The 238,392-nt window shown below is 42.2% G+C and overlaps 10 protein-coding genes across 10 annotated transcripts in view; 1 reads left to right on the forward strand and 9 right to left on the reverse strand.

Annotated features, from left to right (window-relative positions):
* Nucleotides 1-31,058, reverse strand: part of LOC133441999 (calcium-binding protein 8-like) — a 117,058-nt gene extending 86,000 nt beyond the window's left edge. Inside the window, exons 1-2 of the mRNA XM_061719866.1 lie at nucleotides 30,733-31,058; nucleotides 13,193-13,314 (exon numbers count right to left, since the gene is read on the reverse strand). Of these exons, the coding sequence (XP_061575850.1) occupies nucleotides 13,193-13,314; nucleotides 30,733-30,953 (343 nt within the window). The 5' untranslated portion in view covers nucleotides 30,954-31,058. The remainder of the gene's footprint in view (nucleotides 1-13,192; nucleotides 13,315-30,732) is intronic.
* Nucleotides 31,059-78,273: 47,215 nt separating this feature from the next.
* LOC133442577 (E3 ubiquitin-protein ligase TRIM39-like) lies at nucleotides 78,274-79,896 on the reverse strand. The gene has a single exon (XM_061720584.1). The coding sequence runs from the start codon at nucleotides 79,894-79,896 to the stop codon at nucleotides 78,274-78,276; it is 1,623 nt and encodes a 540-aa protein (XP_061576568.1).
* A 7,998-nt stretch (nucleotides 79,897-87,894) lies between these two features.
* Nucleotides 87,895-179,070, reverse strand: tyw1 (tRNA-yW synthesizing protein 1 homolog (S. cerevisiae)). Its single transcript, XM_061719863.1, has 16 exons — nucleotides 178,937-179,070; nucleotides 178,598-178,725; nucleotides 177,004-177,135; nucleotides 175,018-175,119; nucleotides 173,911-174,105; nucleotides 171,865-172,140; nucleotides 168,700-168,816; nucleotides 156,800-156,926; nucleotides 148,733-148,785; nucleotides 148,511-148,629; nucleotides 145,296-145,405; nucleotides 138,935-139,112; nucleotides 132,874-133,009; nucleotides 116,401-116,511; nucleotides 97,453-97,620; nucleotides 87,895-88,847 (listed from the first exon to the last, which is right to left on the reverse strand). The coding sequence occupies exons 1-16, from the start codon at nucleotides 178,998-179,000 to the stop codon at nucleotides 88,626-88,628; spliced, it is 2,238 nt and encodes a 745-aa protein (XP_061575847.1). The 5' UTR covers nucleotides 179,001-179,070; the 3' UTR covers nucleotides 87,895-88,625.
* Nucleotides 179,071-180,008: 938 nt separating this feature from the next.
* sbds (SBDS ribosome maturation factor) lies at nucleotides 180,009-188,996 on the forward strand. The gene is made up of 5 exons (XM_061719867.1): nucleotides 180,009-180,209; nucleotides 181,655-181,784; nucleotides 182,456-182,656; nucleotides 185,568-185,732; nucleotides 188,759-188,996. Exons 1-5 carry the CDS (start codon nucleotides 180,082-180,084, stop codon nucleotides 188,882-188,884), a joined length of 750 nt encoding a protein of 249 aa, XP_061575851.1. The 5' UTR covers nucleotides 180,009-180,081; the 3' UTR covers nucleotides 188,885-188,996.
* A 2,105-nt stretch (nucleotides 188,997-191,101) lies between these two features.
* Nucleotides 191,102-192,660, reverse strand: LOC133442455 (claudin-4-like). Its single transcript, XM_061720454.1, has one exon. The coding sequence runs from the start codon at nucleotides 192,370-192,372 to the stop codon at nucleotides 191,590-191,592; it is 783 nt and encodes a 260-aa protein (XP_061576438.1). The 5' UTR covers nucleotides 192,373-192,660; the 3' UTR covers nucleotides 191,102-191,589.
* A 1,789-nt stretch (nucleotides 192,661-194,449) lies between these two features.
* On the reverse strand, nucleotides 194,450-195,085 carry cldnj (claudin j). The gene has a single exon (XM_061720455.1). The coding sequence runs from the start codon at nucleotides 195,083-195,085 to the stop codon at nucleotides 194,450-194,452; it is 636 nt and encodes a 211-aa protein (XP_061576439.1).
* Nucleotides 195,086-205,995: 10,910 nt separating this feature from the next.
* On the reverse strand, nucleotides 205,996-207,141 carry cldne (claudin e). The gene has a single exon (XM_061719869.1). It carries the CDS (start codon nucleotides 207,047-207,049, stop codon nucleotides 206,399-206,401), a length of 651 nt encoding a protein of 216 aa, XP_061575853.1. The 5' UTR covers nucleotides 207,050-207,141; the 3' UTR covers nucleotides 205,996-206,398.
* Nucleotides 207,142-208,404: 1,263 nt separating this feature from the next.
* cldnf (claudin f) lies at nucleotides 208,405-209,584 on the reverse strand. The gene has a single exon (XM_061719870.1). It carries the CDS (start codon nucleotides 209,471-209,473, stop codon nucleotides 208,730-208,732), a length of 744 nt encoding a protein of 247 aa, XP_061575854.1. The 5' UTR covers nucleotides 209,474-209,584; the 3' UTR covers nucleotides 208,405-208,729.
* A 1,587-nt stretch (nucleotides 209,585-211,171) lies between these two features.
* Nucleotides 211,172-212,727, reverse strand: LOC133442004 (claudin-4-like). The gene has a single exon (XM_061719871.1). The coding sequence runs from the start codon at nucleotides 212,649-212,651 to the stop codon at nucleotides 211,986-211,988; it is 666 nt and encodes a 221-aa protein (XP_061575855.1). The 5' UTR covers nucleotides 212,652-212,727; the 3' UTR covers nucleotides 211,172-211,985.
* Nucleotides 212,728-226,058: 13,331 nt separating this feature from the next.
* LOC133442005 (claudin-4-like) lies at nucleotides 226,059-227,049 on the reverse strand. The gene has a single exon (XM_061719872.1). It carries the CDS (start codon nucleotides 226,962-226,964, stop codon nucleotides 226,341-226,343), a length of 624 nt encoding a protein of 207 aa, XP_061575856.1. The 5' UTR covers nucleotides 226,965-227,049; the 3' UTR covers nucleotides 226,059-226,340.
* Between the last annotated feature and the right edge of the window lie 11,343 nt (nucleotides 227,050-238,392).

The following is a 238,392-nucleotide window of genomic DNA, read 5'->3' on the forward strand; positions in this document are numbered from 1 at the left end:
TTTTCCAATATTTTCTAGCAGCAGCACATGGAATGATGATTGGAGGATGTTTTTTTTCCCATTTTTCCCTCCATCCCATTCAGGTCAAAGTTCCAAGAAAGTTAAAGTGGTATTTTTTTCCCTATTTTTTCCCTTCACCATCTACACTCTAACTTCAATTATTATTTCTTATAGGCTTTTTATCACTTTATCACTTGCCTGTACCTCAAGTGTATACAAATCATTATTTGGTGAAACTTATTCAGGAATCACTTTCTGGTTGTGAACAAAATATATGAATGCAATGTGATTAATATTTCAGACAGTTGAGCTTATTTCAAATAAAATCTGATATAAATTCAACTATGATGGCAACAACTTCAACAAGGAATAAAGTTCTACCTTGTTGAAAACCTGACATCCAAGTTTGAAGAGAAAACACATTCAGCACCCTGGACAGCTCCCAAAACTCAGAGTTCAGTACAAGTCTGTAACTGTTCAGATACTCGTGTTGAAATAAACATCTCCAAGACCCCAGATCTGAGCTGCTGGAGTGCGTAGGATTGCCATTTTGGCAATCCTTTTACTGGATTATGTCTCTCTTCAGCTCTGACCGTACAAATAAGAGGTTACACACAACAACCATCATGCGCTCATCTCCCCACTGCATCATCAATAACACACACACATCATCCATCACTGTCCTCTGTCTTTGGCATTCCTTTTGTCCTTCACTGTCTGCGATTTTACTGTTTATTTTATTTTGTCTGACAGAATCAGTCTCAGGTCCCAGTAAAGTTTGTTAGATCAGACTGTGATTAAGGCGGGTAAATGACCCTCACTCACACGCACTTTCACATACTCGTAACGTAAACTCGCACTAACCCACCTTATAAATGCATGTGTAGGGAAAAAACAACACTGATATGTTTTAACTTGTTTTTTTAGTTATTGTACTGCAACCACCTACACAAACCTGGACTGCTGGGACTTTCTAATCTTCAGTATAACTGTGGATTAATATTGATTGCAGCAACAAGAAAAAAGAGCAATTAAACGGCAAACATGCAAGTGTTAATTACTGGAGAGCGTTGTGGCCCCATTACTTTAGCTTGTGTGCAGACATGTTAAAAGCAAGCTATGTTACAACATATACCTGATATACTTGACATGATACCTATTGAGACTGATCTAGTACATCAAACTTTATTTGTACAGCTCGTTTTATACCAATTCCTTTGAAAACCACAACACATTAACACAATCGCAGACTGTGGCAGGGTGGAGGTGCAGCCACTCAGGTGATTGGGCAAAGGTGGGCCCCATCAACCTCTCCACCCTGCCTGCCTTCATAAGGCGTGGCTGCACAGCAGCAAGGGGGCTCTGTTGAAGGTGCTGGTGTATGTGTGTCTGCCGTGAAGGAGTGAACAAACCGGTTCCTGCACTAAACCTTGTGTCCTCTGTCCTGTCGGTCGGCCCCGGTGGCAACGAGCTTGCTACACTGGCACCCAACGTGGGGCCCGACAGGATGGAGGAGGGATGCGGGGAGCGGGCCCTGGAGGTGCTGGCCCAAGTGCTGGCTGAACTGGAAGCCCTGTTGCAGGGCCAGGGGGAGCAGCAGGTCGCAGCGCTGGAGGCGCTGGTGGCGCAGCAGCCGACAGGCCGTGAGGCAGAGGCTGCGGGCCACCAAGCGATGGCTCCCGAGGCGGCCCCAGCCGCGGCGGGACCCGCAGCGCGACCCGCAGCGCGACCCGCAGCGCGACCCGCAGCGCGACCCGCAGCGCGACCCGCAGCGCGACCCGCAGCGCGACCCACCCCGGCGCCACGCCTGAGGTTCGTCACGGAGACGGAGGTGGAGGCGGAGGTCGCCGAGACGGAGGTCGCCGAGACGGAGGTCGCCGAGACGGAGGTCGCCGAGACGGAGGTCGCCGAGACGGAGACGGAGGTCGCCAAGGCGGAGACGGACCAGCGGCTAGAGCAGTGCTGCGTCATGGAGGGGGTGGTCCTGGACGCACCCCGGCAGGGTGGAGGTGCAGCCACTCAGGTGATTGGGCACAGGTGGGCCCCATCAACCTCTCCACCCTGCCTGCCTTCATAAGGCGTGGCTGCACAGCAGCAAAGGGTCTCTGCTGAATGTGCTGTGTGCTGTATGTGTGTCTGCTGTGAAGGAGTGAATAAACAGGTTCCTGCACTAAACCCTGTGTCCTCTCTCCTGTCGGTCAGCCCCGGTGGCAACAAGCTTGCTACACAGACACAGTAACACATACCAATAATATTAATAACAGAGCAGGAATGGCGGAAAGGCCGTCTTTAGTCTTTGAGAAAACACTGGAGAACGACAACTACTGGATTAGCCAATGGGTATCCACTCTCGACTACCCAAGTCGCCGAGGCCGCTAGGCTTGGTCGGCCCACAGGCTACACCATTTGAAGGTGACCAAGCAACTGTGGGTTCCACCAGAGCTTTGCTTAATCTCTGGTAGCACTAGTTTCAGATGCCACATTGGTAGCAACATTAAGATGAACGTAAGGTAGCATTAATTAGCATCATCATGTGGCGTAAACTAGGCCAGTTAACCTAAAATGTCCATCTTCTAGTGGCTGAGAGAAAGTGGGCGTGTTTCAACTGGCTTCCACCTTCTTGTGTCGGCCATTAGCCCATTTTTGGATTAACTAGGACTGGGTGGCTTTGTTACTTACCAAAACTGCAGTGTATGATGGGAAAGAGACTCTAAAAGCACTCTTCAGAAATCCTAGGTGATGTCACAGGAAGTTTGTCCAGTTCTTATACAATCAATAAAACAGACTTGTACAAACATTAAGAACAAGCTGATCCATTCATTTGAAATAGGTGCGTCAGAGAAAAACCCCAAACCAGGGCAGTGGTAGTGCAGGACCAGGACTGAGCAGCACTCCGTACTCTCTGAACCCCCTGGAGACTCACAGTAGAGGACGTTTCAGTTGTATTATGCAAAAACTGTAGTGGTGTTTTAATCAGGCATTAATGTTCTCACATTCAAACTTCGGAGCTAATTTATATTCTGGTTAATATCTGCCCGCCTGCCTGAGGTCAGAGACGCAGCTCATATTTGATCTGCATAAAACATGGAGACTGAACATCCCACCGACTCACAAACGCCGTCTTTAATGTGCCGTCTTAAATCAGCAGCAGCGCGGCTCGGATGCACTTCAGACGAGTGGGCGTGCACGGCGGATTAAACCCTCAAACACACTATATAAACAAGATGGTTTAAAGTCATTCACTGCATGCACTAGCTTTGCACTGCATTTATAGTCATGCACACACACACACTCATGCACTCTCAGTGACAGTTTATCAAAAATAGATTATGATAAATTTATAAAAAATGTCAAACCCTCCAAACTCGCTGTCATTCAGGATGCAACATGACATTATGTGTTCATCCAGACAGCAGAGTTGGTTCTGATTAAGAGGGTCTTCCAGCCCAAATGTCACAACACAGGGGAGAACATGCATGCACACATGCACGCACACACGCACACATGCATGCACACCCACACAAAGGAGCTGCCAAAGCCGTTCTTATTGCTTGTGTTCGGCAGGACGATGGTTATCCTCCTGGAACCTGCGCCCAGGTCTTCCCTGCAACGCGACTCCATTTGCATAATAACTACGAGACCAAAGCAGCCGGCCCGTAAAAGTACAAGGTCCAGGAACGTAAGAGTGCTTTCAGAGCCCATAAAGGAAACCCCTCGGGTCAGGGAAAATGGCCAGTGCTTCTCTGGGACTGAAAAAGGACGCCAGCGTGGATTTAACTGAGATATACATTCAGATAAAAGACAGCGTTGGCACTAAAACCCTAAACATTTGCAGTTGTTAACACGGTCCATTACCTCCAGATGAAGCAGGAGATGTAAATACTCAGCAGTCGTGAGAAAACCTACATTCATTTCAGCTTGCGTTTAAATACTAAAGTCCAAAAGAGAATGTTTAGAGAGAGACACGTTCATGTTTACAACCTGCCAACCAATCAAGTCCACCTCAGTACACCCCTGTCCCAACATTTATCACTGTTTGTTTGTTTGTTTGTTTTATTTAGGATCCCCATTAGCATTAGCAACAGCATTAGCTATTCTTCCTGGGGTCTGACATACACAACACACAAATTAAAACTTAATACATAACAGACATACATTATATACGACAAACAAAACAATAATAGACACAACTCCCTTAGTCACAAACAACGCAGAGGATAATTAAATCACCATCATTCTCAGACATAAATACATAGAAATGAAATCAAATAAAACACCTTCATAAACAATATCTGCCTGAAATGACCTTATCTTAGAATTCTTGACCACTTTTCACCTTTATTGTGATAGGGTTTACACTACCTGTAATTCTATTCAAACTTCATTCCTTTCCAAATGTCAAATCATAATTCATTAAATTTTAAAAGATATGGTTTCAACTGAATCTTAAACCAATCTTAGGCCCCGTTTCCACGGAGCAAAAAAGGTGGCGTTTTAATGCGTTTTGGCCGTTCGTTTACACGAAAACGAAGCTCAAAGTCACCAAAAACGATCATTTCTGAAAACTCCGGCCAAAGTGGAGATTTTCAAAAACTCTGTTTTCACGTTTGCTTGTAAATGGAATATTTTCTTGTATTTTACCTGTTTTATATTCTAAAGTCACACTTAAAAGTAACTCCACTTCTCTGTCACTCCAAACGAAAGACTCTCGTTCCGTCTTGGAAGTAACTGGCAGTCAAGGCTGATTTATGGTTCCGCCTACGGCGTAGGGTACGCGGCGACGTGCACCCTACGTAGGCTACGCTGTCGATTTAACGCGGAACCATATTATTCAGGCTTCACACGTGTCATTTGTTGACGTTTTTTTCCAGGATTCTGATTACGCTTCTCGTTACACTGCCCCCTGTAGGTTTGGCTGGTCATAGCACCTTAACAGCGTATTTATGCGGGTTCGTGTAAACGAGGATATTTTTCAAAACGTAGAGGGGGAAATATCCGTTTTTGTAAATACCCGGCTATGTGTAAACGTGGCCTTAGGGATCTGTAAGGATCAAGTAAAATGAACGGGCAGCACAACGAGTGGGATGGTGTTCAGGAAGGTCTTTTGAGGATGACGAAGAACTGGGATCAACTGGTAGAGAGGAAAGAATAGTCAACATCCTTTATTATAGGTTCAATCCCAAAGGTTTTCCTCTTCCATTTGCTGGTGACTGAAACCTGACTGCAAATGAAAACAGACGTTGATGGAGACTGCCGTCTCTTCCTGGGATGGAGTCTGGGGGCCGTCCCTGCAGGCAACAGCCGCTGCCGGCGCCAGATGGGAAACACAAATACAGTAAATTGCCTCTTTAAATATTGCAACGCAGTAAGTGCACGACATGCAGAATGTGGCAGCTGTGCAAGTCATACTTGGGATTTAGAGCGGGAGATGTAGTCACTGAAATCAGATATCTGATGGAGATCTGAAGTGGCTGAGGAGACGCTGACCCTGAATGTTCATCTTCGTCTCCGGAGTTAGTTTAGTTTAGTTTGTTGGTTGCTTCAATTTCCACAACACAAATAACCCAAAGTACAGGTCGTCAGTGTTATACAAAAAATATATATAATTTTTGGTTGCATCGTTGTTTAACGTTGGTTCTTGCCTTTGTTTTCCTGAACATAAATGTTTCCCTTAGCTCATATTGGCTAACTCTGCTTTGGAAGAGCGTCAGAATGCTGTCAGGAAGTGCAAGAGTCACTAAAAAGGGCTTTAATGGTGGATAATTGAAGATGTGTAGAGCAGACGGTGCTTCTGCAGACGTTCCTGGGCGTGGTGGTTCTACTACTTGTTCGGGGTACGGTGCCAGATAGGGCTGATCCGGGAGGCCGCGGGGAGTTCCTGATCAGCATCTCCGTTCCTGATCAGCATCTCTGTTCCATTCCCGGCAGCCGGGCTCCCAGGTCCTGGACCGCCGCCTGCCAGCCAGCCTCTCGGCACCGGAGCCAGTTGGCACGTTTTTCTTTGTACTATAATCATTTGAGTGTGTTGTTAACACCCATCGTACCTCTTGGCAGGTATCTCACGTCCACGTTTACAGAGTTAAGCTGTGCCTGCTACTCTGACGGTTTGTTTTTTTAATAAATAACTAGAAAAGGCCCAAAGCCGTCCTGAGCGTCTGATGAAAGCAGTATTTTAATCTGGTCTGACAGTGATGCGTTGCATGTTACATCCTCAGTATTAATAAAAGAATACGTCTTTAAAAGTGACACCGTCACAAACCAGCAATCACTATGAACTCTGGGAGGTTTGACTTGTTTTAGATTATGAAGATTGTATTTTTTGCAGCTGTCAAGCTCATTATTGCACTTTGGCTACAGAAATGTATATTAATCCGAATAATAGTGCACGTGAAAGATTGTGCTGCTTTGATATAGTTCACTCAAAGAAAGAAATCAATCTAAACCAGATTACTTATAATTTAACAAAAGTAATGTGCCTTTTTTTCACTTTTGAGCACGTTGCTAATGCTAACGTGTCCACATCGGCAATTTTTACAATTAATGATCACAAGCCAAAAAAGTCTCTTAAAAAAATCATGCAGTGCGTTCAAAAGTACTTTTTTTTTTATCCATCCAAATTTAACCTTATTGTATCACACTTTTGATACAAAAATGGCGCAAAAATGGTGCAACAAACGTGTTTTATGGGATTAGAATAGACGCCACAGCGATAGTAATCCCCCACCACCACCAATCTACACCCAGATAAGCATTAATTACACCCATAAAGACACGTTATACGCTGGGATATAATCTATGCTCTGGACTCAAGTGAAACAGCAACTGAAAACAACAAATACAAAACAAAAACCTTTTAAATCTTGTTCAAGTGCACCAAACGGATTAGGGCTGGGCATCGATTCAAATGTCAAGAATCGATTCAATTCCGATTCTTAAGATTCAGAATCGATTATCAAGATTTGATTCGATCCGATTCGATTCCGATATTGATTTGGGTTAGTGTTATTAAAACTATTTTTTGAGCTGTTGCATGAATTATATGACTGTAGTTATGCAAAATATTACTACTAGTATTATATTGAGATTCAACAGCAAGTATTGCAGCTAATGATGCTGTAAGGACCAATCAGCTCCCAGAATGCTGATAGAACTGCTTTCAGAAACATCATGTGGGTCAGAATTATCAAACAGATCCAGGGCAAACAGAGACGGATGAGATCGGTTTTATTTTTTCCCACATTCCGTTTTTATTTGTTCCATTTTCGGTCTATTTTTTTTTTTTTTTTTGGTTATTTTTAATTTTTGAGCATTTGGTTTTTCAGCATTTTTTGCAAATGTAACCCCAAGACAGTATATAAAGTAATGAAATATAGACAATTTATGCAATTATAACTTAACACTTTAATGTTTTCATACCTTTAAACGTATTTAAAGGCAAAAACATGGCACCAGTTATTCTCTTGTCCAACAAAACATTCCTTTTTTGGGGATAAACAAAAAAAGAACCAAAAGTTGTAATGTAATGATGAAAAAAAAACGTAAATAAATAAAAGAAAAAGAAAAAAAAAAGAAAAAAAAATCGATCTTTAGACATATGAATCGATTTTTAGGAATTAATATGAGAATCGATTTAGAATTGGGAAATCGATTTTTTTCAACACAGGCCTACAACGGATGCGAGATGGCTTCTGGAAGTCCGCTGAAGACACTGATCTCCAAGTCCTTGTTTAGCATTTCTGTGGAGGCTCATCACCGCAGATCACCTGTTAGCGTGGCATCTTGTCCTCATCTGCCTCGTTCCCATCCAGAGATCTTCTCTTCCTCTCCTCTATCCTTCCACCAGTGTATTCACCACCATCCCTCCTCTTTATGTGTCCCATCTCCATGTTCTCTGACTTTACCCCCAACATGTGGTGAGCCATTCACCTCGTCTGTGTCTCTTTTCCCGTTATAACTGAGACATCAACTCAGCAAACAGCGGCTCTGAAGCAGGAACGAGGCGTTCATACACTTCATATCCCTTCCACCCCGACGGAGTATCCAGTTATTACCGAGCGCTGCAGGCGGCTCAGCTCTCCATCACAGATTCATGTTCTAGAGTCCGGGCCCGTCTCGTTTGCCGGCTATCAGCCTGGCTGCCTCTGCTGACGCCGGCAGACTGCTATCGATCGGGCTGGTGTTGTGCGGGCCGGACGATTACTCTCAGGCTGATTTGAGAACAAAAGAGGTTCATAAACACGGAGCAGAGGAAGAGGGAGAGGGAGAGGGAGAGGGAGAGGAAGAGGGATAGGGAGGCCGGCACGAGCCAAACCTGGGGAGCAGCATCTCTGGTGATGCGGGGAGGAGGAAGATGCTGCTCGGTCCGTGTAAATAATAAACTCTTTTCTCTATTTCCTATTCGTTTCCAGCGGGGGGGGCAGTATGTTAGAGTTCAGTTTATGTTATTGATTGGACCCTGCTTTTTTTGGACGCTGCAGCTGAACGGACTGTCACAACATCACTGCAGTTTCATGACGGAGGGAAGACAGATTACAGATTAAACTCATGTTTCACTCCCAGGTTTCATATTTGATTTATTTTCTGTTTCAACATTAAAAAAATCTAAAACTGTTAATTTTTAGTCTGATGAACAAAAGAACCAGAAACAACTTTCTTCATTTATTACTGCGCATGTGCATCCCCCCATTTGTCCTTGTTTTCAGTATCCTTTGAAACGAATAGGAAATAGAGAGCTTTCCACTCGCTGTTTTAATTCCCAATTTCGATTTTCAAACACATCAATGAAATGGGATAACGGATAATGGATAATGATCCGTTTTCCGTTTTTCCGTTTTTTATTATCAAAACAAAAGATGGGAAACGGATTATTTTGGATTATTTCTCTATTTTCATTTTGTAATTTCAAAACAAAAAACGGATGGCCGCAAAGTACACGGACCCTGCTGGTTCTGTGATCGGTATCGTCTTCCAAGCACAACGGGGCGTAATGAAGTCTCTGCAGTGGTTCTGAGCCTGTCTCTCTCATTTAAAACAAAGGTTATCCCGAGTCTGCTGGCTTCACCTTTACGGTAAAAACAGGTTGTGGATCTGTAACTGCGGTTCACTATATATATATATATATATATATATATACACACACACACACACACTGCAGGTTTGTGTGTTCCTGCAGTGTTCACCGTTTAGTTGACGTCTATGCCGTGGCTTCCACAAACGTTTCTCTCTGCTGTCTTCAGCCCCCTTACGTTTGTTCTCATATCAGCTCACCACAATGTTTCACTTGCTATCAGTGTTTTTCTCTAACCTTTGGTAATCCTGTGTCATGGTTTGGTTCTTTAAGGGCCCAAGTGCAGGAGACAGAGGGAGGCTGGAGGCAGGAGTTCTCAAAACAAAAGGGTTTTAATCCAAAAAGGCAAAATAAGGCGCTGCAGAGCAGGATGAACAAAAAACCAGGATCATCAAAAAGGTACGAGGAGACATGGGGGAAGACACAGTACGGACCGACAGGGAACCAAGGAATGACAAGACAAGATATACTGAGGGGATAACGAGACAAGACGAGACACAGGTGTGGACACAATCAGGGCAGATGGGACACAGGCGGGGCAAGACAGAAACTGAAGGCAAACTGGAGGCTGGGGGAATGTCAACCTTGACAGAACCCCCCCCTCAAGGGACAGATCCCAGATGTCCCATTCGGCCTACCACCCAGGGCGGGCGGAGGGGACCTGGAGGAGGGCCCAGGCCAACACACGGCCAACGTTCCGGGGGCCATCCTGGGGACTGTGCAGACCTGCGAGACAGCTCCGGGGGTCGCCCACGAAGCCGGGCAGACCGGCGAGAACGCTCGGGGGGACGTCCACGAGGCCGACCAGACTGGCGAGAACGCTCCGGGGGCCGCCCACGAGGCCTAGGCCTGGGTCTTGACGCGGGTCTCGGCGTGGGGCTTGGCGCGGGTCTCGGCGTGGGGCTTGGCGGTCTTGGCGTGGGGCTCAGCGTGGGGCTTGGCGGTCTTGGCGTGGGGCTCGGCGTGGGTCTTGGCGTGGGGCTTGGCGGTCTTGGCGTGGGGCTTGGCGGTCTTGGCGTGGGGCTTGGCGGTCTCGGCGTGGGGCTTGGCGGTCTCGGCGTGGGGCGTGACAGGGATTCCTGGCGGGACTCGGGAACCTGACGGGGCTGCGGGACCGCCTCAGGAACAGAGGGCTGCGGGACCGCCTCAGGAACAGAGGGCTGCGGGGCCGCCTCAGGAACAGAGGGCTGCGGGGCCGCCTCAGGAACAGAGGGCTGCGGGGCCGCCTCAGGAACAGAGGGCTGCGGGGCCGCCTCAGGAATAGGACACGGCTCAGGAACGGGACACGGCTCAGGAACGGGACATGGCTCAGGAACGGGACATGGCTCAGGAACGGGACATGGCTCAGGAACGGGACATGGCTCAGGAACGGGACATGGCTCAGGAACGGGACATGGCTGCGGGGGTGCCCGGGTCCGAGGCGCCGGCTGCGGGGGAGCCCGGGTCCTGGGCGCCGGCTGCGGGGGTACCCGGGTCCTGGGCGCCGGCTGCGGGGGTACCCGGGTCCGTGGCGCTGGCCCCCCCTCGAGGGGCGCTGGCCCCCCCTCGAGGGGCGCCGGCCCCCCCTCAAGGGACAGATCCCAGATGTCCCCAGAGTCCACATCCAGGGCGGGCTGGGGGGGGACACGGGTCCTCGGAGCTGGCTGGGGGGGGACATGAGTCCTCGGAGCCAGCTGGGGGGGACACGAGTCCTCGGAGCCGGCTGGGGGGGGACACGAGTCCTCGGAGCCGGCTGGGGGGGGACACGAGTCCTCGGAGCCGGCTGGGGGGGGACACGAGTCCTCGGAGCCGGCTGGGGGGGGTCCGAAACCATCACCGGAGGAGGGGCTTGTGCGTCCGGGACCACCACAGGAACGTGGGGAGGTGCATCCGAGACCACCACAGGAACATGAGGAGGTGCGTCTGGGACCACCACAGGAACAGGGACAGGTGCAGGAGCTGGAGCCGGAACAGGCTGGGGCTGGCGCTGGCGCTGACGCCGTCGCCGTTGCATCTGCAGGCTCCTGGGTCCACCCAGAGCCAGGCGTGTTCCCCAAAAGGGGTCCCAACACTCACGCACGTTTTTAGCCGCTTCACGGCAAAGGAAGTCCCACATGGTAAGGTACTCTCCTGCTGGGTCCACCTGGTCGGTCCGTTCTGTCATGGTTTGGTTCTTTAAGGGCCCAAGTGCAGGAGACAGAGGGAGGCTGGAGGCAGGAGTTCTCAAAACAAAAGGGTTTTAATCCAAAAAGGCAAAATAAGGCGCTGCAGAGCAGGATGAACAAAAAACCAGGATCATCAAAAAGGTACGAGGAGACATGGGGGAAGACACAGTACGGACCGACAGGGAACCAAGGAATGACAAGACAAGATATACTGAGGGGATAACGAGACAAGACGAGACACAGGTGTGGACACAATCAGGGCAGATGGGACACAGGCGGGGCAAGACAGAAACTGAAGGCAAACTGGAGGCTGGGGGAATGTCAACCTTGACATCCTGGCCCTATGGAGCTAGAAACATTCACAAATGCACAGGATGAAAAGTATTGCAACTGGGAGACCAAACAACAATAAAAAAAAAACTGCAAAACCACACATATAAAACACATAAAACCAAAGGAATACGGCATCCCTTGAGTCCCTGCACCATCCAGCTGACAGTGCCCCTGCATGGACAGCTGCCACTACAATACTGTCCATGCAGGGGCACTGTCAGCTGGATGGTGCAGGGACTCATGGGATGCCGTATTCCTTTGGTTTGTTACACAATTAAAGTGATTCTCATAGCAAACAAGGGGATTAAGTAGCCAAACATATTAAATTAGATGTTTGACTTATCGCTCCGCTGTCCTTGCTGGAAGCCATGTTGAGCTGACTGAAATTCACATGCATATTGTTGTTTGAACGGCTTAATGTTATTGGTTTATGAGTAAATCGTCCCCCGTGGGGTAGGTTCTTATGATTGATGGAAACAAGGAAGATATCTGATTGATTGCAGATCATTTTGTGTTTAAAAAAACACATTTGTGGATTGAGGCAAGTCAGGGGAGTCTCAACATTCACACACAAATGCAGCAAAGTCCACAGACCAAAAACCATTTGAAAATCAGGTTATATTTGTGTGTGCATCAGAAATACATTTGTGAATCTTGTCCTACGCAGGTGTGAATTGTCCTGTGCATTTGTGACTATTGAGACTGTTCTAGCTCCATATGGCCCTCCTAAAAATCACCGTGACGCAGAGTAGGGCTGGGCGATATGGACCAAAAGTCATATCTCGATATTTTCTAGCTGAATGGCGATACTCGATATATATCGATATTTTTTCTGTGCCATAATTGGGGTTTCCCCCAAAGCATTATAGCATAGCATCTCTGTTAGCTTCATTTTTTTCTGAGGCAAACCCTTAAAAAAACAGTCAGTTTTAATACAAAGCCTCGTGCCAAATGTTGCACATTTATTAACAGAGGTCTGCACAATATCAAAATGTATAAAACAAATGAAAAAAAATAATCTGCCTGCATATATAGAATGAAAATGCTTCTTGAATAAAATAAAACAAATATCCCTTTCCTGCATAACAATTAAATTAAAATACACTGTGCAATTAATACAATGTAGACAGTAACAGGCAGACTTTTCCACTGAGGTTGACAGTTGTGCAAATAACAAAACATTTGTGCAAATCTCAAATAAAACATTCAAGTCAATTTGTCACAAAATAAGCTATATCAAAATCATTAAAAAAAATAATAATATTTATTTATTTATTTTTTTTAAAATCGATATAAACAATATTGTCTCGTACCATATCGCATTTGAAAATATATCGATATATATTAAAATCTCGATATATCGCCCAGCCCTAACGCAGAGCAAGGTCTAAATCTTTAGCGGGTGTATTATAATTCCGTTGCTGTGCCGCTACAATCCAGGTCCAAACATGTTCAATTGTTTCTGCTCTTCACTGAGAAGCTGAGAAACTGCATTTGTGCTTGCTTGCAACAATAATTCAGTTAAAAAACAAAAAAAGCTGCCATCGGCATCAAAACAGCCACTGGAAGCTTCTGAATAACTGCAGCTACGCAGCAGCAGATCCGTCCTGCTTCTGCACAAAGCAACGAGAAAGTGTGGACGTCTTACCGTCAAGCTCCTCAACGGAGATACTGGCCAGGACGTCGCTGTCGCTCTCGGACAGCGAGCGGCTCAGGTAGTCCCCCTTGTAGAGCAGACCCGCCGTCACGTGGTGGAACGGCATCTTCTCCCTACGAGACGACAGGAGGACACATTTGCTGTTAATCACACAGCGCAACGTCTACAGAGCGTTGTTGCCGACACATGAACTTGCTTATGATATTCTGCCCCCATTTTCTAAATAGTAGTATAGTTACATAGCGTGCCTTTAAATGCACGCCCGCGAAAAAGAGGATAATAGTATGTTTTTTGCTAAAAACAAGTAAAAATGCAAAAGGAAGCGACATAAACGAGATCTACACATGAAGCTCATATCTGCATGGAAAGCAACTTAGTAAAGGGAGACTGAAACTGAAGTAGAGACGGCGATATGTGGGCGAGTGCAGGTACGAGAGGACGCTTGCATGTACTCTAACGTGCAAATGAGTCTGAACTGGTAATTAATTATTCAGTAAACTGAGGCTCAAGGGCGCCGGAGGAAAGTAAGAGCACACTGAGCCCAGAGATGTGAGCGATATGCCCTTTTTATTATCGCGCTTTCATCTAAAGAGGCACTTTGAACAGATGCTTCTGAAGCTGGAGCTCAAAAATCAGCCAATGTGTTATGCTGAAGAAGCGGCTTCTCACAGCGTTGAAGCCGCTTAACTTCACATCCCGCTGAATCAGTCCCGACGGAGCTGCGCCGCGACAAACCCGCGATATTTAGCTACAAGCTGCATCTTTGGAGGGTTTTCTACAAATATTAACACCTATTAAATTCAATAACAGTCTAAATGACCTCTTCTAAAATATTGATTTCAAATGTGCAGCCTATTATTACAATATTGCGCGACAATTACCGCCCTCTAGTGGTCAAGTTGGGCATGATAGCCAGCTTTGACCTGATCTCTGACATAAACAAAACCTATAAAACAAGCTGCAATGATCTTGCAGAGTTGTGTGTAAAGTGAGTAAAGTTACAGATATCCGGACAGTTTCCCAGAAATTCAAGAGCTGTTTCACGAGTTAAAAACAAAGTGAATAATAAAAACAAACAATCCCCCTGTTAAGCGGCGTCTCCCATAATAAGAGTTGGCAGCCACAGATCCCTACGTCACTCCTACGTCACTCCTACGTCTCCTTCCTCGAACCCTCGTGAATGTTTAACGTGCACTGGGAGCCGTTGCATAAGAGATATGACTCAAGGCAGATATTGTTAGTTTCACACTTCCTTAAAAGGAAGAAAAGCTGCTGTAAAAAGATTAAACAAACAAAAAGGTCAAATGCAAATATGTTAAAAAACTTTTCAAAAAGTCATTTTAAAAAGGTCAAACTGGATGAGAAAGTTCCTCCTTGGACTTTTGGTTGAAATTGCTTTAGCTAAATAGGAACTGAGGAATAATTCAATAAAGAAAGAAAGAAACCTGCACAATATATTCTTTTAATCTACGTGTGCATAGATTAAAATAAAATTTCTAAAGTGTTTTATGTGTTCCACCCACAGCATAGGTGACATTAACTCACACTTCCTTCAGCTGCCTAAGTAATAAAAAGGAAATTAAGTTGTAATATTGCATCGTTGTCTCTTTTTGTCGCTTTATTTTTTAATTTACATGCAGCAGCATCAGCATCAGCATCAGCATCATCACCAGCAGGGAGTGGAGGTTATCAGGCCTCCGTCAGCTCCTCATGCAGATCATTCCTCTGCTTTAATGAGCATCACTTCCACGCGTCTGCAGCGGCGCGTCCTGCTCGCAACCGCGCAGTTTTCATTTCCCTATTCATCAATAATTCAGTCGTCTTTCTGCTGTCGTTGCCGATATTACAATCATCCCTCTTGTCTCTCCGTTTTCAGCAGGGACCAATCCATCCCGTCAGCCGCGGGACGCGGGAGCGCGCACAGCCCGCGCCTGCGCGCCCTGCTCCATATTCATGTCCCGCGCGTAACCGATTACGCGCGGGGACGTTACGCAACTGGAAACTTAAAAAACGACAAGACTCCGCGGTGTGTGTGTGTGTGTGTGTGTGTGTGTGTGTGTGTGTGTGTGTGTGTGTGTGTGTGTGTGTGTGTGTGTGTCTGTGTGTGTGTGTGTGTGTGTGTGTGTGTGTGTGTGTGTGTGTGTGTGTGTGTGTGTGTGTGTGTGTGTGTCTGTGTGTGTGTGTGTGTGTGATATACAGAGAACGGAGGAAAATCAGACCTTGCATTGGGAGTTTTCTCACGTCTGTGACTCTGAATTCTTAAGTAATCCGTTTGACCAGCTTGAAGCTGCAACTCCGCCATATTAAGCAGGACCCGGACGTGCACGTTGGTACCAAACCGCAGCCCTGAGTCATCAGGGATGATGTTCTGTAACCCTCCAACTGTGTCATCCTTACAACTTTAATCCAGTCCTTATGTGGGGAGTTGTGATGCATTACAAGTATTAAAACACCGTGTTCAGACTACTTTCAGGACCAGTTTCTTTGAAACGTCTCCAAACTCTACATTTAGCTTTAAAGTGCAATTATTTCAGCTAAATGTCCCATTCATCCACTTTCTGTACCCGCTTGATCCTTTGCAGGGTCTCGCAGGTCTGCTGGAGCCTATCTCAGCTCATCAGCTGAATGTCCGGCATCCTAAACCTGCATTCTCTCTCAGTTTTGGGTTAAATGAATCTTTGTAAATCCTATGAACGGCAACCAGAAAGAGCAAGAAATGTGACACCACCATGCGGGTGACCAAGATTCAGGGTGTTTTTGCCGCCAGCTGACTCAGAGCATTATGTGACTGAACATAAAACCAAAATCACCTGCAGGAGCGCAGCTTCCTGCCCAAACCGCAATCGCCTCGTCACAGAGTTCAGCCTGGTTGTTGACAGGTTTATTTAATCACATTTATGAAAACGAGAGTTCACAAACGAGGAAAACAGACGGGATGAGTGCCGAGCAGAAAGACGCCGCCGCTCTGCAGCCGACTGAGGAAAAGTATCGTCATGACAACTTTCACATCAGATTTCACATGTTTGAAAGAGGAAAGAGTTTCATACGGAGGGTAGAATCTGCCACAGTCAAACCTGGTAAAACCAGCACGCCACCCCGGGTGGACGCCACCGCTCAGTCTAGGGATAAAAGCAACATCTCCATCTGAACTCCTCAAGTTTGATGTGAACCTAGAACCTAGAAGGTACCAGCCGCCGGTTCTACGGCCAAGAGTCACACCAGTCCCTCCTTGTGGAGTCTTTGGGCCTAATGTGAAGACGCCGGGACGGCGGCCCTGGATTCTGGATCTGACCCTGGTGACGGCAGCAGCTGAAGACCAGCGCTGATTTGAACTGATCCGTGGCGTCGACTAGGAATGGGCGATATTTTACCGTTCACGATTTTACCGTCAAAAAAATTCCCCACGGTAAGAATTTGTCATCTTGAAAAAACGCTAAATTCCCGTTGATGAAGTTTGTGTAAAGCCGGATTTATGGTTTTGCGTTAAATCGACGCACAACATACGTGTGCGTGAAGAAAGGAAGGAAGGAAGGAAGGAAGGAAGGAAGGAAGGAAGGAAGGAAGGAAGGAAGGAAGGAAGGAAGGAAGGAAGGAAGGAAATGAGCCAGAAAGAAAGAAAGAAAGAAAGAAAGAAAGAAAGAAAGAAAGAAATGAGCCTGAAAGAAAGAAAGAAAGAAAGAAAGAAAGAAAGAAAGAAAGAAAGAAAGAAAGAAAGAAAGAAAGAAAGAAAGAAAGAAAGAAAGAAAGAAAGAAAGAAAGAAAGAAAGAAAGAAAGAAAGAAAGAAAGAAAGAAAGAAAGAAAGAAAGAAAGAAAGAAAGAAAGAAAGAAAGAAAGAAAGAAAGAGATAAATCCCCGTTGATATGTGTTTGTGTAACAAACATGGCGGATCTGAGTCATTACAGTTTTGCAGTACAGGTGGACTCATTTAATTGTTTTTTATTCATTTAATTGGTGTAGTTTAGTAGCATTTAGTATCTTTTAGAGCAGTGTTTTGGGGGCTCCAAAGACTGAATGTGGTGATAGATTTATAGTTAAAAAGGTGAAGTTGAATTGGTATTTTTTTATCGTCATTTTTATCGTTATCGGGATAAATGCCAGAAATTATCGAGATACATTTTTTAGTCCATACCGCCCATCCCTAGCGTCGACACTTCAGACCTGGACGTTTCCTTTGAAACTGATTGTTTTGCTGACAGGCTGCAGCGGAAGTCGACTCACACCTGTAGCGCAGCGTCAACCGTTGATGGGGAGGAACTACGGATCGTTTTCAGGCCCGACATCCTTCCTGATGAGGCTCTGATCCATCAGGCTGATGTTATTCTGGCAGCAACACCTGAAACCGGCGCCAGCGGCTGCAAGGCAACAGTCGGCTGAGCTAAAATAGGCCCAAACCAACCCAAAGTTGCCCGTGGAAAACATCCGGACCCCCGGACCCCACATATCAATATCCGTCATGCAAAAACTCCACAAGCGAAGTTTAACTGCTCAGACACCTTTACTGCACATCACATTTCTTCCATCCCTCTGCAGAGCTGCATGCTGCAGCTTCTCTGACTTTTCAGGGGTTTAGTCCACGTCGACCCTTTTCCCAGCAGAATCCTCATCACTGTCGAGGAACTTGTCCTCAACGATCTCCCGCCACATCTTTCAGATTCAGATTCAGACGACTTTATTAATCCCTTTGGGAGGTTTCCTCGGGGAAACTGAAATCTCCATCTCACTCACTCAGCACTGTCATGTACAACAACCAAGAAAGGAGAAATAAAACACCCCATAAACCAACACCCATATAAAAGATAAAAAGATATGAGTAGAAAAAAACGCGTCCGTGATGCATGACGGATAAGACCATCAGCACACCAGTGCCACGCCACCACTCGTTTGATCATTTATTCATAAAAACAGCGAAACAATGAGCTCCAAAAAGTACAAAATCCAGTACAAGCAGCCACAGCTGGGAACAAGCGCTTTTAATGTTTATCAATGCAGATCATTAGACGTGAGACGGAAGGATAAAAGCATGAGACACCGGGTCCTGGGAGCGGGGCTGTTACAGGCCTCAGCATCATTATCCTGATTAAAATTATCAAGATCTCGGCTGAAGGCGCTAATTCCCCCTTCAGAAACCTGAACACAGCAATCACTCAAATCAGTGTCCAGCCTCCGCCCAGACTCTCTCTCTTCCTTAAAGGCCATCGTCTGAACGCCGCGATACCCCGGCTCAACAGAAAAGGGAAGGCGTGATTGTGGAGTTTAACACCGTCTGATGAAACGAGCGAGCCGGAGAGATGCGATCTGGGGACGGCGCCTCGGCGTTTCACTGAGCAGGAGGCTTTGATGAAGCCGTCTGTGAGGAGCACAGACTTCCTCCATCCTCCACGGAGAAGGAGCCGCAGAAATCAGCTGCTTCATCGTCAATTACTTATTTAAGAAGGACGACTTGTTCTGTAAACAACCTAATCACAGCGAGTGTTTGCTCCGTCAGATCAGAAGGAGCGACAACACCGTTGGTACACGAACCAGAACACCTCAGATATTTGTAACTCAGAGTTCACATTAGACTTGTAGTCATGACGCCTGAACCGAGACCAAGACACTAGCAAGACCAGAGAGTATCAAGACCAAGACCAGGACTAGTTCAGCTCAAGACGGAAACCAGAAAGAAATCTGGTAATTTTCTGATCCTGCGTGATTGTAGAACATCATCTCCATCCTGGTTCTGCTAGTTTCCATATGAGCTTGTTTTCAACTGCAGCACAATAACACAGAGAAGTGGATGATGATGTTGAACTCACTATAAATGTTTCCATCCATCAGCTGAGATCAGATATGTGTGGCGACTGCACTACCGCTATTTCTACACTATTGGAGGATTGACTCCAGTGCTTTTAAGGATTGACACGACTACTAACTAGTCCCAAAGTCCTCTAGCAGAATAACCAGCTCCAACACCCCCCTCCACCTCAGAAAAGTCATGAATAGTAAATGTTACTGAGTTAAATTGGACTGAATTTGGAGATGAAACCTGGATTTTAAATATTAAAAGATACAATTATCAACTTGAAATTGTCAGGGTTTGACATTCCCCCCAGCCTTTCAGTTTCTGTTTTGCCCCACCTGTGTCCCATCTGCCCTGATTGTCTGCACCTGTGTCTCGTCGTGTCTCGTTATCCCCTGTGTATATCTGGTCTTGTCATTCCCTTGTTCCCTGTCGGTCCGTACTGTTTTGTCCTCCATGTTTCCTGCCACGGTTTTCCTCCTCAAGTTTTTTGATCCCTGTTTAGTTTCTTTTGATCCTGCCAAGCAGCGCTTTGTTTTTGGTTTTCTGGAATAAATCCTGGTTTTTGCAACTCCTGCCTCCTGCTCTCCTGCGTTTGGCTCCACACCATACACCAGACGTGACAGAAATTGCATTATTTACTATTATAGTAATCAGATTAAACTGTATATCAGCATCACTGAAATGGACCTGATGCTTAATCAATCACAACTATATGCAAATACCTAATCATATATTTATTCAAACAAGGTAGTTATTAATACAAAACTGTAATTAAATACAGACACATGCAGATGCACCAAAACATAAATCAGATGTAAAATACAAATAGTTTAGAAAACTGTACATTAACAAGAGGAAGAACTGCTGATCACCAGATTCTGTCACCTTGGTGCAACGGCATCTCAGTTATCCAAGTCCGAGACCAAGAGACCGAGAAACCAAGACCACAAAAAAGTGGTCTGGAGACCAAAACAGGTTTCGAGGACTACAAGTCTGGATTGGACTGGTTTCATCTCAATCTCCACCGTTTTGATAGAGAGGTGCCACACAGAGCGACGGCCAAGTTTGGAAACTGAGGAAGTTGCTGATGAACGTTTTCAGCACAATCTGACATCAAGTCAGGAAATTAAAACACTTTTACAATCTCTTTTCCCATTCCTAAAAACCAATCATGCATGCAGTGTTAACATAATAAAGCAAAGTTATGGTTCTTTTCTTTTCACCCATCGATGGGAGGCCGGAAGAGCTGACAGATGTAAACGCTAAAGTTTAAGCAATAAAAGAAAGAGAAAGGAGGGATGGTTCCCCTCCTCGTAAACCAGGACTGCTTTTATTCATCCTCTGCGCCAAGTTTAACATCGTATTTCTGCATGGGCTCTAAAACTCCAGATTGTGCTTCACGAGTGCAGAAACCCCAGCAGAGCGGCAGTAAGTGTTGTGTGCAGCGGGCCAGCACCTTCCCAGGTAGAGCCGGGTCGGTGCCGCTGCAGGCGTTCGGGTCGGTGCTAGGGCAAGACTAGGGTCGCCAACTCCCTGAAAAATAAATAAGGGACACCTCATCTGCAGGGCCGGCCGACCGATTGCCTTCACCTTTCCTGGCGTGGTGAATTTTTTTAGCCCCTTTTTTTTAGTGAAATTATTTTTTTAAACTATTTGACTCGAACCTGAATTGAACTAGATGCATATTTTTAAATGCCATGAACACATGGAAAACAAATTATTATCCAGCAATTCACTTTAATACAAAATAACAAAATGAACTGAATAAAATAAGTATCTTTCTTAAACAGAAACCACACACACACACACACACACACACACACACAGCCACACATAGCCACACGGACATATACATACACGCACACACATGCATAGACATACACATTGGCTTGTTCACCTGCATGCTGGCTCTGTAGTTTTTGGGGTTAGTTAATCGCGGTAGCTTAGCTCAGATTGTGATTGGAACTCGAGATTTGGGTCGATTGCTGCTCATGTTTTGGTCGGTTCCGTGTTGGTTTCGTGTTTCGTTTGTGGTTTTTGTTGCAGATTTCCAGTGCTCGATGTGTGCCTCCATGTGTTCTTGCTTCCTGGTTTAGCAGCGGATGTCACCCCCCCCCCAAAAAAAAACCAAACAGAAACCTGTCAACGCTTAACTTAAAATTGTATAAATTAATATAAAACAATAGAAAGAAAGCAGAACATCCATTCTACAAAGTAGTACCATTCTAGTATTTCAGTTCCATTCTTCATTAGTGCACATTTTTAGTGCAATAACAAAAGTGCAAACAGAAAGTCTGTAGAAAACCTGTAAACATATTTATGCCTCAAAGGCCATGACTGTAGGCCACAGTTGTAGTAAAACAGAAAAAAATAACTTGTGAACTCAACAGCTCAACGCCATTTTCTATTGGCATTTTATGACCAACGCGTTGCCGTGACGCCGTCGTGAACCCTTCGGACTTCTCCGTCACTCCATTTCTCCGCGGTGCAATACCCCCCCAGAGCGCTAGTTGATACTTTGTTTAGCTTCCGGCTTTTCCAGTCACAGTGAATCAAAGAGATAAGGGCAATATTGTGCAAAAAACCAAAACAACCCAAGAAAACAAAAAAATCCCACACACACAAAGAAAAGAGCGCTGAAAGTTCACTACTGCTTCACGAACCGGAACCGGTAATGCGTTGCTACCAAGCGAACCAATCACAGCCCTCTCGGTCTGCGTTGGGTCTGCGTTGCCGCAGACTACAGCGTAGGATACGGAGAGACTCCCGCGTAGCCGCGTACCCTACGGCGTAGGCTCTGCGTTGATTTAACGCAGAAACATAATTCAGCCTTAATACGGGACAAAGTTGTTCTTAATAGTAATGGATTGGATAATGCATCGGACAGTTAAAAAAGGAGAAAATGGGATTCGCTGGAAGCTGACATCAAAACTCGACGACCTGGACTTTGCGGATGACGTAGCATTGCTCTCTCCACAAAACGACGTATGCAGAGTAAAACAACACAGATGAACGAAGAGGCCAAGCGAGTAGGACTCAGGATCAATACACAAAAAACAAAAACTATGAGGATCACGCAAGAAATCAGGAGAAAATCCAAATCAATGGGCAAGACATCGAGGAAGTAGACCAGTTCACTTATTTAGGAGCCACAGTTTGTAAAGAGGGAGGCGGAATGAAGGACCTAAAGAATAGACTGTCGAAAGCGAGAGGAGCATTTGTCAGACTTGGGAAGACCTGGAGCTCTAACAGCATCACCAGAAGAACAAAGCTGAAGTTGTACAAGACACTAGTAGTACCAGTATTACTATACGGATGTGAGACCTGTAAAATGAACAAAGAAGACAACAAGGCTGTCGACGTATTTCATAATAGATGCCTACGAAGAATACTCCGAATAAGTTGTGATGAAGCATTCCGAACCCCTGCAGGGACACGACGCCGCCTTGCAGATGACTCCTGAACTCATATCCCCCTCAGTACATTGACATGCAATTTATGTTGCTAAGGACCCCTGCCGGTACGACACCTTGCCGGCAGCGCATTGTCTCATTCAGTGTCCCTAGACATTGTCATTCCAGTCCCTGCGTCTTGCATTCCTGCTGGGACAGGCACCAAGGGAGTGTATCGGACTTCCAGCCCCCGCAGAGACAACACCATATATGGATTTCCTGATGAAATGCCACACCTTTGACTGTCTCACTGACTTGTTTATTTCTGTTGTTTGTTCTTGTATAAAAAGCTTGTTACAAAATCACTCGATGTCAGCCCACCGACCGAGACACTGCGTCTGTGTTGGTCTGCTGAACGCCGGCTGAATAAAATCTCTCACCCCACAGCGGACTCCTGAACTGGACTTTGTATTATTCCTCAACAGTTGGCAGGAACACATCAGTAATATACAACTGCTGGAAAGAGCTGATATGAGACCAATCAGCAATGAGGTGAAGTTGTGAAGATGATTGGGCACATACTGCGGCAGGACCACAACAACGACTGCAACATAGCAATGACCTGGGCACCAGAAGGGAAGAGAAGACAGGGAAGACCAAAGACCACCTGGAGACGTACCGTCGAGAAGGAGAAAAGGGAAGGAGGATGGAAATCATGGCTGGAAGTGAGGACTGCAGCAGCCGACCGTCAGAAGTGGAGGAGCTCTGTTGAGGCCTTATGTGCCACAAGGCACGAAGTGGATAGGTAACAGGTAATACGGGACAAAGTGCGTCCCTTTTCAGCTCCATACGGGACGCGTACTTTAGTTTATAAATACGGGACAAATCAGTTTTTCAAACCCTATGCACGAGTGGCACGCCTGCAGATGTTTCCTGCATCGTTTCAGCAGGATTCCAGGAAAAGCCTTGGATTTACATCTGCAAGTGAAGACTGAAGTCGGCGTACGCCGTGCTGTTTAGCAGCACGCACCACGAACTCGCTCTCATTACACGCCGGCGTTTAAATCTTGTTCCCGCAGCAACATCCTGTTAATCAGCAGCGGTTTATCTCTGTTAAAGAGGGAAACAGCTGTAGCAGAGAGGACCGCCAGGTCTACAGGCTGGAAGCCCAGGAAGAGTCAGAGCAGCTGATGCTCGGGGGGAACAAGGAAACACAAGGAGGCTAAAAAAGACAAAACAGCTGAGAAAACCCTGTTTTGCTCCAGTGATGTAAACAAATACACTTGTCCTGCAGACGAGTGTATTTGTTTAAATCACTGGAGTTGCTTTTATCTAGTTTTACTCACCATTTTTTAAATGTTTCTTTAGCTGGATTTTCACTAAATGAGCTGATCCATCCATCCATCCATCCATCCACTCATCCATCCTTCCATCCCTCCCTCCCTCCTTCCATCCATCCATCCATCCATCCATCCATCATCCATCCATCCATCCATCCATCATCCATCCATCCATCCACTCATCCATCCATCATCCATCCATCCATCCATCCATCCATCCACTCATCCATCCATCCATCCATCCATCCATCCACTCATCCATCCATCCATCCATCATCCATCCATCCATCCACTCATCCATCCATCCATCCATCCATCCATCCATCCATCCATCCACTCATCCATCCATCCATCCATCCATCCATCCATCCATCCATCCATCCACTCATCCATCCATCCATCCATCATCCATCCATCCCTCCCTCCATCCATCCATCCATCATCCATCCATCCATCCATCCATCCATCCCTCCCTCCATCCATCCATCCATCCATCCATCCCTCCCTCCCTCCATCCATCCACTCATTCAATTCAATTCAATTCAATTTTATTTATATAGCGTCTAATACAACAGAGTTGTCTCTAGACGCTTTCCAGAGACCCAGAACAGAAAGGTTGAAAAGGGGCAGGGCCAGGGAGAGGAGTCTTGAGGGACGAACCTTCTCCCCCGCCCAAAAGGGGCCGTTACCCTGCCCCCCCTCACTCCCACACTGCAGGTTCCGGTGTCCGGCAAAGGATGCTGCAACATGGACAAAAGAGAGAAAAGGGAGGAGAAGGGGGGGCCAGCACAAGAAACTACAGGAGCGACTCTGACACACTAAAGTGGATGGATCCATCCATCCATAATCCTGTTTAGGGTCACGAGGATCTGCTGGAGTTTAATTTGGCTCTTTCTGGGTGAAAGGCAAAAGTAGAATGAGCGACACACACACACACACACACACACACACACACACACACACACACACACACACACACACACACACACACACACACACACACACACACACACACACACACACACACACACACACACACACACTCCTGGCAACGTAAACCACCAAATAACTTGACATGTGTGTCTTTGTGCTGTGGAAGGAACCACAAATCTATAGTCACAAATCTAAAGAGTTAAATAGAAAATAAAATACCTGTTTGAGAAGAACAAGGGTTGCAACAATTAGTCGATGTGGTTGACAATCAATAACAAAAATAATTGTGATGGAAAATTCAGCCTTGCCCACTTGATTAAACCCAAACTGCTGAGAGCAGCAAAATAACAGCCTTGTGTACAGTCTGCTGAAAAAAGATTAACACTGACTTTAAAGATGTTTTTATCTACTCGAATCGTAAGAATGAATCATCCTTTGTGCCTTAAAATCAATATACTTCATCTGTTTCATCGTCATTCTGCATCAAGACGCCTCATGTATGTTCTGACCTTTTTGCATGCAACTATGGAGCTAGAACAGTCTCATAATTGACAAATGCACAGGACAAGTTTTACAAATGCACAGACTGATTTGCAAATACACACACCGTTTCACACGTGCACAGAACAATTCACACGTGCGTAGGACAAGATATACAAATGTATTTCTGATGCACACACAAATTTGCGTGTGACTTTTGAGACTCCCCTGACGTGACTCGATCCACAAATACGTTTTTTTTTTAACACGGAAGGATCTGCAACCAATCAGATGTCTTCCTTTGTTTCAGCCAATCATAAGATTGGCTGGGGTTGAACGGCCCGACAAACCATCTCCGATCGCGCTGTTTTCTTTACCGAGATCACAAGAAAAGCAGAGCAGTGATCTCCTCTCCATCCTGTTTATTTATCTTTACTCCACCAACTCGAACTATTAATCACTTTTCTAAGCGAACGGCGCTAACGCAGTTGAAACAGCAGGTGTATCCGCCCCTTTAATCTGATTGGTTTAGAGTAAGTTGTGTTTTATCCACTGCTCTGCGTCCCCCACGTGGGGTGCGCTCTCATGATTGGCTGAAACAAAGGAAGATATCTGATTGGTTGCATATCCTTTCGTGTTAAAAAAAAAACGTATTTGTGGATCGAGTCACGTCAGGGGAGTCTCAAAAGTCACACGCAAATCCAGTGCAGCTCACAGACAAAAAAACGTTTGTAAATCAGGTTATATTTGTGTGTGCATCAGAAATACATTTGTGTATCTTGTCCTTCGCACGTATGAATTGTTCTGTGCACGTGTGAAATGGTGTGTGTATTTGCAAATCGGTCTGTGCATTTGTAAAACTTGTCCTGTGCATTTGTCAATTATGAGACTGTTCTAGCTCCATATGCAACTGTTTAATTAAATCTACTGAAACATAGATCATTTCTCAAGTCTTATTCTTGGTAACTTAGATGCTCAGTTTCAGTCCAGTTATTAACCTAGTTGGAAAGAAGACATTAAAGAGCATAAACTGGGGTTTTCCACAACATTTAATTGTCAACTATTGTCAGCAAACAAAAAATAATTAGAGTAAGACATCGTCCTCCTTCTCATCTCTGTTGACAGTTGCATGAGTCCAATAATGAATAGCCACTATCGTCATCACGTGTTTTTCAGCAGAGTGAGGCATCTTCCTCCCTTCTTATCTCTACTCAGAGTTGCACCAGCGCAATAGAGTACAGCGGCAGGTAAACAATACGTTAGCGGCCCATGCATCAATGATTCTTGTCTTTTATTTTCAATTAGCGCCTCATTTAAAACCAACTCATGCAAAAAGTAAAAGGTGAGAGATAAATTAGAGCCATTTAATAATTAAAGTATGAGATTCATAACCCGATTAATCGACTAATCGTTTCAATCTGAATATCTATCAGAATAGTTGTTAGTTGCAGCCCTAATGCACATTTGTCCCAAAGGAAACATGTTTAATGCTGAGCAAAGATGCGCCTCAAGTTTGAGTCTGTAACGGTGAATTTATGATGTTTTTGCTCAAATAAAAGCAGTCTGAAACCCGCGCTGGGGAGGAATAAAACAAAAAACACACCCATCCTTATTATTTTTTTCTTCAGTACAAGAGTTAGTCTGGTTTATCTGGATTCAGCTTTTATTTCCGAGGATCAACACTGACGCAGAAGAAACCGGCTCTGCACACCGAACGGTGCAACACACGCAGGGTGACAGAATCTACAAAAGGTGTCAAAAATAGTGTAAAAGTGGCAGCAGTTTGTCAGTTTTAAAGTAAAACCCCGCTACGATTGTTTTGGTACGTTCTGTACCGGTGGAAATGGCTGTTGAATTTCACGTCTGATCCTTTAACAATATTCATTAGTATTATTGGTGTCTGTAACAAAGTCTTCAAGGTTCTCAAGAATGAGCTACATTCCGAACACATTTCCAAGATGCGAGAGACCAAAAGTGAGGTGTGACACGTCTCCGGTCTCTTTGGGGAGCAAAGATGTGTTTCTGTCCCTCTGAGAGCTCGATTAAATAAAATTGGGTACCAGAGTGCGTCAACATCCGTCACCACGTTTTTCCGCACAACGAAGGATTTCTGATGTCGGACTCTGAACCTCTGATTTGAGACGTTCTTGGGATGCCTCACACCTTCACACGTTTAGATGAACCGCAGGGCAATAGGAAGATCAGGACTTGACTGTGGACTGTTAGGGCGGGTTGAGAGTCTGTCCGGCAGGTTTGGGGGGTCCTGGCGGAGAGCCGAGGACCCCACATCTAGAACCTGTGACGGGTCTGGATATGTGTTGCCATCTCAGGGCCAGAAGGAGGGAAGAACTGCCCCCGTCCTCCCGCTCTGCATGGCTGGTTATTGATCACACTAATGTCCCCCCCCGAGGACGCTTGTCGGAGCGTTAAAAGCTTTCTCACCCAACAGGGACTCAAACAAATAAATACAACACTCGTATGATCAATAACTGGTGATGCGGAGAGAGGTGCACGCTTTATCCCGTTCCTCTGACACCGAGGTGACGGCCTTGCATGCACCGGAGCTCAGAGCACTCTGGGTGTGTGGAAAAACCAGAGAGGGAGAGAGGTGTTGAAATATTTCAGAAACTCTCTCAGCACATCTCTGTTGACCTTTTCTTTAAGATGCCATTCAAGTCACACCTGTGAGTGCAGGTCCACGTGTTTCCAGGAGTAGACGACTTGTGACAGGGAGCCACACACACACACACACACACGCACAAGCACACGCACACGCACACACGCGCACGCGCACACACACACACACACACACACGCACACATGCACACACGCACACGCGCACACACACACACACACACACGCACACACGCACACGCGCACACACACACACACACACACACACACACACACTAGGGATGGGAAGTATGGACTAAAAAATGTATATATAATAGATAAAAATGAGGATTAAAAAAATACCTATTCAACTCCACCTTTGTAACTATAAATCTATCACCACATTCAGTCTTTGGAGCCCCCAAAACTCTGCTATAAAAGATACTAAATACTACTAAACTACACCAATTACATTGAATTAATAAAAACCAATTAAATTAGTATACCTGTACTGCAAAACTGTAATGACTCAAGCTCCTCGCTTTCAGATCCGCCATGTTTGTTACACAAAAACATCATCAACGGGAATTTTTCTTTCTTTCTTTCTTTCTTTCTTTCTTTCTTTCTTTCTTTCTTTCTTTCTTTCTTTCTTTCTTTCTTTCTTTCTTTCTTTCTTTCTTTCTTTCTTTCTTTCTTTCTGGCTCATATCTTTCTTTCTTTCTTTCTTTCTTTCTTTCTTTCTTTCTTTCTTTCTTTCTTTCTTTCTTTCTTTCTTTCTTTCTCTCTTTCTTTCTCTCTTTCTCTCTCATTTCCTTCCTTCCCTCCTTGCTTCATGTACGTTGTGCGTCGATTTAACGCAGAACCATAAATCAGCTTCACACAAAAACGTCATCAACGGAAATTTATCATTTTTACCGCGAGATGACAAATTCTTACCGTGGGGAATTTTTTTGACGGTATATCGTGAACGGTAAAATATCACCCATTCCTAACACACACCCGTGCTTTTCTTTACTGTTTTAAAGGATTTTACGAGCAAGTTCTGCGATGTTCAGCTCGGCATTTTTCTGCATCATCTGCTGGAAGATCTGGTCCACTGAGTCCAGTCAGAGCAACACAGAGTAGCATAGAGCAGCACAGAGCAACACAGAGCAACACAGAGCAACACAGAGCAACACAGAGCTACGAGGATCCACAGGGTCGATACCAGCGTCATTTTCGGGATGCAATTAAATCTGAGGCTCCTCCGGCCTTTCCTTTTTGACAAATATTTGTATTGACTTTTTCAATTACAGTACGAAAACAGAACAAGGCACATTAATATGTACAAATAGGCACTTGAAGATATTCCAAATGTAGAGATTCTCATCATGGCGTTTAGGGAAAAGAAAAGGACAACGCTAATGAGAGACCAACATGTACATACACAGATGGAAACACAGTGTGTACTTATAGAACGCTCCTGTCACGACTGGTGTGGTGAGGACCCAGATGCAGGAGATCGGGAGGCAGGAGTTCAACAAAAAAGGGTTTATTCCACAAAAAAGGCATGGACCAAAAACCAAAGCGCTGCTTAGCAGGATCAATAACACAGAAACAGGGAACAAAAAAACTGGAGGAAAAACTTGGCAGGACACATGAAGGAAAGCACAGTACGGAACCACAAGGAGCAAGGGAAAGACAAGACCAGATATACACAAGGGATAACGAGACACAGGTGCAGACAATCAGGGCAGATGGGACACAGGCGGGGCAAAACAGAAACATACTGGGGGAAATGTCAACCACTGACAGTCTTCACCAACCAAAATGAGATCAGTGACCTTATTAGAAATAAACAAGAAGTTGCATATATAGAAATAAGAATAAAAAATCCGGCCTTTCAAGTCCTGTCTCTCCTCGACAAACAGCTTACTGACCCACGACCACGAGCAGAGAGGCAAAGCAGCATCCTGAGGCCCGACTCTCAGACAGATAGAGATGGAGAGAGAGACAGTGAGAGATGGAGAGCAACCTGATGGAAAGCTTGTCCCCTTCACGCGCAGCCGTCTGCGTGACGGCGAGGCCAGATGGCGGTTTCTCACACCAAACCCTGCAGCACAACAGCCAGTGGCAACGGGCCGATAACGAGGGACGAGCAGAACACCGTGTACCAGCAGAAGCTCCTCCAGCAACTTCCTAAAACCACCCACAACACACCACGTTTCTACTACATCAAAAACATAAAGCTGAAGAATCAATTTTGTTCCCCATTTTAAAACTAAACTATTGACCCGTCTGTCCAGTGACAACTCTGCTCTCCAGAGTTTCTCTGTGTTTACAATCATCCTGAAATTTGACATCGGAGTCCCATAACAGCCAGGTCAAAGTAAAACTTTAAAATACACACTGCAGGAAGCTTCCAACAAGCTTTACAGCATTTCCTCATCTTTCCCCAGACGCCTTAACTTCCCTCTGGTCAGAAGACCTGGACCAGGACAAGATGTGTTCATATAACCTATAACCTAAACTTGAATGCACCCGGTCGAGGTCCATCTGATGGATTACGGTTATATGGATTTACTCGGTTATATTGTACAAAAGCTGCAACAAATAAATCGAAGAGGACACGGGTGTGACATTGATGCTGAAAGTCATCAGTGTCACATCTGTCCAGATCAAGCATCAAGCATCGAGCACACGCTGCTGTTGGACCACCCATGTCCAACAGTGTCTCAAACAACTACTACTGAGGATAAACGTGGTTTTTGATGATAATTATAATTACATGACAGGTCCTGCTGACTTTCTTCTACATGACTTCCAGGGTTGCAGACTAGGGCAGCTTGTACATTACACCGAACTGGGAGTAAAAGCACCAAACTATGACTGCAGAGCAGCTGGAGCCCGGAGGAGCAGAGGGAGCAGAGGGAGCAGAGGGAGCAGAGGGATAGAGGGAGTGTCCCATGGGTGCCACATCCCCGGGCACGCACCCATCTGCGGATCCTTACCCACACTGGCGGCCGTGCTCTCCCTGTGCAGGGTCCTGCAGGACCGCGGGCTCCCGGGCCGGGCTGTCCGGCTCCTCCCCGTCCCGCAGGTACGGGTTCCCCGGCAGGTCCCCGTTCACCTCCGAGCGCGTCCCCGGGTGCCGGAGCGCGCCCCGGCCGGGGGGCTCCGGCTCCCGGGGGTCCGGAGCCTGGGGCTCCGGCTCCGCCACCTCCTCCTCCATCAGTGTCCGCGGACCTGGGAGACCTGGGAGCCCTGGGAGCCCGACTGCGTGCGCGGTTCGGGCTGGTCCCAGAGCAGCAGCATCGGTTCTGGTCCCGGAGCTGGAGCTGCTGTTGGTGCCGGAGCGGAGAGAGCAGCAGGTCCGGTGGTGGCTGCTCCAGCGCCGCACTCCGCGCTCCTCTCCCTCCTCCCCTCCCTCCTCCCTCCCTCTCTCCATCCCTTCATCCCTCCCTCCTCCATCCCTCCCTCTCTCCACCCAAGGGCTCTCCTCTCCCGCGCAAACATTCCTCCACAGAGAGGAGGGTGCGTTAATGAGACCCATGACACTGACAGCGCAGCATCCTCACGGAGGAGAGAACATGAGAGGAGCAAACAGCTGATGGAAGACAAAAGGACAAACACAGACCAGCGGGAGCTGCCGAAAAGAAAGTGAAAGGGAAGAGGGAAGACAGTGAGATTGTATGTGATTTGACACAAAACAGTGTATTAATACGCGCAGCATTGCGCTGTGCGCCGCGCAACAGCGTGCGCCACAACGGTGAAGTGAGTTCCAGGTTGGATTTCCGACCAAATTTAGTCGGATTTAGTGTGAATTGTTACATGTTTGCTTTCATACATTGGGACACACATATTTGCATAATGTAAAATTATATATATATATATATATATATATATATATATATATATATATATATATATATATATATATATATATATATATATATATATATATTTGTTAATATACACGACGGACTGCCTGTGTCTCGTGTCATAGACGAGGCTCGACCTTCACACGCTTCAATGTGTCTTAGTTCAGTTATGATGTAAACTAAAAACAGATCAGACCAATCATGATATTGTATGAACTTAAAATGCACATATATAAACTGGGAAATTGAGGAAAAAAGTGGAAAATGGACTATATATGTTGCTGTAAAGTCTATCCAGTTTGACATTGGTGATAAATTTGCTTTTGTCATCACAGAAATATGAAACTACCATATTTTAGATTCAGCCATTCAGAATCCAGCCCCACACTCACAAAGATGTTTGGTTGTCATTACATGTCTATGTCATGTGTGACTTTACTGGTGAAGTTTGTTTCACAAACTATACACTATACACTGCTGCAAACTTTGCTGTTTTCTATTGTTTAAATTGTGTTTTTGTATTTTGATTGTTGTACGGCGACCTTTAGTGCCGTGTCTAACAAATGAAATGTATTATTATTATTATTTCCAACTGGAATGACCTGAAGTCAGTAGTCCAAGTGGGAAAGTCAAAGCAACCACATCTACCCGAGTCCAGAATGCAACACGGCAGCTTCCATCCTCAACCAAATGCTTAGCTAATTTTACCATTATTAGAAAAGGTCTGTCTTTTTTTAGACACACAATCAGATATAGGAGAGACCGGGACGGGCTGGATCACAGGTTCAGGTGGATCAGTTCATATTCAGGCATCTTAAAGGCGGTGCCACTGGAGGGAACTGTCTACTTCTCTAAACCAACCAATAACTGCAAAACAGCAGGGAGACACACACACACACACACACACGCGCGCGCGCGCGCACACACACACGATTAGATTAGATTGTCCTTTATTCCTCCCTCAATCTGCAGCAGCGGTACACTCAAGACACACATGCAGGGAAAGGGTAAAAAAGTAAAAAACTGGGTAAAAAAAAGTAAAAAATATGTAATTTCAAAATATAAACAGTATATAAACAGTATATACATTGGAATGAAAAATAAAAAGTAGTGCAGTACGGGAAAGAAAAAAAAACTGTGCAAAAAAAGCAGGTAGGGTAATACACACCAACCTGTCCCAGTACAGTACAGTTAAGGTTTTGGGGTTTTAACTTTTGTTTTTTTTACCTTTGTTATGGAAAAACTTATCAAATACCTCTGTATAATAATCTGTTTAAACCACTAGAAGACTATTGACTATTGGGACTTAAACATTTAAATTACCAGGAATAAAGACTTGAGAGATGATCCAAGTTTCAGTATTTGAATAATCATTTGCATGTGAATGGATCAAAAGATTGCAGGAAGGACAGAATAAGAGATGCAGAGGGACTTTAAACACAACAAAATGATGACTAAACACTGATTCTGATAAACAGGTGACTGTGACACCAGAGATACACACTCACCACCTTCTTCTTTCCTTTTCTTTAGGAGATGAGGAAAGAGGCAGCGACACATGTCAACAACCAGAAATGGCGTGAACGGAGGACAGCGACGGACTTGAACATCAGAACCTTCAGCAGATGCAGCCAACAGACCGGCAGGATGAGGCTGATAAGAGCGAGCTCTCGGCTCAGAGCAGAGAGTAAGCTGGCCGAGCAGCTCGCCAAGTCGGCCAACATATTTTGGGTTTCCACCAATATGAGTAAAAAAAAACGCGCCTGTGAACTCGCCCTTGTGAAATCCAATAAAAAAGCCCAACTCCTGGTCACAGATGCAGCAAACTGGTCCTGACCACAGCTGACCTCGTCGCTGAACCTAGACCTGCATCCTGTCAGTTTGTGACATTTCCCCCGTTTGTGTTTTCTGTTTTGCCCTGTCTTTCATCTGCCCTGATTGTTCACACCTGTGTCTCGTTACCCCCTTGTGTATATCTGGTCTTTCCCTTGCTCCTTGTGGTTCCGTACTGTTTGCTCCCTCCATGTTGTCCCGTAGTTTTGTTATTCATGATCCTGGTCCTTGGTTTGATCCTGCTCTGCAGCGTTTTTTTGCCTTTGTGGAATAAACCCTTTTTTGGAACTCCTGCGTCTCGCTCTCCTGCATCTGGGTCCTCATCCAACCACTCCGTGACACATCCATCACTCTGGAACTCTGGGTAACTCTGGACTCAGGTCACATGACCTTCTTCCATCGCTCCAGAGTCCAAGACAAGACAACAGAAGACTTTTCCCCCAATTATCCTCCCTGATAAATGTTTTTCTTAAGGCTGTGCAGCCGTTTGGTCCCAATCCCTCCAGCTCCTCTCACATTGTTCTTACTTTCACTATTAAACACAGTGATGATTTTATTTCACCAAACGTTTAAGTGCAATATTACATAACATATAATCCATATAATTTTATTTCCATCCATGGATGGATATTTTTTTTTTTTTTTTATGGATAATTTTAGTTATGGCAGTGCACTTTTTATTTATTTATTTTTCATTTCTATTTTATTTTTTATTTTTATATTTATTTGTATCTTTTTATCTTGATATGGGTCTTTGGTTTTTGGGGTATTTGATTTGTAAATGACTGCTGTGTGTGTGAGATGGAGATGTCAAAGGGATCAATAAAGTCATCTGAATCTGAAAAAAACTGATTGCCAATCAGGGTAATTCAAGATGTTTTTCTGACCACATTCCTCCCTGGAAGACTCTCCTTCCAGTTTCTAATAATGTTTGACAATTCTTAACCCAATTTTCGTAGTGTCAGTAATCTCCTCAGATTTGCTTGATGCACTTTTACATTCCTGAAACAGATGATCATCTCTTCCACGACCACAGGATGTTGAAGAAGTGAGGACTGACTCACTGCCTCCGTTGAGGCCAAATAACTTGTTGCCAGCTGACACATAATCATCCAGGCAGTGATTATCCAGCAGGGGGCTCTTACCCAAATCCAGGGAGCGACTGTTTTTTACTAATTTCAGCCAGTTTCATCTTTCCAAGGGTTTATTTCAGGGAACCCGTCCTCCTCCGTGGACCAGCAGGCTGCAGGAGGGCCGACGCCTTCAGGGTAAGAAGGAGATGCATTTGATCGATTTCCTCAAGCATCTTGATGGATATGTAAAATGTATAAAAGAGGGACCCCATCTCCTTCTCCTGGATATTCACGACTCCCACCTTTCAGTCATACCCCTTTTCCACCAAACCGGTTCCAGGACTAGTTCTGGTTCTGGGCCAGTTCCGAGTTTGGAACCAGAGTTTCTGTTTCCACTGACGAAGAACTGGCTCCGGGCCAGAAAACCTGGTTTCAAGGTAGCACCAAGGGCCAATCCCAATACACCCCCTACTTTCTACCACTAGCCCTCCCTCACTACCACTAGCCCTAAAAAAGAAGCCACAGATTTTAGGGAACTTGAAATCTTCCCAGGGCCCTGTCCCAATACTCCCACTACCCCTACTTTTCAGCGCTACCCCTAAATTTTGCGCATTCCCGTGAGGGTAGTGGTGTCCCAATTCCTATCCAATTCCAATTCCATTTCCTATCCCTAGTCTTTGCTGGGTTTAGAGGAAAGAACCGCTTATGTAAGCGGAGGGGGCAGAGTTATTAAGACCAACGGCAATAGCAAGACTGGGAGACGGAGACATTTTCAAATAAGAATAAATCTGGATGCAGCAAAGCATCATGGGTCTGAGGAGGAGACAACCTGTCTTTTAGAGATGTGTCCATGGAGGAGATATTTATTTATTTATTTATTGGATCCCCATTAGTCCTCATAAATATGAAGACTATTCTTCCTGGGGTCCACATTAAATCAAACAATTAATCAACAATACAGCATTTATACAAAGAATTACATGGATCAATTAACCTGAAAATATTAACATGAATTTCTCAGTGCATATGAACATTAAATAATACTAATACAAATAAAATGAACATTGAATAATATAATGCAAATTAATGTAAATTACAGAGTAGAATGTAATGTACCGAGTACAATGTAAATTCATAAGTAACCTGATTGATAGAAATATTAACATGAATGGATTCCCTTAACGTAGTTTTCTAATAGACTATTGTAACATAATATTATGTCGAAACACAGCTTCTCTCAGTTTAATGTTGAAACTAGCCATTCCTGTGCTTGAAATCAAGTGTGGGGGGAGACTGTTCCAGTGAGCTACAGCCCTGTACATAACAGACCTTTTGAGTGCGTTGGTTCTCGGTAAAGGCAAGGTGAAGTTGTTTGCTGAGGCCTGTCTAGTTCTTTAATTATGTTTCTCATTTGTCGGATGAAGTTGTATATACAAAAAAACATGTTTATGTAAGGTGTAAGTCTTTCTCAAAAACATTATGAGACTCTAAGCCAGTCTTTCTTCCACCTGCATCCATGTGAGTCTCCTGTGCATACGAGATACGTGGACCAAATCCTATTAGAGCAAATACTGTTATGGTTTTGATAGTTTCCTGTTTTATTTTGAAGCCCTGTCTTTGTGTTTCCGTTCTGGTTTGACTTTCCTGTTTCCCATCTGCCCTGATCGTCTGCACCTGTGTCTCGTCAACCCTTCTGTATATCTGGTCTTGTTTTTCCCTTGCTCCCTGCTGGTCCGTACTGTTTTCTTTCCTCCATATTTCCATGTCAGGTTTTGTAGTTTTGATTCATGTTCTGAGTTTTTGCCATCCTGCTAAGCAGCGCTTTTTGTTTGATTAAATAAATCACTATTTTTGGAAACGCCTACCTCCTGCATCTGGGTCCACTCCAACCCTTTTTTAACAAATACGTTGTTGTTGCTTAAACTTTTCCGCCAACGCAAGCGCAGCGAAGTATTGACGTGGCTCCCCTTAGCACCAGAGCTAGGGAAAAACAAACCGGTTCTCAGCTGGTTCCCAAGTTGAACGAGTTGTGAACCAAAACCAGTACTGGAACCGGTTTAGTGGAAAGGGGGTATCATAGGCAGTACTGGAGTTGAGGGGGGATGGCATCCCCCCTGAAATAAAAACGGTCCAAATCATCCCCCCTGTAAAACTGCCATCCCCCCTTTCCATCTCTTATGTCATTTCATCAATGAATGTGGTTTTACTGCTATTTCAACATTTAGAGTCATCACCAGAAAAATAACACCAGAAAAATGTGACAATTCTCACCTGTTTCAAGTAAATTTTCACTTGAAATAAGTAGGAAAATCTGCCAGTGGGACAAGATTTATCTTCTCATTACAAGCAAAAAAAATCTTGTTCCACTGGCAGATTTTTCTATTTATTTCAAGTGAAAATCTACTTGAAACAGGTGAAAATTGTTGTTTTTTCCAGTGATGAGTCTTGTTTTAAGTGTAATGAGATTTTTTTTACTAAAATGAGACATTTTAACTAGAAATAAGACAAATATTCTTGTTAAGATTTTGAGTTTTTGCAGTGATCCATTTTACTTATCCTGTGAAGGACAGAGTCATATTGATAAGTTCAGAAAAGTGTTTTTTATTGTTGTGTTTTGATGTATTTGATGTAAGCCCAGTGGATATTTAAAGCTTACAGAAGGCTGCATTTAACTGCTGCTATGTCATTCCTGCAGTATTTCTGCAGGTGTTTTGGCCAGTGCTATTATTTGTAATATATTATATTATTTGTAATCAGCACAAATTATCTGTCCCCATATGATAAAATCCACCATCCCCCTGATTATTTTTTACAACTCGAGTACTGATCATAGGGTTGGATTACGCAATAGAAAATGACACTGTAATATAATCCTTTCCACCACACCGTTCACACAGGTGCAGCCTCTCAATGTTTCAGTGTATAAACCTTGGCTTGGCCCCGGTCCTCCCAGCTTGGCACTGGTCCTGCCGTGCCACTTAAGACCCTGTTCCAGGTCCACGTTGTCTCTGCCTTTCATTTCAACCCTGAAGATCTGTGGCCATTTCTGAAGGTTAATCCTGGGAGAGTGGGCTTTGCTGTCGGAGAGAGAGAGGGAGGGAGGGAAGAAGCCGTCCTACAGACACGCCCGTAAAAAGATTGTTTTGGAGGGAACAAGTGGCAGCACTGAGGAGGTTTTCTAAAGGACACGAGACCCTACAACAACACACTTCACCCAAAGTTGCATCAGTCAAATGTCTTGAGGTCTGAAAGAAGTTTATCGTTGAAATATTAAAAAAGAAAAACACATTAACTTCCATAACAGTGTTATAAACTGACTATTAGGTCTGCGGAGAGGATAATTGGGTAATTGGCTGTTGCTCTGATGAACTCTCATCACTCATAGAGTCTCAGAGTAATCAATCACCGTGCAATAATAATATATAATAATAACCACAATCATATGCTGTAACAATGCACCTTTCAATAACCATGTCTTGCTCATTCTGCTGCACCTTTCACTTTTTTTTAAATTGTATATATATTAATAAGAGCTGTCATTTGACTATTTACTGTACAGTGAGCGAAAATAACCGAGTCAAATTCCATGTCTTGTTTGACCTGACTTGGCCAAATAAACATGATTCTGATTTAGATTGTGATTCTGATAAAATAGTTTTAAAAACATCAGTGTCTCATATTTGTCTATTCGTAGTATTCAGCTGCGTTTGAGATCAGAGTAGAGTTTATAAAAGAGACAAAGACGAAAGAGATATACAAAATAAAGAGCCTCAAATGTTTTACTTGTAGACCACTCCCCCCCCTCCTCTCCGTCACGTGTTTTTGGAAAATATTGGGGGAAAAATGTCAATGATGTCCAAGCTGAAACTGACTTCACTGCAGTGTGCGCCACAGTGCGCTTGTGTGCATTCCGGAGGGGGGGCTGCTGCACACACACACACACACACACACACACACACACACACACACACACACACACACACACACACACACACACACACACACACACACACACACACACACACACACACACACACACACACACACACACGGTGCGGGCGCACCCTCATCACCAACCAGACTCCAGGATCCAAGTTGCTCTGATGTGGATGTCAAAAACATTTAACGCTTGTTTTCAATGTTCTTTTTTAAAAGTATTTACCTTTAGAGATGATAAAGAAACATTTCCATTTAAAGAAATACTTTAAAAACTTTACATCAGTCTTTGTTTTTATACACGCACACAAAGTGATCCCGCGGGGATGAACTCCAGACCCAAACAACAGGTGGAGCTTTTGTGTGATTTACTGCGGAAAAACAGCACGACACCCTCCTAAGACCGAGGATAGTCTTTCAGTTTACCTGCAGTTTATTAATGGATTTCCAGAACTTACCTTTGAGAGTTTCAAATATCTCCAGGTGATCAGAGAGAAATCCGCGAATCGACGTGCGCAGCGTAAAATCCAAATCTCAATCAGCGGCTGCGATCGATCTCGGTGATCCCGCCGAGTGGTGGTTTATTGGGACTCGATGTTTTATTTCGACAAGGCAGGATGCTCGTTTATCCCCATGTTAAACAGATGAGAGCGTATTCCAGCTGCTGGTGCGTCTTTGCGCTCATCAGAGTTGCGCTTCTCGCCAAAGTCTCCTCCGCGTCAAAGTGCGGCTCTGCCTTCCCACGACGCGTCCAGCTCGGACCTCAGGTCCATCTCTCAGAGATGATCTCTGAAGGCTGGATTATGACTGGCAGCCCACGGACCTCAGGTCCATCTCTGACTGGCGGCAAGCAGCAGATCCACGCACAGGTGCCGCGCGTCGTGGGGATGGATGAGCGGAGACTCTCCAACCCGAACCTTTACGCAACAAACGAGGGCGCAGCGGATTGGCTGCTGCTGCTTGTTTACTGTTATCAGATCAACATATCGTGTTCAGCAGCGGAATGCAGAGACAGGAAATGTCCAATCAGGTTTTTTTAAAGATGTTTATACTTTCCCCCCCCCAGTGAACATATTTTAAGCGCATAGATGGTAAACTGCGTAAAAAGGTCCAAATATTGCCTCAACTGAATACAAAACAGGTTTTCCAACCTAATAAATGTAAAAAAAAAAAGTTATATTCCAAAATACTCACTTTTCTTTCTACAAAACTGTTCCACACCTTGGTTCACCCGCTTTGATCAAACAAAAACAGATATTTTCAGCTCAATTTCCTTCAGAGTCCCGGTTTTTTGGGTTGGGTTCCGCTCTTGAGAGGGTTTAGGACGCGGCTGATTCCCGGCTGATCACAGGATCAGCCGGCACAACCATGACAGTCAGTCCTGATATGTTTTTCTGGCTCTGGAGTCTCCGGAGACGCAACAGGAGCGGTGAGTCAGAGCCCCAGCAGCTCTGCCGGATGTCAGGATAAATCGCAGGGTCCACTCTGACGGTGAGACTGTCTGTTCCGATAAAAGGGATTTGCTTTGGATGTTCTACAAGTTATGAATTAACGGAGTTACTTTTAAATGCGTCACGGTGCCAGGTGAGCTGCGTGGTTTGGAAGGGAGAAGTGTTTCTGTCTGCTCTGCAGCTGCAGCTTCACCTCCCTATACTTAAATTAATGGCTCGGTGTTGCAGGGTCATATTATGAGGTTATATTCTTTTAGCAGATGAGACGTGTGCTTCTCCTTTGTCCTACAGGCTTGTTATCTGGCTCTTATTCAATCTGCAGCATCTTCCTCTCCAAAGACCCCCAATTTAAAAGCATCTTTAGATGCCCAGCATTTGTTTCTATGTCAGCTAGAAAATGTATCACGATAATTTCTGGCATTTATCCCGATAACAATAAAAATGACGATAAAAAAAATACCAATTCAATTCCACCTTTGTAACTATAAATCTATCACCACATTCACTTTTTGGAGCCCCCAAATCACTGCTCTAAAAGATACTAAATGCTACTAAACTACACCAATTAAATTGAATTGATAAAAAACAATTAAATGAGTTACACCTGTACTGTAAAACTGGAATGACTCCTCGCTCTCAGATCCGCCTTTCTTTCTTTCTTTCTTTCTTTCTTTCTTTCTTTCTTTCTTTCTTTCTTTCTTTCTTTCTTTCTTTCTTTCTTTCTTTCTTTCTTTCTTTCTTTCTTTCTTTCAGGCTCATATCTTTCTTTCTGTCTTTCTTTCTTTCTTTCTTTCTTTCTTTCTTTCTTTCTTTCTTTCTTTCTTTCTTTCTTTCTTTCTTTCTTTCTTTCTTTCTTTCTTTCTTTCTTTCAGGCTCATATCTTCCTTCCTTCCTTCCTTCCTTCCTTCCTTCCTTCCTTCCTTCCTTCCTTCCTTCCTTCCTTCCTTCCTTCCTTCCTTCCTTCCTTCCTTCCTTCACGTACGTCGTGCGTGGATTTAACACAGAACCATAAATCAGCTTCCCACAAAAACGTCATCAACGGGAATTTATCGTTTTTACCGCGAGATGACAAATTCTTACCGTGGGGAATTGTTTTGACGGTATATCGTGAACGGTAAAATATCGCCAATTCCTAATGTCAGCAACCAGGCAACAACATTTCAAGTCTCTCTTTCATGCAGCAGAGTCAGCAGAGGACAGATTTTTCAATTCACACAGCATCTGTACCTCTTTGCTCTGCAGTCAGCGCCGGTTTCACTGGAATCAAATCAGTGAGATGCTGTTTGTGGGGGCAGCATCTGCAGATCTCACCCTAACATCAGCCAACACTGCTGCAGCTCAAATGTAAAGTTGTTATATTAGTCCACAGCTGCAAATACTTCTGATGCCAGACACTGTGACCAGTGGCTCCAGAGCTGCACGTTGATGTCACTTACCTGCAGAGATGCACCTTAATAGATGGAAGCATATTGGATATCAGGGTTTTAGGCCTCGCTGCGTGGAGAGGAAGAGTTTTACCCTGGTGGTTTGGCTACAAGCCCTTCAAAGGACTCCTTTATGTTGCACTTTGGTATCCGATCATTTAACCCCACACGCACAGTGACGCACAGAGCTGGGTAGAGGAGCCAAAAATTGTACTCAAGTAAAAGTACTGTTACTTCAGAATAATATGACTCAAGTAGAAGTAAAAAGTAGTCATCCAAATAATTACTTGAGTAAAAGTAAAAAAGTACTTGGTGAAAAAACTACTCAAGTACTGAGTAACTGTTGAGTAACGTCTGATTTATTTTTTTAACACAACCATTCAAACAGACAAAAGTACAAAATAATCATCTTCAGGCAAATTAAATCAATAAAATAAAATACATCAAAATCAATAAAAAATAAAAAAGCTTAAATTAAAATAATATTAAAGTTAATTCAAGTACTTTAATAAATAATAAAATAAATAAAACCGAATAAAAAAAATAATTAAGCACAAGTAGCACAAAATTTCTAGCCTTTGTACTTTTCTTTTTTAACCAGGCAGAACTAGAACAAACATGAACTCATAGAAACTCTGTGTGTGTTTGAGTCTGTGTAAATGTGACAAAACATTAAAAAACAAACATTTTTCCCAAAGAATCACCCAGTGATGTCATGAGATTGACGCGTACGTGGATAAAAGGGATAAAAGAAAAGTAACAGCTCAACGTAGCCTAATGTAGCGGAGTAAGAGAAACAGTTTTTTCTTCACAAATCTACTCAAGTAAAAGTAAAAAGTATAGTGATTCAAAACTACTCATAAAAGTAAAAAAATTCCCAAAACTTACTCAAGTAAATGTAACGGAGTAAATGTAACTTGTTACTAACTAACTCTGGTGACGGATTGTGGGTATTCAACCATTGCACACCAGATGGCCTTGCATGCAGATCTCCCAAACAAATTTGTCTACGATGATGTCTATAAAAGGACCAAAACATCAGAGAATGAGCCCAAACCAGTAAAGTACCAGTAAAAAACCCAAGGGTTCAAATGTTTAATCTTTCTTGTTTTTGGTGCTTCTGCATCTTTGTGTTGACGTGGTCGACGTCGTCAAACCTCTCGGCTCAATCTAACTTCAGCTACTAAGCATGTTGAGGTATTTTTAGCCTCTTCAGAGCAGCGTGCTGTTAGCATGTTAGAGGACGACCCAGAAGCCTGTCTGCTCCGGTGGAAGACGCCAGCTCCGTGTCTCTGCGTGGAGGGAGAGCAGACAGATGGATCCCCCCCCAGACCAGAAGTGAGGAGGCAGGAGGGAGCTGGTGGAGACGCTCTTCCGCCGCAGACGGCGTTGAGACCCGTCCCAAACTATCGTTTCCACAGTCCATCTCACTAACGAAAGGTTAAAGAGTTCTGGGTTAAAAATAAATAGTTAAAGGGGACCTATTATGAAAAACACGTTTCCTAACATGTATAAAGTGTTTTCCTCTTCCTTTAACATATATAAAGTGGTCTCCCCTCAGCCTGCCAACTCAGAGAATGAGGAAAGCAACCAAATTCTGCAGTGTCTGTACAGCTGCCCGGATGAGCCGTCCAGTGTGATGTGGATCTACGAGCCAATAAGATTCTGCTCCCTTTCGTTAAATAACCAAAATGCAATTTGCATCGGTTGGCCTCCGATGCGTGAAACCATGGCCACAACTAAAGCCTAAATTAAGGTTCCGTGTCAAATCGACGCCGTGCACACGCCGTCACCGTGACGCCGTCGTGAACCCTTCGTCACTCCATTTCACCGCGGTGCAGTACCCCCGGCGACCGCTAGTTAGCAATCTTTTCCAGAATTGTTTATACGACTTTTTCCGGTCACAGTGAATCAAAGAGATAAGGACAACTATTGTGCAAAAAAACAAAACAAAAAAAATCACACATACACGAAGAAAAGAGCGCTGCTTCAAACCGGAAACCGGAAATGCGTTGCTACCAAGCGAACCAATCACAGCCCTCTCGTCTGTGTTTGGTCTGCGTTGCCTCGACACGTAGTTACAATTTTCAGGAGGTGCACGTCAGTGACGACGTCAGTGACGACGTCAATGACGGCGTGTGGTCTGCGTCGACACGTAGCACACGGCGTTTTGACGCAGAACCATAACTCAAGCTTAACTCCGGCTGGAACAACAACTAACTCCGCCGGCCGGAGCTTCCGGCATTTTTCATAGCGGTGTATCGCGTCATTCAGGCAGCCAATCAGAACAGAGCCTCATTATCATAGCCCCGCCTACTCAGAATCCCGCATAGATAATGAGGTTAGAGAATGGGATGAAAAAGACATGGCTCAGAGTCTGAATTTCTAATTTATTTAGAAAAAACAATCAAAAGCTTGTTATTAAGACATTCAAGGCCTGTTTAAAATAGGTATTAGATGCCATAATAGGTCTTCTTTAAGGTTTTGGGAGTCAGAAATCCAGCTACAGCCTCTAAACCTCTTCAGAATCAGAATTAGGTTTATTTGGCCAAGTCAGGTCAAACAAGACATGGAATTTCACTCGGTTATTTGCGCTCACTGTACAGTAAATAAGCAATTGGAAAATGACAGCTTTTATTAACATATATACAATTAAAAAAAAGTGAAAGGTGCAGCAGTATGAGGTAGACATGATTATTGAAAGGTAATATTGGTAATATTGATGTTTCCTTCAGGTCACGTTCAGATCACAGGGTAAGAGATGTCGTTGATAACATTAACGTCACACATCTAAGGAAATCTTTGCAAATGTGGCAACATGCTTTCCTTCATTGCTGGCTGAGCTCGGCTGTTGTAGACCTCTGCTCTGAATGCAGTTACAGGGTTGTTTGTCTTAAATCCTGCTTCTAGTTGTGAATCACAGCTCATATCAACTATGAAAATGAAAGAAAATACAACAGTTGATATTAAAGAGAAGAAAAGAAGGACAGGCAGGATGGTTTTTCTGTTAAAGCGGCGGTTAGAAGCCAGCGGCGGCTTTCTCCTGCAGGCTGCAGGCTGGCGGCGGACCCCTGCCTGCACGCCCACGCTCGCTTCATTCCTTCCTGTCAGGTAGGTCACATAAATACCCCAGCCTCGCTGCGTACGTCTACGTCTGCGCTGGTCCTGATGCGAGGCACACAGCAGTCAGCGGATAAAACAGGACAGAAACAGCTTCCACAGCTTTGCCGTTGTTGTCGGAGCAATTATTTTTCCCATTTTCAGGCGTTTGGACGATTCCCGCCCCGTGTGGAGGTGGGAATCAACAGGATATGATTATTATACAGCCCCACAGAAATAACAGCTGCTTTCTACATTTATTTACTTATCAGATTACTCCAGGAATCTCTCTTGAAGACAATACTGAACACAGATACTTTCTTTCACATGTTTTTATGTATTTTTGCTCTGAACTGCTGCAATCAGAGGAAACAGTCACAGAAGAGACGACCGACCTCCACGTTAGTGATGTGCAGATCCATACTGAAATATCGATACTTCCAATACCAGATCTCTAAATTCGATTCTCAAACTAAAATATTGATACTTTTGAGACTTCAGTCATCTGTGGTAATGTATATCATTAACAGGAATACGGTGGAAAGTAACTAAACTATTCACATTTTGTCTAAATGACACACTGCTGGTAGGAACTACTTTTTTTCATTTTCATTTTTATAGTGGTTCTTATTTTTGTTTATAGTTCTCTTATTTATTTTAATGGTTTTATTATTTTACTTTTCTTTTTTTAGTGATAGAAACACCTTTTTCAAACACTGGTTTTTCTGTTGTTGTAACAGTTTGGCTGTATTGTTAATGAGGCAGCTACCTTAGTATACTTCTGACTTTAAAATAAATAACTGTCTTGTATTCTTAAGCTATCTACAATATTTTAATAAACTAAATATAATAGACCTATGTATATTATTAATGAAATATCTAAAATACACCATTTCTTTTAGATTTACCGGCACATTAGGTGTATTTTCCAAATGTATTGGTATCTAATCGGTATCGCCGATAGCAGCCTGAATTTTACTCAATATCGGATCAGAAATGAAATCGGTGGTATCGAACATCACTACTCCACATCGACTTATTTTATGTGATGTTCCAGAAATTCAGTGAAATAAGTTTGAGATGAACTCCACCTTTCGTTTTCAGGAGGTCTGGGCAGCGGCTCAGGTGAGGAACACGACCCCTGACCTCTGCACATGTGCAGTGGTGACATCACCGGCCCGCCCTGACACCAGTCTGGCCTGGGAGAGCTCAGACGTGTCAGAGTGTGTCTGTGTGAGTGAGTGTGTTCCTGACAGCTTCTAACTTTGAAAATGGAGCCTTCTGCGTCAATATGTCTGTATGTCTGAGACTAAATTAAAATCCCCGCTGATGCAGACTGACGGCTGCTGGGGACCACAGAACTGGCAGCCCCCCCCCAGATCAATCAGTCGTCAAACTCCACCGTGAGAGACTTGCTGTGCATTTAAAAGTCAGAGCTGATTCTAAGAAGTTAAATTATATTCCAGCAAATTAGAGAGATCCAACCTGGCTCCACTGACACTGGAACCGAGGGCGGTCTTCGGTACCGGGTCCAGGAGTTTCAGTGAAGGTTAAAATACCATAATCTTTAAAGGGTTTTATACCTCTAAAATTGGATGCAGGGTACAAAAGACATCTAAATCTTAACTACATCCACCAGCTCATTGAGGACCAGGAATTGAAGACATTCGACAGTTGATGAATGAATTCAACCTGCCAAGATCAGATTTCTATAGATATCTTCAGATAAGAAGTTATTTATTTAAACACCCAGACTGGAACCGCATTAAAAAATCAGACTCCCCGATTGAGCAATACCTGAAAAAAAATCAAAATGGAAAGCACATAGGGAGACCAATATCTAATGTATACCAAATACTGTCGGCCATGAAACAAGAAAACACCCTACATATCAAACAAAAATGGGAAGCAGAGCTTGAATTTGAAATAAGGGAGGAGGTTTGGGACAATATTACATCGGAAATACACAAAGTAACTAATGCAAACCTATGGAGAGAATACCAGTGGAAAATAGTCCACAGATTCTTCAGAACCCCTGGAATCCTTTCCGAAATAGACCCCAATCTAACAAGTGCATGTTGGAGGGGGTGCGGGGAAGTCTTTGCAAACCACACACATATATTTTGGAAGTGCCCCCGATTGCACAACTTTTGTTGTGAGATATTCGACTTATTGGACAAAGTATTTGTTGTTTCTCTACCCAGGGACCCACTATTGGCCATCCTTGGTTATTCCTGACGCAGGGATGAGCAGAAAAAAGATATACCTGCTGCATATATTGTTTGCAGCTGCCAAAAAGGCAATAACCCTGAACTGGCTTAAGAAAGACCCTCCAACAGTAGTCACGTTTCAGACAGTAGTTAAGGGAATTTATGCAATGGAAAAGATAACATGTATGTTGAGATTACAAAATGTACAATTTACCGATCGATGGGCGCCTTGGTTGAAGGTGGTTGGGGACGATTGGTGATGGGCAAGTGCGGGAGAGACCTCTTACCAATTTCCCTATGTTAACTGTGGTGTGTATTTTATCTTCTACAGCATGTTGGGCTTGTTTTTTTTTTTTTCTTTTTTTGGGTAACTAAACGGTCTTTAAACACAAAGTGGATGTTGGAGGAAAATAATGACGTGTTTTATGTCTTGTTGTTTGTTACCAGTACTGCTATTGTTTCCTTTTCTGGTTTGAAAGTAGAATGTAAAAATGAAAAGGAGATCGTGTGACATCTAAAACGTGTGATATGTATGAAAATGTTGCTCAATAAACATAAAGTTGAAAAAAAAGTTGCTCTGGCAGCGCTGAGGACAAGCTGGAGGTCCATCGTGCACAGTTGCACATGTTCACGCTCAGACTCACACCTCTGGGAGGCTCATCAGGTCCCGCCCACGGCCCGGATGCAGATCTGGGTTCCTGCCACTCCAGACTCCGTCCAAGTTCGCTTTTCTACAAAGAATACTGAGTCAATGAATGCAAGGCAGCCAGAAACAAACCCTGGTCATTATTATACAGGTTTAAGAGAGTGCATTTATGTGCAGATTTTGGGGAAGATGCAGGAACGCCGTGTAATCAGTTCATACCCGACATCTGTTTCATGGCATTTCAGTCATTTATTTGGCACAGAATTTACCCAGTTACTCAGAAGTTAATTTCAATGAATAATGCTTAATTCAATACCACATAATAGATACATTTCATTCATTTTATTCTTTATTTCATTAAAAAAAAATAAAACAATTCAATACAAATACAAATACAAATGTTCACAAACTGAATGAAAAGGGAGCAGAAAGAAGAAGATTCTTATCTGATCTGCCCCTTTTTCCAAGAAATAAATTCACAAATGACATAAATTACAAATTAAAAAAACAACAACTAAGTAAATAAAAAACTAAAATAAAATAAAATTACCGCCATCTATGGGTATGTCAAACTTAACTAACATATTTTATTATATTTACTTATCATACAGGCTTTAATTGTTCTTTTGAATGTAATGTTTAATTTGGATTCTTTGTTTTCTTTATTCAGATTGTTCCATAAGCTGATTCCTTTCACAGAGACACAACGTTCCATCAATTTTGTCCTGCATCTTGGTTTTTTAAATCTCTCTTTAAATCTCTTTAAATATCTACATGGATATTGTTGGAGAATAACACAGATCTGTTAACAAGCTGTTGGACAGTTGGAGGTGAAGCGAAGCTGCGTGGCTGAAATCGCCTCATATCATCATGTCTGTGTTTGGGGTTGTTGTATTCTTAGCCGAGCCGCAGCTGAGCTGATGACATCACACACACCTGTTACCTGTTGCCAGGTAACAGGTGGAGACTCAGGTGGATGGAGACCTGGCGGCCAACAGTTTAACATTCGGGGTGCAGAGACGCTTCTTCACGCCCAGCGTCGCACCATCTGTCACCAACAAGCTGCTGCTCTCGTTCCCCTCCGTCACACTCTCCGTCTGGGATACGGTCCTGCTGCTGCGTCTCCATGGCAACATAATGCAGCGTTCTCCATGCTCCTGCCACGTCCTCGTCAGCTCTCCATGTTTGTCTGGTTTATTTGTAAGGGATCTTTTCACCTCATCTCTCGCTCTGCGTCCCCAACACCTCAGAGGTCTGGGCTCCTCCAGGCAACTTTAAGTCGGATGATGTGTTCCTGTTGCCAGAGTATCGTCCCTAAAAAACAATTACAATGTGATTGAAAGTGTGAGGCATCTATTCTCACTCTTTATTTTGAATATTTTAATGATTTATCCTGTAAATCTGAGGTCTGCTCAAACTGTCAGCTCCTTTAAATCAGGGCTAAAATCATTACCGTTTACTGAAACGTACTCTTAAATTAAATACTTACCTGCTGTACTCTTCTGTCCTTACTTCTTAACAACTTGTGCTTTGTATTATTTTATCTCTTTCCTTATCATTTTATTTCATTGTATTTGTTATTTACTGTTTAATTGTGTCTTGCTGCTTTTAATGTTGACGTAAAGCACTTTGAATTACCTTGTGTTGAATTGTGCTATACAAATAAACTTACCTTGCCTTATTTGTTTTTAGTGAAAATACCCAATAGGTTGGAATAAAACCTTTTTTAACCTCTTCTCATGAAATGACTGTAGATAAAAGGAGGAAAAGAGGAATTTGTGTTTTTCATTATTACATCACCATAGAGGAGGAACTCAAAAGCATTTAATTATCTATATTTTTTCTTTTAGACGCCGTATGAAGTTCAGCGTAACACCATTGAGCTTTCCGTGTCATAAATACAGGGGCATAACACCAAATTCTGTAGTCTACTATTAAGATGTTTTAGGGCCAATCTCAATACACCCCCTACTTTCTACCACTAGCCCTCACCCACTACCACTACCCCTAAAAATGAAACCACAGGTGTAGGGCCCTTGTAATCTTCCCTAGGGATTGGGACACCACTTGCTACGTCACTGCGTGGTTTACGTTCGGGTACGTAAGCGACTGCGTAGTTACGTTTGCACATACGTCACACCATGTCAGGAAGCCCAGAGCTAAAAGCTGTTTTAATTTCAGCTGTAGCGCTGTTAATATGCCACTTTATTAAGTTTTAATATTTTTTCAGGTGTAAAAGTAACCGTTAAGATCCCCAAACTGGGCTCAGTTTATCCAAATAACGCCTGTTAAAAAATGATCCGATGTTTTCGGGGGATGAGAAGAGCCGCAGGCTCGGGAGCTGATTTATGGTTCCACGTTAAATCGACGCAGAGCCTACGGCGTAGGTTACGCAGCGACGCGCTGCGTAACCTACGCCGTAGGCTCTGCGTTGGTGTAATGCGGAACCATAAATCACCCTTTATTCTGGCGAGATCTGAAAAAACGAGCAAGCAAGTGATTATATACATTCACTGAGTGAATATTATGACAGTAAAATATATATTTCTCGCTAGAAATGTAATCAAAACGCATTTTTATGCAGAAACTAACTCAAAATATTGATTTTATTCACTAAAAAATAAGAAATGTCCGCCATGTTTTTTTGTTTGATTCAGTCTGTAAATGATGACGTAAAGCATTCTGGGAAATTTTTCTGGCCCTCGGTCAGCTAGTCAGTATCTGAAAACCCTCGCTCTGAAGGGCTAGATTGATGCCCCCTAACACTCGTTTTGGCCACTTGCCCTAGATGAAAAGAGGAATTGGGACACCACTACCCTCACGGGAACGCGCAAAATTTAGGGGTAGTGATGAAAAGTAGGGGTAGTGAGTGTATTGGGACTGGGCCTTACTGAGGTTGGTGAGTCATGTTTGTTTTAAGTTTGAGTTTACAGTATTTTTGATCACGAATCAGGGCTTTAAAAGTTTCCCAACGTAGACTTTAACCCAACTCTTAGTTGTGTTAAAGTTTATTAAGCTTATTGAGTTTACTTCAAACAATTGCTACAATTGCTACTCAACAATAACATACAATAACATACAATAACATACAACCACACAAGAGTTGACTCAACAGTCAGATTTTACTCTCAGAAGTTTCCTTGATGCCCACATGACTAAACACCAAGACCGGATACCTCTACCAGCGTTAAGCAGATATTGATATGAGCCTGACATCAAAATGAAGTAGATGGCTCTAAAATAAATGGTTTAATTTGTTTTCCAGCTCTTTTTTGTGGCTCTTTTTAGAGGCTATCACTTTCTGCTCAAGGGTGACAACCTCTCCACAAGGTGCGCCCACTCAACCCACTGAGCTCTCCGGGGCGCTGGTTAAATGTAGCTTTCAACTGTGTGGGACAAAGTTCACCTCCGCTCAAGTGCTGTAACACGTGGGCTGAACTTACTTTTACCTACAAACAAACAAACCAACCATATAAATAGACCGATGCTTTGGTTTGAGCTGTGCTGCAGTCTCGTATTCACGTGCTGATACTCCTCCGGTACTGAACTGCTGCACATCCAGGCTGTCGTCTTCAAGACTATCATGAAAGCTCAGCGTGAGTTTAACAACAACCACAACATGTAAACTACGATGGAGTATTAGGGCCAAACTAAGACAAAAAAAAATTGAAATTACGAGAATAAAGTCGTAAAATTACGAGAATAAAGTCGTAATATTACAAGAATAAAGTCGTAAAATTACGAGAATAAAGTCATAGCCTAATGTTGCGAGAATAAAGTCGTAATATTATGAGAATAAAGTCTTATTTTACGAGAATAAAGTCGTAAAATTACGAGAATAAAGTCGTAAAATTACGAGAATAAAGTCATAGCCTAATGTTGCGAGAATAAAGTCGTAATATTATGAGAATAAAGTTGTGATATTACGAGAATAAAGTAGTAAAATTACAAGATTAAAGTCATATTGTTGCGAGAATAAAGTCGTAATTTTACGACTTTATTCTCGTAACATTAGGCTATGATTTTATTCTCGTAATTTTACGACTTTATTCTCGTAATTTCCAATTGTTTTTGTCTTAGTTTGGCCCAAATACTCCGTCGTAGTAAACAGTACTCGAGTTGTAAAAAAGAATCAGGGGGGATGGTGGATTTTATCATATGGGGACAGATAATTTGTGCTGATTACAAATAATATAATATATTACAAATAATAGCACTGACCAAAACACCTGCAGAAATACTGCAGGAATGACATAGCAGCAGTTAAATGCAGCCTTCTGTAAGCTTTAAATATCCACTGGGCTTACATCAAATACATCAAAACACAACAATTAAAACAGTTTTCTGAACTTATCAATATGACTCTGTCCTTCACAGGATAAGTAAAATGGATCACTGCAAAAACTCAAAATCTTAACAAGAATATTTGTCCTATTTCTAGTTAAAATGTCTCATTTTAGTAAAAAAATCTCATTACACTTAAAACAAGACTCATCACTGGAAAAAACAACAATTTTCACCTGTTTCAAGTAGATTTTCACTTCAAATAAGTAGAAAAATCTGCCAGTGGAACAAGATTTTTTTGCTTGTAATAAGAAGATAAATCTTGTCCCACTGGCAGATTTTCCTACTTATTTCAAGTGAAAATTTACTTGAAACAGGTGAAAATTGTCAAATACGTTTTTTTTCTGGTGTTATTTTTCTGGTGATGACTCTAAATGTTGAAATAGCAGTAAAACCACATTCATTGATGAAATGACATAAGGGATGGAAAGGGGGGATGGCAGTTTTACAGGGGGGATGATTTGGACCGTTTTTATTTCAGGGGGGGATGCCATCCCCCCTCATCCCCCTCGTCCCCCCTCAACTCCAGTACTGCATGTAAAGCATCTGCTTTCTGCAACAGGTAGAATCCCCTGGAATACCAGGATATCTGCTCTGATCTTCCCCGGATGTGTCCTGCTCGTAAATTCATGTTTGGTTATTTCTGCCCAGCTCTCCTCACAGCAGCAGCAGCAGCAGCGACGTACAGCAGGCTCGCTTTCTCTGAACAGATCTGTGTTCTGGAGCCGGTCATCTGCTCACATGTGCGGGGAGAGGAGCTCCACGGGGTTCCAGGGAGTCGACAACCCGCTCACAACAACGCTCAGTCTCCCTCTCTGTATTATTTATCATTATGATTTAGTTATGAATGGTCCGGTGATGTCACACTAGGGTTGCCAACTCCCTGAAAAATAAATAAGGGACACCTCATCAGCAGGGCCGGCCGACCCGATTACCTTCATCCTTCCTCGCGTGGTGAATGTTTTTAGCCCCTTTTTTTGTGAGTGAAATGATTTTTTAACCATTTGCCTCAAACCTGAATTGAATTAGATGCATATTTTTGAATGCCATGAACACATGGAAAACAAATTATTATCCAGCAATTCACTTTAATACAAAATAAAAAAAATGAACTGAATGAAATAAGTATCTTTCTCAAACACAACCCTGTCATACCTATCATAAAATTGTATAAATTCATATAAAACAATAGAAATAAAGCAGAACATCCATTCTGTAATAGTGCACATTTTTAGTGCAATAACAAAAGTGCAAACAGAAAGTCTGTAGAAAACTTGTAAACATATTTGTGCCTCAAAGGCCATGACTGTAGCTACAGTTGTAGTAAAACAGAAAAAATAACTTATGAATTCAACAGCTCAATGCCATTTTTCATTGGCATTTTATGACTATTTTTTGACTCTCACAGTAATACGGGACAAAGTGCGTCCCTTTTTAGCTCCATACGGGACGCTACTTTAGTTTATAAATAATAATAATAATAATAATAAATAACTTTATTTATCCGTTAGGAACTTCATTTGTGGAAAAGCATCAGCATCAGTGCGTGTACAGATAACATATGCAACAGGACAGTACAGAATCAAACCAAACAATCAATATAAAGCAACATACATTAGGCAATCACAAATACTGCTGGACTTAGATGCTGTAAAACCATAGCATAGATAAAATACGAGAGAAAAAGAGATAAAAAATATAAGTCCCCCGTTAAGTGCGTGATAAATACAATGATTTAAAAAAAATATGTATAGAAGCGGGTACAAAAATGAATAGGTAAGATCTAGTCTAGTAGGAAGGAGGGGTTCCCGAGCACCCGATGGACTCTTTTCTGAAACTTGTTTTTTTGGGATCCTTTAGGTGTTTGCTTACGATTTTTGCTTGTTGCCCGAAAAAAAATTGGTCCGAAAGTTCTTTTTTGGAACCCATTTAGAATTTTTGCCTGTTAAAATGGCAAAAACGCCGATTTCCATAACTTCTGAACCATAAATCCTAGAAAGACAAACAAACACACTTTTTCTCATAATATTGACACCAGGAATCCAATGGAAAGGTTACTGGGATGGTAGAACCACTCTTTATTAGAGAAAAATGAGCTTCAAGTAGTATTTTAGGGCAAAATGACCCAAAAACGCTTGAAAATGTTTTTTTCAATCAAGTGCATCTCCCTTTTGGAAATACCTGTTGGTGTATTGTTTACACCAAAAAAAGGCCCAATTAGTCCCCTTCCCAACGAGGTACAACTTGTAAGAAATCTGCATTTGTGGAATGAGTAATGAAGCAAAATGCGGGGGATGCAACCCATTTAGAATTCTTAGAATTTAAACACGACCAACATTCCATTTTCACAACTCCTAAACCTGACATCTTACTAAGACAAACAAACACTTATTTTCACTTTATTTTACATTAGGGATCCAATGGAATGGTCACTGAGATGATAGGACCAGTATTTATTACAGAAAAAAACACAAATTTAATAAGTATTTTAGTACAAAATCATTCTCACTCTTCTACTCTCCACCCATCACTGTCCATGTCCATCTCCTCCACTTCACCATCATCTAAAATGATGCCACCCACCAACAGATCCACTAGTGACTCAGGTAAAACTGGTCCATAGCACCATATTGGCTCTAAAATGCCGTGGCCATCCTTCTCCCACCCCTGGTGTTCATCGTGTGGTTTAGGCCTCCAAAATATTGGCTCTGCTGCCCGTTTGTAACAGGCAACTCTGTGGTTCACCCTTTCTATATGTGGAATAAGGGCATTTTTGCAGGGAGGCAGGCGAGCAAAGTCCATTTTAGACTTTTGATTGATGGTCTCGTCAGGGTTAGGGTTATTTTGGGTTAGGGTTATTTTGCTTTTCGAGCTCAAGGATATACAGGTGGCGCAGGTAGCGAAGTTGTAGGACTTTGTTTTGTTCTATGACCTGCTCTTTAATGTGGTCCCTCACCACGTTGTATGCTTTAAGGTGCGCAGAGATTGTCAGTTTCTGACCTGAGGCTTCCTTTGTCAGCTTCTTAGAATGATTCAAGTACTCTACTTGTAAGGCTTTCCAGCAGGTGACATGATAGCGAGCCCCTTTCGCATGCAGGTCTTCATTTTTCACTTTGCGGAGCAGACTGCTTTTCCCTAAAGCTTCAGCCATAGGTTCAATGCGCTTCCATGCGGCACCATTGTTTTTCCAAGTAAATGGGACAGTCCTTTGGATTTTTCCATTGAATTTCTTTTCATCTGTGTCACAATACATTCTACTGGAAATGCAGAGCCTGTGGCTGGGTGTGACTTCCGGGGAGAGTACTTGTTGTCTGTTACTTCAAGCTGATGTGAATAGTTTTTTAGTCGATCAAGCTTTGATGTGAAATTTAAGTAACAGCTCCTGTGATAACCAGTACTGTCCAGGTTGACACCATCTAGGGTTTCTGGCAATAGATCACAAATTGCCTTCATCCGAAAAGGTGAGTCGATTGGCTCAGCTTGTCTCTTGTCTCGTATTTGAAGAAGGTGATGCAACTTTTCTTTGGGGTCATTTTTGGAGGCACTGAAGCAAATGAAGTTCCCAGGCGATGAACTTGGGGTGTGCAATACACAGGTATATGATTGGATTTTTAGTGGGGGTTCAGACACATCAGAAGTCTGATCATGCAGTCTCTTTGCACTTCTCATGTTTTATTAATCCATCACTGGGCACAGAAAAAAAGAATATAAAAAAATACAATTAGTGCCACTGGACTAAATTATTAAAAAAAAGGCCTGGATAATCGAACTTACTGTATGTCACATTTCTTTTAGCGTACCCTACTGTTAGTTAAAACCTACAAAATACAAGCAAAACAGTAAGAGTTAAAAGCTAACCTCAATGAAAAAAGCTAGCTAACATGCTAATTGGTTAGCTTGTCCAGCTAACCAAATAGAAATGAAGCTATTTTGAAGAATGTATTACCTCTGGCTCTAATATAAGAAAAACAACCATGTATAATGTTATATTAGCAAAAATGATAAGATATAACCTTATATCCATCCATCCATCCATTGTCCACCGCATTATCCGAGTCCGGGTCGCGGGGGCAGCAGTCGGAGCAGGGATCCCCAGACTTTCCTCTCCCCAGACACTTCCTCCAGCTCTTCCGGGGGGACTCCAAGGCGTTCCCAGGCCAGCCGAGCGACGTAGTCGCTCCAGCGTGTCCTGGGTCTTCCTCGGGGTCTCTTCCCGGTGGGACATGCCCAGAACACCTCACGAGGGAGGCGTCCAGGGGGCATCCTATACAGGTGCCCGAGCCACCTCAGCTGGCTCCTCTCGATGTGGAGGAGCAGCGGGTCTACTCCGAGCTCCTCCCGGGTGACAGAGCTCCTCACCCTATCTCTAAGGGAGCGCCCCGCCACCCTGCGGAGGAAACTCATTTCGGCCGCTTGTATCCGGGATCCCGTTCTTTCGGTCATGACCCAGAGTTCATGACCATAGGTGAGGGTGGGAATGTAGATCGACCAGTAAACCGAGAGCTTTGCCTTTCGGCTCAGCTCCCTCTTCACCACGACGGACCGATACAATGACCGCATTACTGCGGCCGCCGCACCGATCCGCCTGTCGATCTCGCGCTCCGTTCTCCCCTCACTCGTGAACAAGACCCCAAGATACTTAAACTCCTCCACCTGAGGCAGGAACTCTCCCCCGACCTGGAGGGTGCAAGCCACCTTTTTCCGGTCGAGAACCATGGCCTCAGACTTAGAGGTGCTGATTCTCATCCCAGCTGCTTCACACTCGGCTGCAAACCGCCCCAGTGCATGCTGAAGGTCCTGGCTCGAGGGAGCCAACAAGACCACATCATCTGCAAAAAGCAGAGATGAAATCAAGTGGCTCCCGAACCGTACCCCCTCCGGCCCCTGGCTGCGCCTAGAAATTCTGTCCATAAAAATAATGAACAGAACCGGTGACAAAGGGCAGCCCTGCCGGAGTCCAACATGCACCGGGAACAGGTCTGACTTACTGCCGGCAATGCGAACCAAGCTCCTGCTCCGGTCATACAGGGACCGTACAGCCCTCAGCAGAGGGCATCCGACCCCATACTCTCGGAGCACCCCCCACAGGATGCCACGTGGGACACGGTAGAAAGCCTTCTCCAAGTCCACAAAACACATGTGGACTGGTTGGGCAAACTCCCATGCGCCCTCGAGCACCCTGCGGAGGGTGTAGAGCTGGTCCAGCGTTCCACGGCCAGGGCGAAAACCGCATTGTTCCTCTTGAATCCGAGGTTCGACTATCGGCCGAATTCTCCTCTCCAGCACCCTGGAATAGACTTTCCCCGGGAGGCTGAGGAGTGTGATTCCCCGGTAGTTGGAACACACCCTCCGGTCCCCCTTTTTGAAGAGAGGTACCACCACCCCGGTCTGCCAGTCCAGAGGCACTGTCCCCGACTGCCACGCGATGCTGCAGAGGCGTGTCAGCCACGACAGCCCCGCAACATCCAGAGACTTGAGGTACTCAGGGCGGATCTCATCCACCCCTGGTGCCACTGAGGAGCTTCCGAACTACCTCAGTGACTTCAGCTTGGGTAATGAATGAATCAACCTCTGAATCCTCAGCCTCTGCTTCCTCGACAGAAGGCGTGTCAGCGGGATTGAGGAGATCCTCGAAGTATTCCTTCCACCGCCCGACGATGTCCCCAGTCGAGGTCAACAGCTCCCCTCCTCCACTGTAAACAGTGTTGGCGGAGCACTGCTTCCCCCTCCTGAGGCGCCGGATGGTTTGCCAGAATTTCCTCGAGGCCGACCGGTAGTCCTCCTCCATGGCCTCCCCGAACTTTTCCCAGACCCGAGTTTTTGCTTCCGCGACCGCCCGGGCCACAGTCCGCTTGGCCTGCCGGTACCCGTCAGCTGCCTCGGGAGTCCGCCGAGCTAGCCAGGCTCGGTAGGACTCCTTCTTCAGCTTGACGGCATCCCTTACTTCCGGTGTCCACCACCGGGTTCGGGGATTGCCGCCGCGACAGGCGCCGGAGACCTTACGGCCGCAGCTCCGGACGGCCGCGTCAACAATGGAAGTGGAGAACATGGTCCATTCGGACTCAATGTCTCCCCTCCCCAATCCGGTCAAAGCTCTCCCGGAGGTGGGAGTTGAAGATGTCCCTGACAGGGGAATCTGCCAGACGTTCCCAGCAGACCCTCACGATACGCTTGGGTCTTCCAGGTCTGACCAGCTTCCTCCCCTGCCAGCGGATCCAACTCACCACCAGGTGGTGATCAGTTGACAGCTCAGCCCCTCTCTTCACCCGAGTGTCCAAGACATGCGGCCGAAGGTCAGATGAAACAACAAAGTCGATCATTGACCTCCGGCCTAGGGTGTCCTGGTGCCACGTGCACTGACACCCTTATGTTCGAACATGGTGTTCGTTATGGACAGACTGTGGCTAGCACAGAAGTCCAATAACAGAACACCGCTGGGGTTCAGATCGGGGAGGCCGTTCCTCCCAATCACACCTCTCCAGGTAACACTGTCGCTGCCCACGTGAGCGTTGAAGTCCCCCAACAGAACGATGGAGTCCCCAGTTGGGGCACTTTCCAGCACCCCTCCCAGGGCCTCCAGGTATAACCTTATATTAGAAATGATAAAACATTCAGAAAATACTTACACTCCTTGTTCAAGTTTGCTTGTGTTTGACAGTTGACAGTTGATGCTACAGTTGGTTTGAGATTTCAAATTCTGAACATTCTAAACACTTAACAGTGGGAAGACACGCCCCTTTTACTGAACATTCGAAGCATTCTAAATGGGTTGCATCCCCCGCATTTTGCTTCATTACTCATTCCACAAATGGAGATTTCTTACAAGTTGTACCTCGTTGGAAAGGGGACTTATTGGGCCTTTTTTTGGTGTAAACAATACACCAACAGGTATTTCCAAAAGGGAGATGCACTTGATTGAAAAAAACATTTTCAAGCGTTTTTGGGTAATTTTGCCCTAAAATACTACTTGAAGCTCATTTTTCCCTAATAAAGAGTGGTTCTACCATCCCAGTAACCTTTCCATTGGATTCCTGGTGTCAATATTATGAGAAAAAGTGTGTTTGTTTGTCTTTCTAGGATTTATGGTTCAGAAGTTATGGAAATCGGCGTTTTTGCCATTTTAACAGGCAAAAATTCTAAATGGGTTCCAAAAAAGAACTTTCGGACCAATTTTTTTTCGGGCAACAAGCAAAAATCGTAAGCAAACACCTAAAGGATCCCAAAAAAACAAGTTTCAGAAAAGAGTCCATCGGGTGCTCGGGAACCCCTCCTTCCTACTAGACTAATCAGCTGTTTATGAGTCTGATTGATGATATATATGAAATACAGGACGATTCCGTTTTTTTTAAGTGACGGTTGGCAACCCTATGTCACACTGAAGCTTTGAGCAGTCTGGTCCTCATCCTAGCAGAGGACTCGCTAAAACATCTTTATGAGTGTAATACTCTGATAAATATCAGTGGTATTTAATTTATATGAATGGTTATTTCATACAGATAAGATGTTTAAGTGTATAATAATTTATGTTTAAAAATTATTGACTTAAAACAAAACGAAAAAACATCATTTCATGGGGTGTGAATGTTTAAAAATATGTTAAAAGTAATTCTGTTACATGCGTGAGTTCATGACATTTGGGTTTTTTTTTATACTTCCGGAGAGGAACGGGAGAAAGGAAAAAAGAGAGGGGCAACGTGTTTATGGCGGAGACTCTGGGACTGCGTGCGCCGTCAGTGTTATCCGGGAATAAGACTGCGAACTGTAGCTGAGCTGCCAGCTCAGAGTTTGTGGGTCGGATTCGCCACCGTCGGTTGAGTTTGGTGACCACGTCTGTTGGCTGGTCGGAGCCGGGTGAACACCTGCCGTCCTCGCTGGGGAAGAACGCCGCCTGCACGAGTCGGAGTGCGCTGCTGCTGCGGGAGACGGAGTTTGCTGCTGCCGTGGTCGGAGACGGAGGCTGCCGCGACGAGGGTGACGGAGGACGCGTCCTGGCTGCCGGGGAAGCTGGAGTGCTGCTGTGGTCGGAGACGGAGGCTGCCAGACGAGCGAGGGATCTATCGGATGCGGTTTGGTCTTGCTGTTTTCATCTACACATGGAGGTACCATTTTCATGAGCTCCAACTAAAGCGCGCCAACGAGAGTTTAAAAAAGAGTGCACTCAAATCAAACTTAGACGTTTGAACTAAAGTAAGAAAACCATACCCCGGGGTACTTTTTGGGTTTTACTTCTCTATTGTATTTCTATTGAGAAAGTTTGGTTGGATGTTATGGAGGATTTTTTGTGCCAAAATTAAATAAATAAATACATAATTAATTAATTAAATTGGGAATGAAATATATCATTAATTAATTAAATGTGTCATTAATTAATTAAAATTAGAATGAAATATGTCATTAATTAATTAAAATACAATTCATTTTAAGTAAAAATATATATTTATTGTTTCAGCATTTAATTAATTAATGACAAATTTAATTAATGATTTCGTGTTGCGTGTGAATCATGAAATGTAAAACTGCATTTAATTAATTAATGACACATTTAATTAATGATTTCGTGTTGCTGAATCATGAAATGTAAATGTAAAACTGTCAGTTTCACTCGTCAAACTCAGTGGGCGGAGCTAACGCAAATCTAGTGGAATCCACTGCTTTGGTCTGTACGGAGCCTTGGAGGTGACATGGAAATTATTATTGTTATCTCGTGCGCACGACTTTTTATCTCATGCCATTCACTTCAACATATACAGCTATTGATGCCAAGCATTTATCTAGTCGTCGAAGTCCGATCTCGGGAAACTGGCTTCACAAACGACGTTTTAAAAGTGGAACTATTTCTAGAGGCGGAGTTGACACAAAGTGCTTCGACATTGTCACGTGAGCGTGCTGGACCAATCAGAGTGGCCGCTGGTCCAATATCGCTGCCTACAGTGCTGATTTTATTTGTAGAAATAAGCTTTAAATTGCACTAAAATGACTACAAACAATGTTATATGTAAACGAAAATTAATCTGAATTATAAACCTAAGAGACCTGCTGAAACAGTGATAATTCTGTCATTAGATAGAACATTAGACAGTGATGATTCTGTCATAGGGGTTCTCCCTAATGATGGAAATATAATACCCATATGCTCAAAACCTATGTTAAACCTGCAATAATAACATGTTTTCTATTTTCTATTTTAATAGAGTTGTATTATAGTTATTATATATATATATATATATATATATATATATATATATATAGTTATTATATATTATTATAGTTGTAATATTTCTGGTTCGTTTTGTTAACTCTGAGCTTTGTTGGTTGGTTTGTTAGTTTGCTGGTGGTTTTGTTCTGAACACTTCTCTGTTTCTCATTTTGCTGGGACGTCGGGTCCCTCCGCCGAGACACAACTTTTGCGGTATGCGTTCATTTTTATGTCTAAAAATGATGCGCAGTGCCGACCCAATCAGAAACGGTACAGATATTTTGGGATTTTTTTTATATATATAAAAGAAATACATGACTTCAATCACACAATACACGCACTAGGTGACGCCTCCGCTCCGACGTCGTTGCTACGGCAACCCGTCAGATCAGTCAATGATGTGGCCCAGTCTGAACAGAGCCAGATGCGATTTGGACACTTGCTAAAAACAGCGTGGACAGTCAGCCCTGGAAATCGGATATGAGAAGGAATCAGATATGAATCAGATTTGCCTGCAGTCTGAACGTGGCCCTAGTTTATCAGAATGTGTCCCGAAGCCCTGCAACAATCCATTATGTGGATTCGATTTGCCTTGACTTGATGTGCAGGGGAACCAATGAAGTGTTTTGAATCCGCCCACTGAGTTTGACGAGTGAAACTGACAGTTTTACATTTACATTTCATGATTCAGCAACACGAAATCATTAATTAAATGTGTCATTAATTAATTAAATGCAGTTTTACATTTCATGATTCACACGCAACACGAAATCATTAATTAAATGTGTCATTCATTAATTAAATGCTGAAACAATAAATATATATTTTTACTTAAAATGAATTGTATTTTAATTAATTAATGACATATTTAATTCTAATTTTAATTAATTAATGACACATTTAATTAATTAATGATATATTTCATTCCCAATTTAATTAATTAATGATGTATTTATTTATTTAATTTTGGCACAAAAAATCCTCCATAGGATGTGTGTTTCTTGTTAATACATTTTCTAAAACTGAGATCTTGTGTTGGTTTTAATTGTTTTGTGTTTATTATCAGAGTACTGCATAAGAGTTTAAAGGCCTAGTGTAATTTCTCATAGCCTCTAAAGGGTAATTTAGAAGCAAGAATCATACAGTATCCTAGACTGATATTTAGAATTTGAGATGTGACTTTTACCATAAAGTGTCTGACAAGAGTTAAAGCTTAATTTTCCAGCATAAAGTGGGTTTTAATACACGAGCCGGTGGTAAAAGGGTTACATTTTTGGGGGCTCGTCCGGGATTGTTTAATTTTGTTATAACTGGCCTGTTTTTCATATTATAAAAAAAAAAAAAAAAAGAAAAAAAAAATTCACAAAAAAAAAAAAAAAAAAAAAAAAAATGGAAGTAGTTGAAATTGATGCCTGGTGCAAAAGGAAACAGTTGGCCTTTGAAAATGCAGTTGTTTTGAGTGATGTTGATCCAGATGTCACAGATGCAGTTCTGCTAAGAGCTTTAAGTCAGGTTAAAGTATTTGGGAAGTCCGAGATAGTCGATCGTTGTCTTGATGTAGATTCTAAAATGCAGTTTATACTGATCAAGACTTCCGCTGACTTGACTAACCAAACCCTACCTGACGTTGTTGGACTTCCTGGTGAAGCTGGTCCATGGCCTGCTAAATTGCCCACTGCTCATGCAGGAAATGAAGAGTTTCAAGCCAAACTAATGTCATTTCTGAAGACCCAAGGTAAAACTCTCACTGATGTTAGCGGCTTAATCCAACCTTCACCCCTTGACATGAACGCTGCACTGATACACGCCATCAGCTCCTTAGTGGATAAATGTAACACCACATCTACTGATTCTCAGAGTTATCGCAAGCTGCGCATGTTCTCTGGTGTGAAACCTACGCCCAGTGGGGAGGAAGAGTATGATGCCTGGGCAGAGCAGACGACGCATTTGCTAGAAGAATGGCAGTGCAGTGACAATACAAAGAAACAGAGAATAGTGGAAAGCTTGAAAGGTCCTGCTTCCGATATTGTGAGATTCCTGAGAGTACAGAAGCCCACTGCAAGTTCATATGACTATATGCAAGCTTTGGAGACAGCTTTTGGAACAACCGAGAGTACATCTGATCTCCTGGTGAAATTTAGACACACCTATCAAAATATTGATGAAAAACTGTCTATTTACCTGTTGAGACTGGATAAACTGCTGCACTGCATCTTCAGAAAAGGAGGTTTGGTGCTATCTGACATGAATCGTTTGAGAATGGAGCAGGTCGTGAGAGGAGCTCTGCAACAAGACATGATTGCTCTTCGTCTTCGTATGACTCACAAGCTGCGAGAACCTCCTTCTTTCAATGAGTTGCTCAAAGAAGTAAGGGAGGAAGAGGACATGTTACAAAGCAGAAATGATGTCAAGAATCCAGTAATGTCACACTCTGTAACTCCTGTTTCCAACCCTGCACCTGAACCAGAAATTGATCCTGAAGTAGCAAAGCTGAAAAAAGAGATCAGTGTCATGAAAGCTGAGATGATTAGTCTTAAAGCTGCTGCAGTTGCACCACATCCAGGCACTCAGAGTCCACAGCTAGAAATTCCTGCCAAGACAATGTACAAAAAAAATGCTACCCCACAAAGGTCTGGCTATCAAGAGGATAAACCTGGAATATTTTGCTATAGATGTGGGGAGGATGGACATTTCAAGAGGGAATGTGAGGGTGAAGAAAATCTGCTAAAAGTCAATAAGCGCCTCATGAAACTGGTAAAGAAATCGGGAAACTACCGCGGGGTCCAGTAAAGGAACGGCCTGGCATCCCGGTGGTTGTAACACGTTCCACCAAGTGCAGAAACTCAGAGAGAGAAGTGAATGACACTGTTCCTAAAGGCTTAGTGGGCCCTACATCTGTCGTGTCAGTTCAGATTGAAGGCATTTATTCTAAAGCCCTACTCGATTCTGGTTCTCAAGTAACTTTGTTGTACAGATCCTTCTACAACAGATATTTGACACACTTGCCATTGACATCTATCAGCTCTCTGCAGATATGGGGTCTTAGTCCTGCTGAGTACCCTTATGATGGCTATTTGTCACTTAGGCTGGAGTTTTCGGAAATGGACGTAGGAGTGAGTGAGACCATAGATGCACTTGTGTTGGTGTGTCCCGACCCAGTTGTGAGAAGCGAAGCTTCCATGCTCATAGGCACTAACACACCCACTGTGAGACGACTGCTTAGTCAATGTAGAGAAAAGGGAGGAGAAAACTTGCTGAGAACTATGTACATTCACCCAGTTTTCAGGAAAGTTTTCAGTGAGATTTCACTCCTGCCACCTGTCACTGACAATAATGAGAGAGGAACTGTGTGGTTCACCCAAACCAAACCTGTCACTCTACGGCCTGGGGGAGTTGCCAAGGTGACTGGTACACCAAGGTTTCAGGGAGTGCTGAACACTCAGACCATCCTCGTGGACTCACCTGAGGACCCTGCGAATGAGTTACGGTTTCCAGAGGAACTCCTGGTTAGACCAGAGTTACAGATGTCTACCGGTGTGATGGATAAGAAAATCACCGTTCTAGTCAGAAACATGTCCGCCCGAGAAATCACCTTGACCAGAGGAATGTCGATAGCTCATTTGTTTCCAGTCGACATCGTGGCATCTTCACCTGGGAAAACAAAGTCTGATGTGGAGTCACCTGAAAAATTGACACCCTCCTCTTTCAATTTTGGAGACTCACCAGTACCTAAGGAGTGGAAAGAGAGGTTGGTGACAAAAATGATGGAACGGAACGAGGTTTTCTCTCTGCATGAGTTTGATGTGGGATGCAGTAAAAGCACCCAGCACACTATCAGAACCACCGATGACAAACCATTTCGTGAGAGGTCTCGTCGGCTGCCGCCTGCAGATGTGGAAGCATTGAGAGAGCATCTGTTGCAGTTAAAACATGCTGGTGTTATTACAGAGTCACGCAGTCCTTACGCTTCGCCCATTGTAGTTGTGAAGAAAAAGAATGGGAAAATAAGGATGTGTGTAGATTTCAGGACTCTGAACCGTCGCACTGTTCCAGACCAATACACAGTGCCAAGAATTGAAGATGCCTTGGCTTGTCTGAGTGGAAGTAAATGGTTTAGCGTGCTCGACCTTCGTAGTGGGTACTATCAAGTGCCTATGGCAGACTCTGATAAAGACAAGACAGCTTTCATATGCCCAGCTGGATTCTTCCAATTTGAAAGAATGCCACAGGGAGTGACAGGGGCTCCTGCTACATTCCAGCGGATAATGGAACAGACTGTTGGAGACATGAATTTGCTGGAGGTATTGGTTTATCTCGACGATCTCATTGTGTTTGGAGCAACACTTGAAGAGCACGAAACCCGATTGTTAAAGGTGCTTGACCGTTTGAGAGATGAAGGACTGAAGTTATCACTGGATAAATGCCAGTTTTGTCAGCCATCTGTAACCTATGTTGGACACATCATATCACAAGATGGGGTGTCTACCGATCCCAAAAAGACCGAAGCTGTAACCACCTGGCCGAGACCCAACACTTTGACTGCTTTGCTATCATTTCTTGGATTCTGTGGATACTACAGGCGCTTCGTGAAGGATTATTCCAAGGTGGCTCACCCGTTGAACCAACTGTTGTCTGGTTACCCACCAGCTGCAAAGAAATACAAAGGTAAAAAGGAGAGCACTTACCTTAAACCCTCAGAACCTTTTGGTAGTCGGTGGGATGGGAAATGTGACACAGCCTTCGAGGAACTGAAGCGACGGCTTATTCAAGCTCCTGTGTTAGCTTTTGCAAATCCTCAGCTACCTTATGTGCTTCATGTGGACGCTAGCCAAGAAGGACTAGGAGGAGTGTTGTACCAGGATCAGGGGGAAGGATTGAGACCTGTGGCTTTTGTCAGTCGAAGCTTGACCCCTTCAGAAAGGAATTATCCAGCCCACAAGTTGGAATTTCTGGCGCTGAAGTGGGCAGTAGTGGACAAACTGCACGATTATCTGTATGGGACTAAGTTTGAGGTGAGGACAGACAACAATCCTCTGACATATGTGTTGACGTCTGCCAAGTTGGACGCAACGGGTCACCGTTGGCTTGCTGCTCTGTCCACATATGATTTTAGTCTCAAGTACAGATCAGGTGTTCAAAACATTGATGCCGACGCTCTTTCTCGTCGCCCACATCCCAGTCCAGTACAAAAATCAGAGTGGAAAGACATTCCTACAGCAGGTGTGAGAGCAATGTGTCAGATGTCTGCGGTGACAGAACACAGACACTCACTGTCTGGAAGAGCCATTGACCCTTTGGGGATTCCTCCGAATGCAATCCCACAAGCTTATTGTAATTTGGCTTCTTTGAGTGTCAAAAATATGCCTGTTGTGAGTCTCACTGAGTTGTCAATTGCTCAGCAGGAAGATCCTGGTATAGGGCAAGTGTGGTCGGCTCTGAGTAATGGCAACATCAACCAAGTTGACAAGTCGAAACATCAAACCTACTCTTTATTGTTGAGAGAGTGGGACAGGTTGAAGATGCAGCAAGGAGTAATGTATCGCATTATAACTCCACCAGGAAAATCATCCTGTTCTATGTTGGTACTACCAGAAAAGTACAGAAACACAGTAATGAAGTCGCTGCATGATGATTCAGGTCATCTGGGCCTCGACAAGACATACGGCCTGATCAAAGATCGGTTCTACTGGCCTCGGATGAAGTCAGAGATTGAAGAATATTGCAAATCTTGTGAGAGGTGCATAAAAAGAAAGACTTTACCCAAGAGGGTTGCACCCTTGTCTCATCTGCAAAGTGATGGACCATTTGACCTCGTTTGTATGGACTTTCTGTCTATTGAGCCCGATTCGAGCAATACAGAAAATGTCCTGGTCATCACTGATCACTACACTCGCTATGCTCAAGCCTTTCCAACAAAGGACCAAAAAGCCTTGACAGTAGCAAAAGTGTTACTGGAGAAATATTTTGTCCATTATGGATTGCCCAAGCGGATGCACAGTGATCAGGGCAGAGACTTCGAAAGTCGCCTTGTTCACGAAGTGTTGAGTTCACTCGGGGTTGAAAAATCAAGAACAACACCCTATCATCCTCAAGGAGACCCTCAACCTGAGAGGTTTAATAGGACATTGTTGGACATGTTAGGAACTCTGGAACCAAACCGGAAGAAAAAATGGAGTCAGCATATTGTTCATTTGGTTCATGCTTATAATTGCACTCCCAATGAAGCTACGGGATTTTCTCCTTATTTTCTGATGTTTGGGCGTGAAGCCAGGTTGCCTGTGGATCTATGTTTCGAGACTTCCAGTGACGGCACACGACAGAAAACTTACCTCAAGTACGTTTCTGACATGAGGAAGGAGTTAAAGGCTGCCTATGAACTAGCAGAGTCCAGCGCTGCCAAGCAAAATGATAACAACAAGCAGAGGTATGACAAAAGAATCAGATTTGCACTGTTGTTGCCTGGAGACAGAGTCTTGCTACGGAACCTTGGATTACAAGGGAAGCATAAACTGGCAGATCGCTGGGCATCAAAACCATATGTTGTGGAAAGCAAGATGCCGAACGTACCAGTGTTCCGGTTGAAACCTGTAGATGGTGATGGGCCAATCAAAATCCTCCATCGGAATCACCTCCTGCCTCTTGGGAAGAGGATAAGTTCAGATCTTGGATTTAACACAGATGTTCCACCTGCAAAGAGGGTTTTTCAACAGAGAGAACGGAAGGAACATAAAGACAAGTTTGAGAAGGAAAAGTCGCCATCACGGAAAGTGCCGGATAAAGACTGTGAGAGAAGAGAAGTTCAACCCAGTGATACTGTTGAAAAAGTGTATACTGATTCTGAGGATGAGGATTATGGACTATGGTGTGACTCCATGATTGAACCTCTCAGGAACAACATGGGTGATGATACTCTGGAACCATTCAATCTGGATTTGGGTATTTCTCTAGGCGACGTGACTGGACCTTCAAAAGCAGTTGAGCCAGAGATAACGCAAGAGTGTGGGGAGAAACCTGAAATGGACAGTGGAAATGAACTTGAGACTGAAAGTGACGGACTGCTGATTGAAGACATTCGCTCACAAGAAACAGACGTTGAGTCTGACTCTGACACTAAGACTCGACCTCAGAGATTAAAGAGGGCTCCTTTAAGGTTAACTTATGACACCCCAGGTTATCCTAGTGTCATAGCAGCCCCTACAGTGAAGTTTGTTTCTTGTATGTACAAATGGATAGGTACACCTATCATTGCTTAATTGTGTGTTTTACTCACCAGATGTGCCATGATTGTTTATGTTTGTTTCGAGGTACAAAGTCATGAGGGCATGCTTTTATTTTGGTGGGGGGAGAGTGTAATACTCTGATAAATATCAGTGGTATTTAATTTATATGAATGGTTATTTCATACAGATAAGATGTTTAAGTGTATAATAATTTATGTTTAAAAATTATTGACTTAAAACAAAACGAAAAAACATCATTTCATGGGGTGTGAATGTTTAAAAATATGTTAAAAGTAATTCTGTTACATGCGTGAGTTCATGACATTTGGGTTTTTTTTATACTTCCGGAGAGGAACGGGAGAAAGGAAAAAAGAGAGGGGCAACGTGTTTATGGCGGAGACTCTGGGACTGCGTGCGCCGTCAGTGTTATCCGGGAATAAGACTGCGAACTGTAGCTGAGCTGCCAGCTCAGAGTTTGTGGGTCGGTTTCGCCACCGTCGGTTGAGTTTGGTGACCACGTCTGTTGGCTGGTCGGAGCCGGGTGAACACCTGCCGTCCTCGCTGGGGAAGAACGCCGCCTGCACGAGTCGGAGTGCGCTGCTGCTGCGGGAGACGGAGTTTGCTGCTGCCGTGGTCGGAGACGGAGGCTGCCGCGATGAGGGTGACGGAGGACGCGTCCTGGCTGCCGGGGAAGCTGGAGTGCTGCTGTGGTCGGAGACGGAGGCTGCCAGACGAGCGAGGGATCTATCGGATGCGGTTTGGTCTTGCTGTTTTCATCTACACATGGAGGTACCATTTTCATGAGCTCCAACTAAAGCGCGCCAACGAGAGTTTAAAAAAGAGTGCACTCAAATCAAACTTAGACGTTTGAACTAAAGTAAGAAAACCATACCCCGGGGTACTTTTTGGGTTTTACTTCTCTATTGTATTTCTATTGAGAAAGTTTGGTTGGATGTGTGTTTCTTGTTAATACATTTTCTAAAACTGAGATCTTGTGTTGGTTTTAATTGTTTTGTGTTTATTATCAGAGTACTGCATAAGAGTTTAAAGGCCTAGTGTAATTTCTCATAGCCTCTAAAGGGTAATTTAGAAGCAAGAATCATACAGTATCCTAGACTGATATTTAGAATTTGAGATGTGACTTTTACCATAAAGTGTCTGACAAGAGTTAAAGCTTAATTTTCCAGCATAAAGTGGGTTTTAATACACGAGCCGGTGGTAAAAGGGTTACATGAGATATTCTGCTCAGTTTTTCTCATTAAACACACAGATTTGGAATCGATGCTGCTTGAAGGTCTCGTATTATGCTTCTTCCTGCAGAAGGTGGATGAGGACAAGTGGGCTACTCACAGAGCCGCACCTCCAACACAGGTTCTGGTTTTGGGCTCCATACCTCAACAGACACACACAGGTTTTGAATTTCACATTTGCACATTTGCGCATAAGAAAAGGCTTTTACAAAGAAAATGAAAGTCTCATAACACTCATGGATGACATCGAAAAGACAAAAGATGCAAGTAAAGACTAAAACAACTCTAATGTGGCGTTCGATCAATCATGAATAAGGGATCACATCAGTCATGGTGAGTAACCATGACAACAGGAAGCTTGTTTACTTGTGGAAGCAGCGAATTAAAACGTCCAACACAGTCCGACACAGCCGGTGTGGGTACCAGATTGTATCGGGCTGCAATATTTTCCCCGGAAGTGTGCATTTTTTCCCCGCTATGGTATTTTAGTCAGAAGCAGCAGATCATAGTGGAGGTAAAAGGGAGAAGAAACATATACAAGGAATTATCAGAATTATCAGTGATCTTACTGACATAGGCTAAAAAATATATTGGAGTTAAAATATTTATTAGGGACTATTTTCATTAGACAATTGGAGATTCATCAGTGAGCTGAGAACAATAATAGCCTACTATATACAGTATAGGGTAAACAATCTTTTGCTTGCTGCATAGCAGTAAGCAGTTAAATATTTTGATCTTAATAGACATTTTAAATTATCGATTTGCTTTATTACATTTATTAATCATCAGTTTTCACAAGACGAAACGTCATCACGTACGGGGAGCCGGGAAAAAAAAGCAGGTGGGAAAAAAAAGCACCGACACCGGAACGCGGTAGGATTTATTTCACGAGACGCATCCAGGGCCGGTTCTAGAAAATGAAGACTACGGTGCATCTCAGATCAGAGGGGGTGCACATGCCTGGCACGTTATTCAACACTAAATTATGCATTTTCCCATAATTTCAAGCGGAATGATACTAGCAAAACAAGAATATTTAAAATGTATTTCAAATTCTTTATTGCAGCAATATTGCTGCAGAACAAAGAAAATGCTACATTTAGTCTGGGCTACCTCACCCATCAGACAATCTAGCAACAGATGTTTCTCACCCTGAAAATAAAACATAGAAATTCAAACTAATTTTATCTATACAGCTCAAAACCATCACTGAACATGACAGTAATTTCAAGTGGATGATACCAGTCAAACAATAATATTTAAAGGGTCTTTCAAGTGCATTTTTGCAGCAATATCGCTGCAGAACAAAGAAAATGCTACATTTAGTCTGGTCTACCTCACCCATCAGACAATCTAGTAACAGAAAATAAAACATAGCAACAAAAATAAATATAACCATAAATATAAACTTGCTGGCGTGGTTGTGCTTGAACAACTTCTGAATATCCATGGTTACTTTGTGTTAACGGAGCAGCAGAGAGCAGCGTCTTGCTGGTGCAGGAAACTGCTGGACGCAGATGAGTGACGGACACTGGCTGATTTATGGTTCCGCGTTGCACCAACGCAGAGCCTACGGCGTAGGATACGCGGGGACGCGAACGTACGGTGCACATCGCTGCGTACCCTACGCCGTCGATTTAACGCGGAACCATAAATCAGGCTTAACGCGCGCGCATTTGTCAGTTTTCTTTTCGTCTTTTCTACTAGGCATGCAAACACATAAACTGAGGGTGCAATACATGCTTATGCACCCTCGTAGAACCAGGCCTGGACGCGTCTGAGGATCGTATTCTGGTCGGATGTTGGACATCAAGTGCAAACAGAGTAAAGAAAGAGGGATTGAGGTTCTTCTTTGCAGGAGACTGTGTGATCTGTGGAGGAACATCCCTTCACCTCGGATGACGTTGACGTGAGACTTCATCCTTGTGCTACCAGCCCAACCCGCCTGCGACGTATCATCGGCTCTTCAGGCCACCAAGTAAGAGCCCGGTGACCTCGTCGCGACCTCCTGAGAAGAAAATGGCGTCTCCAACTTTCTGACAGACGGCCAACCGACTTTTACTCCAGATTTATCTGAGGAGACTGAAGCAGAAGCCATGTTCATTCATCCAGCATTAATGCATCATCATCTCTGACTGTAAAATCACATGGTGATGATTTGTTTATTTATTTAAACCCATCAACATCTACAGTGTTGTTGCAGTGAACGTCAGAAGAATGATAAACAAAATACAAAGCCTGATGGTGATTAACTGCATGAAAGAACAATGAAGATGAAATGGCTCATTTATTGGTTAAGCAGCCACTCTGCTCCTGCAACGATGAATAATCATGACTCGCTAATGACTCCAACTGCAGATCGAATTAAGTAAATAGTTATTCAATTCAGTTTAATTTAAATGAAATAGAAAAGTCCTTTCTGCACATATTTAGAGTATCTTATCTGAACAGGGAATACTGAGCTTTTCTTCTACTTCTTTTGTTCATAAATGGCATTAAATTAGTTTTTTCTTTCTTTTACATCTTAACAGTTTTAATATGCTGTTGCAGTTCATGGAAAAACAAGTATCCTAAGCTCAACATTTTTAAGAGAATTAACCGTTCAGTATTACGTCTGTGAGGGGATTTGCAGACAACTACACTGCAGGATGTAGGTATTTTAACATGCTCAGGTTAGTTTTTACAGTATAAACAGTTTTTTAATGTCCACTTTTAAACAACAACTTGACAGCATTTATCTGAGATTTCTGGTAACTCCTGGAAGAGTGACACATGTTCATCTGTTTGAAATCACTTGAAACTATCAGATGAAGACAGGAAAGTTCATTATAATGCAGCAGATACCACACATTTGTTGCGGGTGAGTGCAGAGCTGGTGATTCCAGCGTCCTCGCTTCAGTGGTGTGTGTGATGGATAACGATCAGGTTATTGGGATTCTGCTCAGAGCCTGAACCGGCCTCTCGCCTGCTAACCGACCTGGACTCTCGGCCTCGCAGGACGCAGCCGCCAGCAGAACTTAGAGTCTGCAAGTTGACATGCAGGTTGACATGCAGCGTCCCACAGAGGCGTGCAGTCTGCAGTACTCGAGTTGTAAAAGAAAATCAGGGGGGATGGTGGATTTTATCATATGGGGACAGATGATTTGTGCTGATTACAAATAATATAATATATTACAAATAATAGCAGTGACCAAAACACCTGCAGAAATACTGCAGGAATGACATAGCAGCAGTTAAATGCAACCTTCTGTAAGCTTTAAATATCCACTGGGCTTACATCAAATACATCAAAACACAACAATAAAAAACAGTTTTCTGAACTTATCAATATGGTTCTGTCCTTCACAGGATGAATGAATGAATGAAAAATTTATTTTCCGAACATGCTCAAAAAAAAATAAATAAATAAAAATAAAAAATAAATATATATATATATATATATATATATATATATATATATATATATATATATATATATATATATATATATATATATATATTTAAACCAAAGAACAATAGTTAAATAATAATCATAATAAATACAGTATAATACAAATCATAACAATCATAAACAAAAACATGCCTCACTGGCTTTTTTTTTTTTTTTTTTTTTCCTTTTTTGCATGCTCGAAATGGATAAGTAAAATGGATCAATGCAAAAACTCAAAATAAGAATATTTATCCTATTTCTAGTTAAAATGTCTCATTTTCACTGGAAAAAAACAACAATTTTCACCTGTTTCAAGTAGATTTTCACTTGAAATAAGTAGAAAAATCTGCCAGTGGAACAAGATTTTTTTGCTTGTAATGAGAAGATAAATCTTGTCCCACTGGCAGATTCTTCTACTTATTTCAAGTGAAAATTTACTTGAATCAGGTGAAAATTAGTTATTTTTCTGGTGATGACTCTAAATGTTGAAATAGCAGTAAAACCACATTCATTGATGAAATGACATAAGGGAAGGAAAGGGGGGATGGCAGTTTTACAGGGGGGGATGATTTGGACCGTTTTTATTTCAGGGGGGGATGCCATCCCCTCTCATCCCCCCTCATCCCCCCTCATCCCCCCTCATCTCCAGTACTGCCTGTCTGCAGCCCGGTCCAATCCAAGCATTTGAGGAGGGAAGAAGCTTGTTCTAAGTTTACTTGCATCTTTTGTCTTTTCAATGTCAATGACTTTCATTTTCTTTGCAAAAGCCTTTTCTTATGCACAAATGTGCAAATAAACCGTACAGTCTTCTCTGTCTGCCTTCAACACGACGACTGACAGAATCTGAATTTCTTTGTGTGCTCTCTCAGTAAATGTGCACACCGTATTAATCGCTGCTTGCTGTCTTCTGCTAATTAGTTTTTGGATGCCGTGTTCACAAAAACAGAGGCCTGTCAGTCATCTTAACCTGCAGGGTTGCTGGGTTTACTGTCCTTCACCAAACACTTGACAGGGAGGAGGAGAAACGCTGCTGTTCTGCTGAGAGAGCTGCCGTTTCAGCTGGTTTGAATGCACATTTACATAAGAAGATTCATGTGTAGCAGCTCCCAGTGTTGTCAAACGCAGAAGTCTTAATGGTCGAGGTCAGAGAAAGATGTTTGTTCTGGTTAATATATATGTTTTCCACCAGGATCCCCTACTTGTGCAGGCTGGCGTCCTTCCAATGAAAATCTGAACCAAACTGGTTCTTTCAGAAGATTCAGACGCAAACAATGAAAGGCTGAGCCTTCAAAGTCATCTTTTAATTGCTTTCAGTGGAGTAAAAGTGTGTACAACTGTCCTTTTATGTGAAACCGAGCACGTGACGGCCGAGCCGGAGGACGGGCCAGGACACACAGCGGGATATTAGCAGGTATCTCCCTGCGTCTCACTTCCTGGTTATTCTCTGACTCATCGGGTCGCTGTGTGATTTACAGCCAGTCAGACGCCTGGAGCAACTTCATGGGGAAAGTATCACATTTGTACCGCTGTCTTCATGAGTGTAGCACAAACACATGATGATGATGATGAAGATGATGATGAGAAAACAACAACAAAACAAAGAATTTCATCCTTTAAAACTTGCTATCTTGATTTACATGTGCCAAAAAAGGAGTAGGAAGAAGTGTAAACTTATTTAGTCCTACCCCCATTCACTGATCATTTAACCTGTATTTATAAATATCCACACACTGTAGGCTACTCACACTGCTAAGTAACATTATTATTATTATTATTATTATTATTATATACTGTAATTACTTACTTACTTATACATGCATACCTACATACACATAGTTGAATATTTCTATATATTTGTACACACATGCCCATATAAATATTTATATAAATATACTTATTTACACTATATATATATACAGTATATATATAATTTGCTGCCCATTTCTGTACATAAATATACACAGACCCATTCACCCAATAGTGTTATATCAGGCCACTAAAGCCGCTAAACCCCTTCCTCTTTGTACCTCGTGAGAATCCTGTTTTTATATTTGTTTTTAAACTGGTTAATGTTTGGACATTGCTTTAATTCTGAATCCATTCTGTTCCATAGTTTAACTCCACTGACTGATATAGAAAATCTTTTCATAGTTGTTCGTGTTCTACGAGTCTTAAAATTTAGAGTACCCCTTAAATTATACCTCCCCTCTCTGTCATAGCACACTTCCTGTAAGTGAGATGGTAATGAGTTGTTCCTAGCTTTATACATGAATTGTGCAGTTTGGAATTGTACTATGTCCAAAAATTAGATTATTTTAGAATTGAAGAATAATGAATTGGTGTGTTCACGAAAACCAGCCTTATGATTTATCCTTATGGCTCTTTTCTGCAGTATGAATAGTGGTTGCAGTGAACTTTTATACGTACTTCCCCAAACCTCTAAACAGTAACTTAGATAAGGCAAAACCAGGGAACAGAACAGAGTGCGGAGTGATTTATTATCCAGGAATTGCTTTGTTTTGGCCAGAACTGAGATGCCTCTAGATACTTTGTTGTGGATGTGTTTAATATGAGATTTCCAGCAAATCTTGTTGTCTATAATTACCCCAAGAAATTTAGTTTCATGTACTCTTTCAATGTTTACAATGTTGATGATGATGAGGGTTAAACATTCATGAAGATAATCCCCGCCCCTTACATAGCTCCTTCGCTTCAAGTGATAAACACACATATGAACCTACAGTATATCCAATCTAGCTTTTATTTTTTAAAGTTCATCGAGGGGAAATCAAAAAATATAAACTAAATGACCATTTGCACAGAAATTATTTATTAGAAAAGTTTCAGCTACGATTCAGATCACGTCATAATACAGAAATGTATTATCAACTACAATATTATTATTATTGGAAAAAAGAGCTTTGTCTAAGTAGATTTATATTAACAAAACACTACCAGACCACAACGTTTTGCTGTATTCAGGTAAAACTTTAACAATCCATTGGTTTTCACTCATACAGGAAGATCAGTCAGATACTTACTATTACCCCTTTTCCACCAAACCGGTTCTGGTCCAGTGCTGAGTTTGGAACCGGGCTTGTGGTATTGTTGCCTTAATCCAGTGGTTCCCAAACTTTTTTTGCCAGGCCCCCCTTTTGTACGTAACAGAATTTTCGAAACAAAAAAAAACAACTGTTTTCTGAACTTATCAATATGACTCTGTCCTTCACAGGATAAGTAAAATGGATCACTGCAAAAACTCAAAATAAGAATATTTGTCCTATTTCTAGTTAAAATTTCTCATTTTAGTAAAAAAATCTTATTACACTTAAAACAAGACTCATCACTGGAAAAAACAACAATTTTCACCTGTTTCAAGTAGATTTTCACTTGAAATAAGTAGAAAAATCTGCCAGTGGAACAAGATTTTTTTGCTTGTAATGAGAAGATACATTTTCAACCTGACCAGCTCCCAGAGATTGAAACAACAACAATACAAACAGGAGCCAAATTCTGAACATTTGCTCTACATAAATTACACCTTTAATCCCCACATGTTTTCAGTGATGTGAGTGGGCTTGCTTCATGTGTGCAACACATTTCTTTTTTTCCTTTTTACTGTACAATACAGTATGCATTACTTTCAACATATTTTTTTCCAAAAATAACCAGCTCCCTGAGGAAAAAAAACAGCAGCAACAGCTAAACAAATCATCAAAATTTCAACATTTGCTCTACAAAAATTACACCTTTAATCCCCACACCTTTTCAGTGACCGGGGTGGGCTTGTTCATGTTACAGATCCTCTCAAACCGGTTGCAGGTGAGAGATTACCACATGCATTTACCTTCCAGTAGCGCCGGGTAGTTGTGGGACCTGAAGTAGCAGGTCCCCCTAGTTTGGGAACCACTGCCTTAATCCGACCGATTTCAAATTTTTAAATATACACCTTAGCCCGGCTGTAGTTGAACAGAATTGAAGCTCTTGAGATCAAACTTTTAGTGCCAGATAATGTGTCCTAATCTGAGTTATTCCGGCATGTTTACCAACCCAGGTTTAGCCTCTCAATGTTGAGGAGGAGCAGCTCTGTGCTAAGCCTGAACTTCTCTAATACTCCTTTTCCACCAAACCGGGTCCAGAGCTGGTTCTGGTTCACAACTCGTTCAACTTGGGAACCATCTGAGAACCGGTTTGTTTTTACACATCTCGGGTGCTAAGGGGAGCCACGTCAGTTACGTCCAGTACTCGAGTTGTAAAAATAAATCAGGGGGGATGGTGGATTTTATCATATGGGGACAGATAATTTGTGCTGATTACAAATAATATAATATATTACAAATAATAGCACTGACCAAAACAGCTGCAGAAATACTGCAGGAATGACATAGCAGCAGTTAAATGCAGCCTTCTGTAAGCTTTAAATATCCACTGGGCTTACATCAAATACATCAAAACACAACAATAAAAAACACTTTTCTGAACTTATCAATATGACTCTGTCCTTCACAGGATAAGTAAAATGGATCACTGCAAAAACTCACAATCTTAACAAGAATATTTGTCTTATTTCTAGTTAAAATGTGTAATTTTAGTAAAAAAATCTCATTACACTTAAAACAAGACTCATCACTGGAAAAAACAACAATTTTCGCCTGTTGAAATAAGTAGAAAAATCTGCCAGTGGAACAAGATTTTTTTGCTTGTAATGAGAAGATAAATCTAAATCTTGGCAGATTTTTTTTTACTTATTTCAAGTGAAAATTTACTTGAAACAGGTGAAAATTGTCAAATAAGTTATTTTTCTGGTGTTATTTTTCTGGTGATGACTCTAAATGTTGAAATAGCAGTAAAACCACATTCATTGATGAAATGACATAAGGGATGGAAAGGAGGGATGGCAGTTTTACAGGGATCGTTTTTATTTCAGGGGGGGATGCCATCCCCCCTCATCCCCCCTCAACTCCAGTACTGGTTACGTCGCTGCAAACATCAGTTATGTCGCTGCGTTTAATATGGACTTGGTCCACGTAGCTCCTCTGTGGACACGTCTCTAAAAGACAGATTGTCTCCTCCTCAGACCCATGATGCTTTGCTGCATCCAGATTCATTCTTATTTGAAAATGTCTCCGTCTCCCAGTCTTGCTATTGCCGTTGGTCTGAATAACTCCGCCCCCTCTGTTTACGTAAGCGATTATTTCCTCTAGACCAGCAAAGACTTGGTGCTACCTTGGAACCGGTTCTTCTGGCCCGGAGCCAGTTCTTTGTCAGTGGAAACAGAAAGCCCGGTTCCAAACTCAGCACTGGCCCAGAACCAGAACCAACCTGGAACTGGTTTGGTGGAAAAAGGGGTATCAGAGCCAGCTCTGGAACCAGTTTGGTGGAAGAGGGGTATACTTGGAGCTGCACAACCGTTACACATTTTAGGTCACATGATACAGTTGATTGCACATCACTTACCCCCCCCAGCTGCATGAGAAGATGAATAAAACATCCCATCAGCAGTCACTTGGGAGCGTTTCCCTCGGTAACGGGGGGTTACCGAGTCTTCCCGGTGTCTCAGCTGACGGGACAGATGACCAGAGGTGCAGAGTTCGAACCGCCCTCATTGAGGCCACAGAAGAAGAACGGGTGGATTTTGCTGTTGAAGCTGCACCCAGTGAAGGAGTAGAGAAGAAGTGGCGCCCCCACGTCGTAGAAGGAGACCAGCCCCTCCTCGTAGTCCACGAACACCCCCACCTTCCGAGGGACGGGCCAGACGGAGAGGGAGACGGGCTCGTCGGCCAGGGCCTTGCAGTCGTACACGTTCCTCAGCCTCAGGACCCAGTAGCCGAACTGCGGCCTCAGCTTCACGTCCCCCTTCCTGTCGGCCGAGGCCCTGGCCACGCCCACATCCCACTCCGTCTTCCCCTCCACTCCAACCTCGAAGTAAAACCTGCCGGAGGAGAAGCTCTGCCGCGCTAGCACGCACGCGCACTTGGAGAACCTCCCCGGGTTCTCCGGGCACTTGGGCCCCACGTTCCCGCAGTGGACCTGCTTTTCGTCGTCCGTCAGGACGAGCCACGGATGCGCCGTGTAGGGGTCGAGGGTCAAGTCCACCGCGCACTGGCGGACCCTCCCCAGCTCGGCCTGAACCAGCGCCTGCATCCGGTCCTTCAGCTCCTTCTGCAGGTATTCCAGAGCTCTCATCATGGCCCGCACCGCCGTGCCCTCGTAGGAGGGCGGCTGGACCCCGACCCGGGCCAGGTCCTTGGTGCGGGGGGCCTCCTTCAGGGAGGGGAACCTCCGGAGAACAGTGTGGTGGTCGTCAGAGCTCATGAGCTGCTCTATCTCCGAGCTTCTCCTCGTCAGCTTGGATATCTCCTTGTTCAGATGTCCGACGTGGCCGTCGGCCCGGGTCTTCAGCGCCCGCTGCTTCCCGTCCGTCTCCTCGTTCAGCTGCGCCAGTTCTCTCTCCGCAAACGTCTTGAGAGTGGTGAAGACCTGGACGCCCTCCGCCTTCTCTCTGTCCGCGTTGTCGTTGCCGGTCCAGAGCGACCCCGCGATCTCCTGGATCTTCTGTTGTCTCAGTTGGATCATCTCCTGGAGGTGAGCGTTGGTTTCCCCCAACGTCACCTTCTTCTCCGCGGACTCCTCCGTCAGCGAGGCGAAGGCGTGGCCCTTGTGGTCGAAGACGGGGCAGTGGGAGCAGACGCAGGCCTGGTCCGTGCGGCAGAACAGCTCCAGGGGCTTGTTGTGCTTGTGGCAGACCCGGTCCTCCACGTTCAGCACCGGCTCAATCAGGTGGTGGAGCTTGAGCCGCGGGGCCGTCAGGTGCGGCTCCAGGTGGACCTGGCAGTAGGACGCTAGGCAGTCCAGGCAGGTCTTCAGGGCCCTCAGCTTGGGTCCGGGGCACACGTCGCAGGCGGCCTGGCCCGGCCCGGCCGCCCGCGTCTCCTGGAACTGGCGCCGGAAGTCCCGGACCACCTCCCGGATGAAGGTGTTGACCCGCAGCTGCGGCCTGGCGTCGAACTTCTCCTTGCACATGGGGCAGCTGTAGCGGTCGCTGAAGTTCCAGTTCCGGGTGATGCAGCCGCTGCAGAAGTTGTGTCCACACGGCGTGCTGACCGGGTCGTTCAGCACGTCCAGGCAGATGGGACACAGGAACTGGTCCGTGTGCTGCAGACTGGCTCCCGCAGACATGCTTCCTTCCTCAGGACAAAGGTCCACCGGTGAAAAAACAGGAACCGTAACTCCTGTAACACTTCTGTTAACGACAGGAGCTTGAATATTTACCCACCGGGGGATTTGGTCGGGGGACAAGAGAGGGTTTGTCCCGGCTGCAGCCGACGGTCGCTCCGGTAAACTTTAAGGGTGTGAGTTTGAATCTTTCTGTCCCGTCTAGCTCCGCCTCTTTTGCTGCAGTCAGTTAAGTTTCGCTTTCCAGCTCCAGTCGTGATAAATGATACTAACGTTGCACAATCATTACATAACCAGCATTTCTGTGGCTGTTTACTTTAGCTCTTAAAAAGAGTTAAAATTACAAACAAAAACCGGTTAAACATGTCTTATCTTTTTTTTCTTCTTCCTTAAAGTCTGAGACTCTTTTTCCTTCTTTTTCTTCATGTTTTTACAGATATAAGGCCTTTCAGAGGTTTTGAAAAGTCTTTCACTGGTCGTTCCTCCTAAAACATGACAGGAAGTGTTGCTGAAAAGTTCTGCTTTAAACTTTAACCCTCGAAACCCTCGAGTGCTCAGATCTGACTGATCTGTTGTTTGGTAGAAATAAATGTTTCTCTGAGTTACTAAACTCCCGAGGCAGTTTCCTCCATCCTTGTGAGCACTCCTCTACAAGTCTGTGTTTTACATGATTTTAACTGCAAAGCTTTGGTCAACACTGGTTGTTTTGAAAGTGATTGATATGTGTAAATGACCCTACTAATATATATTTTTCTATATTTATACTCAGAGGAACCAGCAACAACAGGCCAGAAGCCTATAAGCCAGTTTTCTCTGCGGTTTGAAGCTTTTTTTTTTTTTTTACATATACAGGACTGTCTCAGAAAATTAGAATATTGTGATTTTCTGTAATCCAATTACAAAAACAAAAATGTGATACATTCTGGATTCATTACAAATCAACTGAAATATTGCAAGCCTTTTATTATTCTAATATTTCTGATTATGGCTTACAGCTTAAGAAAACTCAAATATCCTATCTCAAAAAATTTGAATATTCTGGGAATCTTAATCTTAAACTGTAAGCCATAATCAGCAATATTAAAATAATAAAAGGCTTGCAATATTTCAGTTGATTTGTAATGAATCCAGAATGTATGACATTTTTGTTTTTTTTAAATTGCATTACAGAAAATAAAGAACTTTATCACAATATTCTAATTTTCTGAGACAGTCCTGTATATGAAGGGTATAAGGGGGGGCATCTGCTGCAAATCTGAAAAAAGAGAAAGACAAGAAAACACACAACAGGCACACAAACCTTTGGAATCTGCAGGAGAGAAAAACAAACAAAAACAGAAACAGGCGGAGACACAAGCAACAACTGTTCCAGGTCTGTAAAACTGAATCAGGACTACTGTGGTGCCCCGATGAAAGCGGGAACCCCCCTGCAAAAGGTGTGCGGGAGCGGAGACGGGTACGGAGCATGAGAACCCCCCAACTATGAGCCACCCAGACAAGTCCAGCATAGAGCTCCAAACCCAGGCTGGACAACGGACACCCATTCACACAGACACTAACATATACTCAGTGCGTGTACATGGGAAGTTTAATTCAGAATTAAAATTAAATCTGATTTAAAATGAGTAAAAATTACCACGTAAACACCTAATTCAGAATTAAAATGGCCATTCCGAATTAAACTTAATTCCGAAGTAAGTTGCTGGTTTATTCCGATTTTAAATCTGCATAGAATAATTCCGTGATCATGTAAACACTCATTCCTCTTTAAATTAATTCCGGTCTTTCTTTCTGCTCGTTCCCTCGCCCGTCTGTCTCCATGACGCTTATATTCCGCGCTGGGCTTGTTTTCCAAACAAAGTTTCAAGATGGCAGCACGCAGTAAACGGTGGTCAAGAGCAGAGACCATTTATTTAATAAATAGCTTGGAGGACCTGGAAATAATTAAAAGAACAGATGGCAGGAAACATAAAAGTTGTGAGCTTTTCAAAGTTGTAGCGGCTAAGTTTGTTTTTCTTCCAGTAGACGTAACTTCCGGTCCCCCCCCTATCCAATCAGAACCTTCCCAACCCCCAGACCATAAGTGGAATTGGATAAAGCCGATCAAACGTGTTTTCCAAGTAAACCTCAATTCGGAATTACTATTTCCATGTAAACTTGAAGGAAATTAGTTTAATTCGGAATTATTAATTCCGTTCATGTAACCGTGAACAGTGAGTGAACAGGCACAAGAGATATGGACAAATTAATTACCAATGAATAAATACCATAATAGACTTTCATGAAGAAAGGGCTTTGTGGAATATGATTATGTTGAATAAATAACACTGACCTGAGTCCCCAGATGACCCTTTTGATCAAGCAGGCCCACGTAGCAGTCGTGGCCCTAAACAAGGAACCGGTTCTGTGTTCTTTTATCTGTTTTTCTATTTTACTCTGGTTTCACAAGCAGAGCACTTCACTCTCAGACACCAGGTTTACTCGTGGTTCCTAGAGTTCCTAAAGGTGGAAGGGGAGGAAGAACCTTCAGGTACCGGGCTCCTCTGGAAGCAGACCCCCCCCCCTCCACCTTTAAGATGACGCTTAAAACCTTCCTAGTTGATTAAGTTTACAGCTTAGACTGCCGGGCCACCTCCCATGATGCACCTCTCCTCACTCTGTTCTCTCCTACTCAGAGCTGGGTAGAGTATCCAAAAATTGTACTTAAGTAAAAGTACTGTTACTTCAGAATAATAGGACTCAAGTAGAAGTAAAAAGTAGTCATCCAAATAATTACTTGAGTAAAAGTAAAAAAGTACTTGGTGAAAAAACTACTCAAGTACTGAGTAACTGTTGAGTAACGTCTGATTTATTTTTTTTAACAACCATTCAAACAGACAAAAGTACAAAATAATCATCTTCAGGCAAATTAAATCAATACAATAATAAGATAAATTAAAATTAATAAAAAATAAAAAATAGCTTAAATTAAAATAACAGAATAAACAGAATAAAAAAAATAAATTAAGCACAAGTAGCACAAAATGTGAAGCCTTTGTACTTTTCTTTTTTAACCAGGCAGAACTAGAACAAACATGAACTCATAGAAACTCTGTGTGTGTTTGAGTCTGTGTAAATGTGACAAAACATGCAAAAACAAACATTTTTCCCAAAGAATCACCCAGTGATGTCATGAGATTGACGCGTACGCGGATAAAAGGGATAAAAGAAAAGTAACAGCTCAACGTAGCCTAATGTAGCGGAGGAAGAGTAACAGTTTCTTCTTCACAAATCTACTCAAGTAAAAGTAAAAAGTGATTAGAAAAATAGTGATTCAAAACTACTCCTAAAAGTACAAAATTTCCCAAAACTTACTCAAGTAAATGTAACTCGTTACTACCCAGCTCTGCTCCTACTCTACTAATGACACCATCGTTAGTTGATCTGTTGTTCTTGTTCTCTCCTCCGAACGCCCCACCCGTCCCCACCGGTCGCCCCGGTCCCCCTTCCTCAGGCTGGTTCTGCAGGAGGCTGCTTCCTGTTAACGGGGCGGGGTTTTTCTTCCCACAGTCGCCTGCTGCTGCATCAGGATTGTATCAAAGAAGTGTTTTGATGCAAACTTCAGGTCTCCAATATTTATCATTTTTGTTATTTTATTGGTTTTGCATTGATGGAGTTGAGCTGCATGGCTGAAGCACCTCCAGATGACATTAGTTGTGATTTTGGTGCTTTATAAACTAACTAAATTGATCGAGGACTAACAGTATTGAGCATCCACTTCGGTTTCACTTCGGTCAAAGATACTCTATACAGAAGATCACCGTTTACCGCTTCTGCCAATGGTATGAAATGGTAAACACTTCCTGTCTCCTAAGTGGGCGTGGTCGCCCCTCTCCCCACATCGTTTTGGAACATACAACACTAGATACAGTACAACTTTAATATTTGCGCCTTATTTTGCCGCTCGTTTTTTTTTATCTGATACTTTAATTTCTGATATCAACCCAGTACAAGATCATCGGATCAGTCTAATATTCTTTTTTCTCTTCCAAAAAGACTTCAATAATAACAATAACAGTATTATTAAGCAAAGAAGCAAGTTTTATTTTAGTTTTAAACTTCATTTTATCCGATGAGAAAACGACTTTGGCAGTTCTGCAGTGACCGACGACTCTGAGCAGAGCTATGTATTATATTATATTATATTATATTATTAGCTATGATGCCAAATCTCGCGAGAGTGTGTTGCTCAGACAGAGGCAGGTCTCAAACAAAGTTAATTTTCTCCTAATCTGTCGGTCTGAAAATTTCCATTTTGGTGTCAGAATGTTCAGAAGGTTTGTGGCTTTTGAAAAATGTATCCCATATTTACTTAGGTTACTATGGGGCGAAGGAATTGGTAATAATCTGTGCTCACGTTCACTTTTCCCATAGGACTCAATAGACTCAGGACCTGCTGTTAGTCTCCTAAAGGGGCGTGGCAGTCACGTGACACAGATACAGGAAACACAACCGTAGTGGGCTGTCTCGTTTATTGAACGTCTCTGCTTCGATGTTTGTTCTCATTATCTTGATTTGAACGAGGTACAGTAAATATGCAATCTCGGGAACGCCTGATTATCTTTTTACAGCCTTTTGCTCTCCGGCCGGAGTCCAAAGCTCGCGCCGCCCGGCCCAACGCCCCCACATCTTCCCTTCGTTGGGTTCGTTCGACTGAGACAGAAAGAAAAGTGTTTAGTTTCACGTCACGGTGACCAGTTTGCAGAGGTGTCAAGTAACGAAGTACAAATACTTTGTTACCTTACTTAAGTAGAAATTTTGGTTATCTATACTTCACTGGAGTAATTATTTTTCAGACGACTTTTTACTTTTACTCCTTACATTTTCACGCAATTATCTGTACTTTTTACTCCTTACATTTTAAAAACAGCCTCGTTACTCTATTTCATTTCGGCCTTTAATAAAAACTATCCAGTTAAATTGCTCCATCCGGATAGAGTGAATTTGGTTGTGGTTGTTTCAGATGTTCTTGTCCAGTTTTGTTCTTACATCCGTTCCCTCAGATTCCTGCAACTAAACTTGGATGTACATTCCAATAAAGGTTAGGATAAATGATAACATGCCTCTGAAGTTTGACTTTTTGCACCATTACAATACTTATAGGCAACTAGTCATCATATCTTCTGCTCTCTGAAACACATGTTAATGCTCAATAGTACACATATATGGTTCTTTAATATATTTGCATTATACTAAGATGCATTCATTTTCAATGGCTTTTGTCCTTAATTACTTTTTTCCCCCTTACGTTACTTTTACTTTTATACTTTAAGTAGTTTTGAAACCAGTACTTTTATACTTTTACTTGAGTAAAAAACTTGAGTTGATACTTCAACTTCTACAGGAGTATTTTTAAACTCTAGTATCTATACTTCTACCTGAGTAATGAATGTGAATAATTTTGACACCTCTGCCAGTTTGTGGTCGTTGGAAACATTTCAGGCTGCAGTGCAGATGGAGGTTCAGGGATCAGTTTAACGTGTCCAGGGTGGGAACGGGGCTCAGACCCGGTCAGGGCTCCTACAGGAGGGTCAAACATTCCGGCGGACTGGTGTAAATGCTTCTCTCCCTCGTACGCATCATCATATCGTCCTTGAAGGAAAAGTGATGAGCGTATGAATCCATCGCTGACGTCTGAAATCCCTCGCCGAGGCGTCCGGCAGCACGCCGGCGACAGAACCTCCACGGGGAGCCGGCAGGTTTATAGGTCACTCCTTCCAGACCTTTTAGACCTCGCATGGCCAGGCGAGCATTCACACATGTGCAGACCAACCACACGGACGGGTTTACTCTGGACCACGGACCAGACCGGATCAAAGACGGCTCTGTGTTTAGAGACTCTGAAGAGAAACGGTAGAAAATTGAAGAATTCACGGCCGAGAAATAAAATGTTCCCCGTTAATGAATGTTTTATTTTACTTTGGCACAAGTTTTAGCTCAGTATGGCCTAAAAGAGGAGGAGCTTCAGATGCAGGTCTTGAGGTGGGACTTTCTAAAAGTGGATAGAGGCAAGAAGGATAAATAAATAAATAAACCACAGAGATGAAAACATGTCTCTCTTCTGAAAGAAAATGTTAATAAGAATAGTTGCTGAGGAAAGTTTCATGCTCCGTTTTAAAGACAATAACATGTTTGTGGATAAAATCATCCGCTGATCTTTGCCTGAGACAAATATTTATTAGTTTATGCTGGATTTGTAGTTCTTTCTTCTTAGTTCAAGACCACTTTTTTGTGGTCTTGGTCTTGTCTCAGGTCTCTCCAGGTCTCAGACTCGGATAATTAAGATGCCGTTGCAAACCAATGTGACAGAATCTGGTGATCAGCAGTTCTTCAGTGTAATCTAATTACTATAATGTTAAATAATTTAATTTCAAGTCCATAATATCTAAAATTCAGGTTTCATGTCCAAATTAAATCCAATTTAAAGAGGACCTATTATGGCATCTAATACATATTTTAAACAGGCCTTGAATGTCTTAAAAACAAGCTTTTGATAGTTTTTTCTAAATAAATTAGAAATTCAGCCTCTGAGCCATGTCTTTATCTTCCCATTCTCTAACCTCATTATCTATGCGGGATTCTGAGTGGGCGGGGCTATGATAATGAGGCTCTGTGCTGATTGGCTGCCTGAATGACGCATAGCAGGGGAGGGCACAAAGACAGAATACAGACATTTGTGTTGGTTTTTACAACCAACAACAGAGCAATTCGCATGTCTAGCTAGAACAGACGCCATCACGATACACCGCTACGAAAAGATGGCGGAAGCTCCGGCCGGCGGAGTTAGTTGTTGTTGTTCTATGACGGGAGCAGAATCTTATTGGCTCGTAGATCCACATCACACTGCTCATCCGGGCGGCTGTACAGACACTGCAGAATTTGGTTGTTTCATCCTTCTCATAGTTGACAGGCTGAGGGGAGACCACTTTATATATGTTAAAGCAAGAGAAAAACCTGTTTTTCATAATAGGTCCCCTTTAAAGGAGCTTGAGGCTCCTTTAAAGAAATGAGACTCTCTAGCGCCACCCTTCGCCACAACAGCCGTTGGGGGTACTGCAGCCAACAGTGAAGCCGGCACGGGAGAACGGGGAGAACGCGCATGCAGCGTCATGTGACGTCACATCCGCAGGACAGCGCGGGAAATTCGGGACCGAATTGCAGCACATTTTGCAGCACACAGCCTGTTCAAGGCAAAGGAGAGATACGCTAGAGGACTCATTCTTTTTGGTTTGGAACGCTTCATCTGACATCATTACTAGAAAACTTAAAACGTATATGATTTTTTTTTCATAAATCCTGCCTCAATCTCCTTTAAATCAGTAAAATTTACTATTCATGACTTTTCTGAGGTGGAGGGGGGTGTTGGAGCTGGTTATTCTGCTAGAGGACTAGGCTAGAGGTCAATCCCTAAAAGCACTGGAGTCAATCCTCCAATAGTGTAGAATAGCGGTAGTGCAGTCGCCACACATATCTGATCTCAGATGGATGGAAACATTTATAGTGAGTTCAACATCATCATCCACTTCTCTGTGTTATTGTGCTGCAGTTGAATACAAGCTCATATGGAAACTAGCTGATGTTTAGGTGCTGATGTTCTACAATCACGCAGGATCAAGACATTACTACATTTCTGTTTGGTCTGGAGCTGAACTAGTCTTGGTCTTGATACTCTCTGGTCTTGGTCTCGGTTTAGTATATATAAGTATATATGCATCTTTTGATGTACTTGAGTTTTATTCTTAAATAAGAGTTTGCTGTAAACCTCTAAACTTCCTACGAGCTCCAACCCTCCTGTTCTGTGGGCAGAGCGACTGTTTGAAGTCAGATCCATCATTACATCTTTCCTTTCTCCAAACCACACAAAGACGCTGATTAAAAAGAAGAAGCACAAACTCACGACTGAAATCAGAAGAAAAATGTGCTTTGATGTGTTTAATAAAGAAAGAAAAGGGACACAGTAAATCATTCAAATACATTTATTACAGTTTCTGTGTCTGTAGCCGGAGGCTTCGCGACACCAAGAGCTTTGAAGACAAAGGAAAACGGAGACCAACATTTACCCAGCTATTTTACATTAATGCGAAGAAATTTAAGTTTGAATTGAGCGGCTGGAAGTAATAAAGTTATAGTTCTGGTACGGTGATGTTCAGGTTTACAGGAGATCAATGTTCAGTGAAGCCCTCAGCTTCATTTCAGCGCTGCCACGACATGTCAGACAAATTCACAGTAACGTTTCAGTCTCAAGTCTGGATACATTCTTATGAGAGCCGAGTCACTCAACACGGATCTGAGGATCAGAAACTTTGATGGAGGAGAAAAACAACCCAAATGAGCCGGAGGACAGATCAAAGGAGCCTGGAAAGATGCAGCCGAGACACGAAGAACCTTCGAACCCTCGAGCTTAATTAGTGCAAGATCAGCTCCTGTGTCGCCGACTGGTCGGAGACATCAAAGGAAGCTTACAGTAACAATAATAAAATGGACTGAATCAAACATCTTTGCAGGTGTGAGACGCAAACGAAGCGCTCAAACTCACACGACGGGGGAATGGCATTTAAAAAAGTAAAAAAAAAAACGAGAACAGACACAGTTGTGGACAATAAAAGAACATTTCAACTACAAAGAAAACGCTGAACCTTACATTCTGAGCTGTGTTTACTCACAACCCCCTCACCCCTCCGTCACCTCCAACATCAGCATCCGGAGATGTCCCTGGTTTTGTTGCGCCGCTGGAAGCGGGTCTCGGCCGGGTCGAACCCTTGCTCCCGGGCCCCGAACAGAGCCCAGCGCGGGGTTTTAGCCATGTAGTCCAGAGCCGAGAAGCTCCGCCGGCCCCCGCTCTCCTCGTAGCCGCGGACCAGCTCCTGGAAACGCTCGTAGTCGATCCACGTCCACCACTCGCCCTCCACCCTGAACTGAGACGGGGACAGAAGGAGCAGACGGAGACGTGAGGGACGGCAGGGATCCAGTCGGGTGCCGATCACACCAACGGACAACCATTGGTTTGTTTTTTATTGGATGGCCGCCTTGGCGCCCACTAATCTTCCTGGGGTCCATAAAGTACATAAAATATTACATAAATGATAACATCTAAGACATAAATACATAGTCATACATTCCTAGAATAACTACACTTATAGTAAAAACAACAATAACAACAACAATTAAAGCTGCAAGCAGCGATGAACGGGCCCTCGCACTCATGGCCACCGCCCCCCATAAGCATATCAGAAACGACACCACCCACGACTTCCTATGTCAAACCATTCAAAAGTTATGGCAGAAAATAGGGACAACCAATCAGAAGAAGGGGCGGGGCTAATTCAGGCCAATGAAGGTCAAGGACTCCATACAGAGTCCGATGACACCACCCACGACTCTCTATGTCAAACCATTCAAAAGTTATGGCAGAGAAAAGTTTTCTAGGGGGCGCTGTTGAGCCGTTAGGCCACGCCCATTAATGCAAACCATGAAATATCAAATTTATCACCAGACCTGGCTTGCATGCAAAATTTGCTGACTTTTGGGGAACTATCAAATATGGACCAATCAGATGAAGGGGGGCGAATGTTCAAAATGGCCGACTTCCTGTTCGTTTCGGCCACGGCGCCAAGAGACTTTTCTTTTAGTTGCGACATGATACAGGTGTGTACCGATTTTCGTTCATGTACGTCAAACCGTATTATGGGGCTTGAGGCACAAAGTTTTTTCTGTCTGAACCAATCAGATGAAGGGTGGGCGCGCTTTTTGGCGTCTAGCGTCGCCACGGTAACGCTTTTGAAAGAGAAAAGTAATGCTTGTTGTCGGAGGAAGGAGACGCACATTTTGATGTATAACACACCTGGGGGCACGTTACGGTTCGGGCCGTATTAACTGCCGAAGGAATGGCATAAATTTCGCCAAAATGACACGATTAATTCAAAATGGCCAACTTCCTGTTCGGTTTCGGCCATGGCGCCAAGAGACTTTTCTTTAAGTTGCGCCATGATACAGGTGTGTACCGATTTTCGTGCATGTACGTCAAACCGTATTGTGGGGCTTGAGGCACAAAGTTTTCTAGGGAGCGCTGTTGAGCCACACAGGTGAGCGGAGCTCAGCGGCGGACGAGAGGCCGCCTGCCGCAGGGTTCGCGCTGCGCAAACCCTGCCCGAATTGAACATTGTTTAATTTCACCGTGCCGCGCTGGGACGACACGCACGTCCAATAAGAGAGAAGGTGGTGGAGGCTGTGCTGACTCTTCTCCTTGCGCCGCGGTAGCACATACACGATGAATGGAGTTGTATCGGTTGCTGTTTGGATCATGTTCTCACTACAAATAAAAAAAATTAACCGTTTCAGGTCTCGAATGGAATCGAGCCTAGACCACTTCTCCTAGGTGATCTCGGCTTACTTGTTTTGTGCCGTTTCCGAGCGCGATTGCTGTGTTCACATATACCAAATGTTCCGATCTTTAGGGGGAAACGTTCCCTGTTTCGGAACAACTGCTCCAAACGGGACAGGTGTGAAAGCACCCCATTAGAGGAAACTCAATGACCACAGAATGACTCATAAAGCTGAAGCCCTCCTGCTGGAGACGCCTCAGCGACGTGAGGATGCTGGCGGTTAATCCTGCTTTCTCTCCTCGGTCATCTTCCTAACGCCGCCTGCTGCATCGCTAACGAGGCCTGAGAAGAGGAGGGAGAGGAGGAGGGAGAAGCCTGTGGGAGAGTAATGTTTCTGGTGATGAGGGAGGATGATATTTATTCAGAGCGTCTCTGGGAAAAGCGTTTCTGCCTCCGAGCAACGCAGCAACGCCGGGCTTTCTGGGAGGAGGCCGAGGCGGCGTCCGTGCTGCGATGACGGCTTCTCCAGCGGAGCATCTCCATTAACGCAGGGACACAAATCACCTCCACAGCACAAGACCGCAGACGGCCAACGCCAGGCCGCCGGATATCATCTCTGAATGTAATTACCCCGACCACACGGCTCTGGCAACGATGCTCCGCTGTGGAGGTGTAAATCTGAGCAGGTGCAGGGCGGGAAGCAGAAGACCCGGGTGTAACTTAGTCAGATCTTCTGACATTTGTGCTCAACAGCGGCAAATCAGCTGCAAATCAGCTGCACATCCACCATCTAACCACCAGTTTGACTTCACAGGGGAATCAAATGCAGCAAAAGCAGAAACAAACTAGTGCTGTGAAGTGATTACAATTTTTTGCAATTAATTAAGATCTGTAATGAATGAATCTAATTAATCTCTTTTTAATCTAAAACTTGCTGAGAAAAGGCTGCTATGTAGCTTATCTGTGTGGTCAAGAAAATGTGAACTTTTTCAAATGCAGCCTCACTCACTGCAAAAACTCAAAATCTTACCAGGAATATTTGTCTTATTTCTAGTTAAAATGTCTCATTTTTAGTCAAAAAATCTCATTACACTTAAAACAAGAGTCATTACCAGAAAAATAACTTGTTATTTGACCATTTTCACCTGTTTCAAGTAAATTTTCACTTGAAATAAGTAGAAAAATCTGCCAGTGGAACAAGATTTATCTTCTCATTACAAGCAGAACAATCTTGTTCCACTGGCAGATTTTTCTACTTATTTTAAGTGAAAATCTACTTGAAACAGGTGGAAATTGTTGTTTTTTCCAGTGATGAGTCTTGTTTTACTAAAAACATTTTAAATAGAAATAAGACAAATATTCTTGTTAAGATTTTGAGTTTTTGCAGTGTATAATAACTAGTGAAATCGATCATGTTGTTCTGATTTGCATTTGTAGTTATTCTATATTGTCGCCGTGCCTCGTGTCCAAGACAAATTTCTCCTAAGGGAGACAATAAAGATCCATCTATCTATCTATATGTATTAAGAAATAGAATAATCAATACAAAGAGACAGAGTTATTCCATAAATGTATTTAAAAAAAACAAGCATTTACATTTAACCCTTGAAGTCTAGGTGTGGCGGCTGCCGTACCTTGCCATACCCAATTGACAATTGAGTGCAGATCAAAAGATTGATATATAACAACAAAAAAAGGTGGCTTTATAATGTAATCTGTTTATTTATTTTTTTAACTGACTTAAACAGATGCAGTCCTAGCCGTTTACGTCCACTAGAGAGATCATTCACCAGCCTCTCGGCCCCAGACTTGACCGTTGTTTTCCGCCCACAACTCAAGCACAAACACAGATTTCAAAATAAAGGCCACTCACTAATAGAAAAAGTAAAACTACAGATTAAAAAAGAGATTAACCGATTAAAAAAAAACAACTAAATATAAAAATGAATCGCAATTAACGCGCTAATTTGATATCCCTTGAAAAAAAACATACAATGCATGTATGCATTGTATGCAAGTCCTCTTGTTTGTCTGTTTGTTTGTGCAAAAATGGCCCGTGTTTATGATTCTAGACTCATTAATATTTAAATTGATGCAAGAAGGATGCGAGAGGCCCTTCTGGTGGATCTTTAGGTCCTCTAGTAACAGTAAATGTTAATATATCCTAATCAATAGCAGAATAAACAGCTATAACTTTAATTAGACTTGAAACTGAATTAGTCCAGCTGACAGCAGCGATCCGACAGTCACCTCAACGATCTGAGGGAATTGTGGGTTTTCTACCCAGTCTGTTTCTTCTCGAGAAGATAAAGAAATAAAAGCAGAAGGAGGTGAGACGAAGGACAATTGGGACGGTGGAAAGAGTGGACTGAAGGACGAGGAGGAGATGAAACAGATGAACGGAACCTGGCGATGATGTGTCGACGCAGGAGGACGTGTTGCTGCTTCCTAAACGCAGACGGACACGTGTGCATGTCCTTAAACGCACAGCAGACATGAATATTTCACATCTGCGGTGCGTGTTTGAATTAGGAATGGGGGATATTTTACCCTTCACGATGTACCGTCAAAAAAATTCCCCACGGTAAGAATTTGTCATCTCGCGGTAAAAAGGATACATTTCCGTGCATGAAGTTTTTGTGTAACAAACATGGCGGAAGGCAGATCTGAGAGCGAAGAGCTCGTCGTTAAACGAGGCTCCAGCTCCAGCTCTGGAACTGATTTGGATTTATAAAGATAGACGAGGAGCAAACATAATCTATTATGTGCAAAGTCTGCAAAAACAGAAGGAAATGGTTGTTACATTTTGATATAACGTTTGACTATTACGAAAAAAATTGCAATAGTATCTCATTTTTGGAATGTTCTAACCACAGGTTAATTTACACATTTTATTTATATTAGAAGACGTCATCACTGATAGGGTTTTATTTTCAGTGAACTTTTATTTATTTGTCCTGTTTCTTTATTTATCAGGTTGTATTTTTTTCTATTTTGTGATTTTATAAGCTAGGAAAACCCACTGTTATCCCACTGTTTAAGCCATGCAGTTTGAATAAATGTTGAATCTGTTCTTACATTTGAAACTTGTTTCATTTGAGTCATTCCAGTTTTGCAGTACAGATGTACTAATTTAATTGGTTTTTATTAATTCAATGTAATTGGTGTAGTTTAGTAGCATTTAGTATCTTTTAGAGCAGTGTTTTGGGGGCTCCAAAGACTGAATTTGTTTATAGATTTATAGTTAAAAAGATGGAGTTGAATTGGTATTTTTTTTTTTTTAATCGTCATTTTTATCGTTATCGGGATAAATGCCAGAAATTATCGTGATACATTTTTTAGTCCATACCGCCCATCCCTAATTTAACTTTTAAACAAACTCTGTTTCCTTTTTAACGTGATTCGGATGAGCTGATCGGAGATCTGTCACTTCAAAGCTTCAACAACGAGTCTATTTACTTAGCAAAGCTCTTTATCATGTTGGACTTTTATCATAGCCTCCGGCGGGCGGGGCCTGCAAAACAAGCCGCGCCCTCCCGACGGTGCACGACTCCACACATAACGGCAGCTTCTTGGTTATAAAACCTTTCACATCTTCCTTTGCCATGGTGTCAGCAGCAGGAGGAAGTATTTCAAATGAAAAGCATCAGGCATTTCTTTCAGGACACCGCTGATTTAAGCTGCTTGTTTCAGGCTGCACCTGCAGTAGGGATTTCTGGGTAATGTGTGAACGTTATTGTCCGGCAACAGCTTGAATAAATGATTAACATTTGGACGTCACTCAAATGGGTGAACGTGCTTTTCTTTTACGAGCTGCCGTGCCTGCAATTAAAACCTGATCATCACCTCAGGGTCAGACTATTTATGATGCGAGTCTGTGCTCATGGGTATTTAATCGTGTGTGTGTGTGTGTGTGTGTGTGTGTGTGTGTGTGTGTGTGGTAGGGGTCGGACGCTGCCTCGCACACGTATTTACAGACCCAGCTCCATCCCAGGATCCGGGCCGATAAGGCGCAGGGCTCCAGTCTAACAGATGTCACAAGCAGGCCAGCTGACAGTCTTACCTGGGCCCCGGGCAAAATAATCTAAGATGGGCCCCCCTGCGCACGGATCTCTCCTTCTCCCTCTCCCTCTCCTCTCCCACTGCTCTTCAGGTTTTTATACAAGCTAATGGACGTTAACATTAGAGCTAGCCAGTTAGGTTAAGTTACAAGGTTGGTAAACGTTCACTGCGCTGTTTCTTACCTTGCTCTACACTGACTTTATGAATTCCAGCTTCACCGTCACCCCCTTTTTAAAATATTTATGTAGAGAATCTATGAGGCCTCTATTTTCTTCTTCTCTTCTTCTCTTTTCTCTTCTTTTCTGAGCACCGGACTTGTGCTGATCGGACATTTTGACCATTCTAATGGTTGAATTAAATGATAACATCAAATTTTGATCAGCGGCCAAACCATTTTTGTGTTGGGGGTTCTTGACCACAAGGACAATTAGGAAGAAAACAAATAACAAGCTTTTATGTAACTCAAATACTACATATTTTTTCCACAAATAGGCATATTTTGAAGCATTTTGAAAAATTATTCCATAATTTAATGAGGAAAAAAAAAAAAAAAAACTTTTTTTTTCAGTTCTGGGCACCCCCCCCCACCCTGGGCCCGGGACAACAGACTCGTTTGTCCCCCCCTATCGGCGGGCGTGGTCACAAGTACTCAACATCTGGAAAAAACAGCCTCCATCACCTCCAGCAGCACTGTAGCACGAATAAATCCGTAAAACAAGCAGGGAAAAGTATGTGTTTCTAAACCACAACTCATCCTCTCTCTAAATAAAACAACACTAAAAGAGTCTGACGGGTGTTTAAAACCCCGAGCTACGAGCACTATTACTGTAATCTGATGACGGAGAGCTGCAGCAGACGCACAACGAGCAAGTTTATTCTGACAGTCGGAGGCGAGGACGCGTCTAAACGCCCCGGTTATACATTATAAATATTATGTCTGCACTGACACCTGAGAAGAGGGGAGACTTCATCAACATGCTCCTGGTCAGCGCATCCACGAGTGTGAGATCAATAGATAGATGTTTTTTACAAGATTTCATTGCTGAGAAAAAAGACTTTTCAATTATCTTAAAAATGCAAAAGAATAAAGGTGTTATAATTTGGTATTAGAGGAAAGTTAGAGGATTAGAGCAGTGAGGATTCATGTCAACACTGAGTCTGGAAATTGACTGACGGACGAAGCCGACAGGCTGACGGACGATGAGAAAAGCTGCTGCCACGACTGAAGGATGACGACACGACACTGACCTTTAGTTCACAATCTTCAAGTGTAAAATGTTTACAACCGTGACCACTTCCAGCCTGAAGCGCTTTAATCCCAGTCCTTATCCAGTAACGTGTGCAGTACGACCTCCTGAATCCTAAACGGAAGCTGTGAACAGTCCTGCTCTTATTTTGAAGGCTCTGCACGCTCATATGTGAGTGTTTGAACTGTATTTTATTCAGACACAGTTCATGTGTACGTGTCAGTACGAGGGGATGGTGGGGGCGTCTTGACTTTCCACTTCTTCTAAGAAAGCAATTAATCATCGTCGATTAATTACGGACAGACAGCTGCCGGAGCTGAGCGCCGACGCCGTGACGGAATGATGCTGGCAGAATAAAACCATCGTTGACAGGAGAACGACATGAATGATGAGACGACGTTAGAATAAGAGCAGAGTTGCAGAGTTTCTGAGCTGTCTGAAGAAAAAAAAAAGTTACGGTGAATTATTTACCTGATAAGCCCAACTTCTGAGATGTTTTTTGGGCTGTCAGGTTTTCAACAGATATATTTAAATGAGGCCTGAATGGGTTTGTCCCCTGGAAGGACCGGGTGACGGGACCCTTTCACGTTTGAATTAAGCTTTTGTTATTAATGGAAATAAGGAACCAGATTCAAGCGGTTTGAGTCATTCTTATCCTGTTTTATTTCCCATATTACGTCTTTATCAGGCAGCACACACATTTACACTGCTATGCAGATGATACTCACCTGTACCTACCCAAGATGCCGCCTGACAGTGATCAGTTATTTGAACTGTTTTGAGGGCAAAATTCTGGATAACTGATATGAACTCAAAGAGTGAGACCTGAAGGTCAGACCAACTATCCAGTTGCTCTGAATTATGTTACTTTGGCATCTTTTACAACTGTAATCTAGACATGAAACAAGTTCCTAGGACAAACTTCCATATCCTTCATAAGATTCCCAAAACCAGGAGGAGTCTGTCTCGGAGTGATGCAAGACATAAATAAATAAATGAATAAAATGAGTCTGTGAATGTGTTACTTTAGGACTGGACTGCTGTAACTAGGGCTGGGGATCGATTCAAATGTCAAGAATCGATTCGATTCCGATTCTTAAGATGCAGAATCGATTATCAAGATTTGATTCGATCCGATTCCGGTTATCCGATTATTAAAACTGTTTTTTGAGCTGTTGCATGAATTATATGACTGTAGTTATGCAAAATATTACTACTAGTATTATATTGAGATTAAACAGCAAGTATTGCAGCTAATGATGCTGTAAGGATCAATCAGCTCCCAGAATGCTGATAGAACTGCTTTCAGAAACATTGTGTGGGTCAGAATTACCAAACAGATCCAGGGAGGAAACAGAGACGGATGACATCGGTTTTATTTTTTCCCACATTCCGTTTTTATTTGTTCCATTTTCGGTCTATTTTGGTTTTTAATTTTTGAGCATTTGGTTTTTAGCATTTTTTGCAAATGTAACCCCAAGACACTATATAAAGTAATGAAATATAGACAATTTATGCAATTATAACTCTAACACTTTAATGTTTTCATACCTTTAAACATATTTAAAGGCAAAAACATGGCACCAGTTATTCTCGTGTCCAACAAAACATTCCTTTTTTGGGGATAAACAAAAAAATAACCAAAAGTTGTAATGTAATGATGAAAAAAAAAAAACATAAATAAATAAAACAAAAAAAAAAAACCCAAAAAATTAAAAAAAAAAAAATCGATCTTTAGACATATGAATCGATTTTTAGGAATTAATATGAAAATCGATTTAGAATTGGGAAATCGAAATCGAAATCTATCTGGGAACCCTCCAGCTGAACCGGGAAGCTGCATCACGAGTTCTGATAAAGATCGGCAGGCGCCGTTTCTGGGTTCTTACCTTGGTGTGTGCGATGAGCAGACAGTTGGAGTGCTCGTGCTCGCAGGCGATCTCGTACTGAGGCAACATGTCAGCCAGCTGCTGGACGAAGGCCACCACCTCCTGGTGCCAGGGAACGTTGGCCATGGTCAGGCTGCTGGCGGAGCTTTCTCCACAGTACGTCACGCCCTGCAGAGACAACCGGACGCGGTTATGAGACGAGCACAGAGAAACATGGAGATTTATAAGGTAATGACCCACTGAAAAGCCAGCTAAGTGAGAAAAAAAAAAAACTTCCCACAACGTTAATTAACAATACATACATCTGGATACCAGGTGAGACTCGCCTATTTTCTTTAAAGTTAATTATTCTAACGTAAAAATTCTTATTTAAAATTTAAAAAAAGAGCTGAATGTTTGAAACAGTCTCTCAATGCCAACAAATCACACATTCTTCTAGTAGCTAATTACTGGGCAACAGGGTTAAAATGTCCATCTCTACGCCGATGATACTCAGCTTTACTACCCATGAAGTGGATAAAATCAGCACTTCCATCTTGGAGTCTGGTATTCGTATTCTTATTACTTAGACACCAAAGTTTTTACAGACTATCCACACAGACCAAAGCAGAGCTTATTTTGAAATACTCCCGATAACACCAAACATCCATCCATTTTTTGATTGAATGTTGGTCTTCAGTTTTTAATTTTTCCCAATTTACAGGACTGTCTCAGGAAATTTGAATATTGTGATAAAGTCCTTTTATTTTCTGTAATGCAAAAATGTCCTACATTCTGGATTCATTACAAATCAACTGAAATATTGCAAGCCTTTTATTATTTTAATATTGCTGATCATGGCTTACAGTTTAAGAAAACTCAAATATCCTATCTCAAAAAATTTGAATATTCTGGGAATCTTAATCTTAAAATGTAAGCCATAATCAGCAATATTAAAATAATAAAAGACTTGCAATATTTCAGTTGATTTGTAATGAATCCAGAATGTATGACATTTTTGTTTTTGTAATTGCATTACAGAAAATAAAGAATTTTATCACAATATTCTAATTTTCTGAGACAGTCCTGTATAGTTTTAATGACAAGAAAATGTATACGCATAAATATTGACTTAGAATAAACGTGCCTCCAATTTTGTGTTTTGTACGAAGCTTCGTAACTGAAAATCTCTCATTCAGCTGCATGAGGACAATCATCGACAGCTGGTCGGGTTTTACAGAGTCTATCGAAGCATGTTTTGTACCCTGATGTTTGTCCACAAAGCTGATGTTACAAATGAGTAATTCATTTACACGGCAGCAGCATCTGGTTTGGATGTTAACCGTGGAAGATGACAAACCACAAGATTTATCTGGTGGAAGAATATAAAAACACATCTGGCCTTGTTCACGGGGGTAAATCAGAGACATCAGGCTGAATGTCTTCTGACAAACGGCGACACATCAGCACTGCAGCTAGAAGTGATGAAGAGAGAACAAGAGAGAAAACACCGGAGAGTCCTGCTGAGAGCAGAGGAGGAGGAAGCTGTGAAAACGCCTTTGATGCCATTTATTTTTTGTTTTTTTTTGGTACGACTTGAAAGAAACTTCTGCAAACAGAAGTGCTTGCAGTGCAAAGGTAGATGAGCTTGGAGGAAAACTTGAAATTGAAGAAGTGTTTACTGCAGAATTTCATTAAGTGCTGGAAGAAGGAACACAGAGTTTCTGAGAAAGGTATTTTCTCCTGTAAACACTTCCTGGAGACGGAGGAAATAAGGCTGACAGGCTGCAAACGCGGGAGGCAGATGTTCAACAATAAAAGCCATAAAAGTGATCGGTCCTGATGTTTAAAGTCACAGCAGTCAAAAATGATGCTTCACTGAAAGCTCAGCGCCTGAAAGACGCAACCTGGAGATTCAGTTAGGCAATTCTAGATGTCGGGATATGACACCTCGGTGGCATCGTTCATCTGTAACACGATGAATCAAAGGTTTTCCGTATAACACCAAAAGCTACATGTCAACCTGACGGATCTTCTTATCTGGGCACCAAACTGCAACAAAGCAACACCGCAGTCATTTTTAACTATTTTATATAAGCAAACCCTCAAAAGTCGGATTAAGATTCGATGAGTCAGTTTCACTTCAAAAGGGGCGGGAATCGATTCGATTCCGATTCTTAAGATTCAGAATCGATTATCAAGATTTGATTTGATTCGATTCCGATATTGATTTGGGTTAGTGTTATTAAAACTGTTTTTTCAGCTGTTAATTATATGACTGTAGTTATGCAACATATTACTACTAGTATTATATTGAGATTAAACAGCAGGTATTGGCAGCTAATGATGCTGTAAGGACCAATCAGCTCCCAGAATGCTGATAGAACTGAAACAGAAACATCGTGGGTCAGAATTACCAAACAGATCCAGGGAGGAACAGAGGTCGAATGAAATCGGTTTTATTTTTTCCCACATTCTGTTTTTATTTGTTCCTTTTTCGGTCTATTTCGGTTTTTAATTTTTGAGAATTTGGTTTTTAGCATTTTTTGCAAATGTAACCCCAAGACACTATATAAAGTAATGAAATATAGACAATTCATGCAATTATAACTGAAAACTTTAATGTTTTCATACCTTTAAACATATTTAAATGCAAAATCATGACACCAGTTTTTTTGGGCAGAAACAAAAAAAAAATACCAAAAGTTGTAATGTAACGATCTTTAGACATACAAATTGATTTTTAGGAATTAATATGAGAATCGATTTAGAATCAGAAAATCGATTTTTTCAACACAGGCCTAGAGGACACCAGTATGAGGTAATAAAGACAGTAATAATGTAGACTGAAAATGATGCCTCATGCTCCCCGAACCGCTCTTTCACTATTATATCCCAATGAATCCTGTCATTGTCATCTGGAAAAAGAAAAAGAAACCATCACTTAGGTCATTGAGTGTGTTCAACCTTCCTCATAACGTTGCTGAGCCCAGACAGGACCAACCCCAGGTCCCAGCCCGCCCCCACAGGCTGGGATGGCAGGCAGCACCATGCAGCCATCGCTTCATCCACCTTTTTTCTTACCCACTCTGGAACTCTGGGTAAATCTGGACTCAGACTGTATGACCTCCTTCCATCGCTCCAGGCTGCAATCTTTATGCTCCGCAGGAAACCGAAGCCCTTTTCCCCCAATTAGCCTCCATGATAAATGGTTTTCTTGAGGCTGCGCAGCTGTTTAGTCCCAATCCCTCGAGTTCCTCTCACAGTGTTCTTATTAACGAGTTCTGCTGGGCTCTTTTCTTTGTTTTTCTTCACGATTTAGATTTCACCAGATGTTTAAAGTGATCGCCGATCACTCAAGATGTTTTTCAAGAAGTTTCTCCACTTATCCTTACAGTTTCAGACGTGTCCAACGGTTCCTAACCCAGTTTTTAGTCATATCAGTAATCTCCTTAGATCTTTTCTTTGCTTGAAGCCAATAATTTGACGCTTCTGAAACAGATTAACACCTTTTCCACGACCGCAGGATGTGTCCTCTGACATGGTTGTTTAAGAAATGAGGAGCGACTCATTGCATCAGTTGGAGTTAAATACCTTGTTGCCAGCGGAAACGTAATCATCCATGCAGTAATTATCCACCGGGGGGGGTTTAACCTGTTTGCTCAGTTAAATCCAGACGGCCACTTATTTTTTTGAACAGGCAGTCTAGTATATTAGAGTAATATAATACCATTTATATCATCCCAGAGGGCAAGCGACTGACCTCAGTAAATTACATATTTAAGCCTCTGACAAGTTCCTGAGTCACAAACACTAAAGCAGCTGAAACGTTTGGTGGTACGTCTTCTGCACACGTCTAGTGCAGGAAAGAGTCTCTGGGCAGATTGGAGCTCCATTAATAAAAAAAAAAAAGAAAAACGAATAGATTAAAACATTTGTGATGCTAATTTATGCTAAAAAATTCCTCTGGTTGCAAAGCACAAATATCATTTTGCTTTACTATTTGATTTCCATTGTACTGCACATCTTGTTCAGTTTCAGTTTCTTTTTACTGTATTTTTTTTCTATTTTTCATACTTATAATTTATCTTTATCGTTTATTTAGTCTGAGTTCACGTTGTCCTGAACATGTATCAGACTTTGAGCTGCTGTAACACCCACATTTCCCCTCTGGGGATCAATAAAGGACTATCTTATCTTATCTCTAACGACTCTTTCATCCATCTCTTTATACCACATTTCACATTTCTTACTTTTAACTGAGAAGTTTAAAGAATTTCCAGGACTCTGTCCCTCTGGAAAAGGTCCCATAATGATGTAATGATGGCACAAGTTTCACCGTTTCCCAAGATCCATTACAAAATCAGTCCCATCTAATGGTTGAGGCCAATTTCCTGAATCCAATAAGGGACATTTCTACAGATCTGCAGAGTCTTTGGACGGATCTCTTTGTTGGACTGAGCCTGGAGAACTGGGGGGGGGGTTCTGACTCCCTTTGTAAACTTTCTTTCTTTACTTTTAAAACGCACATGCCCTGCAGCGTTGCTTGTGAATCCACAGCACGGATGAGATGAAGACAGAAAGTGAACTGTTTCTTTAGAGGGTGAGTTTAAGGAGCCTCTGAGAGCAGAGCCGGGGGCAAGGCGAGGCAGGAACACTGCCCAGGATTGATGAGAGACCTTGGACTTATCAGCCTCGCCGGGAGGCCCGTTGAATAAAGATCAACTATCCAGGACTCGGCATAAATCACGGGGTGCAGCCGAGGCGGGAAGAGAAAGCGATTGGAGATCTGGGGGAAGATCTCTCAGATATATGGAGCTAATGGGCTGCGTCAACCGTGGGAGTGAGTGGGAGGGACGCAGAAAAAAAGGACCAGAGAGCCCCTCACCTGCTCCGATAATCCATTTGTTTCCCGGCTTTGATGGAAATCATAAGCCCCACGCACCGTGTAACACACACACACACACACACCCGTGAGTGCACGTTTCCGCCCCTCTGTAATCCATTTCCCCCAGCGGAGGGATGAGCGGTGGCAGGTAATGGGTATTGATGCTGCACCGAGGTGATGGATCGCACCCGGGACAACAATTGACCAGTGGTCGGTAAATTGCACAGCCAGAACGTGTAGCGTCATCTAAGATGATGAACTAATATCCGATGTGGGTCGATCACAAAGCTCGTCCTTCTACTATAGGACTCAGTCTCTCAGAAGATTAGAATATTGTGATAAAGTTCTTTATTTTCTGTAATGCAATTACAAAAACTAAAATGTCATACATTCTGGATTCATTACAAATCAACTGAAATATTGCAAGCCTTTTATTATTTTAATATTGCTGATTATGGCTTACAGTTTAAGATTAAGATTCCCAAATTATTTTAATTTTTTGAGATAGGATATTTGAGTTTTCTTAAGCTGTAAGCCATGATCAGCAATATTAAAATAATAAAAGGCTTGCAATATTTCAGTTGATTTGTAATGAATCCAGAATGTATGACATTTTTGATTTTTTTTAAAAATTGCATTACAGAAAATAAAGGACTTTATCACAATATTAAAATTTTCTGAGACAGTCCTGTAATGATGGACAAGCACATGTCCACGTAATTCTTCATTTTTACAGGTATCTTGATAAATACATACGTACAACACTTATATGTCCATGTAAAAACAGATGGAAGTGAAACTAGAAGTCGAAGCTGAATAAAAAGGAGGAAAACATAGGAATTTTTGGATCCATCTCCCTTTTCCTTTGATTTCTGAGCTTTAAGTCTCTGATCTACGATCTTATGGCGCTTTTCCACTAGTACCTACTCAGCCCGGCTCGGCTCGGTTTGGTTCTTGTGCTACTGTGCTGAGTAGATACTTTTCCTGTTTCTACTCTGCAGAGGTTCTAAGCGGCTGAGTCGGCTGTATCTGACGTCATCACACTACAGGCCACCGATTGGTCGGGGGGTTGGAGTCAGACGTCTGAGTCAGGATGTGACATCAGAGAAAGAGCGACTGACAGCGGATTCTTGTTCATTTTATTCGACCAGCAACGGCAGCAAAAGTCTGTTTCATGATCCAACTCTGAGGTGCAGATGTTCATAAACCTGGTGGCTGAGGAGAGAATTAAAAAGGGATCTAGACGGGCGATAAAAAACAAAATTTACCAGGAGCTCTGTTATTTCATAGCTGCTCGCGGCTCCAGCTGACTTTTCAGCAGCGCTGAGACAAATTAAAAACATTAAAAAGCTTCTCTCACTCTCATTTTTTAACTTGATATCAAACACAAGCCACAGATCCAGCAGCACATCTATCATCTCCTCCAGGTTCTACATCTTTAGTGTTGTTGTCTTCTTTGTTTAGATCAAACAATCACAATACGTCACAACAGCTTCGCTCCAACCTCCTACTTCTGCTCCAGGGGAATTGTTATGGAAAAGAAACTTGGCCGAGCTGAGATGAGTAGAGCCGAGTAGGTGCTGGTGGAAAAGCGCCTTTAGAAACTCATTACTCTGATCTGGAAGTGAGCAGCTAAGTTACCAGGTGTTCTGGACACAAACATCTGCACTATTCTATAACGGTTTTGTTTAATTTGCCTGATTACTGATTATTATCTTTAAGAGACTTTGATATGACAGTGACTGCGTTTACATGCATCAATAACCCTTTTAAAACCCGAATATTGGCAATAACCCGAATTTGCACGGACATGTAAACACCAATAACCCATTTGAATAACCCGAATTTGCTCATATTCGGGTTTTTAAAAACCTGAATATGACCCCTGGGTTACTCCTTTTAAAACCTGAATATTCAGTCATGTAAACACCAAACGGAATATCCCCATCAAACGGAACATGAATTAGTTTTCTGCACATGCTCTGTTCGCAAGGAATCCTGGTCTTTTGAGTCCAGGAAGTTCTTATAAACACGGAGAAACCAAGACCAGGAGGAGACTAATCACTTCATAAATGTAATGAAGGATATGAACATTTCTGCATTTGTAGACGGTAGAAAGTACCGGGATAGAGAGATTTACAAGAAGGTGAGAGAAAAGTTGCGCGAAGCAGCATTTGTTTTGAATTTGGATACAGGAAGAGGAACCGGAAATTACGCTAATTGCGTCATCACGTTCTCCGCGCGTCGCTGGTTTAATCGGGATATCCCGAATGATTAATTACCATGTAAACAGGGATAACCCTGTTTGCTCACGCATGGAAACGGAATATTCCGAATGTTTCAGTAACCGGAATATTAGTAATAACCCGAATTTTGACTGCATGTAAACGTAGTCAGTGAAATATCCAAATACCCCCCCCCCCCCCCTTCCTGAGACTGTCAGAGTCCTGGACAGCTCCATCAGCGACCGTCACCTCCCGCTCACAGTAGTAAACGGACAACAACAACAAGATGTGCAATATCTTTTCTATTTCATACATATCCTACCTGCTTTTTTGGAGTTTTTTATTATCTCATACTGAACTATTTTCTTCTCCTGTATATACTGTTTATATATTTTTTTATTCTATATTTTTTATCATTTTTCTCTGCATGTGTGTGTTGTGCTGCTGTTCAAAGTGAATTTCCCCACTGAGGGATGAATAAAGGACCATCTTATCTTATCTTATCTTATCCTGACTGTATTTTATTTGTTCGGGTTAATCCCAGCAGCTGCTCTCGCTCTCCGGCGCCCATAAACGTCACCTGCAGTAATGTCTGGGTTTATTCAGGCTGCCGAGGGGAGGACAGCACGCCCAAGACGAATGTGTGAGACACTTAACATCGTGGGATGCTGCCAAATTAACTCCTTCCTCTTTGCATTTGTTCCTAGAAAAAACAAATGTACACAGATGTTCATCTTTTTCCCCACTGGCACAGAAGTCACTTCTGTTGCTCGTGGATCAATAACTCGTAGCCTCTCAGTTTCAGCATGTTGACTCTGATCTCAGATCAGTCCCATCGCACGCTTGTGGACCACATTCATTTGTTTGGTCGCATTTAAATCTAAAAAATAGGGGTGTAACGATACACTAATCTCACGATACGGTACACGATATTGAGGTCACGATAACGATATGATATTATAGCAGTATTTTTTTAACAACCTTGCACGAGGAACATATGACTAGAAAAAATGGTCTTTTATTTGAAAGACACAAAATACAAAACAATACTGTGTGTTTGCCCTATTGTTACAGTTTGTAATGCTTTATAACTGTTTAAGTTTTAAAGAGAAAGCCAGGCCAACCATTTTCCACAAACTGAACTAAAAGTAAATGTCAGGTTTGCATTATGCATCTTCAGTTTCATACAAGTACAAATATTTTGCCACAAACTGAATAGTTTCTCTCATGTATGATTTGACTTTTTTCTTTTCCAGAAATTTAACAACTAAAATTAAATAAATAAATACAAGTAAATAAATACATACAATTTTACATCATAAAAAAGATTGATTCATGCTCACCTTATAAGTGTAAGAGGAGATTTATTTTTGTTAAGAAGGTTATTTTGGTAATTCAGGGTTCATTATTTTATAAATATATTCTTTATATCCTGATGTAAATCAGGGACTATAATGACACTAGTCAGTTTATCTGTAGTTTTTAATATGTTTTAGATTGGGCGGAGTGATACAGCACTAGGTCCTGTGTTGATGTTCTAAAATCCTACACTGTTGAGGGACATTAAAGTACACTGGAACTCAGCAGAAGTTGTCCCCGTGTTTATCCTACTCACGACCAGAAAAAGGTTTAATTTAATAAGGTAAGGCTTAACAATAGAGTAATAATAATAATCCAATATCGCGATACAGTTTGTCACCTCCACGACATGTTGTGTGACGTTTTTGTTGTGGTTCTGAGGCACCAGCCCCCACCAGTCAATCAGCAATGAAAGTTAACTGATAAATCAATAGGGCGGCTATCCAGCTGTCAATCAGTCCACCGTGGGATGCACTAATTACGGCGATTGTGATGCTGGAGGCGATAGACGCCACAGGGCTTTTATCTGTTCAGGTTGATACAACCCTCATCGGCGGGAGGAAGGACAGAGAAGGGACGGAAAGATAAGAGGGAGAGAAAATGGGACAATTAAGACCGATTAGAAAGTGAGAGCTCGTCCCGACGGTGACCTTTCACCTGCACCACAGTTCTGTTAATTGATCGTCAGCATGAGGCGGAGATTTTACAGTAATTTGTGGTTCTGAAGGTGAGATTTAACAACATTGGTAAGTGTGAACGTTTTATTTTACAACTACTACTTAGAAGCAATCGCCTCAAACTAATGCAGTTAAACCTAAAAAGCCTGTAAATGACAATTTTCACGGGACAGTTTTATATATCCAAACGTGTCCGCTACTTGTCCCAACAACAACAGCATGAAAACCCTGGAAATAGTGAAAAAGTAAACTTAGCACAAAAACTAAAGACATTTATGTTTATATATTTCTTTGTTGTAGCCATGCTTCTTGGCGATAAATGTCATACAGTTGGAAAGCCTGTTTATTTCCCTTTTAAAAGGTAACACATTCATAAGTAACGTGCATCTGTGAGATGAGCAGCAGAGCTGAGGATGCAACCATGAAAAATTTGCCAAATCTTCACTGCCAAGGCCAAACAACTTATTATGATGTTGCTATTGACTCTTGTTGGCATCACGTGCACTGAAATCTGAGCATGTGCAGGAACGTTATCAGCATTATGTCCAGATTCTGCTGATTTCTGCACCGATACAGTACCATCTTTGGGTAGAGTGAGTGTGATGGTGCGGGGCGGCGTCTCCCTCACTGGAAAAACCAGGCTCGTCATGATTGGAGGCCATCTAAGTTTACAGATATGGGGATGAGATTCTGCATCCCATATCTGCACAGTTTAGGACCCGACTCTATCCTCCAACAAGGCGACATTAAACGCTACGTGTTGTTTCCTCCAACTTCAATCATCCAGTCCACCAAACACCAAGCTGTCTGGCCTCGGCGGAGAAGATCTGGCAAGTTTTTCATGGTTACATCCTCAGCACCGCTGCTCCTCTCACAAACACACGTTCCTTACAAATGTAGCTCCATTTAAAAAGAGAAATAAACAGACTTTCCAACGATATAAGATTTACTGCCAAGAGGCATTGTTGCAACAAAGAAATAATCTACCAAACACAAATTTCCTTAAGTTATTTTACTTCTCATTTTCTTTTTCTCTGAAGCCAGAACAAAGCGTGTGTGTGTGTGTGTGTGTGTGTGTGTGTGTGTGTTACAGCTGTCTCATTAGCGTTAAGCTCACTCTAACATAATGAAATGTCAGATTGTGGAGGATCAATATCCACAGCTACTGAACAAGAACCCCGTCTCAGATAACTTGGACTGAGATGTGAAATTCTTTTTAACTCCTTCATAGTCGCTCATAAATTCAACTTTTAGTCCTAGACGTGCGTGAACATGTGCACCTAAGTATGTACTTTAGTGACGGAGAACAGCGACACGGATCCGTTAACTGTGACAATGATATGAAAAAAGTTTCACAAATAAAATAAAAACCTCATCATCAAGTCTTTAAATGAGATCAATTCAATCTCAGATGAACAACACAACGTATTCAGACTCTGTGATAAAAGATAAAATACAAAAGAAGACGTAAAACAGAAGAACTTCCTCTCACACTCGACATATTCACGTCACAAAAATGATCTCCCGTGAGACCGGTCTGGTACCAGTCCCCGTTCACAGCCGTGTCCGCTGGTTCACACCGAACCAAACCCGTCACACGAGCCGGGCCTCATGCAGGAACCACAGAACCACCCAGGGGTCACTAGGGGTCAAAGCAACCGAGACGGCTGCAGAACGGCTAATAAGCCCCCCGGAGGCCTCTCGCTGCGTTCTCTCTCTCCGTTGTGTCTTGGTCTGGTGCCGCCGGCGGTCCGAATCCCTTTTTCTCCTGGATGCACAGAATTGACCCTTTGTCAGCCTTCTGATCGGTCCCTGACTGACCAATCAGAAACATCCGGGACAGAATATCCGGTTGGACCAAACAGCCGTCTCTCTCGTTCACATCAATGGAAAAAGTCGTTTTTTTTAAATCACTGGATTATTTTTGTAAAACTGTGTTTGAATAAAAACAGTGTCGTGAGGGTGCAGCGTATTTTTATCCCCAAACCGGCAGAAATCCGATCCGTACTTCCAAAAACAAAGTCGGCTCGGCAGCAGCTACAACCAAGAAAGGCTTTTATTTGTTTATCTTAAAATGGTTAAGCAGTTGTAAAAGTGACACCCGCTACCCAGAGAGAATCACAGGAATACATTTCATCCCAAAACCAACGGTAAATTACCAAAAATGTGAATGAAGCTACGTGGACGTCCACACCAGCTAAACTCATCAAAACATCTCGCTTTCACCGAAAACCTCAGTTTTTTTAAACTCGCTACACGGTACCTGAAGTGTTCCATTTTATTTATATCTAGTTGCTGTTGATTTTCTTTGGTCCAATAATTAGTAATAAAGGGATGTAAAACCCAGTTTTTACATAGAAGTGGACGGGAGAGATGACAGTTTTATCCAACCTAGCAACGGGGGCGGGGCTTGACGAAGGATCAATTAGTCTAGTTTCTCTAGACCAGGGGTCGGCAACCCAAAATTTTTTAGAGCCATATTGGACCAAAAACACAAAAAACAAATATGTCTGGAGTCGCAAAAAATTAAAAGTCTTGTATCAGCCTTAGAATAAAGGCAACACATGCTGCATGTTTCTATATTAACTTTAACTGGGGGAAGATTTTTTTTTTCATTATGGACTTCGAGAAAAAAGTCCAAATTTCGATAAAAAAGTCGAAATGTCAAGATCAATGTTGAAGTACAATCTTGATAAAAAAGTCGAAATGTCGAGAAAAAAAGTCGAAATGTCGAGAAAAAAGTCGAAATGTCAAGATTAATGTTGAAGTACAATCTTGATAAAAAAGTCAAAATGCCGAGAAAAAAGTCAAAATATCGAGAAAAAAGTCAAAATGTCGAGATTAATGTTGAAGTACAATCTTGATAAAAAAATCGAAATGTCGAGAAAAAAAGTCAAAATGTCGAGAAAAAAGTCAAAATTTCGAGAAAAAAGTCGAAATGTCGAGAAAAAAATCAAAATTTCGAGAAAAAAAAATATCAAAATGTCGAGATTAAAAAGGAAAGGAAAAAGGAAGAAAAAAAAAGGAAAAAAAGAAGAAAAAGGGAAAAAAAGAAGAAAAAAAGGAAAAAAAAGGTCAAACATTTTTGAAAAAGCTCCAGGGAGCGACTAGGGCGGCGCTAAAGAACCGCATGCGGCTCTAGAGCCACGGGTTGCCGATCCCCGGTTTAGATTCAACTTTCTTTTTCAGAGGACAGACTTTCGAACAATCAGAGGAAGAAAAGGCATGTGACGCAGGTTGAGCAACAACCAAACTGGTATCAACAAAGAAACCAAACATCCCAACTAGATTGGCGAGACTATCGCAGCACGGCCGTCACACTGAGGTTTGACAGGTTCGTCCGAGCGTCTTCCGCCTGGTTCTGACGGGGAAAAGATGGCGTACTCCATCTGTCGGCTCTTTGAATCCGCCGTCCACGCCCTGGTGTTTGAGTCTCTCCCGGCTCCGTCGGTCCAGACCGATGGATCTGGGGCGACGGCTGCAGCCTGCAGATACCCGGCACCTCCGTGACGGAGAGCAGCTTTAAAACTAATACTTTAGACGGCTTTTCGCAGCTGCAGCTGTATATCTGACCGGGGACAAGTGTTTACAAGAACAAAGTCCTCCTCTGTTATGGTTATACATTTTTAGCTACCCCTTGGTTCTCTCAACAAGCCTGAAATTAATTCTTGGACCCCGATCTGCGTCACAAGCCGTTTCCTCAATGAGCGTGCACAAGCACGGCACCAGGGGACTGTCGCCAGGAGCCTGACGCTGTCGGCTTTAATACCGCACCCCGCTGGCAGCGAGCAGGACTCAGACGGGGAATAATTAAAGAACGGGGAAAGAAAAACACTCTTTTCCTTGAAACTTTACGAGAGATGCATTCAAATCCCTCACACATACGTGCTTATTGCTCTCTTCTGACCTAATACTGATCTGGCTTTTCAACTAGATCAGGCGTCGGCAACCCAAAATGTTGAAAGAGCAAATAAAACAAATATGTCTGGAGCCGCAAAAAATAAAAAGTCTTGTATTAGCCTTAGAATGAAGGCAAATGGCGAAAGTCGAAATGTCGAGAAAAAAGGCGAAATGTCGAGAAAAAAGTCAAAATTTCGTGAAAAAAGTCGAAATGTCGAGATTAATGTTGAAGTACAATCTCAAGAAAAAAGTCGAAATGTCGAGAAAAAAGTCAAAATGTCGAGATTAAAAAGGAAAGGAAAAAGGAAGAAAAAAGAGAAAAAAGGAAAAAGAAAAAAGGAAAAAAGAAGAAAAAAAAGGAAAAAAAGAAGAAAAAAAGAGAAAAAAAGGAAGGAAAAAAAAGAAGAAAAAAAGGAAAAAAAGGTCAAACATTTTTGAAAAAGCTCCAGGGAGCCACTAGGGCGCATGCGGCTCTAGAGCCGCGGGTTGCCGACCCCTGAACTAGATGGATATAAAGGTGCATTAAAAGGTTATTTATGTTAATTACACTTTTTTACACATAAATGATGCTATTTAAATAATTCAGGGTAGTCTTTTATGTCTACACCCTCAGCAAATGTGATGCATCAGATTAGAACGTTAAAAAAAAGGTGTCAAAAGGACAAATATGCGGCTGAGAGCTGCTGCACATCATCAGGAATGAAGCGTTACTCTTCAATGCAAATGTTTACATCGTGCCGAGACACTGAAGCAGACGCGTGTTTACTGTCTGAGCGGGAGCATCTCCAGTCCAGCTCCAGCGCCTGCTCAGGCGAGCCATCTATAGCTGCAGGACACGGGTTTGAGCGAGCCACAGAACACGCCGGCTGGTGAAGAAGAAGAAACTGGAACCATTTGGAAAATAAAACTTTCCTAGAATAGTTTTCGGGCGATGCAATGAACCTGTCTGGAGTTTCCTTTACCGGACAGCAATAATTAAGAATCAACCACCAGGGGAAGCCTTCAGCATCTCTTTACTCTTTCCCGCTCTGAAATAAATGATGCTGCGACCTTGTTAGGAGCTAATGATCCATCTAAAATCCAACTTAACGTCTCAGAAACCTTATGAGAATCTTTTCTTGCAACACACTGCAAAAACGGTCCTGCTAGAAATAAGCCTAATATTCCTAAATCTAGTCAAATCTTAATTCTTAAGTCTTATTATGAGCAAAACTATCTCAGCCAATGGGGGAAAAAAGATTTTCTTCAACAGAACAAGGTTTTTCAACAACAAACCAGACAATAACCAGGATAGTGCAATATTACATAACACTTATTTCTTTTTCATCCATATAATTTCATTTATGGCACTGCACTTTTTTTATTTTTTTTTTATTTCTATTTTTGTTTTTATTTTATCTTTAATTTTTTATCTTTTCATCTTTATATGGGTGTTTGGTTTCTGGAGTGTTTGATTTGTAAATGACAGTGCTGTGTGAGTGAGATGGAGATGACAATTTCCCCGAGGGAACCTCCCAAAGAGATTAATAAAGTTGTCTGAATCTGAATTTTAACTTCCTAAGAATGGAGTTTCTGCAGTGCATCAATGTCATCCTTAGATGGGATGATAATGTAAATCCCAGCTGTCTGAGACGGGTAGAAAAGCCGTGACCGGGTCATTTCAATGCCGGCACCGGCAGCTGCTCTCCAGGACAGTGACGCCGCGGCGAGAGGGAGTAGACGGCTGCAGCTCCCTCTGGGTGAAAGCATCCACCAGTGTAATGTACGGTAAAGATCCAGCGTGACTCAGACAGGAACTGTGCATTGCAAGTGTTTGAGAGTCTCCATCACCTCTGGAAAGCGTCAGAGGGTCTGTGGAGAGCAGCGTTGCTTTATAGAATGTTTTTAATGTAGTATTATTCATATTTTTTTTACTGTAAGGTGTCCTTGGGTGCTCAGAAAGGCGGCCACAAATAAAATCTATTATTATTATTATAAAAGACCGTGCAGACCCGGGCCAGATGAGAGAAGGTTAAAGACAGCAACAGAGAGTGGCTTAGAACAAATGGCGTTTTTACACTAGTACCTACTCAACCCGACTCGACTTGCTCTCGTTTCTTTTCAATACCCAGATCAGAAGTAGGAGGTTGGAGTGAAGCTGCTGTGACGTATTTGATTGTGTGATCTAAACGAAGAAGACAACAACACTAAAGATGTAGAACCTGGAGGAGATGATAGATGTGCTGCTGGGTCTGTGGCTTGTGTTCCATATCAAGTTAAAAAATGAGAGTGAGAGAAACTTCAAGCGGCGACGCTTTTTTTTTTTTTAGTTTTTCTCGGCGCTGCTGAAAAGTCAGCTGGAGCCGCGAGCAGCTATGAAGTGACAGAGCTCCTGGTGGATCTGGTCGTTCCTTATCGCCCGTCTAGATGCCTTTTTAATTCTCTCCTCAGCCACCAGGTTTATGCACATCTGACCCTCATATGGTGCTTTTCCACTAGTACCTATTCAGCCCGACTCGCCTCGGGACGGCTCGTCACGCCTCGTCACGCCTCCACCCGCTTTGTCCTTGTTTGTTTTTCCACAGCCAGGTGAGAAGTGGGCGGGTTGGGGTGAAGCTGCTGTGACGTACTCGATTGCGCAACCGCTTTGTTCATGTCGGCGCTGATGAGAAATCAGCGAGCGGCTGAGAAAAAAACAGAGTGCCTGTGGATCTGATCGTTCCTTATCGCCCCTCATCCCTTTTTTAATTATCTCGTCAGCCCCCAGGTTTATGAACATCTGCACCTCAGAGTTGGATCACCAGACAGACGTTTGCGCTGTATAATAAAATCTCTGCGAGTCGCTCTCGTGCTGACTCCCGCTTCCTGATTCAAACGTCTGACGGCCCCGCCCCCCGACCAATCAGTGGCGTGTAGTGTGATGACGTCAGATATAGTGCCGGCTCAGCCCGGTTAGAACCTCGGCAGAATGGTTACAGAAAAAGTATCTGCTTGGCACGGCTCCACCCGCCTCGGCCCGTAGTGGAAAAGTGCAAGACGGGGGCGTGGCGGGTAGAAGCGTGCTGAGTAGGTACTAGTGGAAAAGCGCCAATAGTTCGATCATGAAACAGACTTCTGCTGCCGTTGCTGGTCGAATATGAACAAGAAGTCGCCGTCAGAGTTGCTCTTTTGCTGATTTCCTCCTCCTGACTCCCCCCGACCAATCGGTGGCCTGTAATGTGAGGACGTCAGATACAGCCGACTCAGCCGCTTAGAACCTCGGCAGAATAGTTACACAAAAGTATCTACTCGGCACGTTAGATCTCTAGTGGAAAGGTGCTAAACCGAGGCGAGTCGGGCTGAGTAGGTACTAGTGGAAAAGCTCCAAAAGAGATGGGGGGGAGATAGGGGTTCTGCTGCAGGGGAGCCGAGATACGAGAGGAGCTCTGGACTATGAATGAGAGGATGTAAGGAAGCATTTCCGTACTTAAGACTGTACTGGGGCACAAATAATGCATGCGAAAAAAGATTTTTGCTCTTATCTTTATATTTAAAAAAAGCACAAATAGTGCTTTAAACTATACAATCAGATCCGATTATGTTATTGACTGGCTCTTTCCTTTCCCACCTGAATGAACTGATGCTTTTGGCCCACTTGTGAACTTTACTCTAGTTTTTTTGATGAAATACATTTGAATGGTTTAAAAATTTAGGTCACGGATTGATGATTAAGGAAAAATGTACCCACATTTGCAAACCTGAAGGTAGACTGTTTGAAACTGAAGCACTGCTAACGCAAAGTTTCACGCTGATAGTCAACTCACTGAAATCCCCCTTGGGTCTGACTCTCATCACCACTTTGAGAGGATATAAGGAAACATTCCTGATGGGAATCTGCGGGGGGAAACTACTCCATGAATACTAACTTTGTCTGAGAGAAGACTTTCATCCACTCCTTTGAAATGTTACCAGGATATTTGAGAGGAAAGATGCATAAATTAGGACACAAGGTCATGAAGTGTGATGGATTCATCTTTGGCATTAAATGTTGTTAAACTGTCACATACTAACAAAAAGGTCGTGTCACCATGACGACCACAGCTCAGACTGCAGTGCCACCTCCCGCACTGTTAAGATAACGCCCGTCACATGACCAGAACGAGGTCCAGGCGGTGCAAAGCCTCGTCCTTCAGTAAATGATGGGGTCACATGGTTGAGGATCGGGGTGGAAAGTCCTTTAGATTTTTAAATTGTTATTCATCATTCGATACCCAATTCACGCCTCTTGACCGGCGCCGAAGTCACACAGCTGCCACAATCGTGACTCAACGAGTAGCAAAGTTATCCAGGATGCAGAATTATATAAATCTAGCTATAAATTCAAGAAATACTCGATTAAGTAGAGAAATTCTGATCCACCAAATATGCTGAGTGAAGAGAGGGAAAGACATTGAAGAGGATTCAGGACGTAGCTGCTCAGTATACTGTACTGGCATCGTAAGATTTATTAGATTAGATCAGGGGTCGGCAACCCGTTGAAAGAGCCATATTGGACCAAGAACACAAAAACCAAATATGTCTGGAGCCGCAAAAAATGAAAAGTCTTGTATGTATAAGCCTTAGAATGAAGGCAAATGGCGAAAGGCAAAATGTCGGGAAAAATTTCGAAATGTTGAGAAAAAAGTCAAAATTTCGAGAAAAAAGTCAAAATGTTGCGAAAAGTCGAAATGTGGAGAAAAAAGTTGAAATCTCGAGATTAATGTTGAAGTACAATCTCGAGAAAAAAGTCGAAATGTTGAGAAAAAAGTCGAAATGTGGAGAAAAAAGTCAAAATTTCGAGAAAAAAGTTGAAATGTCGAGATTAATGTTTAAGTACAATTTAGAGAAAAAAGTCGAAATATTGAGAAAAAAGTCGAAATGTCGAGAAAAAAGTTTAAATGTGAGATTAAAAAGGAAAGGTAAAAAGGAAGAAAAAAAGAGAAAAAAAAAGAGACAAAAAAGAAGAAAAAAAAGTCGAACCTTTTTGAAAAAGCTCCAGGGAGCCACTAGGGCGGCGCTAAAGAGCCGCAGGTTGCTAATCCCTGGATTAGATGCAATTAAATGACATTTAAATTAGAGCAAGTGCAGCAACCAATAGCTGTTATTGTTGCTTTAAGACGCCAGTAGTAGATTATGTTTGCTCCCCTCTCGTCTTCATCTGCTGATACGACATGATTAACCTCCACCCCTCTTCACATCTACACCCCAGAGGTTCCAACAGAAAACAAGTCATAACCTAAGACTTTATCCGAATTTATATATATATATATATGTATATATAATAATTTATGTGCAGAGGTTGTTATATCAGATTTATGGTACTACATTATAATATAAAATGCCACTTTTAGCCTGTAAACACCAGGAAATCCATTTTTGTCCAAACTCCTGCCCTTACTTGTTGTGGTTTCTACTACATTTTTAATTGGTATTTGATAGATTTGAAGTGAAGCATGTGTTATTTGTTCACTCAAGTGAGAAATGAATGGCTAGAGATTAGAGAGGTTTCACATTCTCAGATCCACTGCCACTGATGTCTAAAAAACAGCTCAGCTCACAGATCGCTCCTGAGTGCATCAAAAGTATAAAAAGAACATGCTGATAATTTGCTCATGAAGGCGACTCAGCAGAAACTAATTCAGCAGAAATGTGTGTTTAGTTCAACACGCAATCTGCTGACTAGTTTCTTTTAGAAACAACAACAAACTTTTTAGATTTTACTGCTAAATCAATTAAGTAATCAAAGAGGGATGGATGATGCATGAATTATAATGACCGTTGAAGCATTTAGCAGCCTGGAAAGTGTTTAGGGCAGTTCGTGCAGATGATTATGAAAGATCTCTTGAGGAAAATGATGAAAAACCCTTTTAATCAAGACAAGTATTTGATAAAAAGCTGCATCATAGATGTTCCTGAGTCCTACCTTGACCTCGATGAAGTCGGGCTGCCCCAGAGCGATGAGCTCCGAGTACGCCTGCATCTCCTCCACATTCCAGGCCTTCACCAGCGTCAGTCTGTACACCGTCCTCTGCCTCTGGATAAACACATGGGGATTTGTGACAGAGTGAGCCGGGGGGGGCTGGTTAGCCACTGGGACTGCTCATCCACGGAGACGTGACTGTACCAAACAGAGATTAATATGGTGTCGCTCAAAAACCTACACAGGACTCAGAGCTAGCGGTGCACAGCAGTCACAGATGTTTTTACTAAACACTGCATATGCTGTGTTGTTTGCATTAACTGTTTTGCTTGTTCGGCCCTCCTTAAACGCTTCAACACGGTTCACTGATGCACTTGAGCACTCGCAGTGATTTATATTGCAAAACTGTATTTGTTAATGAAGTGCTGCCGGAGGACCTGGGAAATACTAATCAATATCAATTTATACAACCCGTCCCCTGCAGACAAAGACTTATTGAAAAGAGTTACGCTAAGTATAAAAATACAGAGAAGCTCAGAGCTTCGTTTTTTTATAAAGCTAAACAAGTAAAAGGCGAAAACATTTCTCAACTCTGTCTTCAAATACATTTCTGTATTTTGTAAACTTAAATTGTATACCTTTAATCTTTCTAAAGTAAGTCCTTAAGTAAACCTATAATAACTGAGAAATGTACGCATTTAACTTAATAAATGCAGATTAAATTAGTCGCGGTGTTCCACAGGGCTCTCCCCTGGGACACTCTTCCCTTATAGATGCTTCCATTAGATAATATTAGGCAGCAAAACGTAATTTTCTCCAAACGTAAATCTTCAATGCTATGTAGACGATACTCAGCTATATTCATCCAAGAAATCACAGGAAATTAAGCATTTAGTTGTAGTATAAGTATGTAAGGAAATGCCATGTAGCTGTGGACCAACCGGATAGACAGCCCAAGGTTTGCCTTTTAACTTACGCATTAAAATATAATCTTTGTAATCCTGCAAAATTTAAACACATTCTTCAGAGTGATGCAGAAAACGTGGTCCCTCCTCTAATATAAAGCTTTTCTTCCTTATTATGTTCCCTCCAAATTTCTCTGGCAGTTTTCAGCGGATATAAAATACTTAGAAAGATCTGACAAGACTTAGCAGGAGATTATATTTTCCCTATTTTCTTCCTTGGCTCTTTGCTAAATCCATAATATAATTTTACATTTTTTTGGCTCACATATAAGAACCTTACATAAAGCCCTCACAGTTTCATGATTTCCCAACAGAGCTCTCTGCTTCAAGACTGCAGCCATCACTTGTGGTTCCTAAAATAGAACCGAGCCTTCAGTCGTCAGACTCTTGTCCTTTCTTGTCTTCCCCATTTGTGACACAGACGCCCTCTCTAATGTCAAGATTATGCTTTAAACCTGTCTTCTTGATAAAGTTTATAGTGGAGGCTGGCTCAGGTGACTGAGCATCCTTTCAGCCATGCTGCTACAAGCCTCCACTGCTGGGAGACCTCACATTGATTCTTGCTCTTATTTATATTTAAACTTTAAACTATACAATCAGATCAGATGATGTCGTTGACTTGATCTTTCCTTTCTCACCTGGATGAACTATTGCTTTTGGCCCGTTTGTGAAATTTACTCTAGTATTTTAGCCAACTATACAGGGCTGTCTCAGAAAATTTGAATATTGTGATAAAGTTCTTTATTTTCTGTAATGCAATTAAAAAAACAAAAATGTCATACATTCTGGATTCATTACAAATCAACTGAAATATTGCAAGCCTTTTATTATTTTAATATAGCTGATTATGGCTTACAGTTTAAGATTAAGATTCCCATAATATTCAAATTTTTTGAGATAGGATATTTGAGTTTTCTTAAGCTGTAAACCATGATCAGTAATATTAAAATAATAAAAGGCTTGCAATATTTCAGTTGATTTGTAATGAATCCAGAATGTATGACATTTTTGTTTTTGTAGTTGCATTACAGAAAATCACAATGTTCTAATTTTCTGAGACAGTCCTGTAAAGGCAAACCGACTGACAGGACAAGTTCTTATTACTGTGCAATTTTTCTGTGAAATAAATGTGAATGGTTTAAAAATGTGGGTCACGGATTGATGATTAAGGAGAAATGTACCCACATCTGCAGACCTGAAGGTAGACTGTTTGAAACTGAAGCACTGCAGCATCCGTGAGCTTTATCTAGTGAACTAACACAAGCTGTGATCCTTGAGCAGAGGTCCGGACCAGAATCAGACCAGAACCAGCAGGATCCCACCGTTAACACAAAGTTTCACGCTGATAGTCAACTCACTGAAATTCCCCTTGGGTCTGACTCTCATCACCACTTTGGGTTTCCCACCGTATAACGTTGGCTACTTCCAACTAAAGTCAGTATCTGGACTGCTGATGTTAATTTGATTGTCTTGATACGTTTATGACGCCATAAACACAGGTGGATGTTGCCTCGCTAGGGGATTACCTCTCTCATTTCTCCTTGCTGTTTTATCCCTGCTGCAAGCAAATAACTTTCTGATATCCATCTACAGGAGTAATACTGGTTGAGTCAAATCAAAATAATATATACTATTATATAAGTATTCAACAAGTTGTTATGGGCTAACGTTACATACCTTTAGTCACTCAGCTGTGAGAGCCTGTCGCGAATGAATTACCATATTAAGTAGCCACGTGCGCATTTTGTAGCTTATGCTATGTAGACTTAAAACTGCAAAGTGATTTTTTTTTTTTTTTTTACTGGTGAAATTTATTCCAGAACTGCAGATCAATACTGGGGAACTGCGGATCAATAGTGGGGCACTGCTGATCAATACTGGGGCATGTGCCCCAGTACAATATGACTCCTGCCTCCTGTGACCCCAAAGTGGGCATGGAAAATTAAGTGATGAATTTCATTAATTGCATTTTTATGATAATTATATTCAACTTTCACTTTGTCTTTAGATTGAACTTTGGATGGAGATCTAAAACAATAAAATATGATCTACACCCTTATGGGAATTTAGGCCACGTTTACACATAGCCGAGTATTTACAAAAACGGATATTTCCCCCCAGGGCTGGACTGGGCCAAAAAATCGGCCCGGGCATTTTGAGCCTAGACCGGCCCACCAGGTATTGATGGAAAGAAAATGAAGCCTATGAATGAAAACAAACGTTCTTGTGACACCGCTTGTACACTGTCTTGTTGGTGTGTATGTTCTTGTCTAATAAACCTAAACCTACACCATCCCCCCCAGTCCCGTTATAGATGTACTTAGTACTGTTTCTGAGTAGACCAGCAAACTTGTATGGCAAGCCGTTTTAACATTTAATAGCTAGACTGGATATGTGTTGCAGATATCTGTAATTCAATTGTTCCTAGTCAAAAAGAACATTTCAGATATCTACAATGATATATTAACCCATTTTAAACAGGGGGAACGCATTCTGACAGCGTGAAATACTGCTGTCAGAATGCGTTCCCCCTCTGTTTATCATGAAGGGATGCTCACACATCTTTCAAATTCATACTGCTGACTTCTTTCACCACCACAGATAAGTCCTGTGATTTTCAGGCTGATATCATCATATTTGACCATTTTAAACAGGGGGAATGCAGCCCTGCTTCTGTTTTTACTAACTAATGACCATGAATTGCCTAAACAGTGGGTTCTTCCAATATATGTATATATACAGAAAGTCTTTGCTGCGATGGCATCACTGTAGGTAAACATTTCTCCAAAAAGATTGATGTATTATTTCACCCACCCACTATTAATCACAGCATTATTAAAATTTAGTGACAATCAGGAATCCAAACACCACTGTCCCTATCAAAAAAGCAACTTAAATTTGGAGTTGCTAATTTAGTTTTATAGAATATATAAGATATTGAATATGAAATCATCATTCTTCAAATAGTAGAAATAATAATATCAATAATAAGCCACGCTCTCTAATGTTGTGACTACTCCAGCCAGAGCTACCTGGGAGACCTGCGAGACCCTGTGCGGAATGCCGGGGGGGCCGTCGCGCGTGAGCGTAGCGAGCGCGCGCAAATTTTTTTGGGTTTTTCGGGTCGGATCGGGTGTCTATATGCGCAATTTTAACTCTCCAATTAGCAAAATACTGGATACCTTCCCCTGCCTCATCATCATCTCTTGCCTCGACGCGGGGCCCCACGGCTGCTTGAGACCCGGTTGGATCGGTGATTTTTGTAACAAATTTATCAAACGAGCCTTTCAGAGAGGCATTAAACTCTTCCATTTTCTTTAGTTTTTTTTCTTTTTTCATCCCCTGATGGAAATTTCCTGATTCTGTCTCGTTCTCTCGACATTGTGTGACAGTTTGTTCCAACTCCACCCGTCTGGATCAGAGCAGCTTGTGTCTGCGCTTGGTCTGACGCAGTCGTACACATATATTTATTGATATGCACAGACTAGTACACATTTAGGTCTGTAATGGAACGTGACTGTTGATATTTATAAGGGAAAAAACGAAAAAAAATTTGAAAAAAAAAAAAAAAAAAAAAAAAAAAAAACGGCCCATGGGGGCGCGAGGCCCCTTGGGGCGCGAGGCTTCAGCCCATAACCAATCTAACTCATCATAACCAATCGGCCAGTGGTACCAGTTGTTGTCAGGTAAAAAACAAAATCAAATGGGCCGATGGGCCTGCCCGGGCCAAAAAAAATAAAAAATCGGCCAGCCCAAAATCGGGCCGGCCGATGGGGATTTTGGGCCGGCCCGGGCCAAAGAAAAAAAAAAAAAAAAAAAAAATTTTTTTTTTTTTTTTTTTTTTTTTTGGGCCGGCCCGGCCCAAAATCACCATCGGCCCACCGGGCAAATGCCCGGTATGCCCGATGGCCAGTCCACCCCTGTTTCCCCCTCTACATTTTGAAAAATATCCTCGTTTACACGAACCCGGATAAATACGCTGTTAAGGTGCTATGAGCAGCCAAACCTACAGGGGGCAGTGTAACGAGAAGATAAAGTCATGCTAGCCAATCAGAATCCTGGAAAAAAAACGTCAACAAATGACACATGTGAAGCCTGAACTGGTTCCGCGTTAAATCGACGGCGTAGCCTACGTACGGTGCGTGTCGCCGCGTAGCCTACGCCGTAGGCTCTGCGTTGGTGTAACGCGGAACCATAAATCAGCCTGGACTGCCAGTTACTTCCAAGACGGAACAAGAGTCTTTCGTTTGGAGTGACAGAGAAGTGGAGTTACTTTTAAGTGTGACTTTAGAATATAAAACAGGTAAAATACAAGAAAATGTTGACGGTGGCCAAATAAATTGTAAACACAGGTCGCACAAATGACGCTGGTGACGTTTCTGTCTCATAATGTGACGTTCTGAAGCCTAAATGTCCGTTTCTCTCCGTTTACAAGCAAACGTGAAAACAGAGTTTTTGAAAATCTCCACTTTGGCCGGAGTTTTCAGAAATGATCGTTTTTGGTGACTTTGAGCCTCGTTTTCGTGTAAACGAACGGCCAAAACGCATGAAAACACCCCCCTTTTTGCTCCGTGTAAACGGGGCCTTAATCTTCCATCGGTAAATCAAAGCAGTCATGTGGATTCAAGTCGCAGCAGAAATTGGTTTCTTGAAAATATGTTGGAATAAGACAAAAAAGACAAACACAAGAATAAAGAATCAGGCTGTTGAGGAGAAAATCCATAACAAGTGTTAAAAATAAGAATCAAGTACATGACAAGAGGAGCAGATTGTGTCCTCTCTCCATTTCCTTCCTGCCTCCACCTTGCAGGGGAAGGTTATCTGCAGCCGTCGGTCCTTACAGCCCAGCAGGAAACGGGATAATTGGCCAGTGGCAGCAGCAGCAAGGCAAGGGTTTTCAAGTTGCATCTATTAATATAAATGTGACACGCTGGCACAACTCCATCAATTCCCAGAGTTCTGTCAGGGATGCCAGGTAGGAGGAGGAGGAAGCTGTCCAGCTCCGAGCACAGAGGGATAACTGCTCAGGAAGTCTGACTGTGGACTGCAGCGTGAAATCAGGAGATTATTTTTGAATGTGGCAGTGAGAAGAGGAGAGCTGTGGATTGTTTTCCACACAAAAGCCTCTGGGTTGGTTTTTGCAGAACAAAGTGCTGGATCAGAAGACTTTTTAGTTCAGTGTTTATTGACTAAACTTTACCTCAACACCTCGCCTCATAGAAACCAGCAGAAGGAATCTCAACGATTCAGATATTTGCACTTCAAAAACATCACAATTATAAAGTTGCAGGTAAATATTTTCAAACCAGAAACTTATTCTGGAGAGAAATTGATTTTTCCCCAATAATAAACATCCAAGCCAGGGTTTCTGGCTGGACTTGTGTGGTTGTGGGCGTATATATGTATTTATATGTACGTGGAAATGCGCAGAAACAAATAAATGTGTACATGTATGCTTTAATGTGTGTAGAAATATCTGAATAAGAATGTTTGTACACGGGTGAATATAAATTCACGTTGTAAATAATGTCAGGTGATTAATACTGTTGTATACCACAATTTATATTTATAAAATTCTTACTATTAATTTGTGCAACCTTTAACTATGTCAAGTTTTTTCTTTTCATTCATATTTAATAACGAACTGAAATAAATAGTATTGAATTCATAAGTCTTTTACTTCTTCCTACTCCTTTTTCGAGCATAACATGCTATTATATTTATTAATTCTTGTCTACTTTGTTTACATTTATTACTTAGTGATTATTATTGTTCTTTTTTATTTTATTGATTTATTGTTCTGCTGATTTATTTATTATGTTCGAAATAAAAAGATATCAATCAGTTTGGTTTCATTTTCAATATGTTAAAACGTAATACACGCGAGCCTGCTGATGTAAATCTCCCAAAAACATGGCACAGGTTAATCTTTTTATGCAGAAAAAGGTATAAAAAAAAGTTACAAATCTAATTTCAAAATCAAATTTGTGCCTTTAAGCTTCCAGCATTTAAGAAAAACATATACAAAAGGAGGAGCAACATGTAAATCCCAGCTACAATATTTGATACTTAAAACTGAAACTGCACGAACACAAAAGCACTAATTGAACCTGTAAACTCGCAACCTTTATTTCCTCGTTCCTTAGTGTCGTTTCCCGTTTTACTGTGAATGCATTGGGAATTAAAACGGATCTGTCGTAAAAAGCTCCTCGTAAAAGAGGCATTTCATTAATTAGTGGAGTCTGGAAGCCCATAAAGATCCCCGGGGGACGTTTTAACGATAATTATCAAACTGTCGCCCGTATTTTCTGAAGCAGCTGCTCTGAATCTTCTATTCAACGATGCTTCCACCGAGATGGAAGACCGACCTCTGCAGCTCCAACGGTTTTTACATGAACGTGAATAAAAACTGAGATCAGCTTTGTAGTCAACATTCATGGAGATTATGGCTGGGGATCGATTCAAATGTCAAGAATAAATTAGATTCCGATTCTTAAGATTCAGAATCGATTATCAAGATTTGATTCGATTCCGAAATTGATTTGGATTAATGTTATTAAAACAGTTTTTTCAGCTGTTGCATGAATTATATGACTGTATTTATGCAGAATATTAATACTGGTATTATATTAAACAGCAAGTATTGGCAGATAATGGTGCTGTAAGGACCAATCGTGTCCCAGAATGCTGATAGAACTGCTTTCAGAAACATCATGTGGGTCAGAATTACCAAACAGATCCAGGGCAGCAAATTGAGACGGATGAAATCGGTTTTATTTTTTCCCACATTCCGTTTAAATTTTTTCCATTTTCGTACTATTTCGGTTTTTAATTTTTGAGAATTTTAGCATTTTATGCAAATGTAACCCCAAGACAATATATAAAGTAATGAAATATAGACAATTGATGCAATTATAACTGAAAACTTTAATGTTTTCATACCTTTAAACATATTTAAAAGGCAAAAACATGGCACAAGTTATTCTTGTGTCCAACAAAACATTCCTTTTTTGGGCATAAACAAAAAAAGAAAAAGAAAAAAATTGATCTTTAGACATACGAATCAATTTTTAGGAATTAATATGAGAATCGGAATTTAGAATCGGAAAATCGATTTTTTCAACACAGGCCTAATGGTGATGCGTCACGTGCACGTGTATAGACGGCGGTGTCGACAGCGTTCCCTGGTACATTCAGTGACTTCGATATCAACCGATATCTCTCCTCTGACTGACTCTACGACAGTTTTCCAGTTTCTTTGGCATCTCTTTGTGGCCTCAAGCTCTCGGTAGAATTCAGTCCAAAACATTCCCGGAGATTCTGCAGCAACAGCTGGCATGTGTTTGGATGGAAGCCATTTACCTCATTTTTAACCCCGAGGACATTTGGAGCCCCATAATTAAAAAGGTGTGCACATTTATGCAGGTTTTAATTTATTCATAAATTCAAATGCAATTAATGTAGATGTTCCGCAAGCAAACCAAATCTAGCTACCATCTGTTGGAGCCGATCAAACCAGTCCATCCTGGCTGGGAGAGTCTCTGGATGGGTTAAACATGACGACTAAAGAGCGGCGACGTCATCACAGTTCAGTTCATTTCAAAAATACTTTATTAATCCGAATGTAAACAGTGTCGATGGCAGCCATCAACTATCTCTTATACCCCTTTTCCACCAAACCGGTTCCAGGGCTGGTTCTGGTTCACAACTTGTTCAAATTGGGAACCAGCTGGGAACCGGTTTTCTTTTCCACAGCTCGGGTGCTAAGGGGAGCCACGTCAGTTACCTCACTGCAAACGTCAGTTACGTTGCTGCGTTTGCGTTGGTGTGAAAACTGAAGCAACAACCAGGTATCTGCTCTAACAGGACTTGGTCCACGTAGCTCCTCCGTGGACACATCTCTAAAAGACAGGTTGTCTCCTCCTCCTCCCATGATGCTTTGCTGCTTCCAGATTTATTCTTATTTGAAAATGTCTCCGTCTCCCAGTCTTGCTATTGCCGTTGGTCTTAATAACTCCGCCCCCTCTTACGTGAGCGGTTCTTTCCTCTAGCCCAGCAAAGAGTTGCTGCTACCTTGGAACCAGGTTCTTTGTCATTGACTGCGTTTACATGCAGTCAATAACCCTTTTAAAACCCGAATATTAGCATTAACCCGGTTTTGTACGGCCATGTAAACACCAATAACCCTTTTTGAATAACCGGAATTTGCTTTTAAAAACATGAATATGACCCCTGGGTTACTCCTTTTAAAACCCGAATATTGGGTCATGTAAACGCCAAACGGAATATCCCCATCAAACGGAACATGAATTTGTTTTGTGCACATGCATTGTTTGCAAGTGATTCCTGGTCTTTTGAGTCCAGGAAGTTCTTATAAACACGGCGAAACGCAAGACCACACCGACCTTTTGGAGTGAGGAGGAGACTAAGGATATGAACAGGGCTCCAGAGTGCGACCTATTAGGTCGCATATGCGACCTAATTTATTAAGGTGCGAGTTAAAATTTAATGAGGTCGCTGCGTACACGCAGCGCGCTCAAAAAGGTAAACAAAGCAGATGCAGTATGAAGCGGTCTATACTCGATTCTTTTAAGAAGAAAAATGTGCCAGGGGCAACAAACGAGGCTGGTGGAGGAGGAGGAAAAGAAGGATGGATGGATGGATTCTTCTTCTTCTGATGAAGCGAGTGACAGGTTGGCGAAAGAGGCGGGGGAGAGTGGGGAGAAGAAAAAAAAGTACAGCTTTCTGGCCAGTTCCCGTGGTTAAGATACGAGGGACAGGCCCAGGCCCGGTTCTACGAGGGTGCATCAGCATTGCACCCTCAGTTTATGCGTTTGCTCAGTTGAAAAGACGAAAAGAAAACTGACAAATGCGCTCTCGTTAACCCTCATTTATGGTTCCGCGTTAAATCCACGGCGTAGGTACGCGGCGACGCGCACCGTACCTTCGCGTCCCCGCGTATCCTACGCCGTAATCTCTGCGTTGGTGCAGCGCGGAACCATAAATCAGCCAGTGTACGTCACTGATCTGCAAGACGCTGCTCTCTGCTGCTCCGTTAACACAAAGTAACGATGGATATTCAGAAGTGGTTCAAGCACAACCACGCCAGCAAGTTTACAGGACTGTCTCAGAAAATTAGAATATTGTGATAAAGTCCTTTGTTTTCTGTAATGCAATTAAAAAAAAACAAAAATGTCATACATTCTGGATTCATTACAAATCAACTGAAATATTGCAAGCTTTTTATTATTTTAATATTGCTGATTATGGCTTACAGTTTAAGATTAAGATTCACAGAATATTCAAATTTTTTTAGATAGGATATTTGAGTTTTCTTAAGCTGTAAGCCATGATCAGCAATATTAAAATAATAAAAGGCTTGCAATATTTCAGTTGATTTGTAATGAAATCATCATTTTTGCATTACAGAAAATAAAAGGACTTTATCACAATATTCTAATTTCTGCTTATTTTTTGCTTAATCTGCAATTTGCTTATTGGCCATATTGAGGTTGAACACGCTCATGCAGAAGGTAAGGAGTGTGTCTCATTTTTGTAGGTAAATGATCAGGTATCTTATAAAAATACACAGTGGTAACACTTTACCATAAAGTCACCTCAATTAGCCTAACATTAGTTAGTACATTAACATTACTAAGCATTTATATAAATTATATTATTCAACTTTTAATTTATCAACTAACTCTGACTAGTAAACATTAATTACCCTAACTGTAGGCTATATGTGTTTCCTATACATAATGATTGTTAATCTGTAAACAGGTAATTAATGCTTAATAATTTAACTAATGTTAGCAATGAAAAATATGGTGCTACCTAATTTGTTTTGGTGCTACTAAATGAAAAGCTAGGTGGCACCAGTGCTACCTGTGAAAAAGTTAGTCTGGAGCCCTGGATATGAACATTTTGGCATTTGTAGACGGTAGAAAGTACCGAGGATAGCGAGATTTACAAGAAGGTGAGCGAAAAGTTGCGCGAAGCAGCATTTGTTTTGAATTTTGATACAGGAAGAAGAAGCGGAAATGACGGGAATTGCGTCATGACGTTCTCCGTGCGTCGCTGGTTTGATCCAGATATCCCGAATGATTAATTACCATGTAAACGGAATATTCCAAATGTTTCAGTAACCGGAATATTAGCAATAACCCGAATTTTGACTGCATGTAAACGTAGTCACTGTAAACAGAGAGCCCGGTTCCAAACTCAGCACTGGCCCACAACCAGAACCAGCCCTGCAACCGGTTTGGTGGAAAAGGGGTACCAGGGATTTCTGTGAGTGAGGCCAGTCTCATTTACAAATGGTAAGAGGCATCTGGTGAAGTTGCTCTAGCTATTGAAGACGTTACACGCTGCCCCTGACGTGAAGGATATTGGTGTTTCAGTACACAAGTCAGTGTCACTCACTCTCCCGTTAACTCGTGTCCGTCGCTCTCAACGCGTCACCTCGTTCGTTTCTCTGATTGGTCACAGTGTAAAGTAGGTTGGTAAGTAACCGTTGGTGCTCCTGGTTTGGGAGGCTTCCTGGATCGTTTTCAGACCTTCATCTTTCTAGATGTGGAACAGTATAAACTGGTAAATATTTCTTTGTTTCCAGGGGTTTTGGTTTGTCGGAAGATTTTATTCTAGCTTTATTTCCAATTTCTAAATGAGCTTAAATAACCGTGAGTTGTACAATAACCTGGGGATAGTTTGTTTGTTCTGTCCCTGTTTATTGCTATTAAGGATCGCCTCAGTATGTTTTATATACTGTTTTTATCTGCTGTTTTAGGCAGTTATTGTTGGGATGGGGAGTGTGAGCAAAACTATAATAGTTTTAGTTGAGCATTAAAGTCAAAGTCAAAGTCAGATTTATTTGTATAGCACAATTCGTGCACAAAGCAACTCAAAGTGCTTTACACAAAAACGTTCCAATACAATCAACAATCAACATTAGGGAGCAGCACTTTCATTCTGCTGTATTGGGTTGTTTTTTTTTAACAATATAAGGACAATAAAGGCACTTTGACTACTATTCATACAAATAAATGAGTACTAAGTCAAAGCACTGACAGTAACACCTTAAAAGAACACTGCCTGGGTCTTTAATTAGACAGAAAGGAGTATAAACTGTAGTTAATGACCAAAACAAACAGTTTTGACAACTTCTGAGTGAGAAAAAATTTGTTTGCAGCAAAATGGGAGTTAATATTTGCAACTGGGGGCAATCCACCTATGTCAAAATAAGTTGCTATTATATATTATTATATATATTATAAGAGATGATGGTGTGGGCTGGATCCCTACACACAAACTAAGGTCATTCTAACTTTGTATGGGAACCAAAAGTGTATAATCAGGACTGTTTATCAGCTGTTTACTATGATATCTTTGGTAAAACGCTCTTGAATAAGAGAAAATGAGAGCATCGCTTCAAAAGAAGGTGTCGCACAGTAATTGTTTTATCAAGATTATCTTGTTTTCTTGATTGTTGGAGCACAAAATTGAAAGTGAAAAGGAAATTCAATTAAACACGTAACCCGGGCACAAAGAGATAATAACACACAGATACTCAAGTCGTAAAATGAATACAAGTAATTTCCATGAGAGAAGTGGCTCTACTCTTAATTAAGAGTTGGAGGCAGCATTGTGTTGCAGGAGATAATCAAATAACTGAGACCAGGTAATTATGAACGCTGATGTAAAACCACTCTCAGCGGCAGAAACACAACACCCTGAATTAACTTAACTTCAACCGTGTGGACTGTAAAGGAGCTGCGAGTTCCTCTTATTTACAGTCGAGTAACATCTTTTAAAACTGATAATTCTGTCTGCATTAAAGCTGAAGATCCGTCGAAACCTGGTCCCTCCATTTTACCGTCTGGTTATTACAGACTGTTTATAAAAGATAACATTATGCAGTCTATGGTTATCTAAAACCGGCTTCCAATGCAAGAAAAGCTGTAATGTGTTGTATGAGTTAGGACATACCAGAATCTTAGGACAAAAAGCTGAAACATTATATTAAAAAACCCAGATAAATTAAATCTGGAATTGTGCAACAAAAGCCCTCCAGAACCTTTATTCCCCGAATAATAACATTACTTATCATGATCATATTTTATCTGGTGAAGATCTGGCTGATCAGTTACATCGGCCGTGTTGAATAATTGGGGCTATTTAGTTACCAGGGCTGAAACTAACAACTATTCTGATCTGGACTCGTCGCCAACTACTGAAACGATTAATCGACTAATCGGATTAAGACTCTCAAAATTATTAAACGGCTCTTATTTAGCTCTCAGCTTTTACATTTTGCATGCAGTTGTTTAAATGATGCGCTAAATATAAATTAAAGACATTAAAGATGGACACTTCATTCAAAAATACATCTTTTAATGAACTTTTTTGCCAGTCTCCGTGAAGTTGCATCAGTGCCTGTTATATTGTTTACCTGGCGCTGTACTCTACTGCACATGTGCAACGCTCAGCAGAGATAGCGAGGGAGGAAGATGCTTCACTCTGTTGAAAAACCTGCGTGGTGACAAAAGCGGTTAAACGCTAGTGCAGTGGTCCTAAACCTTTTTTCAGTGATGTACCCCCTGTGAAATATTTTTTCAGCCAAGTACCCCCTAACCAGCGCCAGGGCCGCCGCAAGGGGTGTGCTAACCGTGCGACCGCACGGAGCCTCGCGCCCCAAGGGGCCTCACACTATGGGCCGTTTTTTTTTTTTTTTTCCTTCTTTCCCTTATAAATATCAACAGTCACGTTCCATTACAGACCTAAATGTGTACTAGTCTGTGCATATCAATAAATATATGTGCAATGATGCGCGTGTCTGTTGTTCAATACAACTGCGTCAGACCAAGCGCAGACACAAGCTGCTCTGATGCAGATGGGTGGAGTTGGAACAAACTGTCACACAATGTCGAGAGAACGAGACAGATTCAGGAAATTTCCATCAGGGGATGAAAAAAGAAAAAAACTAAAGAAAATGGAAGAGTTTAATGCCTCTCTGAAAGGTTTGATAAATTTGTTACAAAAATCACCGATCCGACCGGGTGTCAAGCAGCCGCGGGGCCCTGCCCCGCGGCAGTCCAGGCATATATTTTTCATTTTCATTTATTTAGCCTCTTTAATTTGAGAAGATTACGACTTATATGCATAAGCATGTTGTTAATGTGTTAACTTATGGGGCAATTTTGTTTTGTGTACAACTGGAATGAATCACACACTATATAATGTCAGTTGAGTTAGGCCCCTATGTCACTAATATATAAGTCGCTCTCAGTAACAGGCTGATTTGATTCATGTAACATTTTTTGTGTGTGAACAATGTTGTAATAAACAGACATTACTATAAAAAAAATATCTCGACTTGTCATGTGTTCTCAATGCAATGCTTCATAAAGAAACGTGTGTATGTTTGTATCCAGTATTTTCGTAATTGGAGTTAAAATTGCGCATATAGACACCCGATCCGACCCGAAAAACCCAAAAATTTCGTGCGCGACAGCTCCCCCCAGCCATTTCGCACGGGGCCTCGCAAATCTCCCAGACGGCTCTGACCAGCGCAAAGCACTTTTGGTTGTAAAAACAAAAGACCTAAAACAGAGCACTGTGCCATCAGTAACTGATTTATTAAATACAAAAATATTGCTGCTACGCTTCAACCACGACTCCATCGTTGGTCCAAGTGATTGACAGGTGAAACCAGGTGTTTGACAGGTTAGGTGGAACCATCCTGGTGTGGGGGAAACTCTGGGGTTTTAGGATAATAAGTTGAATAGCCTACTCCTGAAGATAAAATTCATTTTATGAATTTAGACTTATATTTTTCTCAATTATTTATGAAATATTTATTTTTAAAGGATTTTTACATGGATGCTACTTTTTGAATATACAGGACTGTCTCAGAAAATTACAATATTATGATGAAGTCCTTTATTTTCTGTAATGCAATTAAAAAAACAAAAATGTCATACATTCTGGATTCATTACAAATCAACTGAAATATTGCAAGCCTTTTATTATTTTAATATTGCTGATTATGGCTTACAGTTTAAGATTAAGATTCCCAGAATATTCTAATTTTTTTAGATAGGATATTTGAGTTTTCTTAAGCTGTAAGCCATGATCAGCAATAATAAACTAATAATAATAATGTGCAGCGCTCAGCAGAGATAGGAGGGAAGACAATGCCTTACTCTGTTACTAATATTTGCCGACAATAGTTGACAGTTTTTTTTTTTATTATTGATTTTTGTAGGCAAAGTCGACCAGTCGTTGCACCCCTATTTAGTACGTTAAAAAACACTCATTAGTGGGGCTTATTAAAAACAAAGCCCTAATTTACTACGGGGACTAGAGATCAGACTCTGAAGTAAAAGAAAAAGGTCTCGTTGTCCGATGTGTCCAGATTTAGCCCAGTGTTTCATCAGGGGAAGGCTGATCTCCCATCATGCCTTGTGCCTACAGAGCAAGCCAGTGGGGTCAGTATTATGATGTGGAGTTGCTTCACCAAATCGGTTAAGTTCAGTAGTGTCAAAAGAAGTTGCTGAATGGACAATCTGAATATATAAAATAACCAAGTCTCCTGCAGTCAGGTTTGTTTTATGTCCGAGATGACAACGACAGGATGCATCAGGCTCAAACTGATGAATCCTGACGGCGTCCAGACCTCATCACGACCTCATCACGACCTTAAAGGAGAGGATCTTTGTCACAGGGCGGAGGAAACGTTACACGGCGCTCCGACCCGCGCATCATCAACACCAGACCCTGTAGATACATTCATCTGGATAGTTTGTTCAACCCATGCGTTTGAAGTGGAGATTATAACCATCTTTGCAGCATCGTTACTTTTCAATAATTTGGGGACTTTTTTTATTTATCAATTTTTAATATAAAGGACTGTCTCAGAAAATTAGAATATTGTGATAAAGTTCTTTATTTTCTGTAATGCAATTAAAAAAACTAAAATGTCATACATTCTGGATTAATTACAAATCAACTGAAATATTGCAAGCCTTTTATTATTTTAATATTGCTGATTATGGTTTACAGTTTAAGATTAAGATTCCCAGAATATTCTAATTTTTTTAGATAGGATATTTGAGTTTTCTTAAGCTGTAAGCCATGATCAGCAATATTAAAATAATAAAAGGCTTGCAATATTTCAGTTGATTTGTAATGAATCCAGAATGTATGACCTTTTTGTTTTTGTAATTGCATTACAGAAAATCACAATATTTAAATTTTCTGAGACAGTCCTGTATGTTGATATTGATGGTGTGAGTTATTTTTAAATGTATATTTTAACCATGTGGATTTTCTTAATGATGCAGGTTGGATGCAGTTCTGTCATGAACACGTGCTTTTTTTGGATTGTGGGTATTTGGCACACAATAATATTTACAACCCCGGGATGGTCCTAAAAATATCCCAGCAGCAATAACATACTATCAGGTCTGTGTTTGGAGAGCAGATCTAAGGGTTGTTTTTCCAGGCTCACCTTCTCTCCCAGGGCCCGGAGGCTGTCCAGGAAACGGGGCCAGAAGTCCTTGAAAAGTGGCCGGTCGATTCTCTTCAGGCTGTCTTTGGTGCTGGCATCCACGCTGACATACAACTGAGTAACTGGCACCAGGTTCCTGGAAACGAGGGAGGGACGGGGGAGAGGGGGGTAGGCATGATTTAACCTGGAGGACAACATGAGCAATAAATGGGGACAAACTCTTGGGGGGGGGCGTTTGGAGAGAAATACTCACTTGGAGAAGAAGTGCGACATGAAAACATGTTTCTGTTCCGTCCTTTAAAACTTTTACTCGCTCATTTCAGGCATAAAGGTCTCTAATACAGGACTGTCTCAGAAAATTTGAATATTGTGATAAAGTCCTTTATTTTCTGTAAAGCAAAAATGTCATACATTCTGGATTCATTACAAATCAACTGAAATATTGCAAGCCTTTTATTATTTTAATATTGCTGATCATGGCTTAAAGCGGCACTATGTAACTTTTCCACCTTAATCTAATATTTCCAGAGTCATTGTGATGGTACATCAACTTCCAACAGGTTTAATGAACCTCTGTCATGGTCTGAGGGGTCTGTATCGCCTTCACTGGCACTATGTAACTTTGAGGAGCATGATAGAACCCTGCCACACTAAAAACTACACATTTTTACGGCTTTGACTGCTTTACGGCATACGTCACTTCCCCCTCCTTCCCGATTCGTAGTCGAGACGAAAGCTGGCGGGGCTTGGAGCTCAGAGCTCTGCAGAAGCTGGTAACCCGTTGCTGTGTTGTAGCTGCAGCAGCTCCACACAACAGACGTGGGGGAAAGATCGCTAATGGTTTAACTTTTCACGGGTTTCCTGCTCGGAGGCAGAACCACGGAGGCCAAGTATCTGATATAACAAATTAAAAGAGTAAAAGAGTCGTCGGCTCGGTTGGATCGCGGCTGTAACGAGTCCGACCAAACATAACGTTCCTCAGTAAACAAACAAACACGCACACAGATGGGCGTCGGATCAAAACACGGGTTTATTAAACCACAAACAAACAATCACACAGACCGGGGTCGGATCATTCAAACGGGTTTTATTCCCCACTTCTCCAGCTAAACGCAGTTGTTGGCCAGCTCTCTGCGGTGCAATTAATTTTGTTGAGGAAAAAATATTAACTATTTGATTTGTAGCTGCAGAGGAAAAAAAAAAGAGGAAAAAAAAGAAAAGAGAAGTAAGAGGGATACAAAACATGTACTGTATGTTGTACTATTATACTAATTTATTGAAACACATGGCGAGTCAAACATTTACCAAAGCAGCTGCCAAACACTCCTAAACAAGGTAGCCAGAGACGTGGGTTCTGCAGAACTGCGGGCAGTAAATCCTTCTAAAGAGTGGCGCTCCGACGAGGAGCTCCATTCTTTAGTAGGGATTTCATATGGATCCAGACCGTTAATAATCATTATTTTCTCCATATACCGCTCCCTGGCTTCCTTGTTTAAGGTATCCCGGTAAATTCCAGTTCCTTTCCAGCAGTTTAACATCTTTTTTTTTTGCGTTCCGTCTGTTCACTTGGTGAAACAGAAAAGCGTCCCGTCTTCTCTCAAAACAAATGCACGCGACGGGACAGGAGTTTTCTGGCAGTATGCGCTGGTGCTCATGGGAAACGTGGTGTTCTTTCTGGTAAAACACTACCGCTTTTGTCCAAAAGATGCCGCCAAACTCAGAAAAGCTGAAAGTTACGTTGTGCTGCTTTAAGAAAACTCAAATATCCTATCTCAAAAAATTTGAATATTCTGGGAATCTTACTCTTAAGCTGTAAACCATGATCAGCAATATTAAAATAATAAAAGGCTTGCAATATTTCAGTTGATTTGTAATGAATCCAGAATGTGACATTTTTGTTTTTTTAATTGCATTACAGAAAATAAAGAACTACAATCTGAGAGCTGTCTTGAAAAGATGTCCACCAGAAAAATATCTTTTTTCCCAGCATCCTCTGAGGCGTAAACCTTCACCGTCCATTAGAATCAACAGATTTTTGTTATTATTATTTCTTAATAATTAAAGTTTTTGTAAAACTGCGATGTCTTTAGGCTTTTAAAAAGGTAAAATCATACATAAGCTGCACCAGTTTTACATTAATTCTCCACCCAGCGTCATGCAGTCTTTCACAAGACAGTCAGAACAGGAATAAAGAAAATATCAATAATATCAAAAATACTGAGACGGTGCATGAACCTATTCAAGTCGAGCGTCACCCTGATGGATGGAAATGATCGTTTTGGTGAAACTAAAAGAAACAAAAAAACTAACTGAGAAGGTGGAGCGGTCATGTGACCAGCAGGAGGTCGGGGTTTGATGTCTGACCTCCACGGTCCAGACATCAACATACATCAGAGCGTCTGTGGACCAGACTCTGAACTCTACAGAGTCCCTGATGCTTTGGTGACGGTGTGTCTGATGGAGAAAAAGGCTTAAAAATTAAAGAAAAGTAAAGCTGTGAAAGTGATGCAGTAACACGTGTGAATAGATCAAAGCGGCTGATTGTGTAAAGAACTTAAGCGGTCAACAAAAATATAAAAAATGAAGTCCATTTACTGTGTCTACACGTCTTCAGATCCTTCAGTGGAAGCAGAAACACTTTTATTGCGACGGACATTTGAAGAAAAATATGAACATTTCTCCTTTTTAAAGCAGCGCTGACGTGGAAACCTCCAGCCAGGCGTCTCACCGCCATTTACTGCTCTAAGAATCCTATTTATTTATTTATTTATTTATTTATTAACGGGGGAGAGAAAAGTCTATCTAAACACCTCACAAGAGCTTCCAAACAGTTATTGTTCCACGTTGATGATTGCACATACCAAAAGAACGCCTACTGCTGCTTCAGCAATGATGTGGTCATGATTTCAGTGTTCATGTTCACGTCATCGAGCAGAAACACCCAGGACACGCAGGAGATTTCATGTCTTAGCTTGCCTGAATACTCAACTCACTTTATTTATAGAGTTTAAAACAACCAGGTTGACCAAAGTGCTGTACAGGTAAAAACAGCAGAATAAATATATATAAATATATATTACAAAGATAAAACTAATAAAATAAGATGAGTGCAAAATACCAGAATACAATGAAATAAAAATAAGAGTAAAATGATAACAAATTAGAATATGTTTGAAATAAAACATTGCCAAAATCCACTAAAACTAATCAAAAGCAGGGAGGAAAAGTGTCTTTTTAAAGCTGATTTAAAACCTCAAGTGATGGTGCAGATCGGAGATGCAAGGGCAGGTTATTCCAGAGTCGAGAGGCCACAAAGGCTCTGTCAGCTGATTGGAGGATCTCAGCGACCCGGCAGGGTTGTGGGTATTGAGGAGCTCAGTCAGATAATGGGGGGGCTAGTCCATTAAAAGCTTTCAAAACAATCAATAAAATGTTAAAATCTATTCTGACACCAACAGGGAGCCAGTGCAGCGCAGCCAGGACCAGGGCGTCCCTCCACAGGAGCTCAGTGCAGATCACCTGAGTACTATTGTAGTTTCATTTTAGTGAAATCTTGTCTGAAAGTAAGCAGTATGCAGAGGTGTCAAGTAACAAGGTACAAATACTTCGTTACCTTACTTAAGTAGAAATTTTGGTTATTTATACTTCACTGGAGTAATTATTTTTCAGACGACTTTTTACTTTTACTCCTTACATTTTCATGCAATTATCTGTATTTTTTACTCCTTACATTTTAAAAACAGCCTCGTTACTCTATTTCATTTCAGCCTTTAATAAAAACTATCCAGTTAAATTGCTCCATCCGGATAGAGTGAATTTGGTTGTGGTTGTTTCAGATGTTCTTGTCCAGTTTTGTTCTTACATCCGTTCCCTCAGATTCCTGCAACTAAACTTGGATGTACATTCCAATAAAGGTTAGGATAAATGATAACATGCCTCTGAAGTTTGACTTTTTGCACCATTACAATACTTATAGGCAACTAGTCATCATATCTGCTGCTCTCTGAAACACATGTTAATGCTCAATAGTACACATATATGCTTCTTTAATATATTTGCATTATACTAAGATACATTCATTTTCAATGGCTTTTGTCCTTAATGGCTTTTTTCCCCCTTACATTACCTTTACTTTTATACTTTAAGTAGTTTTGAAACCAGTACTTTTATACTTTTACTTGAGTAAAAAACTTGAGTTGATACTTCAACTTCTACAGGAGTATTTTTAAACTCTAGTATCTATACTTCTACCTGAGTAATGAATGTGAATACTTTACTCTGGCAGTATGTGATAAATGAGCTTGTGACGGACCAGATACCTGACATGGAGCTACACAACCCACGGGACCCGTTTACGGTGCCATTTCCTCAGGAAAGAGAAGCGCTCGTTCACGTCAGAAGTCACGGTGCAATCATGAATTTTAATGCACATCTAAACCTTAAGCAAACTTAAGTTACTGAAATTGAAGGACTGAGTATAAGTGACCCTCATAAAGTTCCGGGAAACTGCACCGGAGCTGCCAGACCTCCAATATCCCCCCTGATCAACTTTCCTTCTCCCTCCTCTCCCCTGGAGGGGTGTAAATGCACGTCACGCCTTGAATTTGTGAACATTATTCAGCTTTGGACTCAGCCAAGGATTATTTCATCATTACTGGAAGGGCGAGAGGCACTTCATCCATTTAATTAACGAAGGCGCCAAATAAAGACACAACACCAACACAGCCAATGTCAGCCAACGTGATCGGCACCTTCATTAGCATCAAATGTTACAGCGGATTTTCGCCGGATAAATTAGTGTTTACTGTGTGAATTAAAGTTTTAAGGCTCCATCTCATGCATTAATATCTTACTACTAGGATAAATAGAGTCATTTAATTAATGAGGCTGGGATGAAGCCATGGCTGGTGGTCAGAGAGGACGGTGTTGTGCTGGTTCACAGCTGGAGTCGCTGAGAGCTGCTCTCACGCGTCATCTGTCTTGGTCGGGCGTTTGATGGCATAAATCTGTTTATCCTGCCTCTCTGGATCTTTAGTGATACAATAAAAACCTCCATCTGTCCCATTTTTCTGATATTTTGGCATCTTGGTGCACAACAGCTATCGGGCATCGTTTCAGACCGTTTCCCGGAGCAGAGACGTCCTTTCTCAGCCGCCTCAGCTCCACTGCCAACATGGTGTTGTTTACGTTGTAGAGCAGTTGTCCTCAACCTTTATATAAAAAAATGTTTTTTCAGCCAAGTCCCCCCTAACCAGCACAAATCAGATCCAGAAGATGCAGCTGCAGAGTTAGAAGCTGATGCCGTTAACGCAGAGCTCTAGGTTCACGTCCATTAAAAACTAAGTTACATAGAGAAACGCGGGGGATCTGCTCTGGGGCTGGAGAAGAAGAAGATCCATCTTTGGATACACTTTCCTACATACAGGACTGTCTCAGAAAATTAGAATATTGTGATAAAGTTCTTTATTTTCTGTAATGCAATTTAAAAAAACAAAAATGTCATACATTCTGGATTCATTACAAATCAACTGAAATATTGCAATCCTTTTATTATTTTAATATTGCTGATTATGGCTTACAGTTTAAGATTAAGATTCCCAGAATATTATAATTTTTTAGATAGGATATTTGAGTTTTCTTAAGCTGTAAGCCATGATCAGCAATATTAAAATGATAAAAGGCTTGCAATATTTCAGTTGATTTGTAATGAATCCAGAATTTATGACATTTTTGTTTTTGTAATTGCATTACAGAAAATCACAATATTCTAATTTTCTGAGACAGTCCTGTATATTTGTATTTTAATATACACATATATTTAAAAAGTAGCATCCATTTCACGTACCCCCAGGGGTAGAGTGGTGCATGCTGGGACATCACGGTCCAGAGCTTTATACTGAATGTGTCAGTCAACAGTTGCTCTTGAAACATGAAAGTGGTCCTGGATTGAGGGGCTAATGGACGTTAGAGCCCCACAGAAACTATGCGGCAGCACCAGTGAAGACCTGATAAAACCACATCATAAAGACAACCCCCCCCATTAGTGCATCAACCTTCCCACCTGATTTCCTCGGGGAACTGTGCGTTGGTGACCAGGAAGCTGGAGATGTGGTGGGTGTGCAGCAGGCGGATGAAGGTGCTGATCTGGGGGTACATGATGGGCTCCCCCACCAGGGACAGGGCGCAGTGCTTGACGGCCAGGCCTTCCTCGTACCGGTCTGGCTTCACCCCCGGGACTCCTGGACGACAGAGATTTGATCACGATGGGAACTCAGCAACAACATAGATGAGGACGCAGATAAAATAGATTAAGAAACAGAAGCGTCTCCTCTGGGGTTCTGCGGAGCCACTTTAATGTGGTCGGGGGCCGATAAAAGACGTCCTTAGAAACCACCTGGTGGAAAAAGGCTCCCGGGATGCAGCTCGGCGCTCGTGAGAGTTTAATGTAACACCACGGCACCACAGCAAACATCTCATTTAATTCTACGCTGAATTCACTGCTGGGCAGCCGCTTCCTTCTGCATTATACAAATGTTTATAAATGATTAATACCAGTGCGGCTAAATACATAAAGTAAATGGTCCGGAGATTTCCCAGAGGGACGATTACATCTCACAACAGCAATCTGCAAAGCCATTACTGCAAACGACCCCCACCCCCCCCCACGGCCGGCTGATGGCCCAGGCCGTCCATCTGAGCTGGGACCGTCTCCTCGCCGGGCGTTTTGGTTCAACGGCGCCACGATTTGAGACTGGTCGTTTACTCTGCTGGAGGCCGTTATCAGAGTTATAGCCTCTAAAAACAATATCTATATCAATATTGAAAGTGTTTTAACTTTCTGCATCATCTACTGGTTTGGGAATGTCTCCAAGGCACAAAAGAGGTCTGTTAGGAGGACAGTAGCAACAGCCAGCAAACTGTTAGGAACCACCCTACCCAGCTTCCAAAGTATATACACTGAAAAAAATAAATCTAAGCCCATGTAAATATAATCTGTGATATTAACAATTAAAAATGAAGTTTGTTGCTTTACATGAATACATCTACTTTTGAACTTAATCTGCATTTGTTTTAAAAACAAGACATTGTGCATTTTTTCCTTAACAAGCAGTATTTATGTAAAATACTTTTCCTTTAACAATTGTAATCTATTGGGCAGATTGACCAATGTTTAGATGAAAAATGCTTTGTTTAAATAGAACACCACAAATTAAGGCAACTTTTCCGCATGAGATTTTTATGTAGATCAAGAAAGACTAGTCTTTGTATAAACTACTTCATTTTTAGTATGTACAAAATTAATTTGCAAGTAAAGTCAACTTAATTTTTGCAAGTCAACTTAATTTTTTTTCTTTCTTTTTTTCCTTTTTTTTCTTTTTTCTTCTTCTTATTTTTTCTTTTTAAAGTGAACTTAATTTTGATAAATAAAGTAAACTTAACATAATTAAGTTGACTGTACCTGCAAAATGTATTATTTACATACAAAAAATTAAGTAGTTTATACAAAGACTAGTCTTTCTTGATCTACATAATAATCTCATGCAAAAAGTTGCCTTAACTTTTTTAAGTAGATCAAGCACAATATTTGTATCAGTGTACAGAGACCGGGTAACAAACAAGCCAAAGGCCATTGTGGCTGATGATGAGAGGCTCCCACTTACCTCCAGTTTTAAACTGTTGCCATCAGCTCAGCGTTATTGCCCCCCTGTGTTCACTAAAAACAGGTCAAACAAGTCCTTTATACCCCAAGCCATTAAACTTTTAAATATTTCTAGGAAATAGCCCCCCAGCTGGCTGGGCAATACCATGTACAAGTGGATGCACCGTGTCTGTTTTACTGTTCTGTGTCCCTGTTTTTATGCTATGTTTGTCAAATTGCCATGTGTGTCCTTTGCTGCAAACAAATCTCCCCACAGGGACAATAAACATATATCTATCTATCATATATATATTGTTTTAATTTTGAGAAGGGACGGGGACATCTGAAAAGAAAGGCTGTGGTTTCAAGTAAAGAGCCTAGGTGTCATTCCACTTGTCAAGCATGTGGTTAAAACAGGTTTTTATTATCTAGAATATATCCAGAGTCCACTCGTTTCTCTCTCGGACCAACACTCAGATGCTGACGCTTTGATCTCAAGTTGTCCTGATTACTGTGACCGGTTTTAAAATCACTGCATTGGCGCCTCGTGTCTTTCAGGGTCGAGTTTAAAGTATTTCTTATGGTTTTCAAAAGTCCTAATGGTCTTGAACCTTCTTATCTTCCTGAGTTTCTTTCACCACATTAACCTCATGGACCCCCGGGTCCCTCGGTCCCTTCATTATTACAAGATTGCTAATGTTTTACTTTTTAAATCTAGCTTTTAACTAATGTCCCTCTATGTTTTAATCCTGTTTTAAACTTTCCATCTTAGATTTTGTATTAAGCCATGTTTTCTAACACACTTTACTGCCATTTATTGCTGATATCTTATTTACTTATTTTTCTATTTATATTACGATTCATTATTATCATTTTTATCTATTTTTGGTTTGTTTTTGTGTTTATATATTTATCTTTTTATCTTATTTCTATATTTGTCATACTTTTTACCTCCAGTGTTTCCTGCATGGGGAGGGCTGTTGACTCCGGTTGCCGTAGCAACTTTGTGCTGCATTTTATTGTATGAAAAGTGCGACATAAATAAAGTTGGATTTGATCTGAGATATTTTAGACAGACAGTATCTTTTAATTATTTCTATTGTCGGTTACACAATGAAAAACAGGAGAAAGTGTTGAATTCTGGTCTTTGAGTGACCGAATCTTAATAATAATAATAATAATAATAATAATAATAATAATAATAATAATCTGCTGAAATAAATGACAAAAATAAATAAAAACAGTTGAAAAACTGATTGAATTGAATGAATAAGTAAGCAAGAAAAACGTGGAAAAAACCTTTCACGGTTACATCTCTATTAAAGATGAAGGATTTACATCTTAAACGTCCGATATTTGTGTCCTTTCCTATTTTATCCAAGACAAACGTCATTAGTGGCGCCCGTCGGTGCTCAGGCGGTGAGATGGGGTCATTTATTCCAGGTTTCAGTCAGCAGGGCCTCGCTAGAGCTGCAGCTGAAGCGGAGACGACGGCCTGTAGGACAGTTAGTTGGACACGATGACGGACAGCCGTCATTATAAACCGCTCTGTGTAAGGTTTATCTGATGTGGGCGGTAATCAAGTGGTCCGGACAAACAACACTTACTGAATCACATCAGAGAGGCCTCATCTCAATCAGGTTAAACTTATCAGCGTCACATTAGGAGTGTGTTATAAGATCTAATCGTGCAAATGGAAAGATCTTTATCCTGAAGATGCTTTGCTTCAAAATAGTAAAGTTTAGGCAATAAAAGGTTATGTTTTCTTCTGTTTTCTCTCACAAGAACGTTAGCTATAAAGAGGATACCTCGCAGAGAGCTTTCAGGCCTGACATCACGACTGGCCTGTGTTGAAAAAATCGATTTTCCAATTCTAAATATTAATATTATTCATATTAATTCCTAAAAATCGATTCATATGTCTAAAGATCGATTTTTTTTTTATTTTATTTATTTACGTTTTGGTTTTTTTCATCATTACATTACAACTTTTGGTTATTTTTTTGTTTATCCCCAAAAAAGGATGCATGAGGCATCATTTTCAGTCTACATTATTACTGTCTTTGTGACTTCTTACCAGCCGTCCCTCAAATGAAGTGGTGTCCTCTAGGCCTGTGTTGAAAAAAATCGATTTTCTGATTCTAAATCCATTCTCATATTAATTCCTAAAAATCGATTTGTATGTGTAAAGATCGTTACATTACAACTTTTGGGGTTTTTTTTTTGTTTCTGCCCAAAAAAAGGAATGTTTTGTTGGACACAAGAATAACTGGTTCCATGTTTTTGCCTTTAAATATGTTTAAAAGGTATGAAAACATTAAAGTGTTAGGTTATAATTGCATAAATTGTTTATATTTCATTACTTTATATACTGTCTTGGGGTTACATTTGCAAAAAATGCTAAAAACCAAATGCTCAAAAATTAAAAACCAAAATAGACCGAAAATGGAACAAATAAAAACGGAATGTGGGGAAAAAATAAAACCGATTTCATCCGTCTCTGTTTCCTCCCTGGATCTGTTTGATAATTCTGACCCACACGATGTTTCTGAAAGCAGTTCTATCAGCATTCTGGGAGCTGATTGGTCCTTACAGCATCATTAGCTGCAATACTTGCTGTTTAATCTCAATATAATACTAGTAGTAATATTTTGCATAACTACAGTCATATAATTCATGCAACAGCTCAAAAAACAGTTTTAATAACACTAACCCAAATCAATATCGGAATAGAATCGAATCGAATCAAATCTTGATAATCAATTCTGAATCTTAAAAATCGGAATCAAATCGATTCTTGACATTTGAATCGATCCCCAGCCCTAGTTTAGGGGGACGGGTTTAGGGGAGACGGGTTTGGGTTGCCAAGCTAAATTAGGTCAGTCTCAAAACATTGTACGTCCAAGGAAAACAAGAATACGTGCACGAAAACGGAGGACGCGATGAACCGAGACCAAACTTCCTGAAAAATAAGCAAATATTCCTGGAAGTGAAACTGAGGCCGACATCTGGACATGAAAGCACACGCTCGTGCTCCACTTTAACATTTATACGTTACAGACGTCTAACCAGGCGGTGGGCGTGTTCCCGCTGGCGTGAAAATGTTTTAAAGATAATTTAATAAAGTTAATTTGGCTATGAATTTACAAACATTTACCAATTATTTTTGTCCGACAAAATATTTTTTGTCTGACAAAAAAAAATTTAAATGTTTTTAAGATGTTGCGCAAATCATAATCAGATTAGTCTAGTAATCATTTCAATACTCGATAGACTCATTGACTGTAAAAAGATTTTATTAGACTTGAAAATAATTAAAATAAACTTGAAAATGTCCCATCAACTTTGCAGATGGTCTCTTGGACGGACGAGACTACTTTTTTATATTTTGCTGAAGATAAAGATCTTCCTCAAACCTTCCAAACCGTGTAGGAGAAAAATAACTGCTCCATTATATCAGGTTTGTTTGTTTTTAGCAAAGTCTACAAAATCCATTGCTACTTTTTGGTAACTAAAATCTGCTGAGGTCAAACTAACAGAATGATCACTGAATTCTGTTTTGACAATAACAACCGGCGCCGACCGGCCGACGTGACCAGTCTCGACAGCTGCCAGAAGAAGAAATCACAAACAGCTCACAACATTCCCAGTGAGCACCAAAGTGAGCGTGCAGGTCTGGTTCCTCCATCTATCGGTAAAAACATCCATCATTTCAGTTTAGAGAGAACATAAGTACCTCAAGTGCAGTTGCAGCATAAATATTGATATGTTTTTAAGATAATAAAGCGAGTGAAGGGTAGAGTCGCCGGATAGGGAACGGTATGTATGTGTGAGATGGAGAGGGAGCGATTAGTGATTTATGGGGCAGCATCGTCAGGATGTGATGGAGCAGCAGACACAACACCAGAATCCTGAGCTTCAATAAGCTTCATTGAACACAAAGTTATGAGGTCAGGAGACGGGAAGGAGACAGGAAGTACCAGACGAGGTGGTGCTGAGTAGGGCTGGGGATCGATTCAAATGTCAAGAATCGATTCGATTCCGATTCTTAAGTTTCAGAATCAATTATCAAGATTTGATTCGATCCAATTCGATTCCGATATTGATTTGGGTTAGTGTTATTAAAACGGTTTTTTGAGCTGTTGCATGAATTATATGACTGTAGTTATGCAAAATATTAATACTAGTATTATATTGAGATTAAACAGCAAGTATTGCAGCTAATGATGCTGTAAGGACCAATCAGCTCCCAGAATGCTGATAGAACTGAAACAGAAACATCGTGGGGCAGAATTACCAAACAGATTCAGGGAGGAAACAGAGACGGATGAAATCGGTTTTAGTTTTTCCCACGTTCCGTTTTTATTTGTTCCATTTTCGGTCTATTTTGGTTTTTAATTTTTGAGAATTTGGTTTTTAGCATTTTTTGCAAATGTAACCCCAAGACAGTATATAAAGTAATGAAATATAGACAATTTATGCAATTATAACCTAATGTTTTCATACCTTTAAACATATTTAAAGGCAAAAACATGGCACAAGTTAATCTCGTGTCCAACAAAACTTTTTTGGGGATAAACAAAAAAATAACCAAAAGTTGTAATGTAATGATGAAAAAAAACACACATAAATAAATAAAAGAAAATAAAAAAAAATAAATAAAAATTGATCTTTAGACATATGAATCGATTTTTAGGAATTAATATGAGAGGAGTTGTGTCCGAGTCTCCTCCCTGAGAACAACGGAAACACCGGGGACTGATGGAGCAGAAGAGGCACTGACCTCTGAACTGCCGGATCATGTTCTGGTGCTTCTCCAGCGCGTCCTGCAGGATCTTCTCCGCCGGGTCCATTTTCCACCTCCACTCCGTCCCCACGGGGTTGGTGTGATGCCTGTTGGGGGATTGGAAACATGAACAGATGAGCGGCTCGGCTGTGTCGGGACGTATTTACTAACTGGACCTAAATCCTGAGAGAGCATCATTCTGGTGACATAACGTCCCGCAAGACCCGTTTTTATGAGCGTAACTCTTCTGGAATCTCATTCTCAGACACTTCTCTTCACACCAAAGAAGAAAAAGATCTCGACTCTCAAAGAAGACGGAGAGAAACAGTGTTGAACCAATTACTGCGACTGCTGCTACTATGGAGGATCCTCCAAATGGTCACATGGTCTGGTCACGTGACCAGTGATGCTGGAGATGTGTTTCTATTACACCTTCCCTGCTAAACTCAGGGTGTCTACAGGTTTTAAGTTAAATTTAAGACTTTTTAATACCATTTTCAGACAAAATTTAAGACCAAAAACAAAAGTCACTAAGAAATCCAGCGCTGAGGTCGAGGTTGCCAGATCTGACAGGTTCCAGCCCAAACGTGATGTAAAACCCACCCAAATACTGAAAAACCATCCCAAATCATACATTCTCTATGTCAAAACTGTAAATTATTAAATGTGTAATAAATTTCAAGCTTAACAAAACCACTAAATAGCCAAAAAAAGTCAAGGCTCCAAATGAAGACTACAATTAAATTGAGTAGATTAAGGCAAATATATCAGTGAGTTTATTGTGAACGTTTCTACTTCTCTCTGCAATAATGGAAACTTTTTTGTTAACAATTTCTCCTAAATATTTAGTAAAAACCAGGATAAGCAGCCTAAATTTTATCAACCCGCCCAAAAATTGGGCGGAAATCAGCTCAACCTGGCAACACTGACTGAGACGTCTAACAACCGGTAAACAGATTTATTTCTCCTCAAAACAATGAAATAAACTTTTTTCCTTTTCAAAGTGTAGGAAAACTTTTTAATGATGACCAGATACATTCCCTCTAAAATTAAGATTAAAAAATGAAGACCCTTGTATTGAGATTTAAGACAAATTAAGACATTTAAAGGCCTTATCTTGGGAAAATGGAAAGACCTTTTAAGGACCCTGTAAACTGAACGGCCAACACGTCTGAAAAACCACCTCAGGAAAGCGTAGAAAAGGTTTTTGCCACATTTGACCGTTTCTTTCACCTTTACAAGTTTCCATTACAGCGCTGTCGTTGTGATATTTAGGTTTGGTTCTGCTCTGGTGCTCGTTCTCTGCAGACAGAGCTCATTTCCTCTGCTCTGACCCAATAAGGCAGAGCAGAGGATCAACGAAGATGCCTCACCGTTTCCACCTCTGAACCGCTCACACACAAGACGAGGCACAACACCGGCGCCACAGTCCCATCCTGCAAGTCCTGCACCTCCAGCAGCTTCCCACCGCACCGTTTACAGACATGTTCATATTCTAACCAGGTGACAGATATTAAATCTGGATATTCTCAGACGTGATGATGTGAGTGATGGTTCACCCATCTGACAGAAACCTGTCCTGAGGATCCATCCTACAGTCTCTTCTTTGGGTGTTAATAACACCTGACTACGTGTGAAGTCTATGAGCAAGAAAAGTAAAATAAATCCTGAGGCATCACATGTTTAAATTTGTCACAAGCGTTTGCACTATAAAAATCCAACTCCTCCCAATTCTTGGTTGAAAGACCTGATGTCCTTTTTATATTTAGAGAAAATTAAATGCGGTATTAGGGGTTGCTCTTCCTTATATTTGGGAACCTATTCTTTCTTTTGTTAATTCTTTGGCATCCTTGGAAGATTAATTTAATTTGATTTAATTTAATTATAGGGAAGTATGATATTGCTAACCATGTCTATTTTTTTTAGGTCTGTTTATTTAAATTTTTATTTATTTATTTTTTTTTTTGTTTGTTTTGTGTGTCCTGTATTTTATTACTTTATTTTTCCTATTATTATTGTCTTCAGTCAGAGTTTGATTGGTAATTGGTACTTACTTTGGGACCTGTTTATAATTATGTATTTTGCAGTGTTTTGGGGTGTTTGTTATGTTAAGTTTTGTGTCCTTATTTATTTAATTTTTTTTTTGTTTTGTTTTTCTTTTTGTTTTGTTTTGGTAAAATATAAAACGGGGTATTCTGTCGAATCCTTTAAAAAATGTTTATTGTGTAATATACATTACATCGACTACCCAATAAAGAAACAAAAAAAAAAATCCAACTCCTGTCACCACGGAGAGCCGGACGGCGAGGACGGCGGCCCGGGAACGGCTCGCTCCCTGTCGTCCCGCATAGCTGCCAACGGCCACTCCAGCGTATCCGTGGCGACAGGGAAGCAGAAGCTGACCTTTCCCAGCTCCAGCGAGGAACCTTAACAGATATATCTTTGGTGCAAATGCAAAGAAAAGAAAACGCTCATAGATTTTCGTTTGTTACAAGTCAAAAGAGTAATAGCCTTTGATATTTCACCAGGTGGAGCTCCAGATATTTCACCAGGTGGAGCTCCAGATATTTCACCAGGTGGAGCTCCAGATATTTCACCAGGTGGAGCTCCAGATATTTAACCAGGTGGAGCTCCAGATATCTACCTGTTGGAGCTCCACATATTCACCAGGTGGAGCTCCATATATTTATCCAGATATTCACCAGGTGGAGCTCCACATATTTATCCAGATATTCACCAGGTGGAGCTCCACATATTTATCTCCTGCTCCACTTCCCGTCTGATTACTGTTGATATGTTAGTAAAAGGTCAACATCGTTCTTCAGATCCTCTTATCTTCCATTTTCCAAATCGTGTACTTGTGCAGTAATATTTACTATTTTGAGTGTCCAAGTGTTTCGAGAAGTACGTGGTTCATTCAGTTTTTACAAAAGTAAGAAAGAAGAAGTCAAATCTCCGCGGCGGAGCAGGTGTAACTCGGGTCAGGCAGCAGGGGAGAGAGTTTCCGTCGCCTCGGCACTTAAAATTCAGCTCAAGCTTTTCCTTTCCCCGCTGCTGCGTACCGGACGTGTCGCTGAATGAAATGTTGTTTTTCTTTGTTTGTGTGCACTGATGAAAATATGCTCCTTTTAAAATCCCTTATTTACCTCTTCTACTGCTCTGCCACCGTCTTTACCTCCTCAAACCCCCCAGGGGTCGTTGCAGAGACTCACCTCCAGCAGAAGACGCACTTGTTGGCGCAGGCCAGGCTGGGCGTGGTCTCCATGCAGCGGTGCGACTCGATGCCGTAGAAGGTGTGTTTGTAGCAGCCTCCTCTCCCCCGCAGCATGGACTGGCCCGGGCAAACCACACGTTCAGAGCCACTCGTGCACGTTTAATTCAAACTGAACCAATTAGGAAAGTAGTGATTTATTGATGAGGGGAAATTCTGTTACCTTGGTCCATCGACAGAGCTTCACGCCGGAGTGACTTCCAATTAGTTTGTATCCTGTACGGAGAGATGAAGATCAGGAACAGTGAGTGAACATTTTGAAAGCTTCAACATTCCTGCAAAAAACCTCTGCACGAGCTCCTGGAACAGCGTGAATCCCGCCAGGGAGCCTCTACGGCAGGGGTCGACTACCCGTGGCTCTAGAGCCGCATGCGGCTCTTTAGCGCCGCCCTAGTGGCTCCCTGGAGCTTTTTCAAAAATGTTTGACCTTTTTTTTTCTTCCTTTTTTTCTTTTTCTTTTTTTCCTTTTTTTCTTCTTTTCCTTTTTTTCTCTTTTTTCTTCTTTTTTTCCTTTTTTTCTTCCTTTTTCATTTCAACTTTTTTCTCAACATTTTAATTTTGAGAAAAGTAAAAATGTCGAGAAAAAAGTTGAAATGTCGAGAAAAAAGTTGAAATGTCGAGAAAAAAGTTGAAATGTCAAGAAATTACATTTCAACTTTTTTCTCGACATTTTTACTTTTCTCAAAACTGATTTTTCTCCTGCCTGGCCCTAATACTCTTCCATAGATTTGCGTAACAAAAAGAGTCATGTGGAAAGACATTAGCATGCTACATTTGCAGCAGAGGACCCAGTTATATAGATATATATAGATATAGAATATAGAATATAGAAACATGCAGCATGTGTTGCCTTCATTTTAAAGCTCCAGACATATTTCTTTTTGTGTTTTTGGTCCAATATGGCTCTTTCAACATTTTGGGTTGCCGAGCCCTGCTCTACGGGGTTCAGCCGCCACGAGAAACTGGAATTTTCGGGCCAATTGTCACTAAATTTACATTTACCCATATTTCCTTGCCGGGTCTTGAGACTACGGCGACTAGGAAATCCAGCGCTGAGGTCAAGGTTGCCAGATTTGACAGGTTCCAGCCCAAAACGCGATGAACAACCCGCCGAAATAATGAAGAACCAGCTCAAATCATACATTCTCTATGTTAAAACCGTAAATGATTAAATGCGTAATAAATTTAAATCTTACCAAAGCCACTAAATAGCAAAAAAAAAGTTTAGGCTTCAAACAAAGACTACAATTGAATTGAGCAGATTAAAGCAAATAAAATATCAGTGAGTTTATTGTGTATGTTTCTACTTTTCTCTGCCATGATTGAAATTTTTTTGTTAATAATTTCTCCTAAATATTTTGTAAAAACCTGGAAAAGCAGCCCAAATTTTATCAACTCACCCAACTGGGCTGAAACCCGCCCAACCTGGCAACCCTGACTGAGGCGTCTAACAACTGGAAAACAGATTTATTTCTCCTCAAAACGATTAAATATTCAAAGTTTTAAAAAACTTTTTAATGATGACCGGATACATTCCTTACGGAAAAGTATTAGGGCCATGCAGGAGAAACAATATTTGAGAGGGGAAGATTTTTTTTTATTATGCACTTCGAGAAAAAGTCGAAATTTCGAGAATAAAGTTGAAATATCGTGAATAAAGTCAAAATTTCGAGAATAAAGTTAAAATATATTTTGACTTTTTTCTCGAAATTGTGCTTGAACTACGGTAAGTGTAAAATGAAAAAAAAAAAAAATCTTCCTCCTCTAAAATATATATTTTTTTTCTCCTGCCTGGCCCTAATACTCTTCCGTAAACGATGACATTTAAACGATTAAATCCTTTTCAAAGCGTAAGAAACATTTTAATGATGACCGGATAAATTCCCTCTAAAATTAAGATTAAAAAATTAAGACACTCAGATTGAGATTTAAGTCAAATTAAGACCTTTAAAAGGCCTTATTTTAAGAAAATGTAATTCAAGACTTTTTAAGGATCCGTGGCCGCCCTGTGAACTGGACGGCCGACACGTCTGAAAAACCACCTCAGGAAAGTGTAGCGCGGAGCACGAGCTCCTCTACAGCGTGAATCCCATCAGGAATCGCCTCTACCGGGTTCATTACCTCACGGGCTGCTGTGAACCGGCTTCTCCTTCTAACACGTCTTCCTCCGTGTTACATGTCAAAGATAATATTTTATTAATGTGACATAATAAGCTCCCGGCATGATAATGGGGTTGTTTTCTGGCTTCATGACTAATTTAAAGTAGCTCTTTTTTTGTTTTCTGTGCGTGATCGAGCGAGTGAAGCGAGCCGCCTGATTCAGGGTTTATTCTGGGAACATTGATCCCCACAGATCTGAGGCTGGATGATTAAACACAACTGGTTTTCATCAACACTTCAAAACAGATGTCATCTAATACCTGAATCAACAGTTTGCTGATGATGAATTAAATCATAAAAGGAGCGCATTTTCCTTTTTTATCCCTTTCAAAACAAGCTGCGTCTTTCTCTCCCTCACACAGAAAAGCTGACAAGCATTAAACTCTCTAAAATTGCTCCTAACGAGGAGTTATGCAACGTATAAACTGTATCACCCCAGTAAATGATGGAGGGAGTAGAGCCGGGAGCTGGACCCACTGAAAGCTCATTTAACTTTTAACAATCACCAATTATTAACGCTCACTCGCTCACCTGTCCCTTAAGGTGGAGCTGCTGGTTCTAATCTCTGTGGAGGATTATCTGTAGGGCTGGGTGTCACTGGGAACCTCATGATACGAAACTATCGTGATATTTTGCCAACAATAATATCACGATGTTGCAACACATTTCATCCACAACATCACGATATCTGCATCACTGTAGAAATTCAGAATTTATTGACTGCACTGAATCCCCTTCACAAAAATATTTTCTGTCTGCAAATGAACAGAAAATTATAAAACTAAATGAAGGTCGAAAATACACATTTCCGTGCTCGTATCATCAACTTCTTCAATGTAAAAATGGACACATATCAGTGCTGCTTAACCAGAATCTAATTGTTTTATGAAAACTGACAGATTTCACTGCATATAAAAAAATACACATTTCAGTCAGTTCATTATAATATAATAACTATACAAGCTAAAGTTACAACATATTTGCATATATTTTTCATATTATTTACATAATATGAAATTAACCATTTATAAAATTAAAGTCGTACTGGAACTGAAACATGATTTATTATTAAAAAAAAAAAGATATTCAAATTATGAATATCGATATCAACTCGACCGGCAAAGTATCACGATATATTGCCATATTGATATATATTTCTGCCCACCCCTAATTATCTGTCCATCTTTCAGCCAGAGCTTTTCATCTCTCCTAAACGTCCAGGAGTCAAATACGAAGCAGATCTTCAGCAGTTGTGATACGTGATGACCAAACACGTAGGGCTGGGGATCGATTCAAATGTCTTTCTTAAGATTCAGAATCGATTATCAAGATTTGATTCGATCCGATTTGATTCCGATATTGATTTGGATTAGTGATATTAAAATGTTTTTTAAGCTGTTGCATGAATTATATGACTGTAGTTATGCAAAATATTACTACTAGTATTATATTGAGATTCAACAGCAAGTATTGCAGCTAATGATGCTGTAAGGACCAATCAGCTCCCAGAATGCTGATAGAACTGCTTTCAGAAACATCATGTGGGTCAGAATTACCAAACAGATCCAGGGAGGAAACAGAGACGGATGAAATCGGTTTTATTTTTTCCCACATTCCGTTTTTATTTGTTCCATTTTCGGTCTATTTTGGTTTTAAATTTTTGAGCATTTGGTTTTTAGCATTTTTTTGCAAATGTAACCCCAAGACAGTATATAAAGTAATGAAATATAGACAATTTATGCAATTATAACCTAACACTTTAATGTTTTCATACCTTTAAACATATTTAAAAGGCAAAAATATGGCACCAGTTATTCTCGTGTCCAACAAAACATAAATTTTTTGGGGATAAATAAAAAAATAACCAAAAGTTGTAATGTAATGATGAAAAAAAATACATAAATAAATAAAAGAAACCCCCCCCCCCCCCAAAAAAAAAAAAATAATAATATGAGAATCGATTTAGAAATGGGAAATCGATTTTTTCAACACAGGCCTACAAACACGTCATCTATACAACCAGGGCCGAGGTGACGCTCCCACGACACAAGAAACAATCTTTATGCTACTTGTTGGAGTTAATAAGATGCAAGTAAGAAATACAAATAAAAATAAGCAAGCAAGCAATGCAAGTAAATAACTTAATTAGCTTCTAATCTTCTTGCTCTCTGACCTCCGAGAGGAATAAAAACACATTGGATGTACTGAACTGGGTCTTGAGTAAGGAACAGTGAGATTAACCATCATGCTTGGAAAAAAAAAGATGAAATCAACGTCCTAATAATCCCCAGAGTCCCTTACTCAGCAGCGTTCATATTCAAATGCCCTCATTGTCCCGCGCCGCTCGTTAAAATGCTACTCTACTATTATTCCCTTTGACAAAAATAGGTCCATGCGAGTCCTCGGTCCCCCCGAGCTTCGTTTTCCAAAGTGTACGGCTTCAAACTTTCTTGGTGGCTGCACAAGTTTCGGCAGCACGGGACTCCTGCATCCATCTCCTGCCAGAAATAAAATGCTATAAAGGAAACGCGGCTTTCTGGATGCCGTTAACACGATGCCAGAACTTTTCATTCCTCGTTCTTTTACCCAAAATAAGCCGAGTCGTCTGCCAGGGCCGACCGTGCCAACACAAACACGTAAAATAGGTCGACGTGTGGTCAAACCAAGTAGAGTGCAGCAAACCGAGGCCTATTTAAAGAGTGTTACATAAGCCGATAGTGTGTTGTGATTCTGCACAGAAGAATAGACGAGTGCAACAACAGAACCTGATTCATTAAAAGGACTCACCGAGTTAAAAACAAACAAACCCTGCAGCAGCAGGGGGAGAAAAACCAAGAGCAGCCACGTTTCCTTCAGGACCTACGAAGCTGCAACAGGATGCTGCTAATCAAATCTATTTGATTAACTAATCACCCTGCAGATGTGAGCTCTCATGAACACATCTGCTGGGGCGGCGTCCCGCCATGTGGTGGAAGAAAAACATCAGGAATGATCTCGGAGCAGAAGCTGCTGCCGCCCCTCCGCCTGGAAGATTACAGACCCACTTTCAAGCCATTCCGAGTTTATCAGTTTATTAAATTCTATTAATTTACATTTGTTTATTAGGATTGTTTAGTTTTCTCTTCACAAATAGAACCTCTTGCAGTGAAATGGTGTTTGGAGGAATAACACCTAAGGCCATGTTTACACGTAGCCGGGTATTTACAAAAACGGATATTTTCCCCTCTACGTTTTCAAAAATATCCTCGTTTACACGAACCCGCATGAAAACGCTGTTAACCTCATGCCAGCCAATCAGAATCCTGGAAAAAACATCAACAAATGACACGTGTAACTTCCAGTTAAGGCTGATTTGTGGTTCTGCGTTACACCAACGCAGAGCCTACGGCGTAGGATACGCGGCGACGCGCACGTACGGCGCACATCGCCGCGTACCCTACGCCGTAGGCTCTGCGTCGATTTAACGCGGGACCATAATTCAGGCTTTACTTCCAATACGGAACGAGAGTCTTTTATATAGAATATAAAACAGGTAAAATACAAGAAAATATTGCCGGTGGCCAAACTAATTGTAAACACAGGTCGCACACATGACGCTGGTGAGTTTCTGGTGCATAATGTGACGTTCTGAAGCTTAAATGTCCGTTTTCCTCCGTTTTCCTCCGTTTAGACGCAAACGTGAAAACAGAGTTTTTGAAAATCTCCACTTTGGCTGGAGTTTTCAGAAATGATCGTTTTTGGGGGCTTTGACCTCCGTTTTCGTGTAAACGAACGGCCAAAACGCATGAAAACGCCTCCGTTTTTGCTCCGTGTAAACGGGGCCTAAGTGGAGGTTTCAACTCATTTAATATTTCTGTGTTGTAGTACAAGGAGCACCAGTTATCTGAGAGAAGAAGGAACAAAAAGAATGCAGTGACGTGCGGTCAGGGGAGGCTGTGCTTCACCTGCCATCATGGAAAGAAAGAAATGTAAAATGAAAAAAAAATATTTTTTTATATTTATCAATTGATTTGTACTATAAAGTAATTTTCCATTTAACTTCACCATTTTTAGATTATTTTTTCTTCAAAATCGCAGAATTTTCACATTTGGCGTTCAAATGCTGAGCAGATGCGGCGGTGAGGCAGCACCCCGCTGAGCCTCACCATGGATCAGCAATCACTCGGCTAACTGTGCTGCCATGATATTAGTGAGACCAGATCGCTGTCTCTTTGTATGTCACTATTGAAATGTGTTTCTTGTGCCGGCGCAATCATAAAACAGCTGAAAATAGGCACGGGGTGAGACACGCACTTCTCCTGCCTCACGGTAGGGGGCACTAGTGAGCTCAGGGATTCTTCTTGCGACTTCTTGCGACTTCTAAAATCAAATCATCACTGCTTTTGTTCAGAAGGAGCAGCGTATGGACTTCATTGTCAGTAAAAGGTAAGACCATAATAACTTTTTTTTTTTATTAAATGTGCTTTTTGTGCGCTACAGTTTGTATGTGTAAAGCATTTGTTTGTAAATGACGATAGGAGGTTTTAAACATAACCAGTTAACTACCGCCATTCAAATGGTGAATAAGTTGCTCTGGAGGGTTCATATGCTTGTAAATCTGACTGATGAAGTCAGTGCCTCACCATCCATGAATCTCACCGCACGTCACTGGTAGAATGGGAGTTTCTTGGGGTTTTGTTTGCTTTTTTAAAAACATACACAGCACTGGGACTGACTAATATTCAAATAAAACCCGGGACCCCTTCATTGGTGTGATGCGCCAACAAGGTCTGACCTGACCCGCTGGTCCATCTATCGTGTTATTCTTGTCATCGCCGCCTTAACGTAAAACGTTTCTGGTCCAAACTGTTCAAATCAACGACCGAGGCCAATCTGAGCCCCTCTCAGACTGCAGGAGTGTTTACTGCCTCTCGAAGGTTCGTGAAGGAAACGCCGTTCCTGGTAACAACTCCAAGTACGCTAGCTGGTTAAATGAGCGCTGCAATCCGCTCAGTTTAGTGACACGTCGTATTTGGGAATAAAGGACGCAGCGTAGACGGGTCAGCTGACCCCCGGAGAGTTTCCTCGGGGTCAGACCAGAATGAAACTAAAGGTTTTGGTCATCGGGGAAGTCGATGTTTCAGACAAACCTACGGTACCAAGGACGTCACCTCAGCAGTGAAGCAGCATCATCATGTGGAGGGGAGTCGGGAAAAAGGTCAGAATTTAAGGAATCGTGGCAGGAACTTCGTACAGGAACATACAACCCATTTCCCAACCTAGATCGTCAGACCAGAACCGGACTGAGGTAGGATTCAAAGACCAGATGAACCAGTCCACCTTAAGAGACACACATAGCTGTTTTGTTCCTGAGGGGATACTTTTGTTTTTGTTTCACATTTGCAAAGTGTAAATTTGTAAATTTTCGTGTACATTTTCTTTTATACCAACCGCTGTTAAAATGATCAATTCGCATAAATTTTAATATTTTGAATACATTTTTATCATTCTGCCTGCACTGCTGGAAGCACTTCTGCTTTTACTCATTTATTATGGTTACTATGTCATGTATTTAATGTTTTAATTGTTCTTATTTGTATGTCTGTCTTTTTATGATGACTGTTTCCCATACTGCTAAATGAATTTCCCCTCGAGGGACAATAAAAATGACTCTGACTCTGCAAATGTTTTACATTTCTAGAGCAGTGGATCAAAAAATTTGAATAACAAGTTGCTCAAAAAAATAATGACATTTAAAAAACTAACAAGAAATTGTTTAAATTGATTTATTGGCTGAATGTGTTGCAGATTTAATGCTAAAAGTTTGTTTTTTTTGTTTTAAAAAAACCTGAATTATTGCCTACCTCGTGGAAAGAAGGTGGTTAAACAGGCGATTAGCTGCGACGCTACGCCTCCACTTTTATTATTATAAAGTAATGCAGTCAGATAATATGGAAATATAAGGCCATCCAGCAGATGTTCCTGCTGAATACTTTATACCTCCGTTACAGCCGACAGTCACAGAAACCTGCCGAGCAGATCCAGCCTCAGCTACTCTTACTTTACCCTTATTTTTCCAGTGTTTGCTCACCTTGCTTGGTCAGCGCTTCTCTCAGAGCCGGGGTGATCATCTCTCTCCTCTCCCCTTCGTCTTCAGTCTTCCTCACTCCGTTTACTCTGGACAGCTTCACCATCTGGTCTCCTGGATCAGCTTTGGTCTGCGCCGCAAGGAAACACCTCCGTCAATGTTTCATCAGCATGATGGGACCAGTTTTAAATAAATACATACATAAATAAGAGAAATAAAAACAAACCGAGCTCTGTAGTCGTGTTGTGACTGCTGAGAGCTTGGATTTAATTATGTTAGAAAATGTTAAGTTAATCAATAAGAGACACAAATTGGGCTTTAATGTGTTACAGATACAATTTTACACCTTCTATATATGAATCTGCTCATTAATTACCAATCTGGAAAAGGCGTGAAATAAAATGCAGCAAGGTTTAATTTCAAACTTCAAAACTTGTCCAACTTCAACGGTGCTGAATCGATCAAATAAAAACCTTTAGTTCATTCACTTTTGTTCTGAAACTATTTAATTGGCGTTCCTGGACTCAGCCGAGCGGGACGCCGCGCCGCCGTCCTCAGGTCTCTGTGTGTCCTTGACATTTGAGAGTTTCCTTTTCCTTTATCTAGTCTAAACGTCCTTAAATGGCACTAGAGCTTTTCAAGCTCTGTAAGAACAAGTCGCCTCATTTTTACATCCACCGTTGATCCTGTGGATGCTCCTGATACCCGACGACTCTCCATCTGAACAAGGACGTGAGACTTCAGTCGGAGAAGGCTTATGATCTCTTATCTCAATATTAATGATAAATCAACATTTCTCTCAGGTCAAAATGAGATCTGTGTCTAAATAATACAAAAAAACCTGACAAAATCCCAGAAAAGTTCCCCGAGGTACAGAAGCAGATATTCCCAGAAAGGTGCATGGGAGGACCTGCCTGCAGGATTGTAGCACCCTATAATGTAATCATTTCCTGAAAATGTAATAACGCCTGAAAATGTAATAAAATTAGCACTTAACTCAATCAAAAATGTAATAAAACCCAATAATGTAATAACTTCACCAATAATGTAATAAAACATCCTGAAGGATATTGTAATAACATTTTTACCAATAATGTTATACCTTATTACGTTATTGGGAATTTATTACATGGTACTCAAAGTCTTCAATTTAACCCAATAGTCATTCTGGTGTTTCAAATCCAGCGTATTCTTAGATTCTTAAAACATAAAATGTAGAACTCTGGACTGAAAATGAACATATATATTACATTATTTGTCAAGTATTACATTATCAGTTTTGGAGAAAAAAAAAAGACCCACCTGAAAATTTAATAAATTCCCAATATATCCCAAATAAAATCCCAAGGTATTACATTATCGGTAAAAATGTTATTACAATATCAGTCAGGATATTGTATTACATTATTGGTGAAGTTATTTCAGGCGTTTCAGGCGTTATTACATTTTCAGGAAATTATTACATTATAGGGTGCTACAAGGATCAACCACTACCCCACTACTGCCACCTCCTCGGCTCGTCTGCAGGGACGCTCCGCCGCCTTCGTCAGCGCCGCAGCGATGCTGAGGATCTGATGCTGTGTCAGCAGACGAATGTTCGTACAGGAAGTGCAGACTTCCCCGATCCCTCTGCAGCTCAGCGCCAGCGGCCCTCCGGGCTGCGAGGAGGTAAAAGCTCAGCGTACCGATGAGCCGAGGTTCAGCCGAGTCCACGAGACGAGCATGCGATCTCAGATAGAGCAAACTCCATCCATATTTCAAGAGGAGAAAAAACCCTCTTTACTCAGTCAAACCTAAATCTCTAAATATTTAGTTATAGCTGCTAAACCCTTCATTACTAGAGATGGAAATGGGTAAGATTTGTACTATTCCAGTTCTACTTTTGATTGTGCTGAACAATTAGGTTCTTTGATCCCTTATCGATTCTTATTTGAAAAAAAAGGACAACAATTACCTGTTTTCTACCAAACTAGTTCCAGGCTGGTTCTGGTTCTGGGCCAGTGCTGAGTTTGGAACCGGGCTTTCTGTTTCCACTGACAAAGAACCTGGTTCCAAGGTAGCACCATCTTTGCTGGGTTTAGAGCAGGGGTGTCAAACGGCCCGCGAGAAGTTTCCAACGCAAAAAAACGAAATGTTAATTTACTAAAAAGGAAGGCATAAATAATTGCCATGAATCGCAGCATATCTGATAATATATTTCTTCTACAAATCCATCGTTATTCCACAAATAGAGCAGTTTGACATTTTTAGTTTTCTAGAATGCATTTGCCGATTTTATTTCTTTGTAGACGGTCGTTTATTTTTATTAACTGACAACTATTATATATTTTCGCAGGAAAAATATCACTGCTAAAAAGATGATAGAAGATATTTATTCGGAGAGTTTCAGCTTTGAATACGAGGATAGTGACAAAGTAAAACAGTTAAAAGAGAAGTGCTGACTTTTTCGGCACACTAGCGTAAATATCTGCGCCAATTCTTAAAAATAAATACACTTAATTGTACTGGAAAAATCTCTAAATCACAAAGAAACACTCTCGGATGTAATAAGAAAGACTTTGCTTTTAATTAAATTTCCTATAAAAAAAACCATACTTGTTTCTGTTTATCTTTGTAAAATGATAGTAAAAGTATCTTACATAAGTTGAAAAAAACGAGAAATTTCAAGGAAAGATCCTGAAGAAAATATATTTTACATAATTAAAGTGTAAACAAAGTGCATATTTCCTTTAAAATTAACTAAACTGATATTGGATTAGATAACAAAAGTAAAAAGAAAAGAATTAAGAGAAAAAAATTTCCGCACCGTTTTTGTTATTTTGAGCGTGCGGCCCGCAAGAAAAAAATTGGTCAAATCCGGCCCGCCAAGCAAAATGAGTTTGACACCCCTGGTTTAAAAGAAAGAACCGCTTACGTAAGCGGAGGGGGCGGAGTTATTAAGACCAACGGCAACAGCAAGACTAGGAGATGGAGACATTTTCAAATAAGAATGAATCTGGATGCAGCAAAGCATCATGGGTCTGAGGAGGAGACAACCTGTCTTTCAGAGATGTGTCCACGGAGGAAATACGAGGACCATGTCCTATTAGAGCGAATACCTTGTTGTTGCTGTTGCAACTTTCACGCAAACGCAGCAACGTAACTGACGTGGCTCCCCTTAGCAACCGAGCTATGGAAAAAACAAACCGAGTCTCAGCTGGTTCCCAAGTTGAACCAGTTGTGAACCAGAACCAGCACTGGAACCGGTTTGGTGGAAAAGGGGTAAATGAGGCAAAGGACACTAATATGGTAGCCAGTGTTCGTTAGTTGATTAGTTATCTGCAGTATTGTTAGCCGAGGACATGCTAACGTTGCAGCTGCTGCGTTGAGAATTACTGACGTTGGTCCGGAGCGGATCAATAACACCACATTCATTGATCCTTATTGCATGTTGGTAGTATTTCCTCCCTTTGATGAAATATCCACTTGGCAAATATTGCAAGTTGCCCTGTTGTCGTCTTTTTTACTGAAATGTAACCAGACTTTTGAGCGTTTGTATCACTTGGGCACCATGTTTACTACTGGCTGCTGGTTTACGTAACGTGCGTGATGACGTCATTCGTTCTCATTGGAATTGAAAAGGAAACATTTGCAAAACAACAAGAACCGGTTCTCGATTCCCACTACCACTGGTGGGAAAATAGTCGACAGAACCAGGCAGAATGGTCGGGTGGTCCGGTCACATGACCGACTACGTCACCTCCATTGATGTCGGAGACGTGCAAATGTGCAAAGAAGGGCTGGGGATCGATTCAAATGTCAAGAATCGATTCGATTCCGATTCTTAAGATTCAGAATCGATTATCAAGATTTGATTCGATTCAATTCCGATATTGATTTGGGTTAGTGTTATTAAAACTGTTTTTTGAGCTGTTGCATGAATTATACGACTGTAGTTATGCAAAATATTACTACTAGTATTATATTGAGATTCAACAGCAAGAATTGCAGCTAATGATGCTGTAAGGACCAATCAGCTCCCAGAATGCTGATAGAACTGCTTTAGGAAACATCGTGGGTCAGAATTACCAAACAGATCCAGGGAGGAAACAGAGACGGATGAAACTGTTTTTTTTTTTTTTCCCACATTCCGTTTTTATTTGTTCCATTTTCAGTCTATTTTGGTTTTTAATTTTTGAGAATTTGGTTTTTAGCATTTTTTGCAAATGTAATCCCAAGACAGTATATAAAGTAATGAAATATAGACAATTTATGCAATTATAACCTAACACTTTAATGTTTTCATACCTTTAAACATATTTAAATGCAAAAACATGGAACTAGTTATTCTCGTGTCCAACAAAACATTCCTTTTTTAGGGATAAACAAAAAAATAACCAAAAGTTGTAATGTAATGATGAAAAAAAAAACATAAATAAATAACCCCCCCCCCCAAAAAAAAAAAAAAAACAATCTTTAGACATATGAATCGATTTTTAGGAATTAATATGAGAATCGATTTAGAATTGGGAAATCGATTTTTTCAACACAGGCCTAGAGTGTCTTCGTTACACTTTTGCACTTATCTGGGCAAAAAACCTCCTCATGAAGGCGTGAAAAGACGAAAAGGGAATCGATTCCAAGGAACTGAAACACTGGGAATTGGTTCTGAACAACAAGCAGTCCTCGAATCCCATCACATTACTGAATCTCTGAAGATACAAGACACAGAACAAAACAAATAGAAAAGAAAAGTAGAAAAGTGTGACCCTTTATAGTAAATTACTGCCCTTAAAAGGTGTGTCCAATCTTTTGGTCTGCACTTTGTATAGAATAAAATTACGCCGCCACAGGCCTAAAGTGATGGGGAACCTTCTACAATGAGACACATTTTATTACACATTTATATGATTATTGTTGCAAGTAAAACTGTTATCTTGCGTCTCATAGGCAGAAACCCCTCAGCATCTCTCTCGTCTGTTGTTATTAGACTTAACTGGACTGTTCTGAAGTTGTTTTCTGTCTAAAGCTCCCTGGGATGACTTTAGCCGTGAAATGGCGTCGTACAAACACAGTAAACTGAGATCAAATATTATAACAGCAGTCATCTTAAACAACGATTCCCAAAGCATGGATTCAGTTGAGAAACAATGTTCGGCCTCATTTTATGGACGCAAGTCCAGTTTAAGTCCAGTTTTTGTCCCTTTTTAGATCTGGTTTTGGTCTCAGGGGGGAAATTCCTGGTTTTTAGGCTCCAAAACGCCACAGTCGGCTCGCCTCTGACCTGCGTCCTTGCAGGCGCCGAGGGGGTTGTGTACCGGAGTTTTTAGAGGTTTTCCTGCCAGCGGACCGTTCCAGGCCAGAGAGAGAGGAAGGACAATGACGTAAAACTTTATCAGGGAAGCGTTTAAAGACCAAACAAACTGTGACAGAGATGAGCCGGGACTAATCGCCGGCATCGCGCTGCGTCAGAGGACTCTCTTTCTATTCCTGGCTGACGGATCGGGCAGGACGATGTCTGGAAACCTCGACTACGTCCCTCGACGTCACGCCGCACGTTGTTTTACTAAAACAACATCCAGCCAGCAGCCCTGTTGATGTATCTGCTCTCCGGCGCTGCCAGCCGGGTATCAGGTCTCCTGAGAGCTGCCAGACGCCCCGCTGGGCCGGGGATGCCGTGGAGCGACGGGACGGGGCTCGGGATCTTCTTTCACGTATGTTCCTGGGAAGCATTCCTGACATTCCTGACATTCCCGACTCCCTGGTGGAGGCTGAGGCCTCGGTGAAACATGGATAGTTTCACTCCGACTACGTTTGGCTTCACGCCACATCATCAACGGGACGTTGTCAAGGCAACTTCACCGCTTAACGGCTCTTATTGCACAGATCAGTGAGAGCGACAGCAGTCTCATCCTTCCTTCACCGTACCAATTATTACTTTTGATTACTTATACTTTATTTGACCCAGTCTTCGTACGTTTTGACCATATAGAAACTTAATTCTTGCCATTGTAAGAATGAGATGTACCTGCTGTTAGGCCTGTATTGAAAAGATTGATTCTCTGATTTTAAATCCATTCTCATATGAATTCCTAAAAATCGATTCATATGTCTAAAGATCGATTTAAAAAAAGATTGATTGTTTTTTTTTCATCATTACATTACAACTTTTGGTACTTTTTTGTTTATGCCCAAAAAAGGAATATTTTGTTGGACACAAGAACAACTGCTGCCATGTTTTTGCCTTTAAATATGTTTGAAGGTATGAAAACATTAAAGTTTTCAGTTATAATTGCATAAATTGTCTATATTTCTTTGCTTTATATGCTGTCTTGGGGTTTGTTGAAGAATATTACAAAGTCCAGTTCAGGAGTCCGCTGTGGGATGAGAGATTTTATTCTAGCCGGCGTTCAGCAGACCGACACAGACAGTGTCTCGTTCGGTGGGCTGACACCGAGTGAAATTGAAACAAGCTTTTTATACAAGAAGTTAAAGCAAGAATACACAAATCAGGCGAGAGACAAAAAGTAATTTACAGTCGGATGTGACTCGGGCCAAACGTCATTATCAGACATTTGCCATGACTGTCACAGACCTCCAAATCACCCCATAGGGTGCTCTCGTGATTCAAATCTGTTTGAACCAACTTCCGAGGTGTCGGGATCTGCACGGGGGTAGGAAGCTGGAGTCACAACAAAAGGTCTTGAGTCCAGTTCAAAGCCCTGTAGGAGGTAGGGGCTGGAGCTTCCCATGACAATGTGGCTCGACAGGTTACATTTGTATAAATGTTAAAAACCAAATTCTCATAAATGGGGAAAAAATAAAAGCGATTTTTCCGTCTCTGTTTCCTCCCTGGATCTGTTTGGTAATTCTGACCCATGATGTTTCTGAAAGCAGTTCTATCAGCATTCTGGGAGCTGATTGGTCCTTACAGCATCATTAGCTGCAATACTTGCTGTTGAATCTCAATATAATACTAGTAGTAATATTTTGCAGAACTACAGTCATATAATTCATGCAACAGCTCAAAAAACAGTTTTAATAACACTAACCCAAATCAATATCGGAATCGAATCGAATCAAATCTTGATAATCGATTCTGAATCTTAAGAATCGGAATCGAATCGATTCTTGACATTTGAATCGATCCCCAGCCCTATTACTTATACTGTATTTGACCCGGTCTTCGTACGTTTTGACCGTATAGAAACTTAATTCTTGCCATTGTAAGAATGAGATGAACCTGCTGTACTCTACTGCCCTTACTTTTTAACAACTTGTGCTTTTTATAATTTTACCTCTTTTCTTATAATTTTATTTCATTTTATTTGTTATTTACTGTTTGTGTCTTTCCACTTTTAATGTCAATGTAAAGCACTTTGAATTAACTTGTGTTGACTTGTGCTATACAAATAAACTTGCCTTGCCTTCCTCATAGAGACAAAGCTGCAGGATGAACGAACGTGAAACCTGAGGAGTTTAAAGTGTCCAGAGTACTGAGATCCAACCAATCAGAGAGCATAAAGAGAGATTCAACAATAACATTAACTGAGCTCTGCCTCCTCATTTCCCAGAGTGCCTCACTTCATAATTATTATCCACAACTGTAGCCGGTCAGGACCTGTTAACGAAGAGGACGACGTTCCAGCATGATCTCAGACGAGCGAAGACTCGTATTGTTTTAATCTCCGATAACACGGATGTGATGCAACAAACCTTTGAGTCAAAGAAACCTCTAGAGTTGTCAGAGTTCACGTGACGCTTCACATCGTCACCGTCGGCAACGGAGCGAACGTCTTTATCCATGTTTATTCAGCTCTGACTGAATAAACAAATCTCAAGTGCTTCTTTATAACAGCAAGGAAGCAGAACCAGCTGCTGTGAACGGAGCTGTAAATGCATCGTACAGCGGCTTCTCACCCGCCTGACGGATCAGAGCCACCGCTGGGGTCTGAAAACAGGCGACCAATCACGGGCGACCAATCACGGGCGACCAATCACGGGCGACCAATCACAGGCGACCAATCCCAGGCGACCAATCCCAGGCGACCAATCCCAGGCGACCAATCCCAGGCGACCAATCCCAGGCGACCAATCCCAGGCGACACGTTCAGAGTAGGGCTGTTCGATTTTGCCCAAAAATAAAATCTCGATTTTTTTCTCTCAAAATCCGATTTTCGATTACGATTACGATTATTTTGTGAATTGACAAAAAGGCAAAGAAATGATTTCAAATATGCTGTTTTTTTATTGAACATTTGCCCCATTGGGCTTTAAGTGCAAACTTTGCTCTTATTAAACCAAAAATGAATGAATAAAGTGCAAAACTCTGTAAAATAAGTTGAAAAAAAGTTTTAAAAAATATAATAAAATATAAAGTTTTATCTCTGAAAAAAAAAATCAGCAAATCAGCACTTGCAAACATACAGTAAGTTATATTTCCAATTAAATAAAACAAGACATTTTCTAATTAAACTAAACTGGGTCTTTGCATGCTAAATAATAATGCAACCCATGAAGGAGGTAGAGGTGTGTAATGTCAGTCATTACATTTGCTGTTCACATTTGCAAGTTTTTTGCAAGGAACACGAGCCGGTCTACCGGTGGCATGTTCCAACGCCCCCTCCTACACTAAAGAGCCTCTCCGATGGGGCACTTGTCACAGGTATTGAGAGGTATTTCCATCAATCATTAATATGGTATCAATCATTAATATGTGTGCAGACAAGGTAAAAAAAAATAAAATAAAAAAAAAAAAAAAAAAAAAAAAAAAAAAAGTGAAAAATCGATTTTACGATTTTCACGTTTTAACATCGTTCTAATTACATAATCACGATTACGATTTAAAATCGATTAATCAAACAGCCCTAGTTCAGAGGGACAGAAACGAGTCAGCGGGAGAAGCTGACGGGTTCTGCACTTGTGACAGAACAGAATCTCATGACATTTTATCATTATAATAGTATTTATATTAGTATTTGAAGGCTCGGCTGATACTTTATCATCTAAGACAGGGGTCGGCAACCCAAAATGTTGAAAGAGACATATTGGACCAAAAACACAAAAAACAAATATGTCTGGAGCCGCAAAAAATGATTAGTCTGGTATAAGCCTTAGAATGAAGGCAACACATGCTGCATGTTTCTATATTAGCTATAACTGGGGGAAGATTTTTTTGCTTCATTATACCCTTCGACAAAAAAGTCGAAATGTCGAGAAAAAAGTCGAAATGTCGAGATTAAAAAGTTTAAATGTCAAGATTAATGTTGAAGTACAATCTTGAGACAAAAGTCAAAATGTCGAGAAAAAAGTTGAAATGTCGAGAAAAAGTCTAAATGTTGAGAAAAGTCAAAATGTTAAGAAAAAATCGAAATGTTGAGAAAAAAAGTCAAAATGTCGAGATTAAAAAGTTGAAATGTCAAGATTAATGTTGAAGTACAATCTTGAGACAAAAGTTGAAATGTCGAGAAAAAAGTTGAAATGTCGAGAAAAAAGTCGAAATGTTGAGAAAAAAGTCAAAATGTCGAGAAAAAAGTCAAAATTATATAATATCAGATTAAAAAGGAAAGGAAAAGGAAGAAAAAGGGAAAAAAAGAGATGAAAACAAGAAAAATAGAGAAAAAAAAGGGGAAAAAATAGAAAAAAAAAAAGAAGAAAAAAAGGTCAAACATTTTTCTATGGAGCCACTAGGATGGTGCTAAAGAGCCGTGGGTTGTCAATCCCTGATCTAAAACCTCACTACCTCACTAGTATTTGTCTACAAAGAGGCCCATGATGTAATAAACGGCATGAACAGCACCCAGGGAACAATGTCAGGCGTCCAGCGCCGCCAACACCAGCACACGACTGTTCACTCAGCTGAGTCTCTGCCGTCACCTAGTGGACGAACCGCAGTAACCTGATCTCCAGCCGCCTGGGGATCCCGCGCCACACAGACCTCGTTTTAACGAGCTCATAAAAACGATTAGAGCTCGGAGAGAGATGTCATAACTGGTCCCTGGTGGTCGTCATTAATGCAGAACCATGAAAACCCACTCCAGCCCCTCAGACCGCCGTACAGCGGCACGGAAACCCGGAGCGCCGCTTTAATCTCCCTCAGCTCGTCTCCTGACTAATGTTTGATGTTTAAACTAATTACATCTCCCACCGACACCTCGGGGCCACCGGATTACCCAGAAATCAACACTCATTTATGACCCGGGAGATGAAATCTGTCACGCTGGCATCAGAGCGGCGATACGACCAAGATCAACGACATCTTGCTGATTTATAATTAAAACACCTGAGAAATCAAAACTTGTGTTTGCTACATTTTCAGCAGAGATGTTCTCGTGCTCTCTGACCTTCAGCACATCCTGCTGCCGATAACGTGAATAAAGAAATATTCAGAGAACTGAGACCCGCCAGCGATGAACCCTTAAAAAAACAGGCCACGACCCACTCAGCCCTTCAGTCTCCTCACAAGTTTACTTTGATTTGTAAAACGGTGCAGGAAGGTTGTTTTTTACAGGAACCACCTTAAATGAAAATGTGACCGCTGCAGGCCGGTGAACCGTATCAACAAGGGCTGGGGATCGATTCAAATGTCAAGAATCTTCGATTCCGATTGTTAAGATTCAGAATCGATTATCAAGATTCGATTCGATCCGATTCAATTCCGATATTGATTTGGGTTAGTGTTATTAAAACTGTTTTTTGAGCTGTTGCATGAATTACATGACTGTAGTTATGCAAAATATTACTACTAGTATTATATTGAGATTAAACAGCAAGTGTTGGCAGTAGGGCTGTGCGATTAATCGATTTTAAATCTAAATCGGATTTATTAATCAAGACGATGTTAAAAAAAAGGAAAATCGGAAAATCGATTTTCCTTTCTCTTTTTCATATAGCTGGAAAAGAAGAAGAGAGCTGTCTGCATTACAGACAGAGCTCGTCTAGTCATCTTTGTTTGGTCAAGAAAATTGTAAATGTTGTCACTTTACTAAACTCAAGGAGGATTTACAGTATCTTTCAATTGCACTTAATTCCCAATAGGGAAATTTGTTTGCCATTTTTCTTTAAAAATAAAGATAAAATATTTGAAACAATTTATTCCATTGTCTTTTGTAGTTTTACCAAAAAAATCGAAATCAAAAATCGGGTTTTCAGAGAAAAAAAAAAAAAATCGGGATTTTATTTGTGTCCAAAATCGCCCAGCCTTAATTGGCAGCTAATGATGCTGTAAGGACCAATCACCTCCCAGAATGCTGATAAAACTACTTTCAGAAACATCTTGTGGGTCAGAATTACCAAACAGATCCAGGGCAGCAAACAGACGGATGAAATTTTTTCCCACATTCCGTTTTTATTTGTTCCATTTTCGGTCTATTTTGGTTTTTAATTTTTGAGCATTTGGTTTTTAGCATTTTTTGCAAATGTAACCCCAAGACAGTATATACAGTCATGAAATATAGACAATTTATGCAATTATAACTGAACACTTTAATGTTTTCATACCTTTAAACATATTTAAAGGCAAAAACATGGCACCAGTTATTCTCGTGTCCAACAAAACATTCCTTTTTTGGGGATAAACAAAAAATAACCAAAAGTTGTAATGTCATGATGAAAAAAAAATACAAAAAAAAAAAATCGATCTTTAGACATATGAATCGATTTTTAGGAATTAATATGAGAATCGATTTAGAATTGGGAAATCGATTTTTTCAACACAGGCCGAGTGTCAACCCTCCCTCCTCGTCTGCCGGGTCCATCGATCCATCTGCTGTTTTTTTCCCCTCAGCGACACACTTTTCTTTTCCTCTTTGCTCAGGAAGTTCAGGCCGATGAAGGTGATAAAACCTTCATTTAACCCCGCGAGGCTGCAGTTAGAGCTGTACGAGTGACGTTCCTGGTGTTAAATGCTTGTGGACAGAACTGACCTTGGCCTTCTTGGCGCTGCTCATCATGTCTCCCAGATCCTCCAGGTCCACCACCGATTTCTTCTCGTCCATCGGGTCCGACTCGTCCTCGTCGCTGCTGGTTTCTATCGGATCCACCTGAAACCAGAAGAGAGGAGGTTTTTCAGCGAGACTCCCGTGTGTGGGACGTTGTGTTACGGGCTCTGGCCCCCCCTCGGTCGCCCCTGCCGCGGTTCCCAGCTAAATGTCACCTCCACTGAGTGTCAAGGAAGTCTCAGCTAGGAGCTGGCTCCGAGATGCCCGTTGCCATGACAACCCGCCGTCCCCGTCTGCTGTGGTGCTCATGAAAAACCATGAAAAGTGAAATTCCACATACAATACCAGCCATTTAGACGGTTTAATTAAGTATGTAACACCAAGCAAGTCCTCCTCCTCCTCTCACTGTAATCAGTTTTATACTTTCTCTGTTGTTCCTCTGCTTTCGCCACCTTTAAAATGTACATTTTAAAGTGTAAAATGTACTTCTTTTGCCATTTTGATCTAATCATCTTGCTTATTTCACCAAGACCAACCATGAAACGATACTGCCCATGTTACACCAACAATGTTCTGTTATTAAACTCTGGCTTCACAACTTTCTAACTGTCCTGGCCGTTTAACCCAGGGGTGTCAAACTCATTTTGCTTGGCGGGCCGGATTTGACCAATTCTTTTTCTCGCGGGCCGCACGCTCAAAATAACAAAAACGGTGCGAACATTTTTTTTTCTAATTCTTTTCTTTTTTTTTTTTACTATTGTTATCTAATCCAATATCGGTTTAGTTAATTTTAAAGGAAATATGCACTTTGTTTACACTCTAATTATGTAAAATATATTTCTTCAGGATCTTTTCATGAAATTTCTCGGTTTTTTTCAAATTATGTAAGATACTTTTAATATCATTTTACAAAGATAAACAGAAACAAGTATGTTTTTTATAGGAAATTTAATTAAAAGCAAAATCTTTCTTATTACATCCGAGAGTGTTTCTTTGTGATTTAGAGATTTTTCCAGTACAATTAAGTGTATTCATTTTTTTTTAAAGTCAGCACTTCTTTTTTAACTGTTTTACTTTGTCACTATCCTCGTATTCAAAACTGAAATTCTCCGAATAAATATCTTCTATCATCTTTTTTAGCAGTGATATTTTTCCTGTGAAAATATATAATAGTAGTCAGTTAATAAAAATAAACGACCGTCTACAAAGAAATAAAATCGGCAAATGCATTCTAGAAAACAAAAAAAATGTCGAAAACTGCTCTCTTTGTGGAATAACGATGGATTTGTAGAAGAAATATATTATCGGATATGCTGCGATTCATGGCAATTAATTATGCCTTCCTTTTTAGTAAATTAACATTTAGTTTTTTTGCGTTGGAAACTTCTCGCGGGCCGCATGAAAACCTCTCTCGGGCCGCATGCACATTTGACACCCCTGAACCGTTTCATATACGACTATAAAAATAAGATGCCAAATATCAATATTAGTGAGTTAACAGTGCATCGTTATGTAGTATACACCCTACGTTATATTATTCGTATGACAGATTTACTGAGGACCGCACAATATTTACAATAATCAATAATCAACACATCAATGAACCTGCAACTAACTGGTTTCATTACAACAGTCTGCCCTTTTTTGTTTTTGTTCCACTTTAACCCGAGTTTATACAAATCTGTATGAATTTATGCACAAACGGGTATGAAAGTGTGCACGAGTCTACGGTGCATGTATTTGTGTTTAGAGTTTAGAGGAAACTAAGTATCGAAGGAAATAACACTTGACTCAGATGAAAATTCTGATGACCCAGCTTTCCACCAGTCCTTAAACGCACCATGTAGGACGAATCTGTGAGGCTTCTTGGAGAAAAGAGTCTCAAAACCATTTGTGTATCAACAGCTTTGTGCGTGTGTATCAGGCGATTTGTGAACGTGTATTTAACGATTTGTGTGTGTCGGAGGATTTTTTGAATTCTTAATTATCATTTTGTCTGTAACTTATGTACTAATGTTTTGAGTGGATTTTCCCTCCATACTGGCCCTGCTGGCTCCTGAGCCTCCACAGACTCAGACTTTACACAAAACTGGAGAAAATGGACATTATTCATAGACAAAGACAATGTTCACTCAACTTTTTTGGTATTGGAATTGGAGGAATTGGTATGCTACGGAAGAGTATTAGGGCCAGACAGGAGAAAAATAAAAATAATATTTTAGAGGAAGATTTTTTTTTTCCATTATGCACTTTGAGAAAAAAGTCGCAATGTTGAGAAAAAAGTCGAAATGTTGAGAAAAAAAGTAAAAATTTCGTAAATAAAGTTGAAATGTTGAGAAAGACGGCAAAATTTCGACTTTATTCTTGAAATGTATTTTTTTTTGTAGATATCTTTATTGAGGGCAAAGAAAAAAATAAAATTTACAATAACAATTATCAATACCCCCCCCCCCTTTTTTTTTTTTTTTTTTACTTTTCATAACATTAATTTAACCAAAATAAATAAATAATAATAATAATAATAATAAGAGAAAAGAAATAAGAAAAAATAAATAAATAAATAAGTAAATAAAAATAAATACAACAATCCACCCCTCTCCCCTTCCCCATCATTCAAGATCATTTAACTTCTTTTCACATATGTATATCAATACTGGAACAAATGAATAATAAATTAAATAATCAAGTCCTGTGTAAATTTAAAAAAAAAATTAATATAGTAGATGATTCAGATCATTAGTCCAATAAAGGCAAAAAATCCAAAAAAAAGGTCCCCAAATAAGGTCAAAGTCTCTAGTTTTTTTATTTCTAACGGAATACAGTATTTTTATTTTATTTTATTTATTTTTTCTGGAGTACTATATGATCCAAGTTCATTGATCCACTGTTTGGGTGCTGGGGGGTTTTCTGATTTCCAGTTTATTTTAGAATACAATTTTTTGCCGCGGTGCCTGCAAGCAGAATGAAGTACTTTTATGATAAGTGAAATTGTATTTTAACATTAATCCCTACATTTCGACTTTTTTCTTGAAGTGCACAATAAAAAAAATAAATCTTCCCCTCTCAAATATTTTTTCTCCTGCATGGCCCTAATACTCTTCCGTAGGTATGCCCCCTCTTGTACTATTTTACTTTACTTTGTGTCTTTACCTCGGAGTCGGTGTTGTGTGCAGCGTTCCTCTCCTCCTCTTCCTCCCCTCGGTCCGTCCTCTTGCAGGAGCCTCCGCTCTTGCAGTTCCCGCTGCAGCTCTTCTCCTCGCCCTGGGCCAGCGCCCGCAGGCGGCCCAGGAGCCGGCCCTTCCAGGCCCGGAAGTCGGCCTGGACGCTGCCGCTGCGGCTCTTGGCCGTGTTGCAGTCGCCCTCGCCGCGGGTCAGGACCCGCGCCGCGCTCAGCATCCACAGCCACTTGTCCAGGTTCTTCCCCACCTGCAGGCCAGGGGATGCAGATTAATAATATTAATATTAATAATAATAATAATAATAATACTACATTTTATACCACGGTCTGTGTGAATACTCGATTCTGATTGGCTGGCAGGTGTCCATTAACCCTTGTACTGTCTTTGTGTCAAAATGACCTAATTCTCCTATCCTTCTTTCCTCCTGCTCTCTCCTTCCTTCTTCGCTTCCTCTTTTCTCCATTCCTTCCTTCTTTTTTCCCTTCTTTCCTTCCTTCTTTTCTCCCTTCCTTCCTTCTTTTTTCCCTTCTTTCCTTCCTTCTTTTCTCCCTTCCTTCCTTCTTTTTTCCCCTTCTTTCCTTCCTTCCTTCCTTCTTTTCTCCCTTCCTTCTTTTCTCCCTTCTTTTCTTCCTTCCTTCCTTCTTTCCTTCTTTTCTTCCTTCCTTCCTTCTTTTCTCCCTTCCTTCCTTCTTTTCTCCCTAATTTCCTTCCTTTTTTTCTCCCTTCCTTCCTTCTTTCCTCCCTTCCTTCCTTCCTTCTTTCCTCCTTTCCTCCCTTCCTTCCTTCTTTTCTCCCTTCCTCCCTTCCTTCTTTCCTCCCTTCCTTCCTTCCTTCTTTCCTCCTTTCCTCCCTTCCTTCCTTCTTTTCTCCCTTCCTCCCTTCCTTCTTTCCTTCCTTTCTCCCTTCTTCCCTCCCTCCTTGCTTGACCCGAAGACAGCACAAGGGTTAAAAGTGTAAATGGACATCTAGAAAACAAGTTCAGTCAAATTGCCTGATAACTTTAATATCATTGCGCTGGATCAACTGCCAGGTGGTAACCACGGCAACGGAGATTCAGAGAAGAAGAGCCGGCTACTGCAGGACAGCGACATGAGTGATTTTGTAATTTCTTTTAATTTATTTGGTGAACGCTTAATGAAACGTTTATTTATTTGAATGGTTGATCATATATGTAGCTTAATAAAAAGATTTATGAAACTATCTGTGGACTTTGATTCTTTGAAACAAATGTATTTCCTGTTTGTTACTGCAGCATAGGCGAGCGGAGCTGAGCGGACTAGAATATCTCCCGGTGCTGAGTCGTATCTCAGGTCCGTCCTAGTTACTGGAGAAGTCAACGCTGTGTCCGTTGCATAAGGACCTTATGGGACGGTAGTATTCCAGGTATTAGTCAGACCCTCAGGTGTTACCATGGAAACAGAGTTATGGCTTGTTAAAAACTACCAGGTTACAACGGCTGCAGACGAGAGAGTCAATAGTCCACTCAGCCGCTCAGCTGTGGCTTGTTATAAAACTAATGATTTCAACTGAAAACACATTAAAGCATGAATAACTGATTTAATATTTATATAATATAATTATTTTTTTTTTGTTTTTTTTGGACCGTGGTATAAGCGGGATAATGCCCTTCGAGGTGTCCATTAACATAAATATATGACTTCGCGGAGGCAAAACCTTACACCCTTAATCCCTTACTTATTTATAGACGCCTTTCAGGACACTCAAGGTCGCCGTACAAAAGGACAATAAAAACAATCACTAAAAAAATGGCAATCATTCAAAAACATAGCATGAAAAAAAACATAAAACAAGTACAAAACATAAAACAACAGTAAAGTGCAATAGTGAGGTCATTCCAGTCCCAAGATTATTGTGAGTCTGCATGTCTGGAGTCTGGAGTTTTAAGGCAGGATTTGAAGATGGTGACAGAGTCTGACAGTTAAATGTCCTGTAGCGGTGAGTTCCAGAGCTCGGGCCCCGGCTCGGCCCTCGACGTCCCCCCAGACCCAGGTCCTACCGTGTTGTAGTGGCCGGTGTAGGCCGAGTCGCCCAGGCCGAACACGGCGTAGCGGAGGCCCCGCAGGAACGTCTTCCCGTATCTGAAGTCGGTGGACGCCTCCTGCAGCCACGTGCAGAACCACTGGGCGTTGTCGGTGGGCCGGCCGTCCGTGTAGGTGGCCACCAGGAACACGCACACCGACCGGCTCTCACACTGATCAGAGACACACATGAAGAAATATGTAATTTTATGTTTGTTTTATTAACAATAATCAACACCAACAGTCGTTTAGAATTGTGGGACGATAAAAAAAGAGGAGACACCGAGACTAAGGTTCACCAAAGAGACAGCAGAAAGCGGACAGGGAGGAACTGCCAGATTCCTCGTCCTCATGTGTCTACGAAGAGGCCGATTTAACTTTGGGTCATTTATTTTAACTAATTCTGTTACAGTTAAACCTATAAACTCCACCAGGGCCTGATGTGCATCTATTACACCACCTAAACCGAGACCAAGACCAGAGTACCAAGACCAAGACTAGTTCAGCTCCCGACCAAACAGAAACCTAGTAATTTCCTGATCCTGTGTGATTGTAGAACATCATCCTGGTTCAGCTAGTTTCCATATGAGCTTGTTTTCAACTGCAGCTCAATAACACAGAGAAGTGGATGATGATGTTGAACTCACTATAAATGTTTCCATCCATCAGCTGAGATCAGATATGTGTGGCGACTGCACTACCGCTATTTCTACACTATTGGAGGATTGACTCCAGTGCTTTTAAGGATTGACACGACTACTAACTAGTCCCAAAGTCCTCTAGCAGAATAACCAGCTCCAACACCCCCCTCCACCTCAGGAAAGGAATGAATAGTAAATGTTACTGATTTAAATTGGACTTAATTTGGAGATGACAGATATCAGTATCAGTGAAATGGACCTGATGCTTAATCAATCACAACGATATGCAAATATTATCCATATATTTATTCAAACAAGGCCGTTATAAACACAAAAATGTAATTAAATACAGACACATGCAGATGCACCAAAACATTAAATCAGATGCAAAATAAAATAGTTTATAAAAACTGTACATTAACCAGAGGAAGATGATTATTTTACCTCGTCGGCCAGACGATCGTCCGGATCGTAGTCTTTCATGTCAATCACCTCAGCTGCTACGCCCAGCGTCTTCACCTCCTCCCGCAGCTCTTCTGCGAAACCCTGGACACAAACAAAGGACATCAGATGCCACGTCTGGTGCCACCTCTGAAATATGTGTTCTGTTCACGTTGACATATAACTCCTGACATCTCGGGGTTTCATATTTTGTCTAAGTCGTCTAAGAAATCTTGGTGATGTCTTTCAAAAAGAAATGTCATCAGAACAAAACTCCAAGCAGCTAACGAGGAACTGTTTTCACCTGTTGTTTCTAAAGATGATCTTGAGCTAATTATTATTCCTGCTTTTGTGTCGTCTCGTTTGGACGACTGCAGTTTGTTTTCTGGCTCTGGAACGATCTCCCGCTGTCTCTACGTTCGCTGGACTCCATCGATGCTTTGAGGAGCAAACTTAGAATCCACCTGGTCTTCCGAGCTTTTAAACATCAATAGTGAGATGGTTGTAACTCCTTAATTGTGCAATAATAATTGTAGGAGCCATTTCTATGTGGGTGTAAGGTACCGAATTGGACCAGTAGGTGTCCTCACTGTCTCAGTAGTAAATGTTATATAGGTGAGAGCTTTCAATCAGGTGTCAGGTGTTGCTTGACGGAGGAGCATATAGTTTTTCGACCGCTCCGGTCCGCTCCAGCACTTTTGTTTATGGCAGTAGTGAAACAAGTCACAGATAAATGGACTTTACATGCACTGGTAATGGATCCTTGTAGGGCTGGGTATCGATTCAAATGTCAAGAATCGATTCGATTCCGATTCTTAATATTCAGAATCGATTATCATGATTCGATTCGATCCGATTCGATATTGATTTGGCTTAGTGTTATTTAAAATGTTTTTTGAGCTGTTGCCTGAATTATATAATAATAATAATAATAATGACTTGGATTTATATAGCGCCCTTCAAGGCACCCAGAGCGCTTTGACTGTAAAATAACTAGTGAAATAATAATTTCACAATAATTATTGTGAAATAACTAAGAAACAAATAACTCAAACAGGCCTTTCAATATCCATTTAAAGTGCAAAAAAGGAAGAAATTGCAACAGTTCATGCAGTAAACAAATCATTTTAGCTTATCTAATTTATTCTGACACCACGCACACATATTGCCATGAAGCACCTGGCATTTTTCAGAAGTGTCATGACAAACTGTGTGTCCGACTACTGGGATTAAAGTTCACCTGGAGAAAATGATGGAGAAAAAAAAAAATTAAAAAAAAAATTAATAAAAAAAAAAAAAAAAATCGATCTTTAGACATAAGAATCGATTTTGAGGAATTAATGAGAATCGATTTAGAATCGGAAAATCGATTTTTTCAACACAGCCCTAGATCCTTGCACGATATTGAAGATCCAGAAACGATGATCAATAAAAAAGCATCAAGAAAGAAGTGAAGCTGTAAGTCCTTTGTTTCACTAGACACAAAGTTTCAGTAGTGCAGCAGCAAGCGCGTCGACTAAATTTATCCCGTTTATGCAGCCCCTCAGTGGCTTTAACTTTTAGGCTTACAATAATAATAACAACCACAATCATATGCTGTAACAATGCACCTTTCAATAACCATGTCTACCTCACACTGATGCACTTTTCACTTTAAAAAAAATTGTATATAATGTTAATAAGAGCTGTCATTTGTCTATTTACTGTACAGTGAACGAAAATAACCGAGTCAAATTCCCAGTCTTGTTTGACCTGACTTGGCCAAATAAACATGATTATAATTTTTATGACCATCGTGATTTTATGTACTTTTATTCTAGGAGCTTTTTATCTGTATCGTCTTGTTTTTATTGTATTTGTACTTTTATTGTATTGTTTATATTCTTCGTGAAGCACCTTGTGACATTCCCCTGTCTGTGCGTTTTTGCAGCTGCGTTCAAACTCACGAGCTGATGAAGACTCTCATCTGCAGCAGGTAACTACTTGTACCTTTGCCGTTCCAGTTTGAGAGCCGAAGAAGATTTTGACCCCCGACACGTGAACCTCTGGGTCCGGATCTGAACTGTTGTCCTTCTCTGGAGCTCGCTGGACCCACGACTGGACATCTTTTGCAAACCTTTTCTGCAGGAGTGAGTAAACAAACATGAGCACTGATTGTTCTGCAGATAAGCTTCGTGTTAGAGAGTCTAACAGCCAGAGGTGTCAAGTAACAAATACTTCGTTACCTTACTTAAGTAGAAATTTTGGTTATCTATACATCACTGGAGTAATTATTTTTCAGACGACTTTTTACTTTTACTCCTTACATTTTCACGCAATTATCTGTACTTTTTTACTCCTTACATTTTAAAAAACAGCCTCGTTACTCTATTTCATTTCGGCCTTTAAAAAAACTATCCAGTTAAATTGCTCCATCCGGATAGAGTGAATTTGGTTGTGGTTGTTTCAGATGTTCTTGTCCAGTTTTGTTCTTACATCCGTTCCCTCAGATTCCTGCAACTAAACTTGGATGTACATTCCAATAAAGGTTAGGATAAATGATAACATGCCTCTGAAGTTTGACTTTTTGCACCATTACAATACTTATAGACAACTAGTCATCATATCTGCTGCTCTCTGAAACACATGTTAATGCTCAATAGTACACATATATGCTTCTTTAATATATTTACATTATACTAAGATGCATTCATTTTCAATGGCTTTTGTCCTTAATGGCTTTTTTCCCCCTTACATTACTTTTACTTTTATACTTTAAGTAGTTTTGAAACCAGTACTTTTATACTTTTACTTGAGTAAAAAACTTGAGTTGATACTTCAACTTCTACAGGAGTATTTTTAAACTCTAGTATCTATACTTCTACCTGAGTAATGAATGTGAATACTTTTTACACATTTGGCAGTTTGTGACAAATGAGCTTGTGACGGACCAGATACCTGACATGGAGCTACACAACCCACGGGACCTGTTTACGGTGCCATTTCCTCAGGAAAGAGAAGCGCTCGTTCACGTCAGAAGTCACGGTGTAATCATGAATTTTAATGCACATCTAAACCTTAAGCAAACTTAAGTTACTGAAATTGAAGGACTGAGTATAACTGACCCTCATCCAGTTTTGTTCTTACATCCATTCCCTCAGATTCCTGCAACTAAACTTGGATGTACATTCCAATAAAGGTTAGGATAAATGATAACATGCCTCTGAAGTTTGACTTTTTGCACCATTACAATACTTAGACAACTAGTCATCATATCTGCTGCTCTCTGAAACACATGTTAATGCTCAATAGTACACATATATGCTTCTTTAATATATTTGCATTATACTAGGATGCATTCATTTTCAATGGCTTTTTTCCCCCTTACATTACTTTTACTTTTATACTTTAAGTAGTTTTGAAACCAGTACTTTTATACTTTTACTTGAGTAAAAAACTTGAGTTGATACTTCAACTTCTACAGGAGTATTTTTAAACTCTAGTATCTATACTTCTACCTGAGTAATGAATGTGAATACTTTTGACATCTCTGCTAACAGCAGATATGAACTAAAATCAGCCCACAGAGACGGGGGTGACCCACCTTGCTCAGGGTGACCTTCAGGGAGAACCAGACCCCGAACACCAGGGCAGCAGCTGAGTACCAGTACAGCCTGTTGTTCCACACCAGCATGAGGTAGTTGTCCCTGTCCCTGTCCCCATCCTGGGGGGCTGCAGACACACACACATCTGCATCACACACATGCATAACAAAGCCCTGTCACACCTTTACACCTGCTAAAGCAGCAGCTTTCAATCACCTGCAGGATTCATTCACAGGCAGGTGAGAGCTTAGCCAAACATGCTCCCTGCCTGCACAATACTGGCGAAAACATGCTCCAGGTTAGTTTATCTGTTCAGTGCAAGATGTAAATAAACTCACCTGCAGTTGCTGAGACGCACACGTGAAATATGAAGAACAAAACAACTAACAACGAACTCGGCATCGTCGCTAATTTAGGTGAAACATTAAAACACAAGAGTCCTCCTCAGATGCTAGTGTTGTAGCACGGGGCCCTGTTGTTTAGCCGAAAGGCATGCTGGGATATGGAGTTCTTTCCGTGGTACGCGGTTGTAAATCCATTTAACACAAGAAAACACCTGAAAAAAGTTATCCCCTGGCTTTTTTAATAGTCATAACTAAGCAGGCGTTAATTTATCTTGTAATATATTTTTAATCACATTATATTTTTAATTATATATATTTTTTGAACAAGTTTATGATGTTTAACCATGAATATCAAACTGAAATATTCCCATTAATGTTGTATAATCCTCTGTGAAATCGAGTATTGTGTTTGTGGGATGTCAGATGAAGCCATAATGTAATTTCTAACAAAATAAGGACAATTTATTTTTAATTTAGTCCCCGGCACACTGCCCCCATGTGGACACATTGTGTAACTACATTCATGACATCACGCATACTCGTGTTTAATATTTGTATGGTAGTTTGTTCGTAATTTATAATTAATTTTAATCAATTTTTTGTATTTATGGTTATTGTTGGCTTTAATAAAGCAACATTTTCCTCTTGTGGTCGTCATAGTGAAACATAGTTCAGATTTGCTGTCCTCTTTTTGCACGATAATTAAATAATAAGTAAATCAACCTTTTTCAGAAAATGCAAAAAACGTTTCCGCCCAATATTTTCAAACTACAATGAAACATAACACGTCGAAGCGAAATGCATTTTTCAATCTTGCAGTGTCGCATTTTTTAAATATATTTTTATTTTTTTAAAGCATTTCAGTATTATTTGTACAGTAACTCCCTAATTTAAAAACCGAGTCAATGATATGATAAATGATCAGGAAATCTTCTAATCAAGCTTTAATTTTTGCACTTCATAGCGGCTGTAATGGAGATAATATGTGAGCATTTATTGATTTTTACGTTGCTGTTCAACGGGAAGGCGGAACTATAGTTCGATGATGTTTCAGTTGGGACGTTAATTGAAAACCCACCCGTCGACGGAGACACGAACGTCGTATTATTGCTTATTTTGAGTCTTAAAAATCCACAAAGATGTCTATTTTTACGCCGACCAACCAAATCCGGCTGACTAACGTGGCCGTGGTTCGGATGAAGAAGGCGGGGAAGCGCTTCGAAATCGCGTGTTACAAGAACAAAGTTGTGAGCTGGAGATCTGGAGCGTGAGTCACTTTTAACCTCCAATTTACGCTAAAATAAGGCCTTTAAATGTCTTCATTTGTCTTAAATCTCAATCCAGTTTTTGAATATTAATTCTAGAGGTATCAAGTCATCATTAAAAAGTTGATTTTCATCGTTTTGAGGAGAATCTCCTGCGGAGGGTCTAGATCTGTGTTGCCAGGTCGGGCAACTTTCAGCCCAATTGGGCTGAAAAATATATATTTGGGCTGCTTTTCCTGGTTTTTACTAAATATTTAGGATAAATTATTAACAAAAAAGATTCCATTATGGCAGAGAAAAGTAAAAACGTACACAATAAACTCAGTGATATTTGATTTGCTTTAATTTACTCCAGTGGGAACTTTTTTGGGGCTATTTAGTGGTGTTGTGAAGCTTGAAATTTATTCCATATTTAATAATTGACGGTTTTAACTTAGTGAATGTTTGATTTGGGCTGGTTTTTCATTATTTGGGCGGGTTTTACGTAGGCATGGGACGATATGAAAATTTCATATCACGATATTAGTGGACAAAAATATCACGATTACGATATTATCACGATATTAGCGTGTCGCTTATAAAATTCTTAAAATGCAAGGAAAAACACTAACCGTGGATCCACTGGTTCCTTCAGAACATTTATTCTCAAATCATTCTCAACACAGTGACACTTGAGGTAGAGAACAAATAGTGTACTGTAAATGTTATGCATTACAAAGTGTAAACTATAGTACCGGTACTTATTTGAACTTTCTTTTTTTGTAAGAAAATACTTCCCTGAGAGTCGAAAGAAATAAGTGACAAATAGAAATAAAGTGACAAAGTAGAGCCAAATGCACACTGATTGTATTACTCTCTGAAACTTTAACAGTGGCTGGCTGCCTGCTACTTAGTACGGCTCTCTGGAAAAATAATAAAATAAAGGCTCTGCTCTGTAGTATACAAAACAAAAGCTGCATGGCCAACACAAAGATTGAGTGAAAATAAAGTGCCACAGTAGTCAAATGCACACGGATTGTACTACTCTCTGAAAAAATATTAAATAAATAATAATAATAAATAATATTAATAAAATACATGAAAAAAAATAACACTGGCTTCTACCTGGCTGGTAGCCTTGTGTGATCAAAAAAAAAAAAAAAAGGCGATAATTACAGTACCCCACGATAACGTTATCGCGGCCGTTTTTTATCGCGATGTACGATAATATCGTATATCGCCCCATGCCAAGTTTGGGCTGGAACCTGTCAGTCAGATCTGGCAACCTCGACCTCAGGGCTGGATTTCTTAGTGACTGTATTAAATTTTCTTTGAAAATGGTATTAAAAAGTCTTAAATTTACCTTTGTCAAACCTATAGACACCCTGTTATCCACACACGGATCTCTCTGTACCCCTCCTGGTGGATGAACCAGAGTCATGTCGTTGTTGTTCTTCTTTTGTTTCAGGGAGAAAGACCTGGACGAAGTCCTGCAGACGCACTCAGTCTTCACCAACGTGTCCAAAGGTCAAACAGCCAAGAAAGAAGATATAATCAAAGCGTTTGGGACAGAAGATCAGACAGAAATCTGCAAACAGGTACAAACATGAATAAATCACCTGCTCCAAATATTGTAATCATTTAAATTTGACCGTAAGTGTCACCACAGATACAGTACCCTACGGCGTAGGCTCTGTGTCTGTGTAACGCAGTAAGTGGTGGTCAAGACCAGAGACCATTTATTTAATAGCTTGGAGAACAGATGCTGGATCATCTGTAGTTCTGTAGTAAACAAAACGCGCACGTCAGAGCAGATTTGTTGTTGTTTTGGCGCATAATGTGACGTTATTGCATGACTTGAATTTATTGCACATTTAATAATTTACGGTTTTATCATAGAGAAAGATTTGAGCTGGTTTTTCATTATTTCGGTGGGTTTTACATCGCGTTTGGGCTGGAACCTGTGAGTCAGATCTGGCAACCTTGACCGTAGTCACGTAGTCTCCAGACGAGGCAGGCAAATAGGGGTACATGTAAATTTAGCGAAAAATGGCTCGAAAAATTCCAGTTTCTCTGACATTGGGTTCAAAGTGTGTGACTGTATTTTTGGTCTTAAATGTAGTTTAAAAAAAGGTTTTAAAAAGTCTTAAATTTAACTTGGTCAAACCTGTAGACAGCCTGCGTATCTTTACATCTATTCATGTCTCCTCTCTCAGGGCTTGCAAAGCCCCCACGTCTCACGGCTGACTTACGTTTTTATCTGTGTCAGATCTTGGCCAAAGGGGAGCTCCAGGTGTCGGACAAGGAGAGGCAGAACCAGCTGGAGACCATGTTCAGGGACATCGCCACCATCGTGGCGGAGAAGTGCGTGAACCCTAACACCAAGAGGCCGTACACGGTCAGCCTCATTGAGCGGGCCATGAGGGACATCCACTACTCCGTCAAGCCCAACAGGGGCACCAAGCAGCAGGTGAGCACACACTCTGCAGTTCTCCCCCAAGAGCTGCTGCAGCTTCTCTGTTACCTTTCTGCCTGGTTATTTCAACCCTCCTGTTATGTCACATTTTAAAGTTTGAAGATCTAGGAACAACGGGTTATGCCCACTGAGTGGCAGAAAGACTGAGTGGTAGGAATGGGCGATATTTTACCGTTTACGATAAACCGTCAAAAAAATTCCCCACGGTAATAATTTGTCATCTCGTGGTAAAAACGATAAATTCCCGTTGATGACGTTTTTGTGTAACAAACATGGCGGAAGGCGGATCTGAGAGCGAGGAGCTTGTTGTTAAACGAGGCTCCAGCTCTGGAACTGGTTTGGATTTAAAAAGAGAGACGAGGAGCAAACATCATCTATTATATGCAAAGTCTGCAAAAACAGAAGGAAATGGTTGTTACATTTCGATATTACATTTGACTATTACGAAAAAAAATGGCAATAGTATCTAATTTGTGGCATGTTCCAACCACAGGTTAATTTGCACATTTTATTTATATTAGAAGAGGTCATCACTGATAGGATTTTATTTTCAGTGAACTTTTATTTATTTTTCCTGTTTCTTTATTTATCAAGTTGTATTTTTTTCTACTTTGTGATTTTATAAGCTAAGAAAACGTGTTTTGGGGGCTCCAAAGACTGAATGTGGTGATAGATTTATAGTTAAAAAGGTGGAGTTGAATTGGTATTTTTTTTATCGTCATTTTTATCGTTATCGGGATAAATGCCAGAAATTATCGTGATAAATTATTTAGTCCATACCGCCCATCCCTACTGAGTGGCAGCGTAGACTTTCAGTTTGAGCAACTGAAAAACATCTAAAATGGGAAAGAGCTGTTGTGCGATCGACTGTACTCATAGATTTATCAAGAAATCGGAGTTATCGTTTTATAGACTGCAGAAAAATAAGCTTAAAAGCGACAAATGGATCGCTGCAATTCGCAGAAACAACTGGATTCCAGGCACCGAAACGTGGATTTGTGGTTCCCATTTCGTATCAGGTAATGTTGGATTTTTGGATAGCTAACGTTAAACGGTCAAATCATAAAGTTTGGTGTCCTCATCACTTTAATTTCGCCAACAAATCCTACTTTGAAGTCGTACCAAGCCTCAAGACTTTTGTATGCCTTCAAGCTTTGCTTCGTGTAGAAATTAAGTACATATAAATATCAGGAAACTCGATTTGTGGCCAAATATTAATGTCCATGGACCACTGGTTCTTGGGGTAACTGTACGGGTCACTGTCAAGTCCAACTGCCTTTAATTTAAGCCGATAATCGGCTGTTATCCCGTCTTTTCCACAGTTTCTCCTACTAGTTGAAGCGTTTTTTTTCACTCTGTGCGAGTCAAGGGGGCTGGTCCAGTGGGGAAGTGACGTCAATGCAAACCCTCTGTAGAGGAGGATGTGTACGAAGACTATCTAGAGCTAAATTCTGAATCTAATGATTCTTAATTTGAACCAGATGAGGGAATCACGATTCCTATTCCCCCAAGCCAGACATTCAATGCAAAAAATTGTGAAATACATTGGTCTTCATCCCCAAATATGCGTCAGGCAGAACTGTCTGCAGAAAACATGATAAAGACGGTGCTAGGGCCCACTGGGATGGCAGTCGTGTTGAACTGGTCGGGCCAGATTCAATACTGAAAATCACTCTGGAAATGACTCATCTAGAAGGTCAGGCATGTTTTTGGAGAGAAGTGGAAGGAGCTGGACAAAACACATTTAGATGTGTATTTGGATCCCGGTTTGTGGTTGCAGAGACAGGCAGGGCTATATTTTGAGCCACAATCTTCTCCAGAGTAATCTGATTTGATAATCGAGAGACAAGGGCTGGCAGACGGGAGAGACACGCTGGCAGCTATTAGGACAGTGTGGGACGTGTGGGGAGAGCAACTTCCACTACTGTAATATCACAGTGGATGAAAGGCTGGTGGCGTTCAGAGGTCACGCCTTCCAAACCAGCTGAATATGGGAGAGAAATCAGCTATAAACTGAACATTAGGGGATGTTTTAAATGTTGCTCTTCAAAAGTAATAAAGTAGTGAAACATTAAAAAAAAGTTTGAACATGTTGGGGTTTTTTTTTTAAATGAAAAATGAGTGAATTATCCTAATTGTTTTTTTACACCATATTCTAGTTGAATTATTGAAATAAATTAACCTTTACACCATATTCTAGTTGAATTATTGAAATAAATTAACCTTTACACCATATTCTAGTTGACTTATTGAAATAAGTTAACTTTTACACCATATTCTAGTTGAATTATTGAAATAAATTAACTTTTACACCATATTCTAGTTTAATTATTGAAATAAATTAACTTTTACACCATATTCTAGTTGAATTATTGAAATAAATTAACCTTTACACCATATTCTAGTTGAATTATTGAAATAAATTAACTTTTACACCATATTCTAGTTGAATGATTGAAATAAGTTAACTTTTACACAATATTCTAGTTGAATTATTGAAATAAATTAACTTTTACACCATATTCTAGTTGAATTATTGAAATAAGTTAACTTTTACACCATATTCTAGTTGAATTATTGAAATAAATTAACTTTTACACCATATTCTAGTTGAATTATTGAAATAAATTAACCTTTACACCATATTCTAGTTGAATTATCCTAATTGAACCTGTTGGAGGTAAAGAACACCATCGCACTAAATATTGATGGAATAATTAGTAATGGAGTTAGTGATGATATATCCACACTGCTTGTTAGGATTTTATTGGTTTCAGACATCTTTTGGATGATGAAACATGTACCGTTGCTGTTCCTGACATATGAACATAACAGGAGGGTTAAGCAGAAAGTGAATGAAAGCAGAACCGGAGCCCGTAACCTCCACCGTGCTCGCCGCCCGCAGGCCCTGGAGGTGATCCGGCAGCTGAAGGAGAGCATGGAAATCCAGAGGGCCCACATGAAGCTGCGCTTCCTGCTGCCGGCCAAAGACGCCAAGAGGGTGAAGGAGAAGCTGAAGCCGCTGCTGCAGGGGGTGGAGAGCGAGGAGTTCGACGACGACCTGGAGATGGTGAGTTTGAGGGCCTGCTGCATAGGAATGGGCGATATTTTACCGTTCACGATGTACCGTCCAAAAAATTCCCCACGGTAAGAATTTGTCATCTCGCGGTAAAAACGATAAATTCCCGTTGATGAAAGAAAGAAAGAAAGAAAGAAAGAAAGAAAGAAAGAAAGAAAGAAAGAAAGAAAGAAAGAAAGAAAGAAAGAAAGAAAGAAAGAAAGAAAGAAAGAAAGAAAGAAAGAAAGAAAGAAAGAAAGAAAGAAAGAAAGAATCCCGTTGATAGGTGTTTGTGTAACAAACATGGCGGATCTGAGTCATTACAGTTTTGCAGTACAGGTGTAACTCATTTGATTGGTTTTTATCAATTCAATTTAATTGGTGTAGTTTAGTAGCATTTAGTATTCTTTTAGAGCAGTGATTTGGCTCCAAAGACTGAATGTGGTGATAGATTTATAGTTACAAAGGTGGAGTTGAATTGGTATTTTTTTTTATCGTTATCGGGATAAATGCCAGAAATTATTTTGATAAATTTTTTAGTCCATACCGCCCATCCCTACTGCTGCAGTTACTAACATGTTATTAACTTCTGAATGGAGCGGTGAAGAACCCCATTAAACTGTCAGTGAGACGTATGATCTTGATCCAAGATCAATTAAACCTAGTGAATCGTAGAAAACCAACAGTAGAACTTTTGTCACTAAACAATAAAACAGGAGCCTCAAATCGAGGTTTTGGGACTAAACGTATGTGTATCTTTAAGAAAACCACCCTCCAATGACCATAAGTGAAGAGAAAAGGCTCAATTAAAAGCATTCAGTTTCCTTGTTCGATAGAGATGCACCGATCAATCGATCGGTAACCAATCGCGATCGGCTGATAGTGCCCCTATCCGGTTTGATCGGAGTCCTCAAAATAGTTTAAACCAGGCCGATCACATGACGTTTCCAACAACATTCCCATAACTCAGACCCAGGGCTCCAGAAGGGGCGTGGTCGTTTCTGGAAGGGGCGTGGTCGTTTCTGGAAGGGGCGTGGTCGTTTCTGGAAGGGGCGTGGTCGTTTCTGGAAGGGGCGTGGTCGTTTCTGGAAGGGGCGTGGTCGTTTCTGGAAGGGGCGTGGTCGTTTCTAGAAGGGGCGTGGTCGTTTCTAGAAGGGGCGTGGTCGTTTCTGGAAGGGGCGTGGTCGTTTCTAGAAGGGGCGTGGTCGTTTCTAGAAGGGGCGTGGTCGTTTCTAGAAGGGGCGTGGTCGTTTCTGGAAGGGGCGTGGTCGTTTCTGGAAGGGGCGTGGTCGTTTCTGGAAGGGGCGTGGTCGTTTCTAGAAGGGGCGTGGTCGTTTCTGGAAGGGGCGTGGTCGTTTCTGGAAGGGGGCATTGCTGTCTCTACAAAGCATCAACACTGAAAATGGCTTCGCCGGTATGGGAGTTTTACAATGTCCATAAAGGACAACAGATTTGCAGTTTGCAAGCTATGTGCAAAGGAGATACCGCGAGGAGGAATGTTTTAAAATAATTTCAACACAACGAACCTGATAAGACATTTGGAAGTTTCTCACATGAAGGAGTATATTGAGTTTGCAAAGTTGGCTGCAGCTAAGGCAGAGAAACAACAGGAGTGCGTTACTTTTACTCAGCTGAACGTAACAGAGACCTATAAACGACAGCAGCAACAGAAAGAAAAATAAAGAACTACATCGCAAGGTAATGGATTCACATGCCTTGATCATCAGCCGTTTGTCGTTGTAGAAGACATCGGGTTTGCGGTACGCGCTGCTGAGTTGTTGATATATCACTGATTAATGCCCGCCGGAGTTATCCCAGACTATAGACAGCTAAAGCTTTCATAATTAATTTTTATTTTAAGATTTAATTCCTTTTTCCACAGGAAAACTAAGGTTTATAGTTTACAATTCTAAGTTCTCTCTAAGAGTCTTTAGAGGGTGAAATATTGCACTTTGCCTCAGCCTGCAATAAAAGAGTTGTCAATTCATGACACTTTCTCCTAATTTTTATACCTAATAATACAATGTCAGTGTTGTACATGAGACAACAATATTGAAGAATTTATGGATTTCACACTGTGATCGGCAATATCGGGATCGGCAAATACTGATTTTGGTGATCTGCCCCCAGAATCCTGATCGGTGCATCTCTATAGTTCGATAGATATACCGTATTTTCACGACCATTCGGCGCACCGTGTGAAAAGGCGCACCCTCAGTTTTGTGTCATTTTTGGATTTTAAACACACATACGGCGCACCGACCCAAAAGGCGCCGTCTACAGACACGGAGCTGCACACTAGGGATGGGCAGTATGGACTAAAACATTTATCACGATAATTTCTGGCATTTATCCCGATAACGATAAAAAAAATACCAATTCAACTCCACCTTTTCAACTATAAATCTATCTCGCTCTCAGATCCGCCATGTTTGTTACACAAAAATGTCATCAACGGGAATTTATCCTTTTTTCTTTCTTTCTTTCTGGCTCATTTCTTTCTTTCTTTCTTTTTTTCTTTCAGGCTCTCTCCTTCCTTCTTCCCTTCCTCTTTCCTTCCTTCCTTCCTTCCTTCCTTCCTTCCTTCCTTCCTTCCTTCCTTCCTTCCTTCCTTCCTTCCTTCCTTCCTTCACGTACGTTGTGTGTGGATTTAACGCAGAACCATAAATCAGCTTTACACAAAAACGTCATCTGCTGCTGCGCTGGCCCCGTTTCATGAAGCGAAAGCACCAAGACGGACCTCCATGAAAATGTTAAATTTTCATTTCTTCCGCCTGTGCTTCACACGCCCCCTTCTCCCTTTACCGTTCTCATGGTGGCCGTCCACCTTACATTACCGTAATACAGGTAATGGATACGGCGCACCGTTTCATTGGGCGCGCGGCAAATTAAAAAAAAAAAAAAAAAAAAAAAAGAATTTTATGTGCGCCTTATGGTCGCGAAAATACGGTATGTGTATATGTAATTTTCTGGTTCTCTGAAAGCTTAATTTGTGTCTTCACTTTTCCTCCCCCCGTGGCGTGACGTGTCTGGCTCAGATCTGCCTCGTGGACCCCGGCTGCTTCAGGGAGATCGACGAGCTGATCCGCTGCGAGACCAGGGGCCGGGGGACGCTGGAGGTTCTCAGCCTGAAGGAGGTGGAGGAGGGAGAGGAGAGGCTGTAGAGACCCGGCCGTCGGACTGAACCGGGCTGATCCGGGCTGATCCGGGCCTCGTCGACACTAACACCCGCCGCTGGGGCGTTAAACCTGCAACCCTTATAAAAGATTGTTTTCATGCTCTGATTCACCTTATTTTCAGTCTCAACCTTTCAAGCTCTGACTCAGAAAGGTTTAGTCCGTGAGGGGGCGGCGGTTTGAGGCAGTTCCAGGTTCCAGCCTCTAAACCTGAAGGCTCTGACTCGGATATCTGATTTATTTATTTATCCTTTGTTGGTACTTTTAGACCGTTTATCCATCTGCGTCCCGATCGCCGTTACCACGGTGATGCAGAATCTGAAGTGGTGACAAATCAGTTTGCTTTGTGGCATAAAGATATCAGATATGATATTTTTAGTGTATCCACTGGGATTTTAAACATTTATGCAGCTTTGAGTGATGTTAAAGAAGAATCACGAGTATCGTCGCTCGCTTTGTTTAATAAACACAATCAATGATTATTTAACCTAAATACTTCGGAAAAACAACATTTTCTCCTATATTATAATATATCGAAAAAAAAACATCCAAAAGAGGATCAAACATTTTTATTTGCAGTTAAAGTAGAAATCGCACCCAAAATCACAGCATCCAGAAGAAAACAACTCCAAATCCGTTAAAGCACATTTGTTTGTTTTTAAAGGGACTTTTTTTCTCAGGTTTCACCTTCACCGCCGTATCGTTTGAAACATTGAAGTGGTTAAATAAATGGATGATGTGAAAATGTGCAGCTTGTGTGTGTTTCATGTTCCTGATTAGGCCTGTGTCGATTTCCGATTCTAAATCGATTCTCATATTAATTCCTAAAAATCGATTCGTACATCTAAAGATGGATTTTTTTTTTTTTTCTCATCATTACATTACAACTTTTGGTATTTTTTTGTTTATCCCCAAAAAAGGAATGTTTTGTTGGACACAAGAACAACTGGTGCCATGTTTTTGCCTTTTAAATATGTTTAAGGGTATGAAAACATAAAGGTTTTCAGTTATAATTGCATAAATTGTCTATATTTCATTACTTTATATACTGTCTTGGGGTTACATTTTTATAAAATGCCAACAAAAACCAAATTCTCAAAAATTAAAAACAAAAATAGACCGAAAATGGAAAAAATTTAAATGGAATGTGGGAAAAAATAAAACCAATTTCATACGGCCTCTGTTTCCTCCCTGGATCTGTTTGATAATTCTGACCCACATGATGTTTCTGAAAGCAGTTCTATCAGCATTCTGGGAGGTGATTGGTCCTTACAGCATCATTAGCTGCAATACTTGCTGTTGAATCTCAATATAATACTAGTATTAATATGTTTCATAACTACACAGTCATATAATTCATATAATCACACTAACTCAAATCTTGATAATCGATTCTGAATCTTAAGAATCGGAATCGAATCGATTCTTGACATTTGAATCGATCCCCAGCCCTAGTCCTGATCCAGAATAAACATCTGAACCGTCCCTTTTCACATCTGATGAAGCTGCTCGGAGTCGTTGATCGACCTCTCAGAACCCATGAAGCCCAGTTGCAGCGTTAAGCTTTTGTTGAGCATTTAAATGTTTCAGAATCAGTAAACACCTCAAGTATTTCAAGTGTAACTTGGTTAAACTACAATATCATAAGTTAAATATCCCACAGAAACGTGCAGCTCAGTAAATGTCATCACGTTAAAGTCTGAGACCCGGGACCCGGAGCCGCCGCTCAAACATCCAGATCTCGGTCAGGCGGCTGGTATCTCCTCGTCGGGGGTGATGAAGTGTTTCTGCTCGGAAAGTCTCTCCTCTGAAGTAAAGCGGCGCTTTTGAAGGTCCCAGACGGAGCGGTCAGCTTCACAGTGGTTAAATCCATCACAGTAAACACGTTCCAGTCCATCACTTTCATCCTCCAGTAACGTTGATTTGTGGAAACACAAATCAAATAATAGTATACAGGACTGTCTCAGAAAATTAGAATATTGTGATAAAGTCCTTCATTTTCTGTAATGCAAAAATGTCATACATTCTGGATTCATTACAAATCAACTGAAATATTGCAAGCCTTTTATTATTTTAATATTGCTGATCATGGCTTACAGTTTAAGAAAACTCAAATATCCTATCTAAAAAAATTAGAATATTCTGGGAATCTTAATCTTAAACTTTAAACCATGATCAGCAATATTAAAATAAAAAAAGGCTTGCAATATTTTAGTTGATTTGTAATGAATCCAGAATGTATGACATTTTAGTTTTTTTATTTGCATTACAGAAAATTACGGAGCCCCTTTGGTGACATTTGAAAAAAATAAAATAATGCGTGGGCACGCATTAATAACTCATGGCCACGAGTTATTAATGCGTGGCCATGCATTATTTTATTTTTTTCAAATGTCAAATGTTATTACTACACTCGCCATGACAATACTCTTGCTCTTTAATATAAATAGACTATAATTACCGTTATTAATGATGAATAACCATCCCACCAAGGAAGTTGCATCCATTTGTTATAATGTAGGTTATAATGCCATCCACGAGTAAAATAATGTGTGGGCACGAGATACATAATGCGTGGCCACGCATTATTTTATTTTTTTCAAATGCCAGATGGGCTCCGTAGAAAATAAAGAACTTTATCACAATATTCTAATTTTCTGAGACAGTCCTGTAATGTAACGCCCCCCCCCCTCTCAGACGGGCTCTGCTCGGCGCTGGAACTGGCTCTGCGTGAAGGTAGTCCTGTTGATCCTGCTCAGGGGGTGACTGGCCTCCGCCTCGGCCCCCCCATCCACCTCCTCCCGGCCGGGCGGCTCCGTCCGCCTGGCCGCGGCCGCCACGGGGCAGCGGGTGGTGAGGAACGCCCCCCCGGCCAGCATCAGGGCGAAGGCCACCCAGCCCAGGTACAGCGCGGGCCCCCAGTCCCTCCGCAGCAGCAGGGCGGCCCCCGCGGCCCCCCCGGCCCCCAGCGGCTGGCCCGTGCTGTGGCAGGTCCAGGCCGTGGGCACCAGCAGCAGGACGCCCGCCACCACGAACAGGCTGCCGGAGCAGACCTTGACCTGGCCGCGCTGGGGGAACCACACGGCCCCCGCCAGCCCCAGGGCCGCGGCCACCGTCCCCACCGCCACCGCCGCCATGATCAGGGCCCGCCACGTCCGGAAGCTGCCGGACAGCGACAGCAGAGCCTGGTAGAAGGAGCAGTGCAGGCTGCCGTCGTGGGCCAGGTCCCAGTGGTCCCACTCCAGCCACACCCCGTCCCAGTAGGCCGGCAGCGTGGCCGTGGCGTTGTCCAGCGTGCCGCTCACCGTCCACAGGGCCAGGCAGCGCGTCAGCACCGAGCACATCCAGCCCGTGGTGGCCAGGGCCAGGGCGGCGAGCTCCAGCTGCCGCTGCATGGCTGCCGGCTGCCTCGTCTTCCTCTCTCCGACGCCGGCCGGCCAGCCAACGGGGCGGGGTGTTGTTCTAGTGAGGCACATGTGAGGCAGCCAGGGTTTGTCTGTTTTGCATAGCTCAGAGAGGGGGAACCGGTCCTCTGGTATTCTTGAAAAGACGGCGTCTGCAGCTGGGTGGAGGAGGGAAATCCCTCTGTTTGCTCTGCCATGGTTTCAAAACAATCCCTCCTCCCTCCGCCCGGTTGCCGGGAGCCCAACAACAAAGCTGCCTCTGTCCTGCGGCCTTCCAGCCACCGGGTCCCGGGTCCCGGCACAGCTCGGCCCGGCTCGGTGGCTTTAACACGCCGGTCGTGTCTGACAGAGAGAAGCCAGAGATCTGTGAACTCTGCGCTTGGACGGCCTTCAGCAGCAAGTCCTGACTAGATTTACCGCTCCTGTTTTTCCCATGAGGGTTGAGGATGACTCATCCGCCCCTAAACCGAGATCTGACACACTTTTATCTCTTATTTACCAGCAGAAGAGCTTTCAGAACTGCAAAGGTGGTGTAAATTCAGTAAAACGGGGTAGTTTTGAGTGCATATAACTATAAAATATAGTCTGTCGTTTTCTCCCTGAAAGAAATTGTCGAGACATTTACTCTTCAGGAGACCTGGGGCGTTTATTCGGAAGTTAATGATCAGAAACTGCAGCATCAGTATTTTAAATCGGCCCAGTAATAGTAAAAAAAAGAGTTTAAAGGTGGAGGATGTTAGATTGAGCTGACCAGACCAACATGAGTAACAGCTGATGACAAGGTCATCAATGCACCAGCGAGATCCGGAGCTCGGAGGAGATGGAGGAAACGGCTTTCTGGGAGTTTCCCAGGAGTCAAGTCAACGACTCTCAGACCACATGAAGAAGAAATGCCTCATGTGAGGGGAAAAAGATGCGTTTACAGTCAAGCACGGGGGCGGCAGCATCATCATGTGGAGGACTGGAGGTCATCTTCTGGGGCTGGGGGACTTTAAGGTGGAGGGAGAGGTGGATGAATGAAAATAAAACATGCACAGCTTCACCTGTGACACAAGGGCATGAATTTATTTCAAAATCTGAGAACATTAGGGCCCTGGGTGGCTCAGTAGGTTGAGCGGGCTGTAGTCCTCGTACGGGCAGCGCAGGTGCGAGTCCCGGCTTGTCGCTCTATACTGAAATGTCTCCCCCCTTCTCTTTACCTGCTTCCTGTCTCCGACTTTCTCAATAAAGGCCACTAGTGCCATAAAAACCTTAAAAAACAAAACCGTGTCTACAGTCAAGCACGGCAGTGGCAGCATCATCATGTGGGGCTGGGGGACTTTCAGGTGGCGGGAAAGGTGGACGCAGGGAAATAAAACATGACGCACAGCTTCACCTGTGACACGAGGGCGTGAGTTTATTTCAAAATCTGAGAACATTTGAAATGTAGCAAAGCATCTGCCACGACGGCACGACACGGGGGAAGTAGCTCAGTTACAGACGGTTCTGCAGATGGGTTTTACTGGTCTTAAATGGTCTTTAATGGTCTTTACTGGTTTTTACTGGTCTTTACTGGTGTTTAATGGTCTTAAATTGTATTAAATGGTCTTTACTGGTCATTAATGGTCTTTAATGGTCTTCGCTGGTCTTAAATGGTCTTAAATGCTCCTAAATGGCCTTTGATGGTCTTTAATGTTATTTTATGGTCTTTACTGGTCTTTATTGGTGTTTAATGGTCTTTACTGGTCTTAAATGGTCTTAAATGGTCTTAAATGGTCTTTACTGGTTTTTACTGGTCTTTACTGGTGTTTAATGGTCTTAAATTGTATTAAATGGTCTTTACTGGTCTTTAATGGTCTTTAATGGCCTTTACTGGTCTTTAATGGTCTTTAATGGTCTTTGCTGGTCTTAAATGGTCTTAAATGGTCTTTAATGGTCTTTACTGGTCTTAAATGGTCTTAAATGGTCTTTAATGGTCTTAAATGGTCTTAAATGCTCCAAAATGGCCTTTTATGGTCTTTACTGGTCTTGAATGGTCTTTACTGGTCTTTAATGGTCTTTACTGGTCTTTGATGGTCTTTGATGGTCTTGAATGGTCTTTAATGGTCTTTAACTTTATTATTTTCTTATTTTTTTATGCAAAGTTTCACAGACTTTGCCTCGGGGCTCTTCAGACGTAGTTCTTGATGGCGTAGCCTCTGTGAGGGGGGGTCTTGGCAGGTGAGTACCTGCTGGAGTGGAACCGTGCCCCCTGCGGGGGGCAGCTGGAGCACAGGACGGCCCCCCCACAGAACAGCAGCCCAGAGGTGACGAAGCCGATGTAGATGGCGGCTCCCAGCTCCCTCTTCAGTACCTCGGGGACGCGGGGGTTATGGAAGTCCACGATGACGTTGTGGGCGGTCCAGGACACGGCCACGGCGGCGCTGAGGGCGGCCAGGCAGAAGACGGCGCCGGAGCCCAGCACCACCCGGGCCTTGACCCGCGGGTGGCTCAGGCAGTTGGTGCAGCGCCCCCCCAGCAGGAAGAGCAGGAAGCCCAGAACCCCCAGCACCAGGCTGATGCAGACCAGGCCGCGGGCGGCCTGCAGGTCCGGCGCCAGGTCCATCAGCGCGTCGTACAGCTTGCACTGCATCTGCCCCGTGTACTCGCTGACGCAGGTCATCCACAGACCCTCCCAGAACACCTGCATGACCACCAGCTGCGTCCCGATGAACGCCGTCACCTTCCACATGGGCAGGGCGCAGACCAGCACGGTCCCGGCGACGCCGGCCAGCGACAGACTGATGCCCAGCGTCTGCAGCGCCATGGGGGCGGGGAACGGGTCACGCCCTGGGAAACACAGAAGACCGGCAGAGAATTAACGTCAATGGAGGCGTGATGTTAGATTATAAGGCATTGCGAATCTTATATTGTTCACTGATTTTACCTTATCTCAATTACTGTGTGGAAGTCTGGGGCAACACATATACTAGCAATGTACATCCATTGTTTATCCAGCAGAAAAGAGCGGTGAGGATCATTCATAAAGCAAATTACAGAGAACACACCAACAGATTATTTATTAATTCAGGACTTATTAAATTTAAAGAAATAGTTGAGTTACAGACATTATTAGTTATGCATAGGGCAAAAAGAAAAGTATTACCAAGTAATCTACAGCAGTTTGTTTTTTCGAATCCAGAAGTTATAGATTATAGAAGGAAATATAATTTCAAACATCAGTATGCAAGGACCACTCTCAAGCAGATGTGTATATCGGTTATGGGAGTAAAACTGTGGAACTCTCTACAAAATGATTTAAAGGAATGTACAAATGTACTTAGGTTCAAAAAAATGTATAAAGATAAAATATTTAAGTTATATGATCATGAATAGGCTGGGACTTAAACAGTACTATTGATATATGGGGTTGTTTCTATTTAAGTGTATATTTTTGTAAATATTGGTTACATTGACTATTCTTTTTGTTTTGCTTTTGAATAAGGGGCAGGTAAAATAAGACTTGTCTTCATCCTGCTCCTTTTTGGTCATGGGTGTGTAGATTGAAGTGTACAAATGTACTACTGTAATATTGTCAAACTATGCACTACCATGCACGAAATAAATAAATAAATACATGTTTCAGCAGACCTCCATGCAGCTGTGGTCGTTTAAGGACAAGGAGCCTGATTTGATTTTATTTTCCCCTTTTTTGTAAATTGAAGTTCAGCAGAACTGAGTGAAACCACGAGGAAATGATTTAAACCTTTAATGTGACTGGCAGAAATAAGTGATCAAATTTAACAAATATAGGAATTCTCTTTTTTTATGTCATTCATTATAAAAGTTAAGGACTTACACACGGCCGCTGTCTTAAGAAGGCAAAATAGATCACAAAGGACACTTCTCACCCTGGACTCTCTGTGTTTGCACTGTTGCCCTCAGGTAGAAGCTAAAGAGCAATAAAAAACAAGAACAACCGGATTCAGACAGTTTTTATCCTACAGCTGTAACAAAACTCAATTCACTCAAAAACAAACTGTGACTGATGAAGGATTGTAAGTTAGTAAGTAAGTAAAGTTTATTTCTATAGCAGCTTTCACAGACAAGGGAACGTCACAAGGTAAATAAAAACAATACGATAAAAGTAAAAATACAATAAAAACGAGACAATACAGATAAAAAACTAGAATAAAAGTACAAATCAACATGATGGTCATAAAACAACCTGATGTTTAAAAGCTTGGAGCGTGGGTTTTAAAGTTTGCTCCTAAAAACATTGATGGAGTCCAGCAGATGTAGAGACGGCGGGAGATCGGTCCAGTTAAAACAAAGTTAAAAGAAAGAGACACGGAGAGCCAGTGAAGATCAGAGCCGTCTATCAGAGCAGGTCAGCAGCTTTGCTGCAGAGTTTTGGACTCCCTGAAGACGAGACAGTTCCTTCTTGTTTAGGCAAGAAAACAAACTGTTGCAGTCGTCCAAACGAGACAACACAAAAGCAGGAATAATTAGCTCTAAATCATCTTTAGAAACAGCTGTTCTTGGTTTGGAAATATTCCTTAAATGGTAAAAAACAGTTCCTCATCAGCTGTTTGGAGTTTTGTTCTAATGACATTTCTTTCTCAAAGACAACACCAAGATGTCTTTGGCTTGGCTTAAATGAGACACTCAAATCACAGAAAAACCGCTTGATAGTTGGAATGACATCATCAGGGCCAATCACCAGAAATTCAGTTTTATCCAAGTTCAACTGCATAGAATTTGCTCCGAGTCACTGTTTTATCTGCGCAAGGCCCCCCATCAAAGGTTAACATTTCTGAATCTCAGAGGCCTTAAAAGCGCAGTAGTACAGCTCGATATAGTCTGCAAATAAATGATATGAAACATCAGCAAACTCCTGGATTTTCTTACCCAATGGGGTAACATAATAAACACAAAAGTGGACCCAAAACAGAACCCTGAGGTACTCCGCACAGCTAATCAGCAGAGTCAGACAGGAACTGGTTTACTGATAACTAAAGCTCCTACCACGATAGAACCGGTCCAGACATTCCAACCAAACCTGCAGTCTTGTTATCAAGATTTGATGATTGACAGTGTCAGATGCCGAGGAAAGATCCAACAGTATCAGAACAGTGCATTTCCCAGAGTCTGCAGACATCATAATGTCACTACTGGGCATTATGTTATGTATTGTGTGCATGTGTAGGCTGTTTTTAATTATTTATTGGTTTTAATCAGTTACTTTTTTTTTTTTTATGTTGTGTGTAAATGTTTTCCATACTATAGTATTTATCTATTTATTTTTTAGCACTGACTGATGGCACTTTTAATGTCATTGTTATTTAACAATGACAAAAATATCTAATTTGAATCTACTCTTATCTAAATCTAAATGTTTGTAATTGTGGATGACGCAGGTTTCAGCTGCTCAACATTCAGATCTCTTGTTGTTCGTGACGTCACGAGACAATTGTTTAAGGGTTTTCCAGTAGTGGCGGCGGAGGGCCGCCAGGGGGCGCTGTGACAAAAGATAAACGCCACGAAACACTACCGAGAGAGGGGCGTGGTTACGCATGGGCGTGGTTACCTGTGGGCGTGGCTAAGTTGGTCCTTATCCTTATCAGTTGGAAGTTTTGTTAGTTTAGTTTGTAGTTTATGAATAATGTAGTATGAGGTTTCAGATCGATTATTTCTGAGGATTTAAAACTAAATCAATGTACAATTTTAAAAAAAAATCACGTTTTTGTGACTTTGATGCAGAAAGATATTTATATTTTTTGGTACATTTAAAAAAAATGTTTTTCAGATGTTATCCATTTAAAATATATATTTTCTGATTAAAAAATGTCCTTTTTGCTTGTATTGTCAGTGGAATATTTATTTAGTGTATAAAGTGTTAAAAATGTGTAATCATCATTTTGAGGAAGTAACAACTGAATTATCTTAAACCCCTGGATGCCTCGGCCCCTCGGCCGTTCTGAGCTGTTTGGTTTTATTTCATATACCCCATTAAATGTGTGTTTACCGTGTTAAAGTTTGCACCTTATAGGACCTCATTGTTAGTTTCCACTGTATATAGTTTATACTGTCTGCTGTAAAATGATCAGTAAAAAAACAGAAAACTCTTCTTTTTTTTTAAACCATAAGTGTGTGAAAATATACTGAATTTGGAATCATTTTGTTTTCAGAAACATTCCTCCTTTATGTTCCTCTTTTTATCTACGATCATTTCATGAGAAGATATAAAAGAAGGTGTTATTATTTTTTTTATGTCACTTACAAATGTACAAGTAAGTAAGTAAGTAAGCAAGCAAAGTTTATTTATATAGCACCTTTCACAGACAAGGGAATGTCATAAGGTGCTTCACAAAGAATAAAAACAATACAATAAATGTAAAAATTCAATAAAAGTCAGACGATACGGATAAAAAGCTCCTAACACCCATAACTCTGGGTTTTATTTTGCAACTAGTGATTTGATCTTATCGCGTTGGTGTGAAGGTGGGACCTGAAATCGTGAATAACTATGGGATTAATGTGTCCACACCTCTGTACAAGAATCTCCTTCTTCTTTCTGTGTACACTTGTTTAAAAGGGCAGGAAATGTTTTGTTTTTAAGGTCAGAAATTCTTCAGATCCTTCCTGTATATCTAGGTTAGCTGACACGGCCTGCTCCACCTGGCCTGTTTACACTGCACTAACAGCATCATCACCCCCAAATCTCCAGGGGGGCCACGGTCGCTCACCAAGCAGCAAACCCTCGTAGGGCCCACGGATCTATTATAAAATAGGGCCGGGGAAAACTGCCCAAGCCGTGCGTCACGTTTAACTCCAGCCCCTGGAACCGTGAGTCACCGTTTCTGTTCCTGAAACAGTGACCTGCTGCGTACCTGACGGGCCGGTTCTCCCAGGGCAGATTTAGATGAGCTCGGGTGCTTTTCCACAATAAATAAACAGGCTTTGTCACCAGGAAAGAGTAATACAACAAGGTTCTTTATTGAGATAAAAGGATATTTACTTTACTATGACTGATAGAGTAAGATTGTCAACATGTCTAGCAAGATTGTAGGCCAACAACAAGTCAGTTTGTCCCGGCTCTGCTAATCCCGTGTGACTGGGAAAGGGAGGGACATCTGCAGTGATGTATCTCATCCCCTAAATGCAGAATATCTGCTGTTACCATCAGGGCAGAGGTACATGCAGTACTGGAGTTGAGGGGGGATGAGGGGGGATGGCATCCCCCCTGAAATAAAAAAAGTCCAAATCATCCCCCTGTAAAACTGCCATCCCCCCTTTCCATCCCTTATGTCATTTCATCAATGAATGTGGTTTTACTGCTATTTCAACATTTAGAGTCATCACCAGAAACATAACACCAGAAAAATAACTTATTTGACAATTTTCACCTGTTTCAAGTAAATTTTCACTTGAAATAAGTAGGAAAATCTGCCAGTGGGACAAGATTTATCTTCTCATTACAAGCAATAAAATCTTGTTCCACTGGCAGAGGTTTTTACTTATTTCAAGCTAAAATCTACTTGAAACAGGTGAAAATTGTTGTTTTTTCCAGTGATGAGTCTTGTTTTAAGTGTAATGAGATTTTTTTACTAAAATGAGACATTTTAACTAGAAATAAGACAAATATTCTTGTTAAGATTTTGAGTTTTTGCAGTGATCCATTTTACTTATCCTGTGAAGGACAGAGTCATATTGATAAGTTCAGAAAAGTGTTTTTTATTGTTGTGTTTTGATGTATTTGATGTAAGCCCAGTGGATATTTAAAGCTTACAGAAGGCTGCATTTAACTGCTGCTATGTCATTCCTGCAGTATTCCTGCAGGTGTTTTGGTCAGTGCTATTATTTGTAATATATTATATTATTTGTAATCAGCACAAATTATCTGTCCCCATATGATAAAATCCACCATCCCCCCTGATTTTTTTTTACAACTCGAGTACTGGGTACAGGTACCGCCTCTGTGGACCTCCCGGGCCCAAAGATCTTTTATACCCTCCAGTACAGCTCTGCTAAATAAATTATAGACGCATTATTCATTTCATAATCCACTAGGTTTGGTGTGAAGCACTTTAGGATCAAAGATTCTATCCATTGTGTTAAGTTATGTTATTGTACTATACTGAACTTAATCGTTCTATGTCGAATTGTCTTGTATATTGTTCTTCTTTTTTTTTTTCCGTTTTTCACCATGTATTCTGACTGCAATTTTCTACCACTGTCCCACCAGTCCTACTGAGGTCCAGTATCCTACATTTTAAGACATATTTAGGAGAAATCTAAAATATTTACCTGTCAATCACTTACAAACTACAATTATGTGATCAGAATCGGATGAGACGACCTTTGTTGACACTGAAATACTGTGGAGATTCCTACGTATGTAGTTCCTATAATAGAGCCTAAATGAAAACACAAAAGGGAATTAAAGCACATTTATTTATTTTAAATATTTTCAGTTTATATTGATTGTCTTCAAGTGAAACATTTACATTTTATTTTAATTTGTCATTTTAACTCATGTGGGTCTCTGCCCCATCCTGCTCCTCTTTAAGAAAGTAAACTCATTTCCCATTTTTAGAGATATTTAAATGAAGTCTTCGCTTTTTTAGCAGAAATGTCTTCACTCTCGTTCCATCCATCTCTGATTTGTTGCTACAGCAAGTGGCAGTTCTCACGAGGTTAGTGACAATTCAGTTTGGAGCGGCACAGGAATGCTGTTTAAGAATTATTATATTATAAAACGGGAAATTTACAGGAAAATACTAATACGTGGGGAAGTCGGAAAAGAAAGGTAAAATACGGTAGTTTCCCGGCCAAAACGGTAGACTTGACAGGTATGGTTCAGACCAATATTAAAAACAAAGTCAGTAAACATTTATAGTGCAAATGCTGATTTGTCTCAACGTTAAATTTGTTGTGACACAAAGTGTACGTTGGACTAAAGCGAGCTGTTGAGTCAGGAACATCTAGAGAAAATAAAACGTCTGCAGACTCAAGATGTCAGGATGAGCTGAGCTAAGAGTTGATGCTCAGCTCTCCGAGTCGTGAAGAGGGTTCACATACTTTAACGGCAGCATGGCCTAAAAAGATCTCCAGAACGGTGTTTATTTGTGGTGATGTGGCGTGTAGGCAACGTTACAGCTCTGCCAAGTTGAACGCTCCTCTCTGGGCGTCTCCAGCAGCGCCAGAGGCTTTGCTTTCTTTTTCTGTTGCTCTGCAGTGTAACTTGGTTAAACTACAATGTCATAAGTAACTTTGTAAACTCCTGTCCCACAGAAATGTGCAGCTCAGAACCGCCACTCCAGATGAGGCAGCGGTTATGTTCTTGTCAGGGGTGATGAAGTATTTCTGCTCAACTGTACTGTACTTTTTTCGTAGCGGTGTATCGCGTCATTCAGGCAGCCAATCAGCACATGCCTCATTATCATAGCACCCGCCCCGCCAGAATGGTTACAGAAATAGTATCGGCTTGGAGCGGCTCTACCTGTCTCAGCCCTAGTGCAAAAGCGCAAAACGGGGCCGTGGCGGTTAGAACCGAGTTGAAGCGGGACTAGTGCAAAAGGGGCATTAGATGCCATAATAGGTCCCCTTTAATGGTTAATACCAAGTTTGATAAAAACCTAGACATAAGTTTATATTTTAATCTTCTTTTTTTTTTTTTTTGGGCGACATCCACTGCCAATCCAGGAAGCAGGAACACACGGAGACACACGTCAAGCACTGGAAATCTGCAACAAAAAACCACAAACAAAACACAAAACCGACAAAACCGACACGGAGCCGACCAAAACACGAACAGCAATCGACCAAAATCTTGAGATCTGATCGCAGTCTGAGCTAAGCTACCGCTACCTAACCCCAAAAACTACAGAGCAGCATGCAGGTGAACAAGCCAGTGTGTATGTCTATGTGTGTGTATGCGTGTATGTATATGATCATGCGTGTGTGTGTGTGTGTGTGTGTGTGTGTGTGTGTGTGTGTGTGTGTGTGTGTGTGTGTGTGTGTGTGTGTGTGTGTGTGTGTGTGTGTGTGTGTGTGTGTGTGTGTATGTGTGCGTGAGTGTATATATGTGTATGTAGCTATGTGTGTGTGTGTGTGTGTGTGTGTGTGTGTGTGTGTGTGTGTATGTGTGTGTGTGTGTGTTAGTGTGTGTGTGTGTGTGTGTGTGTGTGTGTGAGATAAACCAAACAAAGCTCCACCTGAAGTGTATCTATAGTGGGGGAGTGGTGGGAGCAACCCCGCCACCCGCGAGACCAGAGGCCGACACGGAAGAGCCCGGAACCCAGGCCACCAGCCACCCCAAAGAGGGGAGAAGTAGGAGGGAGGCAACCCACCGCCTGCGAGGCCCCCCCCCCCCGGCGGTGGCCTAGGGGGCCCCCAGCCAGAGATCCCGCGGCGGCGGACCGCGACCCAGGCAATTCCCGGCCACCCGGTCCGGGCCGGACACGTGGCCAGGAGGCCCTCACCCTCCAGGCCAACGACCCCCACCCGGCAGGGGGTCAGCTTGCCCAAGACCAGAGGGGCGCCCCGCCGCGGAGGCAGCGGGGGGGACCTTCTGCTGGTCCGCCGCCATCTGCTGCTGCTGATTGGGGGCATCACCCTGACCACCTCCTACCCCCCCCACCCCCCCCCCACCCCCCCCCCCCCCCCCCCGCTGCGGATCTTCAAACAAACCTCATCAGCCCTCTTGGCAGTCTACTATATTTTATTAGTCCCTCAAGAGAAAGAAGAACAAAAAGAGAAAGAAATTCAGCCGAAGTGGACTAAGATCAACAAAAGTGGGAAAGAGGAGACCATACAGTGATGGATTCAGTTTGGAAAGTGTGTGATGTGATGGAGTGTGTGTGAATAAGAAATGAGACATAAGACATCCAGGTATTTGTAATCAGAAAAGGACAGAAATAAAGAAGTGCAGTGTGTTGAGGATTAGACTTGTAGGTCTAGGGACCGTTTTTTTGTGGTCTTGGTCTTGTTTCGGGTCTCTCGGTCTTGGACTCGGATAACTGAGAGTCCGTTGCACCAAGGTGACAGAATCTGGTGATCAGCAGATCAGCTTGTTAATGTACAGTTTTGTAAACTATTTGTATTTTGCATTTGATTTAATGTTTTGGTGCATCTGCATGTGTCTGTATTTTATTACAGTTTTGTGTTTATAAAGGCCTCGTTTGAATAATCAGTGATGCTGATATACGGTGTAATCTGATTACTATAATGGTAAATAATATAATTTCAAGTTGATAATTGTACCTTTAATATTTAAAATTCAGGTTTCATCTCCAGATTAAGTCCAATTTAAATCAGTAACATTTACTATTCATACTATTCACACATATCTGATCTCAGCTGATTGATGATTGGTCTCGGTTGAGGCGGTCTATATTGAGGGTGCATGTAGTCCTGTGAGAATAATTAAATGTCGGTGGGAGGGCAGCAATTAAACTTAAATTAAATTAAATCAAATGAAATGAAAAGTTAAGAACAAACAACATTGGTGAGATTTGCTCTCTGGTGTCAGAACCCCCCCCAGGACGGAGCCGCCAGGTGACCACAGATCAGTTTTATCTCAGGATGGTGATGTAGGATGTAGGGGAGTCAGTGAGGTCACAGTTTTACAATTATGGGCACTAAAGTTGGATAAGCGCGCTGAAACGAGGACTAACAGGTTGCACCGTTGCAGGAGAGTCGCTAAGACGGGTTTTTCTGGAGCGGAGAGTCTTTCACAGACCGATTACACGTCACGTGACAGTCATGCTGACGGTGGAACTGGGTCGTCATGTGTGAACTCACTGCTGAGTGAAGGATGAGAGATTAATACAAATGTTAATCAGGTCATTTTGTCACGTTTCTGTTGTTTATTTCTTTCCTCTTACTCTTTTTTCTTACTTAATTATTATCTATTTCTGTCTATTTCTGTTATTGTAAACTTGTAATTTTGTTTGTTTGTTTATGTATTTGAGCACATTGAGTCATGTGAAATGTGCTTTATAAATACATTTGCCTTTGCCTTGCCTTGCCTATTATAATATAATTAGAAAGTAATAATAATTGCTATTAATTATTAATTATTACTATAAATAACATGATTACTTTGGGTTTCACACCCTGGGGCTGATTGAATGAACCTTCAAGGTGTAAATTCAGTCTCTTGATAGTATATAAATAATAATAAATGCTGAAATGAAATTTCATCTTTGACAAAGTAGCACAGCAGTGAATATGGCAAGGAAGGCTGCAAACACAACTCACAGCTCTCTGATATAATAATCAAACTGAAAACGAATAATTCAGCTATGGTAGCGTTTATTTACAGTGAAAAAGCAGCGATTTAGACTTAGACAGACCTTTGTCATTTGGGATTTGTATCGGAAATGAAATTTCATCTATGACAAAGTAGCACAGCAGTGAATATGGCATATTTACAGTTTAGATAAATAAAATAAAGAAGTAATATTCATACATTTCAGAATATGTGCATATATATATGCACATATTTTAGCATTTATCATTATCATTTATATACTATCAGGAGACTGAATTTACACCTTGTATATGTGAATTTACACCTTGTATATGTGAATTTATACCTTGTATATTCAATTCAATTCAATTCAATTTTATTTATGTAGCATCCATTACAACAGAAGTTGTCTCTAGGCGCCCCCGAGCAATTATTACATAAACATAACATAAACAATGGCAGGTATATATATATATATATATATATATATATATATATATATATATATATATATATATATATATATATATATATATATATATATATATATATATATATATATATATATATATATATATATATATATATGTATGTATGTATATATATATATATATATATATATATATATATATATATATATATATACATATTATATATTATTAGTGGTGAGGCTGGATTAAAAAAAATTATCTAATTAATTAGAGGCTTTGTAATTAATTAATCGCAATTAATCGCATATCAATATTTGAAACGAGAAGCAACATTTTTCAATTTAAATGCATTTTGGTATATGACTGAATCATTGAATTGACACATAAATGACCTTAAACAACAAAATTGTGTTTATTTTGATAACTGAGTGTTAACATAAAGTGCAATATGAATAATAGGAATATGATTGCATCGTCCACAAGGCACAAACTTAAATTCAAGTTAGTTATATTCAAGCTTTTTCAGGACTTTTTGTAAACTGTCTATGTCTTAAACACATTTGTTTCTGTTTAGTAAAATTAAACGGGTAACTTCTACCGGGAACTCGTGCAATGAGAAACATTCCGCACTGTTTGGAGTGCAAAAGTAAATTGGGATTAAATGCGTTATTTTTTTTTGTTGCGTTATTTTTCTGTAATTAATTAATCGTAATTGATGCGATAAAGTCCCAGCCCTAATATATGTATATATACATATATGACTCTCCGATGTTTACAGTGATTCAGACCTTAAACCTTTTGATTGTTTGATGTTTCCTCCTGCTGAAACTCTCAAACCGACAGAACAACCAAGACTGGAATGGACCCGAGGAACCGGTTCAACCCGTTTGAAGAAAAGTTCAAACTACCGGATGTTTTTGTTCTTTTGCTGCTCAACAGCTTCAACTTCAACTCTCACTTAGTTTATACAGTTAAAACCAGCAGTTCTGGTTTATCTGAAGCTGCTTTTAATGGTCAACTTTAAATATCCCTCAGAAGAAAACCTCTTACAAAGACAGTGTAATATCAGGAGTTTTATTACAAATGATTAATTTTCTTTGTGGTTTCCACCACAGAACAAACATAGGAAAACATTTCATATAAATCACATAAATCAACATACACACACACATATATATATATATATATATCTATATACGGGCGCAGCACTACATTTACATCCTCGCAGCCCGGCTGAGACGTTCAGACACTCGGAGAATAATCAGGCGTGACAGCAGCTTGATTTAAAAACACCTCCAGACCCGGTTATCACAGTTCTCTCAATCCAAGGATCCTCAGTGTCTCTCAAGAACGCCCCCCCTCGTCTGGCTCGGTCACATGACCCAGTTCGGGCGGCAGAAACTCATTCAGGAACATTAGAATAACTTAAGTCTCTGTGGGCGGGCGGCGCTCAGACGTAGGCCCGGCTGGTGGCGGCCGACCGGGCCGGCGAGTACTTGGTGTCGGAGTACTTGACCGGGTACTCCGGGCCCTGCTCCTTGGGAGGACAGGTGCTGCAGAGCAGGGCCCCGCCCAGGATCAGCAGCGCCGCCGTGCCCCAGCCGATGTACAGCGCCGCGCCCAGCTCCCTCTTCTGGGCGCTGATGAGCATGGGGTTGTAGAAGTCCCGGATGATGGTGTTGGCCGACCAGCACACGGGCACCAGCACCAGCACCCCCGCGCAGATGAAGATGGCCCCCGCCGCGATGGCCACCTTGATCTTGGTGTCCTTGTCCTCCACGAAGTTGGTGCACTTGCCCCCGATGACGCCCAGGATGATGGCGAGGGCGGCGGCGATGATGGCGACCACCACCAGGGCGCGGGCCGCCTGCAGGTCCTGGGGCAGCGCCAGCAGAGAGTCGTAGATCTTGCACTGCATCTGGCCCGTGCTCTGCATCACGCAGTTCATCCACAGGCCCTCCCACACCGTCTGCGCCGTCACGATGTTGGCCCCGATGAAGGCCGTCACCTTCCACATGGGCAGGGCGCAGATGATGATGGAGCCCAGGAAGCCGATGATGCCGAGGGTGAAGCCCAACATCTGCCGTCCCATTGACACCATGGTGAAGTCCGAGTGAGGATTAGTGAGGCTGAATGAAGCCAGTAAAGCGAATGAAGAGAGTGAAGCGAATGACGAGAGTGAAGCGAGTCGGCTTGGGTTGTAAGGTTGACAGAAGACGCTGCCAGCCTCTTTTAAGATCTCCGTCTTGAAGGCGGAGCCAAAGCCGCCCTTCCCTCTGAGCTGAAACCAGCGCAGGTGGGGATTTACCTGTCCGGCCAGATTCCCGGCATTGTTGGCCAGGGGACGGGGTTTGGTTTCGGCCCGATGAGCATCAGTTCATGTAAATGAGGTCCTGGAAGAGAAACCTTTTTTTTTTTTTCTCATTCAAACAATGCGCCTAACTGATGCTGGCTGCTCATTGGTCGGCTGGCTGGGACGCCATGACAGGACGCCAGGACCGGGACCGGGAAGTCCCATCAGGGAAATGGTTTCAGGCTCAAAAGAAAACACCAAGTCGGGCGTGAGTTTCACCGGATGTGATGAGAATTCTCCATCTATGGTGTTTTCCTGGTTTTAGGTTTTACTTTTGTTCGGCCGTGAGTCAGTTACTTACAGGAATCCATCACCTGATCAAAGTGGTATTGATCAGTGGTGATTAGATTCATTCACAAACTCTGAATTTAAAATAGGGTCTTGTGTTTTTTTACTGATCATGTTTCTCGCTTTAGTTTTTTAGATATTAATTTCAAAATCAGTAATTTCTGCACCGATTTATGAGGTTATCTTTTTTTCTGAGTTAAACAAGCACACAGAGGAGCTACAACTAGATTTTACAGGAGCTAGATTTTATATTTATTTGATTTTTTATTTATTAAGTTTTATATTTATTTGATTTTTTTATTTGTTAGATTTTCTATTTATTTGATTTTTCTATTTATTAGATTTGATATTTTTTAGATTTTATATTTATTAGATTTTTTATTTATTAGACTTTTTATTTATATTTAATATTTATTATATTTAATATTTATTAGATATTATATGTATTAGATTTTATATTTATTAGATTTCATATTTATTCAACTTTTTATTTATTAAATATTATATGTATTAGATTTTATATTTATTAGATTTTATATATATTATATTTTTTATTTATTTGATTTTATATGTACTAGATTTCTTATTTATTAGATATTATATGTATTACATTTTATATTCATTCAATTTTTTATTTATTAGATATATTTTATATTTATTAGATTTTATATATATTATATTTCTTATTTATTAGATTTAATATTTATTAGATTTTTTATTTATTAGATTTTTTTGTGTATTACATTTTGTATTTATTCCATTTTATATTCATTAGATTTTATATTTCCATCCCAAATGACTCCACAAACAAATAGTGACAATTGAAGAATTTTATTAAACATCTTTTTAATAACCAAACAAAATAAAGTGACATTTGCGGAAAAACAAAGACATAATAAAACATCACTTCAAGGAAATAAATCCACTTGGACCGTGACGTCTTTAGGGACGACTGAGGACACGATATTCCTTTAAATCCAAGATTTACACGTTGCAAATAATCACAAGATAGAAACTGTAAACAAAGATCAATTCATTTGAAATCACAGTGTATTAAATTACGTACCATCCTTCAGGAGAACAACATGTTCTGGTACAGTTTTAACCTCCTACTGAAACTCCTGGAGTTTTACTTCAGTTTTAGATGAACTGGCGGGGGGAGTAGACAGCCGGCGCGGCGTACGGCTTGCTGGGGACGTAGGTCCCCGAGGCCGTGTAGGGCTGGCTGGAGGCCGGGGCGTACACGGGGCCGTAGGGGGCCCGGTTCACCGGGGCGTACGGGTACATGGGCCCCTGCGGGTAGCCCTGGTACAGGGGCCTCTGGGGGGGGCAGGACGTGGTCAGGGTGATGCCCCCGATCAGCAGCAGCGCCGCCGCCGACCAGCCGATGTAGATGGAGGCGCCGATCTCCCGCCGCTGCGTCTCGATGGTCAGCGGGTTCTCGAAGTCGGACACGGTGATGGCGGCGGACCAGCAGACGGGGACCAGGACCAGCACGGCCGACAGGATGAGCAGGCAGCCGGCGATGATCACCACGTTGGCCTTGGACGCGTCCTTGTCCAGGCAGCTGGTGCACCTGGCGCCCACGAAGGAGAGCATGAAGCCGATCATGCCGAAGACCAGGCAGATGATGACCAGGGCGCGGGCGGCCTGCAGGTCCGGCGTCAGCCGCATCAGGGACTCGTTCAGCTTGCACTGCATCTGGCCCGTGCTCTGCATCACGCAGTTCATCCACAGGCCGTCCCACACGATCTGGCCCGTCACGATGTTGGCCCCGATGTAGGAGGTCACCCTCCACATGGGGATGCCGCAGGTCACGGCCGCCAGGACCAGGCCCACGAAGCTGAGGACCTGGCCCGCCACCTCCTTGCCGATCCTCCCCATGGTGCAGCGGTGCAGCGGCGGGTCACGGAGGGAGACGGCAGCTCGTCGGTGCAGGTCTGGATCAGGCGGCGCTCTCGCCGGCTGCTGGGGAGCGAGTGTGAGGGAGGCGGGCGGCGCTGCCGTCAGGCCAGCTCCTCTGGTCAGACAGGATTCCAGCTGGAGAGGAGGAGCATCCACCTGTAAACCATCTCCTCCCCGAGCCTCCACAAACACACTTAACATGCAGAATCCCACAATGAAACTCCTGCAGCTGCTTAACATCACACTCAGCCGTCAAAATAATGTCAAATTATTTTCATTTTCCTTCATGTTTAGTGGAAAAGTTGAGAAAGTTTAACCCTTGTGCTGTCTTTAAGTCAAAATGACCCAATTCTTCTATCCTTCTTTCCTCCTCCTGCCATGATCTCTCCTTCCTTCTTCCTTTCCTCTTTTCCTCCTTTTTTACCCTCCTTTACTCCTTTTTCTTCCTACCTCCCTTCCGTCATTCGTTCCTTTATTACCTTCTTTGCTTTTCCTTCCTTCTTTCCTTATTTTATCCATTCCTTCCTTCTTCCCTCCCTCCCTTCTTTCCTTTTCTCCCTTCCTTTCTTTCTCCCTTCCTTCCATCTTTTCTCCCTTCCTTACTCCCTTTCTTACTTCCATCCTTCTTTTTCTCCTTTCTTCCTTCTTTCCTTCATTCCATCTTTTCTCCCTTCTTTCCTCCCTTTCCTACTTCCTTCCTTCTTTTCTCCTTTCTTCCTTACTTCCTTCTTTCCGTCCTTCCATCTTTTCTCCCTTCCTTACTCCCTTTCCTACTTCCTTCCTTCTTTTCTCCTTTCTTCCTTACTTCCTTCTTTCCTTCATTCCTTCTTTTCTCCCTTCACCCTCCCTTGACCCAAAGACAGCACAAGGGTTAAGTGTTTTGTGCAAAACAGAGAGCAGTGCTTTTGAGATCTTACAGGAATATGATTTTTCAGAGACGCTGAATCTTTTTATTCCTAATTCTGCCCGAAAGTCTGAGGTGTTGATACGTTGATCGTGTTTTGAAGATCTTTAAGATGCAACGAGAGCAGAAGGAAACAAGATGTGGCAGACGCTCTGACGTGCAAACCAAACAGATAAGAAAGAAGGCTCGGTTATTTCCGGGTAAACAACCACAGTGCAGTGATTACAAATCCCCACAACGTCCCATGACTGAAACCTTTGTGGAAAAACACTCTGACGACACACTTCTGATACTCTGGCAATCGTTCTGATACTTGTTGATCCACAACTCAAACACATTTCTCCTTTTGTGTTGATGTTTTTAAATTATTTAAGGGTCATTTGTGGTTTCAAAGTACAGCTTTAAACCATAGTTGTTTAAAAAAGACTTGATTTACACAGTTTTATACTGCATTACTGTAAAAAAACTTAACTTTAAAAACAGGCATCAGGTAAGATACAAATATATTCTGTCATAAGAAATAATTCTGTTCTTACTGTTCAGTTTTCATCTGAATATTATTTTTAGTTTATTGTGGAAGCATCTTTTCTACGATGTAATCCAGGACATTGCTGTGGAGGAACATCTGTGCACCTTGAATATGCAAATGTTGTGAGTTTCTCTCTTCCTTCTCCACTGGAAGGTTTCACCTGTATCACCTGTGAACGCAGCCTGTTATGTCATCAACAAGCTGCAAACACAACTCACAGCTCTCCCATATAATAATCAGACTGAAAACGAATAATTCAGCTACGGTAGCGTTTATTTACAGCGACAAAGCAGCGATTTAGACTTAGACAGAACTTATTTGTCATTTTGGATTTGCATCGGAAATTAAATTTAATATTTGACAAAGTAGAACAGCAGTGAATATGGCCTATTTACAGTTTAGATAAATAAGATAAAGAAGTAATATTCATACATTTCAGAATTATATAAAATATAAAGGTTTGCAGATGAAAACAGACAACAAAAACAGATACATATAAACAACAAAAGAGGATTAAATACAGAGTGCTCGAGCAGCCGTTCTCACCAACAACCCTGATACCTGAACAAGACCGACCCGCACGAGCTGAGAGAAACTGATTTAATGAGTCTGAAATAATAATTTACTGAGCAGAGATTAAGACCAGGAACATGAATGCAGCTCACAGGAGCTTCAGCCTCTTTCAAGAACTTCTTAAAGCAGACATATGGAGTGAATATGACGACATACGTGGGACCAGATAAAGAGGCAGATTAGAATCGACTCATTTTAGAGCTAAATGAACATCTGAGTGAATATTTACTCTTATTTTTAACAATCAGAATATAATCCAGCTTGAATATGAATACTTGGAAATGCCTCTTGATTTAAAGAGAAGTCAGGGGAACAGCTTTGCTGGCGTTCATGCAAATCCGACGGCTAAATTGGAAGCAGTGATGGATTCTGGGCTTGGTGTCCTCTGGGACAAACCTCCACCAGAGTTCGTCCCAGAGCTCGTGGCAGAGCCGGACGGATCGTAATCATCCAGGCTTGTGACATCCGAGGGATCCGGAAGTGTCTCACACGTACTCTCTGGAAGTGGAAGGAGCCTTCCCGTACTCCCTGGACGCGGGCGCCGACCTCACGGGCGTGAACTTGGGGACGTAGTGGCGCTGGTCTTCCTTGGGAGGGCAGTTCCAGCACAGCAGCCCCCCCCCCATCAGCAGCAGCGCCGAGGCCGCCCAGCCGATGTACAGCGCCGCCCCCATCTCAAACTTCTGCGTTTGCAGAAGCATGGGGTTGTAGAAGTTGCTGATGATGGAGTTGGCGGACCAGCAAACGGGGATGAGAACCAGGAGCCCCGAGACGATGAACGCCACCCCGGAAACGATGCAAGTCTTGGCCTTGCTGGCTTCGTCCTCGATGCAGTTGGTGCACTTCCCCCCGGCGATGGACATGATCAGGCCGAAGACGCCCAGCAGGATGGAGATGATGGTCATGGCGCGGGCCGCCTGCAGGTCCTGCTGCAGCGCCAGCATGGAGTCGTACACCTTGCACTGCATCTGGCCCGTGCTCTGCACCACGCAGTTCATCCACAGGCCCTGCCACACCGTCTGGGCCGTGATGATGTTGGCCCCGATGAAGGCCGTCACCTTCCACATGGGCAGGGCGCACACCACGATGTCCAGCACCCAGCCGATGACGGCCATGGCGATGGCGGTGATCTGAATCCCCTGAGACACCATGCTGCTGCTGCAGACGACGACCAGAGAGAGAAAGTCGGCGGCGACGGCGGCTGGTGAGGTTATAGGCTGTAACGTGAGAACGGGACTCAGGCATGGGGGCATGTGAGGCTGCAAACACGCTTTTATTGGCTGCTGGAGTTTACACACAAACAGAAACTGTGTGCCCTTGAGCAACGCTGACCAGCCCAAAATACAGCTTCAAGATCAGATATGACCTTCTGCATTTAGACGAGAAGCAACCCCGACCCCGACCCACTCAGCGTGGGGTAGGGATGGGAATCGAGAACCGGTTCTTCTTCAGAACCGGTTCCCAGTGTTTCAATTCCTTGGAATCGTTTGCAAAACTTGCAAACGAATCCCTTTTCGATTCCAGTGGGCACGGATGACGTCATCACAGCCAGCAGTCAATAGTAAACGTGACGCCCAAGCGATACAAACGCTCGAAAGTCTGGTTACATGTCAGTAAAAAAGACGCAAATAGAGGGAATATCTGTACACATGACGTCACAGATGCGACTTCACAGCGGGTTACGCCCACTGAGTGGCAGAAAGACTGAGTGGCAGTGTAAACTTTCAGTTTGAGCAACTGGAAAACATCTAAAATGGGAAAGAGCTGTTGTGCGATCGACTGTACTCATAGATTTAGCAAGAAATCAGTTATTGTTTTACAGACTGCCGAAAAAAAAGCTTAAGAGAGACAAATGGATCGCTGCAATTCACAGAAACAACTGGATTCCAGGCACCGAAACGTGGATTTGCGGTTCCCATTTTGTATCAGGTAATGATGGATTTTTGGGTAGCTAACGTTAAACGGTCAAATCATAAAGTTCGGTGTCCTCATCACTTTCATTTCGCCAACAAATCTGCTTTGAAGTCGGACCAAGCGTCAAGACTTTTGTATGCCTTCAAGCTTTGCTTCGTGTATTTCCCCGGTGTAGAAATTAAGTACATATAAATATCAGGAAACTCGATTCGTGGCCAAATATTAATGTCCATGGACCACTGGTTCTTGGTAACTGTACCAAATATTAATGTCCATGGACCACTGGTTCTTGGGGTAACTGTACGGGTCACTGTCAAGTCCAACTGCCTTCAATTTAAGCCGATAATCAGCTGTTATCCCATCTTCTCCACTAGTTGCAGCCATTTTTGCCGCTCAGTGCAGTAAGGGTCCAGTGGGGAAGTGACGTCAATGCAGACCCTCTATAGGGCAACTTGCCATACTTGCCAAGTGAATATTTCGTCAAAGGGAGGAAATACTACCAACATGCAAAAACATTTGCACACACAGCAGCAATAACAATCAATGAATGACCCGTTTTCGATCCGCTCCGGACCAACGTCAGTAGTTCTCAACCCAGCAGCAGCGTTAGCATGTCCGTGGCTAATAATACTGCAGGTAAATAATTAACTAAGGAACACTACCTATCATATCAGTGCCATTTGCCTCACTGTTGTCCTTTTTTTCCAAATGAGAATCGATAAGGGGATCGATAAAGAACCAAATCGTTAAGCAGAATTGAAATTGGAATTGGAATGATAAAAATCTTATCAATTCCCATCCCTAGCGTGGGGAGTTAACGCCAGCTCCACTCAGGGAGGCCCCTTCCAGGACTTGAACCAGGAACCCTATAGCTGTGGAGAAAAGGTGCTAAACATCAAGCTACTTTGAGGGAGGTTGAAATCCTTAAATAATCTTTTATAGTCAGTTAATATTTCCTGTAGCTGTAACTCTGAATCAACCAGGTTAAAACCCGAGTGGACTTCTTCTTCTTCATGAACTGCATTTTTGTATTCTTGACTAATTTCCCCCAGAGTTGTACATGCAGAACCGGCAATGGAGGAGGTGGGGGGTGGCTGGGGGTGGCCGTGGCCACCTCACGCTGAGTCTTGGCCACCCTATTGGCCACCCCTGGCAAAACGTCACAGCTGTCAATGGTATCCGACGTGTGGAACGGAACCTTCCTGCACTGGCGCAGCATTTCCGGCCGGACACTTAAGCTGCACACCGCACAGCCTTTGCGCGCTCTCGGTCAAGAGCGCGCTAAGTTCATCAAGAAGAAAAAGCAACTACAAGCACGCACGCTGACAACTTGTGGCTACAGGTTACTTGTAACAGGTAAGCTATTATATCAAAGGGGAGATTTCATTTCAACACTTTTAGTAACGTTTGCCCCATGACTGTATCTATTTACAGTTTTTTTTTTTTTTTTTTTTTTTTTTTTTTTTTTTTTTTTTTTTTCCCAAAACACTTTTTTTAAGTTGCTGCCCTCAGGGAAACTTTAGTCTAATAATTATTTGAATACTTGTCATTTTTTAATAAAGCTCATTCCCAAAGACTTTGCAGGTGCCTCCTCCCCCATTGAAAGTATTTACCATGTGCATTATTTCACTGATTAGAGGAGATAATTCTGAACCGGACCCGACCTCTCCACAGGCTTCAGTTGCGTAGATTTACTGCTCGGATCCACTCGGATGCTGCATGTTGTTTTAGGTACAAGCTCCTCTGCAGGCAGAACGCAGCAGATCGCAGAACTTATAACTGCCACCGACGAGCATGATCAATTAATTTCAGTCCTGGTGTCCCTCCGTTGGCTCTCCATTCCATACCGAACTGATTTAAGTTTTATTGTTGACTTTTAAAGTTATAAATGGAACGGCGCCCTCTTATCTGTCAGATAACTGTCACTTCTAGTTCATCCAGAATCCAGGATAAGTGGGTGTAATAACCGAGCCCTGCAGTCACCCCGGTAGGGTTGGGCACCGAGAACCGGTTCCAAATAGGGGCCGGTTCCTTACGTCCGGTTCCGGAACCGTTAAGAAGATGTTTGCATTTCAATTCTTTTATTCGGTTCCCAAATGTCTTTATTTATTTTGTATTACTCCGCCTGCCGCGCTCCGTTTGTTTTGTATTATTGATCCGCCCGGCGTGCGTCGCTTGAACAAAGCCACTACTCTGTGCGGAGCGCTCTCGCTCGCTGCCTGAGAAGGCAGACATGATAATCTTCCTGAACAAGAATTGTTTTTCAACTGTCACATGACATTGTCAATGCTCCAGGGTTTGTTTTATTTTATTTTCCACCTGGGGAGCAGCTCTTTGTTTTTAGACTGCTACCAACTTGTGTGTTTCAGCAATTCAGCAGTTAGTTAGGGACCCTGCTTGTATTTGAATACCCTAGTTACAGTACAGCAACCAAATTAAACTGTATCAAGTCAACTGGCAGTGTGAATAAATAAAAATGGCCTGTGTAAAGGCCATTTTCAAATGAAAAAACCTGACCTGCACCTCAAAGAATCAGAATCGAGAATCGTTTAGAACAGGAATCGAAATTGAAAATCGGAATCGGAATCGTTAAAATTCAAACGATGCCCAACCCTACACCCCGGTCAGGTTAATTTAGCTCTATCTGCTATCAAATCTGACCGTCTGTCAATGACATCTGAAACGAGGACAGTTGGAACCAGCTACCAGCCGTCGATGCACAGCTGGACGGCTGGACGGAGACGGACCTGCTGCTGGCTGCATCACTGATCCCCTAGTGGCCAGTCGAGGACCTGCATGCTGAGGTTCAGCCGGGCTGGGTGTGACCTCTGGGTTTCCTCTTAATAATCAACCAGAACGTGAAAATAAGCCCTCAAATGTGCAGAATCGTCTTTTAAAAAAAATAAAAAATTAGATAAATGCCTGTACTTGAAGTTAAAAAATAAGAACAGAATTTGAGAAGAAAGCTTTTAGGTTTTCAGCACCAGATGCTTGGAATAAACTTCAATCCGAACTGCATTTATGAAACCTCATACCTGTGACTGAATTTAAAGCTCTGATGAAAACAGTGGAGTTCAGACTGTCTGTATGCAAGTGTTTTAATTAATTATGTCTTTATGTAATCAATGTATTTGTTTGTTTGTTTTTTATCTTTTAATTCTGTAACTATGTTGCTGCTATCTTGGCCAGGTCTCCCTTGTAAAAGAGACAGCCGATCTCAATGGGACTAACCTGGTTAAATAAAGGCTAAATAAATAAATAAAAAGAATAAAGTGTTAATACACTTCTGCTGCTGCAGCACATTGAGATTCAGACACCAAAAACTTCACATTCAGTGTCATTTTATTGTATAAAATATGCTGAATCTAATTGTGCTAATTTAAATGTAACACTTTTGACCGGTCGCATTTTAGTTCATTATTCATCCATTATTACCATTATTAGAACTTTCTACCAGATCTGTTTGTGTGATCAAACATGTGTTGACAGTCTCATCTCAACAGAGGCACAAAACAACATCTTCTGTGTTCCTGGTCAAAAGGGACCGGTAGGATTTATTTAATAAAGATAAACAAATCTGTACAAGAAAGATTATTACAAAACCGTGTTAAAAAAGTCTGACACATTAACATTTTAGTTATTTATTTTTTGCCCAAACAGACTTTTTGTGATAAACATTGCGGCCAGGGCCGGTACTGATACCGGTGCCTTTCCTGTCTAAAACACTGCATTTGTCTTTACATCTCACGGCCTCTTCCCTTATCTGTGGGATTAGTTCTCTCTGCCGGTGCTTCAAGGTTTCTCACCACGAGGAGGTGATACCACGACTCCATCCTGGCTTTTCACAGCTCGCCCAGGAATAATCGTTTCCTCTGCAGGTTCTTGTGCTCCACCCAGCTGGGACACCGCTGCTGTTAAAAAAGAAACAACACCGTGTGCCGTCATTTATTTCTGAAAAAAATACTCCATATTCTTCACAAATTCAATGAGGATTTTACCAAACTTCATGTCTTATTTTTATAAAGCAGAAAAAATCAACATGTTATAGTAAAAAGTTCACAAGATTTTAAATATAAAAAGCTGCTCACCTCATCACTTTGCTCCTCCACTCTGCCAGCGTCTGCTCCTTCTGATCAGTTTGATCAAAGGTTTGATCCACACAGTATTGATCAGGAGTCGTGCTGCCACGGAATAAACTGTGGGCCAAATCTCAAGAAAGCTCAGATTAACAAAATGTGAGTTGTTTGATTGAAATAAAGCAGCATTTTAATGTGAACCAGCTGTAAAAAGCTGCGGTTCCCACCAGGTCAAACCTGAGACAGGTTCAGTTGTGGCTCCAAAATGGCCCTTCATTTAGTATCAATCTGAGCTTTTTATTTTGGTCTAATTAAGTAATTTTGAGAGTTTTCAGGCTTGGTAAGCATTTTTATCTCAGTGTTTTCATGTTTCCATGTTGACTGGTTTGTTGTTGACTCTGTTCTGATGAATATTAGCACTTTACAACTACCTTCATGGTTTTATATTTTCATTAAAATGCATTAAAATGCAGCCAGACTCGGTTTCCGATCATTTCTTGTCTTTTTCATTTAAATCCGACTGTTTATTTACCTGTTCTAGTATCCCCGCCCTTCACGCGGAGCTTGCATCTGATTGGCTGTGGTTCGTTCCTCCCAACACAAGCCCCACCCCTACCTGCATGGCTGGAGCAGGTGAAACGAAAGTTACGCCTGTAACTACGGTTCTATGAGTCCCGGATGACCGCCAGGCGGTGCTGTAAGCACTGGATATCTTCCCTCGCGCATGCGCATGTCGAGTACAATACCAACAATGTCACGTCACCCGTGACCCCTGCATGACCCCCGGAAGGGTATATCTTCCGGCGTCAGCATGGGATCGGCTCCTAGAATCTTCTCGCGAGAGCACGAGGATTCGGAGTGACCGGCAGGCCTGGCGGTCATCCGGGACTCATAGAACCGTAGTTACAGGCGTAACTTTCGTTCTATTTCGTCCCTACTGACCGCCAGGCGGTGCTGTAAGCACTGGATGACGAATACCAACAATGTCACGTAGGATCCCGGTCACATACCTCACTGACCAGGGGCAGAAGGACCCGGGAGTAGAACCACGCCCAATGATTGGGAGTGGCGACATTGATCCGGTAAAACCTGGAGAACGTGTCCGGCGACGTCCATGAAGTCGCGGTGCAGATGTCCTCCAGAGGCACCCCCTGCAGGGCAGCCAAGAAGCTGCGACGCTTCTGGCCGAGTGGCACCTCACCCCCACTGGTAAGGGGCGGCCACTGGCCCTGTGGGTGCGCTCGACGGTGTCCACCACCCAGTGGGACGGCGCTGTCCAGAAACAGCACGCCCCCTGTTGGGGCCACCATGGCAGAGAACAAGCTGCTCCGACCGTCGCACAGGCGCGGTAGCATAAGCAGCAAGGGCCCGTACGGGGCACAAAGGGCTTGGCCCACTCTCTGCAGGACCTAGGGCAGGAACGCCACGTTCGGCCACAACGTAGCCCCTGAGCTGACTGACAGGGCATGTAACTCATCGACTCGCCGATGTCATGGCGAGGAGAAAAGCTATCTCCATAGAGAGCCACTTCAGGCCCACCCAGGCCAAGGGCCCAAAAGGGTGGAGAAGAGAGGGCACCTAGCACCATGGGCAGGTCCCACACTGCTCGGGGGTTTATATTCATGTTTATGTTCTGGTTCTCTGGAAAGCGTCTAGAGACAACATCTGTTGTATTAGACGCTATATAAATAAAATCGAATGGAATCGAAAACTGGGGCCTTTGGGCTCCTCGGGGGGGGGCAGCCTCAGAGCCCCCCTGAGAAAGAGAAACCAGCCGGTGGCACCCCACGGTGGCATTCTCAACCAGGGCATGTTGCGATGAAATGACCGCCACATACACCCTTAAAGTGGACTGAGCACGGCCACCATCCAGGAGGGACCGAAAGGAACCCCAGGATCGTGGCCACGGGGCAAAGAACAGGGTCCTCTGCCCCGTCTGCACACCAGGCAGAGAATCTCCCCCACTCGCACTCATACCAGAGGCGGGTGGGAGGCACATGGGCATTCGAGATGCCAGCCCTGACAGGTTCAGGACAGCTTGACAACAATGGGTCGGGCGCCGCAGCGGCCAGACTCGGAGCCAAAAACGACGGGGTCGGGGTGCAAAACCTGAATCCCCGGCTGGAAAAGACGGTCCCTCTGGGGGGCGTCATGTTGTGTCGCAGCAGAGCCTCCGCAGCAGTGGAAACCATGTTTCCCCGGTCGGAAGGGGGCCACCAAGAGGACCCCGTGAGCCCTCTGGAGGACCCTCTGCAAAGGCGACTTGCGCCGGGAGAGGAAGTCCGTCACCCGGTTCCTGTCTCCAGGCAGGAACATCGCCCGAAGGCCGGGCAGGCGAGGAGCTGTCCACGCTAGGAGGCCCCGGGACACCTGCAGCAGCTGTGCAGAGTCGGGGCCCCCTCTGGTGGCCGATCAAGGAACAGTGGACACACTGTCCGACCGACCCGGCACGTGCCTCTTGGCATCCAGGCGGGGCTGTCCAGCCACATTGCAGGGGGCGTAGCGACAGCAGGCCCAAAGGTATAAGAGGGGCAAGGGTTGCCATCACGCACCTGGTGAAAAAAATCCTCGGTGACAGGGAGAGCCCGCACAGGAGCACCCTGAACCGACAACGGTGGCCCCGGTAGGCGAGCCCCCGGAACCACCGGTGACGTGCCGCGACCGGCACGTGAAACAAGCGCCCTGTAGGTCCACAGTCGCAAACCACTTCCTCCTGACCAACGCAGAGCATCTGCTGTGGTCAAGCCTCCGGAAGGGCAGGACCTTCATGTATTCGTCGAGGTCCCTCAAGTCCAAGATGGGACGACGTCCGTCGTCTCACTGGCTGACGAGAAAGTAGCTCAAGTAGAACCCCCAGGCCGCGGCGGGGGGTCCACCGGCATGATGGCGCTCTTGGCCAGTAGGGCGGGCAACACCTGAGCCCAAGCCGGAATGTTTGCCGGGTCTCTGACGATGGTCATCTCAACCCGGCCGGAGATAGGAGGCCGGTGTCGGAACTGCAATACGTACCCCCGGGCTAGGGTGGAAACCACCCGGGCCCCAATGAGCAGGCAGCCCAGTAACCGAGCTGCTGCCGGAAAAGTAGCTGACGACCGGCTCCGTGGCCTTAGCGCCGTCTCCCCCGGGCTCCGGACGTCCCGGGGGGGCGACGGTCGGGATCAACGCCCCGACGCTGGTGGGACGGTCCGCGCACAGGGGGGCGAAAGTCACCAGCAGGCTGACTCACAGACCGCTGAAAGCCGCGCCGGCCGCCGTGGGCAGGCGGCCGGGGGCGAGGCCCGGGGGCCGGTGAAGGGCCTCCCGGTGTACAGGAGGCGGCCGCACCCCTGTGAAGGTACACCAGCCGCTGCCTGGTCTCATCAGCCAGGGCGGTGCGGTTCAGAGCTTCCAGGGCAGTTGCCCCAAACAGCTCCCCCGGTTCTGCCGGTGCCTGACGAAGAACCCTACGAGCAGTCTCCGTCAGGGGTGACTGCGCCAGTCAGACATGACGGCGCGTGTGCACCAGGGTGGACATCAGCCGCCCCAGTTCCCTCGTTTGGGAGGCAAAAAGCCTGTAGGGACACATCACACATGTCCTGTGTGGAATCATCCACCTGTGCATCCTGCAGGGAGGTGGAGAGAGCCAGTAGCAGATGAAAAAAAGGGTGTTCCCCAGCCGGCCGATGCGTGCCGCTGTTTCATAAGCCTTACAAATATGCCCATCAGTAACCCTACCCTCATCAGGAGCCACTATCAGTGCTGCAATGGAGGGCTCGATGGGGGGGGCATGTGGTGGAGACCAGCCACAGCAGCGTCCTCCATCGCCGTCAGAGCACGGTCATCAGCCGGCTGTGACATCTCTCCAGCATGAGTGCAGCTCCCTCAAAAAACTCCGACAAAGACGGAATGTGAATTCCACCGGAGAAGGATTGCGCCTGTGGAAGGCGCTAGAGGCCACCTCCGCACGCGGTGCATTCGGCTGCAAGTGTGCCAGGGCAGTGCGGATAATGCTCTGCACGGAGGAACAAACCGTCCCCTCCCGAGAGCTCTGGGCAGATGAGTGCGAGGAGAACCCCGAGCGCTGTGAGGCCGGGTCCCCTGATGACACGTTGAAGTGGCTTGCCGAGGCTGCAATGGAGATGGCGTCCTCCGGCAGCGGCGGTGGCGACCCCAGAGCAAACTCTGGCATGGCAGGTTCCACCTGGCCAGTACCAGGTTGCAGATTGAGGAGGGGCGCCGTCATCTGCTCCATGTCGGCAGCCAAGCGATCTACCTTCGAGGAGAGCTGGCTCGTCATCCGCCGTCGTTTGGGGGCCCCCACCACTCTCTTTGCCGATCGCTTCAGAGAAGACCCCGGCTGAGATGAGGGGAGGCTGGCCAACGGCCCCGCTGCTCAGGGCCGAGGCACGACACGCAGAGGTCCTGGTCATCCGCAGGGTCCAGGGCGGCCATGCACCCTGGGCATGAACGCTCCATCACAGCGACCGGTGGGAGAGGGAGGGGACACGCTGCCGTCGCCACGGATGTGCTGGCAGGAGAGAGGAGCGGACACGCTGCCGTTCACACGAATGTGTCGGTGGGAGCGGTCACGCTGCCGTCACCACGGATGTGCCGGTGGGAGAGGGGAGCGGACGCGCTGCAGTCACCACGTAGGTGTCGGTGGGAGAGGGGAGCGGAAACGCTGCCGTCACCACAGCGAGCACGCTGCCGTCACCACCAATATGCCGGTGGGAGAGGGGAGCGGCCACGCTACCGTCAGCACGGATGTGCTGGTAGGAGAGACGAGCGGACACGCTGCCGTCCACACGATTGTGTCGGTGGGAGCGGTCACGCTGCCGTCCACACGAATGTGTCGGTGGGAGAGGGGAGCGGTCACGCTGCCGTCACCACGGATGTGCCGGTGGGAGAGGGAGCGGACGAGCTGCCATCACCACGTAGGTGTCAGTGGGAGAGGGGAGCGGAAACGCTGCCGTCACCACAGCGAGCACGCTGCCGTCACCGCCAATATACAGGCGGGAGAGGGGAGGGCCACGCTACAGTCAACACAGGTGTGTCAGTGGGAGAGGGGAGCGGAAACGCTGCCGTCACCACAGCGAGCACGCTGCCGTCACCGCCAATATGCAGGCGGGAGAGGGGAGGGCCACGCTGCCGTCACCACGGCTATGAGAAAAGGCAAAAATAGGCGTCTTCACTCAAAAAGAAGAGAACAATCCTCTCTCGTTTCTTTCCTTTTTTTTTCTTTTTTTCAAAAGAAAAAAATAATCTGCAAGGAAAAAATAATGTTGTCACATTAATAAAGTGGGAGAGGGAGCGAAACGCTGCCGTCACCACAAATGAGCCGGTGGGAGAGGGGCGTGGCCTTCACCACGGCTGTAAGAAAGACCAAAAAAGGTGTTTGTATTGTTTTTTCAAAAGAAAAAAATAATCCTTTTCTGTCTTCTTTTTTTCCTTTTTTTTTTTTTTTCAAAAGAAAAAAATAATCTGCAAGGAAAAAATAATGTCACATTAATAAAGTGGGAGAGGGAGCGAAACGCTGCCGTCACCACAAATGAGCCGGTGGGAGAGGGGCGTGGCCTTCACCACGGCTGTAAGAAAGACCAAAAAAGGTGTTTGTATTGTTTTTTCCAAAGAAAAAAATAATCCCTTTCTGTCTTCTTTTTTTTTTTTTTTTTCAGCAGAAAAAATAACTGCACAGAATGTTCAGGTGTCGGGCGCAGCCAACAGCTTACCTTCTGTCAGCTGGGCCAGGGGGGCGGGGCGGGGAGACGCCGCCGCCGCCGCAACGAACACCAATAAATACCAATAAATACCGCGCGGCCACAGCCTCTCGGAGGACGACAGAGATCGTTACTCCTACCTTACGGCACGAAGCTGCACGGGGGCCGGCGGTTTTAGGGAGGAAAGGAAGAAGCTTTCACAAAGCTCCTATTTCCGTCCTGTACTTCAGACGCGCGATGCGAGAAGAAATAAGGAGCCGATCCCATGCTGACGCCGGAAGATATACCCTTCCGGGGGTCATGCAGGGGTCACGGGTGACGTGACATTGTTGGTATTGTACTCGACATGCGCATGCGCGAGGGAAGATATCCAGTGCTTACAGCACCGCCTGGCGGTCAGTAGGGACGAAATAGAACATCGGCTCTTTTAAACCGGTTCAGCCTGCAGGCAAAAGTGTCCCAAATCTGATTTTTTTTTGGGTCAAGTGACCTGATCCGACTTCCTCAGGATTAGTGTGAACAATCACTTCCATATGTGGTCCTGAATCAAACCCAGGACTGATCTTTTTCAATGTGGCCGCAGTGTGAACAGCAAAGGTGGATTTAATGCAAAATTTACGTCAATTTTCTTTCTCTTCATTCCTCTCCTCCTCAGAACCTGCGCATTAATGTTACGGCTGCCATTACTTGAAACATTTGGCAATAAAAGCAAAAAAACACTCACTTCCTCCATAACCTCCCCAACCGGAGTGCAACGGCTGCTGCGTCTGACCTATTTGTTATTGTTCTTCTGCGCATGCGGGTCAGGTCTAAACACATCCCAGTGGAATCTAACAAAGGCCACATTTGAAAAGTAATTTGAACAATTTATTCGAGGAGTTTTTTGTTTTTTTCATCGGTATTGTCTTGTTTTTGTCGTATTTCTACTCTTATTGTTGTGTTTTATTGGTGTTATTATTGATGTTGTAAGAGCCATTAGTGTTGGGTTTGAATGATTTATGTTTGGATATGTTTTGTTTTGCCTCCTACCACTTGGGGGAGTGGTGCCACTCTCCACTTTTGTGAAGGTCAAAGGTTATATAATTAAGGTGATGAATGAACTCAGGTGTTGCTGAGTAGGAAGCAAACAGTTATTTCACCGTGTGGTATTGTAAATGAAGAGAAAGGATTTGTATGTGTTTTGGAGGAAAGAATTGAAAAGCAGAACTGAACAGCGTGGACAAATTTTGTTAAATTGCAAACAAAGTTACTCAATGGAAACAGTTTTGGACATTTGCATTTATTGCATGAGTCACAACAAGTAAAACCAGCAACTGGTGGTGACTTTTTTGTTATGCAAAAAGGGAAACTACAGATGTTTTATTTTTTGTGAAGCACCTTGTGACATTCCGTTGTCTGTGAAAAGTGCTATATAAATAAACTTTAGTTACTACCTTACTTACTAAACTATCCTAAGTGCGCGTTAAGACCTGCAGTGTGAACTTAGATCGGTACACAGTTGACCAGCGCAACGCTGACGTCATGCGGCCGCTCCTTAACCTGACATGGGAATGAGTCTGGAAAACCGGTTGGGCAAAGGAGAGTTTTTGTTCATTGTCAAAGATGTGTTCACACGCCAAGTGTAAACAGAGTCACGTGGTTCCTTACAAGAGACTGATTAAATGAACTGCATTTTCTACGCAGGAAATGTGTAAAATTGGTCAGTTATCGGACCACGATAGGTAGGTTAAAGAAACCAGCTCACTCCCAACTCTAGTCTGGGTCAGAAAGCTGGATGAGGCCTGATTTAACTTATCCATGACCACAGTTCAGTCCCAGCACAAGTCCTGACATGTTTTAGCTCTTGAGATGCTTTACTCCTCTAAACAAAGTCAAGTAAAAACATAAAGAAACAGTTTAACATCATGGAAAAAAGTTGATTTATTGTCTTTAGCTCCTCCTCTTCTTTGACAAGCCTTTAATCATTTCTATTCTTGCACAAATTATTCAAATCGGGAGGGGGTTTGGGCAGCACCTGGCTGTGTGTATTTTTATTATTTTTTGTAATATTTATTTTATCAACTACCTCTTCCAAGACCCAGATACCCCTGATATCCATACCCACACACACACACACACACACACACACACACACACACACACACACACACACACACACACACACACACACACACACAAATCCCTTCCTATCGTGTATCTCCGATTGTTCTTTTACTCTTCTCTTTACAACTTGGTTAGTTAGTTATTATGTTTGATAACAATCACAAATGAATCTTAAAATACATTTAAAACATTTTAAAAAGAAAATGAAGCAAATTCAATAAAAAAACTAAGAAAATTAAGTGAAACAACGACATGAGACTGTAATTTCAGATCTGAAAAATGATCAAAAATTGATCAAAAAATCTCTTCAATTAAGTGTTTAATGTATTCAAATATAACAAATATAAGACTATAGATAGATAGGTAGATACCAGACTTGTTGAATGAACCGCGTTTGACAAAGAAAACCAGGATAAAGAAGAGGTGATGTTATCCTCCCACTTGACAGCAGGGGGCGCTGTTGCGCAGGTGATTCATGAAAGTGAGCTGAAGTACTCAAGTTTTTGGTTTTGAGCATTTTAGTATAGCTTAAAAGTTAAGCTTTTAAGACACTTTTTTGAATGCCTACACAAATAATTTACAAGAATATAATGAATTGATATCTTTTATAAATAGTTTTACATAAATCTTTAAAACAAACGGTTCTGTTTCCAAACAGGTCTTAAATGTGCTTCACTAAAATAAACATAAAAAGTGAAGTGAATCATCTCCTAAATCTCTAGCCACATATTTAAAAACGTGTAAAATCACACAAAACACTGCAATGGAATATGAATAGAAAACAAATCTTTATTTACAGTTTCATACTGAACACAAAATATAAATGATACGTAAAACGTGAATGAAATGAACGTCAGTAACAGAAATCAATAAGAAACACTATTCATCATCGTAACATGAAACATCAGCAGATCAGACGGTTTTTTCCGGGTGTGGCCAACGTTTCTCCTCGTGGCGGTAACTCATCACGAGAACGTTGTCTGTCATCCCAACGTCGCAGTTTTCCTGGAGCACAAAAGTCTTTTCTCAGTCTCTAACGCTCCCGTCCTCCTCAGACGTAGTCCTTGGGTGCAGATGAACGCGGGGCCGAGTATTTGGCGGAAAAGTTATCCTTGGGGGGGCAGTTGGCGCAGAGCAGGCCGCCGCCCAGGATGAGCAGGGCGGACGCCCCCCAGCCGATGAAGAGCGCCGCTCCCAGCTCGTCCTTCTGGGAGCTGACCAGCATGGGGTTGTAGAAGTCCCTGACCACGGAGTGGGCCGTCCAGCACACGGGCACCAGGCACAGCACGCCGGCGATGATGAACATCACCCCGCCCGCGATGCACACCTTGGCCTTGGACGCCTCGTCCTCCACGCAGTTGGTGCACTTGCCCCCGGCGACGGCCAGCAGCATGGCCATGAGCCCCACCAGGATGGCGACGATGGTCAGGGCGCGGGCCGCCTGCAGGTCCTGCGACAGCGCCAGCATGGAGTCGTACACCTTGCACTGCATCTGGCCCGTGCTCTGCACCACGCAGGTCATCCAGATGCCCTCCCACGTGGTCTGGGCCGTGACGATGTTCTGGCCGATGAAGGCCGTCACCCTCCACTGGGGGATGGCGCAGGCCACGATAACCCCGATCCAGCCGATGATGGACAGGGCGATGCCCAGGATCTGCATTCCAGCCGACACCATGTCTCGTTTGTTCTCTCACTTGTCCGTAAAGTAGGTTCAGAAGTCTTGAAAGTCTTTGCAGGGAAAATCCTGGAGAGTAAGTGCCTGTGTCCCGCACGGCGCGGGTCCTTTATACGCTGGGACCCGGGAGGGGCTTGACTCATGTTGACTGACAGTCACTCATGGGGCGTGACGCTGTTTCTGCTGCCCCCCCCCCCACTCCCAGCCCGGGACGTGTGTCATCATGTCGGCATTTGTCTCCCAAAGGTGATCACGACAGGTGGAAACATGAGTCACGCACCTCCAGTTTGTTATCAGAGAAATAAATTAATGGAGTTAATGAACAACACGCCCTTGAAATGATGCTTTAGGCCGTGTGGCAACATTTCTGTTTCTGGTTCTGCTTTCCGTTGGGGGTTGTCATAGCAACATCTCCAACCAGCCTGCAGACTTTTGAATGAATTTCATGGACAAATCAAAAGATTTCGTTTTTTTTCCAGTTTTAGAGTTGAATTTTTGGTCTTATTTTCAGTTTGAGGAAAAACAGACAAGCGTACATTCTTGTTAAAATTTCCTCTGAACAACCTGGTAAAGATTTGCAGGTAAACCCTGGACCCTCGGATCCCCCACAGCTCACACTTCCAGTCACACAGATGCAACAAACTCAAACAGGCATGAAAAACTGGGACCTCAGGTTCATTTTTCCGTCACCATTTCCATCTCAACCCTTCAGCCCTTTCTGAGGAGCAGCATGCAAGAACAGAAGAGTGGCTGACCTTGTGGGGATCGGCGGGGCCTCGGAGGCTGCAGGACGGTTGCAGGAGGCAGGAACAGCCTGTCCCGGGACAGGACGACGAGCACTTCTCCGGTCCTGGGTCTCTCCTCCGCGGCAGCGAGGGGACATCAGCGGAGAGGGACGCCGGGGAAATGGCGAAGAGCGTGGCGAGGGATTCCAGTTGTGAGGCTGCTGCACCGAGGGGGAACAGAGGACGAGGGCAGGGAGAGGATCAGATCCTTCAGGAAATGAATGGAGGCAGTGTTTAGGGGCCAGAACTACCATTGGGACTATAATACCTCTATTTTATCCCAGGCAGGATCATTAAGGGAGTTGGGTTCCACGTATAAGGAGGCAGATAAGGAGGAATTTTCACAATTAAGGCTTTGAGGAGAGATGGTTTCAGGTAGAGATGGTCCTGGTGTAGGATTCCCTTTAGCTGGAACAATCACCGGCTGCACAAACACAAATACAGGACTGTCTCAGAAAATTTGAATATTGTGATTTTCTGTAATGCAATTACAAAAACAAAAATGTCATACTGAAATATTGCAAGCCTTTTATTATTTTAATATTGCTGATCATGGCTTACAGCTTAAGAAAACTCAAATATCATATCTCAAAAAAGAATATTCTGGGAATCTTAATCTTAAACTGTAAGCCATAATCAGCAATATCAAAATAATAAAAGGCTTGCAATATTTCAGTTGATTTGTAATGAATCCAGAATGTATGACATTTTTGTTTTTTTAATTGCATTACAGAAAATGAAGAACTTTATCACAATATTCAAATTTTCTGAGACAGTCATCTATATGCATGCATTAAAGTGAAATGTAAGAAATTAGAGTGAAAAATGAGGTCATACAGCCAGTTGTGTGAAACTAACTGTGTTTATTTTACAGTGCTGCTTTAGAACATTCACGTAAAGTAAAAGTCGTGCTGGTTTTTTTTCCCCCCACAGGTGCAGTCTCACTAAAAAGACACAGGGCAAAGTACATGGAGAGCCTCGGCTCTGGGCGTCGTGGGAAAACGCTCGAGGGGAGTGAAGTGACAAGTGTAAGCAGGCAAATAGGAGACAAGCCCAGACTTCAGCACAACGGTCGGATCTGGCTTGCAGTCAGGCCGGCCGGCCCGATTGAGGTGTTATGCAAATCTGGGAAGAGTCAAGAGAAACCTGAAATGTAGAAAAACAACAAGGTGCAGCGTTTAAATGTGGATTTAAATTCACTCAAACCAACATCTTATTGAATGAATGAATGAATGAATGGTTTATTTCGGTTACATTACATTATATGCAACTGACAAAACATTATCATACATATTTACACTAATCAGTTTCACACAATACACAATAACACACAAACTCTGTGCAACCGAAAAAGGAATAGGCTGAAGGCAAAAGATAACCCAGTTTATCAGTAATACAAAAGAAAAGAAAGAAAAGAAAATTTACTCTAAATCGCTCTGCATAATCCAATTATATTCAAATCATTTTGCATTGTAATCCTTAATTATTTTGTCTTTCAATTTTTTTTTAAAACTAAACAGATATCTACATAACAAAAAAGAAAAACAAAAAAGAAAGTCTAGAGTGCTCAGAAGGTTCATCTAAATTGTGTGACGAAGGTGCTCTTTGGTGGGAAAAATGATGTCAAAAAAAGAAGAAAAATCCAAGGCACTCTTCTTCAAATATAAAAAGCCTTAGGCTGTAACCCACTTTTTCTTCTATCTAATCTTTCTACATGAAATAGCCATTTCAAATAAAGGCTTTTTATATTTGAAGAAGAGTGCCTTGGATTTTTCTTCTTTTTAGATATCTACATAATTTCAGTTAATCACAAAGTCCATTCTATAATTTGACTTTGTTATTATTAAAGTTCCACTTTTGTTCGTCTCTACAGTAAACAAGGTGAAGACTATTTTTAACAGATATAAACATCTCAGCTCAGATGACAGAGTTTTCCATCCAGTGACGGGGGTTAAGTATCACCTGTGTGATGTCATCAACACACGCCGTCACAGTTTCAGTGGGTTATTTATACACGGAAGAAGTCCCTGTGGGCTCCTCCGCTGAGTAATACCTGTGTGGGCATGACATCATCACCCCAACCAGAACTTTACCAACGTCTGCAGTCGGACTGATGGCTCTCAGAGATGTTATTTACATGATCCTCACATAGAACAATAAAAAGCCCTGGAGCTGAAATGGGGATGGATATGAGCAATTTTGTGGGGAAATAGGAAGTGAAAAGTGCTGTTCTTCCCTAAGAACACTCTGTTCAGCTTTTGTGGTCATCTTTCTGTAAATGACACAAAAACAACTCCAGGCGTAGGCGGGATTAAGCCATTAAAACTCGTCGTGGGTTAAAGAAACGTGTTGTGAAATTACACCAACCTGCATCGGCCTCTGGGAACCGGTGGGACCGGCTCGCTCTCCCTCTACAGGTGCTTTGCATGTTTCCACATGTTTCCTTGCAGGTTACACTCCTGCACCTGCAGGAATTATATGAACTCTTCCAATGATTAATAGTTCTGCAAAGACAAAGCTCTGCAGACAAACGTAAAGCTTTAGTTTGAGCAGAGCAAACAAATTCATGACTGAAAAAAGCCAAACATAACTGACTGTGACCGGAGATGGTAAATACAGCGTCATATTCTGGGGTTCGGACTTGTGTTTGTTTCGGATTAACAAGTAACAAGATAAAAACTGCAAATAAAGGCCTAACCGGTCAGTAAAACAATAATTATGACCATCAGGGACTGCTGGGGTGACCGATTGGGAGCGTCATGTGGAGAGTTGTAAAGAAAAGATTAACAAGTGTGGAGGTGCTTGATGTGACGGCCCAAACCATGAGCCCTCCGCCGCCGTGCTTGAGACACTGAAACAACAGATCATTGCATAAACCTTTTAAAAACTTCTTATTTCAAAAGACTTTCACTTTCCTCAATCAAAGTTTGAAACATCTATCTATCCCTCCCCACTGGTGAACATCATCAAAACAGTAAATAAACTTTATATATCTTTTCTTTTTTAACATCAGTAGAAACAAAAAAAACAAACAAAAAAACGTTCCTCATTTTGGTTGCAGCCATTAAAAACACAACAAAAAAAGGAATCTAAATAGAGTGATGCAAATGTTTCATCAGGGCGTGGTTTTTCCAGTAACAGGTAAGAAGTGAATTGTTGTGTAATTTGTCCAGTTTCATTTTGGCCCGAGATGCTGTGGACCAGTTCAGCCTTTACTCACACAAAACAACAACTTTACACAACACAACCTGAATGCAGGCCTTAAAAGGTATTAACGAGTCTCAAGTCGAGCCAAGATACCAAAGTGTGCATGTTAGTTTCTGTCAGAGTCTTGGTGTTGTACGTGCTCGTGCACTAGTCAGGGTTGAATGAGTCAGCAGATACTGTATGTCGACCTACCCAGCTGTGTTAACTGTGTATTTCCAGAGTCATGTGACCATACTTTCAGGTACCGTTCATCATTTCAGTGAAACTGTGAAAAAAGACGTGCAACAAAAAGAAATTAAAGCTGCAAGCAGCGATGAACGGGCCCTCGCACTCATGGCCACCGCCCCCCATAAGCATATCAGAAATGACACCACCCACGACTCTCTATGTCAAACCATTCAAAAGTTATCGACCAATCAGAAGAAGGGGCGGGGCTAATTTGCACCAATTATGGTCAAGGACTCAAAACCATGTCCGATGACACCACCCACGAGTCTTTATGTCAAACCATTCAAAAGTTATTTCAGAAAATCGGAAGTATCACATATCGACCAATCAGAAGAAGGGGCGTGGCTAATTAAATGCCAATGAAGGTCAAGTACTCAAAAGCGAGTCCGATGACACCACCCACAAGTCTTTATATCAAACCATTAAAAAGTTAAGGCAGAGAAAAGTTTTTTAGGGGACGCTGTTGAGCCATCTTCCTGTTCGGTTTCGGCCATGGTGCCAAGAGACTTTTCTTTAAGTTGTGCCATGATACAGGTGTGTACCGATCTTCGTGCATGTACATCAAACCGTATTGTGGGGCTTGAGGCACAAAGTTTTCCGGGGGGCGCTGTTGAGCCATTTTGCCACCCCCATTAATGAAAACCATGAAATATCACATTTTTCGCCAGGCCTGGCTTGCATGCAAAATTTGGCGACTTTTGGGGCACGTTTAGGGGGGAAAAAAATCCCTCATTTCGTCAGAAGAAAGAAAGAATAACGACAAATAAAAATTCCTACAGATACAATAGGGCCTTCGCACTGTTAGTGCTCGGGCCCTAATAAGTGCCAGTTTAAAACCATGTTCATCATTTTGTTGAATGTTGGCCTGAATTGGTTATAAGGCCATTTTTATTTGTTTATTTTTTTCCAAAAAAGCACCGATGGGGCAAGTTGAGTCAAAAGTTTAGGGACAAATAGAGCCAGAATAACTGGTACTGAAATGTCCACATTTTATATGTTGCATCACAGGTTGGATTAGCAAATATCATATTTAAGATTGATAAAATAAGCTTTATTGTCCCAAAGGAAACTTGTTTTGGATTTGAAAAGTGGTAAATACAGCTGCAGTTACACGGAGAAACCCACACTGGACCGTCATCAAAGATGAAACATTTCAACAACCACTTTAGTCCACTGTAGTCCACTGTAGTCCTGCTGTAGTACCAGTATAGTCCCACCGTAGTCCCACTGTAGTCCCACTTTAGTCCTAATGTAGTCCAACTTTAGTCCCACAGTAGTCCAACTTTATTCCCACTGTAGTCCCACTTTGGTCCGAATGTAGTCCAACTTTAGTCCCAATTTAATCCCACTTTAGTCCAGTTTTAGTCCCACTGTAGTCCCACTTTGGTCCGAATGTAGTCCAACTTTAGTCCCAATTTAATCCCACTTTAGTCCAGTTTTAGTCCAGCTTTAGTCCCGCTGTAGTCCCAATTTAATCCCACTTTAGTTCACTGTAGTCCCACTTTGGTCCTAATGTAGTCAAACTTTAGTCCCACTGTAGTCCCATTGTAGTCCCATTGTAGTCCTGCTGTAGTCACAATTTAATCTCACTTTATTCCACTGTAGTCCCACTTTATTCCCACTGTAATCCCACTTTGGTCCTAATGTAGTCCCATTGTAGTCACACTGTAGTCCCACTTTAGTCCCACTTTAGTCCCACTATAGTCCCACTCTAGTCCCACTCTAGTCCCACTTTAGTCCCACTTTAGTCCCACTCTAGTCCCACTTTAGTCCCACTTTAGTCCCACTCTAGTCCCACTTTAGTCCCACTATAGTCCCACTATAGTCCCACTTTAGTCCCACTCTAGTCCCACTCTAGTCCCACTTTAGTCCCACTTTAGTCCCACTTTAGTCCCACTCTAGTCCCACTTTAGTCCCACTCTAGTCCCACTCTAGTCCCACTTTAGTCCCACTTTAGTCCCACTTTAGTCCCACTTTAGTCCCACTCTAGTCCCACTTTAGTCCCACTATAGTCCCACTATAGTCCCACTTTAGTCCCACTCTAGTCCCACTCTAGTCCCACTTTAGTCCCACTCTAGTCCCACTTTAGTCCCACTTTAGTCCCACTCTAGTCCCACTTTAGTCCCACTTTAGTCCCACTATAGTCCCACTTCAGTCCCACTATAGTCCCACTTTAGTCCCACTTTAGTCCCACTGTAGTCCCACTTTAGTCCCACTATAGTCCCACTATAGTCCCACTTTAGTCCCACTCTAGTCCCACTCTAGTCCCACTTTAGTCCCACTTTAGTCCTACTCTAGTCCCACTTTAGTCCCACTTTAGTCCCACTATAGTCCCACTTCAGTCCCACTATAGTCCCACTTTAGTCCCACTGTAGTCCCATTGTAGTCACGCTGTAGTCCCACTATAGTCCCACTTTAGTCCCACTATAGTCCCATTGTAGTCACGCTGTAGTCCCACTATAGTCCCACTTTAGTCCCACTATAGTCCCACTATAGTCCCACTTTAGTCCCACTGTAGTCCCGCTGTAGTCCCGCTTCAGTACCACGGTGGTACTACCACCTAATTTTGAAATCACGATAAACTTCCCACAGAGTGACGTGATGAGAAGGCTACTAAACTTCCAAATCTCAGAGTTTGAAAGCGAGTAGCTTCTACAAGATCTTGGAGTTACTGGAGATACTGGAGGACACTGGTCTGTATCTCTGAGATTTGTGCAGCTGCAGACTTCAGCTCCAATGTGCAACAGATATAAATACTTCTTTAAACCCTACCACTTTGGAGTGGAGGTCACATGCTTCTAGTCTCCAGCGGAGCTCCACTTTCTCCACAGTCCAGTCAGAGCCTTTACAGATTTGTTGCAATTGAACCTTAAATAATCTTCAAATTGTTGTCGTTGTTTTGTTGGTAAAGTCTCAAAAGTGGATAAAGACTTGTTTGGTTCCAATATGACAGCTTTCATTTGGGGCTCATTTCCTTCTCTCATCAGACTTAAATCTCTTAATCACAATAATTATTAGTTTCAGAGACATTTATTCATTCTAATTCAATGTTAGGGTGGAGAAAGAAACTCTTCAGTCAGTTTGTTTCCAAGAAGGTTTCAACACCGGATGTCAGTGGTGACGCCACCACTGGAGACTGGAGACTTAATAAGATGGTGAGGAAACCAGTTCTGTGGTGGGACTGGACCTGGACCTGGACCTGGACCTGGACCTGGACCTGGACCTGGACCTGGACCTGGACCTGGACCTGGACCTGGACCTGGACCTGGACCTGGACCTGGACCTGGACCTGGACAGCCTGGAGGTGGAGGCTGATAAGATCTGTTCAATCCTGGTCTCACCCTCTGTACAATGAGCTGTGGCTGATGAGAGGCTCATTCAGCCAGCGGATTATTCCACTCAGGTCCACCCAAGTCCAGCCAGGTCCACTCAGGTCCACCCAGATCCTCTCCCTGCCCTGGATGGACGTTTACTTTTTCTTTTCTTTTCTTTTGTCCGTCAACTCTGTTGCTGTGTGTTTGTATATTTTTGTATTTTTTATCTTTATTTATTTTCATTGTTTTCTATTCGGTTGTATGCTGCTGTGAAACTGGAATTCCCCCCTGCAGGATCAATAAATTATATATTTATCTTTTAATAAGAACAAACTATTAATTTCAACCCCATTTCATTAGTTGTTGTTGTTTAGTTTAACTTTTCATTTCATTTCATTTATTCTTTATTTCATTAATTGATTAAAATGAAATAACAATTTAATATAAACACAAACGTTTCTAAATTCTGAATGAAAGGGAGCCAAAAAGAAGAAGAATCTTATTTAATCTGTCCCTTTACCCTTGGGTAAAGAAACTTGGCTTGGCTTTAAGACATTGAATACAATTTGTTGTAAAGTGAATAAAGTAAGATTAGCACTCACTTAAAGTTATTCTATGCAACTTCCTAGAGCTAGCAAGAATTTTGAAAGAGGCACCTCTAAGCCCCGCCCATTCGGTCCGAATGATACGGATTGGTCCAGGTCCAGGAAGGGAAAGAACCAATCAGATGTCTTCATTTTAAACCACGCCCCCCCGCCCTGTCCCATGCGCGCACTCGCTTCCAGCCCCCCGTGTCCACTTCCCACGGGTCCTCCTGGGCTCACAGTGTCCCAGTGTAACCCCCCACCCTCCCCTCTGCCACGGAGCCCAGTAGTTATTTCCAGAGCGGCTCGGTCCCGCTGTGTGTGTGAGAGCGGGGAACAGAGACGTTAGACCGGGCTGCTGTTGCAGGACTCTCTGCCCAGCAGCAGCCCGCGGGGACACGTGAACAGCCGCAGCCGTGAACAGCCGCTCCGGCTCGGAAGCTGTATGGGGTCCGTGGGGATGGAGGCGTCTCCATCACGGCGAGAGCGGAGAGCGCCGGTGCACGGCACGGCAGCCGTTGCCACAGCCACAGCTACGCCGTAGCCTACGCCGTAGGGTACGCCGTAGGCTACGGCGTAGCCGTGGCTCTAAAGCCTGCACGGCACCGCAGCGCTCCGCCAGCCGCGCCGGCGCTCTCCGGGATGGAGACGCCGGTGGGCAGGATGCACGTTTAGGTGGGCACAGCCCCCCCCTGCCCCCCCTAAAGCCTTGCTTACAGGTGAATGAGACATGGGGTAGTTTTGCTGTAAATGTGCTGTCCAAAATGTGTAATAATCGTATGCGCGTTCGTGTTTGTGGGGGCGTGGCTTTGGACGGAGTGCTCGTGGGTGGGGGCGGGGCTTAGAGGAAGCGCCACTTTCAAATCTTGCTAGCTCTAGGAAGTTGCATAGAATAACTTTAAGTTTGACATTTGATTATAAAACAAGTAAACTATTATTTTATATTCAGATTTATGCACTGAATCTGATCAATCTGTCTATGATTATGCACAGGAACACTTCTTTGGGGGGAAGGACCTGCTTTCCCTTCCTTCTCTCTCTCTGAAATATGAATATGTTTCATGAAGGGTTTTTTATGATAACATTCACTTCATTCTTGTGTTTCCCTCTTCAGATCTGCGCGCTGAGCCTCAGAGGCGGCGGTTGGGTTGACGGAACAGGACGTGTTTTTCCTTGGAAGCGGCACCTCCCTAATTCCTGGCCTCCTGGTACAGGTGTTATCTGCAAACCAACAGCACAGCACTTCTGTGCCAGGCCCACGCGCCAGCGCGCACGCAGATAAAAGGGAGCGACCCAAGTGCACCAAACCGGCTCCTCGTAAAATGTGCATCGACGGTATTAAGGATATAAATAGTTGTTGAGATACTTATGAAATGATTGTGTCTGATTTCTTTCTGTCCCATTTTTTTCTTTTTTATGCACTGGAAAAACTAATTTTTTAAGAAAGTACAAAAATAACTATTTTGCTGGTTTTAAGACTGTTTTAAGACAAGAAATATTAGTACTTCACCATACGAATTGTTACAGATTACTTTTGTAATACTGTATTTGACCCGGTCTTTGTACGTTTTGACCGTATAGAAACATAATTCTTGCCATTGTAAGAATGAGATGAACCTGCTGAACTCTACTGCCCTTACTTTTTAACAAATTGTGCTTTTTATTATTTTACCTCTTCTCATCATTTTATTTGTTATTTAATTGTGTCTTGCTGCTTTTAATGTTGATGTAAAGCACTTTGAATTACCTTGTGTTGAATTTTGCATTACAAATAAACTTGCCTTGCCTTGCCTTTTTTATGCACTGCAAAAACTCATTTTTAAGAAAGTTAAAAAAAATAACAATTTTGCTAGTTTTAAGACTTCAAGTCAAGAAATCTTTCCTACCCCAATGGCAAAGAAATTTTTTTTAAATAAGACGGTTCTGACAGGATTCATGAACTATTAGGCTTCTACTTACTGCAGATATTATAGGGATACTCTTATTCAGAGGCATTTGCACGCACACTTGAGTTTATCGTTTATTCTTAACCAGATAAAAGCAACCTGCCGTTAAACCAGAGTTTTAGAGGGCTACGTTCTCGATGATGAAGCCGCTGTGGGGGTTTTCCCTGTGTTTGTGTGCACATGTGTGCACATACGGGTCTGAACTCTCAGGCCGGCTCCCGACCCAACGTGACCTCTGTTAATTAGTGCAAAGCCTTTAATGACAAAGAGGCCACTTGTTGAGCAACCTCAGCGGCCATTTCAACCATCAGATTGTTAGGCCTGACTTGGCCGGGGAAGATGATCAGACACAAAGGAGCATTTACCGAAGGGCCTTAGTTACACACAACCCGCCATTAAGTGTATTTAAAGTTTAACGTGTAATGTCCTGTAGGAGTTCAGAGTATCATCTCTGCCTGCAACGTAAAGGCCGGGTGTGAAATGCTGGGAAAACCAGAAAGAGTCCGGGGGAAAGTAAGAACCACCGCCTTCCTTCAGCCCCGCCCCCAAAGCCACGCCTGCAAAACACAGTCCAATGACTCTGCTGGGTCTAGCACGCTGATTGGACGGGGTTTTCCAAGTCCTGTCACATCCAGAAGGGTTCACGTCTTTTGTTTAAACATTTCTCTCAAAGCTGATCATCAAAAAAAACAAAAAACAGATGAACTCTTCTGTCGTGATGATCTCATTCAGCCGACGATCCTTTTACTTCAAGTGTCGAACGACTGGACCACAATAGTTGAGGATATACGTCACATTGAAAAACTGACCTTCTCCTTAAGATTACAGGCTGGGCAGTATATAAAATACTGGAAAAGGTGGACTTTATAATGTGTGGAATGTAACTCATTGATTGTGTGAATGTAAAATGCTGTTTCTTTGGGGCTTTTCTTTATTTTTATTAATGTATTCCCTAAGTCAACCTGTCTGTCTGATATATATATATATATATATATATATATATATATATATATATATATATATATATATATATATATATATATATATATATATATTATTATTATTTTTTTTCTCTCATTTTTTACTTCCTTTATTGTTGGAAAAAACTTTAAATCACCAATAAAAAGAAAGTTGCAAAGAAAAGAAGTGTCGTATGTCACAAGTGCACGGTGACACGCAGATTTGTCTCCCATAAATAACATAAATACATAAATATGCATCAATTATAAGCACAAATGTCATCTGCAACCTGAAAAAACCCTCTCCGAGAGAAGACCACAGTTTCAGGAAGACAGTAGGAGCTTTGGTTCGTGTGGTTTTGTCATGTTAAACCCGCCCGATGGACTTCTGTGTCAGACTTATAT

The sequence above is a fragment of the Cololabis saira genome, chromosome 4 (assembly GCF_033807715.1).
Source record: "Cololabis saira isolate AMF1-May2022 chromosome 4, fColSai1.1, whole genome shotgun sequence".
Classification (NCBI taxonomy): Eukaryota; Metazoa; Chordata; class Actinopteri; order Beloniformes; family Belonidae; genus Cololabis; species Cololabis saira.

Coding starts and splice junctions, on each gene's coding strand:
- tyw1 (XM_061719863.1), bottom strand. CDS start 179,000: ATGCCGAGTTCGTTGTTAGTTGTTTTGTTCTTCATATTTCACGTGTGC. Junction 148,786..156,799: donor AGAAGCGCTGACCAAGCAAG/GTGAGCAAACAC, acceptor CTCTCCGTACAG/GATACAAACTAATTGGAAGT. Junction 116,512..132,873: donor TCCGGGCCCTGGGAGAGAAG/GTGAGCCTGGAA, acceptor GTGTTTATCCAG/AGGCAGAGGACGGTGTACAG.
- LOC133442004 (XM_061719871.1), bottom strand. CDS start 212,651: ATGGTGTCTCAGGGGATTCAGATCACCGCCATCGCCATGGCCGTCATC.
- sbds (XM_061719867.1), top strand. CDS start 180,082: ATGTCTATTTTTACGCCGACCAACCAAATCCGGCTGACTAACGTGGCC. Junction 181,785..182,455: donor AGACAGAAATCTGCAAACAG/GTACAAACATGA, acceptor TATCTGTGTCAG/ATCTTGGCCAAAGGGGAGCT. Junction 182,657..185,567: donor ACAGGGGCACCAAGCAGCAG/GTGAGCACACAC, acceptor CGCCGCCCGCAG/GCCCTGGAGGTGATCCGGCA.
- LOC133442005 (XM_061719872.1), bottom strand. CDS start 226,964: ATGGTGTCGGCTGGAATGCAGATCCTGGGCATCGCCCTGTCCATCATC.
- cldnf (XM_061719870.1), bottom strand. CDS start 209,473: ATGGGGAGGATCGGCAAGGAGGTGGCGGGCCAGGTCCTCAGCTTCGTG.
- LOC133442577 (XM_061720584.1), bottom strand. CDS start 79,896: ATGTCTGCGGGAGCCAGTCTGCAGCACACGGACCAGTTCCTGTGTCCC.
- cldne (XM_061719869.1), bottom strand. CDS start 207,049: ATGGTGTCAATGGGACGGCAGATGTTGGGCTTCACCCTCGGCATCATC.
- cldnj (XM_061720455.1), bottom strand. CDS start 195,085: ATGGCGCTGCAGACGCTGGGCATCAGTCTGTCGCTGGCCGGCGTCGCC.
- LOC133442455 (XM_061720454.1), bottom strand. CDS start 192,372: ATGTGCCTCACTAGAACAACACCCCGCCCCGTTGGCTGGCCGGCCGGC.